Source organism: Syngnathus floridae, chromosome 1, assembly GCF_059516105.1.
Source record: "Syngnathus floridae isolate MCC-2025c chromosome 1, RoL_Sflo_1.0, whole genome shotgun sequence".
Classification (NCBI taxonomy): Eukaryota; Metazoa; Chordata; class Actinopteri; order Syngnathiformes; family Syngnathidae; genus Syngnathus; species Syngnathus floridae.
In genome coordinates, this window is record NC_142413.1 from 18,818,729 (window position 1) to 19,077,475 (window position 258,747).

General features: G+C 41.2%; 14 protein-coding genes and 3 long non-coding RNA genes across 27 annotated transcripts; 5 read left to right on the forward strand and 12 right to left on the reverse strand.

Moving 5' to 3' along the window:
• Positions 1-18,838: 18,838 nt before the first annotated feature.
• On the reverse strand, positions 18,839-27,097 carry reep2 (receptor accessory protein 2). The gene is made up of 8 exons (XM_088390840.1): positions 26,768-27,097; positions 25,166-25,238; positions 23,847-23,923; positions 23,514-23,634; positions 23,311-23,424; positions 22,909-23,089; positions 22,237-22,400; positions 18,839-20,530 (listed from the first exon to the last, which is right to left on the reverse strand). The coding sequence occupies exons 1-8, from the start codon at positions 26,797-26,799 to the stop codon at positions 20,462-20,464; spliced, it is 831 nt and encodes a 276-aa protein (XP_088246966.1). The 5' UTR covers positions 26,800-27,097; the 3' UTR covers positions 18,839-20,461.
• Positions 27,098-30,895: 3,798 nt separating this feature from the next.
• Positions 30,896-48,734, reverse strand: kdm3b (lysine (K)-specific demethylase 3B). Of its 2 annotated transcripts, XM_088382001.1 has the most exons (25): positions 48,206-48,733; positions 46,300-46,455; positions 45,728-45,841; positions 45,436-45,541; positions 45,083-45,207; positions 44,957-45,016; positions 43,759-44,454; positions 42,083-43,289; positions 41,790-42,006; positions 41,472-41,686; positions 40,309-40,461; positions 40,084-40,191; positions 39,861-39,988; positions 39,490-39,787; positions 39,153-39,406; positions 38,687-38,959; positions 38,388-38,559; positions 38,209-38,299; positions 37,969-38,099; positions 35,939-36,058; positions 35,057-35,080; positions 32,990-33,129; positions 32,719-32,895; positions 32,508-32,642; positions 30,896-31,812 (listed from the first exon to the last, which is right to left on the reverse strand). In XM_088382001.1, exons 1-25 carry the CDS (start codon positions 48,410-48,412, stop codon positions 31,732-31,734), a joined length of 5,388 nt encoding a protein of 1,795 aa, XP_088238127.1. In that variant the 5' UTR covers positions 48,413-48,733; the 3' UTR covers positions 30,896-31,731. The 2 variants fall into 2 exon arrangements, with proteins under 2 accessions (XP_088238127.1, XP_088238136.1); XM_088382010.1 differs by lacking the exon at positions 35,057-35,080 and having other exon boundaries at positions 48,206-48,734.
• A 1,644-nt stretch (positions 48,735-50,378) lies between these two features.
• spon2a (spondin 2a, extracellular matrix protein) lies at positions 50,379-64,532 on the reverse strand. Its single transcript, XM_088382023.1, has 7 exons — positions 64,374-64,532; positions 62,199-62,280; positions 57,824-58,052; positions 55,269-55,489; positions 52,232-52,423; positions 51,664-51,835; positions 50,379-51,170 (listed from the first exon to the last, which is right to left on the reverse strand). The coding sequence occupies exons 3-7, from the start codon at positions 58,050-58,052 to the stop codon at positions 50,980-50,982; spliced, it is 1,005 nt and encodes a 334-aa protein (XP_088238149.1). The 5' UTR covers positions 62,199-62,280; positions 64,374-64,532; the 3' UTR covers positions 50,379-50,979.
• LOC148404427 (uncharacterized) lies at positions 55,478-60,958 on the forward strand. Its single transcript, XR_015859679.1, has 3 exons — positions 55,478-55,629; positions 60,397-60,550; positions 60,894-60,958. It is a non-coding gene; the product is annotated as an uncharacterized LOC148404427 (long non-coding RNA).
• On the forward strand, positions 62,986-66,086 carry LOC148404428 (uncharacterized). The gene is made up of 3 exons (XR_015859684.1): positions 62,986-63,219; positions 63,435-63,509; positions 65,919-66,086. It is a non-coding gene; the product is annotated as an uncharacterized LOC148404428 (long non-coding RNA).
• Positions 66,087-71,482: 5,396 nt separating this feature from the next.
• On the reverse strand, positions 71,483-87,644 carry ctbp1l (C-terminal binding protein 1-like). Its single transcript, XM_088382038.1, has 11 exons — positions 87,489-87,644; positions 85,534-85,582; positions 83,942-84,014; positions 78,602-78,756; positions 78,324-78,468; positions 78,030-78,236; positions 77,712-77,926; positions 77,271-77,401; positions 77,056-77,183; positions 76,736-76,853; positions 71,483-75,361 (listed from the first exon to the last, which is right to left on the reverse strand). The coding sequence occupies exons 3-11, from the start codon at positions 84,000-84,002 to the stop codon at positions 75,175-75,177; spliced, it is 1,347 nt and encodes a 448-aa protein (XP_088238164.1). The 5' UTR covers positions 84,003-84,014; positions 85,534-85,582; positions 87,489-87,644; the 3' UTR covers positions 71,483-75,174.
• A 604-nt stretch (positions 87,645-88,248) lies between these two features.
• LOC148404430 (protein FAM53C-like) lies at positions 88,249-96,896 on the reverse strand. Its single transcript, XM_088382040.1, has 5 exons — positions 96,751-96,896; positions 94,940-95,139; positions 92,955-93,015; positions 92,057-92,880; positions 88,249-90,530 (listed from the first exon to the last, which is right to left on the reverse strand). Exons 2-5 carry the CDS (start codon positions 95,015-95,017, stop codon positions 90,285-90,287), a joined length of 1,209 nt encoding a protein of 402 aa, XP_088238166.1. The 5' UTR covers positions 95,018-95,139; positions 96,751-96,896; the 3' UTR covers positions 88,249-90,284.
• Positions 96,897-96,946: 50 nt separating this feature from the next.
• phykpl (5-phosphohydroxy-L-lysine phospho-lyase) lies at positions 96,947-101,004 on the forward strand. Its single transcript, XM_088382039.1, has 12 exons — positions 96,947-97,359; positions 97,478-97,596; positions 97,700-97,859; positions 98,407-98,481; positions 98,549-98,636; positions 98,715-98,831; positions 98,899-98,981; positions 99,048-99,273; positions 99,415-99,569; positions 99,778-99,867; positions 100,293-100,426; positions 100,506-101,004. The coding sequence occupies exons 1-12, from the start codon at positions 97,301-97,303 to the stop codon at positions 100,544-100,546; spliced, it is 1,347 nt and encodes a 448-aa protein (XP_088238165.1). The 5' UTR covers positions 96,947-97,300; the 3' UTR covers positions 100,547-101,004.
• Positions 101,005-101,410: 406 nt separating this feature from the next.
• hnrnpaba (heterogeneous nuclear ribonucleoprotein A/Ba) lies at positions 101,411-104,860 on the reverse strand. Its single transcript, XM_088382042.1, has 9 exons — positions 104,700-104,860; positions 104,111-104,307; positions 103,568-103,736; positions 103,335-103,493; positions 103,131-103,262; positions 102,964-103,060; positions 102,719-102,886; positions 102,534-102,616; positions 101,411-102,137 (listed from the first exon to the last, which is right to left on the reverse strand). Exons 2-8 carry the CDS (start codon positions 104,290-104,292, stop codon positions 102,549-102,551), a joined length of 975 nt encoding a protein of 324 aa, XP_088238168.1. The 5' UTR covers positions 104,293-104,307; positions 104,700-104,860; the 3' UTR covers positions 101,411-102,137; positions 102,534-102,548.
• A 1,219-nt stretch (positions 104,861-106,079) lies between these two features.
• On the reverse strand, positions 106,080-108,682 carry nme5 (NME/NM23 family member 5). The gene is made up of 5 exons (XM_088382043.1): positions 108,426-108,682; positions 108,030-108,226; positions 107,172-107,272; positions 106,982-107,094; positions 106,080-106,901 (listed from the first exon to the last, which is right to left on the reverse strand). The coding sequence occupies exons 1-5, from the start codon at positions 108,570-108,572 to the stop codon at positions 106,818-106,820; spliced, it is 642 nt and encodes a 213-aa protein (XP_088238169.1). The 5' UTR covers positions 108,573-108,682; the 3' UTR covers positions 106,080-106,817.
• Positions 108,683-109,917: 1,235 nt separating this feature from the next.
• Positions 109,918-116,435, forward strand: LOC148404434 (uncharacterized). Its single transcript, XR_015859703.1, has 2 exons — positions 109,918-112,237; positions 112,358-116,435. It is a non-coding gene; the product is annotated as an uncharacterized LOC148404434 (long non-coding RNA).
• On the reverse strand, positions 110,117-113,163 carry LOC148404435 (nucleoside diphosphate kinase 5-like). Its single transcript, XM_088382064.1, has 5 exons — positions 112,980-113,163; positions 112,032-112,228; positions 111,528-111,628; positions 111,327-111,445; positions 110,117-111,228 (listed from the first exon to the last, which is right to left on the reverse strand). The coding sequence occupies exons 1-5, from the start codon at positions 113,103-113,105 to the stop codon at positions 111,142-111,144; spliced, it is 630 nt and encodes a 209-aa protein (XP_088238190.1). The 5' UTR covers positions 113,106-113,163; the 3' UTR covers positions 110,117-111,141.
• On the reverse strand, positions 113,643-116,448 carry rack1 (receptor for activated C kinase 1). The gene is made up of 8 exons (XM_088382051.1): positions 116,228-116,448; positions 115,649-115,820; positions 115,115-115,262; positions 114,877-114,972; positions 114,559-114,669; positions 114,254-114,394; positions 113,944-114,054; positions 113,643-113,754 (listed from the first exon to the last, which is right to left on the reverse strand). The coding sequence occupies exons 1-8, from the start codon at positions 116,334-116,336 to the stop codon at positions 113,689-113,691; spliced, it is 954 nt and encodes a 317-aa protein (XP_088238177.1). The 5' UTR covers positions 116,337-116,448; the 3' UTR covers positions 113,643-113,688.
• A 1,421-nt stretch (positions 116,449-117,869) lies between these two features.
• LOC148404437 (uncharacterized) lies at positions 117,870-217,332 on the reverse strand. 2 transcript variants are annotated; one of them, XM_088382424.1, is made up of 32 exons: positions 216,671-217,332; positions 216,121-216,190; positions 144,315-144,359; positions 142,255-142,262; positions 141,323-141,349; positions 135,963-135,989; positions 135,847-135,873; positions 134,049-134,075; positions 133,345-133,371; positions 128,670-128,744; positions 128,194-128,310; positions 126,178-126,204; positions 126,018-126,044; positions 125,845-125,898; positions 125,689-125,748; positions 125,549-125,593; positions 125,134-125,211; positions 124,886-124,909; positions 124,030-124,074; positions 123,826-123,870; positions 123,673-123,753; positions 123,369-123,422; positions 123,059-123,124; positions 122,959-122,985; positions 122,815-122,874; positions 122,655-122,726; positions 122,549-122,575; positions 122,416-122,469; positions 121,715-121,801; positions 121,465-121,563; positions 120,472-120,510; positions 117,870-119,744 (listed from the first exon to the last, which is right to left on the reverse strand). In XM_088382424.1, exons 1-32 carry the CDS (start codon positions 216,965-216,967, stop codon positions 119,694-119,696), a joined length of 1,869 nt encoding a protein of 622 aa, XP_088238550.1. In that variant the 5' UTR covers positions 216,968-217,332; the 3' UTR covers positions 117,870-119,693. The 2 variants fall into 2 exon arrangements, with proteins under 2 accessions (XP_088238550.1, XP_088238559.1); XM_088382433.1 differs by lacking the exons at positions 142,255-142,262; positions 144,315-144,359; positions 216,121-216,190; positions 216,671-217,332 and adding exons at positions 129,073-129,160; positions 130,922-130,933 and having other exon boundaries at positions 141,323-141,387.
• Positions 217,333-217,790: 458 nt separating this feature from the next.
• LOC148404438 (dual specificity protein kinase CLK4-like) lies at positions 217,791-223,331 on the reverse strand. 2 transcript variants are annotated; one of them, XM_088382321.1, is made up of 13 exons: positions 223,062-223,331; positions 221,992-222,152; positions 221,223-221,466; positions 220,565-220,667; positions 220,217-220,283; positions 220,020-220,136; positions 219,782-219,948; positions 219,612-219,706; positions 219,388-219,517; positions 219,226-219,308; positions 219,071-219,150; positions 218,902-218,992; positions 217,791-218,430 (listed from the first exon to the last, which is right to left on the reverse strand). In XM_088382321.1, the coding sequence occupies exons 2-13, from the start codon at positions 222,150-222,152 to the stop codon at positions 218,257-218,259; spliced, it is 1,512 nt and encodes a 503-aa protein (XP_088238447.1). In that variant the 5' UTR covers positions 223,062-223,331; the 3' UTR covers positions 217,791-218,256. The 2 variants fall into 2 exon arrangements, with proteins under 2 accessions (XP_088238447.1, XP_088238437.1); XM_088382311.1 differs by lacking the exon at positions 223,062-223,331 and adding an exon at positions 222,576-222,739.
• tmem126a (transmembrane protein 126A) lies at positions 222,967-223,764 on the forward strand. The gene has a single exon (XM_088382410.1). It carries the CDS (start codon positions 223,109-223,111, stop codon positions 223,724-223,726), a length of 618 nt encoding a protein of 205 aa, XP_088238536.1. The 5' UTR covers positions 222,967-223,108; the 3' UTR covers positions 223,727-223,764.
• A 734-nt stretch (positions 223,765-224,498) lies between these two features.
• Positions 224,499-243,483, reverse strand: LOC148404440 (ras-GEF domain-containing family member 1C-like). 8 transcript variants are annotated; one of them, XM_088382350.1, is made up of 16 exons: positions 243,104-243,483; positions 242,252-242,360; positions 234,783-234,900; positions 232,620-232,831; positions 231,488-231,610; positions 231,245-231,382; positions 229,793-230,014; positions 228,772-228,846; positions 228,288-228,389; positions 227,520-227,622; positions 227,362-227,441; positions 227,075-227,170; positions 226,903-226,998; positions 226,686-226,809; positions 226,402-226,474; positions 224,499-226,131 (listed from the first exon to the last, which is right to left on the reverse strand). In XM_088382350.1, the coding sequence occupies exons 4-16, from the start codon at positions 232,827-232,829 to the stop codon at positions 226,107-226,109; spliced, it is 1,467 nt and encodes a 488-aa protein (XP_088238476.1). In that variant the 5' UTR covers positions 232,830-232,831; positions 234,783-234,900; positions 242,252-242,360; positions 243,104-243,483; the 3' UTR covers positions 224,499-226,106. The 8 variants fall into 8 exon arrangements, with proteins under 8 accessions (XP_088238476.1, XP_088238484.1, XP_088238466.1 ...); XM_088382358.1 differs by lacking the exon at positions 243,104-243,483 and adding an exon at positions 242,833-242,912; XM_088382340.1 differs by lacking the exon at positions 242,252-242,360.
• Between the last annotated feature and the right edge of the window lie 15,264 nt (positions 243,484-258,747).

Below are 258,747 nucleotides of genomic sequence, written 5' to 3' on the forward strand. Positions count from 1 at the left end.
TGGCACAGTTTTACTTTAAAAATAGATGCAATGGGTAAGACTTAAAGTGCTTACATAAATGTTCAGAAAAATGCATTACATAACCCATTTTATTCAGCCTGTGCGGTTTGCATTTTTTAAATGTTGTTTCCAAACGCCTGCATAGTGGCACACAAAGCAACTCACTGTTGTGTACATTTTCGATCAGCTGTGAACGGAAACTACGGCGCCAGCAACAAAACGGAATAGTTTGCTGTAGTTATTTTAAGTTGATAATGCATTTGAAAGTGTCGGCCGCTCCAAAAGCCCATTTCAGATTGTGATGCGTAATCTTTTCAGCTGTTAAACAGGGATGGATATCGGTGCGTGGGTGTCCGCGTATATGACTTGCAAAATGATCTTTGTGCATTATATGTACAATCAAGACTACATCAGGAGACTATATCTGAGCTGGAGACTCCCACTCAAACCCACACATGCCTTTCACGCGGCACTCGTCTGTCTGTGGTGATGTTAATGTTAAGCCCCTCTGCCTCTGCCTGCAGATGAGTGTTTTACATTTGCTTCCAACAGATTCTGCCTGCGCTGCTTTGGAGAGTGCTACATTTGGTTAAAAGCCATTATTATGGTAATGTAAGGGTGCTTGAGATAATGGCAAGATGAGAGCGACTCGACTGCTTCTGACATAACAACCCTACTTTATCTATCTCTTCAGCTTCTTCCCGCTCGCACTCGCTGGACGGGTTTTTGGCCCACTTTCTCACCCTGACTCACCTTTCTCTTTTCCCAATCACAGAGCAATTTTGCACGAGATGCCGAGCTTGCGGCACAGCTATTTTATCATTAGCGCCCGGCATTATTGCGCAAATTTCTGGTGTTTGACCGTCGCCTGTCAACAATTTTGAGGTACTTAATGAAAACCTGTATTGCATCCAGCTATTGATGGGCTGCAGTTAAATCCAGGTGATACCCATGACCCGAGGAGCTCGTCTCCGAAGAGAAAGCAGCATCACATTGGGCGCCGCTTGAGCTCAGACAAGAGGAAGCGACCGTGTAAGTCACTGGCAACAGATTTTTCAGGTCACTAGCACTGAAAAATTGAAAGATTGTGATGCTGGCAGATAGAAAGCGGAGCAGGAAGAAATAGAGTGAGAGAGTCAAAGAGAGGAAAAGGGAGCAAAGACGAGAAAAAGAAGCAAGGGGAGGGGTGGGGGGGATTGAGAGCAATGTAATGCCATGCACATCGAATTTTCCTTAATATGATTTTGTGTTCTGTGTCTATTCAAGTCAGCCCTGATTTGGTTGTGTCTTCTAATCGCATCAGAGCTGGGATTTGCTCAAGCTTTTTCACTGCTGTTGTGTTGTCCCCCCTCGCCACCCCAACCCTTATTGGAGTTGGCATCAGCTTTCATGACACAAATCCCCTCTGATAAATTAAAAATGATTGATTCAGAGTCAAAGATGGAAAGTGCACCGTAGGGAGTGTGCAAGTGTCTCCACTTGTATGTTTTTGCATGTGCTGACTTGCATTCGCAACAATCGTTCCGCTGCACGCGGGCGTGTTGTGTGTCTTCTGCTACAGTGTGCGGGTCTCATCTGCATGTACACTCGCTGCGAGACAGAATGCTGGGCTTATTACACAGGAATCCTGTCAGCTGAAAAGAATGTGAGAAGATGGCAAATATCCGACGTGTGAACCTCAAAGCTATCGGCGTCTATGTAATGCTCTAAGCGGCGCGTCTTGCCAACATCAACTAAACGCGTGAAATCCTGGACCAAAAAGTGTGAAAATCCGCCAAGAACACGGAGCGAGCTGTGAATCTCTACATAAGCACAATAACTTGCAGTCATACGCCAAGTTAAAGTGCTGCAGGTTTAATTACGGGAGCACATGCACATCTAGTTTGTCTTACATTCACTTATTGCTCCTAAAACAGATATAGGCCTTCTCACTTTTTTGACGCACACGCGCGCACGTACGCACACAACCCGGTTGTGGGCTCCGGCTCTCCCAATTAAGCGGAGGAGTGTTGTGGAGTATTGGTGTCGGGGGATTCTGCTTTCTTCTCCTCTGTCAGGTCCCATCACAAAGGCTCCTCATTAGTGTCAACCTCAGCTGTGCCACCACTTTCTCCTTCCTTCCCTCTTCCTCACTCCCGTCTCTCTTTGACTTTTCCTCCTTCCGTATCTCCATCTATCCCCCTCCCCCGTCTTTGACTTACTCACACGGCATTTATTACCGAATGCTTGCACAAAAGCGGACGCTGATCACCCTGTCGTCTCTCCTGGACATCGCTCTGCCCGCTGCGCCCAACCTCCCTATACAATATGAGCCGAGAGTAGTTGGTTTCACTGGGACAGAGACGAATTAGGGACTCAATTAAATAATAAAATAACAAAATCACTCGAATAAAGACATCACGTTAGGAGAGTAAAGCTGTAATTTTAAAGTTTCAAAATTCATTAGCCGATTCAACACACACAGTCCACTCAGAATGTCCCTTCGAAAGTAGCTGTTTATTGTAGAATGGCCACAATTTGCCGCGCAATTGGGCCGCATTTTGCCACAGTGCCGGTAAATGACAGATGTCACATGTCGCCAGGTTGTGCTGCTCTCGCCATTGAAAGTCTGACAATAAACTAGAGCAGGCTAAAACATGCGTCAGTGTGGCGGCCATGTTTCCAAGGGTGACTATCCCATCAAGATAAAGGACATCAGTTTAGCATAGTCATAGCGTGTTGAATCTATTATGCCTATTTATACATCTATAGCTGTTTTGTACTCAGGTGCTAGTGTCTTGCTTTTTGCTTGCGTGCATGCATGAGTGCAATTTTCCTCCCCGCAACCACCAACAAGCTCAGTTTATATCAACTTTAAAAAATTTTCTTTGCAGTCATCTTCTAGAATTCTAAAATATTTTGTATGAGTCTTAATAGTTTAACTTTTTAGCAATGCAAGGAATTCCTCATTTTCAGAGTGGCCCCGCGTCGTCGTACAGCGGTTCTAATGACAGCAAACAGGTGTCTTTTTGTTCTTCAGCAATTCGGTGACAATGACTGGAGAGATCCCGCGACAAAAGCAAAGGTTGCAAAGTTAGTGTTGATCATTAAACCCCTCGGAAGGCTCGGAAGCAATGTTGATTTGTGCCTCGACAGTGCGGTATCATAGACACATAATGATGATAATGATCAATGCCCTGCCGACACAGCAGTGCCAGTAACATGTAAACAAGGCAACAGGGGAGTTGGCGTGGAAGCGTGCAGTTCAGAGATCACTGTGTACACGTCGACAATGAGATGTGTGGAAAGAAGGCAAACAAGATAAAACAAGGCGATTGTTGTTTATTTGTTGTTGCCGCTGTTCCCCAGAGCAACTATTCCCCCCACCACCACCGCACCATTTCACCTCTGCAGTTACACCAACCCTTTTGTTCTTCCCCTCCTCACAGTCCATCTCTCTCTTCCATTAGTGTGTCTCCTTTTATTCTCCAATTAAGAAATCCCACTTTGATTTCAAGAAGGGGTTATGGGTGCAATACTGGGGTGGAGTATAAGTTTCACTCCCAAAGTCCCAAGTCCCAATCTGAACCTCTCTATCGGATATACTCTCTCCCTGTGTGTGCATTACTGCTCTCGCTTTCTCACTGTCTTTTTCTGCACAATTTGCTATCAAAGACATGATAATTAGGCTGAACACAAGTTCATCTGGCTTCTATTATTTCTCTTTAATTAATAGTGTATCATAATGACATAGTTACTCCACTGCACTTTGTGACTCATTTTGCGTGTGTGTGTGTGTGTGTGTGTGTGTGTGTGTGTGTGTGTGTGTGTGTGTGTGTGTGTGTGTGTGTGTGTGTGTGTGCGTGTGTGCACGCGTGCATGCGTGCGTGCGCATGACTATCTGTTAGCGCGCACATATACTTGAAACCAAACCCTGAATAGATAAAAGACGCAGCGTGTCAAAACCTTGCAAACTTTTCTCCCTCTCTCCTCCTTCTCTCCTTTTCCCTCCCTTTTGCTCTCCTCCCTTCTCCTCTCTGCTCCTCACTGCAGACCTAATGAGGACATTTCTGTCACGCAATCTCACACGCACAGCTGCCAGCCTCGACCAGCTACAAGTCGCAGGTACCCCCCCCCCTTCTAACCAATGCATTAGGAAAATAAACAAATAGAAACACATTTAGTATAGTGGGCGATTGAGAGAGAAAAAAGTGGGAGGGAGTGTGAAGGAAGACTTAAAAGGAGACTGAGTGAGAACAGAGCAGGGCTGAATTCACTAATCTCCGAGGAGGCATAAAGTGAACATGCCAACCACCTTCGGCTCCAAGCAAAAGAAAAAAAATTACGTTGGTTTGGTGATAAATAGGATTTAAGTTGGGGTGACAGCTCTTCTGTGCGAGCGCGTGCACGTTGGCTTCAATGTATGCTCACATCTGTGTTTGTGTGCGCTTTGTGCACATAAGCACATTCGACTGATACGCCACAATGGGCATCCTTCCAGCGAGTCCCCCCCCAATGCTTTGCCGTGCGCTGCTTGTGACTTATCTCTCAAAAACAAAGATGGATGTGTCAGCGTGCTTATTAAAACATGCTTTTAGCCCTGGCCGCCACTCTTCAGGAGGAAATCGCTTTCTGCCGGAGATTGACAAAACAGAAAAGAGAAAACAACATCCTCATTTAAGCCCAACATCTTGGACATGATTGCTCACTTTAAGCCGGGTGTTCCTATTGAGGTTTTTTAATTGTTGTTGCATTTTTTTCCCGCTCCAAATTTATAAGACATGGTTGGACTCTTTAATTACCTTCAATACTTGTCCCCTTATTTCAAACAATTGCACAGATGAAGTGGCGCAGAACAGTGCTAAAGCTCTGTTTTCTTTTCCGGCATCCTCAAAAACACCCAACAAACTTCTTGTTGGTTAGCTTGTTTTTTATTTCAAGGTGCAGAGCCCCGGATTCTGTGATGCGACGAGGCCGCTATCGCGCCATCATGCCGACACGGTGTCATCTTACAGAGGAAATGAAAGGCCTGTCGGTGACAAATCAACGCTGACAAGAGTATCTGAAGAGATCCCTCCAAGCTTCGCTCGGGATTAGCCGTGTGCCATCGTAAAGACAAACATGGCCCGTGTGTTGCTATTTACATCACAGAGGAATACAAAGGCTGGGGGTGCACGGGAAGGCTTGTCTTAATACTTGGCAAGATGATGGACTCTGTTCATTCTGTATTAGCAGATTAGGCATAATTTATGAGCCAATCACTTTCCATAAAGTGAATGCAGAAGGGGGAGTGGGTGGTTTTCAGTTTATAGATTTATAATTGAAGAAGCAAAAACAATATGGAATGGGAAACGTCATGTGCGATGATGCGTCTTCACAGTTCCACTTTCAAGAGAGTGTCATTTCAACAGAAATTTGCTGTATACGTTTGATGTGAAACGGATTCTTTATTTATGAACCATGTGGTTAAACTCTCATTATCCCATGTCACGCCACAGCATGCATATGCATCTCCCATGTTGGAGAGGGAGAACAAAAAGTACAAGTGAACCTCACGAGAATCTGCTTATATATATAGTTTAACATCTATATATTTTTTGTATACTTTATCTTTTCTATATACTTTATAGTTTTATTTTGCACCGTAGGGCAGCTCTAATCTCATTATACTATGTATAATGACAATAAAAGGCATTCTGATTCTGATTCACAGTTGTGAGGTTGCAGGCCAATTTTTTCGTGCACGGTGCAATCTGACTGTAGGCGTGAGTGGAGTTTTCTTTTGAGGGGTATTTTGCAAGATCTACGCAGATACATGAGAGCGTTTGCAGCATTGCGCATCATTGTGGGAGGGAACGCGGCCGATTCCCGGCCTATCCAAGTATCTCCAAGCTCATTCCATTTAAATTCAGCCCAAAGAGAGGTATGCAGTCTACATGGCGAAAGGACTCACTGGACTCCTTGCAGGACAACAGCACACGCAGTGCATTTACAGTAAAAGGAACCAACTCCAAGATGATCTGCACTTGTGGATTCCTCATTCTTTTCTGATGCCTTGCCATAAAAAATGAGGTAATCTCAGGGAGAACACGAAATGGAAGAAGTGGAAATCAGCACTGTCAAAAAGTAGGGACAGAAGGCCTGCCAGCATGAGAGCTCCAAGCTTACATAAGTGAAACTCCCAGGGTTTACGTCTTGCATGGTCCATGCCACACTATGAAGTGGTTTTCTGTCTAATTACATGCAAAGTCGCTACTGACGTGTACTATATGGAGGCTGGCTCCAAAACTCAGACACCTACTATATAGGCAAATCAATTATGAAAACTATGAAGTTACAATGTTCTTGCAGGTTTGAACAGGTACATTGTCACAAAATGAAGGTTCACAAAATGATATGATATATTTATGTTTGGCTTGGACTTAAACTCTACTGATTAATCTCAATCAAAGTTGAAGGCATTTCTCTATGTCAAAGGCAAATTTCTTTTGCAATGATTGCCAATGGCAACCAGTTAAAAAAAGTGGCTGTCTGAGTTCAATTGAAGAGCATCGTAACCAAACCCAACCTGACAGGCATTATGTACAGACCTGAGCTCGGCACAGGTAATACAAACTGAAGCAATCAGTTTGTCTGACCTGTCATGCACACAGCTGAATCACTGAATAGAGCACCGATACGAATGTGGAGAAAGCCAAATGAACAATAGAAATTGAATGGAAAAACACCCAGGTTGTCATCTGTTTGGAAAGGTTTGTATATTTTTGAACTCCCAAAAGCCAAGATTTATTCAGTGTCCTCTGTGACATGAGATAGCCTCTTCGGACCATATTAGGTTCAAACTATGACTGAGCATACAGAAAAGACTGAACTTCTAAACTTAAAATCTACACCAGTCACATTTCAAAAGATTTAATTCATGTTCCACAATATCAGGCATGCATATCACATTATTACTTAGCCTGTTTAAATCAAATTCTGTTTGGCATCCCCCTCTATGTATGGCGTGGCAATTTTGTATGTTTGTGTTTACCATGTCATTTAATAGCGTCAATGTTTTTACTCTGAAGAAGACAAATTAGGTCAAAATGTCTAATAGATCATCCTGATATTTTTAAAGTTATCACCAAGGCACGGTGCTGTGGTGGAGAAGGTGAGCAGCACCAAATTCCTGGGGGTGCACATTAGTGAGGACCTCTCCTGGTCCGCCAACACCGCGTCACTGGCGAAGAAAGCTCAGCGCCGCCTGTACTTCCTGCGGAAACTCAGGCGAGCAAGTGCTCCTCCGGCCGTCATGACTACATTCTACCGTGGCACCATTGAGAGCGTCCTCTCCGGTTGTATCGCTGTCTGGGGTGGTAGCTGCACTGAATACAACATGAAGGCCCTGCAGCGCATAGTGAGCACGGCTGGTACGATTATTGGTGCTTCACTCCCCTCCCTGAAGTGCATTTACGCCTCCCATCTCGCCCGCAAGGCGGCCACGATTGTGAGTGATGTGAGTCACCCCGCTCACTCTTTATTTGATCTTCTGCCCTCTGGGAAGAGGTACAGGAGCCTGCGCTCCCGCACCGCCAGACTCACCAACAGCTTCATTCTCCAGGCTGTTAGGATCGTGAACTCTCTTCCCCCTTCTGCGTAGCATCCTGTACTTATTTATTGTGTTATTTGTTTATTTATTATTTATTCATCACTCTTATTTATTCATTGATTGTGCCTTCTTGTTTTATTTTTCTTGTGCTGTTTACTTGTATGTACACTATGTCTTGTCACCGTGGGATAGTGGGAACGTAATTTCGATCTCTTTGTGAAGAAATTGACAATAAAGCAGACTTTGACTTTGACTTTGACTTTTGTTTGCTGTGTTCATTATGACTGTTTTGGTCACTCGATTATGCTAACTGTTCCTCCAATGAAATTTCTGCGTGTGGTTTGTTGTGAATTTTTTTTCACAATTATACGGTAAACCCATCAACAGGTACACGCCGCTGACGGTCTACGTGCAAGCTACGTGTGTCAATGTGTCATCTTATGAACAAAAAAAAAAACACAAGACACGATGGTGTGGTCCCAGATGAAGCACAACTCTGTCATTTGCTAATGTGGCTTTAAGTTTAGGAGAGGCGGAAAGTGCGCGATAGAAAATTCCTTATCTAATTCCTGCCATGTCCTGAGGTGACAGCCTTGGCTTGCCCCGTGCCCTCCCTCATGTGCCACCCTGCCCAGTCGTGTGGACATCTGCCATTCTGACTGGTGTCAGCGCCCGTTGTGTCTCTGTGGCTAATGACTGCTGACACCCTCGTAACCCCGGGCATGGCATCGCGCTGAGTGGTGGGCATCTCGTTTGTGCGCCGCATCTACAAATCACCACACACATTGACCTATTCTTTTGGCTTTAGCATCAACGTCAGGCATCCGCCCGATGCTTGTTCACGCCAAACACCTCCACATAAACCATTCAGTAGGGCAACTTCAAAGAGACATGCTGGCGAACGCCCCTATCAGTGGAGCCTTGAGTTAACCCCTTCAGCGAAGCACCTCAGAGACAACTTCAAACACTTAACTATGCCAGGGGCAGGAGCAGTAAGTGATTACCGCAGCAACTGCCTCCAGTGGTTGCTATGGCGATGGCTCCAAAGCAAGTCGAAGCATTCAGTCGGAGGCCTCTTATTAACCGACGCAGTTCGGGTTTTCAAACTTTGGTAGAACTGTGATCAGCAGAAGCTCTTTGTAAACTTTGAGCTAGACGCATCATCTGCACATCAGCACATCAAGCTCCGACAGGCCCGAATTAAATGACTCTGCTGTTGACCAGCCACGCTATGGATCCGCTGTGTGCTATATATCCTAGACATATTATAATAAAATTGCTCGCGTGGGGCCAGCTCCCACTCTTCAATGTCTGCCCGCACTGATTTCATTTTGCCCCAACGCGCACATTTTGTATTGAAAGACGCAGCGTGCTTCTATTTCTGCACATGCTGCAATGAAGACAAGGGTGTTCTTAAGTGACCCTTCAGAGGAAACGCATGAGGATGAGCGCCTGTCTACTACAAAAAAAATGAAATAAAAAAAGGGACCCAGTTAAGAGAGTAAAAAGAGCATCGGGTCACTGAAGACTCCCAACGGTTACAAGACCATCAAGTGCTGGCATGCAGGCTTTATATTAGATCATTGTATAGACCTTATAAGAGAAAAGGGCCCAGGGCGCGTTTGTACGAGTCCCTGGTATTATAAGTTATGATTACCTATGGTGAGATAATTCTCAGCTTCATAAAGACAAACATTCAGAGGCATGCACACTTGTGTGTTCATGCAGTTTTTCTTGAACACATGTATGCATTACCACGCAGAATCCATCGGGCGCGCCGCTGCACCTGAAGATCCATTTAGAGGGCCTTTGCGTGGTCTCCCTTTCTCAACAGTGAGAAAAGAGAGAGGATGGAACAGTATGAGAGTGTTGTGGACTTTTCAGCCTCTAGGCCTTTAAGAGATTACTGCCTTATTGCTTTGAGACTTTCCAACTGACATCAATTGTGTAACGTCAACAGCTGACCACGCACACACAAATGTGAGCACAAAAGGAAGCAGTAATAAAGTGAGCAGAACCAAACTCGGTGGCATACAGCAATGATGCAGAGAGGAAAAAGAAAAAGAACGCTCTGAGAGAGAAAAGGTCAAAGTGACATGTTTCATCGTGAGGTGGTGCGAAGGTCGATACAAAAGCAGAACAAGTAAATATAGAAGAAAGATGTCTTGGAGCAGGCGAGTCAAGCGGGTGGGTGGTGAGGTTTTTATGTCCCGCAGAAAGGTCTTTCCTGTAACAGCATGGATCTCGCAGAGACCCGAGTGTGGGGGGTCCGTCCAGCTGAGGAAAACCCAAAAGGAAACAAAAACTTGGAGTGACCTGATGTAGAGAATAGTGTGAAAGACGGAGATGCGGTAGACAGAAAAAGAAAAAAATAGACGACAAGCACAGGAAGGGGCTGCGGATAGGAAGGAGGGAGGGAGGGAGAAAAAGAAAGAGCGAGAGAGAGATGAGGTAGTCCCTCGCCCCCTCAGCCTGGTGACATTGGAAGAGCGAGGAGAGCCTGGCTGCTGCTAGCCGCCCACAGATCAACAGTAGCCAGGGGAGCCCTGATGCCACCCACTCTGCATCCAGAATCATGCGGCACCTTTCCACCCACCGCTATCCGACTTGCAGGCTCTCCCTATTACCTCATCTACCCCCAGATTCAAACGCACGCATACACACATGCACACACACGCAAACGACTGATTTTTCAATAACGACGGAAATGAAATCAAAAGGCGTGAACTGATGTCACATGGCATGGGGGTGTCGTGGATCTTCAACTAGCATTTATTAGATGTGGGTGGAACTGTTAATTCAAGTCTCATGTGTGATGCAGGCCAGATGACGGTGGACTTGTGTTTGTTCCTGCAACGCACCAGGCCAACCACAAATGAGTAACAGCGCATCTTTTTAGTGATTCAGTTCTTACTTTAAAAAAAGCCGACTCTGTATCACTCCATCGTGGCGAAGAGGGAGCCGAGCCTTTTTATGCCTTTTTTACATGGCAAAGCAAGCTTGCCAGAGTAACTCTTTGCATCTTAAAGAAGATTATTTATCAGAGTGATGTTTACCCCATAATAACAGCATGGGTTTGGCTGAATAATTAATTTTGATCACATTGAGTGAGAATATTCATTTGAGTGTTCCGTTTGAAGTTATTGTACAAAAAACGTTTCAACATGATCCTGAATTATTATTATTATTATTATTATCATTATTATTATTATTGTCCTCAATACAGTGCTGCAGATGTGGCTAATCTTTTTGAAAAAGAGATCTACTTCTTTGTTACTGATTGGTCCAAAAGGGCACCAGGTTAATTCAAACTTCTGAAATTACTCATTTGCTCAAATTATTTCTAATCATGTTAATATTATATGTAATGCTTGATAATTAATGATATTCATATTCATGTCTGTAGAGAAACTGCGTTAACTTTGGAAACATAAAATATCAATATGGAACATTTTATTTCTTTTAATCCCTGCCAGAGTTTAAATTTTAAATGAATCCCGTATACAACATTCCTACAAAATTGCAATATTTCAATATTCTCGTTGACCTACTTTTAGAACAGCTTTCTGAGCTTCTCATGTGTTTTTTTGGGGCTACCTGTGACCACGGGCACAATGTTGGTGACCACTGCAATTCTGCATTCTCGGAAACATAGTGCTCTATAATACTGTACCTTCTGGAAACAATGTACTTGCATTTTTCAGTGAAATTTGAGAATTAAACAGTTTTTGGCACATTCTTTGTTCTATTCAATGGTCATTGTACTACTCCTTGGCCACCTGTGGGCACTATACGATAGACATACAGATGCACATGGAAACAATCAACAAGCTGGAGTATTAGTAGTTTTAGTAATAGTCATTCTTTGCAGAGGATAAAGAACATATGCCTCACTGTTGTATTATCTGTCTACAACCATTTGCTTTTACATGTCCATTGCTAAAACTTATACTTTGTTAGCCTGTCTGGCTGGAAAACAGAGGTGACTCTTTACCATTAAAAACACCCATACACACACCCTCTAGAAAGAGAGGCAGACACTGAATCAGTATAATCACATCCAGAAATGCTGAGTGGGTGGAGGTTAGCCCTTGGGCATTTCCCCCCAGTAACCACCAGCCTCATTACAAAAGCAAACATACGTACACACACATGCACAAAGGGCTTCCCTTTTGCTGTAACAGGCCTCATATCAAAGCAAACAACAACACCTAGGTAGAATCGCGGGTAAAGCATGCATTATTCACAAAGTTGCCCGCTCTCAGTTCTCTGTGTTTTTCTGAATGACTCAGTACAGTACACACGGCGTATAGAGTTTGGACAGTAAAGAAATCGGGTAGCGGCAGATTGTGACAGCCCTACAGTATCCTGCAGGTTAACCTACACAAAACATCTCCTTCAACCATCTTTAAATTACAGTTGCAATTGAGAGCATAGTAAATGCTTAGCCATATAATTTTTATAGGTAGCCCATAAATCCTCCAAAAGTGGAAAAGCTTTTCAGGATTATTTTTTTGTTTGCGTGGCTGCTTCAAACAGGAGACTGCAAAGATTACGTCGAAGAAAATCTATTAAAATTGGATCGACAATGCAATATTCATGAAGCCATATCAAGAAGGTCATGTTTCATTATTCAACACAGAAGTTGCAGTGGGTGCGTGTAACTGCATGTGTGTGTGTGTTTGTGTACGACCTAACCTACTGAAGCGGTGGATGTGGGTGGGAAAGGGCTTTCCCGATGACATGGAACGGTAAAAAGCCTGACACTCTTACATAAAAACATATTCAAAGGCTCTTCTTTAATACAGCACACACACGTATACACACACATTCACCAATAAGGCACCAGTGTCAATCTCAAGGCCTGTGGGCCAGTTTATGTGCGGCAATTTTTTAAATCCAGCTGTAGAAACACTGAACAATAGCATTTTGCATTTTGGTAGTATCAGGAGCAACCATAACCTTCATGTGGCCCCGATGAAAAGTAGTTCACGACGCAGTAGTTCTTGTCCGATTATTACTCAAATGTTTTAGTGTAATTTTTAAATTAATGATTTAAAACAAGTTAAATGAGAGAAGTGAAAATGACACACAGAGATAAGAACCACCTTTTCCATGCGACACGTAAATTGTGTTTTTCTTCCTGCATGTTTCACTGGTGGCTTTATTTATGTATTTATGTATGCATTCATTCATTTCACTTTGTATACGTATTTATCAATAGTTACAGTATTATTTTGTCAAATGCACATCAATATATTGAGTTGTGTGCAAAAAAAACACACTAAAAAGGTAGCACAAAAATAATGGAGTAAAAAAGGAAAGGAATCAAAGTTCATTTTCAAAGAGATCCTTCCTACGTTTATTTCAGTAGATGTGCATTTTCATCCCGCTTGGTAACAGCAATTTCATTCTTACACCTGTTTAATGCCCATTTGTTGTGCTCGCACTCACTTCAATGTGTTAATACTACCATTTGTCTGCTGCGTTTTTATGGGACACTGTGAATCATTGTGTTCTATTATCAACCACATTCTGTTCCTGATCATCACATCCATTCTTGCCTGGTTTGTGGTGCATGCTGTTTGTGCCTGTCATGCAAATTAAAATTCCCTGTTGTATCCCTCCCTTATTAAAGCACTTATTGGAATGTTAATTAAATTCTGCTTTATGTTACATTATTATGCATTTATGCTACAATTAAGCCAGAGTGTGTCTCATAAAGATCCATCACCTGAGCTATCATAATGCGTTTATGTTGCCCTGTTTTTCTTTGCTACCTTCTCTCTGGCCTCCATGTCAGCACATTGAAGCTCAGTGGAGTTCTTGTGACTCACCCCCTCCTGTTTAAGTGAAGGTATGCCTGCATGTGTGTCTGTTTATTGCCCTGGCATGGGGAAACAAAGTGGCTTGCTTTCACTCCACACCCTGTAAGCCTGTCCCAGGTAGCTCAAGATGAATGTGTGTCACTCAAACATGACTGCAGAATTTCCTCATTCACAGTCTAAGGGCTCAGGTGATGACAGGCGGGTGCGGCCATATGTGTGCATGACGTGGGTGTACGTACCAAAAATAGCATTTACAGTTCCTGTCACATGGATCAATAAATCTCTCACACAAAAACGTGGAATTGTGGAGGAGAGAGTTTGAGAGGTTTTGGAGTGTGGAGGTTTTTTGGGTGTGTTTGAAATTTTGAGGGGTATGAGTGTGTCTTTTTTTATATGTGAAATTTTTGTTGAAGATTTTTGCTTTTTGTGCAATTATAAATGATACATGCATATGAGTGACAGGTGTTTTAATCTGAAATATCTTTTGGTGGTCAAATTTTTGCATGTGGTAACAGTTTTTGCTCTATTGGTGCATTGGTGAAGTTTTGTGATGGGTGTGTTTTCCCATTAGATATTTTTTGGTGTATGTGCAAGGTCTTTTGATGTGTATGAGACATTTTTTTTATCGCGAGTAAGAGGTTTAGTGAGCGTGAAAATTTCTTTGGATGTATGCGAGTGGTTTTTGGTGCATATGACAAAGGTATGTGATACGTGAATGTTTTTTGGGGTGTACCATTTTTTTAAGCGATTTCTTTAGGTATGAGTGAGATTTATTTGACGGTGTACATGACAGGTATATGGGTCATAGACAGGCCACTTTGGACTTTCATTTAAATTTCAATTATAAAGATGGAGATAGCAGCAATATACTCAACTCTACTGGCACTGTTATAAATTGTGGAGGGAAAAAGCATATATGTACTATAATGTCTCCTTTAGAATTTTGTCTGGATGTGCAAAGCATTTTCTTTAGATGTGACAATTGACCTCATTTTTGGAATATGCGTGCCTATTTGAACTCTAGCCCGCGAGTTAAGGCAGGTTCCACTTATTTAGCTTTGTTCATGGAAAGTATGCATGCATACAATATCAAACGGTCTTACAGCAACATTTCTGTATTGCTCACAGCATTAGGAAGAGATGGGAACTTCGGCGCGGCCCCTTGTTAAACCTCCCCATGTGCAAAGCACGCCCGGGAGAGGATATCCTCTTGTCTGAGCGTGTAATGTAGAAAATTCCCAACCTGGAATTCACCCCCTTCAACCCCACCCATGGCTGCACTGCCCACCCCCCACCACCACCTTAAATCTGTCTCGGTTATGTAAAATGCAAGGCGAGGAGGATGGGAAAGGTCCCCTGAGAGCAACGTTGTCATCATACATTAAACAGCACCCCAGGTCTGACTAAACAGCGGATCATTAATAAACTATGAGTGGTTAAATATAGACCCCCACCATTCCCCACTTAGCCTCAGAGTTCTCGTTCTGACAAGAGTCTCTCCATATGGAGAACAGCAGAGGATGTCTGCTCCGTCCTGCCTTGTGATGCAAAGCTCATTTGGGGTTCAGTACCAAGGAGAGCACCATTAACACAACAGCAACTGTGTGTGCGTGTGTGTGTCTGTGCGCGCGCGCGTGCACGTGCGTGCATGAGTGAGTGAGCGAGCGAGCGAGTGAGTGAGTGAGTGAGCGAGTGAGTGAGTGAGTGAGCGAGTGAGTGAGTGAGTGAGTGAGTGAGTGAGTGAGTGAGTGAGTGAGTGAGTGAGTGAGTGAGTGAGTGAGTGAGTGAGTGAGTGAGTGAGTGAGTGAGTGAGTGAGTGAGTCCACTCAGAACACTTATTTCTGTAAACACAAGCCCACCTAAAAATAATTATGTCAAAGTTACATTGCACCATTGCTGATGTTTTTCAGGCTGCCCATCACTCACGCTGTCCATCATCTTCCTCATCTGTCTGAGCTTTTTCTCTCTGCTGGATTCTTTTTCATTGCAACCCCTCAACATCTATCACTCCTTCCTGACCTCTCTTTTAACACTCTCTTCCTCACCACGTGTAATGTCAGCGCCTCCCCTGTCTCCATCGGCAAACATTTCAAAGCTTCCTCACCTCATTGCTCCTGTAAACACTTCCCTTTTCCACCGCCTTCCTTTTTTGCTCTTTCCTAAGGAGTTCTATCCATCCTGCTGTCTGATTAAAGCTACGAGATGACTTTTTACTCTTTCCCCTAAAGGGCAGGTGGATTTCTTTTTGTGGGCCTGAAGAACAAGAAAGATGGGTGGAATTCCAAACCCCCAAAGAGAGATTAAGAGGATGAGACAAGAGAAATGAGGGAAGCATGGAGCGTAGCGCATACCTTGACCACATTGTGCATAGCAGTGAACAAATCTGGAAATTGGTTTCATGATGTCGTACTAAATGGTAAGGCTTTCATATTTTTTACCTTCAAGGAATGCTTAGATGAGTTCAGTGAAGACCACTAAACACCCTTGGGATGAACTGGAACATATATATGGTTCAGCCATTAGTGACTTCAGCCCTCAGAGACAATAATGTATTGTAGGAAGTCTTCCCAAACAGTGTGGAAGCTGCAGGGATAACTTTTATTCTTGAAAGAGTGGAGCCTCTTTCTTTGGCCGGCTGTATTCACTCGCACAAACATCCATTTCTACCTGTGCCGTTCTACAAAAACGCAAAAAGAAAAAGAAAACTCCACGCTGTGCACAGTTAGACTGTGCTTTGCACTAGCCTTGTAATGGGCACAAAACGGGGCCATGAGAGAGGGCCAACTAGATTTCACACAACAATCAAAATGCCATCTGCAAGGCACAATAATGAACATAATTTGGGAACTGAAGACAATTAGCAAACACATTCATATAAATGACATCACCACAGTTAGTAACAGGCAAGAGGGTTTTACATACCAGTAACCTCCACGCTCTGAATGTGAAGCAAGTAAATATTAAATCTTTATATTTGCCTGTTAAGAACCTTGCCATAAATGTTTTAAGTGTCTACTTTTCAAGGAAGCAATCCACATTCTTTGGAATAAGCCTGTTTATCACTTTCACCTAAAGGCAGCTAAAAAAATGGATGATTTTCCTAAGTAAATTAATTAGACAGAGCTGGAAGCTCCTGAAGGCTGTGAAGGTCAAACACTCCACCCCTGCTTGGTCGCCAATTGTCTGTCTGCCCAATCCAGTGGAGCAGGTGAGGGTTGGCCAAAGAATAGTGAAATTTATGATGCTCTCACCCCAGACAACAACAGAAGGATGTTGCATCTCAAGAAGAGAGCGGTGGCCTCCTTGCAGTCAAGTAGGCTGACAGCCAGGTATGAAAAGGAGAGAGGAGCTGTGAAGTTGTCAGTGGAGGAGAAATGGACGAAGGCTGGCTGGAGGAGATGATGCTCAAAAGGTGAGCCAATCTTCCTGCTCACTTGACCCCTCCAATTACCACAGTGCCGCTTAATTAGTGCAGAGGTAAGCTCTGGTAATTACCACATTGTGTCCCCGACAAAAGGCTACACACGCACACACAAACATGTTGCTATGGATACCTCCCCATCCTATCTATCGCTGCGCTGGAGGAGAGAAGATGGAAATAGATGAAAGAGTTTCGGGGGGGAATAACGCGAAGTGGAGACAGAGAGAAGGCAAACAAAAAGGCTATAAAGGCAAAGCAAGAAGTAACAACGTTTAGTTCAGAGAGGGTGGTTGGCGGCGTGTCATCCGCGTTAACAACTAAGTCTGTCGAGGAACGACAGTTGAAAAAGCAGTCATCAGGTGCATTAGTGAGGGAAACGCTTCGTGTTCACGCCGCTGCTCACATGCATTCCAGCTGGTAAAAAACAAAGACTTGCCGGAGCAGATCAGATATGCACATGTTCGCAATAAGTTCACTCTCTTGATACAAGCAATAAACCAATTTCTCAGATTCCTGCAGTCTATATAGTTACACCTGTAAATATATGTTGCCCAATTATTTAACATAAGCGCTGTGCCAGAAAAGAAAAAAAGAAGAAAAATAATTGACAATAGGGACTAGATATAGCCTGCAGCGTCATTTCATGAGGCGCTCGGAAGCAAATAAAGTTCTCTACATCATGTTTATTGCTTAAATGGGTTTGCTGTTTTTTTCATTTGGGCTGAAAATTGGTTCCAGCATTGCACTTTTCTTTACTTTTAATAGAAATTGCAAGGTTTTTTTTTTGTACCATACCAAATCCCTTCTTAACAAAATGAAGACTTTGATGGGCATGGCTGGCTGCATGTGTTTGTACAAATCAAGGAAAGAGTATTAAATAAGCAATTTTTAACTAATTAAATTAGTGATCATACATGATTTTGCTGTAGTGTTGATTTTTTTTCTTTTTTAAATACCATAATTGGAATGTTGTCCAGACAAAATTAGCTTACATCCCTGCTTTACAAGCTCAATAATACAAAGTACAAATGTTATGATGCGGTCAGAGAGATATTAATTCGACGCTTATATTGCTTAATGACTCCCTCTACTTCCCACATGTATCTGCATTTTCAGATAGTGTCTATGCTACTGAAGTGATTCAATAACCGGAGACAAATTCCTTGTGCGCTTACATGGCCAATAAAGATGACGAAGTTGGATTCTGAAGTTCCATTTAACACTCACTCACTAAAGCAAGAAAAGGCTTTCTAACCAAAATCCTCTCAAATGCACCCACTTGCTGTATTGTATGATTCAAAACGACACACAAACATCTCCCTACTTTAGATGATGCGTTACATAAGCTGTCGAGAAGTGTATATCTCACAGGCATGGGGACACAGAGGGGGCCCTCCTCACACTTCAGCAGCCTCTAAAAGGTTACATCGCGACGCATGGCAGGGTTAAAAGACATGACCTTAGGTGCCGCAAACACCGCATGGCCTGCTTCGCGTCAAAAGGTTCATAAACGGGAATGAAAGTTCCCCAATCCATGTGTTCAACATACTGGCACATTCCTGCACATCAGATGGCAAGCACTTGGTGGGCTGCCCTCCGAAGGGAGAACGCAAACTCGCTGGGCTTTATCAGGTTGATGGCACCCCCAAGTGTTCAAAACACACATTACATGTTTGCTAGTAGTGGTATTTCTCAATTTTTTAATCTTTAATCAAGCAGTACATTACATTAACTTACATTATATCATGTTTATATATTTTACCCCAGGGGTATGAATGACTAATACTCTAATTTGAAACCTTAACCCTAGTTTGAAACTCTAACCATATTTTAAAACCATGCTTAACCCATTTGAACCCCAACCGGTTAAAAAAAAAAATCAAATTACATGAATGCTAGCATACAAATAAGTACTGTAATCTAAAATATGTCAACAGTCATGCTTACTGCAGGTTGGTTAAATTTAACAGATTTACGCATTCAATATTTTTAGGTAATGAACATAAAAAAGTCCATCAATTCTCTTTTAGTAGCACTTTTATTACTGATACATGAGTATCCATGATTCCAGTACACACACACCTTTGCGTTTCACAATGAGTTTTGAGAATTTGCACAACTGTACATGAGAGAATCTTGGTGTACAATACTACTTCAAAAAGAACGTAAACAATAAATAACTTTTTCTTAATGGTTTTGTTATTCATAGTATTCCAGCAATAGGTGCAGCAAGACCTTTCAGTCAATCTGGGTCTAAAGGGGAGCAGAGTATCAATGCCAAGATAAATAAACATCACAACTTAATTTAAAATGGAACTAAGATATTCTCTATTTGCAAAACCAGGTATGATCGAGAGGTTGAATTAAAAATGGTGGATGAGTAAACAGATGAAAGCCCAGAGAATAAGATAAGGCAAGCAAGCTCGCATTGTACTATTTACAGTCATCTATTTACATATTCAGTCGTAGAAACGGACTTTGTCGCCCTCTACTGCTTCCAACTGGTTTCACACTTTCAGCATCACGCTTCAAATCCCATTTGGGGGAACAGCCTAAGAAAACTAAACGCATTAGAGCCAGTGAATCCCCACGTGCACGACAAATACCTCAGCCAAGTCCAGACACTCCCTCCAGGTAGAAAATAGAATGGGGATGAGAAAAATAAATTGCCATAAAAGAGACAATTTGAACTATTTTGTGCAAAACAGTAGTTACCGCTGAGCAATAGGAATGATGTGAATGGCTCCAACTATTTTTGATAGTGGTTGTCTATATTATAGGCACGCTTTATCCTAGCTCAAAGGACTTTTGGCAAGAGTCGGGGACTGATTGCCAGCCAATTACAGAGCACACAAATAACCATTCACACAGATATTACAACCTATGAGCAATTTAGAATTTTCAAATAACCTAACAGGCATGTTCATGGAATATAGCTGGAAGACAAAATAAATTGAGAATACACACACAAACAACGAGAGAACATGCAAACTCCACAGGAATAAACCATTGTAATAGCATTTTCATGAATCTGTCCAAGTTAAAACATGGAAAAACTGTAATAATTTATTAGCTTGCGCCACCCTTAAAGAATTAAAAAAAAAAAAAAAAAGGTCAATGAAAGGTTGCAATAGCAACTACAGTAAAGTACACAAATAGTTGGCGAGGAACGATGTCAGTGCTGTAGTGTGAACCTTAGACTCACTTATAGGAAAACATATTCTAGGCTGGGTGAGCCACAGATTAGATCCAAAAGGTTAAAATAACTTTATCGGATTTTATTTATTTTTTGTGTGTTACATGCCTAACGCATGTCACTTTACATACTGGTCAGGTTACTTCGTCAACTATTACACTCAGTCACAGTGTACATCTAAACCGAGAAAGGAACACAGATATATATTTCAATTAAAAGGTTAAACGAACTATTGGGAAAGCTCACGTCACAGTGAGACAAATTCAGAGAACCACCAAGTTCCCCCAAAAAACTAAAAGTGGCAACTATCAAAAGCTAAAACTAAATGCAGACAGCATTTGGTGCTTATGTTGCGTTTGTGTGTTCATGTGAAGACCAGACATAGTAGCGGATGCTGTCAGGCTGTGGATGTCGAGAACGTCTGCCCTGCAAACAGACAGAGGCCCTCACGGAGGGGTCTCTGCACTGGATGTGGTCTTTTTCTTTGGTGCCTTCTTCACTGTCTTGCTTTGTGTCTTTCCAAGGAAGGAATGGGACATGAAACAAGAAACCAAAGAGAGAATAAGGAACAGCCGGTGAAGTCGCGGGACAACATACACGCATATGCAGTATATCGTGGCGACAGTCAACCAACGGTACCATCCGCACATTGCTACAGAATACAAATATCATATCAGAACCCTGTTCCAAGCAAATAAGAAATTGGACAAGTGAATTTGCATTGGGACTTATGTTTTCACTTGACAAAGTGAAATGAATGTGCTTGGAATGTGTTTGAACAGGCAAAAAATAGCCGATATTTGACTCAAAACGATATTCAAGACGAGGGAACCTCTCTAAAATGCAATGGCGGGCTGTCGATTTCCTTAATTTAATTGAATTAAAACCATGAATATCATGTCTATCAGATCTCACTGCAAACCTCTTTTGAGGTTATAATGACCAATTATTATTAACAATTATTTGCTCTCATTAGGCAGGTACTGATTTACTTAAAACACCTAGGTATTTACAGTAATGGATCATACAGTGTATAGGGAAACAGGAGTTTTTCAAGTAGGTGGTGAAAGGAATTTGACTTGTCTCTCACCGCTTAATTGTTGTAATGCCAGCCCCACTCTAAATGAGCTTTTTAGTCTTTATTGAATAACCTATTCAGAAGTCAGATCGGTTACTAATTTTAAAGCAGCTTCCTCTCTCGATCTGGAGCACTTGTAACTAACCTAGATAATGTGGAAAATCATTGTCATGACCTTCAGGACTTGATATTTTCTATTGTAGCCGAAACAATCCTTCAGTAAGTACTTTCTATGACAATAAGACCAATATTATGCAGATTTTACATTTGAAGAGCTAGTGGCTCATGTAGAAGGTAAAATAAATCGTTCATTTCACTATACTTTATTTTAAGAAAGTTTAAAAATAGCAAGAGCATTTAAGTGCAAAGCAATAATAAAGAGCATGAATAAAGTGACAAACAGGAGTTTATATGAAGCTTATGTAGCTTACACCGGCACCATTGATTCTGAAAGCCCAGATGAGATCATCATGGCAACCAGAGACTAAATTCTGATTGGTAAAAAAAAATAAAAAGCTCTCACATTCACAAACAGCGCTGGAAGAAATTGAGTCAAGAGAAATGGTATGAAATGAAGGGTTGGTGGGAAAAAAATTACAAATAAGCCTTGATTTTATGCGCTTTGATTCTACATGACTTTCTGTCTAACACGGTTTGGTCATGGACCCCAATTTTTTTTTTTTTTCATCGTAAATACATTTTACTACTAACCTTAAAACATTTGGAAAACAACACGCAGCCACCACAGAGACAGCCATTGGTAAGGACTGTTATGATAATTCTGATTATGCTAACAAGATAGGACGTCCCTACATGATCACTGGTTAGAAATTCAGGTCATAGATTCCATTAAAGTGATGGGGTTAACACTATTCCCAAATTCTGGACCCCAAAACCCAGAGGCTTAACTGTACTGTAATTTCATGCACCCAATCAGATAGTGTTTAGGACAACAGAGAAGGCCTTGCTTACTCTGACATCCCATCACTGCTCAAATGACGTTCATGATGATTTGGTTTAAGGTGCATCCGCAATTTGAATCATTTCATTGTTGGGGTGACAACTTAAAGGTTTGTTTTACTACTTCACTGTTTATAGTCAACTTCTTTTGACAGTTACAAGAAAGGCAATGTGAGCGTATACCTCCGTCTTTGTAGCAGGTTTCTTAGTTGTCTTTGTAGTGGTGGTCCGCTTGGGGGCCTTTTCTCCCCCATCCTCATCAGAGTGTTCAGTTCTTGCATCTGACTGGTCTGAGCTGTGTTGGGATGATATCTCGTCGGCAAGGGACGTGGCAGTCATAGAACGAGCTGTGGATTTGGATTTAAAAAAAAACAGGACACAGATCATATTTTTTTGCTTTTACCTTTGATTCATTTTTAAAATCGATGCAACATCAACGGCTTGCAACATCAACTGCCTGAAGTTTTTGCTACTCTTAAAAGCTGTGAAGTGATTTTATTAAATTCCTTCCAATCAAATGGCACAACAGGACACATTTTACCACATTTACTACAGTACTAGTATGGAACACCAACCACAGAAATATTTTAATCCTCATACCAAAATTGTTACATTAGTTTTATTTTTGGCGGGTTGCTCTTGTACACGTCAGTGTGCTTTTTCCTGGATTTAGACCAGATCTTGTAAGGGCAACACAGTCACTTTTCATTGTGTTTAATGCAATCCTACAGCATTTTAACGCTAACATGCACAGAAAATATCAAACTGACACCGGGCCCAGGTATCCCCATCTTAGAGCGGTTGACATCCAGCTCAATGAGAATGCATGCAGCGTATTTGAACATGTGGTCTTACTCTGTCGCGCAGCGGTGCTCTTGGCTCGGGGCAGTGTGCTGGCCCCTGAGCTCATGTCATCCACTGAGTCTCGCCTCATGCGGCCATCTGACGAGCGCAAAGACAGCTCATCCTCCGTGTTGATGAGTGTCAGGTCCTGCATGCTAAAACTGCGCAGCTTGTCTGACAACACACCCTGGCCCTGCACAGCAATCAACAAAACACGCATCAGACATCACAACAAATGATAATGATTCGAATGCTGGGACTAAGACATCTGAGAAATAAATATCTATAACTAGATGCGTAAATAGCTACAAAGTAGATGTTCTTGTCACCTCCGCAATGCAAACACCCAAAAAAAAAAAATCAAGTGCAGCATGATAAGGCCTTAAAACACAATAAACGGCAGCGCACCCTCACCTTGGTGGCTGCAGTGACTGCAGCATTAGCAGCCAAGTTGAGACCCCTCTTTCCAAACCTCATCATGGTCTCATAACTCCTGTCTTTGGCCTGTGCAATGTAGTCATCTATCTCCTGCAGGATATGTGAGGGATGAAGAAAGAAAACAATAGGTCTAAAGATAAACTGTTCAATTAGGATAGCATCCAAGTGACTAGCTTTACCTTCTCCTTGTTGGACAAGGTTGGGTGGACAAACTTGCGATAGAGAACACTGGAGCCTTTGGTGTATGGGGACAAAAGCCAGATCACAAAGGCGATCTTCAGCTCAAAGTAAAAAGGAAACCTGCGCAATGAAACCCAACAAAGAGAAATGAGAGTTGAAGCCTTACTCACTGTAAGCTCATTTAAAAAATGGTTAGTGACTGTGTTAAAAATATCCAGCATGCGGAGCACTGGAAACACATGAATACATCAATTGCTATTATATAAGCGCTTATTTATTTAAAGCACACAGAGAACGATGATCTGAGCAGTCATGTGCTGCTACCAACTCACCATGATAGAAACAAGTCTGTGGCTGTCTCCGCAGTGGAGAACAAGGCAAATACTATCCAGTACATCATCCACTTCACCTGAAAGCATGGAAACACAAACGGGATTAAAAATATGAAGGCCCCTGAAAGCCGTTTGGTGAATCACGTGCCAAGGCCAGTCAGTGGCGGTTAATAAGATGTGCTCATGCTAAATGCACCATTCATGTGAGTCATGTCATGCACATCAGTATGCATGGTTTCATTTCCCAAAGACACAAATGAAATATAGGTCATCACTGCACAAAATTGGGTCACTTTAGCTTCAAACAACCTTAAGACATCCATCAAGTCTATATGCATGGAAAAAAAATGGTTGAATCCTGTGACACCAAAAATGGAGCAAACAGAAATCTAAACAGTTCTAAAAATGGTGTCCTCCACACACTCCCTTTCTTATGTTGCCGTCTGCTCTAGACACGGCAGAGAGAAAGGGGATGGTTGCTATGGTAACCTCTCAGGAAGGAGGAGATTGTTTTCTAGTGTGAATTCAGGCGTCAGGCCAGCATGCTGCTGCTCTTGCCCCTCCCCTCACGCTCATCCTTTGCAGTGATGAGGTAAGCAGGGAGGACCCCGTCTGTTTAAGACTCAGCCATGCACCGACTGCTCTCGACGAGCCGCAATCAACTTTTCAAGTTTAAAATTGGAGATACTGGATAAAGAAAGTGAACACATTGCTGTTAAATTTAACTCATTTCTATGTAATACAGCATATACTTTGCATGTCTAATGAGATTGAATACAAAAATAGTATTTAGCCTGAGGGGCAAAATACAAAAACAGCTGTTAGTGTGATGCAACTACTGCATGAACAACAGTTAAATTAGCACCAAATCTGACCGTGTTCAAGCATTACTGTTTTAGCAAACGTATATTTGACAAAAGAGCAAGTGCAGCTACCATTATTGCCGATCAAGTACATTAAAGTCAAAGTCTTTCTAAGTCTTGCTTTACTTCAACTCCAACATTGGGGACATTTCACTACACTTGGGAGAGAGTAATGATGAAGCACAAGCCTCTGTGTTATCAACGGTTAGTGTAATTGAATACATTTAAAATGACTAAAATTTCAAAGGTCAGCAGGCCCTGCACCAATTGAACAAAAACCTGGCCTGGAGTTTTGTTCAACACTGCTGACAAAGGGACCAAACACAAGCCAGTAAGAACTCATCAGTGGAGGTAAATACAGTTGACAGCAACCTGAGGCTAAACATCTTAAAATTGGAATACTAGCAAGGGGTCAAAAACAATACACTTGATTTTGTAGCTCGCGATGAAACTTACATATTCCTTCACATTCTTCGTTTTGACAGCCTTGTATGACGCGTACGCTGGGTAGAGCGTCCCAAAGGCGAGGCTAGGAAAGAAGAAAAAAAAGCAAGAGTGAAGCTTAGAGGACACAAAATGACAACAGAGCCTCTTTGGTGGACTCTGAAACCTAAAAAAACAAATGATGAGGCGAGCCCTATTTTATCTCGAAGCATTCTCAATTATCAGGCCCTCTGTGCTAATGAGATGGGGAGTGGTTTGTCAAAACACACAAAGTCGGGAAGTCAGATAAGAAGTTTGCCATGGGTGGTTTACTGTGTGATTGGGGGCTTTATTGCTGATGTGCATTCATTAGTGTTGATGGAACAGAAGCAGCCAGATAGCAACAAAGAATGACAACTTCTATCAGGATTCATGTATTATTCTCAGAGAACTTCAGGAAATTGTGAGGAAACGGCCTTGGTTAAATAACTACTTTTAGGGTTTTTTTCCTTCATCTTGCCTGAATTGCTTACAAGATCATCGAGGTTTTGTATAAAACTTGAAAAAGCTCCCTCACTTTGTGTTACTGTCCAGACATTTTCGACAATTCTATTCCTCAAAGACCAGAACCAAAGATTCCAAGGCAAGCTCTCTCTTGTTAGGTGTCACAAATGTTGAGTGAATGGACTGAAACCAAAGACTTCAAACATTTCAACAAGTCAGAAAAAAATTATTCTATCTTAACTTCCAGTGAGTCCTGATTATTTTTTATATTGGTGCTTATAGTACATAAACCTGCTAGTCGCAAGTTGCTAGCCAGCTGTTGGTATTCACAGCGCATCCAAGTTGGTCTTCATGATCAGATGCAGCAATGTAGAAAAGACAGATGGATGCTATCAGAAGGTAACCATTTGCAAACTCTGCTTATGCAATCTGAGGAAGATAATCTCAGGCAAAATGAAAGCCACTGATATTCAAACATCTTGCGAGTTTAGAGGATTAAACTGGCACCTTATCTGGCTACACAATACTGTGAGAAGCAATGCAGCAGCATAACTTTAGTCGAGTCATTCCCCGTCGATATGGGGGCCTAAACACTTGACTCACCCCGGAACGTCCTGTCATCCATCCCTTCATCACAATGCTGTTTAATATCTGCTTTTATCAGCTGAGGGGCTGCAGTCAGGGGGGCATACGTTTACTGCCTTGGCATCATATTTGATCAACAAATGTTAGACATATTGAAGCTGAGAATTTCTTTGAAACAAAATACACCCTTGGTAAGTTTCCAATGTGTTTAATGCAGCAAATGGGGCTATCTGGAGCTGCTTTAGTTAGGGAAAGCGCGAACAACTCCTGCCAATAATGCTGTCAGGTCAGATGGTGGCTAGCGGTTAGCTACCAGGCGAATGCTAGCTCGCAACGCGTCACAATAATTAATTAGCAGTTGAAATAAGATGAAATTGAAATGGCAGAATTGTTTATTTCTGCGTTGGCTGAGTAGTCTCACTGCATTACAGTTGACAGGCGAGACTGCCTTGTGATTTGGCGTCCAGCATCAGGCGGATGAATGGAGCCGCCGCTCAGCTCTGCTAACACTGGACCACCACAACAAAAAACAGCACCACTACTCACACAACCATCCTCGAAATCATCCACGACACCATCTTGCTAGACCTCCGGCCGCTTGCCTTCTCCGCCTCGGGGTTGAAAAGGAGACGCGCTAGTGGGCTATGGGCGCCCCCATACCGCTCGTGGACGCGGCTTGTGGTGAAGAAGCTGGGAGACAGGGGAGCCTACTGTAGACCGTCAGGTGTAGGGAGACAGCAGCCCAGGATGTGCTGCAGTCTTTGGCTGAAAACTGCTTTGCGTCGTGGAGTGAGGTGGCTGTCAGTGCAGTGAGTGTGCTCCTTAAAGGGGCACCAATCTGAAATGGACTCAACTTTTTGTTGCCCCTCCCATTCAGTCACACAAGGAGGGCGGACCAGAGCTTCCATGGGGTCGTAATTAGTCTTGGCTATTGAGTGAACGAGTCGTTCAAAAGAACGCTTTATTTTTTCAGTGAACGAGAGTGAACGAATCACTTCCTAAAGTGATTTGTTCTTTTTTCAGTTCATATGACTTCAACTAGTCGGTGTCGGTAATGCGCATTGAAGCTGGTGCCACCTCGCCGTAAAACAAAACGAAGAAGAAAACGACGTAACTTCCCGTTCACGAACGAGTCGTGAATTGCATTTCCCGTTCACCAACTGAACGGATCTGTGAGTGAACGAGTCAGTGAATGAGTGATTTGCATTTCCAGTTCATCGCCAGATCGGATCAGTGAGGGAACGGAATCTTGACTTTCCCGTTCGCGAACGAGTTAATGTGTGAACTGACTTTCCCGTGCATCAACGGATCAGTCAGTGAACATGTTGCATCTCCTGGCGTGAACTATGTAAGCCAGAATGTAGATGTACGATTTGCCAAGGAAAGGTGGTGTACCTAAGAGAGCGTCCGAATGACGTCACAGATCAAACAGCCAATCAGAAAGTGGGGGTGACGGCGGGTGTGGCACTTTTCACTTTCACTTAAGCTTTGACCATGAAAGAATATGGTGAAGAAGTGAACTGTAAATGCATCCAAAATGAAAAACCATGTCACAAGTGTAGCAGAGTTAATGCTAATGACTTTGCGTTCAACAAGTCTCTGGTCTACTCACTTGAGCTGCTCTGTTAAACTATATAGGGTAAATACCTTACGCAAACTGCAAGACAGGGTTCCATAGCGAAGTGGATAGTACCCTGGGCTTTCACCCCAGTGACCTGAGTTCAAGTCGCAATGGGACACTTGAAAGTTTTGATCATGGAAAAATTTGCAACACAGGGTTGGGGGTTAGGGTTAAAGTGAAAAGTGCCACACCCAACCTCACCCCAACTTTCTTATTGGCTGTTTGATCTGTGGCGTCACTTGGACACTCCATTAGGTACACCGCCATTTTCAAGTGTACCTAATAACTGGCCACTTTATTAGGAAAATATCATGGTCAAAGGTCACAGGTGTCAAGCTCTAGTCCTCGGGCCCGCATTCCAACATGTTTTCCAAGATTCCCTTTTTAAGTGCACCTGCGTGAAAAGTTTTAGCTCCTGCAGAACGTGAAAATGACCAAAATCTTTTCACGCAGGTGTGTTTAACGAGGGTAACTTGGAAAACATATTGGAACGCGGCCCCGAGGACTAGAGCTTGACACCTGTGACCTTTGACCATGCTATTTCCCTAATAAAGTGGCCTGTTATTAGGTACACTTGAAAATGGCGGTGTACGTAATGGAGTGTCCGTGTGATTCCCTCGTTAAGTGCACCTGCGTGAAAAGTTTTAGCTCCTGCAGAACGTGAAAATGACCAAAATCTTTTCACGCAGGTGTGTTTAACGAGGGTAACTTGGATAACATATTGGAACACTTGAAAATGGCGGTGTACCTAATGGAGTGTCCAAGGGACATCACAGCTCAAACAGCCAATCAGGAGGTGAGGGTGGGTGTGGCACTTTTCACTTTTACTCAAGCTTTTTCCCGTGACCTGTGATGCACATCACTAGTACAAAACAGTGCATTTGACCATAGTCTGTCATGTCGAAACAGCCAACTGGTTAGTGACGCGGGCTTTCGCTCGGTACGATCTTGGTTCGTTCCCACGTGTGAGAAAATATTTGGATGAGCTTTTATTGTGCAATTAACCCTTTATTTATTTATTCTTTTTTTTTTTACCTCGTGTACCTATTGAAGTGACCATGAGGTGTACCTACACATGTTGTCATATAAAGCAGTTAACCAAATGTCTGACTTTTATGATTTAATTGGCAAATATAAAAACAAGGAATAAAACACCAAACAAGTTTTAACATAGATGTTTATTAAATTAATAATAATAATAAATTTCAAACCAGCAACCCAATGTGAAATTGCAGTAGATATATTGGATAACAATATTTAGGCGTATATTTAGGCATACACGTTATTTAAAAACTACAAGTGTTATAAAATCAAGATTACCCAAAGAGAAACATAATCTCCCCTTTGTTGCATAACGGCGCATCCCTTCATGCAATAAAGTTATCCGTTAGCTTGGAGAAAACGTGCATAAAAGAAGTGGTGTTTCAGTGAGTGCTTCTTTCTTTCCTTGGCAAATCGTACATCTACATTCTGGCTTACATAGGGACGCAACACATTCACTGACTGATCCGTTGATGCACGGGAAGGCAGTTCCCCCAATAACTCGTTCGCGAACGGGAAAGTCAGGATTCGTTCCCTCACTGATCCGTTCACTCGTTCACTGGAAATGCAAATCACTCACTCACTGACTCGTTCACTCACAGATCCGTTCAGTTGGTGAACGGGAAATGCAATTCACGACTCGTTCGTGAACGGGAAGTTACGTCATTTTCTTCTTCATTTTGTTTTACGGCGTGGTGGCACCAGCTTCAATGCGCATTACTGACACCTACTGGTTGAAGTCATATGAACTGAAAAAAGAACGAATCACTTTAGGAAGTGATTCGTTCACTAACCCTAACACTTGTATTTATATTCGCCAATCAAAACATAAAAATCAGACATTTGGTTAACTACTTTATATAATAATATGTATATATATGTCTAAAACCTTTTTTCAAAAACTGTCACTTTCATTTACAAAAGAAATACAATTTAAAGAATATTTAGCATTTGTTTTTATTCAATTATTCGACTCTCCATACATATATAGGAATAGAACTTTACGTCTTTTGTTGTAGTATAACTGATTTTAATATAGAAGCTGGTGTAATACTTAACAGATTTTTGTTGGTGGTGTGCCTCGAGATTTTTTCCAATGAAAAGGTGTGCCGTGAATGAAAATAGGTTGGGAAACACTGCTTTAGGAAGTGATTCGTTCACTGAGAAAAAAAAATCCTTCTTTTGAACGAATGGTTCACACACACAAAAAAAACGGATGAGTGTGTTTGGGGGGGGGCGATTCGTTGAACGATTCGTTTGAACGAATCTTTTGAGTGAATCGATTCTAAAGATTCAGTTTACTTAAAAGAACTGGAATGCACATCAGTAGTACTGATGCAAAATGTGCTTTTTGAGGCCCTATTGTTTACTTAAAAAATTATAGTAAATCACTATTATTTAATTTAATTATAGTAAATCAGTAAGTAAATTGCAAGAGTTCATTTTTTTTGCAGAAGGTAAAAAAGATGACTGTGTGGCAGAAGGGAGGAACATGTCTTAATTCCATGACTGTCTGCCAACAACTGCGGCTACAGACAATTCATCAAAGATGCGAAGAGAGCATGACCTCACGAAAGGACAAACACATCACCCCACCACTGACTGTAGGCCTGCTGGATGAGCGGTCTCGCACTGAGGTCCGCCACAACTGGGGCTATGTTGGTTGAGTGTTTACATATTGACACCTTCTTATTTTTTCTGATTTTAATACCAAAACACCAAACTATTTTGGTGACTATATGATAGGCCTAATGAAATGTTTGACATCAGGTAGAGGAAAAGGACAATGATGAATTCCGTCTGTATCACCCAGCAACCTTTTGTTTTGCTTTATATTAACCTTGCGGACTTCATGATCTATGCTTGGAATCTTTAACATCTATAAGAGCTGATGCGCTTCCATATTATGTTTAACTCAAAATTTCATTAGTTAAAAGAAAAAAAGTGAAGAGGGTCCCTCAGTGACTTTTTATGAATGGTAACTTACATGCATACACACACCCACACACAGCCATTTTTCTTAACTTTATTGTGAAAAATCAAACAGACTGCTAAGATCAATATATATTGATACAATGTTAATGGCCAGTAGTTCTGTTCAGCTGCAAATGTGATTTTAGAACAATGTTTTTGAAAATCTGCAGTTATTCAGCCTGTGAAACATAGTAACCAAAAAAAAGCCTCTTCTATGAAATCCTCCTGATCATTACTTGTGCAATGACAAAGGGGGTGTACAAAAGAAAAGACTTCTTAAAGTGAAAACTAAAAATACAAAACTTTGGTCTGCTTCCTTCATTGGCTGCTTCACAAATACACTTTCAGCCACTGAGGGTAAAAGCACCCAGTTTGAAAACTGCAAGAACAACAACAAAAATCTACAAATCCTTGCATCTATTGAAATACACTGATGTCATTAAAATAGAAACATGAGTCTGGAACGCACATAGCAGTTTCTTATATGGTTGCTGAACATCTGCTTCGAAGGCACGTCAGCTTTTACCTCCCTTACTTGCACATCGTACACATACAATGGAAACGACAAAACAAACACAATGACTTTAAATACATTGTTAATCAAAACAAATTGAAAAGAAAAAAAAAGCTAGACAAGTTTGTCTGTGCGACAGCGATAAAGGACTTCCTTCATTGGCGCCCTGAAAAGCCCAAAACCAGGTTGAACCCTTCTCCCAAATTTGACGTTATAGACTTGATGCCTCACGCTGCAGTGTGTGTGTGTTAGTGTGCGTGTGTGTGTGTTTGTGTGTAATGTAGATGCGTATGAAAAGATCGTATGAGATGGTGTGAAGTGGTCTTGGGAGGCTAGTCATCACGGCACACCAGTCAATGACTACGGGCGGGCTAATTTCGGGTCATGGGACTTCAGCGTGCCGACGGCGTCCTTCACTGCGTGATAAATGATGTTTTTCACCTATAAAAAAAAAAACATATGTGGTAGCAATTTGTTAAACAGATGGCAACAACCACAAAAATGCTTAACATCATTAGTGACCTGCCTACAAAGACATCATACGTATACACAAACATAATACAGATTTTATACACGGTGGTTTGAATCTGACAAATTCCACGATACTTAAAAAAAAAAAAAAATATATAAAAAAAAAAAAGACCACTAGCGGACACTAATGTGCTGAAAACACCCTACTGTTACCTCTCAGTTATCTTCTGTCATGTATTCAAACCAAAAGTAGTTTTTAGTTAATTTTTGTTGCATATAATTCAGTGTTTTGTCTTTGTAACAGTTGTTAAAGTTGTAATTGCACACAACTGCTATTAGGCACTGGCACGGTGCAGAGTAACTCACTATGGCATCACAACATAATTTGCTTTTTGAATGTTTTTTTCTTTCAAAGTAAAAAAATAACACCATTATTACCATTAGTATCATATTTGGACAGAGAAGACCTAAACTAGTGTTAAAATGTTGGTGCATAATTGTGTTTGTGCTAATGTGTTTGAGCTAGCAGAATTACACAAATGGTAACAAACCAAGTGCTACAACATATGAAAGATCCGAATCCACAGCAAAATGTCATTATTGCATAATACTGCAAAAGCACAAATCCCTTGCATGAAAAAGGGGGCTGCATTTGCCGCACATACCTGTAGCTTGTCTTCATGGTTCGTATGAGTGGTAGAAAGATGTCTGAACTCCTGTGTCAATCTGAAACAGTGTCTCACGTGCTCTGGGGACACAAAGTCCTCAGCTGCCTTGATACAACTGTACAAGTTGTGCACCTGAGAGAAGAACAAGCAATGTTACCTTCATTGAAAGGTAAACAGACTACAGTCTTTCCATATGCAAAGTCTTTACCTGGTGTGGCGCTCCAGCAGGGATAAAAACAGCATCGCCCAAGAACTGCACAATGGCCCAGCCCTGCACACCATATTCTTCATAGAGTCGGCGGCGGAGGACCTGATCCAAGTACCAGCTCTGGTCGTGAATGGGATCATGGTCGAGAGGGTTCTCCTGACCTTGCTCCTCTCCGACCTTAAAAGAGAAACACTCAAGCGTCAACATAGAAACTGCTGCAAGTGATTTGTCACAGGAGGAGCATTTGGGACAGTATCCACTGGCTGCTAACCTTGCGGAGCAGTTCCCTGATCTTCTCTGCGTCCTTGGCCGCATAGATGTGCCAGAGAGCTCCGGGTTTCTCATTTCCATTGTACACCCTCCTCTTTGTCATTTCATCCACATCTCCCTCCTCAATCGTTGTCATGACCTCTGGGTGTTCAAACAAAACATCAACATAATGACATCAACAGAGTTTCTTCCATCAGTGCTCTTTGGAGTTTTCCATTGTCTATTTGCCCTTCACTTTTACAAAATTACCTAGTCACGATTTTCAGCAATGTTACCAATGTAGTCTCAAAATTTTTATGGCATATACGTATGATGTTTATTTACTTATTTTCCACGAAAAACATAACATGAATGCATCCAAATTTAAATGTGGACGTACTGTTTTTCTAATTATGAGCTTTTCTTGGTTAAAAATGCTCCTTCTCACGCTTCTGCCAAAAAGTTACAAGGCTTCTAGAAGGTAAACCTGTAAAACGCTGAGCCGCCATTAGCGCGAACCAAACTTCTGCGCAGCTTTCTACGATACCGCTGACACGACTACCCAGATGTATAAAAGCCTTTTTATCATCATAAAGGAGTAGGTGCCTCACTATTTTCCTCAAGCCGTTCCGAGAAAACTTTGTGAGATGCAATTCCTCTGCGCTGTCATCGCTTTATCATCATCAGCCTGTACCGCTAATTCTTCATCATCAGTTTAATCATAACATAATTTTAAACTTCTCACTACAATACTGCAATTAAGTTGCAAGAATTGTTGATCTGTTCATGTGCGGTATTGTGTGTGCTTAAGAGTACAACATTGACGTCAGTTTGAAATGACTGCAATTACAGTACATATGATTAGAGCTGAATTAGGGATTCCAAAAGAAAGGCAGAGAATTGTATTTTTAAAGGGTTTGCTTTGGTCTACTATCTCTATGTGACAACTGTAAATGTGTACAACCAGAACTCTCGTACATATGATTTACTCAAGTTATCCATCCAAATGACAAATGAAGTGTCCATTTGCTTTCTTGTGACTGTAATGTGTGTTGTAACATGTCTTGGTTCAGAGCAAAACAGGAAAGGGGAAAGCAGAGTTTTCCTGCGCACGCATCAGTTAAAGAGTGGGAAAGGAGAGAGATGTCTGCCAGAAGAGATGGAAGCCAAGTCTAGATGCCCTTCAAACTTTTTTTCCCACAGTGATTACACCATCAAGTTCACTGAAGCTGGACATACTGCAAGCTGCAAAGACGTGTAAGCAACACTTTGCTGGTGGATGGGTGGGTGGGGTTTATACGCGATTGATACAGGAAAAACATGACATCCATAGGGAGTAACTTTGATCATTATTATACTTGGAGTATTAAGATTATGTTCCTATAAATACAGAATGGCACTGTATAAATAAATGTAAATTAGACGGGGGGGGGGGGGTTAATTGACATTTGTTTGGCAGCTTTTGTAGTTCACAGCACCGACTGACATGAACTGATTCCACTTACAACATGGTTGGGAACACAATGAAGCTTTAAAGTCGGTGTCAAATTGGAGACTTTTCTAACTTCACTCGTGGCTATTTCTTGTGATTCACATTTTATTCTTGCTACAAAGCAAATAAAGTAAGCTGAATTATTTTCAATTTATGTTTCGTATGACAAGTAACGAAGGAGTCAATCGCACTGAACATTACTCGAGAATTTATCCCAATTATCTGTTGCAAAAGCAGGATTCTTTGAAACGCTGTAAATTTTAAACCTGAAGTATTTTCTTCCAAGCCACAGGTAGTCCTTTATTTAAGCCTGTGACCATTTAAGCTCATTGTCTGTAATGACAAATATGAATAGTATTTGTGTTATTTTTTGTTGAAGTTAATGCAAATTAACACAGGGGGAAACTTGCTAGGAAATCACATTAAATATAATAAATAACATTAGAATTCACTTTTTCAATAAGCAAGGTGGGGGTATATTTATATTACGGCCATTATCGCCAAGTCCTATTGTGGAGTGAAGAGTGGAACAGTCAAGGGGAGTTAGTCAGGAAGGAATGCATGCCACTCAAGGGATAAAATTGAAAATCTACACACCTTTGCGTCCATTGATATCTGCTTCTGTGAATGAGAAATGTTGCCGTAATGAAAAGGACAGATACCCACTGAATTGTCTTTTACGGGTGCCAACGAAAAGCAGGCGTGGCAATGGACAACAGTATAAAGAAATAATGGATGCTTTGGCTGAGAGTCAACCTGAGTACATTATTTATTAGTGTCTACCACCAGCTACAATTCACTCCCAGCTGAACTGACATGGCTCTTACTACTATTATCCATCTCAAGCAATACATTTAATCATTCTGAATTAGCAAATAGTAGGATCTCATTTAAATCTTGAACTGGAAAAAAAAGTCAAACGGGAAGATTGCACAAGAATTTCGATGGGATTTTTTTATTTTTACTTTGTCTCTTGGTAACCATTCATTTAAAGTCCATACATTTTAATGGACAACCAACAAACTGTTTTTTTCTGTGTCTTATCAATTGTAATGTTTATTTGGGGAGTGTTTTCAATCTATGTTAACTGTTCAGGTTTCATTTTAGTTGTCGAGTTTTTTTAAATGTACAGATTCACATCCACAGAACAAACCGAATCATTAACTGAAGTTTTCTAAAAGAAAAAAAAAAAAAAGTCCCTCCTCACCCTGATTCCACAGAGTTACGCATAGGGTCATCCACAATGTTTGGCAAGATGAAGAATTAAGATTCAGGGGAGGGCAGCCTCTCTCATGACTGAGTCACAATGCAGCTCAAAATGTTTGTTGACACATTTTATGGTATATCTCACAGTGGGAAAAATAAAAGATTCTAGGAAAATGATGCCCGCATATAATAGCTTATAGCGTGAGCAGAGCTCTCGTTTTCCAAATATAAAATCTACCAGGTATTAATGTTTGAGTGTGAGAGTCCACTGACCTTTCTCCATGTCTCCTTCTCCTTGAGGTATTCCAACATAAACCATGACATTAACAGCATCTGACACGTCAAGATGAAGGTTGGTGGTGCCCACCTTCCTGTCTTCTGTCGAGATCAGTCCTGATAAACACAACAGCCAATGTGAAAGTGAGAGGATTAGATATGAAACCAAAAATGCAATAATGGAGCAAAAACAGAGCAAAGATGGATTTCCGTAATTTCCGGACTATAAGCCACGACTTTTTTCCAAAATTTTGGACCCTGCGGCTTATAGTCAGGTGCGGCTTATATAAGATTTTTTCCGTGATTTTTGTGATGACTTGATCAATTTTACGCTTAACACTATTATATACAGTAAAAGTTACAAAACAAACTGACAAATAACTCGTTTTCAAATCAGACGAGTACAAACTGGTCAAATATTTAAAAAAAAAAAAGATATTAAAAGTGAAGACAACTTGCAATTCTAGTAATGACACACGAATTTGATGCACAATTTGTCTTCGTGGGCCACATAGAATGATGTGGCGGGCCGTACCTGGCCCCCGGGCCTTGAGTTTGACACCTAAACCCTTTCTCTTACTCTGCCATGTGACTCAGAGATTATACAAAGCAGTGGCGCTGTTTGGACCATCTGCATTGTATTAAAACCCAATCAATCAGCATTTAAATTCAATTCTTCTGACATTTTGCTCACCAAAAACAAGTTGTAATGAATGTGAACTTTTAATGCATTTTATTCAGAAGGTTACTTTGAACCTTAAACGGCGGCGCGGCGTACTTATGGATTTTACGTCCTCCGGCCTCCAGGGGGCGCTCTAGCGGGAGGCAAGAGCGAGACAGGCGAAGAAGAAATAATGCGCCGAAGAAGACGTGCTAGTTTGTGTTTACATTTCGCGCATCACGCAGAAAACGATCAAGACGGACATTACTGAAAGCCTTTATACATAAACCGTCATCATGGGGGACAAAAGAAATGCATATGATGCCGCTTTTAAGCCAAAGGCAGTCGATGTTGATGACATTATGTGTTGTCTACTCTGGAGCGTACTTATGGATTTTAACGGTCTCCGGTCTCCAGGGGGGCGCTCTACAGGAAGCAAGAGCGAGACAGACGAAGAAGAGATAATGCGCCGAAGGAGACGTGCTAATTTGTGTTTTGATCGTCTCGCGCATCACGTACACGCCCGCACTCACACAAAGAGACAGAACGAGATCAAGACGACGGACATTACTGAAAGGAAGCTTTTATACACAAACCGTCATTATGGGGGACAAAAGAAATGCATATGATGCCGCTTTTAAGCTATACGTGTTGCTCGCTAGTTTGATGTAATTTAGCGCTTCGTGGATCAATAAGATTAGCATGAACAGACCCTCATCACACTCGAAGAAATGCATAAAAGCGACGACGAAAGAGAGACTGAGAAAGTGTGAGGCGAAGGATATCTAACGCTATTCCAATCGGACAGTAAGGAGGAAGACTTCGATGGTTTCAGTGCACAGGAGGAAGATGAAGACGTCTCTTTTTTTACTTTTACGGTATGTTTTTTTTTAACCAGCCCTGTTAGTGCTGTGCTACCGTGTTGCTGCTGTGTTGCTGCTGTGTTACCGCCGCGTCTCAGTGTCTTTGCTGTGTTACTTCCGTGTTGCTGCGGTATTAGTGCCGCGTCACAGGCAGTGTTTGGAAAGAAATGTTAAGGTACGTTATTAAAGCTTTAGAAAAACTTATTGTGTCCAGTCTTTCTTTGCTAATAACTCGCGTGCACACTTCTGCGTTGCTGCGATACTACTGCTGCGTCGCAGGCAATGTTTAGAAAGACATGTTCAAGTATGTTATTAAAACATTAAAAGGGCTTTCTATGTACTGTCTTTCTTTGTAAAAAACTCGTGTGCACGTGCGGCTTATAGCCCGGTGCGGCTTATGTAAGAAAAAAACTGAAATATCCCTGAATTTTAGCTGGTGCGGCTTATAATCCGGTGCGTTTTATAGTCCGGCAATTACGGTAAACTAGGCCATGTTTTCCCACCATAAGCATTGTACATCTTGGGTCCAAGATCTGGTCGTACAAAAAAGTTGGGTAGACGTGCAGCAAGGTTTAGCCGGCCATCCCTTTTAGTGTACTCAGGTAAGGGGAGGTTTTCCATCAAATCGTCAAACCTGTCACATACGCACACAAAATAAGAAACACAGACACAAACAAATTTCTAAATTTAGATGCTAATTTGTTTGAAGTGTAAACAAAACAAGTCTGTCTCTTTTTACTCACCGTGTGGGCATCATATCCCTGAAGTCTTCTCCTGGAGGCCAGTCCTTTAATTTCAATACCATTGGGTTACCGTCACTGTCTTTCAGTCGCTCTGCAGTTGATAAAAACATATCACTGTTGAATGTAGCAATGCAAAGAAAAAAGATGCTGAATTTACAAGGAAGGATTAGGGAACTCACTGGAGAGGATCTGGAAGCCATCCCAAAAGTCTCGCACTTTCACATCAGAAATGATGGCACAGTTCCTGCAGTTGACCAAGTCTACGTCCTGGTCCCCAAACTCCTCACTAAAGGCCTCAGGACGCCACAACTCAGGCTTCAATCGTTTATGTATGCCTGACACCAAGACAGGCTAGGCACAAAAGAATTTGCCATTATAAGAAAGCCCCCCCAAAAGCTTGCGCCTTTTAAATGAAAAATGTAACTTGCCCCACACTATTTGGCGGGGGTGCATATGGAATATAAATAGTGGTTCTTACTTGTCCCTGCTTCCAACATTCTCTAAAGATCTTCCAGTTGTTGCTATTGCTGGGATCTTGGAGGCAAAGGAGTCTGCCATCACAGAGCCAGGAGTGCGAGGTATGTGGCTCCAAAACACTGAGACCCATGATTCCATCTTTACGGGCTCCCAACACACCAAGCTCACTTCCCTCAGAGATCCCGGTACGGCGGCCTTCTGCTTTCTTGGTCTCCACAACTGAGGCAATGATGTGGTCCAAGAAGTTGGGAAGGCTGCTCTTCAGCTTATCACTCTGAGTAAAGACAATTACCCAATGGTTCACAAGCTAAGCAAGTACTGAGAATACTTGAACTTTTTTTTAAGTGATGTATTTTCAAAATTTAACCTTCAACAATTTCAACGTACTAAAACTTTTAGGCTCATTACTGAGCAAATTATTATGGTTCTGCCATACGCATAGAAAAACAAAAATAGTTTCTACATACGCCTCCAGAGGTAAAGACGGATGGGAATGGTACTGCACTCTCTCCATGGCCTTGGGAAAGTTTGCCGGGTCCAGAGTTGAGCAGGTCCCGAAGACTTGACCCTTCAGGTTTGGACTGCGTCACGCTAGAGCCCAGTAAAAGGCTGTTAAAGAGCTTGGGGCTGGAAGCTGAAGGCCTTGACAGGGAACTGAGTGAGTCCAGGCCAAAAGGAGGTCGACTTTCCCGATTCATTATGGCGCGAAGTGAACCAGAATCTGATTGGTAAAAAAACAGTGATGTAACACTTGAAAATTGAAAGGTAACTTAAAAATGTTTTCAGTGATTTGTATTATCTCACCTTTTGTGTCATCCTTGGATTTTTGTGTGGCTAAATCTGCGAGCCAGTGCAGAGCAGAGCTGTTGCCCTCTCCTGATGGGCGCGACTCCTTAACGGAGGACTGTGCGAGGTTACTGAGGGATAACGTACCACCAGTGGAATTGCTAGTACTGCCCACACTTTCCCCCATCCCGCCACCGGACGATACTGCTGTTTGCGTAATTTCAGTTTTGATCGTTGATGTTTCGCTTTCCGACTTCGGAGTTGTGCCAACAGCGATGGCCGTAGCTCCAGGGATACCACCGCTGTTTGGCGGTGTCTGTTGAGATAAGCAAAGCAACGGTAAGAACGCATTCAACACCCAAAGTGACAAAAGTGCGATAAGGATTCACCTGTGAAATCCCATTGGGGGCACTATGGCGAACTAAGGACTTTGTATGTCGACTTGCACACGGGCAGTTGGCTTTAATACCCCACTTGCCTCTTGCTAAGTGCACCATGTCACCTATGTTGTAAAGAGCTAAGAGAAACAATGAGCATTAACAACCAAACCGAACCAAAAGACAGACAACAAAGTAAAAGTTCAATCTTACTGAATAAATGCCAGTTTGTTACCTGTCCCGGGGATAATCTGTGTCGGCATGAGGTTCTCTGGCTCGTGAGGTTGGCCCTTTGCACACTTCAACCAAGAGAAAACATCATCCACTGGACCATCTTCTGAATCTAAAACATAAAACATGTTTATGACACAGATCCAAATATTTTGGTTAAACTTGTACAATAGGAAAGCTAAACTGACGAGGAACTTGTAATTGAAGCCCGCCATCTTTAAAGACTTACCTTCTCTTGGTCTGTTCTTGCGAAGCCGATAGCAGTCCAGACACACGCCAAAACCACATTTGCGACACACCCAGTGGATGTTGAACAAAGTGGTCTCACAAACGTCACACATTTCCCTCACGCCTCGCACGGCACGTTTCCAGGCTACTTTCTCTGTAGAGGCAGCAAGACAAGTGGTGTAAACACAGGATAGTCAATCGACATTGGAGTCATTTGAATACTGTGGGCAGAGATGCCGAACCCTGTCATCACAACTCGGTGACATTCTGGATATTTTGTCGGAAACATTTTGGAATTCGTCAAGGCCATTTTCAAGTCAGCCTAAGCAAACAAGCCACCAGAAAAACTCCCACCAACGCTGCATTTCCATTATATTTTGATTTCATTGGCTTTGAGTACTGCACACTGACAGAATATTGATGAGCTAACTTCTTTTGTTTCAAATTTGATTCATTCAAATAAGTACAATCCGATGTGGTGCGATTTAGAGAACATGTATTTTATTATAGTCTACTGCATTGTACAATATGTTTAACCTTAGAAGCGCCTCCTCTTGGCTAACGTATGCCATAAATGTATTCATTCCAGATTCATTTTTCAGACAATCCTTTGTGTGGCTGTGGTGTTATATTTTCCCTCAATTTGCCATTCATGGATGATTACTATCCACTGTAGCACAGTTCCAGCCAGCATTCTATTAAACATGAACCAGTGTTTTATGACTATGCTTAATTATATCTTAGCAATTCAGTTTGACTACTTTCTCATGTTAATTATTCCTCCTCGTCCTTTTGTGACCAAGGTGCTTGTCAGAATTGTAGCCAATTGGCAGCCATGGAGGCGATGATTAGTCGTTTTTACACAGAGCTGCCCACTCTGTGTAGTTGGACATGAGGAGGATGCCATGACATCATCAATAAATGTTATCGCCATTGGTTGGTAGAATCAAAATCTTGCATCAGCTGGATACTGGCCATGGTACTTACAAGTCAAGTGCATAATACACACTTGCCTGCTCACTTGATGGCAAACATCAAATTAACCCAGCGCACAGAACATTTTTGACTTATTCATACCAGAGAAACACACGGCAACTGGCCATAAGAAAATACAGGCCAGTCAGAACACTGTCCAAAGAATAAATAGGAGATCTCAGTACATACGATGAGGTTCCACCATCATCATGGCCTCCTTCTCAGACATGACCAGCTGGCAGAACTGGTCACCCACATTGGCCAGGATATACTTGGATGTATCAAGGTCGAGCCCCTCTTGTACAGTGGGAGCAGGTAGCCACAGTCCCATTGCCATTGAGTCGCTCTGCTGGGGGCTTAGGAAACCTTCAACACGCAATATACCCTTGCGAGTGAAAGCCAACCTGGTAACAGTCAAAAGAAGGATGAGACATGATCACCAAATATCGATCTTATCGTGGAAACATCATCACGTGTATAAAGCAAACGCTTGCTATAAAAGTGTACCTTCGGAAATGGAAGAAACGACAAGCCACATTTGGATCGTCGTCATCCTCGCTATCGTCATCTGCGATGCGAGATTTCCGGTAGCGCTCCAAGCGACACTCGCGACACTTGTGCAAGTGAGGGGCCACGTTGATACACGAGCCATCTTGGAGAAAGGACTCGCCAGACTGCTTAAGACGCCGCACTTTGCTCTGGTCTTTCAGTACAGACTGGCCCACTGGAAAATAAAAAGCAATATTAAATCCAAAATCCTATCAACTTTTATGGGTCTGACTTTTTGTAACCAACGTTACCTTTGAACGGCTTATTTCGAGGACGGCTTTTAGAGGCGCCTTGGATTTTAGTTTTTTGCAGCATGGCTCCATCCTTCCCAGACTGTGATGATTCTCCATGCACTTGGCCTTTGTCTGGACCCTCCTCATTCTCACTCAGGTCTGACAGGTCGCTGTTACTACTGAGGTCAGAGTCACGTTTTGTTGATTGTGCTCTTTCCTCCAAGGCAAACTTCTGAGTCAGGTTTGGGTCAAAAGACACAGGCAGTTGATCAATTCTGACGGGACCAGTCGATCCGAAAACAGAGCTTCCAGCTCTGGCAGGGCCAGCAGTGCCAAAAATAGAGCTGCCCGAAGTAGAGGACTGCATCTCCCCGACGACCTGTTCGTCTTTTACCAGAGTGGCTTCATTTTGTGCCCTCTGGGTCGTGGTTGGTGCTGGAGAGATTGAAGTGCTGGGTGAAGCGGCAGATGAGAGTGCCACGAAAGGGGAGGATAGAATACCCTTGGGTGGCTCTGCCATCGTGAAAAGATTGGGCTTGTTGTCTGTGACAGACTCAACCCGGGAGAGTCCAGCAAATGGCGTGTGTACGTTTTGGTCCCCATAGACCAAAAATGGATTAGCTGGCTCTTTAGGGCCCTGCAGAAAGAGGTTCTGATGGTTCTCTGGAGGATTAACATTAGAGGGCATCACCACAGCCCCTGTCAATGTACCATTATTAGAACTCTTTAAGAGGTTTTGTAGTCCAGATGCGGTTGCAGAACTGCCAATGGCAGAGGCCCGGCCAGCAGAAGAGCTTCCCATGACTGGGAAGGCTGGTGAAGAGTTGCTCAGCACACCATTTCCTGTTGGATGAATGTCAAGTGTTTTGGTCTGCTCCGGCTTTTTCAACCCTTCTGTAGCAGACTTGAAAAGGCTTGGGGGTTCCTTATTATGAGTTTCTGACACCGCAGCAAAGTAGTTAGTGTCCTTGGACTGGCTTGGAGCGCCTGATAGGCCTGGGCTGGAGTCTGGACTTTTTGTCATGCATTGGAAAAAGAGGTTTTGGTCTTGCTTGGATTGAGTCTCACTTTTATCTCTACCAAACCCAAATCCAAAGGGTCGAGAAGTGTCCAGTGAGGTTGCAGAAGCAGTCGCAGCTCCATTTGTCTGTGAGATAACCTCTCCAAAAACAGGAGCAGCGGCCACAGCTGATGGGAGGCGATAACCCGATGCAGTCTTAGATGCCTGCAACATAGAAAAAGCCATTATAGATGTCTCAGGTAGACAGTCTAATGTTTTTCCATCCTACAGCCAATGTAGTAAAAATAATAGCAACAATATACAGTCCTGGCTTCCTTAGTCTTAAGGAAAATAAGGTTCTAACAGGGTCCATGCTGATGGCAAGATTTGGTTTGAAGAAAAAAAAAAAATCAACATCAACAAATCATTTTAGCAATCCTAAAATACCTTGCAAACATGCCCCTGGTGGTAGTGAGGAAATCATAATGACATTACAGACATCCCCCTGAGGCTCTACAGTCCCAGCAGCATACTCGGTTAACTGGTATGTCTGAATGTGTGAGTGTGTGTGTGTGTGTGCTGCCACATTTATTGAACACACGAATAAAGAGACAATGATGTCCCTATACAGGGCTCAGCAAAACATCCACACAAACAATATACAAGATTTGTACAAAGATTTGTTGTTTCTTACCTCCGTCTGGCTTCCCCAAGTAGGAGCCTTGGCAGTAAAGCCTCCAGAGGCAGACAGCGCCACATTTGGGCTGCTGTCGGGCGAAGACCAAGAAATGGTGACAGGCCCAGGGGAAACAAGAGCTGCGGTTTTGGAAAAGGATTTGGAAGAATCTTCTCTGACTGGTTGTTGCGATGGAGAAGCCTTATGGACTGGGGCTCCGGGCACCAGGCTTGGCATCTGGCCCAAAGAGGGGAAAGATGTGGCAGAGAAGGGAGAGGGTGCCGGTTTGAGCGGAGGCGGCGTAGGGGTATGAGAAACTGAGGTGGTTGAGTCCGCCGCCCCTTGTGTGGCGAGCATCCGACCATTTTCTTTCACATGGGTGTAATAACGTGTCGGGTTGACGTTTGACTGATCCATCTGGACCGAGGAATTAGCAGGGGATGACACTTTGCTCTGAAGAAAATTTGCCTCGGAGGTGCCGCCATTTTTGGTTGTGCTGCTGACTCTTTCACCAGAGTCTCCTCTCCACACGTCTGTCCCTTCAGTCACGTTTTTGTTAGAATCATCACATCTCGGCTCCTCGGCTCCCAACTCTACTGCTCCTTTAAAACGCTTCAAGTTCATGTCCTCCTCCTCGGAGGCGGTTCTGCGTCTGCGACTGTTGTCACCCTTCAATGTTTCACTGTCCATCTTTCGCCGGCCATTCTTACCAAGCTAAAACACAATGATTGGGAGTTACCTCAATGCAAGTATCTAACAGTATACAAATGTAAACTGTGACAAAAAAGGGTGGGGACAAAATATCGATATTATGATATACTGTGTCGCTTTCTATTGAAACTGTGCCCGCAGATGTGCAGTTTCATCATGAAAAGACATCCTCTCCCTTCAAAGTGTGTAGCTAGAGGAGTTTGCAAATCCTGATTAGCCGATAAAACATTCATCAAATAGGGTATTTTCACATTTTAAATTTGCTTTGTCTTTTCACAACTTTAAATGACATTCACAAGTAGAGGAAAAATACACATTACTGAACACATCACACCTCTTTGGCTTCTCTATATTTATTCCTATCATACATGCAGTGGGTGTGAGAAAAATATGGATGGGAGACTGCATAGATAGCAAGCCCTGGCGCATAAAACAAAAATTACAAATAAGAGAATATGGCCCTATAAATTTCGAAAATACATGCATTGATTTTAAAAAGCCGTACCTCTTCGTCCCCCAGCATGACATGTATAACGCGAGGGTCCACCAGCTGCTTTTCTTTATTCTACAGCAAAAAAGGTCGTGTTAGTGGCACCATGGTCTCAATTATTTTCAAGTCCATTGTTATCACCTTATCCAACATGATCTCCATTATGTGTGAGATCAGGTCATGTTGTGAGACAAGTCCCAGGGCCCAGCATTCTTCAAGCTCTGGCTGGTACACACAAACCCTTCGTCCTTGAATAGTGTACGAACCTGTGCAAAGAAAAGTGAGGGTTCACACAACTTTGCAGATCTTTCAAAAGAAAAATGAATCTGGATGATAAATGTCATATTAAGGATGGGGTTTATATGATAAAATACAATACAATGCATCCATCCATTTTCAACACCTGTTCAAAGTCAATGAAAAAACAAAAACTCCAAACAAGCCTTCAACGCTTTGTTCATAAAAGGGACAGGACACAAAGAGATCGTTCTTACCCTTCCTGAGAATCTCCTGCAATTCAAAATCACTTCGCCAGCTGGAAATGGCAGTCTGTACAGAGGGCTGCTCCAACATCAGTGGATGCCTTATGTCTTTTTCCAGCTGCATAAGAACACAACACAAAATGTCCCCAATATTGTCACGGTCCAGAAATACAATATTAATTCACATGTCCATTTAGTTGAAATAAGCCGTATTGATTATTGTTAGTAGGTTTTCAGGGCTTATGTTGTTGTCATTTAAAATTAGGAGAAAGGCAAATATTACAAGAAAAACAAAGAAACACACCTCAAACCTGTGGATAGATTTTTTATCAGGAAGGAACTCAAGACTGTTGCTTCCAAAATACTGAACTGGAAGCACAGTTCCCAAACCCACTCTATCCACTATTGAGTGGAAAGCCTAGGGAAGAAGAAAAGCACACACCATTAAATTTAACCTTAGAAGTGGGTAAACAAATTAAAATCAATCAATAACACGATTGCTCTAAGGAGACAGCACAAGACAACAACAATAAAGTAAATCATCATATAAAAAGTCAAAATGTTACAAGCCAAAGCTTGGGATGCACCGATACCAATATTTAGGGCCGCAATTTATTGGCTAGTTCGCAATAGGGCTCGATCAACTAACAGGTCAACCAATTACATCGGGTAATTATGGCCGTTCAAAAGTCGGCCAAAATGATGGGCCAAACGGACAATATTTGTGAAATATTTTTGTCTTTATGGACTCTAACCATTTGCAACACTTGTACGCAAGTAACTGTATGTGTATCATGTATTATTTTGTTATGTTTGTTTTTTCAACTTTGGCCTGAAACATTGTATCAAACATACTAAGTGTGAACACAGCCTCACCAGAGCAGGCCAGGCTGTGGTTGACCCGGAAGACGCAGTAGCGGCGCTCCGACTGGCCCAAACAATGGAATCTTCCACCAACAGAGCCTTCACGGCATCGTCGTACACCTGCACCCACGAACACCGCTGCGACGCATTCTCAAACTCCACAAACACCTGCAGTTGAAAAAAATGAATCGGTGACCCACATTTCAAGGCAAAGATCAAGCTAGTTTAAGTGTATACGCGCTTACGGCACCAGAATTGAGTGGAATTTTATACATTAGCGTGATGCTGTGGGTGCTTCCAAATATCTTGTCACACGACTCAAAAAGACACTACAGTTGCTGCCACACTAACTGTTCTTTGTTTGTTTTATACAAATGACCTAAACATGTTAATCATACATAGTAATGAGTTTAATACTGCCTTATTGTGGGTTAGTGGTTAGTGAGTGACTATGGCAGATTCTAACTTCCATAGAAATTATGATTACTTTGTCGCTGGAGGAATTAGGGCTAAAGAATCTAACTGCAACCCCCCCATCAATATTGCGATTTCTATTTAATTGGATTAGAACAATAATGCAAATGTATGGCTTTAAGTCTTCAAATGTTCATGTTTTATGACACCTGTTATGAAAAATGAATTAATTAAGACTATTACCAATTTATTATACATAATTTTTTGGTCTCACGAGTTAGCCTTAAGATAATATAGAGCCAAATGAACCATGAATTAATATGAGTTGTCACTTTAATATACACGTCTTGCAGTCTTAAACCTTCACTATAACAAATTCACAAACTTTGAATTCGTTCAGCCCGAGTGGGAACTCTTGTCAACCGAACTTCAGTTAATTGCATTCAGTTTGAATCTTTGAATTATTAAACTCGTTCTTTCTCCATTTTGACCCCATTTGAAGGAGACTATTGCACATTAATTAATGCTTTACTCTCAGTATTAATCACATTTGAATGTTTCTTTATAGCTATAGTTATATACCACACAATCCTGTGCCTCTACCTGACACTGTTCATCTCATCTTTGACAACCTCCCTCAAAATTAAATCCATTGAGAGGGGCCTGCTGTCAGTAGTCGCAATTATAAATTTAAATTTGAATACAACAAAAGGAAATTAATAATGAAGGTAAATAATAATTGATTGCTACTTTTGCAATTCCTATGACAGGTGCCTAGATTTTATTATAATTTATACTATGACGTAAAATCAGCGTATTTACAAGAATTTAAAACATCATGGGAGGTCCATCAATAGATTTTTAAAAGTACGATTTTTTTTCCAAGTATCTAATTGGTTTCATTTATGTAGGTCACCCACCTTCATCCACCTCAACGCCTTTCTTAAGCAGCCTTACACGGTGTAGAATGTCCATCTTTGCTAAAACCACCCATTGGTAAAAATGACCATTTAAAACTCCTCGTTCATAAACATTGCCGACGCAAATGCCTCGGAAAAGTGATTTGTTTCACAACTTATAAGTCCGCTAAGTGGACTTGGAGAGCTTGCAAGCACGAAGCTAATGCTACATGTCAATGCAAAAGGGGAGCAAAAACGATTTCATGGTCTTTGACCATAAATTACTCCGTTCTATGATATTTCTTTATGTGTGGTGACGATCTGCCAACATTATAGAAGGTGTTTGACACTCGTTATTATGGTAAAATGCGAACAATGCGGGGGCCATAGGATCCTCGGTCTCGAGTTTAGCTTTAGTCGGCTGCCTGTGACGTTAGCAAGCGCGTCGCTTGTATATGGCAAAGCTAGTACTAGGTGTCAACAAACGTAGCCACAATAACACAAACGTCAATCGGGTGAGACGGGGGGAAAAATTCCGTGCGGTATTCATCCCGACTTGTTCTTCGGTTGCATTACACGAGACAACACCATGTGTAAACACCAACCGTAAGTCCCGCAGCAGGAGTTGTTGTTGTCGCCTCTCCTCCGCTAGCCTCCGGGGCGGCCAGGCCGATGACGCTCACCGCCCGCACCGTCCCCCGCAGCCAGTCCCGTGCTCGCGGCGTCTGCTCCGACTCGGATCCGTTGGCAGTCCCGCCTTCGCCGAGCAGCAAGAGTAGCCGCTTCCCGATCAATTCAAGAGACTCCCCCATGTTTTGCCCGCAAACCAGCTGCCTCTATCGAGCCAGCATGAACTTCCTCGCTCGGATGCGAACTCGAAAGTGCGAAAAGACGAGCAAGGGAGGGGGAAATAGCCGATGGCGGCCACTAAATGTACCGCTAAATACACCGCAAACTGCAAATCGAGCCGTGCACACCACGGCACGGGACGCCGACACGGAATTAACACGGCGGAGATGTTATTGTCCTCGGTGATGTCCGCGACTACCCTGCTACGTCCGCCATTGAGCCCTGCAACAATCAAACGCACTCCTCGTAGGCAACCAGCACTGCGGAGACACGGGATCTTGTATTGGCGAGTGGCGATCTCTCGTGGAGAAAGTCTGAATTGCAATCTGAACCACTGCGTAATCGTGGTTGCTGGCTTGTTGCAGGGAAAACGACATCACCCCCTCCTAACAAGTGCGTTTTTATGTATATGATGAATTAAATGCGCGTCACACACTCTATGAAGTTAAAGGGATGTTGAATGCATTCCACTCTTTGCTCTTCGTATAAACCCATTTCACCAAGTAGACTGTTGAAAACAGAAATCCAATCATGCAGTGCACATTGCAACCAGCCATTAATTACCCGGTGATACCCGGGCGGTATAGGGTATTCCGCCTCCAAAATCTGTGTAGCCCCTCCAGCATTTTAGTTATTTTATAAAATATATTTTCAAAATGTTTTCTCAGTCCCCCTATGTATTGGTCAAGTCCCCATTTATCCACGGGAGAAAAACAAAACCTGGAGGCTGCCTTTTGTGGCGTTTCTATTAGCGGCACCGCTTCGGATCCTTTTTGGGTGGATAAGTTTTAGCTTTCCTGTGTTCAGATAAATATTTTAATTTAAAGAGAAGTTTTCCCACCTGAGTTGAAAGTGACAGCTAGGTAGCGCTCATGTACGAAGTTGTACTTGCCTTATCTTAGGCGTCCACTGTATGGCGCTAAACAACCAAAAACGTCATTGCGGCAGCGGGATGATAAACAAGTTCACTGTAAATAGGGCAAAATAATCACTTTAAGCCAGGTCGGTGATTGATTGATTGATTGATTGATTGATTGATTGATTGATTGATTGATTGATTGATTGATTGATTGATTGATTGATTCATTGATTCATTCATTCATTCATTCATTCATTCATTCATTCATTCATATATGTGTGTATGTTTTTATTTATTTATAACCAAATCAGTGTTTCTGCCTCACAACAATAGATGGATGAAGGAATCCGTTAAATGATGACTAGTAACAAATCTTAGGTCTTTACAGAAGTGTAATTTTGCGTATAAGTCACCAATGAGTTGACCTCCAAATTGCTGTCATTTCAAAAAAAAAAATTCCCACTGGATGTAATTAAAAGAGAAATCATCTGTTGCCAACAGAAAAAATAACTATGAAGAGTATAAAGAAAAAAAAGTGTATAATAAACTAAGATAACGTGCAACCATTCACCCTCTGATGACGTGTGGTATTTGATCAATATGCTGTTACAGTCATTCATAGCATTTCACTATAAGTAGCTGCATCTCTGGTTCAGGCATGCCTCCAACAACTGTGGAAGCCTCTCTGTGCTAGGGGTCAGAGGTCATCTTTAAACAACCCTGATCCAAGTAGACCATATTTTACTTCCCACAGGCCAATTTGCAGACTGTCCGACTCTGCTGTCAGGTAAAATAAGGAACAAAAATGGTTTCAGGCGATGTCAAAGTATGGAAGGTATTCTTAAAAAGATATATATGATTTAATAAATAACTGTAGATTAAAAGGCATTTTTTGGGGTACGGTCTACATAGAACTTTTTCTGTTGACTAGATTTTTCTCAAACAATGTAGAATTTGAATCGGATAATCGCTAGCTGTCAATAAAGTTCTCTTTCTTAATAAGGTTCTCTAAGAGCTGTGGAAACAGGAAGATGTTTATTTTCCCAAATTGAAAGCCACACACAAGTGTCCTATTTTGAAAAACACTTCACGTTTATTCATGAGTAATACATGAGTTAGAATACGGTATATACAAAACGTTAACATTAAAATAACCAAAATAGAACAACGTATAAATATTCCCTTTAAAAATGGCATCTTGTTTTAAAACAAATAAGCTTCTTTAATGGCTGGATGAATGTTTTAAGCCGTTATTCATGTTCATCAGTTGGGGCGTGAGGTTATTTTGGAAAGTGCTGTATGTGGCCAGTGGTCAGTGAAAAGAGTTTGCTGTGTGCGTAATAGAGCCACTGTGGGCAGGCACTTGACTGACTTGATGGAGGTTACAGAGGACTCATTTGAATTCATTTAACTTTTACTCACCTCAGCAACAACACCTCACATGAAGTGTTTTTGTATTTGTTGTTGTTTTTCACCATTGGTCCAACACTGCTACATTTGCCATCAAGGGAGAACTACACACAAAAACTAATAGGCAACACAATAAATGCAGTCTTGACAGGGAGGAAAATCCTTTGCATTACCAAGGGAATAACGCAAAAAGGTTTCTCAGTCCAGCAGTAATACCATGAGTCCCAGTGTTGAATACTGGCAGCACCCGTGATCTGTGTGTTAGTGGCGCTTCTTCACGCAACTGTGCGGTATGCACTCAGCTTGTTCCTCCAGCTCAGGGCAAGGATCGCCAGCATTGGCCGGCCGTAGAAGGATGTAGCGTGTGCGATGGCGGACGCCACCTTTAGAGCAGGGCCCCAGACACAAGCCCCAGGATGACCAGAGGGACACTTCACAGTCGAGTGGAGTCACTATGTCAGTGGAAAAACAGATAAATATTGATTAAACTGCAACTGAACCACTTTCGATGAGGTAGTAAAACAAGATTCTTGTTATCCATAAAAATGACTGAGAAAAAAAAAAACAAGCATGGGTAGAACATGCAAATTCCACACAGAAAGGCCAAAGCCAGCAGGCCCTGATTCTTCAGTCACTAAAAAAATATTCTAATACTGTGGGTGTGATAAGAATGATTTTGTTGTAAGCCAATTTATATGACTTTTTTGCAAAAATGTAGAAGGGTCAGTTGGCTAAGTTGGCAGTTGCTAAATTGGCAACAGTGCTGTTTCTTCCTATATTCCAGCAGCCTGTATCAGCCTTGTGTCACTCTGCTGCCTCTCTCAGGTCTATCTTGGTATTATGGCAGACATCTGCTTTGGTGGACGATATTTCCAGTTGTTGGTGGAGATACATGATCATTATGTGTGTGCTGTGCTGTTGATCATCTCAACAACGAGGGCTCACCTGAGAATCTCTGAGGAGTGATGGAGTTTGGGAGGATATGATTGGACATGGGTACTTGGCGGTGAAGAGATCTGCTCTGCCTCGTGATCTTTATGCTGGCAATGGGTGGAAGTTCATTCAGGCGTGGATAGTAGAAAGAGTTGGCGGGGTGGTTTGGCATCTGAGAGGTGATCTGAAAGACACATAGAAACAAAAACATACTGTCAGGTATAATTCACTCAGCGAGCCAACAAATGTCCAAGAGCCCAACTTTTAAATGCCTTTTGTTATATAAGAAAGGTCTTTTTTTATTATATGGCTTCAGGTCAGGTGAGTTCTGCCAAGCTTTCACTTTTAGGGGAAATCTGCTGAAGTCCTACTTCTCAATCTATTTCTCATACTAGCAGTTGAGACATTGGCCCGATCTTGTCAAACATTGGAAATAATGGCTATACTTCTCTTTGTATACTGTTAGCAATATATTCTTAAATGCTGTAACGAACAAATACAAAGAACCAGTGTCGATAGACGTAATACCATTGTCAAATGTCTGTTTTGTAGGAGTAACCATTTTAAGACGCTAATTCACCTTCGAGATGTTTTCTGGAGGACTGGTGGGAAAGTTAGGGGAGGAGAAAGTGAACCCGCTGTCGGTCCCGGCGTCATAAGGTTGCAGGTCAATGGTCACGTCCTGTTTCCAGTGACCGCCCTCGCACAGGTTTAGGCTGTCCACGCCGACAAACCAGTCAGGGCTGGGGATCATCTTCACCATCAGCGACAGCTGAAACAATAGGATCAACAATATGCTTTTCAGGTTTGTGCTTCTAATGTTGTCATCACATTTTAATTGTAAAGGTGAGAGAAACTGCTTGAATTCTTTTGTGCAGATGCAAGGGACGTGTTTTCACATTTTACAATTACAGTCTACTTGGGACCAAGTGACCGACCAGATTCAGGATGAATCTCCATCTGTAGATCAGGAGCAGTACGCTTTGATCTTGCAGTTGACGATTTCTCGATAAAACAAGTCTGACAGACACACGGACGTGTTTAGGATTTACTGGCCCAGGCAAAAGGTATGCCCAGGGGAGACATGTTGATACCACGTGCGCAAGCCAAAGTAAAAAACACCTCAACCGTATTTCTTCATCCAATGATAAAAAGAAAGACCCGCACGCATGTTCCTATGCAGGTTTGCCTGTGTGATGAAAGTTTTCCGTGAGCTCATGACCTCATCCAGGAAGGAGCCTGGGAGTCAGCACATGCTGGGCTGGCTTACACCCAGAATCCTGCAGAACCTTTTCATATCTGAAGAACTACTGAAAATAGGAGCCATGCTGACATCTTCAATGAACCAATCAAGGTCTCTCTTTTTGTCCAGCAAGAAAACTCTTCCACTAGCTAGATGTTTACCTCGTGATTCGTGCCCAGTGTGACTCACAATGGCAATTGTACAAATAAAACAACAGCAAGAAGCTCATCAGGTTTATGGAGACATGCCGTACTATCCATGTTTGAGACACCGTATTTGTGGCTTTGTGGATGGCTGGAGAAGGATAGCCTAAAAAACAAGCTTGCATAAAAGCTGAATAACAGATGAAGCAGTCAACAGACACTCATCATTCTGTCATGTTCTACAAACCGCACAACTGTCTGACCCGCATTGCCTTTCCGCCTCTGGTCTAGAAGAATTTGGCCCGGTCGACAGACGCCTCAGATGATAAGTTGACAACAAAGATGTGCTCCAGCGGGATTGTTTATGATTTTCAGGGCTCCCAAGGTCTGGCGGTGGAATAGCCAATAAAGATAATGTAGGTCACAAGGCACATAGCAATGATTTAAAAACACACCACTATCCATTTTACTCATGAGACAACATAAAGCAACGCACAAAAAGGCGTTTTAGTTCAATATTACCTGTAGAGGTAGATTCAATATATTTTTATTGTTAAATAATTTATGAGTGGTGCACTCCAATGTATTCCCAGCCACAGAAGAGTCTCCGGCTGACCTTTGCAATTTATTTTTCAGTACGGCAGCTAAGCCGTGACAACCAAATTTGCAGCCAGGAAATCAAAGTTGCCATCCTCATCCCACAGTGTTTTGACACTTGACTGAGCTACACACAACAATGGTGGCACTTGCTTGGATCAAATGATATTTTTTAAGGGAATATTTTAATGCAAAATGAGTCTATATTCTTACTTCAATCAATTAAAAGTATTACACTGGTAGGCTAAGTAGCTCAAACAGCATTGCATTTTATTCCAGGTACTTGTGCTGTTTAGGAATGCCGTAACACTATCCGACGATGGCACACTGGTGCGACATTACACAACTGTTGAGACTTGTGTACACAAAGAGGCATCACAGTGGAGTCATTTCTATTTCCTGAGGTATTACGCAATCTCTGCAGACTTATGGTTGAGCCCTCTTATTGCTCATCCAAAAATCAGATTGGTGTCAGTCTTCATACCTAAATATAGTTCAGAGAAAGTAAAACCTGTTTCGAAACCGCTAGTGGTGCTAGATGGCCGAGTATTTCCAAGAAATTAGCTGTATTTATATTGTAATGTAATTTCAAAAGAAAGCTGATTGAGTGCAGGCGCCACAACTATTGCGTTAAAGACATCTGACAATCAGACAGAATTCAGTGGGACAGGCGTCAGAGTCCAGACTGTGCAGGATGCACGTGGGCGTTTGTGGCTCCGGGGCCAGCAGTCTGATTGGGTGGTGGAAATCGGTGCTCAAGTGGTTCACTGTAGGACTGGGTACATTTTTTTTTCTCATTTATCAAAATGTATGAAAGGTACCAAGAAAAGAGCGTCAGACAATTCCTATTCAGCACCATTATAAAATCAGTGGCACGGTCAAGTGGTGTGGGGTTGCCCCAAGGCATTTCTCTTATTGGATTTCAGAGAACTGTCACTTCTTGGGGCACAGTCTTGGTTACCAGGACTTGACTAAGAACTGACAGATTGAAGTCCTCAATGGACAGGGCAGATCAAAATACAGAGTGTTGTTGCCAGAGAGGTGTCCTTGACCCAGGTGCTTGACTTCCAACTAAGTGGGGCACAGTCATGTTGTGCAGCACGTGGCACCAACATTTGTAGTTGGTTGTGTTGATGCAAGCAGTCAATAACCGAGTTTTTTCAAGATCCGACGAATTAAGGCTTACTTCTACCTCGTCATCTTTTATATGGAGTTAGATTGGGGTCAAAAGTTTTGTACTTGAAAAAGAGTACAAACGAAGAGGAGGGAAAAATAATTTTGAATTATGTACATGGAAGGGATTCGAAGATGTAATCCAATACCTGGAGAGAGCGATACGGCCCTTATTCAGCCGATTTTAATTTGGTCTTGAAATGTGTTTAACTCAGACATTGGCTGGCCAGTTTGAGTCAAGATTTACAGCCCAGTTACGTTGTGTCACAACGCTATGATGTCACACGTTTCAACAGCTGACACAGCATTTGCCTTTGCGTCCACACTCCCTGCGGTGATCAAAGTTTACGGCTCCAAACCATACCGTTCCCGGCTGAACTGGACCGTTTGCAGGAAATGTGGCTTTTTAACGCTGTCTGAGCATGTGCGTGTGTTTTGTGAATGAGTTTGACTTCAAGTACCAGTGAGTTCCTGGGAAGCATGAGCAACTCCGTGGAGCTGTGCCCGATTCCGTTCGGGATGCCGGCCGTCCGGTACATGGTGCCGACCGAGCGTCTCCTCCTTGCCTCTTTGGCCGACTTCATCAGCTCCACCGTCACGCCAACTTCGGCAAAGTTCTGCACCCCTTCGCTGGCCTTAGCGCCCTCCTCCCAGAGCCGAAAATGGCGATTATGGCTCACCGCTGAAGTGAGAAAGACACACAAGAAAGAAGAGAAGACAGCAGTGAGATTCTTATTCTTTGGAATGCATCCCAATGTCAGTGAAGGACCACAGAGCCTCTGCCAGACGCTGAGATCACTTCCACCGTGCTGGAGTCTGTAGGTATTTCAATGACTGCCTCCAGCTTCCTGCATTTAAACACATAATCACCGCCGCCGCCCCAAAAGAGCTTAAATGCATATCTCCAAATACTTTCTTCATCTACACGGATAAAACCAATGTGCTTTGGCTGTCAAGATGTTCAAATCCATGTGGTTTGCAGGTCTTTAATTCCTAAAAAGCCTTACTTTACTGATATTTTTTTGCGAACTAACTAAACCATTTGTTTCACATTCTCAGATATCGTCCTGGCTATCTGTGAAGGGACCCATATTTAGTTTAAAATGAAGCTTCTTATTGAAAAAAAAAGACAGTAGCACTGGACCGGACCCAGTGGTTTTAAGGCCAGAGCAGGGTTAGCCAGAAACACGCTGACAAATGCTCTGATGGTTCTGCCTTACCTCACTTTGCAAGGTTCACACACACGCACAAGCACACGCAGTCATACTTAAACACTCCTGACACATGTATTAATGCACACAGCGCAGCAAGCCACACACAAACACACACACACACACAACGTGACCAGGACACTTCACACACTATCCCGTTACTCCCCGTTCTGTCATTACTTGTGCCCATAATTGCATTTCCATCCTAACTAGGTTCCCACAAGCATCAAGACCTTGAAATTCAATAACCCATCATGTTTTTTTTAAACCCCACCAAGATATTAAGGCAGCCCCTTTTTTTTTTTTTTTTTTTACACGCTTCATTCACCCAGAGCAGTGTCCTTGTCCCGTCAATAAAGGAGCCTTAAACCATTCTCCAAACATCTTGATGGGTTGTCCCCTCTTAAATCCATTGATGACACACTCTTGCCACCAAAGCTCTGGTTTCTGCCTCTTCATGGAGTAAGTAGGCCATCATCTTCTGGCAAGGTAGGACCAGTGCGGCTGAAACCGAAGCAAGCCACGGTCGCCACAGGCACTGACGCACAACCGTGGTCTGGCGCAAACACACATGGACACACACATGCATCAACATCTGCCATCCATCCGTATTTGGAAGGGAAAAAGGAGCCGAGATGAGCTTGAATTGTTTCCCATTCTGCTCCGAGCTTTGAGGAAAGTTCTGACCCGACCACGCCCCGATAGTCATCACCCACCTTCTCTAAGCCCCAAACCTCCGCTGCACTCTTTATCGCCAGCACTGTGGTAAACCAGTGGAAATGTGTGGGTGTGGGCGGGAGGAAGGGTAATAGAAAACTATCATAGATATGGCTGGACAGTCAGGAGACAGTTAGAGAAACACAGAAATCCATCTGGTAGCGTTTAGGCCGTCTGCTATTCACCACTTAGCTCATTAACATCCCGCCACTGCTTGTGTCTGTGAGCAGAAGTGCGTGCTGACAGCAAGGCCATAAAGTGACACTTGATAGAGAGCAAAAATACCAGTCAACGGGCAATCTGAATAGTTTGGATTGGAAAAGGATGAAGGTGGAATGTCATCAACTACGATGGAACAAACTCAATTAAGCAAAGTGGGGATTTTGCATCGGGTGTAAGTGGAGAAGCGAGGCAGCAGACACAGCAGTTCGGTAAAAAGCAAGCATCGATCCATTTTCTATAGCGCTCGTCAAATCAGGGGTGAGGTGGAGCCTAACCCAGCTGACTCTGGGCAAGAGCCAGGAACACTGGACTGCTTGCCTGCCAAACCAGAGGGTCAGAAGTTGCAAATCCAGGGCCAGAAGTGAAAAGCCTGCCACATTGGATTTTTTAGCTACAGGTGCTTCAACTCTAATGTGGACCTGGATTTGCCACCTCTGATGTTGACCACCGAGCATTTACACTCTCGTTACACCTATGAAGACTTTAGAGCAGGGATGTCCAGCTCCAGTCCTTGAGGGCCGCTGAGCTGCATATTTTAGTTTCCTTCCTCCAACACAGCTGATTCAAATGATCAGTTCTCCAGCAAGCTCTGAAGAAGACTGATCACAACCCTAATCATTTGAATCGGAGGGAGTCATCTAAATCACCCAGGACAGTGGCCCTCCAGAACCAGGTTAGGACACCGCTGGTTGAGAGGCAAGTTTTGATGATTTGAGAGGAGAGGGTAAACTTAAGCGCAGGGGAGAACATTCAAAATCTCAACAGGGAGGCTGAAGCCAGGATACGACACCAATGTGACACGAGCCATAAAACTACTAAATTATTCAAAGATCAAAGTACTATTTTATGCCAGTATGACTTCTCACCTATGAGTTTGGACCACTGTGCAGGAGGCCTGAACAATGGATACTGCTTTGGGAAGGCCTGTGGACTCCAGTGGCCCGTAAATACCACAATGTAGGAAGCAGGGCCTTTGGCTGTGCATTCGCTCCCGTTGAGTGGCCGCAGAGGATCAGCAAAAGTGAGGCACAGCTTCAAAAGCACGAGTAGCAGTTGCCACAGCCAAGCACTCTTCAGTTGTTGTGATGACATCATCTGAAAGAAAGACACGGGTTAAATATGTGTCTTGACTAATTTATTGTTTCTGACAATCAGGGAAATTCTGCAAAGACAACATTCGCAATCTCTAGAGATGCTTGTTTTTATGTCCTGTTTTGAAACTCTTGATTGTCTTGTTTTTGAGTCAGCTGTTGTTGTCCAACTTCATTTAATGGCCATTCATCATCTCATCAAGCCACTTGGCTTGAGGTAGAATTTGCATCCCACTTTATTAGTCTGTTGCTCACAGTCAAAACTCTCTATTAAATAGAATTAAATACAACTGTCATTGTTAACTATTATAGGCTACAATTACTGTCATTGAAATGTTGGCCGGGCTAAAATTGAATGAAGAGGTGTGCGCGCACACGCACGCACGCACACACACACACACACACACGTTTTACTTAGATCGGACTGGACCTAATGTAAATGAACTTATAAAACTTTTTTACCAGTTGTTTGTTGCTACGTGCACAAAACAAGCCAACTATTTAGTTGTTTTCTCCTCAATCAAGAACATTTTAGGAGCTGCAGCAAATGTGCACAAACTCAACAGTTGTTATAAAGAAGAGAAAATTATGACCTGTATTGAAATGTAAATGTATAAAAAATGTATGTAGACGCTGTTGGTTCGCTTCCCATCCATTGCTGTTTCCAGTGGGTTGTGTCACAAAGGGATTCCGTCGTAAAAACTCTGCCAAACAAATCATGCGTGTGACTCATTGTGGCTACCCCTGACGGGACAAGCCGAAAATCCCATACAAAAATAGCTAGAAAGGGATTATTGTAGAATTACACCTCATAAAATTGTCATGTACACAAATAGATGATATCATCATGAACATTTAGGTAACCGATACGGGACAATCAATCGGTGGCTTGACATAGAAATGTCGCTATGAGCTCATAAAAGACCGACCTCATCCATCTTATCTAAGCTCCGTGAAACGTTTGAACCGCTTTGCCTTTTTTAAAATTCCGCTATTGCTCATGGTTGTGTGCATGTGTGTGTGTGCATGTGTGTGTGTGTGTGTGTGCCTACACTGGTGTTAAAGCCATACCAAAATAAGACAACGTGGATTGCATCCCTAATGATAGACGCAAATCCAGTCTGCTGTGCTGCTCTACTGACCTCAGCGACTGACCACGCGCTGGCCGCCAAGTCAGACTCGTACTGACTTCCTTTAATAAGCGGAGCAGCGAGACAGAGCTTGTCTTTGAAGTTTGAATATTTAGGTCAGCTCGTCCTTTCATCACGTGCAAACCATACACAATGCACCCGAACTACTCAATCCCTCAGCAGAAAATTTGTGACTCGATTACTTTTTTCACACATCCTCCCTTAGTCTGTCACTGTTTTAAAAAATAATGAGCTGGGTGACCTCAAACTTAAAAATGAACGTTGTTAGGCAATTGAACGAGACATTTTAAGTTTTGCTTTTGTGAAACTTGGCTTTTCTACAGATTTGTTGTGCCTTGTATTGAATCACAACGTAAAGAAAATAATTTTGGAAAAAACACTTTGCTTTGTTGTGCCATGAGTTTCCATCATTTATATTTTGAACTTTTTACCCACTTAAATGACTGTTTTAGGCTGAAATATAAAATTTTTACACAGTTGTGTGATTGACATAGTCACATTACCCCCCCCATCTTCTCTTTGGCTTCATTCATTCCATAATCCCTTTCTTTTAGCAATTATCCATCTTTTGATCACCTTACTTTTGTAATTTATCCCTTCTTTCCCATGATTAACCCATCCTCCCAAACGCTCCCTTTATTCTTGCCACTCAGTTTCTCCTCACATGGATCTCACCATTTAATTTCGTCCTCTCACTCATCCTACAATGGTTTGACCTCCCAACATTCACTCCATCATTCATTCTTCTTTCTGCGTTTGATGAATTCCACCATTTGAGATTCTCTCCTCCTTCCCACATAGTCACCCATCATCCTTCTTTTCTCTCCTTTATCCCTACTCCCATCTCACCATCCTATTCCTCCAGGGCATCCTACCTTGAGGTAACGTGATCGTATGTATTTGCTGTATTATTAGCCCGTGTTTTGAGTCTTTTAACTATGTGTGTGCATGAGATGGAGAAACAGGAGAGTGACGGCCTTCGACAGCCCGCTGTGCCGTTTCGGTGCGCTACTATACTATAACTAAACCTGGGAGCAGCTGCAGAATGCCCTCAGTTAAATTTGGTCAAGTGGACTAGCACACAAAAAAGCACGCGTGTGCACATTGTCCCCAAGGTCTATTTCAAGGGGTCAGATTTTGTTACTTGGCCCTCGGAGCTGCAAAACTCCCAAGTCTTGACACTTTTTTTTCCCCTAGAGTGCAGGCCTGCACGTGACGAGTGTTTTATCAATTCCCGGGCTCCATGAAGTGTGCGTGCAGCACTGTTTTAAGAGCCTGCTGTAAAAGTGCTTGCAGGATGGAGATGCAAAAGAACGTGACCATCTCAATGGCTGTGGGAGAAGTAGAGAAGGTGAGATGCTAAGTGATAAAACTAACTTTAGAAGGTCACTTTTGTGGAACTCAACTCATGACATAGCAACTTAATAGTGTTTTTAAATTGATATCTGATGACTTCTGCTCTCCGTCTCTTGCAACTTGTATCTTGACTGCTGCTAATGCAATAATACGTACAAATTAATAACTAAAGGTAAATCGTGAAGAATGCTGCTATATTATTATGTACTATGTCCCGTTCTCGTGATGTATTGGGGATTTTTAAAAAAATTAATGGGTGTTTACAGAATATACCGATGTAATGGATGCCATGGGCTGCACAGTAGTACATAAAACTTCCCTTTCTGTATCTCCCACAGGATGCTGACTGCTTAGCTAGCAGGCGGTGACAGTGTGGGTTCAATCCTCGAGTGGGGCAGACGGGAAAAGGGCATATGGGCAAGTCTGAATTTAGAGCTGCATGCCTTTGGAGTATTACAGTGTTGTGGCACCACATGCCGGGCATCACTGAGGTTTACTGGATGAGATGCAACAACGTACAGTATATGTTGCTATTCTGGCGAATTAAAGAAACTGTTGTTTGAAAATCTATACACTTAATTGCTGCAACATTTATGCTATTTTTTATTTTCTCATCTATGGTGTTCTCCATTATATGTTAGCATTACTAATCGAGTTGACTTTTGTTTCACAATTTTCTATTTTCTTTAGTTTTGTCAGTTTTACAGCAAACTTTTACCGGGCCTGACAGCTTGAAACAGGCAAATTTTTCCTGGGAACTGTGCAAGTCTTCTTTTTGTGTCCTCTATCTGATTCTGGGATGTCGTGACAGCCAACACAATTAGAAGAACAACCCGCCCATGGTAAAATCTCTGTAAAAACAAAGACAACTCACGCCAGGATTTTAGGATGTGTTCTAAATGATTTACTCACTCCCTAATCTCGGATCTTTACACTACCGGCATTTTCACATAGTGGACTTTTTTGGGCAAATAACAAATAGTTTTCTTGAACCTCTTGCTATTAATTATTTCTGAGAGCCTGACTGTCGGTTGGCTGATTTGATCAGAAAGTAAAACAAACACTAGCGGGCCTATTTTATGCCTAGCCTAAATTTGGCACAAGCACAATCATTTTCTTTTGGTGCCTACAGTTAGACACACTAGGTGTTTGCGCCGTTGTGGGAGTGAACACAGCTGAATTGCTTCTCGGCGAATGGAAGCTGCCCTTTAAATTTAACACAGAAGAGGCACTTGGTCTACATGGCAGAAGCATGAACGGTCCATGACACACACAAAGTACTGATCGACCTGCTTTCAGTTGGTCGAAAGGTTAGCCGACTTTCAGCCACCGATTTGTCAGGTGTGCTGGGGGGCTTGCACTTGCAAAACCAAGATGCACCGTTTTTTTCAACCACTCAGCTGTGGTTGTTGGGCTGAACTAAATTTTGCCACACATTTTCCCATGTATACGAGAGGAAAAGGTTTTCGCTAAAAACCTGGTGAAACTTCCGTCATCTTTATTCACAACAATATTCGCCCAGCCATTCTATGAAATATGAGTAGTAGAAGTAAAGATAACAGTGTGGACAGATGTCACTGCAGAAACGGTCCATTGCTTATTTCATCTTAAGACAGTGCGGAGTACAACAAACAAGTTCTGACCTGGATTTTCAGCAATGTGGGTTAATGAAAGTTCACCAGCTGGAGTCAGAGGTTTTCCTTAACAGCCACTGTCCCGTCTGCTCTGTTTTGAGGATAGAAAAGGAGGTCAGTGCTGTCAGGCTGTTTAACATCATCAATCACAAGCACTTTGAAAGAAATGCACTCCCACACATCCTTACGCACATAAAGCGCATCTTTTTCTGTGCAATTTGTCCTTTTCAAGTGCAAAAGGCAAATCTGTTCAGGCAATTAGAAGATGTCATGTGACCACTGCAGCAATAACAATCATCAATTGACCCCAATTCTAGACAATGAGACTTAGAGTATCTTTTGACATTCACTTTGAACTTGTCAGGATATAACACTTATAAACACATTTCATGACTTTCCGCACAGCCACACCGAAATCTGTCAGTCAACACACAGACATGACATAGACTGATGACTACAGTATATGCACCACACAGTCTTGAATGTATGCTTATTTTGATTTCACTCTTACATTATTACATTGATTATGCGCAGACGCACCAAGTGTTTTTTTTCTTTCCATCCAGACGGAAGACATAATAAAAGCAGGGGATGTGGCGAGGGGCCAAACGTGCCGCCACATGGGCACCTCTCACTGTGTTATTACGGCAGAGTCATGCAGAGATAATATACACATTGACTTCAGCTCTTATACACAGGCGAGGAGTTATGCACGCACAAGCGCACATTTGCACTCGTTTGCACACACGCAAAGTCAGCTCAGATGTTGGTTTTTAACAAGAAAATGTCAGGAAGGTCATTCGCCGCGTTCCTCCTCGGATGCGATCAAAGTTGGCAAGCGCTGACGTACGGAGAAAGATAAATACTCTCAATTCTGGAACTGTTGACTGTCTCATGCAGGCAGAGAACGGGAAACAATGACAGAGTGGGCAAGCGATCAGAGAGGAAAGTGAAACGTCTACAGATCTTCAAAGCCTCCATTACAAACATATTTTGACCCGAAGGAACCTGAAATGAAGTATACTCCAATGTAAGGTGATGCTACAAAAGTTTTGGTCATTATTATTATTATTAAAATTAAAATTTTGTGGAAGAAATTTGGATGGAACAATATTTGATAATATGTGGTGGAGCTTAAAATGCATTGTTTGTGTGTGTGCGTGCGAGTGTGCGTGTGCGTGCGTGTGTGCGTGTTTAACCACAATTTAATATATCTATTTTTTATCATGTAATATTTATTGACAGGAGTGGGTGCCGGCATTTTAGCTGGTGAATATTTGAATTTCTCAATGAGGACAAATAAAGGAGTGATGCCAAAAGGTGAGTAAAAGTAATGATCTTTCATTGGCTGACAGGGGTCCTCGGACACGATTTTGAATGTGCAGTGTTGACGTGGTGTGGGGCAAAATGACATTTTTCTTTTTAAAAATGTACAGGGCCCCAAATCTCTGTTAATCTACTGCTAGCAATTTATCTAGAAATAGTATGTGTGTATATATATATATATATATATATATGTATATTGTAATACATTAAATAACATAATACATAATATAGACGCAGTATATATTGGTTGATATAAAAATTATTATGTTCATAAATGTGATAAAGCAACCACTAAACTGCACAAATGTTTGGAAAAAAAATTTCATTAAAAAAAATAAAAACATGAGATTGCAAAAGTGTGCACACCCTCTTAGCAGTGGGGATGTGGCTGTGTTCAGACGTAATCAATTACATTCAAAAGGTTTTAATATTTTTTCACATCACATCATACAGCATTAGCCCTGATTCCCACAGAGCTTCTGTGACTCTGGCTCTCCCTGAAAAAAAATAAAGGTATCAATAAACAAGTGTGTGTTTGTTTACGTTTGCATACAGTATAGTATGCGAGAGTGCATGTGTGTCCATTCATAAATGCAATCAAATGAAAAGAAATTTTGAAAATAAAAATAAAAATTCCCAACATGGCATGAGTCAACATACTCTGTGTAATATTAAAATGAAGTTTAAAATAAAAACGTATTCCAATTCTCTACACTGCGACATGAAAACTTCACATACACTTGAGTGGAATTCCAAATGCAGCGGCAGATCTTTTTCCAATTTGCGTCTTAAACAGGGAATGAAAGAAACTGTCTCTGCATGGAGAGAACAAATTTTATAGTGTAGTGTGTGTCCTACCTGTGTTGCTTCAAATCAATCAGTGGCTGAGTCACGCTGCTGCCCGGTGGTGGGTTCGATACCTCTGCGAGGACGCAAGCTCCACGTGTCGCCTAAGCTGTCACTGGCGCAACCTTATCAACTTTTACCGGCTTTATCCCTCCCTTCTCTCTCTCATCGCTGTCTCCCACTGTCGCCCACCTCTTTCTGTGGCTTTCTCCTCCCCCTCCTCTTCCCCTACCTCTCCTTGTATGGGAAAGAGGTTAAAAGAGCATTTCTCCTCTCCTCCACTGTCTACATCCTTCCTCCTTCAGCCCTCTTTTCTCTCTCTGCTGACAAGTTAATCAACACCACATTGCACTTCACTGCTCTGCATTATGTATTCATGTGCAGGTGTGAGGATTCTAAGAATATATAGTCGGGGAAATTTGAAATGGAGACAGCAGTTGTTTAGTGAGTGGAGAAAAAAAGCCTGAATGATGTGGCAGATCCAACTGTGATGTCAACTGAAAGGCTGCTTTTCTTCAGGTCGGTGTGTGTGCACACGTGTGTCAGACGTGTAGTCACTACAGCTGCTACACACATGGTCAACTCGGGAGGTTTTTTTTTTTTTTTTTTTTTATATAGAAAACCCTAACCCTCACTCATCATCATGTCAAATCTCCGGCTAAATGAAGCTGCGTGTGGAAATGTTTTTATAAAACAGGAGTATATATATGAAGGGAGGGAGCTACATTGCTGATTGATGTCAATGACCTCAGCATCTTACGCTAATGAGAAACAGTACAAATACACAAGCGTGTACATGCATGAGTGGTCACACAAAATGACTCATGATCTGAACTCTGCAACAAACCCACTACCAAATTGTGGGCATTGAGATCTTAATGATTACCTGGAACACTGTGGTCATTTACAGTACACGCACATGCACTAGACTGTGCGAATGAGGTAAATGTCCAAACGAGCTCTCAGGTTGCTTCCTGTCAATGACGTGTACACATCATTGTCACACGGGCCAAGTCAGTGAAGCATTGAGGAGGAAAACCGTAGCTAATCAATTCGTTCAATGCTTCAGTGACACAAACCTTCAAAACCTCCGGGCACAACGCAAAAATAGAGTGGAACCTCTGAGGTCAACAAAATAATTCTTGGATGTTGGACTAACTCCTTTCAAAACAAATTGTCCAATAGGAAATCATGGAAAATTGACGAATTTGTTCCAGGGTCAAACTGTCAAACTGGTATATAGTTATCACAACCATTATGCCTTGGGATAGTATCGGGCTTCGTGCTGCTGGAAATTATCCAATTGGTTTGAAAATTATTGTTTTACGAATAAATAATGTACAGTATCATCGTTTATCTATTTATCCTAACACATAAAACGTTCTTCCACGAGACGTGTGGATCCATCATACACGTACAAGTTGGGTTTTAATTTTGCCCTCAAATTTTTTTTTTCAAAATGTTAAATATTTAGTTCCATAAAGGTTGGAAAAACTGCCTTATGTAACATTCACGATGCTCATACAGCTATGTTTTTCTACATCTTATCCCCTTCAGGGTGGCAGAACCTAGCCCAGCTGACTTCACTTTGGAGGGCAGGTGGCAAAGCCATTGAAAACAATGTCTGGACACTATTTGAACTCACAGCATTGGTTTGAAAAGAATGAGAATCTAAATCAGATCAACAGATAATCCATATCTTGTGACTGAGGTTTTGACAGAAAATATTCTTTACGTAGGGTACATTTTGGAAATAGTTATTTGCAAAGCAATACAGCATTATGTCAAACTGAGTGACAATACTGTATATGGCACAGCCGCTGCTTGATTTTGTTTGACTTTACTCCAGACTGGTTGTCATTAAATCACAAGGTCCACAGAAAAAGCATACATATGAGATATTTATTGTCTTCGATTATCCGAACATCCTGTCTACGCTCTACTCCGCTTCTTGCTCAAAAATCAGCCAAGAAAAGCTCCAGCTCACTCACAACACTAATGACACCACGCACTCTAGAAAATGGATCGATGCAATGAACTAACGTGCATGCGGAATATGAGCAGGAACTGGAGGACCCACAGATACCCACAAACAAGAAAAACATGCTACAGGTTCCTTTTTTTTGACTGTCAGAAAGAGTATGGTTGGACAAGTGTCACATTTTGTTGGGCACAGTAATACATCCATCCACCCATTTTCTGTACCGCTTGTCTTCATTAGGGTAGTAGGTGTGCTGGTGCATCCGATTTCAGCGGAGAGGCGGGATACAACTCGGACTGGATGCCAACCAATCTCATCCCACCGCACGTACTGCTAGTTCTAGAGTGAGAATGGATTTCATTACCATGACGACTAGGGCGAAGCTAGGAGTGGCTCCAAGTCCAAAAAAGCAAGTGCCAACTGTAACGCACACACAAGCCCCTACAAATTATGGATCCTATTTTCCCTCACGAGGGCAACGCTTCATTACGGAGTCAAAATATTTATTTTACAATTATCCTTAGTGTTATTAATCAGTTTATATGAAAACAAGGTTTAAACAAATTCTCCAAAGCAACACTTAAACAGGTTACTTTGTTGCTCACTGAACGTTTCAGGCACGTTTTTTTGATTGTCATTTTCCAAGTTGTGCATCCATTGGAGTCATTCAAATTTTAATGTATAGCAGATTCCCAAGGAGCAAGTGGATATGAATGAAACTTTATTATGTAATAATACCAATAATACTTTGGAAGAAAAATGTGAGAAGATTGCAGTGTATGGCCAAAATGGTATAAGATGACGGGTGATATTCTAGACAAAAAAAAAAAAAAGTCTGGTCATTTTTAATAGCATTTTAGGAATGTTTTTGTATATGGGTGAGCGTTCTAACATTGCCATAGCAGCAATTAGCTTTATAAATACACAATGAGGGAAATGGGCTTCTGGGCAAAGAATGAAGTCATGCACCCACATGTGCAATGCAATCTGAGCTCTGTTATGATAGCTGCTGCGGCCTGGTGCGTGCATGTTCATGCGTGGCATAGCGAGATGGCAGCACAAAGTGGAGACTTGGACGTATGCTATGTCGAATCTTTATACCCCAAATAAGGCGGGGGGAGGACACTAAATTGAATCAGACCTCGAATTATACATCTGGTTGGCACATATGGCACAGCAAGCGGCCTCTCTCTGAAGCTCTTTACTTGCCTCTTGCACTTAAATGTCAGCATTCAGTGAAAATACTGCCAAGAGTAGCAATCAAGGGCTTCTGAATTTTCATTGCATTTATAATGTTTAAGTATAAACAACCACGTAGCAGCAACTTGGCTGCGGGCTGTCGATGTGGGGTTAATGGGCAATGATGTCAATCTGAATGATGCCTTCTATATATTGAACTTTTGAACTTTTCTGCAAAATATTTTTTTTTGTCAAACCCTAACCCAAATGGAGATTCCTGGCAGCATGGTGCTTGAGTGGTTAGCATGTCTGCCTCGCAGTTCTGAGATTGGCGCCAATACCAACGGCAGCGATGCTGGATGAAGATGCCCCATCTTTCAAATACACTATTCTGGAATGCAATCATTTTAAAGTACAAAGGCAACCATGACTGCAGAGAGTTTGGTTAGCTGCGCAGATTAGCATAAAATAACAGCCTTAGTTTCTGACAAGCAGCACATACTGTACTTCGTTGCGAGGGGAAGTTGTGGACACAGTTGCAATAGGTTATTTGTGCTTGGCCATATGTCTGCTGCATGCTTCACATACATTGGCCAGTACAAGTATAATTCAGCGGGTTAGTGATGAAGTGCTACTTCAACGAGACAAAATATAATCCATTCTGTCTTTGTGGGGGGGCTTACATGCACTTCACAGTTCGAACGTGCGTATTTTAGACTCGCGACTCCACAAGCATCCAAGTTTAGCTTGAAAAGATATTTATTTTCATTTAAGTTATGCAAGTTAAAAGTCACGGTTTGGAAGTGAAATATACGTTTCTCATTTTTTTAGATCGCAAAAACCTGACATTTAAACAGGATTGGTAGTAGTTTAATACATATTTTGTCACAATACAGTGGAAGAATACAGTACATGCCAACTCAGATAATGTACCGTAATTTCTGGACTGTATGTCGCACCCGAATATAAAACGAACCAGCAAAAATCTTGCTTTCTTCATATATTTATGAGCTGCACTGGATTATAAACCGCAGGTGTTTTAGTGTTTACTTTCCACATATAAGAGAATATGCACAAATTATACAACATCATAAAAGTCATGAAAAATCCATAGATAAGGCACACTGTACCATAAGCCGCAGGGTTCAAAGCTTGTACAAAAGGTAGCAGCTTATAGTCCGGAAAATATGGCTCATTGTGTGTGCTTTGATCCCGTGTACGCTCACATTGATAAGACTTTAGGAAGCTCTCTTTGGCCTGGTCGCCAGTCCAAGCAGGGCACACAAACAACAATTCACACCTATGGATGATTAGGTTTTTCGGAGCACATGGGTAATTAGGCAAACGCCATACAATCGTTGCAACATAGATTCGAACCACATTCTATTAACTGTGATGCAGATGAGTTAACCGCCATACCACCAAGTGGGCCAGTTGAATGAATTAAATCATTCAAAGGTTGTTCAAGAGCCAAAGTGTGTGTGTGTGTGTGTGGGGGGGGGGAGCTGTCAATGTGCACTCCATCAACATGAATGTCATGTAAACTGAGAGGAGCTAACAAATGCAATTACAATTTTATAGATTACCTGGAAAAGGTTGTGGTCCCACCATAGCCTGCCAGCAATAGGATGAGTGTTCCAAAAGTGTTTTTGGAAGAGCAATTTGATTTAGTGGGGAAATACCCTCGTTCCCGGATGCAACGCTCCTGAGGGCATTCCATCCCCTTGAGTTTGATGCAGTGCGTCACTGTTACTGTGTGGAGAAAACAAAGGTAGCGGTAAAAAAAAAAAAAACAATGTCCATCATATCATTTCAGGGAAGAAAAAAAAAAAAGGGTTAACCCTTCGTTTTGGTGTGTCCAGATTAGAGGACATTTATTTTCACTTGCCAGGGACAAAGTGTTTTATTGCTTTTACATATGTATGCTTTGTCTGACAGTTAAAAAGAAACATTGCTTGCTTATACAGTTAATCTGTGGAAGACAGTTTAACCTTGAAGGTGCTGATACAGAGGAATGCTGAGCCTTGGCAGAGGTCTGACTGTCATTCTAGTTTCTAATGACTTCCCTATGCCGTCAATGGAATAGAGAGTTTACACAGAGCAGACTGTATAGTTTATACAGGCTGCGTTGTATTAATTCGTGACAGGGAAAATAAAGTTACTGTGGACTCAAAGTGATGTAACAACTGTGTCATTCAGTAGCTACTATCATTTTGAATTATTGCAAGTTAATGCATCCACTCAGCCTTGAAGCTGGTGGGACAATCCATCCAAGTCTGTTAGGTCATCGAGCGGGAGACTAATGCATCACACAGCCAGTGTAAACACAGTTGCATGCACGCGCGCGCGCACATCCTGATCTGTCCAAATGCTCTTCTTTCTCCCAGTCAAAGCTATTGGCGCAGTATCCTGCATTAAAAACTTCCAATAATAATATTTCAACCTTTGATCCCCACTGAACTGTTTTTCCCTTCAGTGACCGACTGGCCACCAACACAAGGGCTGGAGGAGTTACACAATCAGGCGGAGCCTTTTATTGGGCAGAAGGTTCAACAGTGAGCGCACTCCTAGTCCAAAGATCTGGCAGGTTCTCACACCAGATCAAACCTGCTGGACTTTCAGCGTCATAATTCGTCATCCCTTGTGGAAGTGGACAAATAAATAGTATATATTCTGGCAGCCCAGCATGGCAGCTGACAGCACTGAAAGTATTGCACTGTTGCACAATCCCGAGTTGGACTTTTGGAGGTAATGAGGCAAAGTATGTTTGGAGTTTGTCTGAAAAATACAGCATGCATCCTGGGCCTCCTTCTATTACAAAAACTTGTATACGCATGCTCTTATGTAATCTGTCTCTCCTTCCCCGATAAACATTAGGTATGCACTGAGGGAGCAAAAACAATAGCACGCTGTATGTGCTTAAGTAGAAGTACTTAGAAATAGAATGACTTTATTGTCATTCTACAGACTCTGAAAAGTACTTTTAAAAGTACTTTTTTCTACTACTGATTACATATCTACTAGGGCTGACCAATCGAGTTCAACTCCACATTGCAGTGTAGTAGAATGCAGGCTGTAATTTAGGGAAGAAAAAAAACCCCAACAAAAATCAGCTTTCTTTCAGATGGTCGCCTTTACACAAATACAGAACAAATTATACATATACAAGTAGATTGCAGTCAAAAGTGCTGTCTAGTGTTTTCATAATCAACTAAATTACCTTGATTCATAAATATGCACATAAAGGTTGTCCAAGAGATTCTGTTAGTAGGACAAGCAGTTGGGTTCCTCACAAAATGACAATTCCAACTACTGTCCTAGCATGTACAGTAGGCCGACATTGCAGCATTTTTAGTCAGGTCCGTGCGGTCTCTACGTGTTTTTTGGGAGGGAAAACATCCCGACTTTTACTAAGGCGTGGTTGTGTAAACCCACAAAGAGCCTGAGAATTTTTTTTGGATCCAAAACACAGATACGCTCAATCAACTGCGACTTCTGCGGGTGTCAAAACACAGCCAGCGGGCTACTAAAGGTGCCTCAAGTGACTGGATTGCTGCTTTTAGCGAGTCGTCATTTAAAATAAACAAGTCTCCACTTATGTGCATGTGGTAGCAATTTTAGGCCCGATAATCCCCCACCCTGCTCTATCGAGCCCGCAGGTCTAAACAGAAGGCCCTTTCCCGCGCACCCCGCATACCCTGCCCACTCGTAAACTTGTGGTCGTCTTGGCACTGCGGCACGTTGCGATGCCCAATAAAAGAACGACCGACTGCGATAAACAATTTTGTTTATAGTGCAAGCTCTGTAAACACAAGCCTGTGTCCTAAAGCAGCAAAGTGTAATCATGGGGACAACACACTGGCAATCAGTCTCAGACCTTTAAGACCAAATGAGCTGGAAAGACCATGTACACAACAAGAACCAATGGAACGTAAAGTAAAGCTAAACATGTAAACAAGTGTTTAATTTTTAAGCTTTTATTTAAAATACGGTGTGGAGTTTACCATTGGGAGTTAACATCACAAACATGATTGTTTCTAATAAAAAAGTAAACAAAACAAAACAAAACAAATAAAGCTTAAGAGCCTAGTTACAGAGATGTTTTTTTCCCATTTTTGTATTTTTGTTTTTGCAGTCTGGTGAAAAATCAGTTCACAAATGAGGGTGACAGGGAGCAGGGGAAAAAATACATGTTCACATGTTGTAAAAATACATTTCCCAATCTTAAAGTCACACAAACACACGCAGTCACTTCAAAGCATTCATTCACTCCTTGTTAGATGGTTAGATGTCAGTGCCAAAAGGAAAACAAGAACGTCGGAAAAGGAAGGTGTGGAACTCTTAAGAGAAGAGGTTTGCGGCTTCTAAAAACACATGAGGCTGTTCTACATTCGGAGGGAGGAGAGAATTGCTAAAGGATATGTGTGCATTTCAACCCTGAGAGAGAAAACGTGACCAATTCTCGTTTTGATTTTTGGAGAGATGACGCCGGTGTCTGCTCTGCCCCAAGCTCTCCAGCCCTTTGGAGTCCCTGGCAGCAGAGTGAAAGACCCTTCTAAAGTAGCAGAAGAAGTTTGAGGAGAAGGAAGAGTGGTGGTGGCTGCATTCTAACACCCAAGAGTGAAATATCAGCTGGAGCTTTGTGACCACAAACACACACACTGTGCTTATCTGTTAGCCAGAGCACAAACACACTGCTGGCGTGACTTTAGAAGTGCAGGGGGGGGGGGGGGGGGGATTTTTACATGATTTATGGTTTTTTGATGCAAAAATAACTTTCAACACCAGGTTCAATTGCTCCAAAGGTGATGTAGAATTCGTCAAATGAGTATTAAAGTCACAGTTAGTTCACAACGAAAGTCAACATTTAGGCACATCGGCACCACCATCAGTTTGAACAGTTGAATGTGCTTGTCCAAATGTTCTTATTTTGTGATTGCTCAATCATCAAGTGTTTCAACAAATATTCTAAGGTAACCTAAAAAGAAAAAAAGACTGGTCTCCAGAGAAAGCCTCAGTTTCTGGTCTCATGTAAGTTTTTTGACATTTTTGCAAAATATAAAAACAGTCATATTTGTTAACTGTCATTATGAGCTGGCGTGGTACATGAGAACTATAATCTGGGGAAAAGGAACAAAATGCCATCTGACTCCTTCATGCCTCTATTTTGATTTGGAGCAAACAACAATTAGAGCCACTAGCGTGAATTTCAAGGTGTCCATCATTAGTCGTGCACCCTCAGGACCACTTCTATGGGCTATTGTCATGTCATAACAGTTTAGCGTTCATTTTTTTATTTGAAAATTGCAAACTCACTGTTTACAATATGACTTCTCCTTGTCATTTAATTGTTTAGCCCTCCTTTTAAGTGTGACTTTAATACACCTTTGTAGAATTCAGCCTGCTGAGTGACTGGGAAGCTTTTTTTTGTTGTTTTTGGCGTGTTCATTTCTACTGGTCACTTTCTGTGGTCAACTGTATTAAGGCAGTGAGTGGTTCCATGGCGACTTTCTACAACGGCTACAGTAAGAAAGGACATAGTAAGGCCTGGGAGGAGAGAATTGGGACATTAGATGAGAAGCAGAGTCAGGGTGGAGGTGGTAGTCGTAGTAGGAGAGGGAGATTTCATATTTTTCAGTACAACATGTAGAACAGACAGCAATTATTCATAAAAAGAAATCGACATCTACATTATAACTAACTGGTATACAATGACAGTGCACGGCTGAAATGAAAAAATATATATATATCGTCATGATCAACAGCAAATTTAAGATTACTAATCAATGGAACTATGGGGGACAATATGGGGGTGGGGGGTATTCTTAAAAATATATACTCATCACATGACGGAGGAGCCAAGCATCACATGCTCCTAGTCACTCGTATACTCTGATGGGGGAAGGGTGCGGTCCGGAGGGCTAAACTGCACATTATTGGAAACTGACCACGACAAAAAATGGCAAATGAAGCGAAAAACACTCCGCAGAGTGAGAAGCCACCATTTTGTAAGAAGTTGTTTCTATCTGCTTAAAACAAAATCGCACATGCACAAAAAACAGAGCAGCAGGGCAATGACAAAAGGGACGTAAAAAGAAGAAAAATGAAGCATCTACCACTAGTGCTCCAGTGAACGAAAACTAGCAGAGCACAAGAACCACCTTTCTTTGTTCCTCATGAATCATTAGCCAGTAAGATGGAGGAAAAAGGGGCCACGGTCAAGGCAAAAAGACGAGCATTGGTTTCCAAGCCTGAGTATTCAGTAACCTATAGAGAGAAACAGAGATCCTATGTGTCACTTTGTTTTATGATGGGGGATTCTTTTTTTTTTTTTTCAATTGTTTTATCTTATTACTGCTACAATATCATAACCCTTCTGGTAAAGAACAGTAAGAAGAATCTAGAAAATCTGTACAAAAAAATAAAAGGGTATGCACGGTACATTCAATATCTGTTACTGAGGTACTAGAAAGGTGTTTCCTTGACACCGGAGCGACAGGGTTAAAGAGTTACTCGTAGGGACTATTCCTTTGGAAAGAAAACAGCGTAAAGGGACACAGACGCACACACACTCACGCACATTCTTATACACACCACTGTCGTTAACAAAGCAAGCATGCAAAAGATAATGTCCCCCTAGCTCTGACTGAGAAATTCAACTCTACTGTCCTCAAACATTTAAAGGAAGGATGCATACTGGGTTCATGAGCATGTGTGGGGCATGGCGGCGGACGTGGGGGAGCGAGACATATGATGGCCTGGTTAGGTCAGTGTGGGGTCATTGCTTCACCAAACATAATCCAGAGACAGTCTGCCTCCTCGGACTGAAATGTGTGGTCGGCCGGCGCCCTCTGCTGGCGAGGCCCCACATGTGTACGCCGCATGATGGAGTATTCGCGCTGCAGTTTTTGAACATGAGACAGAAGTTCATGCCCTTGGGTGGATCCAAGTAGAGGCGAATTCATCAACCTGAGGGGAGACTGAAGATTGGGGGCATTTGCAAACACTGGGGGCAGGATTTTAAATACAAGTGGAACAATTCAAAACTGGGCAGCTGAGGCTTTTTTTTCTCCAATTTCTTGTGGTTTAACTAGAAGTACACATGATACCGTCACAAGTAGGGTGTGGATGGGAAATGGAAGGCAAAAATAAGACGACAAAAGCAGAAACACGAGCCTTTCATGGACAAAGGGGCACTTCTGCCTGAGCACCTCTACTGGTCAGTCAGTCGAGGATGCAGCCAACTGGAAAGCCTTGATGTCAGAAATGTTTTTTTTTCTTTATAAACATGAACACCTAGAGTCACAACGGATCCACGTTCCATTGAAACAACAGCCAACTAGGGAAAAATACCAATCCGATCACTGAATCCTTGAGAACAAAGTTATTGCTGACATTAGGGAGTGAGTGGGGGAGGAGGTGGGTGAAATGAGCATGGATGCGGGTGGGGGGGGGTGGGGTCCTGGGCTGGTCATGTGAGACCACGTGGAGTCACATCAGGTCATCGTGGTGTTCGGGGGGGAGAGGGGGGGGATCGAAATGTGTCTGATGCTGGGAGGAAGATAGGTTTGGAGCTTGGTTTTCGGAATGTGCTGGCGGCAGCAGGGGGTCAACGTGAGGGGTTCGGGAGGGGAGTATGGGTGGCTAGGGGGGCTATTGGTCGGAGGGGATGTCTCTGTCGCCTTCGGCCTTATTTGGCTGCCCCGGGGAAGGGGCGTGTGGTGGGTGCGAGACGGGGGCTATGCCATGGGCCAGGTTTCCTGAAACCAGGCTTTCGACCCCAGCTCCGGCTCCTGGGAGACCCCCTGCCGCAGCAACATTGATCAGACCTGGAGGAAATCTGGAACATAGATTGAAAAGATTATATTTGATTTGATGCACCACCTCCGTTCATCTCCACGCTGTTCACTCTAACAATCGCTGGTGTAGGGCAGAGTGCTTGTACCTCCAAAATCATCACTTTTCTGGTGACCTCAAAAACTGCAAGCATTAACATAGCAACAACCAAGGGAGCAAGCCATTTTAAACACTGTAAATTAGTCAATAATTTGTAAAATCACAACAAGTTTAGACTGACCAATAATATGATTTTGTGAAAAAATGCAATTTGTGACATAAGAAGTATCAGCATAACCGCGATATACTCCAATTGAAACTTAGTGTTCATAGCCCACATACAGCCTTCTGCTATTTAACCTGGCTCACCGAGCATTTAGTATTCGTAGGATTCAGTTGTAAATTTCTGGCTTATTATTGTATATTTTTTTGTATTTAGCTAACTGATTTGGGGGAGGGGGGTAGCGTATTTTTTGACTAAATTAGTTGACTATAATGAAATAAATGTAAAAATGACAACACATTTATTAATTAATGTCCATTGTGTCCAGTTTAGACTCGAAATAAAACTATCAAGGAGATTAGTTTGCCGATACCTGATCTGATGAGACCAAAACAATCTGCCGTCACGAAAATACCAATGTCTTCATTAAAACTAACACATTGACACTGATAATGTCAGAAAGGTTTTAGTTTAATGTTGTGCACTGTACCCCTGACACAGCTCTAGTTTTGTAGCTCATTAGATTACATAACATCACTGTAGGGCAGAAACCTCCCATGTACAAATTAGGTCAGTTTCATATTTTTTCACAAATTGATGCAATTTGACAACCACACAAGTCTCTGAGTTTAACAAATCATTGTCAGAAGCTTAAGTGTAGAAAATGGTATGCTCACTTTGATGATGCAATGTTAATGACTCAACAAATATGCCATGTTTTGTTTTTCTCAAAACTGATGGTTTAGGAGATGTGAGGATTCTGCCGAACAAAAGCGTTAAAAATTGGCCAGTGACTACAGGGGTCCTCAGTTTATGACATTCTTACGGTGCTGATGTAACCCGACAAAAGCTCAGACACGCCTGAAGTAATGTTTACAGGAAATATTTTAGAAAAAAACTGTCAACTAAAGTAAACAAGTGTTTCGCAGTTAACTGAACATGGCCTTATTCTGTCGCGACATGACGCAGCCACTGTGCAATCTCTCTCATTGCGCACCGTTCTTAAACTCAAAACCACAGCCGATTGTCGTACACCAAGAACCCCTGTACTGTAAATAATGCCAATTAAGTTGTAAGCCAATCAAAATCTACAATCTACAAAATCTACAATTCTTCCAGCATCCTTGTTTAGCCTCATGGCCATTTGTCTCTCACCTGTAGGTTGCTCCGTTAAGTTCGGGGTGAACAGTGGCAGCCTCCATGCTGGGCCATTGAGATGCTGCCATCAGATACTCTTTATTCACACAGTTTTTCAGGCTGTCCGGAATACGCCCTGGAACACAATAATCAGGGTGCATTTTGACAAGATATACTTCAGTGCCAGGCATGCGGATAGCTGCAGCATGCTGCACTCCTCTATCTCATAGCTCCTTTTGAAGTAGACAACAAATATAAGGAGGCCGCCAGTCACACTGCTCATGCCATGTTTCACGTTATGAGACTCTTTTAAAGTACAGTTACTCTGACATCCTCACCAGTAATGGCACGGCGCACTTCCCTAGCCGCTTCCTCCCGAGCCTCTACTGAGGCCTGCTCGCTGTACCAAGATGTGTGTGGAGTACAGATCAAGTTGGGAGCGTCTTTAAGGGGGCCAGTTGAAAAACTGTCAAGGAGCAGAAGGTTGGTATAAAGGGAAGTGATGTGTTAGTACCGCATGACACGCACCTCTCTGGAGTTAAAGAGCAGTTACCTGAATGGTTCGCTTTCATGGACGTCCAAAGCAGCCCCTCGTATCCGGCCCTCTTTTAGGGCCTGAGCCAGTGCTTTCTCATCAACTAGGCCGCCTCTTGACGTGTTCACCAGGAAAGCTCCCTGGCGCATCTGTGTTGTGGAGTTAGCAATACTTCAGTCAAGCTACAACCCATTTTCACACGCTGTCATGCATACAATACTAGTGCAGTGGTTACTTGGTATACACACGTGGGGAAAAAAAACTGTTGGTACCCCTCTGATACAAGTGAAAGAAAAACCCACAGTCGACACAAAAATAACTTGAATCTGACAAGTGATTAAAAAAACGGAAAGAAAATGTACTGATGAAAATCTGAATAGCTTTTGATTTGTGATTCAACAGAATTACAATACAGTCCTTAAAAAAACAATCTCATGAAATCTCCTTTTTCCATCTCACCTGTTTGATGGTGAAGTCATTGATGAGGTGGTGGTTGTGCTCATTGAGGCTGCAATGCAGGGATACACAGTCTGAGTGGATGAGCAGGTCCTGGAGGGTGGCCATGCGCTGCAAGCCCAAGGAGCGCTCCACACCATCAGGCAAATAGGGGTCATAGAAGATCACACCAAACCCGAAAGCCTTGGCACGCAGCGCCACCGCTTGTCCAACGCGCCCTGGAAGGCCACAATGATAACAGCCATATCATGCATTAAATAAACAGGTAGGCCATTCCTAGTGAAGTAATTTGGGAGGGGGAGGCGACAGTCATCTACCTACCAAGCCCAATGATGCCGAGCGTCTCTCCTCGTATACGAGCAGCACCACCAGCCACCTCTCGGATTTGCTCCACACTGGAGGCTCGTGTTCCCTCCCGGAGAGCCTGGTGCATCCAGGTGACTCGCCTGTACAAGTTGAGGATCAAACATAGCGACGTGTCGGCTGTCTCCTCCACTGAGGTTGCTGGAACGTTACACACTGCAATGCCTACACAGAGAAATGGAACAATTAGCAAATGGTTCGTTCTGACCTTCAGAAAAATGCTAAAGCTCGTATTGAAGTTCATTCTCTCACCAAGCTCAGCGGCTGCTTTGACATCAACATTGTCAAAGCCTGACCCAATCCTGACAATTACTCTGAGGCCTTTGAACTTCTCCAAGTCATCTCTTGACAAAGTGATGGTGTGATAAAGCAGGGCGGCCACAGCCTCATTCAGCACCTACAAAAGACAAATGTGCACCGGTAAACTTAACCATAAAGACACCATGCAGATGAGTTTATGATTATTTCAAATGACATCTTGAAGACTTAAATGTCTGCCATCCCAAATTGTTGTTCAAAGTCTCTTTTACCTTCTCGTGAATTTCTTGTGTAGACTGGGCATCACAGAAGGCCACGGTAGCGACATCTTTGAGGATGGGCATTTCAACAGTGCAGTCGCGCCCATCCAACAGTGCCACCAGCGGCCGTGGATGCATAGGCCCGTTCAGGATGGGGGGTCGGATACCTGAGTCAAGCCGAAAGAAAACCATGAGCGAGATAATGCATGGAGATTGGTTAAGCATTTGATCGGACCCACTCTGCAATTTAAAAAATAACCATTCTAGAAAAACTCTATAATAACTGACTCATCACTCAAAATGTACAAGTCTCAACATTAGTAAAAACCAAAAATCAACCACAATACTAATACTCAAAGGTGTGCCTTTGGTCACTAGGACGGAATGGTCCCTCTGTCACCGGCAGAAACACACAGCTGCTTATGAATTTCACAGCATTCTTGGTGTGAATGACTGCAGCTTACAGCACTACTAGACTATTGAGCCAGGCTTTCTCCAAGATCATTTAGTGCAAGGATTAGCGCTCTGCCCTAACAACACACAAAACCCGGACAGATTCACGAGTTGGGAGCTTTTTTTGAGGCGGGATTACGATTGACAGATGTACTGACGATGACGGAAGGATGACCAAATGAAGAACGAAGTACAAATGATGTGTGAAAAATTGGTAAAGTTTACTGAACTCTTAGCAACTTGTGTTTGTCCTTATCTGTTATTTACCCTTTTTTGTAATTCTGGCACTTCTTTTATTCTTGCACTCGTATTATTCTATGCGCTGCTGTGACAAGTGAATTACCCCGCTGTGGGATGAATAAAGTTCTATCAACAACACAGCACAGCAAACGTCTTAAGAGTTAAGCCAGTGATTTGATGATAAGTTTTGCTGTAGCGGTGAAATCTGATGTAAAATATCACCGTGACAAACGAATCATTTAGAATAGATTATCCTATTGATTACTCCATGCATTACTCTAGTAATTATAGTCATTTGTCTCAACTTTTACAACAATTCATAAATACTGCCACTGTGGGCTGTAGCCGATGCCAAAACAGAACAATAACGGCCAAAGGCACATGAGTCAAGGATCCAGAAAACAACTCTTTGGTGTTTGCAGACACCAAACCGGTGGATCCACACTGACGTTCAAAGGTACCATATTGTCCACACCATAAGGCACACTTAAATGCTTTTAATTTTCTCAAAAACCGAAGGGGTGGCTTTTAATAAGTTGAATCTTTTGCAAGGACCAAATTCCAAAATTTTAAATGTGTGGCTGCCGTCACAGGGACGCAATATGTGGGTGAAATATGTCGAACCTTTAATGAGCCAAAGCAGCGACAGTGAACATGGGTGTCATCATCCTAACTCTGATCTCCTACTGACTCTCTATCAGAAATGTAACACGGCTACTGTTAGATCTTTGATTGACTAAGCGAGCAGGGCTGGCAGAGGAGTGAGTGAGCGTTTGTTTAGGCGTTAACCTTCTGTCTCTGCGGCGGATGTTCACTTGGCTGGACAACCAGTTTGATGTACAAGCTGTTCCACAAATAACAGAGGATAGGTTCCCAAAAACAAAAAATCCGCCGTTTTGGTGTTACTAATTTTGTAAATGCCGAAACACAAATATGCAGGACCCACTGTATACACAAGTAAATACATAATTTTCAAAAGATGATGCTGTAGCACCTAGTACATGTGTATTGTTATATTTTTGCAGTATGATAAAAATTTGACATTTCAAACAATCAAGTAATTGACTTGAGTAGCTAAACAGGGTTAAAGCAAACAGCTCAACACTAAATTAGTTAAGATACGGAGCAATTACTACAATAATAAACAGTGTTTACATACATATATTACATATTCAACGTATTGCATGGTTTACCTATTTGGTTCTTATGACATTTTGGTTATTATATGGAAATTTTGGCACTTGTATTCTTGCACTCGTATGCGCTGCTGTGACAAGTACATTTCCCCACTGTGGGATGAATAAAGTTCCATCATCATCATCATCATTCCCACAGAAAAAACAAATTGTATAGGTCCTTTCCATGATTATTAACGTGACGCGTGACGGCATCTGTAAACGGACAAGGAAGCATACAAGTAATTATCAAACTCAAGATCTTAGGAATTTCAAGTTTCCCTCATTTTTGGGGTGCGGCTCGTGTGACGCGTTTGGGGCACAAGTCACCCCTTTCTCACGATATAGTGTAAGAACTTGAGCACCTTTGTACACGTCGGCTGTTATTCAGTGTATTTGTGACATGCAGTTAGCTATGGCTACACAATTTGCATCATCCTGTCCAATAGTCTGGTGACATGGCTGGTTTAGATCTCCTCGTTGTCAGCCATCACTGGACGCACAATACACAAAGGGCTAAGAGCAAGGATCGAGTCCACCCCAACCCCCCCAACAAGTCTGAATGGACAGCAAGTGTGTGGACAAGTATTGGTGGCTGGCGCAGTCGCTTTCGCACTTTTACAGCTGCGAGTACACACACGTCACATAGAATTAATTTTGGGACACACACTGGCGTAGTAAATTTAGTTCAAACGTATAGTTGTGTGCAGACATTAAAAGACGAAATAGCATCCGTTGAGTGTAGTGGACAGTCAACAGAGTCTGACACAGTTCCAGCAGACATGCTCACTGCATTTCAGAACTGCGAGAACAGTTTAATTTTTCCATGATTTTGAAGCCTCATTTTGTACGGTATATTTGGTCATTTTTTTAATCGTTTCAATTTGTCACCGTTATCAACAACACTTGGGATGTGTGAAATATAGAAATGTTCACTTTGCAGGGACTTGGAGGCTTTACTGTTAGATTGGTTTTACAACTTAACAGTGGTTACATTTTAACATTTTCCTAAAAGCGGTGGTTAACTTATAGTTACACTTTTCAACAGTTGAAAATGTTAAAATAGAAACAGATGAGGGTTATTTTATTTATATTTCCATTACTTCTGCCGCCAACAAATAACTGCTTGACCATTATGTGTGACATTAGAGGTGCACCATTTCGGACAGCTCACACAGAGGTCCAACAACTTGGCCTGCCTTACTGTATGTATAGAGGTCATGCATAAGGAAGAGGTGATTGGGAGTGTGGAGGCTGTGGATGAAGGGGAGGGGTGTACAAAGCTGCAGGGTCTCAGAGGGGAGGCAGAATGGGGGTTCGTGACAGAGTCTGAGTCATGACCTAAATTCTCCAATGTGGAAGACTTCCTCATCCATATTTTTCCCCATACCCCCACCTCACATTCATGAGGCACAGCATCACGCCAACAAATGCTGCATTTCAGAAAATATGATCCAAAGGACGTAAACTACATTACCACTAAAAGAGGCATCGAATCTCACTTTTCTAACAGCAAAGCCAATTTTTGTTCCCCCTGTACACCATCTTGATCCTGCTGCGTGACAGGTGTCTGTGTGTGTGTGAGGGGAGTGAGGGGGGAGGGGTAATGTGGCAAGCTGGAAAATACACTTGGACAAGAGGCAAGGGGTAACGGTGAGAGTACGCAGAGAAAGACAGCTAGTAGCAAAGGGTAGGGAAAAAAACTCATACTTAACACTTCCTGTTGACAAATGTCTGACATTTATCAACAGAAAGGAAGTGAAAGCACACAATAGTAATAGAAAAAGGCCTTTGCATTTTGAAGCGAAGACTGAAATGTATTGCAGATGGATCGAGAATGCAAACAGGCTTACTTCTTACACACTGGGGGGGACAAAGACTGACCGAAAAGGCGTCGTGACAAAGAAGGCCTCAGAACAAGTTGCCGGGAAAATACACAAGTAGGCCTACACACGGGGTAATTTGAGTAAATGACACTGGCATAGCGGACCGACAAAATGCAAGCATGGCCGCACACAATACATTTCATTCAGTGATTCATTCATTCTCCCTCCCCTCCCCTCCTCTGCATGCTCCCTCTGGCTGCAGTTGGAGGAGTGAGAGGTGAGGGGGGAGGGGCAGCAGATGATGATAATGCAGTAAGAAACGGTACTCCACCCAGACGCGCGCGCATGCACACACACTGTTATTCAGTTCCTTCTTAACGGCTGCGACAACGCTATGGCGCACTGAGCAACACACATGGGAGCGTACACATATTTTGCTGCACCACACCCAAAACCGGAGACGTCACCCTTCCCACCAGCAGCCCAGGTCCCAGATCTAACAAAACACAATCGGAAATACTGAAAGGCATGAGCACAAGAGCTAACCTTGCATTATGAAGTCTGTCAGCCCTTCTTCCTCCCTTGCCTCGCTCTCCCTCTATTGCTTTTCTCTCTCCCTCCCGAGCTCTCTCAGCTGTCATCCACACCCAGTCTCGCCCCCCCACATCTCCATTGTCCAATCACAGGCGGCTTCATTGAGGGCTAGCCAACCAGCACTAACCTCATTAGCATATAGCAGAGCCCTGAGGGCAGTTTGGGGCCGTTGTCGTTTTTTAAAGAGACAGCTGGCCTGTTTCCCCACGGCTGTGGCCGCGACCCTTCACCTTGCACTCTCCTCCTCATCCGTCTCCAGAGACTCTCCCACAATATTCCCTCCATTTTAAGATCGCCATTCACGCCTCATCTCCATCCTCATCACTAAAAATGCTTTCCGCCACAGAAATTCAGAAACTTTTCTTGTTCTACACCTCATTTCAGTGGTACTTAGCACTTAATCTTAATAAGAATTCATTAATACTTAATTTATTATTTTAGTTTTGTGCTTAGTGTGGGGCTGGTGCCTTGCTTAAGGATACCTTTTACAGTAGTCTAGCACATCTTATCAGCAATATGGTGCCATATGCCTTACTCAGCGTAAATTGAATCGGCAGACTCCAGTTACAAAACCAAAGACCTTCAAGATGAGAAACTACAGCCCATAAATCATCTATCAATAAACTTTCAAACAAACTATTCGTAGAGACTAATATTAAGAACAAAAAAATGTTTTATTTCCTGAAAAAAAAAGCTAGATAGTAACTGCAGGAGACTTGTATAACGCCATCTACATCATAAATTGCTCAAAATGTTTTAATAAAACAGATATTCATCCATCCATCCATCCATCCATCCATCAACCCATTCATCCATCCAGAATTTTAATTGAGCTCTTGCGTAAAATTTTTTTTTTAGATGTACAAAGGTTGTCCTTATGTGCCCAGTGAGTGGACACTTCAAGTCCTAGCTACTTTCAGAGTACAAAAAAATATTAGCCTTGAACATTAATTAAAATTGAGAATTATCACTTTTGCAAAATGTTCTCTAATGACTATGGTTGATGACTGTGAATAATGTGTTTTCTGTTGCAACAACACATGGACAAATGAAGAAAAACTCACCCTCACAAATGCGGTCGAGCCTCTGGCGTTTGACTTGTTTGTGTTTGTCCATCAGAGCCATAGACTGAGGAGTCTAGATGGTGAACACAGTAGAACCAATATAAAAGCCTCTTAATAATCTCCACACCTGCAAACAAAAGACACGACAGTTGAAAATAAAGATGAAATCTAAGCCTACTTCTGAATGAAATTTGGTTTAAGTTTTACAAACAAACTAACATTTTATATGCGGGTGCATTAGGAGCAAAGGTCAGAAAAACTTTTTAAGTGATCAGCTTTTGTCTTTTCATTGCCCACGTTCACACAAGGATGCAGTTAGCGCGAGATACAGGACGACATTGGCATCTGGTGTGACAGAGTACGAGCAGAAACAACTGCTTTTCGCACATATGGAATTGTCCTGTAATTGTGCAATGTCCCACCTTACCACCTCTTACAGCTCTGATGCCTCCAAAATATGGTTATGTTAGAAGTGTTTATGAAGAATAGCAACACTGTCAAATGGCAGTGACTGACATAATTTAAGCCAAGTTTTATCCAGAGTTTGAGTTCATCTACATGAGAAACAATGGTTTGATTCCAACTCCACAAGACAAACAGGAGGTTGACAGTAAATGTACTGGCGTATGGGGTCTTTCATACAAGGCCAAAAATGATAAGTTTGAAGATAAAATACTGCATCGTCAATGTAGAGAGGCATATTTCTGTTAATGAGACTTAAACAAACCCAATTGTGGATGACAACACTGAAAGCACTTCATCACTAAGATGCTAATTGCTGCAACTCCTTCGATTGCAAGTGAGGCGTACTCTGCAAGAAGATGAAAACGCTTACATTTTAAATGCTCTCATGTGGTGGTCAATGGCCTGCTCTACTTTTTTCCAAGGTGGTGGCTATTATTTGTGGTCGAGTGCAGGAATGAAAGTGTTTAGGATCACCAGTCATAACTGCAAACCTGATATTATCATATTATTTAAGTATTATTTAATTAATCAGGAGAAAAGAAAAAAATGCTGTCTTTGTTTGGAGCAAATTTTTGTTCAATCACATCAATTAAACTGATGATGCAGTTGCTCTGCCAAAATGCTGACTTTCTGAAACAATGTCCGATTATATCACTACATTAACTCAATCTTATAACCTTTATTCTCATCAACTTTTCTTTCACCAATTTTTAATATGTCTATCCATCTGTCCATTTTCCAAACAGTACTGCTCATCTTTATTGGGGTCGTAGTAGAGTTGGAGTCTAACCTAAAACTCAGAACTGTGATGCAGATATGCAAAATGTGTAGACACAAAAAAGAGATGATTTATGAATTGCTGTCATTGAATCATTCCTATGAACTGCAACCTTTAAAGCGCTATGACAATCACCAAATAGGTCAGTTTTTTAACATAGTATTAAGACATTCTTGTAAAATGATTTAATTATGGTTAACTTCCTTTCAGCTGTATGCTTGTATCTTTTGCATATAATTTGGCATGAACTAAACTTGTGATTACGTTTATATCACATAAATTGTCACGAGAAATGAAGTGCAATTGCTACAGCTAAATAAAGAAGTAGTGGAATGTTGACAGCACTCACCTGAAAAGCAGTGTCTGCTGTGACTGTTTGGCTGTCAAAGTAGTTTATACTGTAAACAAAGAACAGGAACACAAACTTTAGATTGTCATGCTTGTGGCATCATTGCATGTGCTTGTCCGACCTGATAATATCATGCCATGTACAATAATCACAGTGACAACATTTAATGAAATACGGATGTACAATAATACTGGCAATCAATTAATCACACCATGATGTCACACACTTTGAGCACTTTGTAGGTTTACGTATGCAGTTGTGTACGCACACAAGCACTGACTAGCTGTCCGGAGTGTTTCCTTTTTCACACCTTATTCACCATACCACCAACCTCTTTCAAAGAATTTTCAAATTTTTCAAAAGAGCAAGTTCGCACGTTATAATAATCTGAGAACATTTCCTGAATTTAAAGTTCACACGCGACCCCATCAAAAAGTTCTAGTTGAGCAAGGCCATTTTTCAAATCCATAAGTGCTTCTTTTGTATATTTCTAGGCTTCTGCTGCCATACACCTTTTGTGACCAACTCACTTCTGATGTTACTCTGACCCACAACGGTGGCTCATATTTTCTGTCGCTTCTGATGCTAACTCCATGAATTTGATCAATCGTGCTATGTTCCTTCCTATGTATTTGAACAACTTATTCTTGCTTACTTATTGTTCACTGAAGTTGTTTTGTCGATGAATGTTTGAGTGCCAAATTTAACCACACATCACCAGCCCACCATCTGTAAACTGTGTTCAGCTTTTGACTATTTTGTAGACTTTCTGAAAATCTGTGACCTTGGCTTTCCATAATTACTTAAAGTTTACCATTATTATGTTCTGTGGTTGAACATATGATAGCCTAAAGAGTAAAATAATTTTTAAAAAAAACTCGACCTGTTGTCTTAGCAATGAAATATTAAATAGAAATTGGTGTATTTACACAGTTTTATCTGGTTAATTATTTGTCTAAAAGAATTATACTTGCAATTGGGATCCATCTTTTTAAAGGTCGGTCTATTAATGCTCTTCTCATGTAACTCAATTAGATTTTACACACATTCCCACAAAATAGGGACAAATCACTTTGTACGCAATTCACAGCTATGCGCAATATCAAGCACATTGTTTTGTAGTTTAAAGTATGGGGAATTAAGTGCTAAATTAGCTTACAATACGTCCGATAGGATCCATAGAATATTTGACACTTAAACACACGTTCATCGTAAAACCACTGGGAGTGAAATACAGCATCAGGACTACTTTAACTAATTTAAGTATTTAAGCATTAAGATACCGCGGTAAGAAAGTGCCCTTGTTAGCAGTCAAGTTAAGTTACCGTTAACCAATTAGCCGAGAACGCTAGCTCGACCGCCTCCCAGGCATCGATAAAGTAGAGCAATACAATGAATGGTGGACTTTACTTTCTTAAGTCGGGTCCGTTTGGTATTAAACGCGTTCTAAATATATCATCTGTATTCACCCTGAAAGTAACTACTTTTCATGTTTCACAGCTCTCTCTCAACTAGTGCTAACTAACGACATAGCACAACGGCTAGCTAGCACAAACACAAACATCTCGAGGATCTAAATTGCTGATATTTGAACGGGGAAATACCAAACCGCACCGACTTCCGATGAGTGCAGCATGTAACGAAGTGAAAAATGATGGTCGGAAGCAGTTTACATAACTACATGCGTGATCAACAGTGCTAACGCTAGCTAGCTAGCTGTTGCATTGAACGAACGTGCTGCTGTGTGTGGGGAAGATGCGAATGGAGGGAGCCCAGTTCGCTCGATTTGTTATCAGTGAGTGGCGCTATACGGTTGGTTGGAAACTAAAATTGTTCAACTAAAATCAACATTTCTTGAAAACATACTCAGCATCGCCCACGTGGCTGAAGTCGAGTAGCACTACAGCGGTAGCCTGTGTTCGAATCTTGGGGGGGAAAAAATGCAAGTTATTTACCCCGAACAAACTCTTGAGAGTGCTGAGACAGTGTGAGTGCGTCGGTGGTTCCCTCTCTCCCGATCGCCATGAAATTGCACAAAAGAGGAAGTGCTATGTTTGGTGGGGGGCAGTGTGAGAAAGAGCGGCGGTGGTCTGGAAGGAGCGCCCTCACCTTTCATGGCGGAACACTTACCTTCTTCTACATATGGGTAAAAAAAAACAAAAAAAGATTGGTATAAATATTTAGGCTGGCATGAGGCAGAACACATTCACCATGTAGGCTACCATCATATTCTCTTATAGACCTTGAAATGGGAATTCAGAAATTTATAGTACTATGTAGTAGCACTCAGTTTTGAAGATGTTTTTCCACAAATTAAGTTTTGGGGCGTGGCTAATATGGTACCAAGCGATGCGCAATTACCACAAACATTGTATTGTTCCAAGATACAACCGGTCAAGAAATGATGGCTTGTTTTCTGAATTATATTAGCAGCCTGCCAGACCAGGCGTTATAGTCAACTTGAATTGATGGCAATCTTCTAGCATGCTTCATGTTTTTTTTAAGGAAGGTTTATAGAAAGGTTTATATTTTTTCTCCCATATTAACATAAATTGGTTGCATTAGTGTGCACACCCAAAAATTGTCACTTAAATGCACGTTACTTTTGATTGACAGGTGGAATTAATGCAAATTTGTTCTTGTGAAGCAGTGTATCATACTGAGGGGTGTTTCTAATATGCTTTGAGCTACATAAGAGACAGATATTTTGTGTCATTCTCTATCAAATTTTATTGGTACATAAATTGTGCAATATATTCATATCCAGAATATTTCCATCTGAAAACATATGCAAAATCAGTCATTTCAAAGGCCACCAAAATTCATTTGTATTATTCATTCACACCCACGCTGACTCAGTTCTATTCACTTAACAATCCTTTACATTGTGCCATACTATATGTAATGAGCTGGCTGCAGCATTTTAATTTTTGTAATTCGGCAGGCTAGTCAAGTGCAGAACATAACCACTCCAAAGAATTGAAATTCATAAAGCTCTATATTAAGTTTAAGGCATGGTCCAATTACAAACATTAATAACCAAACCACCAACATGGAAGTTAAATTAGTTCAAACAATGGAAGATAACTGTGAGATCTGCAGTGGCAGCGGCACTAGGAGGTGTTCCCGACTTGTCAAATTGGTAGACAAAATCCACGAAAGCCTCCAAACAGATCTTATCTGACCTGTGAATACTTTTCAGCGTGAGGACAGGTGAGAACCCTGAACAACATGGATAAATGGACAAAAAGGATTACTCAAAAATGCTCTAACATACTCAAACACTAAACAGCTCTATAGTGAATGCGGGATTTAGGGATTGGCAGCAGTATCTCGGAATGTATCATGTGGAGCCTACTTTTACGTACAGTATATTTAGCTAATAGGTACTGTCCTCAACTCATAGTCACATCCAAAGACCTCAATCCAAAGACTGATCGTTTAAAACTTTAACTACAACCTTAACTGTAACAATGCCCATTTTCTTGGAAAGGTGGGTCAACGTTATGGATGTGACTTTTTTATCAGAGACTACAGTTATACTGTACGGGGCCACAAAATCCAAATATTCAAGTTTAGCTAATAGGTGTACTTTCAGTGAGGATAGAAGATATGCATCCACTCGTCAGAAAATTAGGCACACCATCGCAATCTAGTGACCGCTAATGCAAGACCTAGTCAGAGACAATGTAGTCATCGTAATTTTACTTTGAGAATCCTTTTTTTTTTTTTTTTTAATCAAGGTGATTAGCATGGGCTGTGGTTCTATCTGAACTTAGTAAGCTTTCAATTATTACATTATATCAGCACAATATGACAATAAAGAAGGAGAATTATCTGTCAAAATGCTTGGAACTGAGCATTGTCTTTGTAAAGTATAAAATGCTGATTTGGCTCTTGTACCAATTTCATTTCGATTGTGTGGTGCAGGACAGTCAAAAAACAGTTCCCCACGTCCTTAAGACACATGTTAAGGTAATTGGATACTTTTGATTGTCCATGGCTTAATGGTTGTTTGTCCATGAGCCCTGAGACTGACTGATGATCAGTACAGGAGACACCCCGCCTCTTGCCCAAAGTCATCTGAGCTAGGCTCAATTTACCCACAAATTTCAAGAGGACAGCAGAAGGTTGCATGCCTAATGTTCTGACCAGTGTGAGCATACACTGGGAAACGCTTCAAACACTTTTACAGGGTATATTGAAAACACATTTCCAACATATTTTTTTTTAACTATGGTTTGATCCAAACCTACATAGCAATGTTAAAATATGATTTTTTTGGGGGGGTCTGCCAATGTTTGTCCTGCCAATGAATGAGTAATCACGCCTGTTGTGCAACCTACTGGATAACTTCATGTTCGTCACTTTTCCAAAGACTAAAATTTGAATGGCTGGCAAACTGTGTTGCTTTACTAATCTACTCTGCTCAACTCCAGAAAAGAATAAGACAAGTACTACACAGCCACATGGCAGCCTCACTTTAAATTAAATAAATCATTTACCAGCAGAAAGCCATACAGACAAGAGTCTGCCTGCACAAAGATTTGTCAATTTCACTGAGTGCTGAAAAGGGAGGCACTATGACACTGACATTTTTTTTTTTTTTAACAGTACCTAGCTCGAGAGTGGTTTGTTTATAGCTTCAGACTGTGAATACAGTCATAAGCCAGAGGCAGCGAGCATGTACAAGTGTGCTGAACATGGTAAAAGAAGCTGTGACAACAGGAAGCAGAGATTTCTATCTATCATCAGTTTTCTTCTATGAGGTTCAAGTCCAGTTCTGTGCAGTCTCGTTCAAAAAGCAAATTGGCCTCAGGCGTCACAGTTCTTTTAATTGTATCGTCTTCGTCCTCCTCTTCACTTTCACTCAGTGGTCTGATGCTGGCTCTACGCAGGAACTCCACAGGCGACTGAGCAGTATTTTGGTCCATTTGGGAGTGCGCCACGGCCGTGCAAGCATTTGAACATGAAACTTGGGCCTCACCATTTCCAATCTGGAGAAAGGCAAAATTGTCATTAGGGTGACATATGCTACAAACATCATAGAAGAAAAATCCATACAGTGTGAATAGTGGATATAAAAAGTCTACACACCCCTGTTGAAAATCCCAGGATTTTGCTATTGAAAAATGAATGAGACCAAGAAAATAATTTCCCAACTTTTTTCACCATTCAAACAACCTATGATTACCTTCTGTGTTAAGAATTAACTAATTACATTCAAACTTATATTAAGTGACTGTCAGCACACACTGGCCACCACAGATTGGGAAATAAATGTGTTTTTGTCCAATGAACCTTGAACAGTTCAATTTTTTTGGGGGTTGATATGATGTGGCAGGTGTATGTTGACTGCCCTTTAACACAAGTTCGGATGTGATTGGCCAATTCTGAATACAGCAAAGAAAAAAAAAAAAAAGTGTGTGTGTGCGCGTGTGTGTACTTGGGCAACAATTATATCTCAATTTTTTATTTCTTATCTCCAAAGGATGTTTTTTCTTCACTTGAGTTCTACAGGCCATTGAGCACAATAGCAGATTTTTTTTTATTTAGAAATTATTACTGAGTCAGATTTTCTTAAACAAATAAATCCTAAAATTTGAACCTGGGTGTGTAGACTTTTTATATCAACTTTGTGTTGCCCAACTATACCCTGTCAATAATGGTAAAATGATAAAACATTGCCAGCTCAGTGAAAAGTTTCACCATGAACAGTTTTGATCAAGGGACCCGTTCCAAGAACTTCAATAAATTGTGTTCGACCTTCGATGTGAACTTTTTAATCTCAACACTCCCAATTTGCTAAATCCAACAAACCACACCCAACTGTAATTAAAAATAAAAAAAAACAATGGTAGATTAACCTGATTAGCACGATGAATAAGTCAAACTCGGCTGTGCTTGACAGCTTGCATTATCAGCTGCTTTGGTTAATTGCCTGCCATCTTAAACACTGCTGCGGTGTCTCTTTGTACCTCTTCTACTTTCTTATAAAGTCTGACTAGTGTTAGTGAGCAACATTATACACCCGAACCTCGATTTTACACCCTTCGATTCGACGCGACTTTCTGTCGAACACGGTTTGGTCATGGACTCCAATTTTTTTGTCGTAAATACATTTTCAAGTAGTATTTTAAATGGACAATATAAGGACCGTACAGAGCTAAATGACAAGCACGTAAACCTTAGCATTTCTGTGACCAGTTTAAAGGTGTTTGATAATAAGAGGTCGGGCTTTTTGATCTTTATGGCTACTTTATCACAGTGTTACGGATAGCTAGGATTGTAATTGATTCTGAAAGAGGGAAGTTCGCACCTCATTCACATAGACCTTTGGCTGTCTAACAACGTTTTTTTTTTTTACACAACACGCTTTCAGGGGTAACGACATTCTCAAATTCTGGACCCCAAAGTTTGTGTAAAATCAAGATTTCTGTGTATTGTTCCACAAATTATGCTTGAAGGGAGCTGAGATTCCAGAGGCAATTAAACGGCATTGTAAGGAGTAAATCAAGTTAACCTGTGTCATCTTGCTAAAGTCGAGGCCCGGCCTCGGGCCAGGTAGCACATCCGGGTCGTGGGGCCTCTTCAAGCCAGGTTTGCGCATGTCGCACGGCTGTGAGCGGCATCGCGGTAGTGCTCGAGGCAGGTCGCGTCGAGAGGAGGATGGTGTACTGCAGGCTGAAGTAGGGGATGGTGACAAAGCTGAGCAATCCATACCGGAGCAGCCATATGACAGAGCAGAGTTGTGGGCCAGCTGGGGGCACTGAGACAACACTGACGTGTTCAGAACTTGCAAAGGTGACAGGGAGTACCGGCGGTGTAGCGCAGCGTGACACACAAGGGGCGTCGGTGACGAGGAGCAAGACGATGGGGTGGCGAATGACGAAGAGCAAGCTGTTTTGGGGGAGTCACATGGGTCCCATGGAAAGCTCCATGACAGTGGAGAGTCAGCGGATAATGCTAAGCTAAAGAAAGTAGGGCTCGTGGAAGAATGCAGAGAGGATGATTTATAGAAAGTCCTGGGGCCGCAAAGAGGAAACGAGCTGGCAACTGAGCTTAAATGAGAGGTTCCTGCACTTTGGGTAGCACGTTTTACTGGGGTCCAAACTTTGGATGCACAAGGATGCCACGTGGAGCGGCACTGAGACAGGTCCTCCGGAACAGAGAGGGAGCGACAGTGACGCTTTGGAGGGGGTGGTGGTGGGGAGCACTGGAAACAGTCGGCTGTAATGGAAACCTCAGGTTCATGGTGAGCTTTTGCCACTAGGTGAGGCCACGTGGAATCCAGTCCACAGGTTGCAGGTTGGGCTTTGAATGATGGCTGTGTGGCAAAGCTGCTTTCTGGAAATGCCAAGGGAAATTGTGACGCGGATTGTCACATGTTACAAATGCATCTCTTATTTCAGTGAACTTGCCTTGTGTTGGCTTGCGTGCAGTCCAGGAGATAGTGGGGCTGGAGCCTAATGCAGGGAGGGTCTGAAAACATTAGACAAGTAATTCAAATTCCATCCCCCCCAAAAAACCCGAAAGCAGGTGTGGCCAACCCGTGGCTCGCGAGCCGCATGCGGCTCCTTGCCTGGTTTCATACGGCTCCTTTACGTTCATATCAACATTTGTGTTTTTTTGGGGGGTTTTTTTGGTGCATGTTCGCTTCGCTTGAGTTCAATATGGTATTTTCGGCAAACGTGCATGCGCATTAGGTGAAATCCCGCAAAGGAGGAGGGGCAAACCCATTCGAGAAAACAATTAGTGTCAATTGCGCTCTCAAAATGGCAGGGGAAAAAATAGTAGTAGTAGTTGTTTATGTGTGCTCATGTATATGATGTGGCTCCTTGCGGTAACACAGTAAAAAATGTGGCTCTTAGTCTCTGACTGGTTGGCCACTCCTGCCCTAGAGTGAAGCCACATTTCCACAAAGCAGTACACGTTTGTTTTTCCACCACGGGTGTGTCAGCAAAATGGACAGAGCTGCTTCAGCTATATAGTATGACATCATACCATACCAAACAAACCGCATAGAATTGTCCTGTAATTAATTATACAAAGAACATAAACCACTTCAAAGAGTCCGATGTGCACACTGGGCAATTGACTGCATTTCCTTGAATGACTGCTACGTCATTTTAAAAACATTTTGCAACGAGAGAATCTCCACAAATGTACTAAACTCTTATTTATGTCTGTGTCATAACTAGCTAGCAGAGTACAACCTAATTGAGACTGAATTAACGTGCCTGTGTTGGTTGCACTCAAAAGGTGCCATTTGACTACAATTACAAGAAGACACCATTAATTAAGATGAAAACATTAATTATGCTTATCACTAGAGCACAACCGAAACAGGAAATACAGCTTTAAATCCTTTTCCACTTGTAATCTACAATGTGATCTTGATTTTTCACCCCAACCAATCAAGTTTTTCTTTAAACACTAATTAATAAAAATGGTGAGCGTTCTTTTGGCCAATCAATGGACAGCATTACATCCTTGTGGACTGCATGAGCAGCACAGGGGAGTGTTCTAAAAATAGGTTAGTGATGGGACATTATGATTTCCTAGAAATGTTGTGTTGATGCTCGCTGAGTTCAACAGAAATAGACTGTTGTATTTTGATATTTATCCTACCTTAAGTCATTGTTGATAATTATTGTGTAAATTCATTAATTGATCCCATCATCAGATTGATAAATATCCACCCATTCTTGCAGCTATTTTCTGTATCACAAATCCCCATGAGGGTTGCGTGTGAGCTGGAATCTATCACGCTTGCCAATGAGCGAGAAGCAGGCTACACCCTGAACAATAATTACAGCAAATAAAAATAACAATGAACTGCAGTTTGAGCATATATATTGACTGATTTAGAAGTTTGTATCAAACAGATAACCCATCACATTAATCAACAGTGAAGTATATACTATAGCTCTTAAATTCAAAAAGTTTTGCGACCCCTGGTCTAGTGCCATCCCCCTCAAACATACTGCAATGGTCCACCCCAACAAAGTAGGAATGTTCTAGTTTGCCATTATCAGGGACAACATGTGTTTGTTTATTATTTCAATAAAAATACTTCCATGCTTGGAGCCATTTGAGTAACAGCCAGCAGCCAGAATTACAAAATAAAATTGTGCCCTAGTTATCCAAATTTCCAGCAAGAATAGTGCATCGTAGGTAAAATAAAGCAAAGACAAAAGTCAAATTCAGTTATGTGCAAATGTAGTTGGGTGGTAATTGGTTAGTTTAATGTACCAAACATACAAAATTATCCATACACAATCTCCCCCATGTTTTTTAATTTTAACTTTAATGGTCATTAAATACTAAAAAGTCATAATTAAATACCGTATCAAACTGAGCTAAACTGTACCACCGTGGAACCTAACTGAAGCAAATTACGTACCACATTCACATTGAAAGCCTTGTGATAAGGTTCTTCCAAACTTTGCTTTCGGAGCTGCTCCGTGATAAGTGTCACCATAATGGTAGCGCTGATCCAGGAACAGACACGCAGAGCCCTTTTCTCAAACACCTGGCATTATTTATGCCATGCGCCCTCCACACTTCATTGGGTCGAACATGTAATTACCATCTTCATTTCACCTAAAGGGAAATGAGAAAAATCATTACAGAGGAGCATAAAACATCTGGAAAAAGCTATTTTAATTCAACATCAGTTGCACATATCAAATATTCCAGTATATTCCGGTCTTGATATTGTCAAACGCTAGAAAAAAACAAAAGGAGTGAGTCTAAATGTATGAATCTCCAGTAAGTGTCTAATGCACTCGTGAAAGCCAGGAGCAGAAGTTCACGTTCACAAAAGCAGAGAACACACATGGACACGAGGAGACCCAGAACAAAGAAACACTTCACATTCCATCATGGTCACTTAGTAAGTGAGCATTGCAATCCCTTATTAGTTGCACAAAAATCTACAGTCACAGCAAAGAGCATGCAGAACAAGTCCCGAGTGGAAAGGTTGTGGGTGAAAAAGTGGGAGTCAACGTTAGTTGGGTCAGCCTAAACAGATAATAGCAGTTGTGACTTGTGGAGAAAATTGAAGGGGGAGGGAGAGACTAAAAAGGGAGAGAATGGGGGAAGTGTGAGGAAAATGAATGGGGATAGGAGTTGGAAGCATGCCATAGAATCTTTACAAGAGGTACAAAGGAAAGATGACAAAGTAGTCTGCATTTATGATACCAAGACAAATGCAAATTCCTTAAGATGTATTTATATAATAAAAACAAGATAGACAGGTTCTTTTGTATATTAACATTAACCTATTCGATCAAACAATTACCAAATCGGCAAACCTCACTTCAAAAACAAAAAAAGTTACTGTTACAATCAAAACAATAACTGGGATTAAAAGATAATATGGTAGTTTATGGGCACTACAGATTTGAGTAAGTATGAAACCAAGAGTGATTCAAACTGCATTTGTTCTAGAAAGAACACATCATGTTCCAAGTCCAGGTTAAAACTGCTGACATAATGCAACGGGTACAATATCGTCTCACTCAATACTTGGTGTTGGCAGTCAGATGTGGCCTCGAGAGCCTTCCTCCTAAGGGCAAACGTGGTGATCCACGTTTATAAAAAATAAAAAAAACCTTAGCATGCAGACCCGATCCTCACAGATATAATCAGGCATCTCAATCACTATTCAAACGAGTTTTAGCCATCAATTGAAGTGCATCTCAAATAATGACACATGATGAATCTACAATATTTTTTTTGAAAAAGGCGAATGACAACACGGGACAGTTCAAATGTATCTAACTTACAACGGTTTGAGTAGTTTTCTGCATCCATTTCTTTTCCCAATTGACAATAAACACTCAATTAGTACGTCCTAACCATCAACTACAAGGCAAATTGTCACTGTCAAAACACGTTTTACTTTTTTCAAAATTAGCCACACCGTGTCTAGTATTAAATAAAGTTAGCTCAGCAGCACGATGCAGCTCGTCTAACACAACTTAGCAGTCGCCTCTGCTAGCCAGCTAGTAGGATAAGCGTCCCTATCTCTCGTCTAATCGGCTAATTGTATGTCGACTAATCGCTTGACATTGTACACAATTGCTGCCCTTATTGTTGATACAACGTGGCGTGACGGAATAAGATCATCCGAGCAGATATGATCACATTTAGCTAGCTTTACGCAGCTTATTTGCAAGCTAGCGTGCTACAGCTGTCTTGATGTATTACCTTCGTTCAGTGGTTCCTTAGCAACCGAAGCTGCACACAGTGCACCGGATGAGAGGTGCTAGGCAGACTATTTATATAGCCTTTGGACGATACCATTCTGAGGGGAAAATACTCTGCATTAAATCTTACCATTAGAAGACACCGCGAGCACTACTTCCATTGTAAAGTAGCGGGTGTATAATAATTTATTTGCTATATTTTTATTCGTTGCCACAAAATCGACATTTACGCTCTACGTATGCTAAACCTTGATAGACTAATCCACAAAGGGCAACAGTCGAAAACGAAGACGGAAATGTCGTAACGACGTAGACAGACGGGAGTAATTTTACATGTACATTTGCAGCAAACAATCGAATCTAATTCTGATACATATGTTCTTGCACAGACTGGATTAGTAACACGTTTATAACGCAAGACGACTAATTGAGCTCATGCCTGCGCTGTCGAACTCAAGAATTCGTATGAGAACCGTTTGAATTATTATTTTTTTTTTTTTAAACCAGCGTTACAGTGTTTTAAGTGTTGCAAACAACTCCAACCTAAAGATATGGCTTCAGAGCACCTCAGAAAAGAGGAAACCCTAACAATGAGGAGGCGATTGATCGGGTAACTATTCTTAAAAAAAAAAAAAACATGTAATTGAACCGCTTAGGTATATTGTAAACTATATGCTAGTTTGTCTCACATGCATCATGTGATAACTGTTACATATTTTTGATTGCAGGCAATCGTGCAGACTTTTTTATTCAGATGACCCTGTCAAAATTGTAAGAGCAAGAGGGCAATATCTTTTTGATGAGAACGACAGGCGCTATTTGGACTGCATCAGCAATGTTCATCATGGTAAAGTATTTTATGGGGTACATAGTTCGTAATGTTTCTAAAATTGCATGCCACCCTAGTGCCACCTGGTGGTAAGAATGACTCAAACGGTTTTGAACTGTAGTGGGCCATTGCCACCCCAGCGTTACAAAGGCTGCAGCAGAACAAATGGAACTTCTGAACACCAACACAAGATTTCTGCACGACAATTTAGTCCTGTATGCAGACCGCCTGGCTTCCACCTTGCCTGAGAGACTGTCAGTCTTCTATTTTGTTAACTCTGGGTAGGTAACATAGAATAAGTGAGAAATATTCAGCTCTTGGGATAACGTGGGAGCAAACCAAAAAGCCCGGAACCTTAATGGGTGATGTTTTTGCACAACTTACTATCCTCACAATAAGAGCTGAACAGCAAAATGAACATTTTCCAACAATGAGGACATCTAATTCTGTGTCTTTCTGTGATCTTCCAGTCTCGGTTGTAACATGCTGGTGACATTCAAAAGCTCAAACAACTTAACATTGTTGGGCATCGACTTGTTCTCGATCAACAGCATTCAATTAGGAAGTCTACTTAAATGCCCACTCTAATTGAACCACTAAATTTATGGAATGATTCATGGATTAAAGTCCTGTTGTGATTTTTATCATTGAGCTCCTTATTAAGAAAAAGCAAGTTGTGCCAAAGATACTTAAACATTTAACAGGTGCATGTGCATTTTAAAGTTTCGGTTCCATCGTGACATATGACCCGAAACCCCAATATCAACTTTTAAAGTAGTGTAATTCTGTCAGTACCTAACAGTGCTTCAACATGTGTTCTTCTGACAGCTCCGAGGCCAACGATCTTGCGCTACGCTTGGCTCAGCAGTACACTCAACACGAAGACGTCATCGTGCTTGATCAGTGAGGATTCCCCTATAACAAATCACATTCATTCACTTCACTGTGACTCATCAAATGTCCTTTTTAGTGCATACCACGGTCATTTAGTGTCCCTCATCGACATCAGTCCATACAAGTTCCGGAAATTGAATGGACAAAAAGAATGGGTTCATGTGGTGTGTAAATATGATCACCCAAGCTGCTAAAACATGTTTTTGAGTTGTTAAATACTGTAATGTGTTTCACTGTGTCAGGCACCCTTACCAGACATCTACAGAGGCATGTACAAAGAGGATGAGCCAAATCCAGGTCAAGCTTATGCAAATACAGTCAATGACATAATAGAGGAGGTGCACAAGAAAGGTCGCAAGGTGATACAAGAAAATGAGTCAACAAAGGCATATAACAATCATGCAACATAATTCCCATTTCCCACAGATAGCTGCCTTCTTTGCCGAATCAATGCCAAGCGTGGGAGGACAAATCATTCTGCCACAAGGATACTCAGCTAAAGTTGCAAAGTAAGTCTCGTAATGCTGATGGATGTGATAAGAACAGGGCCGCAATGCTTTGCTTGTTTTCCACAGGTATGTGCACTCAGCGGGCGGCGTGTTTGTGTCTGACGAGGTGCAGACCGGCTTTGGACGCGTGGGAAGCCACTTTTGGGCTTTTCAGCTGCAAGGAGCAGATTTTTGCCCTGACATAGTGACCATGGGCAAGCCAATGGGGAATGGGCATCCCATTGCATGCGTAGCAACTACGGTGGAGATAGCTAGAGCTTTCACTGCCAATGGAGTAGAGTACTTCAATACAGTAAGTTTTTGTTTCAGCAGTCGGCACGTTAACATTTTAGACAAACTGACACACTTATAACTTATTAAAGTGTGCAAATCCACTATTCTGTGGATTTCTTTACAAAGCAAAATCCTGTATGGAATGAACTATTTCTTGCAGTTTGGAGGGAACCCGGTGTCTTGTGCAATTGGTTTGGCTGTCCTTGACGTGATAGAGAAAGAGGACTTGAGAGGAAACGCCAAAAGGGTCGGCGCTCATCTAAAAGATTTGTTCACCGAGCTGAAAAGTCGACATAAAATTATTGGAGACGTTAGGTAATAGTGCCATATGGGATGTAAAATCTGCCCTCCCAAAAGTTTTTGTTTTGAGGAGTATAGATATAATTTTGGCCAAGCCACCTTTGTGCTTAGATAATGTAGTCATGGTTGCCTCAATACATACAATACACAAAAAAATCAAAAATTTCCCCACTTTACAAGAAGCATTTAGTAGTTCTGTATCAACAATTTTGCCATTTTACAGGGGCGTGGGACTTTTCATAGGAGTTGAGCTGGTAGAAGACAGAGAACTGAGAACACCTGCCACTAAAGCAGCAGCACAAGTGGTGAAAAGGTACACCAGTAACTACAATACAGAATACACCAAAACCACATCAGTTTCCATATTGCAGAAATTTATAATAATGGAAAAAATGATTAGGCCACCTTAAAGGCCTGCAAGTTTGTCGCTTAGGCCACCCAACAAGCAGCCTAAAGTCTAGACAAATTTGATTGCTTTATTTTTAATGCTTGGTGCCACTGAAGGTGTAGGACATGAAAACAGAATGCAAACACTTAGCAGTCCAATCTCATAGTTATGATGCTATAATAATTTGTACTTTCAAGAAAACGGATGTGATCGCTTTCAGTCTTGAGATATTTTTGTTAACATAACTTATCCAAACAAATACACCTTTAGTTGCTCTTGACATGTAAAAGTAAAACGGGATGGGTGGGTTTTTTTTTTCCCCACGGCTGTAATTCTCTTTTCTCATTCAGGCTCAAAGTGGAGGATCGAATCTGTGTCAGTACAGATGGACCCTGGGAAAATGTCTTGAAGTTTAAACCACCCATGTGCTTCAACATGGAGGATGCTGAGCTGGTGGTGCGCTGCATTGATCGCATCCTCACAGGTTCATATCTAACGCAAGCATTGAACAGCACTTAACTGAACTTTACCCCTCAAAACAATTTCTACTTGTCATTCCCTAGATATGGAAGCCAATGTGAAGCTGGAAAAGGAAGACATCTAGGTTTGTTGCTCCTGTAAAAAACGTTTTAATTTGATCAGACATCGTCAGATGGTCACATTCATTAGGTTCAGAGGTAGAAATAATCTATCATCTGACAGTAAAAGAAAGCTCATTCATTTCACACATTGCCATTGTCTGACGTTCTACAGGGTGGACAGTTCATTTCCATACAGTAGGAAAATGTATAATCTCTCTATACATCTATATACATTCACAGTTCAGATACCTTAAGTGTACAAACCATACATACAGAAGATAAAATATTAGGTTTCAGATACCTTGAAGAACCATATGTATGTAAAGTGTACGATGTGCTATGTCTCAGTTATGTACCCTCAGTATACAAACCCTATGTATGGAAACTTATGGCCCACCCTGTATATAGGAATTTCAAATCAGAGGCAACCAAGTGTGGTAACACTTGTTATATATGAAAATAAACAATCATTTTGTTCGTACAGGGATTGTGCACCATTTTGCAAGACTAAAATGAGCAGATTCAATCCATACCTCAATCAGTTCTACAATTACTGCTGTTTTGATATGTAAACTGCAGTTATTTTTGACTTAAGTGGACAGTTCACTTTTTAATAGTTTGTAAATCTGGGTCAAAATACTCTTTACTAAAATCAAAACACATGTTAAAGATTAGCACTTACCATACCACACTCACACTAATGTTTGTTCAAGTATCACAGTTCCACATCTAGTGGGTTGAATATTAACACTGCAGGTGGTGAAGCACGCTCCCGCAGCTTCCCAATGAGGCATCCGTCGCGATGATTACTCCGGCTACATCAAGCAAGCCATTTAACAGTACAAAACATTTAACATTAACTTTACAAATAATAACAAATAGATCCATTTGTAATATAAACCAAAAGTTTATTTCTACCAATTTGCCCAAGACACTAGAGGAATGAGTATCCAGTGAGAGAGAGGGGGTACCCTCTTACATTTAACAGGCTTGCATTGAGTTGTATTATACTAGTAAAGCCACCTAAAACTGCAGACACGATCGGGGAAGAATCTCCATAAAAGCAAAACAAAAATATAACAAAACAAAGAACATATGCTGGTTGTCTTTAACTACGAGGCCATCTGCAAACAATCATTTACCACGCTTACAAATAAATCCTTTGAATAGTTTCAATCCCTTAAATTTGTCTCACCCCACATCCGAAGCCATGCAGCTTGCAAACCGACAGTCAGCACGGTAGTACATAAACCAAAGGTCTACAAACACTGAAAAGGGGAGGGGGGAAGCTAAATTGTTTTATTTGAGAGCTTTAAAAGCTCTTGCTCCTGTTTGTAAATCCGGTAGACATGTAAAAATACAACCATACAATAACATTAGATTCAAAAAGGTACCAAAAAGTACAGTAAAAATAACACTTCCATCACTGGAAATGTAAATGGACACAAAACAATATAAAATAAAAAGTGGAAAAGTGACATTTGCTTCCCCAATTCCTCACTTGATCTGTACAAATGGAGCATGAGTCCAAATTTCTGCCAACTCCAAAGGAAAAGCCAGAGCCCATGTTCGCTGTGGTCAGACCATGGATCTCTTTTCTTATTAACGTTAGACCTTAAGAGAAAAACACGTTGCTTAACGTTACTGAGAATAAACCAAACGTTACACAAAGACAGACAGGTGCATGAATGAGTCGAACGGAGTCAGTGGACAAAGACTTCCGAGGGTGAACAGAACCGGAAGCAATTACACCGACGTGAAACGTCCTATTTATTCTCAACCACCACCAGCTCAACCCTTATCGATCAAGTAGTGTTTGTAGGAATGCATCTTAAGATGATAGGTGGAATGGATCCAGACCCCATCAAACAGGCTACACTAGCCCCCACCAAAATGTTGGAATGGAATTTGAATTGATGGAGGTCTTTTGGGTGGAGGGGGATCAAGAAGGCACCAATGGTAAGAGGAGCTATATTCTCATACTACCACGGATGATGCAAAAATGCATACCTGCACTACGTGTGATCAGTATGGCTTGTAGCTACTCGGGTGGCCACGTCTTGGAGTTTTCCCATAGCTTGTATTGCCCTGGTCTGGAGGACAAGAGAAAAAGGGACTGAGTTCTGTACAACAAGGAGGACCAAAAAATAAGCTTCTCCCATCCGCGCTTTCCCTCGGGGGCGCTTATCGCTTACTGTAGTCGTAGCCACCCCCATAGCCGTAATAACCAGCAGAGTAGTCATAGCCTCCATAGCCGCCATAGCCTCCATAGTTTTGCTGTCCATAGCCTCCATAGTTCTGGTTGTAACCACCTTGGTTCCAGTAGTTGTTGTAACCACCTTGACTCCAATTTGGACCCTGACCTGGAAAAACAAAATATAGCCATGGTTCCAACTCCTCTGGACACAAGCAAATGTGTCTTTCTTTAAGGAGAACTCACCTCCACGCCCCCCCCTGGCACGCGCACCACCGTATCCACGAACGCCGTACTGCTGCTGCTGGTAGACCTCTTTGGGTTGAGCTATTTTAATTTCGCACTAGAACACAACGCACAACATTGGTAAATCAGAGGCAAAACTTACACTTGAAAGAAAAATATTAGCTTACCTTGCTCCCACCAACAGTGTGGTACTTTTTCTCCATGACCTTTTTGACATGAGCCTCATCTTGATAGGTGATAAAGACGAAACCCCTCCTCTTCTCACTCTTTGGATCTTGCGGAAGCTCAATTGTCTCAATCTATTCAAGGCAAAAACAATGACTTAAAACAAATTTCAATTTATGTTATTCATGAGGCAGTACTAATCATACCTCTCCAAATGTTTTAAAGTAGTCCTCAATGACCTCCTTTGCCGTGTCTGGGTTAAGTCCCCCCACAAAAATTTTCTTGACTGGATCCTTCTTCATGGCCATAGCCTTCTTAGGGTCAATCTGTCGCCCGTCCAGCCTGTGTTCTTTCTGTTCAAGAACCTAAAATAACAAATAAGCGTATGTTAGGTGAATCGAGGATGCAAAACAGCCAAACTGCCTTGTGCTACCCCCACCTTGTCTACGCTGGCTGCATCTTTGAAAAGGATGAAACCAAATCCTCGTGACCGTCCTGTCTGTTGGTCAATTTTGATGGTGCAGTCTGATACCTCGCCAAACTTGGAGAAGTAATCCTTGAGATCCTTCTTGGTTGTGTCCCAGCTAAGGCCACCAACAAACATTTTTCTGAATGCAAGAGGGGGCAAAAAATATGGGTCATTTGATGCATTCGGCCCCATTGCGCTACTTCCACGGTATGTGTGGCTTGGGGGGATGGTAAGGGCATCTGGGGGGTATCGATGTACATGCTGTACTAGAACACTCATTGACAGTGCATTCGGCATTCGATTTTAATTAGGTTTTCCTTAAAAAGATTCAATCGCTAGGAGCTGTATGCGACTGCAGAAACATTTCGGAATAGATTAGGCTCACTCGTTAACTGACGCCCATCCCCCACTTGCACGGCACATGGCGCCAACAAAGGCCGGTTGAACAAAAGAAACACAGCAACGTACCGAAGTGCGGATAAACAATCAATTCGTATCAACATTAACACTTACCCTGCATCTTCTTCTCCTTTACTTGCGTCTATTTGACCACCCTCCGTGCCGCCGTTCTGGTTGTCGTCGTCGGGCCCTTCTGCACCGCAGGCGCCCTCCCCGGCCTGGCCGGCTCCATTAAAGTCATCGACTTCGTGGCCGTTTTCTGATGTCTCCATGTACTGCTGCTCGGTTTCTGCCATGTTGTTTTAATACACCTTGACACAAGGCAAAATCGTTGCGTTACTTCGAATGGGTTGCAACAATTTGGCGTTCGTCGTACTAGTAGCAGTAATTTGCTAATGCTTGCACGCATTACCCACCATTTTGACCGGCACGATTTTGACAATTTGACAGCTAATCTAACTGCAATTTGCCCACGATACAAAATTATTACTCCGCGTGCCACATATTTACAACACATATAGTCGAACATCTGTTTCATGAATGTAAAAAGCTACAATTATGTATTAAATTAATATTAACAGTTACGTAATGCATAGGCCGCGGCTGCCGTATCGCAAAGCCTAGCAAATACAGTATTTTCGCTTCATTACAAAATTCACAAAACTCGTAAAACGAACTGCTTTCGAAAAATCAAAGTACTTACTTGCCAATTCGGTGTAAACGGACAACGTAAACTACGCAAATCCGCTTGCTAATCACAAAGCCGAAATGCTCTCTTTAAGATGGTTTCTCCCGCACGACGCCGACTCGTGGAGGTTGGTTTTTCTAGAACCGGTGGTCGGGACAACGTCATTTCGATAGAGACGCAATCCGATTGGTCAATCATTGCTGCCAATCACTAGATTGACCAATTATAGCAGCCAAACACAAGCCCGACCAATCATATACGCACCATCTTCCTTTCACCGCCATCACCTAAATCTAAAGAACATACATTATTCATTCGGTGGATAGATTCTGTACACTGTTCAGAACGCTTCACTTATGATTTAGCAATAATTGCATACGATTAATCTATTGCCAAATAGAAAGCCGGCTCTTAAATAAGCAACCATCCACCTTAAAATATAGAATATTATTTTCCTTTTTTTATTTAACTCATAGAATATGCATTTGAAATATTTCATTGTACGTATTACTATACTTACCATGTTTAAAACTAAACATGATTATTAAGTGCGATGCTATTTGTTATTTGTCATCATCCCGCCCACGAATGCGATGGCTGCTCCTCCTAGCAACAAGAAGTAAAAGCCGCGAGTGTTTTCACGTTATCTTTAAATCTGTCGGCGAGCGAATACGCCAGCGACATTTTGAGTAACCGTCCACTCGGCCATATTAGGAGCGCTTTCGAAGCGTGTTATTTTTCGAACTTCAACTGTAAACTGGACAACACATGCTAACTTCAAATAAAGGCTTACACAATTAATGAACATCATACCTTCTTAAGTGCTCAAGGTCAGAGAACGTGCGTCGCATGTGTAGCGTCGACGCTAGTTTGTGTGCGGTGAGAATACAAGCACTGGGAATTTGTCTACGTAACAACACTTTCATATCCGTGACGTATAAGGAACGTTTTTACGAAATAAAATGATTTTTCTCCAAGAGGCAAATTTGAATAGACCTGTCACTTTAAGGACATCAGGGAATAACATTGCATATCGCATCCACAGCAAAGTCAATCCAATTTCTATCTTCTTCACAAAATATACAATGTAAACTTTTTAATCTCCAATTTCATGTATATGGAGAGCTCTTCTAATTTATGTGGGCATGCTGATGAAACTAGTAGGCTATCACCGCATTAAAAAGTGCGTGCGTGTATGTTAAGCAATTTTAGCCAAATGTAACATTTGATGTTAATTTTCCTCTATACCTATAAATCGTTCCTCAGTCCTCTTCTGTTATACCTAAAAAAAATCTTCTGTTATACCTGCAATAGCTCAAGTTTGTTATTTGTTGTGTTATTGTTTGACAGATGTAAATGAGGTGAGCTGGGAGAAAATAGGCATGCACTTGGATGCTAGTTTGAATATTCATAGGAACTTTATTTACAGTCAAAGTTTGTCTTTCTTTTTGTACTGTGCATAGAACTTTAACAGCAACTACCTTAGTGCAATGACTTAAACTCATGTTACGTTTTCATTTTACAACTTCAGTTTCTTAAATGATAACAGATTACACTTTAACACAAAAGTTACTGAGATCAGATTGAATAACTGATTTTACCTGTTTCTAAAAGTAGTATTATCATTTGCATTGGAAGTACAGTTGTCAATATTATTATAAGGAGAAGTAAAATAAATTTTAGAAAATATGCTCTATGTGGTAAAACTACTCATTTTTTAATTAATATTACATTGGTCGAAGATGAATTAAGCAGCAAAATTCCGCTATTTTTATCCATTTCCGGGCCATTTTGGCACCTGCTTTTGTCTGAAAATGACATAACAGTTGCTCAGGGCTCAGGTAAGAACCAATTAAGGCTCAGGATTTTTTGCTTGGTCATGCGAATTTTGCAAGCTGAGCTGTGCTTGGTTGTTACCTGAGCCCTGAGAAACTGATGTCATTTTTGTGGCAAAATGGCCACACCCTATAAAATGAGTGGCTTTTCCTGCTTAATTCCATCCAATCAGAATGATCTGTGTTTTTATACTAATGGGACTGCATTGAACACACTGCAAAGACAAACATTTCCTCTTTAAATATTATTGTTGTACTGCAATATCATGGTTTTTTTTCTTTGGTCTTTTCTCTGATGTCATTCTGCTTCTTCTACAATAGTTCCATCACATATTTGAGGTTTGTTTGGATTATTTTTGATGAGCCACTCAGCAAGCCAAACCTATTGAAAGGGTTATTGGGGAGACACAAACAATTCCATTCAGTAGTGAGTGACAAATACATGTGCCGTAATTCACTTACACAAGGGTTGAGTGGTTTGTGCTTGCAGAGGTCAGTGAGTCCTTGTAGCAAAGTTTGGTTCACATAACGACTCAGGTATTCTTCTGTTTCCTCTCTTGTGGGAACAGTTAAAGCTACAAAAAGTATAATTCAGAGACTCATTTTGCATTGAATGCAACCAACAGCACGCGGTAGTGGGTATGTTTCTTACTGTTTTGGAACATGAATTTGATCTCTCGCTCCGCCACATGAAATGACTCGCTGCCATGGAGAGCGTTTTCCAGCTCAGACGTAGCATACTTTGCTCGAAGGCTGGAGGAACAACACAGAAACCTTTAAAAAAAAAAATCTCAATAACCAGTATAATTAGAATAAAATAAAAACAAGGACATTTTTTTTTAAATGATTGCTAGGCTTGCTTGACAGTTGAAAGGTCAAGGCCCTCCTATACAGAGTTTCATGTTCTCCCCATGCTTGAGTGGGTTATCTTTATCTACAGTATATGCTGTCTTTGCTGAAAATGGCATCTCAGTCACACATGGCTCAGGTATTGACCACCTTGCAAATGTCACATGACCAATGTTAGAAAACAGTTGAGCAGTGATTGGTTGGCTGTTACCTGGGCCCTGAGCAACTCTCGGCCTCAGTTCCAACTGGTGCAATGGCTGTCAATTCTCTTTTGGAACAGTGTAGAAAATGGAGTGGGTGGGGTTATGTTGTAAAATGTGTTATGGTCTGATGAAAGCACAGTTTTGGCCACTCAACTGCATAGCTCATACCGTATATTTTGGGGGAAATAGTGATATCTACGAGTCAATTACTTAATGATAAAGAAATGAGTTGATTGTGTCATGTTGATGGATCACACTACTGTGAGGTGTTGTGATTCGGTCAAAAGATTGACACGAGTCTTCCAGGCTGAATTATGTTCAATAGAAACACCACCATGAGAAAAAGAAGTAACATCCATCTAATTAAGAGTTTCCTCATAACTGAAATACCTTCTACTGGATAATGTCAGTTGTGCAATGTTGGAAAAAAAAAAGCCAACTTAAAAAGCGGGACACACCATTCTGGATGACTTTCTGTGAACTTGGCTGGTCCAATGATGGCCTTCCAGTGGGCTATTGCGTTGTCTCGAGCCAGAGTCAAAGCAATGATTGGACCGGAGCTCATGTATGCTGTGAGTTTGGGAAAGGCTAGTTTTCCATGATGTTCCGTGTAGAAGTCACTGCACTGTTCTGGACTCAACTGAAGTTTTCTTTTCTGTCAAGTATGAATGATTGGACACTTCAATGAAATGTTAACTGAAAGTTCAACACAACTACTTTTGATTGATCATTCAGCAACTATATTTTATACTTAGTCACAATTACCACAACAACTGACAATGAGCGATTTCAGACACCCCCTTCTGGTGAGAGAAAAACATTTATGTCACCATGATTTTTGACTGGAGACCAACCTGTAAAATAGTAAAGCCCGATGTCAAAATGATGTCTTCAATCTCCTCACTTTTGTGAATCGCATTTGGCTTAATAATGGCCAAAGTTCTTTCCACGTAAATACGGGGGAATTCAGTTTCCTCTTGTTTCCCCATTTGGTCCTCCATCCTATCCTTGTTTGTTTTTCTTGTCCTCAATTTTGTTTTGGCATTCTGATAGCAGGATGAGCGTCTTGCAAGATTCGCGATTGAGGCGAACGGCACTTTATGACGTCACACAATCGTTGAGCTTTTACTGGCACTAATAGCATTCCAGTTCTTTTAAATGAACTGAATCTTTAGAATCAGTTCACTCAAAAGATTCGTTCAAATGAATCGTTCACCAAATCGTTCGCTACACTTTATTTATTCTTTTTTTTTTTTTTACCTCCTACAGTGTACCTATTGAAGTGTCCATGAGGTGTACGTAATAACAGGCCACTTCATCAGGGAAAAATCATGGTCAAAGCTTACCTGAAAGTGAAAAGTGCCACACCCGCCCTCACACCCACTTTCTGATTGGCTGTTTGATCTTTGACGTCACTCGGACACTCCATTAGGTACACTGCATTTTCAGGTTTACCTAATAACAGGGCACTTTATTAGGGAAATATCATGGTCAAAGTCACAGGTGTCAAACTCCAGTCCTCGGGCCCACATTCCAACATGTTTTCCAAGATTCCCTTGTTAAGTGCACCTGCGTGAAAAGTTTTAGCTCTGCAAAATGTGAAAATGACCAAAATCTTTTCACGCAGGTGTGTTTAACGAGGGTAACTTGCAAAACATATTGGAACGCAGCCCCTGAAGACTGGAGTTCGACACCCCTGGTTTAACTGAAAGTGAAAAGTGCCACACCCGCCCTCACCCCCACTTTCTGATTGGCTGGCTGATCTGTGATGTCACTCGGACTCCGTTAGGTACACTGCCATTTTCAGGTGTACCTAATAACAGGCCACTTCATTAAGGAAAATGCTTAAGTGAACGTGAAAAGTGCCACACCCACCCTCACCCCCACTTTCTGATTGGCTGTTTGATCTGTGACGTCACACGGACACTGCACTAGGTACACCGCCATTTTCAGGTGTACCTAATAACAGGCCATTTCATTAGGGAAAAAATCATGGTCAAAGCTTAACTGAAAGTGAAAAGTGCCACACCCGCCCTCACCCCCACTTTCTGATTGGCTGTTTGATCTGTGACGTCACTCGAACGCTCCACTAGGTACAGTTGGTGATCAAGAAATGCAATTCAGTGACCCATTCGTGAACGGGGAAATACGTCATTTTTTCTTTTTCGTTTTGTCTTATGGCGAAGTGGCACCAGCTTCAATGTGCATTACCAACACCTACGGTGTGGGATAAGTTACGTCATTGCATGTTGGTTGAAGTCATCTGAAATGAAAAAAGAACGAATAACTTCAGGAAGTGATCCATTCACTCACGTTCCCTGAAAAGATTCGTCAATTTGAACGAATCGTTCACTCACGAGCCAACACTACTGATAATGTCACACTCGGCCCTCGGTGAATACTTATGGATCACATTGCAACACAGAATCATTACTTTCGTTTCATTTTGAAGTTCTTCTGAAGAACAGATAAGTATTTCAATTACTTGTTTTTTTCAATTACTCAATTACAATGTTTTTTTTATTTTGAGGACCCACTCAAATTTCAGCAAATTTGGATTTCTTCATTTCATGTGTTCCAAAAGGCATTTCTGAGTATTGTACTTAGAACAGAGACTGTTAAGTTAATGTGCCTGCTATGGTTGGGATTTCTATAAATGCATGCAGTGGGGTACATTTTAAGGAACTTGATCAGAGGATGGACAGTATTGGTTGTAACTGAATTCACATCAAACATCGTAACACTAAATGGCAATAATTACATTGTTGCCGCAGACTGAAAACATTGATTTGACAAGATGACAGAAAATAAATAAGAAAAGGCCTCAAAAAGAAAGATTTTGAACAATTGAACAATTTTTCCAGAGGTGCGGGACAAATATGAGAACTATGTTTGTTCAACACAATTTATTCATAATTTTAAGACTGAAAACAAATGCTTGTAATTTAAAACAATGAGTCACCTGTGAATCACATATCAAATGTGATAGAGTGATAGACTCCCAACTTGAAGGTGGTACGGTCAATCCCCAAGCTCAGTCATCACGTCAAAGTGTCCTTGAGCAAGGCGCCGCCCACGGCAAATTTTGGTCAAAAGTGTGAAACTCAAAAAAAAGATTTGAACCTCAAAAAAAAATTTCCGAACCAAAAAAAAAACGAGTTGAAAAAGTTCAGAACCTAAAAAAACAAGAGTTGAACCTATGGACAATTTGGAATGCTCAATCAGCCTGCCATGCATGTTTTGGGGATGTGGGAGGAAACCAGAGAAAACTCACGTGGGAACGGGGAGAGCATGCAAACTCCACACAGGGAGGGCCGGAGGTGGCATTGAAACCCGCACCCTCCTAACTGTGAGGCGGATTTGCTAACCAGTGGGCCACTGTGCCGCCTCTCCAAAAAGTAGTTTCACTTATTTTCTTTATAACAGTCCAAAATTTAAACTGACTTGTCTGTACAGTTAGTAAAGATGTGGTAAATCATTTGACATGGAGCAAATACATTCACCCTACAGAACATGAAATCCCATTGTGAACAGTTCAACGTTGATTTTCCGCAGCATTACCCTTTTTCGTCAGTCATTTTGCTTCTTTTGTAAGGCTCCATCACATATTTGAGGCCTGTTTGGATTGTTTTTGATGAGCCAGTCAGCGAGCCAAATCTAGTTAAGGACAATGTTAAGGCTTTAGTAACCTGAGGTCATAATAGTCATTGGTCAAAATGAACCCATCTTGAGTGTTAAAACAATTAAATACTTACAAATGGGTTGAGTGGTTTGTGTTTGCAGAGCTCAGTGAGTCCGTGGCGCAATGTTTCATTCACATATCGACTCAGGTATTCTTCAGTTTCTTTTCTTGTGGGAAAGGCCTCAATCAAAGCTGGGTATTTTGAGCACAATTATAGTGCATGTGTTAAAAAAAAAACAATGAGTGTGTGCGTGTGTATGTGTAAGCATCTTACTGTTTGGGAACATGAATTTGATCTCTCTGGACGCAGCATGAAATGACTCGCTGCCGTGGAGACCGTTCTGCAGATCAGACGTGCCATATTTTCCTCTAAGGCTACAGGAAAAAAAATCAAAGTACATATTCACAAGAAGATCCACACTCACTAGAACTGTATTAGATACTGGGGGGCTGAATTACACTGAGAACATCTAGTAAGTGTATGTACTGAATATGAAATCAATTTTTGCTCCAATATTTCAGGATCCGAATTGAAACTGAAAGCTTAGACTTTTCTATGTGCACAAAAGTCCCATCCCTCCCACTGAGCAGTTTGCCTTTGCAAAATGTGGACACGTTTTGAGAGAACAAAAAAAGGGCCCACAGAAAATGGGTCACAGAAAAGGGCTCAATTCTCTCAGTTTAGTTCATGAAATAAGGGAGCAAAAACAAATGTTGCATTGTTTGGCAAGAAAAAGAAAAGTAATGTTAATGTTAAGTAATATGTTATGCAGCTTACCATTCTATGTGACTTTCTGTGATCCTAGCAGGTCCAATGATTGATTTCCAGTGGGCTATCGCATTGTCTCGGGCAAGAGTCAAGGCAATGATTGGACCAGAGCTCATGTAGGCAGTCAAACTGGGAAAGTTGAGTTTTCCATAATGTTCTGCATAGAAGTCACTGCATTGTTCTGGAGTCATCTGCAGTTTCCTCCTCTGTTGGATGTGAGTTGTTATACACATCTTGCATTGTGACAAGGAATTTTCTGAACCTTTCTTACTATACATAGAACAATCAACTACCATATCTTAGCAACGGGATTTATTTTTCCCCTTCATTTTCAGCGTTATTTCTGAAGATTTTAAACAGGCACTGCACGGACACCTCACCCTGGCTGCAAACCTCACTCTCAGGTCAAAATGCAACCAAAGATGTAACGATTTCCACAAACATTTTCAGTATAGTTGAATTCAGCTATTCCTGAGTACATGTCGCCAGACTAGCCAAGTAGAAAAAAGGTACAAACATCTACTGAAAATCAGAAAATTGTTCCTTTTGTCTTTCACGCTGAGAAAACACCTAACTTTTTCCAGCGTGGAAAGGCGCTGGCTGAATGAGAATCGGAAAAGACGCTCAAAACGCTGTTTGGTGTGCACGTTGCCAGCTTTACAGCACATGCAATTATAGTCTTTACATGTGGAGTCGATAGCACGAGTTGAATATCCGACGTCGGGAAGAAAATTCGGAGAGGTTACAAATTTCCACTTTTTTTGTGAAACTTAACTGCATCAGCAGTTGCAGAACAATATAGGCTTTGCAGGCTCCATGCTTGTTTGACCGGTTTTTTTTGTCGCTTTTGAGTGCTGTGGACACATTATGGTCCTAATGAAACCGCAAACCACCTCAAATGCCATCTGCGCCTATGCATTAAAGACCAATAAAGTATCTATCCCTATCCGAACCCACCTGCAAAATAGAGAAGCCATTTCTAAGAATGATGTCCTCAATTTCCTCACTCTTATGAAATGCATCTGGCTTAATGAGCGCCAAAGTTCTTTCCACGTGAATACGAGGAAACGACGCAGTGTCCATGGTAGACGAAATATCGAATGTGCGTGTGTGCGCCTGGTCTAATCATGGTGCGGTCTGACCTATGTTGCTAGGATACGATAAACATAAGACTGCAGTTCCGCAGGAAAACGGACACAAACAAGTATAATATTTTCTGCTATTTCACGGTCCACCAGGTTTGATTGTCATACTGTACTTTACATAAATTACCCGTTTGGTTAGTAGTTTAGTGTTGACTGCTTTGAACTGGCTAAGGGGACAACACAAACATCTCGTGGGCAACAAGGTATACCAAATGGCAAAATCATCTATTTTTACCAATCTCACTCCAGTGGACAGATTGACAGTGAGACAATATTAGACTTCATAGTACACAATAGCAGAAAAATAATTATCCATCAAAACTTCAAATGTAGATAATGGCACAGACAATGTTTGAAACTTCTAAATTATACAGACGTGTGAAACAGTGCAAAAATTTTGGTATATTAGCACAATACATTGTATCAAATATCAGATGTGGTCCTGACACATTTTAAACAGAGCATGAAACTCAGATTCTTTCAAACAGTCTTTTATTCAAAGATACTTTAAGGAAAAGTTCTTATCGGGTTCCAATAGTAACCTGCCACACTCTAATCAGGTTGTCAGTGTAGCCAGCAAACAGGGTCTGTACAAAAACAAAAAGGAGACATGTTAACATGAAGCTAAAATAATGTCATGTTGACACACAAAAAAATCCATTTGACCCCTCATATTTGCAGGACTGTCATCAGTGGACATCAGAGTTTAAAGTGAGTAGGATAATCACTGGGGGGAAGACAATCACTTTCAGCGCTGTACTAAATCGAGCTCATACCTGTCCATCAGCAGACCAGGCCAGGGAGGTGCACTGTGGGGGTTCGGCCTTGCTGTTCGTGCTGATCACCTCCTGTCTCAGCTCATCCACAATAATCTTGCCTTCCAGATCCTGCAGAAATAGGGAAAAACTTAGTCAGGAAACAAGGGGCAATAAGTGATGAGGAGAAGAGCCTAATCTTGTTGACTCAGAAACAGCCTCTGTTATCATCATATAATACAGTTGGCATGGAAGTCACATCATTGTCACACACTGGAACTTTACATATAACCGGCACAGCTTCTGGAGAATGGGAAAAGAGTAGTCTTACCCAGATCTTGATACTGGGACCGGTGGCGGCGCACAGCCAGTAACGGTTGGGGCTGAAGCACAGGGCGTTGATGGTGGCGCCACTGTCAAGGGTGTAGAGGTGCTTGCCCTCGTTCAGGTCCCACAGCATGGCCTGACCATCCTGAAGAGGACAAAATCAACACGCTCTAATAACGTTGGCATTGTACTTCAACAATAATAATTTTAAGTGGACCTAATGCTCAGAATAAGCTACTTTATCATTGCTGCAAAACAGATGAGTTCACACTTCAACACAGAACCCAGCAAGCTGGACCTTGAGTTTACCTTTCCACCAGATGCACAAAGGGAGCCATCAGGAGAGACTGTCACCGTGTTCAGGTAACCAGTGTGGCCAATGTGGTTGGTCTTGAGCTTGCAGTTGGCAAGGTTCCACACCTTGGTGCAAAAAAAAAAGTGTTTTACTGAAATGAAGATGACACACGATTCATATGATGCTGCACAGAATCATGCCCTCATACTAAAAGTGTTTCATCAGTGTGTGAAACTAAGATAATACATGCATTTTTTAAATAATCACTGGGCAAAGGCATGTTAGAAATGTGCATTATTTCACAAATGTGCATTTTAGATGGAACAGCATACCTTGACCATCTTGTCCCAGCCACAAGACACAATTATGGGGTTGCTGCTGTTGGGGGAGAAGCGCACGCAAGACACCCACTCAGAGTGGCCTTCATCCTGAAAGGGGAAAACGTAAGAGAAATCATTCATTTGCTGGAATGATCTTTGTCACAATATCAGCTATTCGCGGAGACTGTTGATCAAAAAACAGATATTCAAGGCAAATTCAACTACATATATCTCAAGTTCAGAAGCCTACCTGGATGGTATACTTGCAGACACCAAGCGTGTTCCACAGCTTGATGGTCTTGTCCCGAGAGCCAGACACAATCTGGCGGTTATCGGCAGAGAAGGCCACGCTCAGGACATCCTTGGTGTGTCCAACAAACTGGCGGGTGGTGTTGCCGCTGTGGAGACATCGCACAAAGCACTTCAATGTAACAGTCATTAAACGGAGAGAAAAAAACAACCTCAAATTCAACACCCCAATGACAGAACATTTTAGAAAATTACTAGAACCTTTGCAAATCCATAATATCTGAGGTTAAGCATCAATTTGTTTCTACAAATCTTAATCCTATGCAAAATCTCATGTCTTGTTGATTTTGTGATTTATCAGTGGAGGAAAGTTTCCCCACATTGGGCAGCAAAGCCCGTGGAAAGGTGTCAGTCAATAGGAAGAGGTGAATGGGTTGAAGGTTGAAAGTACAAACCTTAAACTTGTGTATAGTTGAGGCCATCACCTTTTTCATATAATTTTCTATTATTGAATTAGCCTCTGATGTATACTGACCTGGTAAGGTCCCACAGACGGAGGGTGGAATCCCAAGCTCCAGACAGGGCAAACTGTCCATCGGAGGAGATGACAACATCGCTAACAAAGTGCGAGTGGCCCTTCAGGGAGCGCTGGGGGATGCCATAATTGGTCTCATCACGGGTCAGCTTCCACATGATGATGGACTTGTCTGAAAGGGAGGCAGACAACAGATCTTCAGAGCAAATACTTTTTCTCAGGAAGGTTATCCAGAAATACTAAGATAAACAAAACTATTGCAATTAGTACGAGTCTATTAACCATCATTGATAGCTTCGGGATTTTAACATGAGAAGTTCGGACTTGGCCAACCTAGTCAGTCAGGTGCCACTGAAGCGTTAGCAACCGCGGCTAACAATTTACTAATGTCTGTCCAGTTTCGTCAGGCTGACTAGGTATTGCCTAATTATGACTAGTTGCCTCACGATTAATGATTAATGTATATATTTGACATGCACTCTGCGTAGCATTGTGGTTTATTTGACGCCACGACGGGAAAATCGCTCGCCGTATCACGCTAGCGCAGCCATGTTGGCGAAACCGGTGGTGGAACCTCACCTCGGGACGCCGACAGAATCATGTCGGGATATTGAGGCGTAGTGGCGATTTGGGTGACCCATCCACTGTGCCCCTTAAGGGTCCCCCTCACTGTCATCTGCTCGGTCATTTTGGCGTCGATCGATGAAGCCTTCTACGAGGATGGATTCGGATTTTCAGAGGCCCAACTTAACTGTAGGTCCTCATTGCATCTGGGCACAGAGGAAAAGGAAGTTGAGACCCGGATGCAAAAACTATGAGGGGTGAGAAGCCAGCAAAGGTTTCTGGGAAATGGTGACGCAATACGTTTACGGATAAGCTTGGCAGCGACGGCACATTAATAACAATAGTAATAGAAGTCTTCGTGAATTATTTCAGAGAGAGTTTTTATCAGTTTCATATGTGATCTTCTATTGAAATTCTTTTCTCAATGATATTGACTGGTGAAAAGTATATATGGACGATGGCGATTTTGTTTCCCCTGACGAACAAAGTAAAATAGGTGTCATACCAAATTTCTCATAAATGTTATCCCGTGAACCATTATTGTGTTAATGTGAACAGGTTTTTATTTTTTCTGAGAAAGCCACCTTGAAACTGTCCAGCACCTCTTCTGGATCTGTACGCACTGCAACTGTTTGGAAGGATTTCAGCTTTATTACTGGAGAACTCTATGCAGACTTTTCTGTAAAATGGGAAGATATTTTACTTATTTATTTATTTAAAACCAAACTGAAAATAACTGGTGCACGAATAAATGCAAAAGTTATTTCACATTGCATTTGTTATAACGTTCTATATGACAGATGGATAGAAAATTCAAAATAGTAATTCTCAAAGTGTTATATGGTAAACTGGCACTATGCAGTGGTATGCAATAGAATTGCCCAAGTACAGTTCTTTTGCATTTAGTCTTTTGGAAGGTAAAATGTACGTATATATATATATATTTGTATGTTGCACATATTATTTGGGGTATTTAGGTACATGTTTCATTTTTCATGTTTCATTCAAGTGCAGCGGTGATGGATAAAGCGCATAAAGACCCTTTCAAAAAAATAAGAGTTAAATAAACAAATGACTAAAACCTTTGTCTTAACATACTTCTGAATCATTAAAAAACACCTGTTGACATCTTAAATACAGTAAGAAAACTGTTTTGCTCACAAAAAATTCCTGCAGTGACAAAAGGGTGGATCAAACTAAGTCCAAATTTTGATTTATGAACAACTCACAGCCCCAAATACAAAACAAAATGATCTTTTTCACACCAGCTTTATTTGATATTTAAAAACAGAGTTGATGTTAACAGTTCAGGAAAATGCCAATGTTACTTTTCTATGATGAAGTTTTGTAGACCAAACTATTATCTTACCAGTGATTGAGTCTCAGACTTAACTTTTTAATCAGTAACAAAAGGGCAAGTGTAAATATGAAGAGTTTATCCCGGGCCCTACATTAGTTCAAGAGAATTTGGAAATTTGAGATCAACATTGACCTTTGATGTCCATGCCCTTTGCACATTTGTGCGAGATTATTTAAAATAAAACATTCAAGTGTCTCAACACACTCATGCAACAAACAAAAAATAGAGTAATGGATGCAGCCGCAGGGTAAAGCTGGAGCAAAAAAAGGCTTCATGTTAAATCAATTGAAATGTATATGAAAGGAAAAGGAAAGCATAAACCCATAGTTTATTTCAGTCAAGTTAAATTGACCCAAGTTTAACATATTTAGACAATAATTACAAAAATAGCTTCATTCTTTTACAACCAAGTACACAACCAAACATTGTCACAAAGTCAAGCTAATACTGTGATATTATTGGCTACAACACCAAAGAACAGACATTGTGCTAGTTACTTACTGCATTAAGTCTTACAATGAATAGAACTTGCAAAACAAATCTTAGTCCGATGTTAATTGTCAGATAACCACACATCTTCCAGTCAAATGGCAACACTTTATGCCTTGCAGTGACTGTAAATTGCTTTGCATCTCTGATCATGTTTAATATATATGATAGCTTACAGGAAACTTCTCGTGTATAGAAAGCCTTTCAAATACAAGCAGAACCACATACGCAAATGTTTATGTACACGTAAACTGACTTCAACATATAAATCCTTCTGTTATGATTTTTGTTGTTGTTGCGTCAGTATAGAAATTTGGCACATGTATAAAGCTTGTATCGCTTGCTTTTGTGACATTTTAGAGCCTGACTATTGATAATGAGAAAAAAAAACAGGTCCGTCATAGTAAGTAGGTCATCTATACATTTTTTTTAGCAAATTGCAGTCCAAGCTTTACAAATAAAATAAAACTAGTACTTGAACATTCTGTTTGCCATTTACTGTGGTGTACAAGGAAACATTTCAACGCCATAGCATTTTCTTTTGCATCATAACTAACTAAAAGAAACAAATTTTAATTGTCAATCATGAGAACAAAAATATTCTTTTACTGATGTTCTACAATATCTAATGTACTTTTTTTTTTTTACAAAATGTAGCTGTGTTATCATCACTGTTTTGTAAACCTGTAGCAAAAATAATTCTACTTATCCTGTATCTCTGAATAATTATGCCACATTTTAGGAATTTTGCAAAATAAGTCTGTAAATGTGTGGCCAAGACAAAAACACACCTACAAAAGCCCTTTATCTACTTGGACTAAAAACTATTCAAACATGGCCCACAAAAGGCAGCATTACTGGCATTGAAAGCCAGTGTATGATCAGTAAATAAAACTTAGTTTCTAATAAAAACACATTTGACCAAAATGAAATAATTTAGTTCCTCAGTCATCAATTTCTAATGACTAATATTTTTTTTTTTAAAAAAAGAAATAAAAACATACAAGTCAGCAGCAAGAGAGAACAAAAATGTCTTCATCTGGGCTAAAATCACCACGATCAGTCAAACTAAATTACACACGGTGGGTTTTAAACTTGTTAAAACTCAACCAGCAAAACAATGAAGCTAATTAGCCCCATTGAATGATGCTTTACTATGAATACTGTAGCGGCTCCTTCAACTCCGTCAATAAACATGGCATGCATGGGAATGCAAAATATAACATCAAACAGATTTCCACTGCCAAACATGGAGAGGAAACATTTGAAAATCTATAAGAGTGCTTGAAAAGCTATTATTTCTATAATTTCATCCACAACATTGGTTAAGATGATGCAGTTAATTACAGAGGATTTTAGAAGATCCTAGCCAAACAACTCAAATCATAACATGGGCTGAATCCTTCCCTATGTGCCAGTGACGTCACACTACATCATCAGCAAGAGATTTTAGGGGATAGCCGAAGTGGATTTGACGACCCCTTCAGGAGAGTTTCCACATTGGAGGATTTTAAGTTTTCAGTAAGACACAGAGGCTGTGCAGGGCGGGGTCTGCTCCATAAAGGCCAATCTGCCTCCGTGCCCTCGGCCCTTTTAAATGTCCTTTTCCCCAGCAGTCAGTCCTGCTCGCCTTCAAGGCTGAATAAGACGCTTGCGTTTAAGCTTCTGCCTGGCCATCTCCTCCTTTCGGAAAACAGAGAGGACGAGAAGAGTGATGCACACTCCTTCATCGGCCACTGCGGGGATCTATTCAAGCATCCATCAAGCCGAGCAAGTCAGACTTGGTTAGTAAGGTAGTGAGATTTCAGCACATTGTGCCTGGTCTGCCCTTCAAAGAATCCCACATCCAGTTCAGCTTTCTTTCTTTCAAAGCATGGTTGGTTACTGCCAAGTTGTCCATGTTTCAATATATTATATAAAAATGTTTATTAAAAACAAACAAACAAACAAATGAAAAGATATTGGTAATCACTTGCAATATATACCAAGACAATTATGTACAGACTCCATGCGGCTGGTTAGTCATAGTCATCACTGCAAAGGAAGCAAAAAGGGGAGAAACGATTAGTTGCTTAGTAATCACAATATTATTACAATCCATTTGGTTTCAACTCACGGCTTCAAATGTGCAAAATGTTAGAACTACACACTCATACAGTGATATGCATATAAATGATCAAATATACGTATACAAAATAAGATTAGTTAATCATTGAATTTCGTGTCTTTGTGGCGTATTTAAGCCTTTAGCATTTAAGAATCATTGCATAAAATAGTAGTATCTCCATGTATGTTTTACTCCACGTCTTAACGTAACATTATGGTAATTGGGGTTTGTAATTCTCCCAGTTAGTTGTCATTAAAGGGGAATTGGCTCACAGTAAACTGAATGCCCTTTTAGATTCCTTACCTTGTGCCAGCAGCCTGGTATGGGCAACCCATCACGTCCCTGCGCAGTAACAACAACAGACAAATGTTTCATCAACAAGCCACAAAATGTACAAAAATGAAACATTTGGCTTAATTTTCACAGTTGATATAAAAGTCTACACACCCCTGTTCAAATGAAAGGTTTTTGTAAAATGCCCCTGATAACCTAAGAAAATTAAGGTGGACTTTTCCTCAAGTTTATTATTTTCTTCTAGCAGAAGTTTTAAGGGTTTTTTTTTCCCCTGATACTGACTGGTATTTGGAACAATTCATATTTTTCTCCACCTAGACTGAGGCCCAGGTCCAACTACAGCTTAGTTTTAGCACTGTTTCAGGTTTCTGATTGAAAGAAACACATGTAAGGAAATGTTATTTATTTGGAGTTATCAGAGCACTGAAACCGGTGCCAAGTGTGTGCTGACCATTTAACATGAGTTGTATTGTTACTGGTTACTGAACACAGCCATCGCCCTAGTTAGAAGAGGGTGTGTGCATTTGTGAAACTACATGATCACAGTTGTTTATTTTTACTTCGCTCTTAATTTTTTTTTTTTTTTTTTTTTTTTTACAATTGAGTTGCGCAGGTTAAAACAATGAAAGTATTCATATCGGTCTCATCTTGAGAAAAACCTGTCTTTCTAAAAAACAAAACAAAACAAAACTTTCCATACAACGCCCGTTTGGGTTGACGCGTTTCCCAAATTCTGCACCTCAAAGTTCGCGTAAAATTGAGATTTAGGTGTAGTTTCGTTTCCAGCCAGAGGATACCCAATCGATTAATAAAAAATCAAAATTTGCCAGGGTAGCAATCATATCTGGATTTTGGTTCATTCTACAAATGACATTTCCCCAAGTATAACTAAGACTTTTGTGGATATTAATCCTAGTGTCACCAAACAACCAAAGTCAACAAAGACCCATAAGTGAAATAAACGCACGATTGCCAGCAGAGGAAGGAGCAGAGATACCGTACCACAGGACAGAGGGCCACAGGAGCGGAAGGAGGAAGAACAGGAGGTGGAGGAGAAGAAAGCACTCCTTTCACAGACAGATCTTTTTTGTCATCACAACCCTGTTAGCAAGAGTCAGTTACACATTCACAACTTGGAGGAAGAAACTTGCAGAGAGGTAGAAAATTGGAATTTGAAGTCAAAGAGAAACATGAAAAAGTAGAACACGACAGAGATACATTAAGTAGTGGTCAATAATCTGGGGCTTCGTACCACAGGACAGGGTTGATCCAGGCCTGGAGGACCCTGTTCTCCCTTCTGACCCTTCAGCCCTCTCTTCCCAACACTTCCTCTGTCACCCTGGACAAAGACAAAAACACTTCAAGCAACCAACATCTACGATTAATCACATACGAGTTCATTTACACAAAAATGATGCCATACATATGAAAATGTTTCAAATGAACCTGTCGGAGAGGTTTCAACATTTGACTGTTCAACAGAATTTTAAACTGAATTCACCTTCCTACAACTAAATTTGATGCAGCTCACCGAGCTTCTCTGAGGAGTCACAAATACATTTCGCACAACATTCAAAACCTAAAAAAAATCTTTAAAAGGGTTAGTTATTTAGTGACTAATGGGGTTTACTAGTCACCCTCCCACTGTAAAATGTACATCAATTAGAACTTTCACAGATAGAGATTTCTATATAGTGGGGTCTCAACTATTACAGTAACATTACAATGATTAGCACTGCTGTTAATTTTGGGCAGGCATGAATATAGGCATAAATCTTGAGTGATGGCCAAATACATTCTGAAGCACACTACTGTATGCGCCATTAAAGTTTGATCCAGCTTTGGCATTGGATCTCACTGCTTTTGTAAGTGTGTCAAAACTTAATGTGTGGCAATAGAATATCACTGGTTCTGCTGCTTGAGAAAATATTTCTGGATTCTTTTTGTACCAACCTTATCTCCCCGTTCTCCCCTGTCACCTTTCTCTCCCATGAGGCCTGGGAAACCCTGCAAAGAGATCAACAAAGAGGTCAGAGGGCAGCTTCTGTGCAGGATAATTCGAAATTCCCATTGAGACGCAACTCACGTCAAGTCCAGGTTCCCCTGGCCTGCCCTGTGAACAGGTACACATGACGAATGTCTTAGTTTTACAATGATAGGTGCTCCAATTGTAGAAGTGATCAGCCACCTACCTTTTCTCCTTTAGCCCCTGGAAGACCCACTAAGCCCGGGGATCCAGGTGCACCCTGAAGGCCGTCCAATCCCTGCGATTACAGCATAAAAGCACCTTATCATTGCTGCATCACGTCTGGTTCCTTAACATTATGCTTGCATTGGCGAGGCGTTACTCACTTTGGGTCCTGGAGAACCGGGGTCCCCCCTCTCCCCCTTTATCCCAAATCCTGGCTCTCCCTATATTGCAATAAAGGAATTTAAGCACCAAACAACATAACATGGCAGCCACAAAATACCTGAAAGGTTGCCTTTCATGCTTACCTTTGGACCAGGCATTCCATGCAGACCCTGAAAAACAAAAGGAGTATATCTATAATTGCTTAAATCTTCTGCTGCATGCAATAATGATAAGAGCACTCACCATGGATCCAGGTGATCCAGGAACTCCTGGTGGACCTGGTGGGCCTGGCTGTGAAATCATTTGAACCTGTGTCAATAAAAATCAAAGGAGCATTGTGTGAAATCACAGGTGAGGGAGGAATCGATCGCAGTACATCAGTCATCATTTAGATTTCTGCCTCATCATTCTGTGAATACAAGTTAAGGCTTATTTTGACAACTCAAGCTTTTACATTCAACTTTTTTGGGAATTACTTAGGATACATTATTTAAAAAAAACAATAGTCAAGACTGAAAGAGGGAAAAAAAATGAATGTGCACGGTCCACTGACCAGGTTGTCATCCAGTCTGCAGTCACCTTTCTCTCCTTTCTGTCCATCCATGCCCTGTGTGACAAAGCCCAAGATGAACTTGAACCAAACCATCTCTCAGTATGAACAATACAGATCAAATACCAATAACCAACGCAAAAATATTGTTTAATGACTAACTCTCTGGCTATGTCAATCAAAAGGGAGCTTTATGTGTTTTTAACGACAGAGTTGGCGATACAGAGTAGTTCTTCTATTGGATTTCAGTAGATTGAGCTGCTGTACCAAAAGAACGGACTAGTAAGTGTATTTTCTCACAACTTACCGTGGGACCAGAAAGGCCCATCTCTCCCTTTTCTCCTCTTTCACCTTGTGGTCCTATTTCTCCCACATCACCTTTCGATCCCTAGTGGAAAAAAAGTATACATATATGGTGAACACCAAAAAACAACACATTTCTTGACTTTCTTTTCTGTACCTTCTCCCCATCCATTCCAGCGGTACCAGGTAAACCAAGCTCTCCCTGAAAAAAAAAAGAACCTCTTAATGATTATGGCCTAAAGTAAAGTCAGCCCTTAACAAACATACCAGCATGTAATTGTGGATAAATTATTATTATGATGACTATGATTAAATTGTGATTATGATTATATTATGATTATTATCATCATTATTGCTCTACCTTTTCTCCTTGAAGACCTGGGGGGCCAGGTGGTCCAGGTGGGCCCTAGTAAAACGCGCAACAACAAAAAAATGGTGTTATGCTTTCGACCAGCACTTCTCTGCCATGTAAACTTGTGAGCTGGTTAATGGTAGAATGCGGAGCTGCAGCCAGTAGCTACCAAAAAAAACATACTACAGAATACTATATTGTATACTTACTTACTAGACCCAACACTGAGTACACTCAATCAGAAGACATCCACATAACATGATCTTTATGTGGAGACTGATAGAGGTTATCTTATCTGGTTGTGGTTTAAATGTTGCAGAGCATCATCAAGTTGATTCTAACAATTTTTTAATTCATTATCACAGAATATAAAAAGGCAACACAAATATTAGAATGTCTCAGTATATTACAATGCTGTTCAACATAAATTTAAATTCCAACCTCATCATCATTTAGGATGAAACCATATGATGGCTTTTTAAAATTAAACAAATTTTAAATTAAATACACGGTTTGCTCAGTCTGCCTTGGGTGTGTCGAGAGGGAAGTGATGTTCAAACACACAGAAACACCATGCTGCTTGATATATTGTGAGGCACCAGATGGTATGAAAGCACACTCTAAGTCAACGTGACAAATACTGTTGATGTTTCCGCATGAGCATGCTTTGGTGATCTTGGCTCTAATGGATATGAGCTTCGTAGCTCTTCCCACATGGGCAGCAGACAAGTTCTTAATTAAAGCTTTTCCCATATGGTGTCAAGAATGACATTTAGTACGGTGTCAAACATTTCAGGCTTGTTCAGCGTGTGTGTTAGTCACTGCTGACACCACCAACACCCATGCAAAAACAGTTGCAGATTACCGAAACACTGATTGTGTTGATGGCCTGTGAAACAAAGATATCATGCAGCATGACCATCTTGCTTCTTTTCATTTACGTTGTCTTTGATATGTAATGACATCATGACACTCAAAATGGAAATGTAAAGGTAATGGAAGCCTTTTGAGAGGTTTCTGAGATTAAAGGCAGTATAAATAAACTTGATTTGATTGACTTTCAAATTGCATTATTTTATTTCTTTTAAAATTGACAGCATGTTGTTCTCTCACCTGGAACGCATCAAGAAGCTTGCCATTAAAGTCAATGATGTCAGAGGTGCCTGAACTGCCCTTTTCACCAGGATAACCCTAGAAAAACATTAAAAATGATACATATAGATACTTATAAATATTGTATATATATATATATATATATATACACAGAGACAGTAGAATTTACAAAATGCAAAGCACAATAAAATAATATACAGTGACAAATACATTCAGTTGTTTTAATATCAATAAATACTGTGGTAATTGGAGAGTCAAGCAATTTTCCCCCATTTTTAGTACTTGGTGCAAAGGTTTCCAATTCTGGCATACATGATGCCTTGTAATGAGTGTGAATCCTCAAGGAGAACCAAATAAGCAATTTTGATCTCATGCTGAAGGCGGTTGGTAAACTACTTTTGGGTGATACACTCACCATGTGACCTTGTAGGCCTTGTTCTCCTACTTCTCCTTTATCTCCCTGTGTGGTACAAAGATATTGTTAAATGCACACAAAACACATAAAGCAAATACAATCCTAATGTTTGGAGTTGACCCTTTGCTTGAATGTCTTACTTTTGATCCTGGCAGTCCATCCATGCCCGGCTCGCCTTTTTCTCCCGTTCCCGCCTCGCCCTATTTCATACACAGTAAATCCCATATGTGGTCCATCATATGACAGGGGAAAGAATGTGGGGAAACTGATACAATATCTCTTGATCTAGTATGTACCTTTTGTCCTGGAGGACCCTGTGGTCCAGGATATCCAGGTTCCCCATCTTCTCCCTGAGAGTGAAAAACAACCAATTCCGTGTTCATCTTTTTATTTTTTAACCACTTGCACAATGCAGGTACAGAGCATCGGACACGTAGTATCCAAATGTGTAAGTCAGTATTACACTCACCGACTTCCCGGGCAATCCTTGAGGTCCCTAAAGCAGAAATGTTACGACAAAAATGTTTCACTTTTTTTAGTTAAGGCAAATAAAAATGATTACAAGGCAGCAATAAAAATGAGTTTGCATAAGAGTCAAACAGAAACGAAAGAATGTGATCTATATTCACCTCAACGCCATCACGACCTTGAAAACCCTAAAGGCAAATCGGAAAAGAATTAGAACGAGTCACTTGGACTGGTCGTACTCTAAACATGGCCACTAGATGGCAGTATTCAACAAGGAAAACAACGCCGAATTGCAAGTGCAGGATGCTGTTAATGATAAATGGAGCAACAATCCACCAGTGTCCCATTAACGGGGACTGATGAATGTTGAACGATGACCTTCAGCAGATTTAAAAGCAGCTGGACACTTGAAACACAATTTGCGCTGGAGTGCTCGCTATAATCATCAGACCAATGGGAAATATCTTATCACCACATCAGTTAAGTTCAGGCAAACATGTCTTGATGGTTGTCATTCCATTTTTCAGCCAACTGTATATGCACATAACATATTTTCATTTAGTATTGAGAAAAACTGCAACGCTGTGGACGTTAAAATAAAATTGTGTAAAATGAGGAATGAGATAGAACAGCTATAATGCAAATGCTAACTGCCATATCCCATTTCTTGCAGCAATTAGGCTCGCTTTAAGTAAACACACCAATTTGTGAGGGCCGGTTGGCTGTTTGAGCTGCTCAACATCTGTTATGAAGTCGTGCATGGCAGAGCATCTTATGAGCTTGCCAATGCCAACTCAAAATGTTGCAGAGCACACTTGCCCCACACATACATACACACAAACATGTGCTATTTAAATGCTAAAAATAACCTACTAAATTCATGTTTAAAGCCCCTACAGAATGAGAGGTATCCTACTATACTAAGTTATAAGCCACCTGCATGAAACACTGTTTACACACACACGTGTTGACATCAATCTTGTATCAAGTCTTATAGACTGAAGTTGGAAAACAAACAAACAATGAAAGGCTTTTTCGGATTTATGCAGTTTTTACAGCAGAGTAGAAATACATTTTGTTAAAAATTAAATAAAAATAATAATATTAATCTTGTTTCCAGCCATCAAATATTACATGATATATGTGACAGGATCGAGCGCAGACTGGTTTGCAGAAAATTCTGAAAGCAGACATCTGCACACAACATGGCAAAGCCCCCTGTGACAGCAAATTTTGTTTCACAGCTTGGGGTTTTGCAATTCCTTTAATCAGCATGGAAAGTTGATTGTCTATGTCGAGGGACCTTCTCTATTACTTTTCTGTTTACACTCATGGTCTTATTGTCAACACACCGACGCAGTCCCTAAGTGCTCCTGTGCCACTCACGGGGAACATACTATGTAGTAGTCATTCCTTAGAGTAAACCAAAACTATTCCGTCTTCCATCCTTTAACCACAGCTTTGTTGCCACCGTGTAGAGGAGTATGAGCTGAGCTATGGGAAAGTTATCTTGGAAAACATAAACGGCCTCGGGCGAGAGGCACAGCTATTGTTTGGTGGGGCAGGCAAACTACCAGAGAACTCAAGACAGGAGTGCCATACTGATTCCTCAGACAGGATCCTAGAGGGAGGGGTCTGGGGTGGATGCTATCATGGGCACAAGAAACTTGTGGCTGCTGTAGTATATAAAAAAGATGAAGCCAGGAGAGCTCACTTGAAGGACACTTGCTACCATTCTCTCCCTTGACTGTACACAGTCACTGGACAATTCAAGAATGAGAGCCAATAACAACAGCCTTATTTATTTTAGATGATGCTCACTTTCAATTTACACAGTGAAAAATGTCTTCACAATTAATATTGTGAGCAGGTGGTTGCAGAGGTATGGAACTGCCTTGCATCATATTAATAGCTGCTTTTATGTAGCTAAACCAAAATAGTGCATCTGAAGACGCGAGGGGGAAGCATGCAAAACAATTATGATAAACCATCATTTTGATGAGTCTTTTAAGTGTGTGTGAATTATTACTTAAGAAAACTTTACTGATCATTTTCCACGAGACTTTTGAAGGGTCCTGGAAGTCTCTGGGCCCCACGATTGATTCATTGCTGAGAGTGTGCCAGTTTGTGCATCAGGTGTAACTTGTAAGATGGTCTCATGATATCAAAGCTCTTACCGGCTCTCCTGGTGGTCCACGAGGTCCATCTTTGCCAGTGTTCCCAGGGGGGCCTCTGGGACCTGAGGGACCTGGGGGGCCAGGCGGGCCGGCAGGTCCAGCCTGCCCTTGGTCGCCCTGATGAGATACAGCAAACAGAAGAATGAGGAATTAAAAGCACAAAACTGAAACACTTGGGATATAGATAGCAAAATAAGCAACGATCACCAGTATGTGAAGAAAACAATAAGTGCTTTCCATATCAATGCTGGGCCTTCATAGCTTAAGTTGACAGACAGGACTGGCTATTGTTCTCTGTTATGCTATAACATAGACTTGGAAGTGCAGGATTTTTGTGAACTAGAATCAAAGATTTAAAAACAAAACAGCATTCAACTTGAACATTAAGGAAAAGAAAAGTGCAGAGGTGATTAAAATGGCATGAAATAGTTTAGTTTAAATGTTAAAAGAGCACACATGCCTTAGTTGTGGTATACCTTCAGAAAACGTCTCTGAAAGGTGCTGGACTGGTCACCAGAGAGAAAGCCGTGATCGAATCTTGGATAGACCATCTACAGAAGGAGCATTAGATGCAGCCAATGCAGAGAAGGACAGAGGAAGAAGGAGAAGTCATAAAGTTAAAGGTAGAGAAGCAGCAATAAAGTCGGGAGGTTGCGATAAAAAGACAAATCAGTGTGGAAATTTGAATTGGGAGGGATTCTGGAAGCAGAACAGCTGTGGGAATAAGAGGAAGGTGATAAGCAAACCCGAAGCAAGAGCAAGAGAAATCTCTCAGGGAGGATGGTTCTCCTTTCCCGACCGACATAGAGACAGATCAGCAGCCCGACAGACAGCAGTGACCGGTGGGAGGCAAACAAGAGTTCACTGCTAAGGACAAACCTTGACAGTGAGAATCTGATTACTGTGCAGTCCTGCAAATGTGTTGTAGTTAGGTGGACCCTGAGAAGAGGAAGTGACAGGTGAGCACCTCGGATGTGGCGAGGAGAAGGAAGCGCAGAATATTACAGAATGTACACAAAATAGTCATGTTCAGCATGGCGCAGACATCATCTGCAAATGGTGGACATACCATATGTACTAATTATTGACTTACCTGGCCCATTATATCAATAAAAGTTTGTGATTGAACACCACTAGTTGGTATGAACGGCAGAATGGATTTATTTTTAGTTAGCCTTTATTTACCCATTTGGTATCATTGAAATCTGAGACCGCTTGTTTGTAGTGTGAAACATCAAACATTCAAAACAACTATGAGACATTTTTTCTCCAGAAATTCAAAGTCAATGGAGCAGTTACAGTATTCCTATAATTTATTAATTCTGCATTGCAACAGGTGCTACAGAATTGTATGACATGACCACAAAAAAATAGAACCCAAACAAATCTATTAACTCACGTCAAGGACAACATGTATTTGCGTTGTGCATCATAAATCATCATTTGTTGTCTGGAATGTATAAAAATATCATTGGAAAATAAGTAAAACACTGGCTCAATCTGTATGGACTCGGTTTTGAGACTGGACGTTCCAATCCAACAGTCGATAAATATTTGGAGTCAGAGAAATGCTTGTCTGATGTTTCTCAAATGGTTGCTTCACTAAGCACCAATTTGAAGGAGGCCAACCAACCAAGCAACAACTGAAGAGCATCAGTTAAGCTTCCCTGCTTGCATTCCTTTCAGATGTCCACTAAACGTAAAGGAGGATAAAGAACGCCTAAAAGATGAACCGCAAGATGACAAGATGCGTCATCTTCACCAGGTTTCTATTAAAGGGGTGTGGAGAGTGCAACTCAGTCTGACGTTTTTCTCCATTTTTTAAACCTTTCCCCATTTTTTTGTCTGTCGCCTATAATGTGTTCTTTTGGTGATGCAGCTCACACACATTTTCCTTACATGCTTTATAAGTATCTGTTTCACATTGGGCTTCTCCTATCCCTCATTTTCAACAGACCATAGCTCGATAGTAAGACATTAAACCAACGTGCCGTGTACTCCGTGGGGGGTAAAGGAATGCTTTGGTCGAGGATGAAACTGGAATATGGCGTCTCGTTTTTCAACTCAACTGAAAGTAACCTAAACATGCAGTGACAATCTCCTCCATATGCATTGGACGCTATGAAGGCAGGCCGATTTATTCCTGCACTGCACATGACCTTTAGTGCGGGGTTGCCGGTGCTTTCAGGACATCTGATTATGTTTTAATGCCGCTGTTATCCTGCAATTGTCATTAGTTCCCAAGACACTTGACAAAGGTACTCAAAATGATCGATTGATAGGAAGTGAAACGTTGACCGAGATTCATTGTCATTTCCCGTTTTGCAAATTTTCTCTTTGCCTCTTAAAATAGTTCAGCAGCAAAGGAGGCCACTTTGTTGATATGGCAGGAAAATAACGACCGTGCAACTGCACTGGGTGTAATATTTAGCTGAAGATTATCAGAGGTGGGCACCGTCTACATTCCTGGGTTTCTGGCCATATTTTGGCCTCGCCCAGTCAGGCCGAGTCAGAGACGGGACTATATCACTCATAGTATTTAATAATTTTTAACATCATTGTTTTCAACATCTCTCAAAATATTCATATCCTTTCTCTATACAGTCATAGCCAATGTTCTAAATGCACAGTTGACAGAGGCACTCTCAGGGGGAGAAAAGGAAGGATGCTTATATTTTCAACTTGCCACATTGAAGTGGCCTGCCCCAAAGGGATATTTTTGTTACACGGCTCTAAATGCCTGGCGCCACCCCTGATAGTTGATAAGAATGCTTTAGATTATACAATTACTATAATTTTTGGACCATAAGCCGCACCTGAATAAAGGCTGCACCAGCTAAGATTAGGGGAAAATCCTGTTTTGTTCATATATGTATAAGCCGCATCGGACTATAAAAAGCAGGTCTTTTAAATTAAACGAAATGTCCTCACTTCTGTTACCTGTATTACCAAAACAAATCCTCTTACAAAATCATAAAATCATGAAAAATCCATAGATGAGCTGCACCGAAGACAATAAATTCAAAGCTTGTGCAAAATGTAGCGGCTTATAGGCCAGAAATTACGGTAGTCATCAGAATGAATGAATGAATATACATTTATATCTAAAATGATGAAAAATATAACATTGGCAGCAGTAAGCATTTTTAAAATGTTACAAAAAACGCTGCACATCAATTAATTACATTTTTATAAACATTGCCTCTTTCTCTTGTCATTCCCAGCCAATAAATACATATCAAACACATAAAAAGGCACCTTAGCCCAAGATTTTGCAAGGATATGAGTCAATGTGGGTGTAACTGTACATGTTTTAGTTGATGCTTTCGGAAAAAACGTGATATTCAAGTTGGAAACCAATCCACTGTGAATCTAAGCAGTGAGTTGTTTGTTCTGAAACAAGCTTGTTTTGGGGCTGCTGTACTTATTCAAAGATTCAAAAATTATTTTCTAGTCCAGACCAATGGAAATATTATGCATACAGATAGCTTTAGGTGTTATTTCAAACACATTTTAAGTATTATTGTAAAGTTATAAAGGAATTAGGAAATGTGTGGGTGGCTTTTGCTCCAGTGTGTGCAATGCCTATGTGTTGAAAAAGGAAGTGTAAAGCCAAAATAAGCAGTTTGGCTCCATGCGCTTGAACCCCAAGTATTGCACAATTACCTCAAAGGGTGATCCCCTCTTTTATTTTCATAGCCTGATATTCTAGGCACAACAAGGGCAAACATTCTGCATTAATCGAGTACGTGGGGCCATCAAAGAATTCACTGGGTAAAGCACAGGGGGGTTATTTTTTTTAAAGCCACACTGCATGAAGATAATTACATTATGGCATGGTGAGTGGAATGCTATCATATGAAAAGGCAAGACTGACAACATGGACCAGTTACACTACAAAGCTAAGTCATTTCAGAATGTAAAAACACTTTGGTTTGAGACTAGATGGCAACTTTGGCGCACCCACAACTATTGTTTTGTCTTTTGTGGCTAGTCTGTATTTATGCGCTATCATAATTTCTCAACTATAGCTATCATGGTTAGATGATGAGGATATTTTAAACTTCATCTGAGAAGCCAGATGAGTGTTGGTGATGTTCCAGAAGGAAATGTAAAAGGTAAACACATTTCCTCGCTTTGCAATGTTTTCATTTTGTGTAATTTATTTGGTTGAGAAAAAGTTGTTTGCCTGATTGCATCTCAAAAAGGAAAATATGTTAAAATATGTTAAAGTTGCCCGCAGAAGACTGCCGGAAGTAGGACTTGGTAAAGTTGCCATTTGTCCAATCATTTCACACACAGGCACACCTTGATTTTACTTTACTGATGTTTGATGAAGAGTTGTCACATAAAACTGTCCATGTGACTTTTGAGAACTGAGGCCGGAATGTTAACACGATGTTGTTGTGGTTGGTGTGACCCCATTCGAAGATGGTCTTTAGTTTCCACTTTGTGATGGTCTGTTAAATTGTCTTGTTTGAGTTTGCATTTTCACTCTTTGGAGAAAATGATTTATTCAAAACAGGAAACTTTTGCTTGGCTTTAGATACAATACATTGAGTTCTTAATATGATACTTTTATTATTCATAAAAACAAAACTTCAGTTTTATAATTGCTTGATAAATTCATTACGTCAGCCTTTGTGTGAATAGGTCAGGCCAAAGCGCCTGCCATGCCATGTATCCTTTAAATGTCATATGTGATTGGACAAGATGATTACAGAGAAGTATTTTAGAATGTTTGTTCAACTTGTTACAAGTGGGGCGTAATACCATCAAATAGTCATCCAAGCAGCTATCTGATCTTCTATTTACACAAAGTTTGAATTAAAAAGCATATAGGAATTGCAGGAAACATTTTAAGCATAGTGATTGTTCGATTCCATTTTTTTGCGAAAGGGGGCCAATTGCAGCTACATAAGGTTATGTTGACAAATAAATTTCGATCCAAAAGGCCTTCAGGCTCATCCATGAGTCAAGTTTTAACCAACCAGACCCTAAACAGCTGAGCAAGAATTTCACTTTCTTGTGCAATGCTCTGATTAGTTTAGATGGCTCAGACTGTTCAAAAATTCTGGAAAATCACCTTTTGTCTGATTTTGTATGACATTTGTGTGTAAATCTCTATGCAACAGTAGAAAGGTGTCTCACCCTTGGTCCAATGTCTCCTTGATCCCCCTGGAAACATAAAAAAAAAACATTATAGTTTTGTACAGGGCAGTAGCTATGCAATGCAGTTGGGCAAAATAGTATATACGTAAAGAAGGTAATGTTTCCCCAAACAAGTGCTGGATGTTGTTCCAGTTGAAATCATCTGAAGTTCTCTGCTGACAAATTGGAGACTCTCATCACCGAGCATGAAATAAATGAACGGTGCTGATTTTCCAAATTTTAGCATCACGTGACGTTTGCAATTTGCTGCTATCAGACCTTGACAGATGCTGTTTCAATTGTCAATTGTGTTGTACTTTGCGCACGAGTTTATCAAGCCAAAGTTTAGTATTAACAGCTGGATGGATGTAATTACGAAATATCCTCCCATGCATGATGCCCCTCTGCCAGCTCTCGCATCGCTCACAATTGTTTTCGGCTTGGCCAGTGGTTCAGAGAGCGGGAAAAAACATCTGGCTATCATCGAGGTCTGTAAACCTGTTAAGTGCCCTGACGTGAGAATGTGTCGAGACACATGAGCTCCCACATTTCTACATGTAATCTTCGGCTCCTTTGATGGATGCCCAATGAACGCGAAGGAGAAAACATCCAATCAGTTGTTTGCAATCATGGTGGTGTCTGGTAATTAATGTGAGATACATGCAAAAAGTGCTTAGTTACTGTCGGACCATAGTGAAACATACCTTTTCTCCCTTGGGCCCTGCTGGTCCCTGTGGTGAGGGGAAGAGATAAGTGGAGACAGATGGTCAAGATAAATCATTGATCAGACAAGCAACATGTATCCGAAAATGGCACTTGAGAGCATTTCATCAAATGTCAAGCTAAGGCAATGAGTGATGCTTCTTGTTTCAAACAGTTTTGAAGACATTTCACCATAGGAAGATATTACGTCTTGACGCAGCATCTTTCAAGAATCCTTTTTAAGATCCACTGTATTGGTGAGATTAAAGTGGAGGAAAGAAATCAGTCTGTCAAGGAATTTTAAGAAACTCATTGTCATGAGAAAGAGTGGATTGCTCAAAGTTAGGCAGTATTTGAACTTTCTCACAGTACATGGCGGCTACTCTGTTTCCCACGGCCTATACAATGAACATATATATAAAAAAAAATTAATGAGTGATGGCTAAAACAATGGAACAATCAGTTTAGTGGTCATTGAGAAATATGTAAATGATGTCCATCTATCTATTTTCTAAAGCATTTGTTCTCATTAAGATTGTTGTTTGCCAACCAGTCATTGGGCAATGACAAACAATCAACACACATTCATACAGATGCAAAATTTGAGTCTTCAATTAACCTGATGTGCATACTTTTGGAATGTGGGAGGAAGCCAGAGGTTTAAAAAAAACATTAAAAGAAAAAAAAAACATCAATTAATCTACTTTCCCTAACTTTAAATTCAAACCTTAATTGTTTCCTCAAATATATTTTACTGCAAAAACACCCATTAGGCCATAGAAAAACTATTGGTAGAAGCTTTTGCGCAAACAAAACTGAGAACCTCTGCCTCGCATACAAGAAAATCTTGAACGTATCCCAGTAGGATACAATAATGGAGACCCTTTCTTTTTTCATTTTGAGTTCATGACCAGGACATCAGATGACGGCACCTGTCCATCAAAAATGCCGGTTTCTGACAAGTTGATTTGTAAAATAAATAACTTCAACAAGTGTGAGCTATTAAATAATTAAACATTGTGTCAGATTCGTTTAATATGGCCAAGAATGTCAATCTTTAAACTGAATGTTTCACGCTTGATCCTCTTGAGAAACATGACCTTAAACACGTATATGTGAACACAAGTTCAATAATGTAATTGAAACCATTTGAAACCATTGAAATTTCACCATTCATTATTATGTAGCCAAGATTTCTATAGTCCCTTTTAAGACCAAATCGATTGCAGCAGGCCCAAAATAGCTCAATAATGGTGCTTGGAGAGGAAGTTGTTCTATGAACGGTCACGGTGTGGTAAGGGGTTTTAACATTTGACCAGATGAAAAGTCAGAGCTCAGGGGGCCTTCAATGTCCCCTGATGCAAAATGTTTCCCACGAGTGTGTAACCTAATTGCTGTGCTTCGCTCGGTTTCCCCCGCAACACCAAAGGGTGTCCCAGTGTGGGGCAGCATTTCAGGGAAAGTTTGATGAATGGCACTCAGAGCTGAAGTGCAACGAGGCTTTCACCACTTGTTGCAGTTGACCTTGACCAAATCCAGCCCCGTCCATCCAATCTCTGGACGACTTAGGCGGTAATACAAAAAACAAGATGGCTACTGTCAGTGGTTTACTGGACTTGAAACATTCCCTTAGGAGCAGCGAAAGTGACTGATGAGGTTCCAGACCAAACACCCACATGGAGGCATTGCTCCAAAAATGGGAATTCCTTTGGTGCAAATGACAGGCACTGACGTGAGCCAAGAACAAGACGACAGGTGTTGTGTGTGGTGTGTGCGTGTGTGTCTGTGTGAACAGACTACCTGGTTTCCCTTGAGACCCGGTATTCCCTGAAAGGAGTTAAAACACAGTTAGAGTTCAACCATGCCTAATGCAGACTTGAAGCATGTTCTGTATTTGTGATTTATGGTCTACTTACTGGTTTACCATCCAGGCCAAGTGGACCCTGTTAGGAGGCCGATAAAGAGAATGAATAAAACACACATTTGGGGGAGATGTGCTGGCTGTTAGAGAAGTTTTACATTTTAGGAAAGAATGTTTATTCATTCTTTGGAGGGGCAAAAGGTGTTAACTCTCAAAACGGTAAGCGGTCACCATGAGATTCCCTGCACATAAAGTTATGTCTAACATCCGTATTTTGGAACAAATTTTCACTGTGTTTGTGTTGCCTATGTGATCAGTTGAGCAAAATTGTTTAACACTTCAGCCAAACAAAAATGTCAGGTTAAGTATAAGGATGGGCGTAAAAATCAATTAATAAATCATTAAGCATTTTGACAATTGTGTGGAATTGCCTTTTGATTGTGTCTTGAAACATCAAATGGAGTGTACTATTTGGCTACAGTCAGGCAGCATTATTCTGCTTAGTATGACACTGGCAACAAACAGGAGTTAAGAACATTTTGATTCTAATATGAAAAAAATTCAACTTAATCAAAGGGCCATCCCTTGTTGAGAAGAGGGAATGGTATGACTGCTATTATTAAATGTTAGATGAATTACACATAATCAATATACAATAATTGGAATACAATAGAAGCAGGCACATCAGATGAGGAGAAAAAACAGATGAAAAGGCTCAAGATAAAAAAACTAAGGCTTAAAATAAGTAATTTATCCTGCCCCATTCATTTGAACCAGAGTGACAGTTGAATGCATGCATAAATGCATGACAATTTTACAATGCTTCCGGGTAGTTGATATACATCTGATGATTTATTGCGATTGCAACAATAAACTTTTAGGGTCATGTGACATGACGCATTCTTCTTCTTCTTATTATTATTTTTGTTTGTTAAATTTTGCAATGTAACTCTCAGAATTGCGAGGTTCATTTTTCCTGCTCACATGATGCGTTTGAGTGATTAATAAATTGTGATGTTAAGAAAAATTTGGAGTGACACTGCCCTTATCAAGTCCATCTGTTTTAATCACCACCAAATCGGATAGGGCCATATCAAATTAGTGTGCATCTGTTTGTAATATGAGAACAAGAATGAGAGAAAATTCACTAACGGCATGCAAGCAGCACGTTATATGTCAAAACCCATGAAAGTGAAAAAACGGCAGTGAAAGTTGTCCATCATATTAACCTGTGTTTAAAAAAAGGGAAGAAAAGCAAAGCAGTCACTGAAGGGCCTCTACAGTTCAAAAGCCTTAAAGACCACTTGAACATGAAGTTGGATCAAACTTTCCGAAAACACTTAAATGCCCAACACTGGCTTCCCTCCTTTAACAAGCAGACACAATGTTAAGCTAACTGTTTTTACAGGCTCCCTTGGGTCACACGTTAAACTCAAGCAAACTGGAATCCATCATTGACCATCACCATCTGGCCTTGAATAGTTTACATAAGCATGACCTCTACTTTATCACACTCATGGGTACTATCAATAGAAATAGAGGAGGAAAAGAGGAAGAATGGAAGTATCTTTTTCTTCTGAAGCAAAATCCTTCTCTTTATCTCACAAACAGTGTGGAGATGTGAATGAAAAGTTTTACAACAAACAGGTTCATGAGCATTGAAGAAGATCTGCATCAAGATCAACCCATGTACTGGAATCAGATTCTTTGACTGGAAACCAATGATGATGGGATGTGAAAAGTATGCAGAAGGAAAGGCACGGCTCCTGATCCAAAGCATACCATACCACGTCATGTGTCAAACATGGTTGAAAAAGGTGAAGGTGACAGCAGAGAAAACCTGGCAAAATCTATCAAAGGAGAAAATAATTTGGTGATCTGGACTCTGGACTGCAAAGAATCTGAATCCAATTCATTAAAAAAAATCTGAATCCAAGAATTAATGGCAAATTCCATAATCCATCCAGTCATCCATTCCTCATGTGAACTTAAAAGTCAAAGTCTGTCTATACATACTTGAGTCACATGTTGAATTAATTGTAATGACGTATGAAGGCAAAACCCCAATTACTCCTAGTCCCAAACGTATAATGGTCTGTAATCACTCAGTGCTACCGTACAACACAAGATGTTTATTTAAAATGCACAGTGTGTACTTGCATACTAGTTATAACACCAAGACAGATGTAAGACATATTCTGGAATGGAATACAATGGAATGTGTGGTTGATTATAAAAAATCACAGGCCACAGCATATAGCCATAGACTTACTGTATGAAAGATTCTGCTTTGATCAAAATAGTTATGAGCTCAGATTGACAGATCAGAGGCAATAATTTAACAATATGCTATTTTCGGCTAGGACAATGGTGCAGTTCTACCATATAACGCCAATAATAACAAATTTGGATGTACTGTATAGTGTGCATTTACCGCATCATGAACATCCTGCATAATGAAATAAAACAAGGGGAAACTAATAAATGTCTACAGAGAAGCAGTCATTAATGTTAAGAACATTTAAAAAAGGGAGGAAGGAAATTTAAGCTTTTTGTATGTCTATCTTAGAGCTTTCCATGAATGGTCAGCACTCCCACTTCTTTTATGGACATTAAAGAGTTTTCTGGAAACTAAATTGGCCACATGTTTGTGAATGTTAGTCCCAATGAAACAGTGCAAGGGGAGTCCTCACCTTCTTTACTACGCTGCCAACAGTGCAGCCCCCCAATTAGTCAGTGGGGTGTAATTGTTGAGAATGCACCTTAAAAAGTTGATCTACGCATCAGAACAAGCATCTCCACTGAACATTATGCTGCGGTCCACACATGAAGCTCCAAAGGCGCCATTATGTGATACTAAAACAAGGGCTCATTTCCTCTCCATGTTATCTTACTGTATGTGCTCCTCTCACTCAACAACTCAAGTTTCCACAACAACAGCACTTAAAGCTGCAGAACATGGCCACAATTTGTGCAACATGACATTGACCTGTTAAATGGACAGCACAGCAGAGTGTACTTGGAACATAACCATGACTGGCATGTTGTTGGCTGACCGTCTGGCTTTAATGTGCATTCAGCAGCCAAGAGCGCCCCAACAATGGAGGCCCACGCCCCGCTGTCGCTCACAAACTGGCATTGTTGTATAAACACGCTGACCCCGGTGGTGACTGCGCATATCAATTGCAATCATTTGGTGTGTGGTTTCCATCTTACAGAGTCCTGTCAGTCTGCTAGATGTCGATTTTTTGACAGCAGGAAGCCTCAAGCCTCTCAGCGGTGATTAATGGGGAAGAAATATGGCCTCGGACATGAAGAATCAACACACATGATCACGGATGCACACAAGTGGAGTCACACAAAGGATGGCATCAACTGTTACAACCAATTTGAGGGAAGAGGTGCATGTACGTACTAACGATTGTGACACATTTAAGATACTTGACCACCAACATGCACATAAGAATTTCAGCAGAAGTTCAGTAAAGCACACCGCAGTCACACTGGACATAGCGTGACAACACCACAAATAGTCTGTTAAGGGGGTTTGGGCATACATTATTAAAAAAAAATATGACTACTGAACTACAGTACATTACATTTTATACATAATACTACTTCATTTTCATGATATCGCTTTGGAAAAAGTGCAATTGATTAGGATTTGAATCAGTAATTAAGTAATTTTCAAGAGGAAATGTTATGCTGAATCTGTTTCAATTTTTTCTGATCTTGTGTAAGCAAATAATAATGCAGAAAATCTTTATACATCCTTCACTACAATAATCTAACCCTTGCATTTCTGCACTGCATTTTACTGAGACTTTGCCTTATTATGTCAATGTTAAGTGGTGGAAAAATCAGTTTTCAACTGTTTTAAGGGCGTGCTGATTAAGACATTGAACAAAGACGAATTGAGCCACAGACAAACACAAACAAATGTTTCACACACTTTGTGACTTTGCTCCAACTGTATGTAATTAGCAACAGGCATTTCCTGTCAGGTTGACTGCATTGCCAGTCAGACTGGGAATCGGACCAGGAGAAAACCCCTACAAAGCCCTCGGGGCATCTACTTCCCAAAATTGCCAATCAGACGACACACAGAGCAACACACCAGGTAACACAAGTACGATGACTGTGTGCAGTCAACCGTTGTGGCCAGACGCTAGACAGGTTGTCTCGCATAATCCGAGCTGAATTTACCTACTCTCGCGTGCACTAAAACACTACGTATATGTGATGAATCAATCTGCTTATAAAATCTGAACTCACTCATGGCGAGCGTATATCGGTGTGTTCCGATGGCAATTTGATGATGCTGAAACCACAAATAAGCAACAGAACTGAGAACCGTTTCAATTTATCATGGCCGTCCATGCACCACACTGCTTATTTTGTGCAGCACACAATGGGCCACAAGTGGAGCTCTCTATAAATTAATCACCTTTAAATAACAACAACATTGTGTTCGTATGGAAAGCAGCTGGAGCATTTATTCAATATCATTGCTATTCAGCCTAAGGTCCAGACACTAGTGTGTCCGCACTGGTAGGACAATTCAACACAGTATTAGGATATCAAATAAATGCTCAAAAGGCTTCAAAAGACATAAGTACTGCTCAAAACCTTACTAGTGCGGTAAAAATGATGAATGAAAACTAGTACACACCACATGAGCACAAAACTCGACTCCTAGCTGTTGGTAAAGCTGCAATATAGTGGATGGGGAAAAAAAAAATCTGTAATTTTTAAATTAAAAAAATGCCCTAAGTGCAGGTTCATAAGATGTTGATGCATTTATGTATTTCTAGCCAATATCCATGATGTTTTTTAGGATCGTGCAAAAACTGAGGTGGCATATTTAGCCATTTGGGGGCCCTCAACTGTGCCTTAACAATATGTAATAGTCTATTGCATGGGAAGGGAATAAGGAGGAAGAAGTCAAAACAATTCAGATATTTTTTATTTTTTCATAAAGCGTGTGAATTTGTTATAAAACAATAACAGTTGCTTCAAATAAAATAAATATTTTAGAATCAATTTTAATGACGGGTTTAGGGCCTCCTAAAAGACTTGGGACCACTTAAAGATAAGTCTGTCCCTATAACTTTCTTGTGAAAGCAAATTAATCTATTATGTACTGTAGGTAGGGTCTTCCCACAGTCTTCCCATTCTTCTTTTTCCACAATGAACATGTCAAAAGACACCTTGTAACGTAATGTGTTTGCATTCAAATATTGCGAGGCAGGATAAATTACGTGTTGAAAGTCATATGAGATGGGGGGACAGCACAGTTGGAAAACAGGGCTATAAAAAGCAAATAAATAAGGAAAATAGGGGTGGGGGTCCAGAAGAGCTCTTCATGATTGGGTCAAGAGAGGAGTGACAGGCTAGAGAACAAATTCAATTTACCGGGTATCCATCCCGTCCCGCCTTGCCCTGGTGAGGTTAGAGATTAAAGGATGAAGCATTGAAACAGGTTAGAACAGGGATGCAGACAATTTTTGGAATATTGTGTAAGATTTGAATGAAAATGAGGATTTTGATCTATTTGCACTGTGAATGTACGAATGGATACGGTGGACCCTCTCAAGTCTGATGCCTCTGAGGATACACTTGTACACTTGCATGAGAATTTCACAAATGTTATTTGCAGGTACAGATTTTATGATAGCTACAGTTGTACTTCCAGAAGGAAGAAATGTTTCGCAACAAACCAGAAGCCGCAACAGATTTTATTTGTCCTCAGACGTTCCACTGTAGCATACTTTAGGAAAAAGTGAACAACTTTACAATTGTAACCTCTTTACTGGCACTTTGGGTAAGTTTATTGACCTGAGGCCAATTATGATATGTTATGTTACTTTCTTGTTATGTTACTTTTTGGCGTTGGCATGAGTTTACCTTCATGGGCCCATGCAAAGAAAATATGCACTCTACTCGAGAGGGTCGCCACCTACACTGTTTAAATCTTCTTGATATGCTAATCAAGCCTCAACACCACAATGATGTGTTGCAGGCAATGGGAATTTTGAGTCTTTGAATCTCCAACCGGAAGACTGCGGTTGCGTCCGGTAAGAACATGAATGGTGTGTGTCTGTATGTGTGTAAAAATGATATATGAGCCCTCAGGGAAGAATAACTTATTTGCTGACCCTAACATGCACACACTTCCATTGGTGGTCCACTTGTGTGGGTGCAGATGTGCAACATGTTTTGTGACGTTTTGCATATTTTACACAGCAATACACACCCACTGAATGTGAATTTTACATGTTCCATGTCATCACACTCCACAGTTAACTTCAATACTACCTTACTGGGTGAGATGGAAATTTACTTACTGGAGGCCCTGCAACAGAGACAAAAACAGACATTAGAAAATCATGTGCACATTTCTGTTGGCTGAACATAAATTGTGGTTTGTTTACAATCGGGCACCTAAACATGCTACAAAACAAGTTCATGAGATCGGCTGCCAAAGGAGCTTGTGGTAAAGCTGTTATGATAAACACACGTCTGGATCATTTTAATGGGTTGCATTGGGTTGTGAAGTCAGGTCAGGACTTTGATGGGAGAGAATGCATTTCAGTCCTGGTTCGTGAATTATCACTATTGTGGTTCTCAAACTGTGGTCCTTAAATCTGCAAATTAAATAAATACACCTCACGAACAGGGATGGACCCAGTATTTTACTTCTCTCCTGACCTTATGGACTCCTTGACCAATACATAGGATGGGGGTGAGGAAAACAATTTTAAAATATGAGGTAAATATTGAAGGAGCTTAGCAGATTTCTGGTGGGGCTACTGCACCAGTGTAGCAGCTCAAGCAGCTCTCTTATTATTCATCATACGCAATAGTGTTAAAATGCAGTAAGTTAACCTTTGATAATACTCGTTCACAAAAACAAAATAGATAACTGGTGAGGCGTATGAAGACGTTGGAGTCTTCTCGTAATGAATATACCCGAACCCTAAACCCTGGGAGAGTTTACTTCCCATAATTTCCAGTGTGTATTATTGAAGTTCTTCTGCTAGTACTCATTTGGAAATAAACTCTACAAATGTTATGTGGTCTCAGACATCTTAAGCCTGGAGCACACGACAAAATTTTCAAATGGTCGGCCGACTTCCAAACTATGACAGACCCCACATGGGTTGAGAAAAAAATCTCAGGTATAACAGCTGTGCACGTACAGTGTGTGTTGTGTAGCCACACAGCAAAAGCAACACAGCAACACAAAGGGATGCCTAAAAAAAATCCAACATGTTGAATTTCCCTGATTTGAGGTCGGTCGTCCTTCCAAGCGTCAAAGATCAGCCTGAGGACGCCCCACATGGCATGATGATGTGCTGAGATTATCTTTGGAGCCATTACTAGAATCAGGTCTGTCCTGCGATTGTTGAGATTCGGGAAGAATACTACTGCCACGTGAACCAGGTTTTACACAATCTCATAAGGGTGGTTTGAAGTTTAAAACTATTTTCCCCTAACTTTTTGGTTGAATTTGGAATGGGCGTTAGTGGGCGTTCTACTTCAGAGTTCCTCTATGTGCCACAGTATAAAGACAGGTTATCCAAATATTACACTAAAGCTGCCCAAATCTACATGAGCTGTCATTTTTTTCCTGGTTGACTGAAGAGAAACGGCATTTTAGAAACATGTTAAATAAAAAAGGAGGGGTGAGCGGCGTTGGAGTTTATGAGGCATGGAGACCAAGTCAATTAGGGCTGCTTGTGTCTAGACGCTGGGACAAGGACCTCCTGGGCCAGACACTAAACAAACATGCAGAGTCAAAAAGCAATGCAGTGAAAGCAACATTAACCTTAAACTTGACACCAATGGCAAAAACAGAAACTTGAGTGGTACATATTTAAGAGGTAGAAGGTGAAAGGAGTAAAGAGCAGGCGCAAATAGAACAAACCATACAGAAAGTCCAGCTATCTATTAAATCTCAAGTAAATAGTCCATGTCAGTGAATCACAGTTTCCTAATTCCTATACTCCTATTTCTAAGACAAAGTTGCAGCATTATGATACTGAACTCAAAGTTTAACGTGGAAAGTGGTGACACAGCTACGACCGTCCAGACATCAAACTGGTGGTTGAACGACATATCAGGATTTATCATTCCAAATCATGCGGCAGAGATGTTGGCACTCACTGGTCTTGAGCAGCTGCTAGTGCTCACTGACATCTGGACAATGTTAGTGCTACCACATGGGCCAGGTTAACATCAGAAGATGGGCCAACTAAAGCCTGAAGGCCTGACCCGCCAGGCCGCAGGCTTTTCACGACTCTTACACGACTCTTCCAGTCACCAAGTGCGTGATGGAGCGAGTTGGTGACATGGAACAGGAAGGGCAAGACAAGAAACAAAACAGGTTGTGGGCTTCACTTACCCGGTTCACCTCTTCTTCCCATCCTTCCCCGCTTTCCGGGAGGCCCTGCGAAAACACACAGATGGAGCAATAAATTCCCCAAATCGGCACAGAATGCTCGAGTAGAGAACAAGTGAGCCTCGCTTGTTGTCTCTCTGCAGGCGGTCATGTGGTGTCTGGCATCCGCTGTGTGCCGATCACACGCAGCCAACCGCACGTTATGTGTCAACCTTAGATGGATGAGCGAAAAAGACGTAGCTCAAACCTTATATACAAGATGAGAAAACAAAAAATGTTGCGTCCGGAACAGGATGGGCTCTCGGGGCATGTTTCTGTACTCTCTTTGGAGGGCGGTCAGCTTTGGCAAACCTCGCAGCTTTGGCTTCTTGCTGAATCTGGTGTGGTCGGGATGTTAAAAGGTGTGGAGTGGAGGATGTGATGTGGTCAGTGAGATGCTTGATTTATAGAATCCCGGACCTCATGCTGCTACATGCTCGTGAATCATTCCTACACCACTACCGGTTTACGTCAACCTCTATCACTTCAGTTGACCTATCACAGGGGTTTTGGCGGAATATTATTTCATTTTGCACCGAAGGTGGATAGCCCTATACAGGCTATTAATTTACATCTGCATGTCTATTTTGGGAATCCCAACTACATTTGACATAATTCATAATAATAAATAAAATGAACCGCCAATGTTGCTACACAATTGTGGCAATACACACTCATTTCACAGCTTGCCTTAAATAAGCTACTGTGATGTATTTTGCAAACAAAGTGTTGCCAGGTAACTAAGTGCAGGAGTGCCCCGATTTTCCCCACTTGTAACTCACATTGTGTGCAATAATTGAGAACAATAGAGATTCAAATGAACACACAGATACGCACACGTACACAGGACCAAAGTTTCTGATTAATTACTCGTCCAAAAAAGATAATTCTCCGCAGTTCAGTGAACAGATTGTCTCTGTAAACAAAACAAAAACTAATATCTTACAAACCTGCTTCAAAAACCAATTAACTGAATTAGAAAATCAAAAGTGAAGAAAGAAATTAACGCTAAATCTTGAAAAAAAAAAACACAAGTAATATTACCCTGGTTGATCTGAAATTGCATTTTGACAATTTCACGTGTTGTCAAAACAATTAAGGCAGAGAAAAAGATAAAAGCCTTTAATTAAGGAACCTCCAATGTTATTTCAGATCAACTACTATCACACTTTCTGTACATGTTCGCATAAATCCAAATAGCTGACATAAAATCACCTGATCTGTTAAACTTTCCTAGTATTTGTCCAACTTCCCTTCTAATAAAAACTCAGGAAGGGCAGACATGCTGTGGATGTAAACAATTAAAAAAGGAGGTGAGTCACACAGGAGTGCTGGGTGACTCATCTTCTCAGGCAAAGTGAATTGCTCTTGGGGTCAAACACGACTTGGTGAAATAATTTACTTTGTGGGCACAATCTCAACTGGACTCCAACTTAACTGCTTACTCACTCAAGTTTTCCTACATTAGCACCCAGTGAGAATGATTTCAATGTTCAATATCATGCTTTTAGTTCAGTTTCAATCTATTAATATTAATTTATACAAAATAATATAATACATGAGGAATGGGAAAGAAGCAGAAAAGAAAAATAATGCCGTTTACCATTAGTTCTGGCACAATAAATAATCACTAAAGTTTTGAACACAATCACCTTTTATGGAATACGTCCTCAGCATTTAGGGGTAAAAGTGTTTTTTTTTTGGTACATAAATCGTCATTTTAAATTCAACCTAGTCTTTAAAATTTTAAATTCTATTTTGAGCAAAGAGCAGAAGCTTATGTTCACTCTAAGCAACTTTTTTTAAAGTTCTAATTGCTCATATAATGGATCAATATTAGTTTGATGTCAGTCAATGGAGCAAAGAAGAGAAAAAAATGCTTGAGAATTTAACCTGTTGATGGAAAAGATGTTTTATGCTAATAGATTTTTTTTCCCCTGAGATTATATATACACGCGTGTGTCGTACAGCTGGGAACACTACAGGTGCTTACTTAACCTCTCAGTGAAAAATATTACATTGGAAATGGATGCTCTACACATGTGCTGGTTGTGTGTAATAACAAAATTATAGGTCCTCTTTTATTTTTGACAGCAAGTGTCAAAGACGTTTTATGACTGTTATGATCAACATGTTTTGTCAGCGGAGATTTTATTATTATTGCAATTCGCTAGCATGTGTGCTGTGCAAAGCCGCAGAGCTGTTTAGCTGTAAAGAGTATATGAATGCTAGATTATCCTGTTAGCCCCATCAAGGAAACGCTCATCATGTCTGGAATCATTTGGGCTTCTTCGACGGGTAATTTCTGTGACAGAATGTGTGTGCACTTTGGAGAATTTAATGTGTTTATACTTTGGTGTGCGGGTGTGCAAGAAACCGTGGCGCTGTGCAGGTCTGCTGTGGTGATGTGTTGTGCAAGTCCAACAGGTGGTTTGTGTTGAGCTGGTGCTGAAAGCCTGCGTGTTGATTCTCGCGTGTCACGCTTAACGTGAGGCGAAGGCCCGTTCGGATGAGGAGCGACGCAGTCAAAACAATCAACGGTCTTAATGCTATAACAACAACAACAACAACATGACGACAAATGTTTGAAATCAACAAAAAAAAAGATGTACGTTACTAAAATGTTAAATCACTTTGTTGTCAGTACCAAGCATGCACTTGACTAAACCAGTCTGGGATGCAAAAAAATGGTTTAAAACACAAAGTGTCTTGGGTGGTTTCATTTATTTCTTTTAAATATTGATTACGAACCATTGGATTACATGACACTGACATGAATGGTGCCGTTATGCTGTTTGTTTCTGCTTTGGAGCCTGAAAATGCCAATTAGGAATTCTGTATCAACTCTTTTTCAGCATTGTGTCTAGGGACTGCTTTGGAGTAAATGCACACAAAAAAGCTTAAACCCAGAAAAAGCATAAACCTGATGAAAGGGAAACTCGAACCAAATCTATCTTCTGAGCCCTTGTGAATGTCAGTGCAGGACATGTCTTGAAAAGAATTCCTTTGCGTGATAATGCTCGAAATAAACTAAACCCAGATAAACAAACCATTTTCAGCCGCCGGTAAATCACACACGTGTTCAAATAAATATCTTCTCAATTACGATGTGTGTTTGTTGATGCTGTTCTCGTTGGTGAGTGTGTATGTGTGTGCTGAACAAGCTTGTTTTTTTCACACGATATAGAACATGGTTAACCTGACAAAGGCTAGATTGAGATGCAAATCAATCCAAAGAGTTATCCACAATATCACTCTGGGACTGCTCCAGTGTAATCTGCTTGGGAAAGGCCAGACATACGTATAGGACAATACTTCGAGCTGATTGTGTGATGCCTTAAAGCACTATATTGAAAGATTCACTGTCTTTTAAAAATGAAAATAGCGTCTTTGAATTACTGGAATTCAGTGCGAGCCGCCTCTTGTACAAAGACAGCTGCAATAGTTTCCCAAATGGATGGCAGGACACCTCTGAATCATCTAATTTGAAGGCGATGATATTGGTGAATAAAGGATACTTATTATATTGTGTTGTGTTTCTGTACTGAGAACTGTTAAACTTTTCTGCACACTATAATTACCAATTAATGTTTATTCACACATCCTTGAATTGATTTTGTGCATACTGTTTTTCATCATTAAGGTCCCATTGCTTTCTGTGCTCATTCTGTGCATCGATACTCATAAAAATGCTCCAATACTACACCACCCGATACCATTTTATCAGCCTGTCATACTATATGACTACACTCCCAGAAGTGTAACATTTAAGTGACACTTATACAATGTGCAATAAAACTTTGTGCTTTTGAACAATATTTGATTTAAAAAAAGACATTCATCTGAAGTCAAAGATGTAACGGCAACATCAAGTCTTGGCCCTTGGTATGTCATGCATCTGTACTTAAAACATTGCTCCATTGCTCTTACATTCCCCTTCATGTTTTTGTCTTGATAAATGTGCCCTCTTCATTTGTTCAGTTCTTGTGGAAACCCCTGATTTTGGGTGATTCTTGATGGCTTCTAATGTCTCTCTAAAATATGGTTTGCCATCATAATGGCTCAAAATGTACTTATGAGATCTGTTTGTCTTTGTTCAAATTTTGGTTGGAACGGGTGTTATGTTTGCAGACAAGTTAAGTTTGGGAGTGGTACCTCCTGTGTTGCAAGAGCCTCGAGAAGCCTACGGGCGTTAAATCTAGTCCTCAAAACGAATAAACACACAGGTTAACGTGCCTCAAAAAGAAAAACAATTGGGTCACCTGAAGAGGCTCAGACAAATAAAAGTGAACTGGAATACAGACACTTGAATAGATGTAGATTCTTTAATATGATTAGCTGTGAGCTACTGTAATAATTTGTTTCTGTAAATGTGGGCTTGTCAGATCTTGTCTCCATCTTATTTCAAATACTACCTTCCTACTGAAATTCAGATAAAAATTAAATACTTTCCTTAAATCCTAAAATGTGCTTCTAGTTCAATGCTTTGGAACATGTTTGAGCACAACCAGCGGCTCTTGGGGAGGTTCTTTTAATATAAGAAAATTAAGACAAAACACAGCCAACACAGCTACCACAGCCACTGTGGCTTTGGTCAAGATAAGAGCAGGTATGACTTACTATTATAAGAGATTTACCTAGATATTTTTCAAAGCTACATACGTTTCATAACATACTGCGAGGGTTCAATGTTTTTCCACGTGGTTGGTACCTTGAGGTCAGTCATTTTATACCCTTGACATTTGACTTTACAGCTGCTTGGAAGAAGTACAAATAGCTGCCCGCTCATCGGACAGGTAATCAGATCAGGGCCATTTAAGTCAGATATAGGGGATTTGCCCCTGTTCTGGAGCCAAAACGTTTCCTGGGGTCCAAAAGTTCAGGGTCAGGGGTAAAAAAAAAAGCAGTTGATTTTTAATCATGTACTTTTTTACAGTTATGACTGTCTCAAAAGTACTCTTCCAATTGGAGGAATCAGATTCAGCTAAATCCGGACCCATCTAGCTGTCACACACCAACTTTTGAGGTGATATTGCTTGTGCTACCACCTGCTAAAAATATGTCGCTATTTCTTCCAGTATTTAAATACAAACAGGGAATGCCATACAGGAATGTTTAAACAGTCACTCTTACCATTACTCAGACTCATTAATTCAGCTCAACAAGTGACTTGGGTGGATATAAAACACGAGTTGAATCATCAATGACACATCAAACTGGGCTTTGAAAACAATTGAAGTTTGTCATTGAAGACGTGTTTGCACGGAAAACTAAGATGAAAGCTAACAAACAGTTTTGCTCGCTGCTAATGATCGGAAAACAACTAAGAAAACCACTGTCACATTGGCCTTTTTTTTTTCTTCCCCTTAAACAAGAAATAGAACTCACTAATGAATTTAACACAAAAAGGATCTGCTGTTACGGAGCCATAATCTATAGAAAGCTAACTGGAATAGCACATTTGTAAATTATCTCTGTATACCACTGGGCAGCCTACAATTTACACATTATAGACTGTATAGAGTAAGAGTTGTTCAAAATTACAAGGACAGGTCAATTTAAAATGTGAAATTATTGAATTATTGAAAGATCAGACAGAGGACTTGGGATTCTTTAAAACTGCTACTTTAGAACATGAAAAAAAAATGTATGATATAACATACTGGCAATTGAAGTCCATAAGTTTACTCGTAACAACCTTCTCAGCACTATCATTAGTTTTCCACGTCCTTAAAACTGCCGGACGGTTATCTGCTGCCATGCTATTTCAACCACCACTCATCAAATCATTGCGGACGCTTTCAAACACGATCATGTGTTTATTTCAAAGACGTTCCACAACAAGATTTAATTTCATACTGCTTACACATTGGATGCGATCACTGGCCCATGTCTGCGCTGGGACATTATTGAGGTAACATACACCATGTTTCCAGGCCAGGGACATTATATTTGTAATGCCATGTGAATTGACTAACATGGCAGGTGCAGTCTTGGCCGAGAGTAAACTGGAGGGAGGGATATTAGGGAAGGGGATATTTGGGTGGCAAATATCCCCAGCTTCTGATTGGTGGCTTCCATATTTGGTCCAATCAGCTGTTCAAGCTCTGAGGGTACAAACACGTGCAACTCTTCATAAAAATGTATCAGAGGTGTAAAAAAATACTCACACTGTACTGAATGTTATTCAAGGACACTTGCCCTCTGCTCCAAATTTTTAATATTTTCATTTATAGCAGAGGCTGTCTAATAAATTCCTCTCAAACAGTTTATGGTTGAACTGGACTTTTCTTCCCCCCCCCCTTCACAATGAAGCCTTTGTCATCACAGTCAATAAATCAGAGAACACATTTCTCTTCCGTCCAAAATGAACTTTTCTGATGTTTTTTTTTGCCCCAAAAATGCAATTGGAAATTGTGGTTGTTGTAGCAAATTAGGACCAGGGTAGAAAGGCACACTTCAATTATTTTGGAGTTCTCAACTCAAAATTGTAAACAGTCATTGATAACCATTTCCACTGTCAAACTGTGGTACTTTTGAAGTTTGACTATCTCGTAAGTACAACAAGAGAAGAAATTGAAGGAATGGACAGGTTCATGCAAATGCCTCTACCAAACAAGCTCATCAGTGACAGAAACACTGACCATATGAAGCTTTATCTGTCTGATACACTCAAGTTGTCTCAGGCCTCATTCACGGTCTAGACTAGTATTACTCAGACCTCGACACATGTATAACTTGGAGGGTATTTTTGCATAAATTACAGCTTCCTGTATGGATGTATGCGATCGCTTAGGCGTGTAACACAGTCAACATGTGACCTCCGTCCCTCAGGCACCATAAATCTGCCGCAGTGCTCTCCGAACCACACACAGGAACACACATTTTCTTTGCGGCCTCAGCTCACTTTTGCATTGGAAATGTTTTGATTGAAACACCAACAAGCAAATGTGTTATCGCTTCATTTCAAGATCTCACTTTGTGGTTTGTGCTATTGTTTTCACCTTCTGACCTGAAGTGCCCACAGCTCTACTTGTGCTCTATGGGTGAAGCGCTGATGTCAGTGCGAGAAGGGTTCTCGTGTTCCCGTCAAGTCTTCCCGTCTGGCTCAACACTTCCTATGGCACACTCCCCCCCCAAGCCCCCCACTCACGCCTGCTACTCTTTCAGCCACCTCTGATCTCATTCTGTCACATTTTAGGCAGCTTGCACTTGTCCTTTGGTATGATTGACTTCCATCAGCACCGCTTGCCAAGGTTTCAGATTCTAGCGTACCCATTACCCACCACCCACCTCAGTCTGTGACACACTTAAAAAAACATACACGATAGTATGCCATGGTCAACTGAGCCACCCTATTGTAATATTAAACAAGTGCTTCGATGACTCACATTGACATTTCCGTTGTGACTTATTTTCCCCTCTCTGTACTGAAGGGTGGGGCTATTACTGACTGCGTGCATGTGTCTTGAGAATTGTTAACAAAAATTGCATTAGCATCTCCGGAGAGGCAATGAGCTCCCCCTAGAGCTGTGATATGTAACTGACTTAAGTCAATGTAGCACATGCATGGACACTGTATGTGTTAATATCAAATAGTATATTTGCAAGGAGGCTTTTCCCTGAATAATCCAAATTGCTCCAGCATTTCCCCCCAAAACATATTTTATTTGCATTGCTGACTCTAAATTGCCCTTAGACGTTAATGTGGTTGATTGTTTCAAATGTACTTGATTGGTGACCAATCCGGTGACAGAGTGTACCTGGCCTTACACCAGTCATCTGGAAAAAGCCCTGGCTCATCCACGACTAATGGGGAGAAATGCTCTGAAAAATGGAGAGAAAATATATAACCTGTATACTTGCTCAATTATTTGAAATGCTATAAATCAAAGCCGAGTAATTCCCAACCAGTGTGCCATGGCCCTAATTTCTCTGACATGTATTATTGACATACGTATATATCTGTTCATCGGTCAGCGACGTATGGTGACAGGCAGAGCAATTAAAACTCAGTTCTATTGTTGAAAGAAGGTACAATAAACCATATCCATAAACCATAAACCATGTTATATAAATAATAAATTAAATAAATGGTATAATTTAAATTGTAGCTTTCTGCGAGTATTTCATCTTTATGTTCAATTATACAGGCCCAGACTTCACATCATTATTTTAGCATTCATACTTGACATTTTTTTGGGTGGGGTGCCGGCAGATTCTTCGTTTTATTATTTTTAATGTATCAAGGTTGGGAAACCCTGCCACTGACTCAGAAAATGCAGGGTGGAGTAATCTGCTCATAAGATCCTCTTTCATACTCCATAGGCAAGTCATAACATTGATATGCTATTTTTGTTAGCAGCAGAGTTGAAATGGGCTCGGTGGAATACATGGACTTTTGAGCTTCGAGGTCTGATATATGATTACGCAGCTATACCACTGGGGAAAAAAGGGGCTCAATTATACTACATATTGTGATCATTTCAGGTTGTGGTACAAGGACACATCTTTATCTATTAAAGGAAAATGTGTTTTTGGGAGTTTGCAAACATATTTTTTAAGGTTGTGTTAAACTTATAATCATATTAATATCTAGTATTGAAGTGCTCGTGTGGATTGGTGGGGGCCGAGGAATGTGCAGGCAAACTGCATGAACTTGTTTTCTTCGAAGTGTTGTGTATAGGCCCAGACAGGGAGTACCGGACGAGATAATCTCAAGGTCGGTGAGAAAGGAGAACAACAGCACATCTATGGGACTGGGCATCGAGGGGAAAACCCAACCGCCTGACCTCAGTGACACCTGGACGGGGAGGAGATGGCCATCCACCAATCATCTCACAATATTTTGCATGCTTTAATATTCATATTGTGTTTCTTTAAAACTGGGCAACCCGGAAGAATGTGTCGTCTTTTGGTGGTCACAAAAACGCACGAGTTTTAGTGTGAGGGACCCGGGACCCAGGCCTGTATTAGTGCGCTTTGTCAGGAATAAATAATTGGTAAATTTGGTCTAATTGATCTACTGGTCTTCTCTTTGACAGAACGAACTCGCAAAATTGTTAGGTGCGCCAGTGTGTGGATTAGGGCATAGCAATTTATGAGTTAAGTGTTGATCACAATTTGGAGTCAGATCAATAACTAGAATCCGTAACCTAACAATTTCTTGGTGACCCTGACGTGATGTCAAGAGAAGGGTAATTGACAACTCGTGGTCTTTAGCCAAGACACCGGACAGTGTCAGGGACACTGTCTCCCGGTCGGCGAACCGTTTGGAATAAGCGCACAACGTTGAGCTGGTACGACGTCTCCTAAACCCTGAGCTCATCACCGATAAGGTAAGCAGAATACCTGTTACTATAAGTCGAAATGCTGCAAATTGAAAGAGGAAATTTAAGAGGAGACTGTCGTTCAGATCAAATAAGGAGTGCATGAAGTTAAGATACATACGGTGAATAAGTTTGGAACTTACGTGTGTAACGTGTACGGTAAAGTCAGGGACTTACGCGTACTAAGGATAGGTCAGGGACCTAGTGCTTCGTCGTGGCGGACAAGGGTGCGGTGACGATCGTATTCAAATAGCTGGGGTTAATAAAGAGATCCCCGAGGGGAAGTGAGGCCTCCTCAAAAAATATCCGGTGGTAACAGTTCCTCCTGTGAGAGATCAGACCGCTAAAATATCCAAAATGAACCAAATTGGGGGGAGAGTGTGTGTGCGCGCAGAGGATCCTCATGAGTGGGTGTGTATATCAGTGTGTGTGAGTGAGATGTGTGTTCTATGGAAGAAATCAGTAATGGAGAATGTTTAGGAGGCTTTTGAGCGATAATAGGGAAATTGAGAAGTGTACAATGGTGTGTTTAAGTTGGTTAGAGAAACTAAGATGAGCAAGGTGTGGCAGTAGAGAAAATAGGGCGTGTGTGCAATAGAGAAAATAAGACGTGTGTGGCAGAAAGTTACTAGAACGGTGGCTTGATAGGATGAGAATAAGAGACAACAAATGTTGTGTAGAAGACATTGAAAGATGTCGAATGTGAACATGATGAAGGGCGCAACAGCAAAGTTGGCCTGCCCTTTGAGAAGTTGAGACTGATGAGCGTGCCTGCACTCGCGCGTAGTCGCGGGTCTGGGCTGTGCGCGTGGGCCTGTGCTATGCTCGTGCGGGCGGTGGGCCGGCATCATGATTGTTGCAGGAAATGGCCAGCCTGTAACCGGTCAACATTGATGCCGCGACCCCCCCCTCGCACGGGGGGGGTGCTATGGCCCGGGCGGGGCAGGGACAGTGTGAGTTTCTCAGTGAATGTTTGAAGCAGTGAGATTGAAGGAATGTATATGCTGATGTGGAAGCGCAAATTGTGAATGGTATTGACCGATAGAAAGTGGCAAAGAAGCTACATGAGAGATGGATTGTGCGTGCGTGCGTGCGTGCGTGCGTGCGTGCGTGCGTGCGTGCGTGCGGATGCGAGTGTGTGTGTGTACGTGCGGTTGTGTGCGCACTCGGTGTGTGCGTTTATGTGCACACCCTGTGTGGGTGCAGGCGTGTGAGGAGGAAGACTGCATGGATCAGAGAATGTTCAAGAAAGGGGGGGGGCTAACTCGTAAATAATGAGGAGCTATTGGGAGTAACCTGTTTGTCCTTTCTTTAAGGTTAGGTTAAGTTAGCAACATGAGCGATTTAGAGGTTCAAAAGAAAGACAATTAAAAGAAAATAACATTTTTGATTTGGACAATTGCAGGCTAACAGGAGCATAGATTGTTTTTGTTTGTTTTTAAAGATATATTTAACAGTTTATCTCGGTGCAGTAAGGATATAGCAATTTTGAAAGACTTAAAATTAAAAGCAAAATTACATTTTAATTCTGACACATGCCAGCTAACATGAGGATGGCAAATAAATGAATAAATACTCGCTCAAATGCGGCATGTGTTTTAAATTGGGCGATAAGACATTCACTTTCAAGCACTATCATTTAGCGCTGCTGACAACAATAATTTATGAGATGGTAAACCAAGGAGGAGTGTCATAGTTAGAACACAGGCGCTGTATGACCTATAGATTGAACAATAACATTCACCGCATATACAACCATGTTGGTAGATTGTTAAATTACATTACAGTTTATTATAAAGGATTTCGGAACTTTATTTGATGATAAACACTGGAACGAGGATTTTAGCCGTGTTAATGGGTAGGGTGGATGGATTACTCAAAAAAAAAAAAACATTTGATAAGGGCGGCTTGATAGTAAGATGATGAGTGTGCGCAACTGATAGGATACAAAATGTTAATAGGAAGATTTGGGGTGTAAGGAACAAATACTACACATGAAGACTGATAACACGAAGATAGTTTTGTGAAATTTGTGTCCAGTGTGTTCTGCCCTAGCGCATGGCACAAGTCCTGAACTGAGTCCTTGTACTCTACTGGCTGCCTCAAAATCAACAGAGGACTGTCCCTGGTCATGAGACACCTTTGACCTTTGGGAGAACAACAGGAACTATTATCATGCTTGAAGGGGGCAAGCACGGCTCTTCACAGGACAAGAACCATACAGTTGGTGGAATACACACAGTCGCAGATCAAAAAAATAGACTGAAAGAACAAAGACAAGATGGATGCATTTGAGAATGGCGGACGGTCCAGCCCTGAATCATCATCATGAGAATCTAAGAGGAGAGGCTGCTAAAGACTTGCACGAGTCACATGAAGTCAAACTGGACACATTGCTAAAGACTGCTGAAGCATTACAAAGTTGGTGGAGTGTGGGACAAAAGGGATGGAAGTGTGTTTGGGTGCTGGGGCAGACATAACTGAGGAGTTTTGATAAAAGAGGGAATAATAAGGCTGCTTATTGACACTGAAACGGGGATAAAAAACAAAATACATAGATATGGTCAGTGAAGATGCACTGACAAATTATACGACAGCGTGATCAGAAACTTTGCAAAGTGGACATTGATCAATAGAAATTAAATAATTTGAATCATACATTTTTATATGTAACTTAGCATTTCGAATACATAATTAATCTAACTGAAATAATGAAATTTTATAATTGGACCAGTGAAAATTTGGATTCGGGCAACAGAAGGCTGAATTGCTAAACTTAATTGACCTTTATCAAAGCAACAGAATTTAATTACACATCAACTGCGACTGATTTATAGGATGCATATTTCAGCTTGAAGGGGTGAGGGGCCATAAGAAAGTTGGAATTCTGGATAGTCAGCAAAATAGTAATAAAGGGCACTACTTAATTAAAAAAAGGAATACAGTAGGGCTTTAAATAACGAATACATTGACATGACCCTTGCGACAATTGATTTAAATGGCAATTTATGATAGGCATTTGGGGTTAGGATTAACAATCCATCCATCCATCCATTACTGGTGCGGCTTGTCCTTACGAGGGCCACGGATGATTAACAATAATAACTAAAATTATTAATTTCCGTAGAAATTGCGTGTGAAGGCGAAGAGGCTGAATAAAAATTCGGGGAAAGCCACAAGATTATGTTTAAATTTGGAACGTGTTGAATTGGTCAGAAAATTGATAAAAATATAGAAAGAATTTTGTAAAATTGGGCGTGAATTTTAAAGTTGAAAATTTGAGAGGGGGGAGTGAGACTCGCCAAGAGGGGCAATAAAGTGAAGCAGACTGAGAAACATATTTGAGCTAGACAACAGGAAAAAGGGGGAGAGCCAAATGATGACGTAAAAATCCAGAGGGAATAGTCGGACCCATCTTTATTGAATTTAATTAGGATAAGTAATAGAGACCGAGTTTGTAGGAGCAATCTGAGGTTATGGAGGCTCCCCTGACACGCGGGTCCCACAGTCGGCCCCCCCAGATAGACATATATGACAATTTGCGATGAATCTGATGGGCGAGTTTATGGAAAATTGAATTGGAGATTTTACAATAGGTCATGTTGACAACTATGTCCAAATGTGAAGAGTTACTATTAGGAGTCAATGTTTGCCTGCACACTAACATACTAACTTTGAGTGTGTGTGTGCAGTATGATTGGCCAGAGAGGTCTGAAGTTGGGGTGATGTGTTTGCAATTGAGGATAAAATTCCTCTCACCTGAAGGGGTGGTACAGACTGGAACCATGGCTCAATGATCAATCAGGGGCACCATCGACAACAAAACGGTGTGATGGAGAAGGCCCATTTCAGTGATATGGTCAGACAAGACAGAACTAGTATCGAACAGCAAGACTTTGGACGATTTGACGTGTGACGACTTTGAGCTCACCCGACGGGGTGATGGACTAGGTGGACAGTGACCAATTGTTTGACGCTTGAACGTGTTTGCGACAATAGCACGCTCTGCTTTGTTTTTCTGTGTGACTTGATTTTTTTTGCAGCACCAGCCACCAGCCAAGGAGCGGATTGCGCGTTGCTTGCGTAACTTGTTTTCATTCTTGCAGGTTGTCGATTGCGTTCGTGGAAAGTTTGTGTTGGATTTACAAGAATATGTTAACCCTTGCCCTTTTGGTTTTTATGATGAACTTGTTGATGACGTGGTTTTCAGGACATGATCCGCGGGCGCCAGGATTCATTTTATGACTGTTTTTGTTTTGATACTTGATGTCTGTTTTTGTTTTTGTGTGTACAAATGTCCGCTGTCAGCAGGGCTATAAGCTCACTGACAGGAGTGCGATGATTTTTGTTTGTGTTGCCGAGTGTGTGGTGGACAGTCAAGTTTCAAGGACTTGGGGTGATGGTCCCGGGGCCCAGATGGGAGCTAGAGGTTCCGCGGGCCTGGCTACAATGAGAGTGGTGATGAGAGGGGACGCTTTGCAGGTTCCTTTTGATACGTAATGACACATTGGGTGAATGTGTCAAAGGGGGAGTGGTAAAATAGAAATGGGTGAGTAGGTTTCAATTTGTAATTGTGATATACAAAGTTTTTTCCAAATTCACTTGTTTTCAAGCTTTAACAGGACATGCCAGAATTCACCCAGCAGTGATGGAAGGAGCAGAGGAAGACCAGTGACATCTGGTTGTGGTGTGGTGATGACAAATTATAGGATCTCTTGCCGAAGAATGCATCAGGTATCTGTGCCCTCGTGTCTTTGATAATGCCTGTGGTGGTTGTCCCCATTGAAATACAGAATCTCAATTGGGACCTGGAGTCCCCACTGGCGGGGCTCCTGAAGCGAGCCAAAAGAGACGTTTTGCCCCCGTGATTGAGCGACGACGATCCCACATATATTGACACTATAGGAGTGCCCTGGGGTGTGTCAGATAAGTATAAACTCGTTAATCAAGTGTTCTTGGGATTCGAAAGTATCTTCCTATGGATCACCCCCAATAAAATGTGGACCGTACTAATTACTTTCATTACAATGTCCAACGACTGGGTAATTATACAGCTGAATCATTCGCCGCAGTTCATGAACAATTGGCTGCAACGTCGTTAATGGCGTTCCAAAATAGAATTGCGTTGGACATGCTATTGGCTAAGGAACATGGTGTATGTGGAATGTTTGGTGATGCATGTTGTACTTTCATCCCAAACAACACGGCACGAGGAGGCCGACTGATCCAGGCGTTGGAAGGACTAAGGACACTGAACAAAAAGATGAAAGATCATTCAGGCCTACACACCGATATTTGGTCTGATTGGATGAAAACGTTCGGAAGCTGGAAAGGCCTCATCATGTCTGTGCTTGTTGCTGTGGCTATTTTTACTACAGTTATGATTTTATGCGATTGTTGTTGTATTCCATGTATTAGGTCACTCACTGTCCGGTTGATCGAGAAAACCGTTGGCCCGTTGCCACCGATGGGCCAATATGCCCTGGTGACTCAACATGAGCAGCGGGGGGAAGGAAGGATCGACAGCGCGCTGGTAGCTGTTTGCTAGGGTAACGGGTGATGACCTCATAAATGAGGTCATGAGAGGGAATAAAGGAAAATGTGTTTTTGGGAGTTTGCAAACATATTTTTTAAGGTTGTGTTAAACTTATAATCATATTAATATCTAGTATTGAAGTGCTCGTGTGGATTGGTGGGGGCCGAGGAATGTGCAGGCAAACTGCATGAACTTGTTTTCTTCGAAGTGTTGTGTATAGGCCCAGACAGGGAGTACCGGACGAGATAATCTCAAGGTCGGTGAGAAAGGAGAACAACAGCACATCTATGGGACTGGGCATCGAGGGGAAAACCCAACCGCCTGACCTCAGTGACACCTGGACGGGGAGGAGATGGCCATCCACCAATCATCTCACAATATTTTGCATGCTTTAATATTCATATTGTGTTTCTTTAAAACTGGGCAACCCGGAAGAATGTGTCGTCTTTTGGTGGTCACAAAAACGCACGAGTTTTAGTGTGAGGGACCCGGGACCCAGGCCTGTATTAGTGCGCTTTGTCAGGAATAAATAATTGGTAAATTTGGTCTAATTGATCTACTGGTCTTCTCTTTGACAGAACGAACTCGCAAAATTGTTAGGTGCGCCAGTGTGTGGATTAGGGCATAGCAATTTATGAGTTAAGTGTTGATCACAATTTGGAGTCAGATCAATAACTAGAATCCGTAACCTAACACTATTAAGGACATATTTCAGAGGAGTAGGTTTCTGGGCTGGTCCATTGACCATTGAAGGAGCAGTCTATGCAGGATTCGCATTCTTACAACCCATTTAGCAACCATTAACTATGTTTGGTGTATTGGCGTGAAGGAACTCTCTGACAAGCTGTCATCCCCATCCCAGGAGGCTCCATTTGTATTGCATTACTTAACACATCTGGTGCACATAGACAGGCGACACCAGTGAGGAAACAGTCGCCTATGTTAACCTAACATAGGAAGGCCAATAAAAAGCTTCAAAATGGAACATCTGTGCAGTGCTATCAAAAAAATGCATGTTTTACATCATCCAAATCTGGAGAGTCACTAGGATCAGACATTTACCAAAGCATTTGCTAATCTTATCCTCATCCATGTCAAGACAGCGAAACAATAGACAATGCTGAGTGTCAGGGAACAAAGTTCTGTGCGCCAAAACTAAAGAAATGGAGTGGCGCATTGGACCTCACGTAGACTGTGTGTGTGTTTGAACTGCTGCCATAAGACATCACAACAAGCGCTCCCATTGGAGACTGGCAATGCTGTGTTATGGTAGGAATGAATACCGCAAAAAAACACTATACTTCCTCTCCCTTTGGGTCCTTCATAACAGAATTAGATGACAGATATCAAAATATTATGCAGAGCCAGTAACAGTGTTTGGACATTTCCTTAAGAAGCCTAAGCGAAAGCAGGGCTATGGAACTCAAAGGCATAAGTTGGGCTCACATTTGCTGTAGTATTGTCATTAGCTCCCCATTTTAGACATCAAATGTTTTTTTTCCTCTGCTAAGCGAGTGCTTGGCTGTCCTGCCAGGATTATAGAAATAAACACAGGGGACATGCTTAGAATAATTCACCAATACATAAATATTTCTGGGGGGGGGGGGCACTCACGATTGCTTCCATGTGTCAATACACAGCCAACCACCAACTGCTTAAGCATCTATAGAGCCCACGTTTCACAGCGCCAAGCGCCTGACTTGCTTAAGGTTTGTGCTTAAAAAAATGGGTCCAAACCTGATTGCGTAAGCATACCTATGTGGCAGAACCCAGGTTTGTGTCTACCAAGGAGGCAATATTCCTGAGCAGTTCATTCCGTGCATTCTGGGAGGAGTATATGCAAATAGAAATTGCAAACACTGGTGCCACCCGAGCGGAGGTAAAACAAAAGTCAATTTACACTCTCTGAATGATCTAAGGGCTGACTTGCAGCCAGTCACAAGAAGGAGTCATGCCATATCACCGTGACAAATCTGCTTTCAACTCTGAATTTCCTTGCATCTGATTTAGCATCTCATTTTGACTAATTGGTGCTGGCCTTTAGAAGAGCAATTTTTTCGTGGGTTTGCAGTTTTAACAATGTTACCTGAGAAGGGCACGACTATCCAATTCACACACATGGATGGATGTGACTTTAATGCAACCTGTACCTGGCACGCAAGCTTTCCCGGGAGACCTCACACAACATAGCAACGCACAAACAACACATGCAACAATTATACTCCAAACAATTCACTCCTTAAGAGACTATTTTTTCCCCCCCTTCTTCGGTTGTTCCCTGCAGTCGGAAATGTCTTGTTTCCTTAATGGTTTCCTGTAAAGAGTCCCTCATGTATGTTCAGCCATCCTGAAGGGGAGCCTCCTCTGGGCGTCCAAATTGGGCCCAACAGTGTAATCAAGACATGCGCTGCTGAGCCCCTTGATATTCCAAAACGCAGACCTGATCCAGGATTTAAAGCACTTGAGGTCAAAGCAGTTGAAGGCAAGTTGCATTGAAGCAGAACCACTTGCATGACTCCAGCATATCATCGGGCAAATGCTCCGAGTTAGCCACTTTCAGGAAGCGTGACTGTAATTTAAAATAAGCCTTAAGAGCGTGTTTAATGTCAAGCTACTTGCGAGGACGCTGAGTAGGTTCTCCCAGAGTTCTATGGAAGGAAAGAGGAAGACATTCATTTTTTCCTTGAGACTATGTTTGTGTGTGTGTTTCCTATCGTTCGAGGCACTCATTAACAAGAAGGCCCCTCCATTCTCTTCACCTTTGTGGGACCTTGCGTAATCACCAAGCATCAGCTCCTCAGGGCAGTAGGCAGCCCTTCTGCTCCACCATAGTGTCAAGCGGCCGCTGTCCTGCGTTCAAGCCCGCTTTGGGGACTTTAGTCACAACGGCACTGACTGTTAGCACTGTAATGAATGGCTATTAAATGGCAAAGAATGAATGAAAGGCATTAGGTAATATAGGGATTATTAGGCTGGGTTATTAGCAGTCATCCGTGCTGGTTTGGTTCAGTGAGCCAGCACAGCTGTTGGGAAACACATGGCTTGGGATAACATTAATGTAAGGCCAGGCTCACTTTACAAAGAAGAAGGACCAGACATTTCCCTTGTTTATAGTTTGTTAGTGCTGAAGGTATACATGAAAACTATAAAATGAGCCCGTAAAAAAATAAGTATCCAGTCGGAAAACGAGGTATACTTTTATAAAGGTAATGTTTGATAGGCATGAAATACAAAATTACAAATCTCGCCAAAGTTTGCTGTAATTTTGTAACCATCAAACACCATCTATTTCATAGCTATTTCTCTATTTTGTATGTACTTTGAGACCGTTTTTAATGTGAGAAATCATAAATCCATCCATTTTCTATAGTACTCAACTTCATTCTGGTGGCATTAAAAAAGGATTTATTTAAAAAAAAAAAAAAAAGAGTGGATTTTTTCCCTCAACGTCACGTTGACTCTTTGCTGATTGCTTCCTTCAAACTGTCTGTTTGCACGGGTTTGCCATGCCTCAGAAATGAGCTGTGGTTCCCCACCAGACCTAATCGCTGGTACAGCCTTGGGTCTGGCTTGTCAGGCTAATTTACACCATGGACTGGTTGCCAGCAAATCACAGATAGAAATCACTGAAAGAATTCCTTTAAGGTTCAAACCACTGTTTTAATAAAACCATTATAAAGTGGAGAAAAAAAAATGTTTTACCCATTTAATCTTTTTGTATGAGTTGCTTGAATGTTTATTTATTGATCAATTGTGGCCATAAAAACATGGTTTCAATAGTATAGTACTGAGAGCCCCAGCTGCATCTTCTGAGAATTCAGTTGTTGATGGATTCTCTCAATATGACTCTACAGGCTTCACAGTTAACTTGCCATCAGCATTGCCTTGTGCAGCTGCACCATCAGCCAGGTGGCTTCACTCTTTTTCCCCCTCGCTCTTAACTACACGTTGACCTCACGATCCCTGACATTTACTTCTGAGAAGTGAATAATTCCGTTAGCATGGTAAATTGTTTTTGTTGTTCATATTATAAATTGTGGTTCATCTTTCCCACCCTTGCTTCAGTGTTTGAGCACACATTGCCTTCTAATTGGAAGATTGCATGAGAAAGCGGGTTATTTTCCTCAAAGTGATGTTATTATGTTATTTCTTGCCAGTGAGGGAATGAAGATAAGCACTAGAGCAGGGGTAGGGAAGCCCGGTTCTACGAGAACCAGTTCCTGCATGTTTTTCATCCCAAGCGGCTGCAACACACCTGATCAAATGATCAGGATCGTTTCGGGTTTCTTGCTGAAGAGCTGATCATTTGAATCATATGTGTTGCAGCAGGGAGACATGGAAAAGAGCCAGGCTATAGCTCTCGGAGGACCAGGCTTCCCTACCCCTGCACTGAAGAATACTTGAAAAAGTGTGTTGTCATAAGCTTGAGTGTGTTTAAAGCATGCGGGAGGGGAAACACTACATCACAGATTTTCAGCTATCACGGGTGAGGCTGGAACATATCCCCAGAGATAAATCACTGTATAATTCCACAAGGTCACTGACAGTATAACAGCATAAGTAGTAGAAAATGGTTGGATGGGTTAGGTGACAAGTTGGGACAAGTTGGTAGAGTGGTTAAAAATTCTCCAGTTTTCTCTCTGCTTAAACCACCTTGATCAGCCGACTTTCAGGTGATGTCTTAAAAAAACCTTTCCAGCCAGTTGCCTCTGTCAAAGCACTATACACAGCTCCCCCAGGAATGGGTTAAACTTATCTACAGCATAATCATGTACCTTTACCTTTAGTACCGTATTCTGCTTCTTTCATCTGCTAAATCCAGATTCTCTCAGGTCATTTGATTGCACATACTTTGAAAGGCTTCCAAAATCTTATGACTCACCACAGTGAGACCTGTACCTGCTTCGGTTCAAGGAGCTGCTCTCGGGTTCACGTGCACACATGCTCTCCATCATACACACAAGACGCCCTAATCTCCTAATTGCACACACGCTAACGCGCACAGTACTCCCACTGAGGTGTTCTGCAGTGTATCATTTACGAGAGCGTCTGCGTGTGGGTTAAAGCAAAGATGCATATCTGAAGTGAATGTCTCATGCAGGTAAGCACAGTATGAATGCTCTTCAACTGTGCTCTGCCACAAAATCAAGTTTGTCCCAGCATAGAATTTCTTTCATGCTTGACCCACACTTTGGACTGGGGTGTGTTGTGACTGCTCTTCTCTCTGCTTCAGTAATGCGTGTGACACGACGCACTGCGTAGCCACGAAGAAAAATTGGTTCCTTTTATTCAACAGCGTGTTCTGAAGTTTTCTATTCTGTCAACACTGAGCAGAACAGAGGCAGCCTTTGATTTGATAACACGCGTGTTTGGCATATTTAGACATTTGTGAGGGCTTTCATTTTCACGGTTGTGAAGAACAGCATTTATGGCACCTTTTTCCATTTAGGGCTGCATTAGATAGGCATCTCTATTACACTGATCTGTGCTTTGTTTATAATATGAACGTGTGTGTCTCTAAATGTTTCCCATTTTCTTGGCATGCAGTACAGAGTGGAATGCCCTCCATATGCAATATACTACATTGATGATGAATAATGTGATAGAATACTATACTTTGACACTTGGAAATAATCTGCATCTGAATAATCTGTTGGTGAGTTTATTTGAAGACTGGTTGAAGGTTTGCTGGAATTGGAATTAAAAATTTCCCAACTGAGTAGAGCAACTATATCCTAATTCAGAAATACTTGCTATACATACGTATATAAAAATACCCAAAGATGTCTCATGGGATACACTCAGGTAATTTGTCTGGTTTTCATTTCAGTTTGTTGGTGAACAGGATTACACATGAACGACAATTTCCTTCACAAAAAAACAAACCTCTAATTAGAGAGGATTTTTTTTTTATAAAGAACTTGACATCACCTTGTCTCAGGTAAATAATCCCAGCTTCATGAGCCTTTATTGTAAAAGAGCCACGCAAGTTTTTCTTTTTTTTTTTGTTTTCTAAACACGTATAAGGAAATAGAACTGATTATTATTTTCCATGTAGAAAAATGAGTTTGAAGTCAGTTTTCCAACATTTTGGCAATTCCACTACATGTGCACCCCTGATCATCCATTTCCCCAAACTGAACATCAAAAGAAGTGTGCAGTGCATGATGTACTCAAATGTACTCAGTACACTGTTGTGCAGACGCTGCACGTGCGTGCTGGTCTCGGATGAATGTCAGACCTTGAGGGAGCAGAGACCCATAACTTGACAGCCAAGGGCCCAATAAAGCTTTGGAGGAGAAACATCACTCCTTTCCTTCTCAGTGTATATCTGTACCCCCCTGGTGGAGGTCAGTGACGAACATGAGAGTGCTGACAGGAGAAGATATGGCCAGGGCCGAAATTCATGGACCTAACTCAATATGGAGCAAAAGGTCCACATACATCATTCCTATCTGGCTCCCCTTAGCACGTATCCTGTTGAGAACAAAGGATTATGGGTAAAACCTAACCTAAAACCTCTAACTCTCTTGTGATCGAACAAGGTGGAGTCATCTTGTGTCAAGCTGTGCCTGTTTTGAACTTCACATTGATGCTACACATGTGGTGTTTGTTTGTCTGCGGTTATTTGATGAGAAGCGAATGACAAAGTGAGTTTACAAAAGTTTACAGAATATTTTAAACCTGCACCCGATTTTAGCAACATGCACTGAACTTTGGAACTTGGTTGCATCTAAACACTGGAGGAAGGACTCCATTGCTTTCACCCACGTCTGATTACTCTTAAGGGTAAGAGCTTCTGTATATTTGTAGCTCTACAACTTGGTAAACTGTATGCAGCTTTGTAGCTGGGGATCCATTATTTATTAGTTTGAAATTTGTTTAAGGTAAAAGCGTATGTAGAGTGCAGGTGGGGGCGGGAGGGGGGCTTTTATACAGCCAAAATTATAGAGCTCACAAATACCTTAATTACGAATGGGGAAAAACATTTTTTACATCACAATTTTCAGAAATATAATTTGTATATATTTGCATCATAATATTATATTTTGCATGATCAGTTAGTGAAACTCCACTGTAGTTGAAGTCCCATGCATCTGAAAAGGCCACAGAGTCAAAAGTGGGCCGACATGCTGGTTCTGATTAGCTTGTTTGCTTTCTATGTGCCCGAGAGAAGGAAGTTCCCCTGCAAGGGCTCACTGTCAACAGGCCACCCTTCTCTGCTTAGCAACATGGTCTCCCGTGGTATGGGAATAGTAGCTTCACACAGGTACAAAGAAGAATCTGCACACATGACAGAGGGATGCAAGTGTGGACTCTATCACCCCCCTATTGTTGTGTCTCTTCTACCAGAGGAGGTTAAAACCCCGACTAATGTTGAAATATAGTGAAACATGCCACAAAAAGAGCCACAAATAGCTTCTAATAGAACTCGCCATTATCTTCACCACTGGAATGTGCAGCTAATGCACAGTGACCAAAGCCAGACCCAGTTAACATACTTGTGGTGGTGCGCCGTTTAGAGCTGTAGGGAGCTTATGTTGTTGTGTTTTTTTGTTAGAAAAATTCATGCTTGGCAAGATGGCAGGAGTATACAGTATGTAAAGTTGTGGAGGCTAATGGCAAAGTGTATCACCAGCTAATCAGAAAGCTGATGTAACTGCATTGGCCTTCTCTTGCCTTGTACCCCCCCGCCTCAGGCTCTGCCGGATCGCTCGGACTCCATCACACTATGTAGCAAGTTGTACCGAGCCAAACCATGCTACGCTGAGCAGAGAGGGGGTAGTGTTACAGTCTATTTGTTACAGGTCAGTGCATCATCTCAGGTTAATTATAACCTGCGGTATACAGTAAAGTCTCCCATAGACATGTCTGGATATGGTTACCTACAGGCCCATACTGAAAATCAAATGAACAATGACCACTCAACTGAGCTGTCGTCAATCTGAGACAACATGACCCGTAAAAAGGGAATGTGTGTTCATACGAGAACAGTGAACCCCCGTTTACTGCCCACACTCGAAAAACATTTAGGTCAAACGGACCCAAGTAGTACCAAAACAGGGCAAGCATGACAATAGCGCACACTTCACTATGTGTGACTATGTCTAGTCCAAACTTCTCTGCCTCGCACACCAACTCTGGCTCCTCCTCCGCCAGAATAGTGAAATTCCACGTCTCCAGAACTAGCTTCTGCAGCCAGCTCAGTACGCACATTACTCCTTTGGTCCCTCCCTCAGGTGGTGAGCCCGTGGGAAGGCAATACATTCTGGGATCTGAAAATGATTTTATTTTTTTTTTGGTAAATAATAAATTTACAGTTGCCCCTTGCCATTCGCAGTGAATTGGGACAGATTAAGCCCTTGAATAGAGACGATCCGTGCCTAACTCACACCCATTGAAATGTATTGGGTAGAATAAAAAAGTTATTTTATACATTCTAAATTTGTTGTCATTAATCAGACAATTAATTAGTAGTCTGTATTTTTTTTCTACCAAAAATCGGGATCGGCTTGAAAAAATTCCAAATTGTCAAGCCCAATAATTTACATGCTTAAACTCCTGCAGTCACAGCACCAGGTGATATGGAACTAAAGGCATGAAATTGAGACTTTACTGTATATCATGAAAACTCAGTAAAAACATTCTTACAAAAATGTGATGAAGCAAACCTGCAAACTGTTACCTGTTCTCCTAATTCTCTGAGGAGAACCAGTGATAAAGGTGATAAAGGTTCATTCAATTAATTTCCATCCTTAATTGCCGCACCTTGCTCCATTTTAAAGAAGGTGTGCATATTTGCCAAACTATCAGGCAATTGAGGTCGAAAAAAACTGTGGTTATTCCCAACTGCACACATTCTGCATGATTATTGCACTGGTGTTTGTTCCATCAGTGCGGCTTACCAAGTGATTTCCTGCCTGATCAAGCCTGAAATCCTCCAAAGACGTTCATAACAGAGATTCAAAGAGTCTCAAACCACAGCCTCAAACCAACTGTCAATCTTCTCCAAAATCACTTCGGACAGTGTGAAGCTCATATTGCATCGACACAATGTCTGCCGGTAATCACGCCAATGAGCAGTGACATAGCAAAGCAGTAAGGGGTTAATTGATTGATGTCACGCAGATGAAGGAATGTATCGCTTCAAAAGTTGAGACGATGCACAACGTCATTGAACTTCATCAAAACCAACGTGAAATGACAAGAGTGAGATTATATGGCTGTATGTGAGGACTTTGGTGAGGTATTTGAAGCTGAAGATGATGGCACTTATCAGCAGACTGAGAGAAGGCGATGCATGTGGTCGGATGGACGAGAATCGGATGATTGGAGCGTTTAAGGAAATGGTCAATTTTGATGAATTTGTTGAGGGATGGAGGTCTGGCGAACAGACTGTAACGCAAAACCCCTGAGTTTTCAATGATTCGCTGAACAATCTCATACAATACGCATGTGGTTGGAGAAAAGTCAAACGAACAAAACTGCTCACAAATAAAAGTCAAAGGACATGAACTCTAAAATATGCTTCTGGGAAACTATTAATAAGACGGCCAAAATGGTTTGAGCTGCACAGCACAAAGCAGATGCAGAAGCAACAGGATTAGAATGTTGTTGGCGCTTTTACAGACCTAGCATTGGACATTTATACATTAAAATCACCATTAAGACCACCATCCCAAAATCAATTAATTAATTCTCATCCTAACTATCAATTACAACACATTCAAGTATTTCAAGTATTGGAACAAAGTGTATTCCTCTTCTTCGGTGCAAATGTTATGGAGGATTATTTTTTAATTCTAAGGTTTGAGGAGGCACTTGGTTTGGTTTATAATGTGAAAATATACCCTTTAAAGAAGCGTTCCCTAAAGTGTCTCATGTAGTTTGGACTGGGTAGGGCCTTCAAATGAGCCAATATGATAGTAATGATTCACAAGAGGGACTGAGGCATTTAGTGCTGCTTTCTAAGACGATTGTCATGTGAGTAGGGAGGAAAGAGTATATGTTTGCATGTTATTAGGCTGGTACAATAATGTCTTTTAGCGATTCATAGAGGTTTTACTGTGTGTTAACGTAATCAAGATGCGAGTGATTAAAAGCAGAACAAACAACGGGTGTGAAAACAGTATTTAGGACAACGTCACTGATTTCTCTTAACTGGCTTCACTCAATGAATTGCCAGATGCCGTGTGTTCTTCCACTGGTAAAAAGGTAGTAGCCTGGAGGAAGAACTTTCCTTTGATGGGAAATATTAGGTTTAATTCTTTCATGTGAAAAAGGGGATCCTTTCCCAGATCTGCGGTGTACTGCAGGGAAAAATCACGAGATGAGATCTAAAAGCTGTGGCATCGTCTGGTTTGGCTTCAGTGAATCTGAATTGTTTATGTTTGATGACAGTGAATCATCACAATACTTAAGGAGCAAAAAGAAGTTAGGCTTAACAATATTAAACAAGCAGATATGCCAGCTGTTTACTATTGAATTCGAAAATAAATCAGATATGGGAAAGCCTCTTTCCAGCAAACCGCTTGTTGTTCTTGGACTTTTTTCCCTACTCTATCCTTTATAAACTAAATTGTAAGCAGGAGAGAGGGCGTGATGTTCAACATGTTGACAATGATGAGTTGAAACAAGTGGCTCGTATGAGTTATGTGAATCCTGGCTTTAATATGCATAAGGATTCAAATCCGAGTGTGGAATTCATACTAGTTTTGGGAAAACCAGCAATTTCGTGCGCCCCAGTACCAAATTGCACAAAGTGAAGTGTGCACTATTGTCATGCTTCTACTGTTTTGATGTTTGCCCCTCTCCAAAGCAAAAACATTGTCTTCTCCATTGTCTGTCTTGATCTGGTTTGTGCGCTGTGGCTTGTAGTCTTTAAAGAAGGACAAAATGCACAAATGGGCCACCACTTTAACTCCAGCTGGAGCCTGCCAGAGAGGTGCAGCGAGGGTGGGAGGGGACAACACTCATGTTCTGTCCTTGGCCTGGAACACCAGACGCCATGACACATCCCTCAGAGACTGCAGACGCACGGTTCAGGTTTCATGCCAAGAACATGTGCACACACATAAACACATGCAACGTGATCAAGCAATGCGTGTAGGAATCCTCTGTACTGGATGTTTTTTGTGAAAAGAGATCATTGTGGTTTTCCCCATCAGGCAACAGAACTTCTTCCTTCCTGGTAGTTCATATCATTGTCACCTCTATTATCGTTTTCAGGTTAGAGAACAAAATAACGACATACAATGTGCTAACAACAACAAACTCCAGGCCCAAAGATCCTTTCTGATGTCTATAATTGATTGACCATTCTCATCGGGAGCTCATCTTTCCTTCCCTCCAGCGACAATGTAATTCACTTAGGGACAATGTTGCCAATGAGGATGGTATGCAAAGAAGAGTAAAATAAGTTAGATGCTATCCGGCTGGGTCAGAGGTGTGGGAACGGTCTGGGAATGTCCGATCAGGGTCAAAACGCAGTCACAGATGAGCGCAGCCTCCTCCGAGGGCAAACGCAGCATCCTGTTTGTGGCTAAAGGAGATACAGGAGGTTAACTCTGGGGAAGTCAGAGGTCAGGAGGGCAGGTAACCTCACCTGCCCTTCTCTTCAGTTGCAGCCAGTGGAATAAACCTGTTCCAAAGCCTAGGGAGGAACGGATATGAAGCATGGCATGCTCAACCACATAGTATGGTCTGGAAGAACTTGAAAGTTTGGACCTTAATTTGATGCTATTCTCCATTTATAGAAGTGCATTGATTCTCCAACACAGAACTCTATCTATGCATGGCACCACACTGCTCCAAAGATATACAAAGCAAAAAATTGTCCAAATTATATATCTTAACTGTGAATAGATTAAAATGTGTCCTACCATATTCAGCACAGACCACATGAGGTCCAAGTGCCTCACCTTCTACACTAAGTATGATGTGGAGCAGTGTTGTGAAACTTCACATGTACATGTTCAGCCCCTCACACCGTGCTCTACTCATGCTGTGATTGGTCTGACGTGCTCTTCAGAGATAAACATCCAAATAAACACCAAAAAAGCACCAGCTGTCACAAAGACAATCACGCCGCAGTCAGCAGCAGATTTTTTTTCATCAACACTGCCACGGGCAAGCTCTCATAGGAGTGCAGAGTAAACAGAGTGGAAAAAAAGGACTTGCGTTGCAAAGTGAACAAAAGTCAAGAAAAGAAAACTATGAGGTACATAGTTATTGATGGATTCAATTAAGTAACCACATTTTTGATGCATGGGGTTCTGGAGACAGCTCTTGACCTTTATCTTTTTCTTTGCAAAGTTCAATCTGACAGTGATGAGATTTTATTGTTATTATTCATTTTACTACAAAGCAGTGGCTTTCATCATTGTTTTTGTTTTTCTCGTTACGAGGATTTATTAAACCCGTACTGAAAGCCCATTTACTTTGACAGGTCCTGTAGTGATGATAAACGGGAACACGCATTGCATTTCAACACAAACACACAAACAGTAGGGAATTCATTAGATATGCAGCCGGTACGTTTTATATCGCAGATTCTGAATTTTGTGTTGCACTGCACATAAAGCCTGGTGCCACTTGACAGCTACTTTTTATACACATTCCAGTATAAAATGGGATCTCAGCTTTCTATCTCAAAGCACTTGATGTGCCTTATCCAATAAGAGACAACAAAGATGAATAATTTTCTAAGGAATTCCTGTGTAGTGGTGCCAAAAAAGCTGGAGGTGCTCTGAGCTTAGGGGAGGCATTACGGTAATTAAGGAATTTATTCAATTTTCTAAGGGAGCATTGAGGACATTCATATGGCTTCACCCTCACCTGTTCCTTTCCATTATTGCAACTTTTCACTAACATCACTACTTGTTTTTTCGTCCGAGAAGAGAGTCAGGAAATGCTGTAATTATTTATCAACATCCTCATCATGTGGAGAAACAGAATAGTGTTCAGGGAGCGACAATTTGCACCTCTCAGACTGGGAACCAATCCCAAAGCTGAGTGTATTTTATGATCCAGCATCTGTTGCACACTTCTTTCTGGTCATGGTCTTCCTTTTCAATTTTGCCAATAAAACATCAGGAAGAAAATAATGTCAACATAGCAAAACAAAAAAATAGTAGGAGGAAAATCTCTTAAAAAGTTTAATGCCTGTCTAGTGTGTTCTGTGACAATGTGAGCAATAAACCTACCAAAATAAAGAATAGAGGGTTTTTTTTCATTAGAAAAAAGCATTAGAATATCAGTTGGTTTCCCTAAAATATTTTCTGACCCAAAAGCAGAGAAAGTTTGCTTTGTGAAAAACAAAAACAAAAACAAAATGGGCAAAAGGGCTTGTGATGGCAAAATTATTGTGATATGTAACTAAGAAACGTGCAATGCGTGATACTGACTCAACATCAGTGTCATTTTATTTACATGGTGTTCACTCCATGATCTGCATCATCTTTTCTCATAATCACAGCACATTTTCTACTACTATACTCTGTTCATACGATACATATTGAAAGTGTCCAACTTTCAAGGTGTTGGCATTTCCCTCCCTCATAATCAACGTGACAACCCAATATCCAGTGGCTAAATTTTATCTTCTCCTCAAAAGCCGTGCTGATTTCAAATCCAATTCGTCACAATACCGCCTTCTACAGGGATCTAGTAGTCATTGCAGTAACTTCCAACAATTACACAGACAAGCCCATTCCAAGCAAATCTTATATCAGCCTTTTGAATGGATTGTGTTCCACCTTGCAGACTCACTCAATCAAGGTTCTCCTCCATGTGGAAGATGGAGGACTGACGAGGAAGGACTAACACGGTCCCTCCCATCACCTTCAGAGTTAAAGTGTACCTCCATCAGCGGCATCTGTGACCCTCCACTTTCAGCCTCCCCTCCTAAGGGTGATGTTGGCTAACTATGGCTGACAGGCCCTCAGATCAGGTGTCCCTTTTACCCTGCAGGAGGAGGCTGTGCTGAGGTGACCTGTAGCCCGAACAGGAGTCATCTGACATGGGGATCAAACAGTGGCACATGCGCCTATGTCAGCGCATGCCTAGTTGTGGGATTAAAGCCTTCCAAAAATGTATAAAATGACACAACTCACATCTTTTGCATTTCTATTTAATGTACTCTTTGATTTTGGATGGGATTCGTCTGATGTAAATCTATTTCTAGAACAATTTCTCACGCCAGTCATAAGACTTCAAACTCGATAATCCCACCAGGAGATTGCTTATCTCTATATCATATATCAGATGGCATTTGTTTCACACAGTATCATAATCCAGTATGGAATTTGCGCCACTGGACTGAAATTCACCACAAAACCACTGATTTCGTCTTGTCTGTATCACCAGCTTTTTAAAATTACAACTGCGGTTTTGATAAATATATGTATGTATTCACTCTGCTTTGGAATTTTTACCAATGTGATGTGAAAGCAAATTACATTGTGGTGAGCGAAGAAAAAGATGTTCAAAATCTTTTGTGAAAAAAAGAAAAATGTTGCCTCTTATCATTTCCTGCTGGACAGCTTTATTAAATACAGACAGCAAACAGCCTCAAACTTAAAATACAACATTATTATCTGAGATGATATCATCAATGCTGGCTCCCATTACTTTATGACTAACTGAACAACAGTTAAAAGCAGAAATGTGGAGTGATTCAAGACTAAAATAACAGCCTTAACAATGTAATAAGGAGAGTCTATCATTGTCATAGTGACAAAGTGGACTTTATTTTTAGTGGACCAGCCCAGAACACTATGACGTTATTGTTCTGCCATGTTCACTGATTTTTTTAAAAGATATTTTAACCCTGACACACTTTGTTTGAGACAGACAGACAGACAGACAGACAGACAGACAGACAGACAGACAGACAGACAGACAGACAGACAGACAGACAGACAGACAGACAGACAGACAGACAGACAGACAGACAGACAGACAGACAGACAGACAGACAGACAGACAGACAGACAGACAGACAGACAGACAGACAGACAGACAGACAGACAGATAGATAGATAGATAGATAGATAGATAGATAGATAGATAGATAGATAGATAGATAGATAGATAGATAGATAGATAGATAGATAGATAGATAGATATTTAACATCAACGAGCATCCCTGATTAGATTTTGATCAATGCATCATTTTCGGTTCCAGACCATCCTGAGTGTAATGAAACTCTGAAATTCTCCAAATAATAATGGCTTACAGATGTGAATTGGATTTGTGTTTACATGATTACATTTTTACACATTTCAGCTGACCTGACCTAAACCGCACCACGTTTTGTTTTGCAAGCAGACCAAGTCTACCCTTTCAAGCGGTCTTGGTCTGCTTGTTTAGTGCACATCATGAATAGTGTCAAACTCAGATGCGGCCCTTCACGCCATTTTATTTTGCCAGTGAAAATACCCTGCCACAATTCCTCTTTGACTTCCAGTCATAACGAGTCATAAAATGATTATAATCAAATGCATGGGCAATTATGTAGCATGATGGGGTTATTACTATTGGGTTCCCATATACAACAAATTGGATAAGAGGATTCAAGCTGTTGTTTCCTTTTCAATATTTAGCAAATCTGTCCCTGTTTACATAAAGCTGCATAAAGCTCCGTGTACCAACATTACAAATATGCACAACACTTAACGTCTTTCGTGCCGGTAAGGCGAGTTGTTTAATCATAAGGCAACGTCTAACATGTCAGACTGTATTTGGAAGGTTGCTGCGCTTCAACGCAGCGGGAGGGACCTCTTAAGACGGAATAGGCCTCCATGGTTGCACATCAGAGAAAGTATGCGTACGCGTTTAAGGTTATGGTACAAAATAAGTGGAAACAAGTTACTCAGCAAGAACCGCCCTGGCCTCCATCAGTTTCATTTTTGATGTGACATTAATGAGCACTAAGGAGTCTTATTGGAGGAAAAATGAGCACTTTCTTCTTCTGAGTGCTACTGAAGACAGAAAGTGAGCAGAACGCAGCAGCTGGGTTTAATTTGGTCACAGGGATTTTGTTAAAACACACACATTTGTTGTCCATTTGTATAAACTATAATAAGGGATTCTGCATACAATGGATAATGCAACACTGCTGCTCCTCACACACGCACACACGCACACACCTTGCAGGACTGCAGGACTTTTTTCTATTTTTTTGTAGATGAATTCCCCATTGCTGGAAAACAATTAACATCGGATACACTAGGGGCTGCCACAAGTCTAACAACAGCAGGGATAGCTCTCATTTCTATGGGAGGCTAATGTTAAGTTCTGCAACTTTTCAGAATGAATAAAAGACCACCGGGGAAGAAGGGGCAGGTGTGGTTTCATGAAAAAAAGAGTAGCTTCATTAATGAACAAATTACATGGAAATTAACACACATGCAGGCACGCACACATCCCGGTTTCTTAATTTCTCACATTTCATGGTAGAAAGCAAACATCTGGAAATGAACAGCTGCTTAAGCAGTGCATCTATGTTAAGTCACTGAGGTTAATTTTACCTTCCGATGTTTTTGTCTGAGCGCTATACAAACACACATAATTACACTGTAAGGGCTGGTGTTTTATATCACTGCAAGTGTTATCACATTAATATGATTTCACACTTGGATTTATGATGACCACTGGTGTGTTTCTTGTGGCTGAATTTGCAATAGTTTGTTATTTTCGAAAGATTGATTTTATTGCTTTTAAACTAATACATATTGAGGGGGGATATTTGAATTTGAACACTCCTAATACATATTTATCTTATTTTTTACATCATTCATTGTACTTGCAGCATATGATCAGGCGCAGATTCATGTTTTAGGATTAACTGGACAAAGCAGAAGCAATACCAGTTAAAAAAATATAGTGCTTCAAGTGGACAGGTAATAAATTTCCGCAGTTGCAAAAATTGCTGCTGCCGTTGTTTTATTATCACGTAAAAACTTAGCGAGGTACAACTTTTTTCCAACCAATCCAATTGTCACAAGTTCAAAACTACGCAATAAAGTATGGAACGTGTGGCTTCATATTGTCATTTCTGCTTAGGTGGTCTTTTTTTTTTTCATACAGCGGTTCAAACAAGATAGATGGGGGTGGTGAGTGAATATGAGGAAAATACATCAGTGCCAACATGATTGGCAACAGGAATATAAACCACCGCAAAAATTAAGGTTGGGATATCCTAAGGTTATCTCCCTGCTGAAATTGTTTCCATAAAGATAATCAAAAACAGATACTATGTTGTAGAAAAATATAGTAATATGATGTGGAAGCATTTATAGCAATAATTTAATATGAAAGGTCTCCTCCTGATACGTTGTTACTTACTCTGAGTGGTTCCATGCTCGTCCTAGGCCCTAACATGGTAGACAGACATGCATTGGTCACAAAATTAGGTAAGCCTGTGTTGGAAATCCAAAAATTGGTGTTGAAAATTAGGACTTTGCAGATTGGTTTGGATTTTAAAGGAAGTTTGATCAGTTTTACAGGTATGATACAAAGTAGTTCGTAAACAAGATGAGTTGGTATGGAGCTGTTATTGATAATTTAGAATGATTACATGAATGTTATTATTTTGCTCTTGCTTTTAAATCATTCAATAATTAGTTAAAAGTACAATACAACTTTGGATCATCATTACAAATTGTATGAACATAGCCAAAATTGTACAGGAACAATCCTGTGCTTTTTTCTGTTTCTACAACAATAAAGATTGGAAAGAGCATGCGAGTAATTTATGACGGCAATTGAAAAAGGATTGTTCAGAACTTCTGCAAATCTTCATTGATGACCACAGTGTGGTTTTGTGGTCTATCCCGGGTCCAAAAGCACTGGACTGGATTGGGTTGAAAATTGACTTACGACACACACAATTGCAGAGCACTGGCACACGTGATCTGAGGCTTGTTTGTGAAGGGCATTCCAGTAAGACAGTTCTTCAGACATTAAAGAGCCTCCTTGCAAGCCAAGCTGCGCCCCCTCCCCAGCACGTATCCGCTGGGTCAGGGTAGGGGGTCCTATTTGCTTTGTCGACTTTGTTTGGATTCTACAGTCACTTTCCAATAGTGACCACGAGTGCTGGTCTCTCAGTTTGTTGTTGTACAGTATGGACAGTCTTTTGAAGTGACACGAAAGAAAGCGTGTGCTCCATTTACAGCACAGCAGAAGCCTTCACTGCTACATGCAAATAGGGACCTCGTCTGCTGAATATGAATGGTGGCCTCGAGCCTTATACGAGTATTCTAACTTGGCATTGGAAAAGAGAATCAAGTTCTGAAAATAAACATGACTGTCTTATGAGCCCTTGAATGAGCAAGCAATTAAGTCGATTTTACTCATTATTAAGTAAGAGATCAACAACCAACTTCAATTATTCAGTCATTCACCTTCCAAACTGCTTAACCTCAATTCCATATATTAATTACAAAGCTTGTATTTCAGATCATACTGTAGATCACATGTTGAGGCTTTTTTCATGATAGGATGTAGCAAAATGTAAATTCAAGAGGCTTGAATTCCACGTGATATTTTACAGGGGTCATAATGTAAACAGAACAAAAAGATAAATGGCCAAAAGTATAGTGTTCAAGGATAAAATGTTCAACATGCAGGGACGAATGACTATTTGTTCGATAATGGCCCAGCCCAAGGTCCAACCAGTCCAACCAAAGGAGGTGAAAAATAAGTCTACAGAGAAAATTGTAGTGGCATGAGATCCTTTCACCTGCGACAGGTGAAAGCTGCAGCTTCAGCTCTAAAGACTGACTTCTTTGGCAGGAACGATTGTGTATCTCTCTTTTAGTTCAACGTGTTTGAAGTGCTTCCATACCAAACCCCCAAACCAAATCCCATTGCATACTGTAGCTAATTCAGTGCAGAGAACTACCCTAGGTAGCACTGAAGTCATATTAATTAATCAAATCAAGACTCCACTATTTCCTTTTTCTTATGGATGTGGATGTAGATGTGCAGAATCACTGTATGAGCAACAACAACTGGAGCAGAAAATAGAAAACACACACAAAAACTATGAAGCATTCTGTAGCCAGAATACAAGAGTGGAATAGTTTCTTAGCCACATAAAACACTTCCACATGAGAGTGCGATTCAATGGAACCAAAACAGGATCGTGATTAATACCATTTACTGGCACATCGTCGACATGCCAACCACAGCTACGGTATATGGTCGTGTCTGTGTGCTGCCTTGACCCATGATGGTCAAGTAAACCAGTTTTGTAAACCAGTGAGCAACACAGAAACCTTGATTGGAAACGTTGACTGCATCGTAATTTGAGGCATATTCGCTCAACTGTACAGAACAGTGAATGTTAAAAAAAAAAAATCACTACTATTAAATATATACCGGGATGTTCGTACCAGCAGTACAGAAGTCATAATTGCACAATCGAATGACATTCCTTCAAAGATTGTCAGTCTAACAAAGAAAACACTACGAAAGAACATACCTGCATTGAAGGAAGATGGAACCCATTCAAACGGCATCGTCAACACCATTGGAAATCCACGAAGAATGCAAGTAGAAAGAGGAGAGGGGTATTGGTTAGTGGCAAATAAAGCAAAAATACTTTCACTGTATATGAATGTGTGCATTCCTGTTGCAACATATCAAATGATTTGTAGGATGCTAAGACCAACATGGAGAAGCTGAAGCAAGATGCATCTTACTCTAGATAGCTGCTGATACTCATCCCACTGGTCAAATTGTGTGTATCAAAGTCAAAGTCAGACATTTTACACAAATTTTGAAATGTCTTAATCAACAAAGAGCAACTAAGAGTTCCCCGTGGATTTTTTTCCTCACATGTATTTTCTCCTCATTCCGCAATGTGACATGAGGACAATAGTTCCCTTAAAAAATGATATGTTACTCTTCCACTGTGACATGCATAAATGCAAAACATGCAACCGCTATAAACACATTAGTCCCGGAAATTGAATGGAATCTGATCTAATGCAAAACAGTCATGTTCTCGTGGGACTTGACAAATACAGATCCTCGCAAAAGACAGACATGAGAAGTGAACTGATGTGTGGGAGGTCGATGACACCTGATGCAATGGCGGCAGTAACTAATAATGGTGAAAAATACTCTCAGTCTCATAAATGAAATGAAACCACTTTGCTTTTGCAACATAAAACCATAGTTGCACTGCACTGATTTTGATTTAAGAGGTTTTCAAACACATCTCAAACACTACACAGTAGTTCATTTAAAAAATATTACATATGCGTAAGCATAATTCCCAAGTTATTAAAGGCTGAATCACAAACACAAAATATACACAACCACATTTTATTCTAACTATATCCTACATATAAGTAAATGCATTAAATGTATCCTCATCACTGCCTGTATAAACAGTTTTGTAATAGTGAAAGTTTCATTTCCTTGTTAGAGATTTTTTCTCTCTAATTCCAAACAAGTCAGAGGTTGGCTAATGTCCTAGAACAGATTGTGTTTGACCCTGGGGTTGATGATGCAGTACTACTAAATGGTGCTTGCGATGAGCACGTTACAGTATGAACACGGCCGGTCGTCGCTTGAGAAATGTGTAATAAAAGCACATATAAGAGCACTCATTAACCTTCCCACAATGGGAATTGGCCAAAAGCCCAGTGAGATTCTTATCACCTCTCTTCCTTCTCCCCAGAGGGCTAAAACAACACGGATCAACATGTGGCCCGTTTTTATTCTGCACAATAGGAGGTCAAACGCTGAGCAGATCTTAGCGATAGTGAGCCGTTAGCACACTGATGGCATCTTAACAATCCGCTCATGGGAAAATTAAAAAAAAAAAAAAAAGGCCGAGCCACCGGGGGCAAACATCTGTGTCGGGCAGTGTCTGCAGTCCATTAAAACACAAACTTTGCTAATAAACGGCGATTGCCTTTCCTCCCTGCCGCAAGGTTCCTACACATTATTGCACACTCTGACTCATTTTTGCCATGTTGATCAGAATGCATGAGTGTATGTGAGAATGAGGAAAGAAGTGATTGATTGCAAGTCGTGGATGAAGGCGTGGCTACTTGTAGGTGTGACTGCAAGTAGAAATCTGGAAGTTTTAATCCAGCAGAGTACGCGTCTTCTTTCCCCCCAGCAGTCTGCACTGGGTGCATGCACCCATGTTTATTCCCATGAGCTTCAAGCTGAGAGTCAGCTGTCGCTCTTATCACCGGGAGAGGAGGCATGGGGTCGCACATCTGGCAACCCCTGGCAGGGACGTCCCGCGACTCAGCCTCCTCCATCATCCGCCCCCTTTATGGCGCTCACGAGTTGAGCTTTTTCTTTGCCTTTTACACCTCCTGAGAAAACAGAGTTGAGCTAAAAACGCAGAGGGGAGGGTCTGGGTTTCATCTGGGCGCACATGCTCTCACTCAAGGGCTTTTCCAGAGCTTAGAGTGCAACTTCATCAATTAATAACCACATTAAATCATCTCTAATCCCTTTGCTGCTAGGCTGGTTGCATTTTTGTCTTTTACAAGACTAATCAGGGAGGTGATGTCTTTCTTCTAACTTTCCCACATGCCCCTGTTTCCTCTCCTCCCTCCAAAGTCGATGTGGGTCACCCAGTTAGTGAATGTAAAAGCTGTTTTGGAAAGCGCTGCACCAGCCTGTGGAGATAATACTAAATCCTTATACTAACAGAGCCTACCGGGCAAGCGGAAAGCCGCTAATCTCCCCATAGATACACCCTGCAGACTCGGCAAGGACCAAAACCCAGAGTGTTACAAACTACCCAACACAAAGAAGTAGATTACTGCTTGAAAAAGGGAGAACTGGGGCGCAACACAGACTGTTGAAATTCGCAAAGACAAATGTAAGAGTGTCGGGTTGAAAAGATTTATTGATCCTGTATCACTCACGGGTTGATACAACACAGCTGCTTTTACTGTACATCTCTACTGAGACATTTGAAAATCCCATGTTACAATGTATTCTCATGACAATAATTCAGCACATTTGCAAAAGCAAACATGCTTCATTAAGTGCTGTGTTGAAATACTCCCAATCTGTTTTTGTTCACCTGACATTTAATTACTGCAATTGGCTCTGAGGAGATTTTTGCTAGTACAAAACCAACCAATATGGTTTGGATTAAGGTGCTTAAAACTCTGTGTGTGAGTGTATCCACGTGCATCTTTACATGCGTGCCACTGGGACGACATGCCAACAGCGTTCCCGCCTCCAGCAGCATGATGATTGACACTCGCAAAAAGCGTCTGGATTTTGAAGCTCTAAACTAAATTCAACTTGACTCGATACAATCAAGAGAATATCAAAGACAACAGAGACAATTATCGAAATAAGCGGACCTTGAAGCGAAGCAGTGGTGCAGCATAACGTCAGCGCAAGTGAGCAGCACACCTTTTATTCATTTGGACAGTTCGTTTGTGAATGAGGACGTGTGCATGTGGACTTTTATGGCAGGACTACAACAAACCTCTCAATTGGGGGGAAAAAAAACAGCAGAAGGTTTTCATAGTAATGAAATTCAAAAGAAGGATTTATTGACTGAACCGTGGCACCAGTAAAAACTACAGACAGATTTGAGGTAAAAAAATAATGGAAACGCTTCCTAACTTTGTCATTCCAGATAACTGACGCAATCAAATAGTCAAATCAGAACATACTCATGACTATCAAGGCAAATTATTTGTAATTTACAGTACAAGTAGAAGACAGGCTAGATATGAGGCGCTGCAACAAGTTATCTACAGGTCCAAAGGACAAGAATATACTTATGACTGGGGTTCGTTGCATTTCTTTATCGGAGTTCGAGATTTATTTTAACTACAAGTAGCTGAATTTCAAGAGAGCTTTAACAACAGCTGTCTCTTCTGTGAAAAGGGCATCCGAGAGGAGAAAAGCCAGTAGTTCCAAAGTGACCTCGACTTCACCTTCCACATGTTCATGCTCCTTGTGCAAGTTGAAGGGAAGTTAGGCTGAGGAGAAAGGAAATGTTGGACCACAAGTCTAAAGAATGAGTCTCAATGGAACCGTCTGAACGCAAGCAACTATTACATTTTATTTGGTTTAATATTAATATTTCCTGTTATTTCCCACAGTGTAAAAGATTTATTGCTCTGAAAGCAGAGTCATTCTGCCATGACTCAAATAGCCCACATTCTCAACATGTCTGTTTTTAATATTGCAATATTTTCTTATCAACGTCGTTAACGTGCGTGGTCAGTAGTTTTTGAGGTGTTGGTGGCAAGTTGCCAAATATCTCCTACTGATTCAAGCAGCATACACTCAGGAGTTGAAACATGCACACGCACGCCCAATTGCAATTTTTCCTTCCCGGAACACATGGGCAAGGGCTGCAGTCACAAATTCTTCTCAGTGGCCCACAGGATGAAGTTCTTGGACTTTTCAACACTTAAATGCACAAAATAAATGAGCACTGGAAAGCTATGTTCCAAATTCCACCACAGCAATTTCTGATTTATTTCAAACTTGTTTAACACTCTCAGATGCATTTTATTTTATTTTTTCTTAGATTTTTATGCAAATTGTAATTCTTCAAAAGGAAACCCAAAGTGGGTTGTTTTTGACCCAGCAGTTCTAGGAGTGTAGGCATAAGGATGTTGGGCGTGATGTACCTTGCCTGTTTTATAATCATTGTGAGAATTTATTAACGTGGGTCTTCACATAAATACCAATAATTACTAAAAGTAAAATAATAATAAACATGAAAGGTCATTTGAGCAAATGTATTATTTCAGAAGTCCGTATCAAACTGGAAGTCATTTGTGATAATCAGGACCCAAAAGTAGCTCTCTGCTTGAAAAAAGTTGGTGAGCGCTGCGCTAGCATCTCTCCACCCAAACTCTTACCATCTTGCAGTGTATACAGATGAGCTTCAGGTACTGAAGGTACCTATTTAAAAAATACCAAAAATTATTTGTATTCACATCCATTGATGTAAAATACCATAAGTTGGGTTGACCAAGGCTTGAAAAGCATTGCCAGCAAGAAGAAGAGGACATAGCAAGTAATTACTATTTCATCTATTCTCCCCACTTCCCTTGATAACTTTGGTAAAAGAGGACAATTTTAAGATAAATCCACAGACTGGTTTACAAGCTGTCCTCTTGTAATAACTGAGTGTTGGCCTCCAGACACTTGGCATGATATCAAGTAGAACACAGTAAGCAGAGGAACTCCCTCATAAAACTCTACTAGAATATCCCTATCTCCCCCCCATTTGCACAGATTGACAGTTTTAATAATGTTAGATTATGTTTGAATGGGATTTTTACTGCACAGACTGAGATGGGAGAAGATGGCGAATGCTTAAAGCTTCTTTAGCCACACAGTAGGCTCTTCCTGCCTTGTAATAACAAACCTCTGGCTATTGTCTGTGTGTGGTGGCCCTTCAAATGTGTGCGATTGTGTTCCCGCTCATGTGCCAACAAAAAAATAACAAAGCAAAAAAAGCGTGCTGGGTGTGCTGACCGTAACGAATGAGCCGTGTCACGGCAGCACGGCCCTCCGCTGCCACCCGGCCCGCGTGCCCCGCGGCTCCCTCGGCTTCCCAGAGGCCCAATCCAAACCTCGCGTCAACCCGCCCACCTTTTGACCCCGGTAGCAAGCGCGCTGATTAAGACTTCATCAATGCGCCGCGGCTCTCACAGCTGTGCGTCGGTACACACAAGCTTGGCTTTGTCTGAGCACATACACAAGGCTGCACACATCATGCTGACCTACAATCATTGGGAACCAGGAACTTGGTAACCTTTCAACCTTGACGACTAGTTCCTTAATCTCCCTTCCTCTGACCCCTGAGCCTACTACGTATATGTCCGCCTGTGGTAGGAAATGAAACTACAGACAACACTAAGGCAACGCTTCATAGCCATTCAGTTTGACTTCAAGTTGTGCCAACCTGCTTGTATTCGACAGGCCATCGAGAGACCCTGGATTTCTGACATGCGGATGCTGGTTGAAAGCGCAGCTTAACTTCCAGTGAGTCTTTGAACACGTCAGAGCGTCAGGCTCAACCTGCCTTTGTCCTCCGATAATCAAGTTGCACAGGCTAAATTGCAACAGTCAAATATATCGAATTTTTTTATCAAGAGAATCAAGTGGCAAATAACGTGTGTTGTCATGCAGTACAGTGCAACTAACTGTGCAAGATCTCAAATTTAAGATGTGTAAAACCCAAGGACATCAAGCTCTAACAACCACTGGAGTCTATTTTGCAGGTGTACCTAATGTTGGTCAGTAAACACTTTAATGATAGCATTGCAGAAAAGCAGAAACAGAGCAACAGTTGGAATATATCCTAGGCTGTTCATTGTGAAAGCTAGTGCTTTATTTACAAGCATCCTGATTGAGGATAATCATTGTGAGGATGTGAGCACTGCAACGTCGTCGTTTCGTGAGCATGTGCTGGAAGGCTGCAAGGAATTATCACACCACAGCAATGCAGGCTGATTTTAAGCCATACTGCATTGATGTATGTTTTGGTAATGATTTTGGTAATGTTTTGGTAATGATGCATTAGCCATTCATTCATAAAGTTTCATTCATTCATTCACGGGGCATTGAATCTGCTCATTTCACATTAGAAGGTGCAGAAGAAAAGGACGGATGGACATAATGCCATCAATTAAGAAAAGCAATAAACTAATCTCAGGCTTCATTTGAGATGAGCGAATAAAATAAAACTAAACTAAAAAAACCCAATCATAACCAGGATAGTTTTCCACTCCTCCATTAGGCAATCCTGATGTCAGCAAAGCGTTGAGCCTTCCACCTGGCCTTTTAAAGCAGCATGACATTGCATCACGCAAGGCGTTTATCTCGTGTAACCTGAGGACAAATGTGCTCTCACACAGATATACTGAGACGTCACACCCACCCACCCGCCACACATGTAAGGCCGGATAAACGGTATGTCAGTCCAATGTCAGCCTTGTTCATATGCTGGGAAAGAGTTTGAGCTTTCCCATGTTTTGTCATTCACTGTCAACTAAAATCATCAAAGCTAATTGACTTGACCACCTCATCACGACTTGATATGTTCAAAGAAAATAAACACATAGAAGAATCTGTGACATCAGTGAGTGAATACACGTAATCCAGGATCCTTTCATTCAAATTCAGATTATAACAACATCCAACGTAAATACAACAAATACCAAACTGGCCTGATGAGATATGACAGCGCATCCAATGATGCAAACTGGCAAATGCAAAATCTGAATTTGAGCTGATCAGATCATGAGTAAACGTGGTCTGTCAAAGCTGGAGGTTGTTTCATTAGGGTCATGCTTGAAAGTCAGGTTTGAGACAATAAGTAGAACGGAAACGAAACACCACCTGCATTTCAGTGAACCACCGTTGACGTGATACTGTGCATCTCAACTCTTATTTATAGAGCACTTTTAAAACAACCTCAGTTGGAAAAACAAGTGCTATACACAAATACCAATAAAGCAGAAAATGCAAGACAATTGAAGTAACAAAAACTGTTGTTAAAAAAATATATAAATACTAATAAGACACTAAAAGAAGGGCAATCTCATGCTGTTAGCTGCTTCTGCTCAACCGTGACCCCAATGAGGACAAGTGTGAAAGAACTGACAATTCTTTTGAAATGTTTGCAATTATCCATGCTTATCAGCTTGAAACAACAACTTCCGATGGGATTTGGTTGAAAATACATCACAGGTATATTCTCTCACGACGACGTGAATAAGGTCTGACTCACAGTGCGGACGCACACCGAGTGTTTATGTACTGAAGTAGAGTGTGTGTGAGTGCGAGCGCCTGCAGCAAATCAAACGTGTGTGCTGGCTAAACAGCCACTAGAAGCAGAGCAGACACAAACATTTATAATAACAGATGTGTTTGAATTGGGATGAACAAGGTCAGTACACAGAAAGAAAAGACCCATTCACATCCCGACATCTTTGCCCATGAAAACAGAGGAAGTTAGTGCTGCTCTCACGACCAATCGGATTGCTTTTGGCTCCGTGTTGTTCTGGGATTGCGTAAACGGGAGAGCAGGCTGATGATTATGGGATCCATCAGGCAGCAGGCTGATATCAACTTGCAATTTATCATATTGTGATGACAAATGACCACAGTAGGCTTTAACCCTCAAGAATTCACTTTAGTACAGTGAGTTCTTCAAGACTGTTTCACTGTTGAAAACATACATAATCTTATATGCGCTTTAACCGTCGCTACTTCAAGCAAGAAACACACTCCTGTGCTCCCAACACTGATTGAAGAAAGCCAGAGCACATTTGATCCCGACACTAACATAACGCTAAATGTGTTTCCACTAAAAAATGACATTGCGGCATAAACTGGGCACTGACATACAGAGCACATACAACGCGCACATTCGGAGCGCATGCAGCGATGTTAAAACACCGGATGAAAGAATCCTGAAAATGTTGCTGATGAAAGAGACACAAGGTTCCAATAAAATGATCCTACCAACTGCTTAAGAGCAACAGACGGATATGAAAAAGCAAGCCAGTACACCTACACAACCCATTTCCAAAGCCCCCTAAAAACACTGTCGGTGACATTTTGAAATGAACCGAAATGCACTCTAACCTTTACAGGTGAACTTAGTTTGACCTTCTCTTAACTTCTGAATTCACATGTCCAGCTGTTTATTGTTTCAATCCTTCAGAACAGAACTTTCTGTTCTCTAACAAGGAGCTGAACATCAAAAAGGTGTTTGATGCACAAATCAACCAACAAATTTCCCGCTTCAATTAAAATTCATGATTACAGCGTCCTCTTCATCATGCTGTTCACATTTTGACACTTAGACCATATGATGGGGTAAAAAAGGATAAAATAAATTCTACTTGTGTGCTTTAATATGGGCAAAAATGAGGGAGACAGCAAACTAATTTGTCTAGAAATATTTCATAGCATCAGGTGTCCCATGTCTGACGTGTGATAAGAGAACTTCAAATGGAAGAAAGTAAATCAAAAGACGATAACCAGGGTACTTTCAGGACAAGAACCTTCTCCTTACGTGGAAACAAACTATAACCTCAGCAAGTCTCCTCTGCTGCAAACCATTACAAGCTGCTTTGATTTGACCATCTTTACGCAAATAGATCTTATCACCTACTAGCTGTTCCTGAAAAACAGGAAATTGGATTGTAATTTTACAGCAAATGCAGGCATGGGATTTTCTAATTATCTTAACTGTACAAAAAGACATTTAATAACATCAAGACACAAATTCCATCCTACTTCTGGTTATGCCTCGGAAATAACATGCTCAATGGAAGCTGGGCTACTCAGAATTAGTTTTGATACGCGGATGTGCATATTATCCACAAATACTCATTCAGTCTCATCCTAATTTGTCTCACTCACACTTAGCTAATTAGCCAAAGCATTGAACCTTCACTAAAGGGAAGTTCCCAGCTAAACATAAAAGCAGCAATGATACAGCTTTATATAAGCTAACAACCCTGGTGGGTTAAGTTTCATGGTCAATAAACAGCCTCTCAAAGTGTGTGCACTGATCAGCATCATAATGGGAATTTTTCACCTTTAGCACCACAAAAGATTAATGAGCGGCGTGTCAGCTCCTTCAAGCAGACGTTCAGAAAACAAACTTCTTAATTGCCTCGGTCAGACCACTCTCCTCGTTGATTATTATGATTTAGGTGAGCGAGCAAAGGGCTTAATTAGCGTGGGATGCGAGGTGACCGCAACATCAGCTCAATCCCTGCGCCATCTGCGCTGCAAAACCTCGTCGAGCCATGTTTCACGACCTGTGGCGTGGCCTCTGACACCCCCATGGTCTCCCCGGGCTTGTTCCCAGTGGACCCTGCCCACTCTGTCTCTGCTCAGTCACTTATCACCCACCAGGAAGCACAGCTTGTCCCACGGCAAGCAGATTGGAGCGGCCCGTTGTGGCCGGCCTCTGGGGAGGATAAAGGTGGAGTGAAGACTTGGAAAAGCATCAGGAGATATGAGAAAGTCTACTAGTGCTGGGGGGATGGGGACAGTGTTGCATGGAGAAACCACAGAATATTATATTTCAAGTTGTGATGGCTTCCAATGACATGTATGGAGGCACAACAAAAATACGTATGCATAAAAAGCAACTAAACATGAAAGATATTTAAAAAAAAAAAAACAGTATTTTACGAATTAGATTTGAAATTTCAACTAAATCATTGCTGTCAGAAATACTGACTTACCTGCCAGATCGGCACAATTGTAAGATAAAAATTGAAAGAAAAAAAGTCTGGTGGTATCCACTACTGATATTACTGATAAGTCACAAAAACAATGTTTACAATCTGTCCATCATTATTATTATTATTATTATTATTGTTATAGTAGTAGTATGAAAGTATGTAAGTATGGCCATATGAAAATGATAATTGTATGGTACGGTTCTGAGAACACTTATTTTAGCTGTGGTCAAAATCAAGCAACGTCTTTGAAAAGTTGTCATGTGGCTCTATAGCTTGTGCAGGTGTACCTAATCATGTGTCCACGAGCATAGAAGCAATGAAGAATCATTACAACTGGAAACATCAAGTGTAAACATGGAAAGAACAAGTTAATTGAAGAATTGACCAAAATGCCATCATCCTGTGTGTGTATAACTAGCTTTAGTGTAAACGACACACACAAGTCTCTTTTGACTAATGTGCTCATGTAAGGCACATTAAAAGAATTTCCCTCTTGTTGGGAGTGGAGCGATTTGGGTGTTGCCCATCACCACTCTCATGCTCTATTAACTTTTTTTCCCCCCACAAGAGGACCAATGAAGAACCCATTTGTGTTGGTGTTTTGCAAGGGAACGTATCATTCTGTCAAACAAGGTTGAATGATATCTCTGGATGACTTCAACATTGTTTGTAATGACAAGTGTGCTGTTCTTTCCATTTCCTCACTGAATAGTTGAGAAGCACCTTGTCTCACTGACCGTGCTTGTGTGTGGGCCTCGCACATGGCTGATGTTTCCATTTCTGGTAATGAACTTTCCCTCAGCGATCAGGCCCGAAAGGTCACCAGACTTTAACCTTTTTGACATCAGCCAGTGATTATAGCTCAATATGCATGTGGATGCATACTTCCAAGCAAGAACTTTTAGCAGCTCAAACAGCAATATAATCCTGAATAATATGGTGTCGGCATCCGAATTTGCAATGTCAGCTATGTATTTATATTGTGCTAATCTAATAAGTGAGGTCTTCTAAACTGCACCGTAGGGATTCAACCTCTACCCTATACACACAGGCACACACGCAACACCCCCTCCCTCACCCTGTGGCGGTTCCCTTCAAGCCAGATGTGAGGTCATGTTATTGAGAAGATGATGAGAAGTGGCACACATCTGTCTTCACAGCATCATAAGCTTTTGTATGTTTGACTGTTAGAGGTGAGGCCACGACGACGAAAGACGGCCTTGACGATGGGTCGATCATGCATACGCAGGGGATTGATGGTCTCCAAGGAACTGTAATTATGGGCCTTCTTCTGTCATTGACATTGATGGAAACAGACAGGGTCCAGTGTGGTAAAGATGGAGGCCAGGCTGGGAGGGTCATGGACGCAGATTGGTGGAAAGAGTTTGGGAGGAAAAAAAAATCCAATTTAGTCATGTATTAAAATTCCCAGTATGACCTGGCTAGTATCGGGGACAGTGTCATCCTATCAGACAGTATAGAACACTAAACAACAACACTTTAGGGGGCGACATGGTGATCAATAGGCTCAGACTAATCTACAAGGAAGGAAGTATCTCATACATAGTGAGAAACGACATAAAGGTATTGAGACTAATTTTTTTCTTTTCAATCTGGGCTTTTGGGGCAATTCTATGAAAACAAAGTCAGTCATTGGCGGGATAAATGTTGGGTACAACTGAAGTCCAAGACACATTGTTAGGCAGAAGGCCATCACTCAGGTTCTTCTCTAGCTCCCAAATGTTTGTCTGGATGAATGGACACAGATCCAATCCAAAATCCTGCACAAGTGTTTCCAGAAGTCTGGAAGCTCTTAAAAAGGGAGGCACGCACCAACGGCATAATTTCTGCTGCTACTGTCAGTCGATAAGACGAGCCACAGACAGGCTACAACTTCTTATCAAAGCGAGTGTTTATTGATTTTATATTTTACAGTGGTTAAGCTTGTCCTCCTCATTTGTCATTGAAGTTAAGAGAGCGCTTTTTAACATAATAAAGCATTGCTTGTTCAGAAACAATGGCGATAGAATGACTAAACAGATATTTTCACAATTCTATTATTTCCTCTGGGAAAATTATTTGAACCCCAACAAAATGGAGGTCAACCAGAATCTCTTTGAAGGCTCCACTGTAAAAAAATACAAGAAGAGAGAAAGAGTTGAAGCATAGTATCGCATTTTAGGGTGGAGCGTGGGAAGACACCCTGAGTCTAATGTCATACACACGTTGCGCCAATAAATTATTGGTTAAAAGCACCCACGAACATATTTCATTTGATGTTCCACTTGAGGAGAACCAATGTTTACCCGCAAACATCTGCTTACCCTCCAGAAGTACACAAACTTAACCTAGCAACCGCCCTGCACGCATTAGACGGCACTTATGCTCATTAATAGCAAAGAAACTTGTTCTAACAGCGGTGACGGAGGAAGTGATGTGACCACTTTAAATGGATGAAAGATACAGCGGTTCAGATAATGGATGGATGGATGCAAAGGTGGTGTTCATCCAAAAGGAAGAGACTGTATGACAAAGAAGCTTTCTTATAGCTCCAGCTGTTGTGAAATTTGCTATATAAATAAAGTTATATTATATTATTATATTCAGTATTGGGAACGTTACTTAAAGAAAGTAATTAGTTATAGTTTCTCACTACTTGATCCAAAAAGTAACTACGTTAGTAACTAAATTACTTTATAATAAAAGTAACTAGTCACCAGAGAAAGTAACTACTTACGTTACTGTAAAAAAAGTCGCTATATGTCGAAGAATTTGGATTTTTCTGAACAGTTTTCACAAGTCAGTTGAAATGAGTGGAACAGATGGACATAACCTTCTATATTTATTGCACAATGTTTATCCTGCACTTGAAGTATTTTGTTCACAACAAAAGTAAACATTTCTCACAATCTCTGACAACTGGTCTGGTAGACATTAGTTACCATGAAACACGTCTCATAATCGCTTATCTCGTTGTTAACCCACCCAGTTTCCACTTTGTGTGTGAGGCAGCCAGGGTTGCATCAGGATTAAGCAGTTTATTCAATCAATTCATAGTAACACACGGCATTTAACGTCCAGTAACGCTAACGGCGTTATAACGATTGAAACAGTAATTAGTGAGATTACCATGTGAATGAAAAAATAACGGCGTTACCTAATGCCGTTACTTTAAACGCCGTTACTCCTAACACTGATTATATTGTACACTACAAATACAGAAATGATCAAATTGATTCAATAGAAAACACTGCTGCAAGTGGCTGAATAAGTATCCCTTCAAATTGTTTGTGTGCTGCATTTTCATGCTGAATTCCGTGTGTTTATTTGTATATGAGTGTAACCATCGTGCGTCCAAAGATAAACTGGTTTTGCTCAAGGACTTTTCAGGCGCTGCTGGAACTAATGACACTTCCAATCACAGTGATAGTCATCAGCGAGTGACAACACGCCAAACCACCGTCGGCACACACGCCAAGCCACACATGGCTAATAATTTGTGATTTCCTTCAGAAAACACATGTGCAGTTCAGCCAAGTGCAATCTTTTAGATCAGTCCCCTACACAATCTGGGTAATCGCTGGCAAAAAAATAAAAAAAATCTTCAACTGAAACCAACAGCATTCTACTTAAATTGCACATTGCCAGGCCTGGTTGTTTCTATGCAAAACAACCCCATTTAAAAGTATAATTTAGCAATACTGGACCACCTACTACTTGTGGTCTTAAATACTGTTGAAGCAATCTGGGTACCTCTTCTGCTAATAGAGCATAAAGAAGTATATTTCAAAAACTCGGATTTTCATCCAGTCCAATGTAGTATTGCTCACTGTGAAATCTTACTGGTTTAGACCTGGGTGACATGAAATAATATAATATAATGACACCTACATCTGTTTTTGCCATAGCTTCTTAATGACACAACAATTTGAACATATGAGAAGCATGTAATTGCCGACGGCTTAAACAAGTCCCATCGCTATTGATGCTTTTATCTGATGTATCACAAAGGTCAGAAAATGAAGCTCAGCCAGAGCAGGCTCCATGGGTTTGATATTGAGATAATAGCTGACAGTGGTGAAGATTCCTGAGGCTTTTGTTTGGAATTTGGGAAAGGAAAAATGTGGACATGGGATTTTTTTTTAAACGTTTGAGGGTGCAGACCACAAACGAACTCAAGAGAGACATCCTCTAAATGTATATCTTGTGAAATATAAATTGACAAGGACAATAAGATTCTGACTGTTCTTTTGTGACCTCATCCAAACCGCAATCCCATTACTGCAATCCACACAAATTGACGGGATGACATCGGACTTGTGTCTGTAGATGTTGCTTTTCAGCACTCCATCAATCGCAGTTTCCGAGAACAGGAATCCAAATTTGAAAGGTACTATCTGATCCAAGATAGCCACAGAAGATGAAGTCAAGAGTTCCAATCTGTATTTTGCTGTCAATAATCTTTTTTTTTTGTTTTGTTTTGTTTTTTGTCTCTAAACATTTAAAAACGATTGCCCATGTCAAATCTATTGTCAGGATGAATGTCTACAAAAATAATGTAATTACAGTAATTTCTTTTTGCTGTAACACAGCAATGAAAGGCATTATTTTCATCCATCTTAACCCGCAGCCAATCACCAACAGACAGACAAAACCAACCACTCACATTCATTCTCATACTGGATGACTTTTGTCAGGACTCTTCCATTGTAATTTCAACCAACTTGTCACTTTGCTTTCAAAGGAAAACAAAACAAATAGCAATGAAAAGTAACATTCTGAATTTGTAATATGCACAACTTTTTGAAGGTGAGCTAAAGTGCAGTACAGTGACATAAACCTCCCCGAAGAGAGCCGAGTAATTTTAGTCAGCCAAGCGACAGCTGACCACACACGGTGTGCTTAGCCCCAAAAATTACCCAAATCTTAGGGGACATTTAAGTCGATTAGGGATTCTGCATTCGGCAGCACAGCAGATGTAATAACAATGACAGCCAAGTGAGCATAAGGTGAGCCAGCTTCCACATCCGGCCTGCTTTCCATAGTTTTTACAGTGACACTGTATCATGTGAATTCTGAATATATGTCATTTAATTATTTTCCTTTTTGAAACTAAGCATATATGAATTTAAATAAGCACCCCCGTCCATTAGTAGGGGGTATACGTGTCCTCCTTTTAGTCAAGTGTACTGTGATCCCGAGACGAAGACACGCCTCGGTCAATCCGGTTGGATTTATTTTAAGGCTATTGGCCGAGCAGCCCGGTTGCTTGTTTATTTAAAACAGCAAGTCCTGTTGGCTCAAGGTCGCCGTGTCCTTCCCAGCTGATGTATGTTTATGTGCGCTGAAGCCAGGAAGTGGATGGCACAGTCACAGCGGGTGTGATGTAGCGATCCGATTCCAGTCGTAGGCTTGTTGGTATGTTTTTGCCCCCGCGGAATTGGGAGGGGATGAAAGGAATGCAAGTAACTCAGGATCTCACTTTAACCTGACACCGCCATCGCCGCACCAGCGGGACAACAACGTGCCAAAGCATTCCAACGCTTCTCTAAACAGGGCCTTGGCTCCTCTGGTGCAAGACACTCCTCGGCTTTCGTGTTCCCAACAATGATCTACATAATCTGCCACGGCAAACAAGCTCTGCACGGCAATCGACTCTTCACCGCTCCCGAGTCCAATTGGATTATTCCGGCTTGTCATTTTAACAAATTAGGGCCATCCCATTCGAAAGCGTAAACAACCGATCAGGATAAGAGCATGACGGATGCTAAACACAAGGGCTGCGTTTTTCATGCAAAGGGTAAAATTGACTGATCGTGACTCATCATGGAGACAAATGACTCCACAAATCAACAGCCATGATTATGAATGTTTCCCAAATCTTATTTATTGACTGGTATTTCTGAAAGGGGTTTTAGTCACTCAAGTAAGCAAAACACAAACAAATCACACAGATCACAATCAACATTTTAAGTCTCACATCCTGCATGTTATAATATTATTAATTCTACTTCAAGTTTCAGGAAAGATAACTCTCTAAAGCTGAATAATGCTTTTGAGCATGATGTGTTGCAATATTTCAACTGCGTGAGCTGGCCGTTTTATTGGTGACGTTTTGCAAAAGTCACCATCAACTGCTAACAATATGAATAGTGGCAAGCCGAAGAAGGGATGACGTAACATACCATTGGGAATGAAACCAACCGCAACATGGAAAGTTGTAAATAGTAGTTAATTTGGTTATTTATTACTCTAAAAATGATTAGTCAATACAAGATCCTACAGATAGATCAAAGGATAAAAATGGAAAACGCCTGACATTCAAAAGGAAAAATAAAACGCATGATGCGTCACTCGTCATTTCAATGTTTTAGTTATATTAGAAGTATCAAGATGAATAGTCAACTCATCAACTATCACATTAATTATTTTAATAACCAAGTCATTGTTTAGAAGCACTGTTTAAGTGAAAATTGGCCAAATCGTCGCATTTCAGGTTCTCAGCAGTAATTATTCTGTCATTCTTCACACAAGCAGACCGATTACCGTAATTTCCGGACTATAAGCCGCGACTTTTTTCCAAAACTTTGAACCCTGCGGCTTATAGTCAGGTGCGGCTTATATAAGATTTTTTTCGTGATTTTTGTGATGACTTGATCACTTTTATACACTCGTAAAAAGGCTGTGGGCCATTGTTGTGCGGTATCTTGAAGAAAAAAACAACAAAAATACTATTTTGAAACACTACTATGGCTGCTGCTTATTCTGGCTGTGTTGCTTGCGACTATTATGAGCTTTAGTAGGAATGCACGCTAGGTGACCTGCGTCAAAGGGCTCTAAACCCTTTCTCTTACTCTGCCATGTGACTCAGAAATTACACAAAGCAGTGGCGCTGTTTGGACCATCTCCATTGTATTAAAACCCAATCAATCAGGATTTAAATTAAATTCTTCTGACATTTTGCTTACCAAAAACAAGTTGTAATTAATGTGAACTTTTAATGCATTTTATTCAGAAGGTTACTTTGAACCCTGAGGCTTAAATGCCAGCGCGGCGTATATATGGATTTTTACGGCTTTCTGTGTACTGTCTTTCTTTGTAAAAAACTCATGTGCACGTGCGGCTTATAGTCCGGTGCGGCTTATGTAAGAAAAAAACTAAAATATCCCTGAATTTTAGCTGGTGCGGCTTATAGTCCGGTGCGGCTTATAGTCCGGAAATTACGGTACCTTTTCTTTTAATTAAAATAAGACATTTGTAAACACATGCTTTTGCACTTAAAGGCTAAATAAAATTTGATCCAATGATTCGATGGAAGAATTGATCAAATCAAAAAATATTTGATAGCAACATTTTACTATTTTGATACTCCAATAGGACTTAAGAATTCTATAAAAGATCTTGCCAGAAGAAAAGCAGTGCAGAAAATGGATGGATGGGTGGATAGATGGCCAAGAGCGAAATCTCAACTTGGTGGGCAGGTGCAAATAAAAGTAAAAATTTACATTTTCCAGAACATCAATAAAGCTTATAGACAGCAAGTTTGACCAAATGGAATGTTGTGAAATTTTAACATTTCAAAAAGTGACCATATTGGAGACTGATGAGGATCCTGGAACAGCTTTTGACTGAGTGGAGAAGTTTACTATATTTATTTCAAGGAGGGATTATCAGTCCAAGAAGATCTTCAAGACAGTATATTTTGATTGTCTGTCTAGGGATTTGAATGAAAACTACAAAGTCTTTCACATTAAACCATTTGTGTGAGAAGTTTAAATAAGTAGAGCGCCGCAAGACAAGAGTCTAATTGCAAAGGCAGGCGTGGAAAATGTATTAGGCCATTTAGTTTGGCTGTTAGTCGCTATGGAGCATCGCTGCAGGGTCACTGTGCTCACAGGGGGTGGGGGTGGCGGTGTGGGCGCTAACAGTCTTCAAGGCCACAAGCATACTTCTTACGTTTCTCAATTATCTTTTGCACACACATTTAAAAGACACAGCAAATGCAGGTCAGTGTGAAAGGGCATTCAGCATTCCCGGCATTCCCGGGCAATGATGGCTGGCATCCCAGCCTCCACCACTCAAGCTCTGGCAGAACCTTCTACACCGCACACAATCTGCAAAATGCAAGCTTTTCCGTCACACCAGCCTCCGAGCCCGTTGCTTCATTTGCTCCGATTGAGGGGGATTAGCTGGTAGCCACATGTGATTCTCATTTGGCCTTTGTGATGACATAGTATTTAAGTAGGAGTGCCCACTTCTCTCCAAGGATGCTGATTTATAATGGGAATTTGTCACAGGAGGTGTCGCTCGCTCGTTTGAGTAACAGGTGGTATAAAAGCTCCAAGCGGGGAGTAAATGAGGGGTCCTACCAGATCCTCCAGCAGGAGCTGAATTATTGGCACGAGGTGTCAAAGGGTCATTGGTGTGCAATGAGACATTTGCTATTTGAAGTCAAATCGAGCTTTGCAACTTCTTTGTTTTCTCAAATGTGTTCCCCAGTCCATCTAAAATGCAATCGATGTACCCTTCAGGCTTGATTTGTACTGCTTTGGAACATAACTTTCAGTTTCCTTGGAGACTAATAGTTACCTTTAAGTGGTGCATTAAGCCATGTGTGTTGTTCAGTAAACATCATCACAGCGTTGTGCATTTTATGCAGGCAGCATTGCCATCATTGCACTGGCTTAGGATACTAAATGGGGTGGAATCATAAAAATGAGACGCCGTCTTATTAAGAAGATCCATAGTACATGGTGCAGTGGTGTGTGCTGCCATTCTCCCTGCAAGTGTCGCAAACTAATTTCCTCTCTCCATCACAATGACTTATACTGAATTATACCGATGATATAGTTTCCAATAGTATCATTTGACTCTTGTACAATGGGCAAATGAAATGGTCTTGTAAAGAGAGAGCTAGAGCCAGAGTGAGAGAGGGAAAAACCCTGCAAGCATAGTTGTGTAAAAGATAAGTGCGTACATTGATCTTTAAGGATGTGAATCACTCATGAACAAATTATTTAGCATGGTGCGTTAGTGGTTAGCACCTGTGCCTCACAACCATTCTCTGTGACACTTGTGAGTGGAGTTTGCAAGTATCGTGAGGCCCCAGTTTATTGTGTGGGATACAGAAAATGCACACATGCACACACAGGTGGATACAGTCCATGATCCATTGTCTTCACTTGTACCCCATGCCACGCTACAGCCATGGCATCCATCCATCACACCTGTTAGGAGTCACAACCCCGCTGATCGCTGTCAGGGCGCGCCTCCTCTCTGCTGTTTTCATATCACACCTCCAGCTGTCCATCATTCCGTCTGTCTGCCTGTCTGCTTATCCTCCTGGTTCACCCATCGAAGCATCTGTTCCTAGCTATCTGTCTCTCGGTCGAGGTGATGATCTTTCTCATCATCTCTGGTCTCTGTATTAAATCGCCCACACACACGCAGGCATATGCACCAAAGCCCCGGCTGTCCGCCACACTTGTGTCTGCTGTCTGACAATGGCGGAGGCACTGAGACATGGGGCACATAATGAAAGCCTAAATTTAACCCTGTTGCACTCATCCCTCCAGTGAGATACAATAAATAAAAGAATTTGAAGAATTTAGGGTGGGAGCAATATGGAGTACCATAAAGAAAAAAGAGAAGACACACTTTTGAGGATTTGTGGACTGCAAATTCTTAATGGGAAGGGCAAAGGAAGTCAAGTGGAGAAAAAGAGACGATTCTGGGAGCAAAATGCCATGACTTCAAGGTTAATTTGATGTTAATGAGCAGGTAATGTGACGATAATTCTCTAAGTCTCTTTTGCAGTCTCACGTGGAAAACAAAACGAGAGGTGGGATTCATGTACTGGAACACTAATGTAAAAAAGGTGCACAGCATCATAATAAATTTAGCACATTTAGAGCAGGGGTCTCCTAGTCCGTTCCACAGGAGACCTATTCTGCCTGTCTTATTTGTTACCCACCACTCCTGATTCAAGTGATTAGCAAGTATTATTAAACTTTGCACAAGCCTGACCATTTGGATTGGGTGTGTTGAAATAGAGTAACATAAAACAGGCTGGATAGGGGCTCTCCAGGACCTGCTGATTGCGACTATTTTTACTTTAGGGTATCACAGATGGTTCTGCCATTTGAATTTGGAGATCCTTAGCACAGAGCCTCGGGTCCTGGAGCATTTCTATTCCTGATATCTTTCCTAGTTATTTTTTTGTTTTTTTATGCAACGTAAGATTCAATCTTGAATTGCTGGAATATAGTTTATATAATTTTTGAAAATAAACTTGGACTAAAGTGGTCTATCTAAAACAGGGATGGGCAACTAGAATTCTGTACGGGGGCACAAATGCTCTGTCTGTCTGTCTGTCTGTCTGTCTGTATGTCTGTATGTCTGTCTGTAAGACTACTTCAGGTCAGTTAACAGAGCATTAAGACATATACTGTCCTCTTTTTTGATAATACCATCTCCCTGTCACTCGATGGAGTAAATGGCCTGAACATCTGTTGCCGAGGCGAAGAATAGAAACGAGGCAGGAGCTTGCAGAATGGATGGCAACTTGTGAGCGGCACTCTAAAACTGGCAGGCAGGTTTGTCAAGTAATGTGCTGCCAACCTAATTATACTATTATGTTGGAGTCCTCAACAACTGCAAACATCTTGACTGAATCACGGCGAGAACAAAGTGGGAGATCCGCTAAATTGGAAATGACTTGGAGGCTTTGGCTGCGTCTTGCTCATGTTTGCTCAGTCAAACAGAGGATTTACATCTGACGTTCAAGAGGAAGCGAGGAAAGAAGAAAAAAAAAAAGAAAACGATTCATGATTGGGATTTTAACAATCAATAGATGCCAAACACTAAATTCTTCATAGAGAGACCACAGGAGAGAAATAACATGAACATGTATTGTTTTCAGACACTGTGTCCAATTATGTTTATTAGATTTAATACACAAATGACAAATGAAAGGCTGTATTGCATTAACCCTGCTACATCAATCAGGCTTGATGCAGATACTTGAAGAAAGGGAAAGGTGCGGTGGGTCCATAAACTGTGGAGGGGCTTTGAAAACCCCTACCGTTTCATTTTTGGTTTGCTCAACAAAAAGGAGCTGTAAAGTAGAGAAGCATACGCTGCTGTCATGTTGAACATGTTCAAAAACTGCAGCATTAGCTCAATTCTCAAGTTAAGGGTCAAGTCATCACATTCCGACCTTTGTTGAACATGAGCGTAGAAATGATGTGAGTAAAATATGACAATGAGCATGTAATAATAATAATAATGTGAGTCTTCTCCAAAATCTTTGTACAGATTTCTGTAAACTTCTAGCTGACAAATAAGTTCCTTCATGATATTTCCACTTCAAAGAAACATTTTATGCAAGAGGTTGAGATTTTTTTCCTCTCAAAATGTTTTGAATTCACATAGGAAATTTATTTATAAGATGACAAAATCCTACAGCAAGACCCAAAACCCTGAAATTTGCTTGTGTCGAGGCAATAGAGTAGGGGCGTCCAAACCCATCCTTGAGGGCTGCATGTTTTAGATGTCTCCCTCCTCCAATACACCTGATTCAAATGATCAGGATTTTGATCAGGCTTCACAGACTGCAGGATAGTGGCCCTCAAGGAACAGTATTGGACATCCTAAATTCGAATGCACTATGTGGCTGCACCCAGCAGAGATTTACTGACTCAACTTGTCACATCAATTTTTTCTTAGACAATCAAGACAATGAAGTGAAATCTATTACCCAAACATTATGCTATGAATGCATATTAAGTTTCAAAAAGACAGGTTGAGGGATCTTCTGCATGCAGAGCTGAAAAACTGCTCCGGGCACGTTCTTTTGGCCCAAACACATTTCTGTTTTGTTTCTGAAGCAGACTGCTGTGCGAGTCCGCTTCCATATGCAAAGTTAGCGTCGGAACAGCCTGCACATATGGGCTGCACTTGCAGGAAAACAGAGTACACAGAGTGCACACATGCCCGTTTGGACCGGAGTGTGTGAAAGTTTTGAAGTGTGAAAGGGTTCCCCTCTGAAGATGTTTTAATCACCAAGAAGAGGAGCGTCGTTCGCCCCCCGGTGTTTTACCACAAAGCTGCATCGAATTGCACAACTATGACACTGAAGAAGCCAATACCACATGCACAATTATAAGCAGCAAGAGAAAGTTGGCTGTGTGGGTGTCGAAAAATTTCCACACGTTGAGTTGTTTTTTAACTTTGTCCCTAGCCCGAGAGGTTCTATTTGTGCATGCATGAAGTGGAGAGTCACAATCTTTGTGAGTTTGTTGGGCTCAAGCCAGAATTTGTTTCACCATCATGTGCACGTCTTTCTACAAATATACTTGGTATAGTGTGTATGGTCCCGTCTTCCACCGTTACTTTGAAAAAGTCATTTAGTTACTTTACTGATTACTTGACGTTAAAAGTAACTAATATCAATAAGGGGTCGGGTCAGGTACTGGTCTGAAGGGTTTGGACTGGGGCTATGTGTGTGTGTGTGTGTGTGTGTTTGCATGCACGAGACTAAGTGACTGATGATTGACAGTGGGCAGGCTCGTAAACAGACCGGCAGGCTGACAGAGAGACACTTCAATACCATTAAAGCAAGGTCATCCGATCTGGTTTTGGTGAAGGGCCATTTGACCTCATTGACCTGTCCTGTTTGGAAGTTCATCGCCCCATAGTCCCCCCTCCAAGCATCTCCTGCTGACATTCCTACAAATCCTTCAAAAACATGCGTTATTCCTTATCTCATTCTTTCTGCATGAATACTAATTGAGCAGAATACTTGAATATGGTACAGATGAAAAAAAAAAACATGGATTAAGGCATTTTCCCAAACATTCAGGTGGTGACATCATGAAATAAGATCTTGGGAGTCAAGACCAAGGAATAAGAATAGTTAGTCTGAAGGGCTTATCAGATGCCAAAACATTGCCCGCCGCACCACAGATTGAATCCAACAGCCCAAAGATGTTATCACATCGGCAATCAATTCATCCTTAATGCTAGCCAGATAAAGTGCAAAAACACAAAGTTTAAATGCTAAGTGAGCTCTTGAATTACTGGAACGCGTTACATGCCCTACCACATGGCACACTCCCATTGTTTGACAGCCCTCAAGTAATATAAAGTGAAAAGAGAAGCTTTGACTACGATTCATGTTGTAGCTCATTTAGTGGCCCTCAGGCCCCCTTCCTGTAAACGGTACTGTTTTTGTCTCTTAAAATCCGAATACTCAAAATCTTTACATTTACATGACCATTATGTTGTGATTGGCTGGTGATCAATCCAGTTTGAAGGTCTCCTCTCAACACAGGTAACTACAGGCTGGACTACAGAAAATGAATGGCTGAGCATTGTGATAACATTTTACAAAAACTGATTATGTTCATATTTTGTTATTTACCCATTATGTATCTCTGGTTTTGTTAAAAAAAAAAAATCATCTCAAAATGTCAACTAGGTCCATTTAAATTTTAGATGATGGATACCTTCTAATTTTATACATGCACCAGAAATGAAAAAAACCTCAAAGTTCAATTGAAGGCTCATCTTCTTCCTTTAAATGAGAAGAGTGAATTACAAAGAAAAAAATTGAGTGTGAATTGTTGACGTTCAATAAGGGCATTACTTTTAACTTTCAAACACCTGGTTTTCCACTTTTCTTTCTCCTCACATAACCCACTTCATTCTTCATCATCACTCGTCCAACTCTTTCCACTGCACATATGACTGGAGAACAGCGCTTGGGTGCTGATGGAGGTTTAGACCCAAGTGGAAAGAGGAGACTGGTGTGAGGTTTCAATACAGTTAGTGTAGCTGTGTGGTGTCGGAAGAGGTGGAACTGGAAAGAGGTGTAGGGTGGGGTGTTGCTGGCATCCTGTTTTGGACACACTAATTGGAACTTATTTAGATTTTAAAGCTTAACTCAGGAGAGATCATCCACTTTTGTAAAACAAAAAAAAAAAGGTCAAGGGGTTGCAAAATTACTGGCAGAGGATCATTACTGGATGGAGGGAATGAGATAAACACTAGTGACACTCTACGGAAGCCAGCATGCACACTAGTCTTTAAAAATGACCCCAGACTGGCCTAAGTTGAATGCAAGTTATCAGATGATGAAATTCAGTCTTGTACTAATATTGGAAATAAGTCTGCCATATGTGATCTGCTTCACAGAGCAGACTAGTTGCAGATAGGGTTCCGGTTAAGGGAGCCAAAATAGAAGTGAGCTCGCAACAACAGCTGTCTTTGTGTCTCCATTTGAGCAAAGCTAAATATACATGACAATCATTCCAAGACATCACAGGGATCATATTCCTTCCAAGTCTTCACTTACACTTCCTCGTTTGGGTTATGAATTTTCACTTTCGGGGGGGCGCGAAGAAAAATCGACATTGAACGGCGCCATCGTCACTTGATATTAAAACAAGGCACGAAAAATAACAAGCAAACCCGCTTTTTTGCTTCGTCTTGACCTGCACGGACCTGCGAATGTAAATTCACACAAAAACAGACACGTCCCCGCTGCGAGGCCTGACTTTGAAATGTTAGGCCTACTGTCATGTCTAGGACACGACCCAGGGGAAGACATGAAAGGCAATCAGTCACTTTGGAGAGGCTTGTATTAATGAACGTGGTCAAAGAGCAGGCACGACATCGCATTAAATGTGAAAAGGTTGACCCCACTTTACTGAAGCCCTGCTGAGAGGAGGAGGAAGACTGAGAAGGGAGCAGTAAAATCGGAGACACCGCGGAGGAGGAAAAACGAGGAAGCGCAAATGAAGATATTGCTGGGAAAGTAACGAATAATGGAGCTGGCTGGGAGAGAAAAGATGGGTCAATGCACGGGAAAGGAAGGTAGGGGGGGGAAACAGCACAGCGAGGTCTGGAGGAATTTGAGTAGGCAAAAAAAAAAAAAGGGGATCAACTCAGGAAAGCTTCCAGCTGTGCCCCTCCATTCTGATCTTATCAGGCTTTGGTGGATTGGGGAGAGCGAAAAGCGTTCTCTCACCTGCACGTCGTCCACCTTCACCAAACAGCGCACACGCTTCAGATATGAAGAACAAAAGGCAAAACTAATGCTGCACGTACGGCCGGGTTAACAAAGTTCAACGCTTTGCATGCAAATGAGGGCAAATCAAATGAGCTGATCTCGTCCGGGAATGAACCGGAGTCCCAGACAGATCCATTATCACCTCTGTCTGACTGGATCAACACACATCTCCCGCCGATAAAGCAGCCGGGCATTTAGTGCCAATAAAGTCATCCCCTGTGACATGTGCTTGTTTAAAAGGATCAAGAGGAATCACGTCGGCCAAAATGTGCTCGCTTGGAGTTCAAGTGTAGCAGACTGTAAAAAGTGGAAGTGAAGAGAAAATGCTGACATTAGAAGCATTTTACAAAAGGCCACCGTTGGAATTGTGGTTTTAGCACTGCTATAGCAACCAAACACAAATTGACCATCATTCTCTGTTCATATGTTTGACAACGCTGTCGGTGGCTACTTTATGATCCACGGTGGCGGATAAACAGAAGGGCAAAAAAAATCCACCAAACTCTAATCAAAAGGGAATACACAAATGAGCCATGTATCAAACCACACAAAGTTCAGTCAGAATACTTTGGGCAACAATTGCATAATGCTGCAAAAAATATTGGCCAAATACTTTTGCACAGTGCACGTGCTAAACACTAACAGAACACCAATATGTTTTCCTAGTTTGCATGGTACTTGTGACCCAGCTGTGGCATGTGTGGTGTATATTTGATCAGTGTGAAGACAACAGTTGTTAATCTACAGATGATGTAAATTTGATCACTTTAGAGCCTCTCAACTGTTTACTTACTAGCTAAATAATTAACAGCAGTGGTAGCTGTCCTTCATTTTTCTATGTCACGGCTCATTTCCACAAGCAGGAATGGAGAACCTCAGTATACATATAACAATGAAAAACTAAGAGAACGTACACTCACAGGTCATAAAATTAGGTACACCTGTACCGCCTACACTGCACAATCAGATTCCAATAATAAGCCGCTCAATTAAAACAGTTACCAGCCTTTGAATGTGATCCAAATCGTGAAGGAAAACATGTCTTGACAACCGACTGCTATGTTCCGCACGCACATAAAAAAAAAGTGATGGAGGGTTGTTGCAGACAATACATCACATCTGGGATACAATGACACACAATTGACACTGTCAGATTGGTATATACTTGACAGTTTGTTCATTATTGTGGTTGTGGCTTGCAGGGGTGACGAACTGCACTCGTTCATACTGGGAGTGGCTCAAAGTATGATTCACTGAAAACTACAACCACAATAATAGACCCCGAAAAATATGAGATTTATTAGTTTTGTGGAGACAGCAAGCAGATGGATTCTAAAAGGAATCCACCAAATAAGAGTGAGAAAATAGCACAAGGCTAAAAACAAACAATGGACACCCGGGACACTTGATTATCCATCAAATTACTTCAAGTCAAAAACTGACAAATGGCCCTGAAGAATAAAGGATGCTGCAGTCCAGACGTTTTTCCCACAGAAAGCACAGAGAGCTCTACAAATAACAGACTTCAAACTTTTGACTTTTTGAGCAAGAATGGTACGACTGGTCTTAAACAGAAACATATTGCATACAGCATATTGATACAAATGAAATGCTGCAGCCATAGGAACTTGGATTCAAGACAAGCTCATTCCGTGACCAAATTGTCTTGATTTAAAGTGTATTCATAAATTCTTTACATGAGTAGCAACTTTTTTTGTTTCCGCGAATATGTATTCCTATTGCTCAGTTGCATGTGTTATAGATGAGTTCCTTCTTGAAAATATTATCCACATTACAGGTTCGCATACATACAGTAGGTCACTTTGTAAACCCGAGCTTTGTAATGCCAAACAATGCTATCGTTCCCAAAGTGATCTTAAAGTTGGTGGTGGGGGGTAGAGGAGCCATAGCCAAAAATGTGTTGCAGCTCATTCCCGGTGATAAAACATACTTTAGGGACAAATTGCAATATTACATTTCATTGCAAGGTAAACTTCTTGTATTTCGTATTACAAGAGCCACATTGTACGCAATCAGTTTCCAGGGCTCATCTTTGTCCGTTCCTGTCCTCGCTCCAAATCAGAACCACATGGAAGCGAAAAACTCCAACACATTAACAAGCCCGAAGAGCATCACTGATGTGGTGATCAAATCAGCAGAAAAACAAGTCAAACCATGACACTTGCCACTAACATACACACCGTATTTGTGTGCATGATTATGTGCGTGCATGTTTATGCTCCAACCACAGCAACCCTCTTCTTCATCTTCTGATGTGGGCTGTGAACTCTCAATTCACTTGCAGATGAGACACAATTAGCCAGAAATGCTTAACTGGATGACCATTAGATCACTGTAGTGAAGGCTAAATGTCCAACATCAAAACATCCAGATGTGCAAGGAAATGGAAGGACATCTGTGGGGACACATTTGAGGGCAGCCAAAAAAAGATTCTGCCAAATAGATTGTCCACATGTTCATGATATTTCTTCAAAAGACACAGCCAGAAATACTCTCCCGCATCCAAAAACGCTCTCGGGTATCTTTTTTTTTTTTTTTTAACATGAAAATCTATCTATGCAGATACAAAAAAAGATAAGGACCCCGAATAGAAGGCAACTGATCAGATGGGCTGTTTAATGAGCAACGCTGGGACATTCAAACATGAGAATGGACATGCATGAAGCAATTTGACATACGGGCCCACATGTGCAACCAAGTCAACTTAAAAGGTTAAAAAAAAAAAAAAAAAAACTTACGCGGTACTGATAAAACCTCTCAACTTGTCTCATCTCAGTGTGATGCAAGCTTCCACTTCATGCTACTAACATTTTTCACTTGAGTTCTCAATTGCAAAAAAACAAAACAGAACATACGATTCTTGGTAAATATTCTCGATTAACTGTACAAGTGCATTTAGTTTTTTCGTGATGCCACCACGGAAAGGTATCTATGATGGTAAAAGAGGAGAAAAAAATAAACCAGGTTGCAACATAGTGTTGTGTGTACTCATTGCTCAATGGAAAGTTTTACTCAAGGGTCCATTTTTAAGATGAACAATTAAAGAACAGCTGACTGCATAGTGTGATAGTATAACATCTTGTGTGCGTGTGGAAAGATGCTCACATCTCAAGCACCTGCAGTTCATACAGAACACAATTTCTAAGTTTTCATATCCCGTATGAAAATGTGATACATGAAGTCAACTCGCCCTCAGCAAATCTTTCTCCATTTTCTTAAGCACTCAAGCAAATGTAGACGGATTTCTACAATTTAACATGGAATTGTGTGATCTGAGAAAACAAGGAGATCAATTCAGCCAGACTCTTTATCCTGCGAGTATCCCTCTGTGTCTACTCACTTCTGTTTACAACATATGCCATCTTCATCCTTCATCCCCACCCTAACTGCAAGCTCAACTTGGAGAATGTTTACACAATGGAAGAACACCGGCCACAATGTGGAAGCATTCAGCAGGCTCGGGACATCCAGATCCCAGTTTGGCTGAAATAGACACTCCCCAGGCAAAATATTCGGCACACCTGTACAATGACATCCAATAGGCGAGTTGTATCAAGTAAAATTTTCATGGCAAGTTTCTTGTTACAACACTGCAAAATAAAACCACAAATATGTACCTAAACACAAAAGATTTGGCAATGTTTTGATCCCATTTCTGTACGTTGATTTGTGTAAACTGGATTACACAAAAGCGTCTTACCAAATTCCCAATGGCATTGAAGAAAGCAGCAACAGATGAAGGAAGAAACATTTTACATTTTGTTACGGTATGACAAATGTCAAAGGAATTTAGGTGAAGCTAACTTTCTCCACAGTAGCTATACACACACGAGCACGAACAGGAGAAGACAGAGATGCTGACCGCAACGCGACCTTTCCTGTAAGAAACATCACAATAAATGCTTGGGTGCTACAATACACTTTCAACACAAGTCTGACTAGAATCACACATACAACTGCTACACAGCAAGCAGAAACGTCCCAAAACTGGATCAGTGCATTATTCCATACATCAGCCAGAGGAAGGTGCCTTTAAGGTCATCCAAGCAGCCTGCATTCAATATTCATACCGCTCAGCAATGTTATTTATTTGTTTGAACCATAAACGTTTTTTTTTTTAAATAATTATTAATGTAGCCATTTACCCATTCAGAAATATGTCCATTATTATCTCACAATAGCATGAAGGGATTCAATTTATACCATGATTATGAATTGGAGGCCACATCGCCTTGCGCAATAGTTACAGCCAAAACATTTGGCCACGATGTATTACGAGGCCTGCCTGTTTTGTTTTGTCCCTTTTATTTTTATTAACAACAGAACAATAAACATGACCAAGTTAACCACCTGCTTTTGTTTTGAAGATGTAAAAATAGCAAAAGAAAACAAACTCCATCATTTGGCGAAGCCTGCATTTCACTGAGTAGGAATCTGAATTTTTGATACAGCTTTTGAATAGGATCTCCTGAGAATATGCGCTTAATGTTGTGGCTGGTGTGTGTGGAGTCTGCAAATAGTTAGGCAAGAGAGTAACAACTGTCACCACAGGATTTAAGGCATCCGAAGGAGAAAAAAAATGTGGTAACAAGAGGTGAGATGTGGAGAGGTCAAAGTCAGAGGGAAAGCAGGCGCACCACACAAACACGGACCCCCCTAGCTGCCCTTCCCACGCACTGGTGTTAACTTGTTGAGAGCCATCCTGTTCTCCACTCCCCCTTATGGCAAAACAACATGGAACGGTGACGCTGAGGGCTCGTTCAAAGGTCTCCGCATCATTTTTATGAGCGCTACTTTCATTAAAGAGGTGCCGGCAGAGTGGCGAGCCTGTTGGGCTGAGCGGGGCGAACGGTGGAGCACCGACGTTGGCCACGGAGGAACATCTGGATCACCGACCTTCACACTTGTAGCACACTGGTAGTTCCCAAAGACAAATATCCAGGAATGGAGGAGGGACAGAGGAATGAATGATGACCTGTGCTCCAACTATCCAACTCTGCACTGCTTATCTGTCTGGTACATCCGTCTGAAGCCCATAGCGCAGTCAAACTCATCTGCACTACATTCTTGTTGCACTAACTAGGTTGTAAATAATACGCAAAAGAGCGATACAAATGCATTTCCAAGTTAGACATTTTAACAGATGACACAATTTACATCAAAGCCTTTTGGTGTACTTTGCAGGTATGTTGGAGGATTGTCCGGAAGATTATATAGGCTGTATATTTGAAGTTAAGAGGCTTGTGTGACCTTACTATGGAATCAAGCAATGGCGGTGTTGCACATTTATTTTGCTCCTGCATTAAAAGTCTGTCCAGCTTGTCACCTCCCTCTTGTGATAATTAAAGACAACTTTCTAATCGTTTCCACATTTACAAATTGTCTGCTCAGCACTGCTTGAGAGAGTGTGTCCTTCTTACTTCTTCTCAGGGGCAACATTTTGAGGTACACATGTTTTTTTTCCCTTCAGAGTTACAACAGGCATTTTGACAGCATCGGCCTGCTCCCCCCTCTCGAAGCGTTTAAGAGTCCCTGTCCGTCATCATCCATCACCTTTGAGGTCTTGGAGATCCGGAGCACAGACTGATGTTTGCATTACGTGTAAGTGGATTAAATACAGCAACTGAAGCAAAACAAAGTGGAGTGTAGCACTCGGCTGCATTGCTAGGGCACGCGTAGTCCAAGCATTGAATTTAGATTTCATAATAGTCAAAAAGAAATTGTATAATCCCAGTTAAAGTAAAACGAAATTCAATTAGGCAACAAGTTCACCAGTTATTCAAAGAATATTTATCAATTGCGGGGGCAAAAAAGTATCAAACTTCAAAATGTAACAATGAGAGTCATTCTAAGTTTTTTCTTATTCTCTTGTCTCATGGAATGAATGAAAAATTGAACATTCCTCAGTAGGACTGCGTGCAATTTGATGGCCGAAACAGGAAACCTCTCTGAAAATTTACTTTTACCTGCCTAAAATCTTTTACTTTACTAAAATCAAGACTACTATATTGTCTGTCATAAGCTAAAAAATGAAAAATCCCCCTCCCCCCCACCCCCACCCACCGAGATGGACTTGGGCATAAGTTGTTCAGTTTAGAGGGCAAGCGATCTAGAAAATGGATGGATGCATGAGCAAACATGTTCTTTTCATATTGATGCATCCAGCAGATGTGAATGTGTCGCAAGCATACTATGACAATACTACAAGTGTGTGTGAGTGTGCATGTGCAGAAGGGTGGGGGCTGCTGGGTGCTTAGCCCTTTGTGCGTTCCTTGTGCACCCTCAAGGCCCCTGCACAGGCTGCTAAGCGGCCGGTTTGGGTCCAACTGTTTATTTTTCAAAAAGAAAGAATGTCGGGCCGACTATTAAATGCACAAAGCCAACTTTAATAAGATGGCTGATGAGAGGCCGAGGGGCTTTGGGTTCAGGATATGGTTTGTGTGCATGTGTGTCCATATGAAAACTGTTATTGCTGAAACATATACATTTTGTAATTTAGGAACACATTAGGGTCATACCTGCAACTGCAACTTCATGTTCACAATTACGGTTATGTGCTGCAGATGTTTCCTGGCGACAACGTGGGTTTTAAGTATGTAACCCTATTATTCACTTCCAGTTAGCAGGTTAGTTAGAATTTGATCGACCCTTAAAAAAAAAAATAACACACCCGCTGTGTCCTAGCAAACTTCCAGAGACACAGATACCACGAGAAACATCTCCAAGCTAAATAGCCTCAAATGTTCAAGCGGTCCCCTTCGTATTCTGCAAATAAACTGCACACACACTTTGGCAAGTGTTCCTACATCATCATTCAAAATGGAGCAAAAAAAAACATCAAGATAAGAAAATGCTTCTCATGGCCATGAAAACTGCCGACGCAGCAGCTGAAGCAGTAAAGCGACCTCGTGGGAGCCACTTTATGCACTGGATTTATTCACGTTCTTCCATACAGAATTTACAGAACAGCCACTGCGGCTCTACGCAATGAGATATTTACATACATATATGCCTAAACAATTTCAAGGCAAAGGGGCGTGGCCAGTGAATGTTATCGCTCAGATGTGTTTGAATCACTCAAACTTTGATTTTAACAACAGTAAGTGTTTATTAATAATACTGAACTAAACGCAATGGAATTATCACTGCAAACTACAACCATATGAAATATTGATGAATCAATGCATTGGTGATAGTGACAATCAAAATTCAGAGTCTTATCTCAAGTATTTCTTGGTTTTGAATCGCACAATATTAATTAAATGAGGACTATAGTGTATGATTGTACAATTTGTTACTACCTAGGCCGTGAAGCATATGCTAATTGGTAGCGTGATCAAAATCGCAAATTAAAAATATGCACAGATATTATATTTTGTGCATGCAAATTCAAAACAAATGTACTATTTTGGTTTTACTGTGACAATCAATTTTTTACACCATTTTCTTTTTTTGTCTTAATAGTGCCAAATCTGTGATTTTCCCACTGCACTTTATTTCTTATTTCATTCAGGTCATCTAAGTGGAAGGCTATGAAGGGAAATTGGTAAGAATTTTCTCCAAGTCTGGCGAAACATGAATCAAAGCTGATTGTTTCTCAACCAGCCCTTGGTCTGCATTACATAAGACTGTGCCAGTGTACCTAATGTTGTGGCCAGAGAGAATGAATAAAATATATAGCTACACACATATATATACATACACATATATATATTACACACACACACACACATACATATATATATATATATATATATATATATATATATATATATATATATATATATATATATATATATATATATATATATATATATACAGCATGAGTCACGGTACAAGCCAGATGTATTCTTTAAGCAGCCAACTAGAACAAATACGTGAGAACACCTGATGAAAACTCATTTCCTACATTTACACTTTTCAAATGTCCATTAATGACCCTTAATATGGCCCACGTATTCTTCCTGTGGCGTAACGTTGGCTAGCTGGAGGCGAGCTTCCTGCTTGATTTATTATGGCTTTAAAAACAATTGCAGCTCAGGGGGGTTTGTCCACCCCATCCTGGGTTTCAGTCTCCCCCTAAAGCTGACTTTGCTTCACTCTCAACTCCAGGAAGGGCAGCAGGAAGAGCCCCATGCTCCCCTCTGTCTACGAGGTGAGGGCGGACCGACACAGTATGCTCGTGTGCGGCCAATTCAGCGTCACACAATCAGGGTGGAAAGGCCATGCATGCAGAAAACATGACAAGAAACTTTATCTTATTTTCTTATGTTGAGTGTCAAGGAACCCCACCATGAACATGCCCTCTCCATTATATGAATACACACAAACATTCTTATCTGGAGGTCTGTGTTACCATTCAGTGTGTTAATGAGCTCTTATCTGATGGAAATAGATCTGACCACACAGTCAGGGGTCTGACCTCATGCCTCCATGCAGACTTAATTGCATCCAACACTTGGATGCCCTATCCTCACATGGACATTTCACTTATTTGAATGTCCTCCGTTGACAAGAATGAAAATGACGAATTACTCAATTTATTTGATGTATTTTTCAAATATCAATTTTAATGTGATAGCAGAAATTGCTTTCTTGATGCAAGCCTGTATTGGTCAGAATAATGCCATAGTGTGGATGGAGGTCAACTTTCCATCGTTGACGTCAATAAATTGCTTCAAGACAATTTCACGACTAAATCTGGCTGACTGGTGGGCATTGGGGAGTCATCTGAGTGTCAGGACATTTTTTAAGAAAAGTTCCAACTGAATTTCGCCAAGAGCAGTCAAAACGCAAGTATTAATAGGCACGTCTGCCTGGCATTTAAAATTTGGATATGTGCCCAAAAGGGGGCAGACTTAATGCTGCCCCCCCCTGCCCCCCTAGCTAAATCAGACCTGTTAAAAAGCTTTTAAAAGCAAATGGCAGCAATGACAATACACTCTAGTCTGCATACAACACTCACATGGTTGTAATTAGCCCAGACTAGGGCACTGTTGTGTCCATGTGCAAGCAATGAATGTGTGCGTACGTGTGTGCGCAAAGCGGGTGTTAATAGCAAACACACAAGTTTGCAAGCAGCGCTGCACTGAGTTTTCCTTGGTGGGTGCAGGCAGCTTGTTTGTGCAAGTGTCATAATGGCCTGAGAGGGCACAAGATAAATGTTGTACCCTGCTTTCTTATCAAAGTAGTGTCATGCTATCTTTTAAGACAGAGTGGCTGGCTGTCACAAAGTCTTGAATCTTTGAAAGGCAAGTGATGTAGTTGAAATGCCGCCCCCTGTTGGCCGCAGGCTGACGCATGCTGAAAGGTGAGCCCTGTAATGTTGGAGGGCAAAGTCGTCGTGGCAGAAGTAAATGCCACTCATACTGCATGTGGTGCTGTATCTCTCGCACAAATGCATGCCTTGGAGATGAGCCTCGGGTTTCAAGTGGTACGATCTGATGCTAAAGAGAGAGAGGAGGTTCTCTTCTTACAGTGAGGTGTTGAGAGAGAAGCCTGGGTCGGCCTCTCAAAGACTTTGTTTCAATTTACGGGATGCACGCATGTAAAATCCAGCAAATGCCCCTTGAAACATTTTCCACTTGTGAGCCTCATAAATAAAAACAACAATACCCATGCACATAGTTCCTGCCCTATGCAAGCAAACAAGCCAGCACAATCTTCAGAGAAACGCCAACAACCCTCCATTGAGCAATCTAATTGTTGAGACATGAAAACATATCAAGTCCACAGGCACTTTGGCGCACACCGCGGCTAGAGTTTGAACTAAACAAAATACCACTGCTAACAAGCAGAAAATGCATAAAGAAAATTACAATCAAGATGCCGAATTCTTGATTTAAGCAACACCAGCTGAGCAGAAACAAACATTTGAATCCCTCCGAAGGCACTGGTGTCAAACCCGAGGCCCACAGGCCAGATCTGGGCCTTGATATATGTGCCCTGGGAGAACTTGAAACAATTGTTCCTTGACTTCCATTTCAGCATAAGTACCACCTCCTCACTTAAGGAATGCATGGCTACCAAGGAAACTCGCTCTCTTGTGTATTTATTCACGGTGGGACCGCTGACAAAACAGCAGGATGAATTCTGAAGTGTTTCAGGCGATATTATCTGCTCAGTGCTCATATTCAGCCAAATGCTTCACAACTCATTGGACGGTGCTTCACAGTGCAGATGGACAATGACCTGATGAGGAGTTTTGTTTGATTAAGGCAAAAGTGAGGAATATTTTGCAAAGGCCGAGTCATTCACATGAACTGAATCCAACTGGGGAGGCATTTAATTTACTGAAGACAAAACGCCCCAAGAACAAGCAAGAACGTGAAGGCGCTTGCAGTAGAGGCCTGGCAGCACATCACCAGGGATGAAATCCCATATCGGGTGCTGTCTGTTCCAGCCTTCAGGATGTACGTAATTAGCTGCCAATGATTTACTGCCAAGTATCAAAAAATAAAAACTAACTAATGACTGTCCCATTACTTTTGGTCCCTTCAAATGTGGGAGAAACTGTTGCAATTTCTATATTGTTCACCTGATTTGATACCTACAAATTTCAGAACATCTTGTTTGGTTCACTTCAAGTGCATTGTGGCAGTGTTGAAAAGATGGGAATTGTGTCAATGCTCCAAGATTGATTTAGATGGTTGTATGAGGTCATGCTACGTTTCCACTATGCTCTTAGTAGCCAGTCTCGGCTCCTCATGTTGTGATTAAGGTGTAACTTGGTTTTCAAATTCCATCAAGGCTATCCATGGATGAAACAAACACCAGGCAGCATGTTTGTGGCCATGGCAGACTCAAATGAAGTTGCCGGCAGCCATGGCAATCAAGATTGAGGTCAAAGTGTAGTAAACAAGGATGGATGTGAGACGAGGTTGGGATGGGATGGGATGGCTAAATGTGAGGCCGTGAGAGCCAAGACAGATTTTGGAATGCTAGTCATGGTTCAGATGAGAAACATGAAGACAATATGTAACAGTGTAGACCAAAACTTGGTGTCAGTCCACAGTGGCAAAGGAAACATAAAACTGATATCGCACCGTCCTTTCAAATTTTGCCATATATTGCCTCATTTGGTCAGCGTTTTGCCATATTTTGTCACCATTGTAACGGTATGCTCGGATAGAAGCGGTTTTGTCACATTAAGTCATAATGCGTCCCGTATGCAGTAGTTTTATGGGCCTGGCGTGTTGCTTTCTACAATGGTCTGCCAAGCTAGAAGGGGGGGGGGGGGGCATGGGCACAGGGTGCCAGATAATTGAATCTTGGATATTGTCTGAAAAATGTGTGTGTGTTAAATAAAATCAGATTTTTCTGCAATATCCTTGCTCTGCCAGTGGCAAAAAAATTACACATGCAAAAAGGAAGAACACGTTTGTCCTAATCAAGATTTTATGACGTGCCTACAGTTGTATTTGAGTTAAAAGCATCGGTAGCTTTGGCTGTGGATGGTGCAGCTAGTCAGAGGCAGTGCTCCGTCTTGGCAAACAAAACCTCACACTTAAAAACAGAATGTGTTGACAGCAGGCCAGAAATTCCACTTGTGAACACTTTCACCTGCTCTAGCTGTTGCAGAGCGGGGAAAAAAGGGGAGCCCGGAGAGAATATTCCCGAAATCTGCAGATAAGCATCTTAAAAAAATAAATCAGCACTATTTTGATAAGCACGCACACGGTCCTTATTTTCACAGGAAAGAAGAAATATGCCAACAAACTAATCCTGCCTCTTTAGGTTAAACAATACTTGTATTAAACAGTCCTGTCAGCATTTCTCAAAATCTTTTTAGCTCAAAGGAACATAGGTCCGCCTCACCAGGACTCAAACTGACAAAAATAAATACAGTGGAACATCTAAAGTCTCTTAGGTCATACAATTTGGAATTACCCAACTTTTTTTTTTTCTTTCCAGAAACCAAGTTGCACAAAACAAATGTTTTTCTTGATGCAATGTCTAGAGAAGTTTGGTGACAGTCATTCTACCTTTCACATTTCTTCCTATAATTTTCTTTCTAATCTAATGAGGCAAATTGTCTTTGCTTCCACTGGTTTTACTTGTCACCCATTATCAATTTTCATTGGTTGATTTTCATTGTGTCTTATTATTGTTATCCGACTCAAGACACTTTTGTTGGGGTTTTCTTTCATTAAGTGAGGAGGAACCAACCAACAATTGCGTCCACTGGTGTGTATTGTTTGTAGACATCGAGTCAGGTGCAGTATTCGACATGCAACCACAGCTAATTTGAATGAAGCGCTATACATTCAGTTCAGAAGGAAATAAGAGACAGTTACATGGTGTGGATCACACACTGCTTTTTTGCATCAGTAAGACGCCAAATGAATCAAGGCGAGCATCTCCCACTGGCAGGAGCGAGAGTGTTCGATTACGGCTGTCACAATAAAAGCTTACGGAACATACTTGAAGGCTCCAACACAGAAAAAGAAACACACAGAGCAGTGCCAAAAGCATCACTGGCAAATACACAATTGGCTTTGGCGCGCTCACTGATGTAAGAACCTTCAGTTATCCAGTTACTTTTGTGAGGAGAGAGAGACACATTACCTGCAGGACAGGCGCATTCTTGCCCAACATCTCGAGTTGTTCGGATTTTTGGCATCAGTACCGTGACTTTCTGCAAAATACACAAAAAGCAAGATGAAGTTATTGTAAGTGGAGTGACACTGACCGACCACTTCAAATAGCACAGCAGCAAAATATAACCTATATTATTTAAAAACAGCTCCTCTATTGTATTTTATATGATTTTTTGTTGTTGTTGCACCGTAAACAAGAAATTATTTTTTTCTATTGCTGTTAGTTATTTTAAACCACAAATAATAAACTACATGAAACAATTACACTTTGTTTTTTTGTTAGTTTTACTAGGCCTAGACGATTTATTTATTCAAAATATCATATTTTGCAAACGGCCAATATTATACGTCAAGTTAATATTTTGAGTTGACCAAAAAAAGGAAACAAAAAAAAACGTATTGGCCAGATGGAAGAACTTTGGAAGCCACAGGCACAGGGAATATTGAGCTGCGTTTATCACAGGTTTTTACACACGTTTGTGATCAGTGTCAGAGTGTCCGGCAACATTCTAAAGTACCTCTTCCACGAGCTTCCCCACGGAGGCGCTCAACTCTGGAACCAGACTCCCATCCTCGTTGAGGAAACTTCCGTGCCCTGCATGAAAGATGGGGACTCTGTCCAGTTCCATCTTCAGTCTCTGCTCCAACTGGAGAGTCTTGAAACTCATCAGCAGACACACGCTGATGGAGCATAGGGACATGAGAATGCACATGGCCACAGGGAGCCCGGGAGACCACCGGTGGACGTCGGATTTAGGCGCACACTGGCACGCAGATGGTTTGCTGTCCCCGGCAGAGTCGCGCAAAGAATCCATGCTGAAATCCTCCTACTTTAGAACTTGGAAAAGTTTGAGTGAGTTGGAAAGATGCGTCAAAGCGGTGATACTCCTCAAAAAGCCTCCGTGGACAATAATCGACGCGTGACACTTTCACATCATTCGGCAACGGGCTTTTCAAACTCCGGTATCGGAACCGGAGGTGCACAAGGGGTTCACGCCGCCAATAGATGCTTGCTTGCGGATCCCAAAAGGGTTGAAGAGGTGCCTCTTAAGGTGGAGCTTGCTGCGTTGCAAGGGTGTCTGTTGACTGTGCGGTGCAAACGTAGGTGCGACTAGCACTGGAGCACATGCAATTGTTTGCCTCATTAAAAGTTGCAAGTCAAGTCAAGATAAGACCGCCCCTGAGCACGTGGGTCATCACAGATTGACAGCTGATAGGTAGACAGAAGCGGATTGGCCAGGCCCACAACAATGCCTGACTGCCATTTACAAATGACAATTTGCCCCTCAAAATTAAACTTACATGACCTCAAGCGTTCACTGCTAGAGTAGTAGGTGCATTGAAATTTGAAAATTATCTCATTTAATCTGAACGCGATGATCAGAATCCCCATGTACCAGGTATGATTAATAACTAACAAAAGTATTTCTATCAAACATCTACGGTTGTTGTTCCAGTAGGTGAAGTGGAGGCCTTCAGGTGTGCACTGGGGTCAGTCTTGTCTTAGTTTCACACGTGGTTCAGTACATACTGTAAACGCTGGCCTCTTCGGGCCGAATTTTCAAAAGCGTTTTGCTGCCACCTTAAGTGTCAAAGAGGCAATTGCATTGTTCTAAAAAACAGGAATCAACCCAAGTGTTTGACATTATTCATATTTATTGAGAAAACACGATACTGCAAGAGACCAAAATACCACAATTATTTCTATGTACAGTACAAAAAATGTCTGCCCCCTAACTTTTTACAATACAATTTTGCTGATACACATTAATTTTTATTATTGACAATGATTAACGCCACCCACTAGGAACTGTACAATGCAAAAATAACAGACTAATTTGGACCAATGATGGAGAAAAACAAATCTAATTTTCAAAGCATCTTTTCAAAGCATGTAATTTATGAATGGCAAATAAATAGACATTAGTTGGCGATTGGTACACATGAGATGTAAATAAATGTTGGGCAAGGACCGGCATAGAGAAGAAAGGCAGAGGACTGATACAGTCATGTGCGTTCACCTCTCTTGGAGAGTGAGGACATTGAGGCCGGAACCGAGCGAGCACCCTGTTGAAGAGGTCACATTATGACACACTTTCGAGGCTCAGAGCTTTTTGTTGGAGCTACTGCTTGCATTGCTGCTCTCGTGGTAGCAGGAGAAGAAGGGGTGCTGGAGCGCCTTATCCAACGTGATGCGCTTAGATGGATCGTACTCCATTAACTTCTCCAAGAGGTCGAATAGCTGCTGGTGGTCTGTGCTTTGAGACACCATGTAACGCTATAGGAAAGATAGGACAAAGATTTCAGAATAATCAGCATATATTGCTTTCATAATGTGAAATATCGGTAAACTCTGCAGATGTGAAAAGATGACAATGGCCATAGTTTCTTTTATGTTGGATGCTGCCAAGTGCAAGAACATATAGTCAAGATAAAACTTGTGCTTAAGGAAACTTATGACGTTTGATACCAATAATTTCCTTTCCGATACTACTAAAATTCAAGCTGTTTCGTTGATACAGACAAACATATGTGATGCAGTTACATATGTCTGTATCAACAGGTACAAACTGCAATATTACACCAATGAATCACTTTTTCAAATAAGGTACTTGTATTCTGCCATTTTGTTAAACATCAACAGCATTCGCCATTGACTCTACAGACTGTTCAAAAGCATCATTTTAGTCCCTGGAATGAAACAAAACTTGACTGCTTGTGGCAGCATACATTGTCTTCTCTTTCTCACCCTGAGTGGCTTGCAGTGTTTCCTGACGTATCGGCCACCGGAGCTGTCAACATCCCAGTCCAGCTTGTTGTGGTGGAGATAGCGCTGTTTCCTGTACAATAACATTCCCCATGGTTACGGATGGCAGCACAAGTGTTTCGAATGCTTTGCTCCAAAAGCTGCCCCCAACCTGGTTTTCTGAAGGAAATGCGTCGGAATCGGACCCAGGACCCTCTCCATCATAGCGAGGTGTTCCTTGCTGTCATGCGTCTTTAGGTAAAAACAAAGTGATGAATGCTTTGGACAGAAACTCTCCACTTTTGCGGCCTACACAGGCGCACACACCTGGAAGAGGGTTGACCCAAGGTAGTATTCGATGAGGATGCAGCCAATGCTCCAGATGTCACAGGAATGGTCCCAGCCAAGGTCTGAAAAACAAAATGTACAGTCCACTCAACAAGAAGCAGCCACTAAATAACTTGTAGCATTTTTAAACAGACCACCTACCTAAAATGACTTCAGGAGCGCGGTAATGACGTGTGGAAACAACCGATGTGTGATGCTCATGTTCATATGTAGCGTTTCCAAAATCTACTATTTTTATATCAGGTCTCTTCAAAGTCCGTTCATCTCGTTTCTTGGAATGATAATACACATGTACTGATCAAACTGCTCGCATTCAATGTGAATCCCAATCAATCTTAAATACAATTGCATGTAAGTTTACCTACCTTTGATGGATTGTAAACCAAATCATATTCTGAATCAATAAAAAGAATATTCTCAGGCTTCAGGTCTGTGTGGGTCAACTTATTATTATGCAGAACTGAAAAGAGGCAAACAAAAGATATTTGTCAAATAAATACGGACAAAATAGATCGTCATGTCATCATCAACTCACATCTAACACCATGAATAACCTGATGGGCCATTTTCCGGATGTGCTCAATGGGGAAAGGTACGAAGTTGTTCTCCTTGAGGAAATCGTAGGTACTGAGGCCCAGCAACTCAAAGGCGATGCAGATGTGACCGTGGTAGTCAAACCAGTCCAGCATGTGAACGCAAGCGCTATTGGGAGAGGTGGTCATGTCAGGGTGTGTCAATGTTAGCGACAATTAGTATGGCGTGCAGCTGCTTACTATTTGCTCTGAGAATCGAGGGACTTGAGATGTTCAAGCACAGCGACCTCAGACTTTGCTGCGTCGCGGTAGCGATCAATGTTTTTTATGATCTTCAGAGCCACTCGAGCTCCTTTGCTGCAAGACAGAAAGAAGGAGAGCATTAAAATCTGCTGGCAAAGTAGAGTGGCTGACAAGCAAGTCCTGTTGATTCTTACTTTAGGTGATCAAGGCATTCGACAACCTTTCCAAAGGCACCCTCTCCAAGAGTACACACTATCTCATCTACACAAAATAGAGAATGAATGTTAGATACAAAGCAGTGGAAGGTCAAGCGCTGCCGTTTGGCAGCTTCACTGAACTTAAATAGCTACACTAGTGTAAGAGGCTTTGACAGTAGTTGTCATGAAAAAAATTATGTTTAATGTTACACGAGAAGTAGCAAACCAAAAAGTTACACTAACGCAAACATGTATTATCTAAATCATATTTAGAAATAAAGACCAGACAAGAGTGTGAAAGAAAAAAAATTTGAACAGTAGGAAAAAAAGGTGTATATTCTATACATCTCGCTTTCAGCATGTCTCCATTGTGATAGATGAGGTGACCCTCGTCATCATCCTCAACACTCCGGGATCTTTTCCTGCTCCTGCGCCGATGGCTCCTCCTCTGCATCGGAACCGCCGCAATCCGCCATCACATCAATAACCCATCAGTCAGCCAGCCAGCCGGCACCAGGCCACCACAACGCGACATCGTCATTCATTCAAGCAGGCCGAAGGGGGAGATGTAGGGGTGGATAGTTTCGGCCCGTTCAGTAACACCGCCAGGCGATTGGACGGAGCAGCAAATTCAAATTCAGCCCCATCGAGAAATTGGGCGCCAGCCACCACATAGTGTGTGTTACAGAAGAAAAACATGGCAACAAGATTTTCAGATGAGACGTTCTCAGAGTAGTGCAGAAAAATAACTGAAGTGACAAGTCTTTTGTTACATGAATCTTTTTGCAACTCTTGCATTACTGTGTCATTTCATTAAATTTCATAACAGCACTCATGTTATATCCTCTTTCTCAACAATAATTTTTCTAAGCCGTTATGTTCCTACTTTTAATTATGATTAAAAAATTGTATGCATGTCAGATTGGCTAAGTAAAAGTGCTAATGACCCTTCTGATTGTTTGTGATACACAGTGCAGAGGAAAGGAAAAGGGGTTACTCATACCGAGGACGACCTGTAGCGAGAGTGGCTCCGCCTGTGCCTTCTGTCTCTGTGTCTGCTTCGTCTGCTTCTTCGACTGCGCCCGCTCCGCCCGGATGATTTGCTGTAATGGTGCCAATCACGGTCTCTGTCCTTGAAGGTGTAGTCACGGCTGTCCTCTACGCAGGCCACATCCAAATTGCGATCCCAAGTCTCCCTGTCCCGCGAGTCCACACTGTGGTTCAAGCTTCGGTTCTCTAGGTAGAACCTACAAAATAGCCAAAATCTCAGCAGTGTCAGAAAACCCCCCAATCAATTTCACTTATATTTTCATTTTTTCCTTAATGTATCTAATGTGTTCGTCTGGGAATGCCACAGACATAATTGTAGGTAGAATTAAATGCTGTTCTCAGCATTTTTCATGAATAACGCATAGCGGACCCCTCCTTCCATCTTTCTGTATAACATCTTTGTTCATACATCAGATGCAGTCAATACTGAGCTTTTGTGTATGTGTGTGTGTGTGTATATATACTATGTATGTGTGTATGTATGTGTGTTTGAGTTTCTTAAAGGAGCGTGCTGCTTATTTCGTGCTCACATAAAAAAAATGATAAGAAAATGCTTGGTAAGCATCTGCGCAGTGACACGCCTGAATGTCTGCGCTGTTTGTTTCAGTACACACGCACACCCCGGACGACATAGGAACAACAGCACTTAGGCCCCACCCCCACCGCACGCTTTAGCAAAACAACAATTAAGTGAACATTTGCCAACAACAAATTTATTTTACCCGTCATTAGTCTTGTGGTATCGATGAGTTCTTCTGTACTTGTTTTCTCGTTCGCTGCTGTGCGAATCCCGGGCCTTCCGTTTGCGATACTCCATTCTTTCTTCCCAGCTGTACTCGTCAATCCAGACACCCGGCGAGTACACACGTGTGCAATAGCGCATCTAAATAAGATTGCAGAAAAGGAATGCACGGTAATTGCTAAAATGCAACAAATGCACTAAATGTACACGTTCAAACAACAGTAAATGCTAACCCCGCCGCGATGCTTTAATAAGGCCCGATGGGTGAGGAAATACCACTTACTAAAGATATATGCAAGTTTGCAGCTGGAGTTAAAATTTATTAATAAAACGACAATTGTTTCGAAATATTTTTTAAAAATCCATGCAAAATCGATTTCCTAGAGGCGTTAGTATTCATGAGCGCTAACATTAACGTAGCTAAAGTTCCTAGCAGCCATGTTGGCCCTGCCATCGAGGCGTCGAAGATAAAAGCTAACTGGCTAAATTTAGCCGTCGCAATTTGGACTGAACTCTAATGCTTCCAAACAGCCATTTTTTCAACTATTCAACAATTAACCTTACCTCACTTGATATACAAGTAGACCACGGCGCTTTATTTTAAGCGTACTAGAAACAAAACTTAATAAAAAATGGAAAATATATTCGACGTTTCTCTCTCAAAGATGGCGAATGCTGTGAATCCTCACCGAATGGCCGATGAGACCACCCCCTCCTTCCGTCATGCACAACAGATACGCCCACGGGACTATGTTTTTGATGTTCCGGGTCTAAACTTACAGGCACTTAATATTCCATATTGTCACAATTTCAATTAAAAATAAGTTATTTAAATTACTACCAGTCAATATGTTTTGGTTTGTTATTCCTACTATAACAGATTATAGTACCATTCTTTTGGACTAGCGCAACTAAATGTGCGGATTGGAAGACAAATTCTAGAGCAAATTTTTGGAATCTGCGCATTGCCTTGTGGGTAAAAAATGTCAGCGCCCTGTTTGACAGTAAGGAAACACTACCCCGTGTCACGTTGAGATGCCCATATCTTACCCTTTAGCGGCCTGATCTTAGTTGAATGTGTTCAAATAACTCGGACCATGTCAGAATACGTCGCAAAGGACAGCGTCGCTGGTAAGAGACTTTCACAAGCGGCGATCGCCGAATTGCTGGCAAAGAACTTCGACAAGCTGCCCGACATTGACCAAAAGCTCTTCATATACGGGCCCATGTATCTGGGAGGAAACGGGGGGCTTGCCGGCCTGATTGCCAACAGCTTGTACCGCCGAGCCCTGAACGTCACTCAGGCGCCCATCAGCTCCAGCCTTCCGATGGCCGCACTTCCCTTTATGACGACGTACTTCCTTTACAACGCCACGGTGTCAAGCCCTCTCTTGTCTGGTGACCTCAATTGCCCCACCTGCGCGCTCATGAGGGGCGCACTGGTGGGTGTGATCGGCGGCGCAGTGTACCCCATCATCCTGGCTTTACCTGTCAACATCGGCCTTGCGTCCAGATACAACACGGCGCCATTGCCGGAGAAGGGAAACGTCCTCCGGTACTGGATGGACCTCTCCAGGCCGATTTTAAGGAAGATGAGGGCAGTGATTCTCCTCCAGGCCTTTTTCGGTACTTTCCTTGGCTCCAGGCACTTTGAAAGCTACCACACACTGGCCAAGATCACTTTTGGTCCGCACGCAGAGGAACTAAATAACTAGAATGTGCAAAAATACAATTAAACTGCCTATTGACCTAAGATCAAGTCTTGTGGAGTATGATTAGTTTTTACTGTACATAAATTAGGCATGATTTAATTTCATGTGATCACTGCCCTACTTACTAAATGGATACAATGATATTACTTGGATGCGTTTTTGGATTTAATTTGTTCGATCAGCATCATTTTGTTTCATAGAATCACTGATTTGTAAAGTCATCAATGAAATTTGATTAATCAACTTCAGGGATGAAAAAGCTGAAACGTGGAGGAATGAGAATCATGGAGTATTATCGATGATTGAAGCAAAAGATCTGTAGGAATGATTTGTGATGAATGTTTTATGCCAGCCTAAAAAGCAACAAGTCTACTTTTTTATCTTTTGTAAATGAGTTGAATCATAAGCCTACTTTTAACTTTACCATGTGTCCACTTTTACTCAAGTATCCATACGTTTACAGAGCATGTGTGCTTTTGTCACCTTTTCTAAGAGATTTCATTATCTTGGGTGTTAGTCGACCAGAATAAAAAAAAAAAAAAAAAATCTGTTTACTGATGAGTGATGACACACCCATCATAAAATATGATATGCTACAAAACAAAAGTTATGAACTGTTATATTGTTTGGAATACAACGGTTCAACAAACGACAGATGTGTAATAGGCAAACCGTATTTTAGACTTTCCCATTCAAAAGCACAAGATCACCCAAACATACAAACCAGTAAAGTAAAGAGTTAAAAAGTGGCGGTGCAAATAAAGATCAGTTAAACAACTGAGCATGGCTTACTTTATTAAAGGTTTTAAGGAACACACATTTTGCAGTGATGCTGGAATCATGAAGGTTTCAGTTTGACCCAAATAAAAGAAAACACTGGTGCATCCCATTCTTAAAACACACTCTTGCGAAGATGAATGTGGTGGATGTTGTGTATCGGCGATTGTCATCAAAATCACAGGACAGATGCAAGCAAAACCAATCTTAGGTTGGACGCCACATCTGTGGTTGTCATAACTGATATGTGGTTACAGAGAAAGTTTATGGATGAGAGCAGAGTTATTAGATTTACAGGAAAATTATTAGGAGAAAATATTGACATCAAGCCTATAATAATGAAGAGGTTGGTTTTAAAATGCTTCTAAATACACTGGTTCCGCTTACTTTCCTATTAGGACATCCTTACAAAGAGTTCCAAAAAGCACGAGAAAAGGGCCAAAAACAAACCCACAAAACAATCACACCACACATAAGATGGACCTGAACCAGTAAATCGATATGGCACGATCGTCCTTTGTTCCTTAACACTCTCCTTCATTAGCATAACACTACGCATCATAACTACAGCTTGCGGTAGTGGTCACAAGGTGAACTTGCCTAATGCCTCTCTATGAAATAGCCCACTCGAACATGCCATATCACTTCATATTAAACAAAATACAATAAAAACAATACATCTGTCAGCACAGAAATCTCCATAAATATAAGACAACTGAACATCAGTCAAGAGAAAAGACTTCCTGAGGAGCAGAAAAGTGGGGTCTGAATGTACACACTTGCCTAAGCTAACTGCAGTTTTCCCAAATTCATGGCACAACACATCTGATAGGAGTAAACACTTTAGCAACAGCACATATTACCCCCACCTGCAAAATAAAATACAATAAATAATAATAAAAAAAAGACAATTAAATAAGAATTTCCAGTCATTCTTATAATAGGCAATCTCAGTTGACATTGGGAGCTTCATGTGGACACCACGCACGCACGCACACACACAAACACGCGCACACACACACGCACGCACACGCACGCACACACATCAAATACTTCCCAAACCTCGCAGGCACACACAGCAATTCCTTCACTACAGTAGACCAACATTATAAAACTCGACAGCTGATATGGGCAAACCAGCGCCCTTCACATCATGGAAAATTTCATTACAGTACATTACAATGCAAGGAAAACGTAAAATAAAATAGCTATTGTGGCTTTAGACCTAAGAGGGGGAGAAAAAGAGAGCAAAGCAAATACCAAAACAGCGACAACATCAGTAGGAATTCGTTGTTATAAAGTGGTTTTCCCTGTAACTGCACACTCCGTGGTAGTAAACAAACACGTCTTCACAGAGTACATAGACATCCTCATCATGGTATTATATCATAATTTGTTCAGTAGCTTCATTATTTTCACATCTTTTTTTTCCCTTCATTACACCATATTCTTGATGAATCCTGTTCACCATCCTTTTTTTTTTTTTTTATTAATCTTTTCTTGATAGAAAACACCTAAGTACCAGCTTGGTTCCTTCTCAGTTCATTATAGTGCAATGAGAACATGCGCGCCCTCGCTGGTGAGAGGATCAGCTGCCTTCAGTGCCTCATGTCTTTCCCAGAACGTTTGACCTGGGAGGAAGAACAGAGATGGTGAATGACAGGTTCTTGCCAAACTCCGCTCCTTAACCATGCACACACAGTCGCTATCTTACAGGTCAATTCAAAATCTTGTTGTTTGACTTTTGGCTTAGAATGACCCCAGAGAGATTTGTCTATATCAAATCACAAATTACATTAGAAACTTTTGGTTTTTTTATTTTTATTTCCCTCAAATGTCAAAGCGGGTCAAATTTGAGAGTTTAAAAGTCAAATGGCATCTTACAATATTCCAACAATTACCTGAGAGCTTTCCACCTGTCCTTTTCCACCTGGTTCTCTGGACTCTCACTCTCATAGGATGCAAGATAGAGTCCTGGGAAGAAGCAGTTTACTCAACATTAGAATGTTGAAACATTTACGATATTATTACATTAATGCCACACCAACATTGTTAGTAAAATCTGAGCATTATTATCTCTAAAAGGCAAAATTTAGAGGGGAGGACATTGCTCTCCCTCATCAGATTTTTTAGGTGTCCCCAATGCTGTGGCCCTAAGGGAAAAACAATTGCACGAGACACTTACCATCCTCACTGAAGATGGGGGCAGTGTGGAGGTAATGTAGAATGGCCTGATCCTCCTCAAATGGACACTCCACCTGCTTCCAGATCATGAATTCCCCAACTTGCCTGCCCAGCTCCACAAATTTCTAAAATAACAATCAGAAACAGAATAAAAAGACAATGGTTTTTGTTTTGTTGCTGGATGGTCAATAAAAAAAAAAAAAAAAAAAGGATCTCACCTCAAAATTAACATGGCCGTTGGGAAGTCGATTGGCGCATCCTTCATTCAGAAAGTAAATATCTTTAATGAGAAGACTGAAGAAGGGGATCACAATCTGAGGTGGGGAAACAAAAGTGAGGGCAAAGCAAGCGAAAGAGCGAGCGAAGGCGAGAGACAACATGGACGCCTACCTTTTCTCTGTTACTGCTAGCCGTCCGAGAGCGATGGGCGGCACCCCTCAGCGCGGTCCTGTAGTTGTAAAAGTTGCCTGTAGGATCCATTTGATGCTGTCAAGGGAAAGCGCAAGACTGTCAACTTCAGATTAGAACCTGCTGTGGCAGTAGTAGCAAACAAATAAAAAAGTGGGCAAGCATTTATCATTCCCAAGGGCATAGCCTATTAAGATCAATTTATCATTAGGACATCTTACTGTGTGGTGTATGATGGTCTTAGTGAATGGCTGTACAGAATTTCTTACCTCCAAAATAAAGAATTTAGCGGTCTTGGCCTTGCCCCAGGTCTTCTTCAGTCTTGACACAGGACTCATGTTCATACCAGCTAACGAGGGGCGGGAGACATTTTAATTATTAATGCGATACCTTGTAATTCAATCAAGCATAAGATTAGTGGACTCACAGATGATGGCCATGAGCGAGTTGAAGTTTCCGATGTTGAAACACTCTCTGGCCACATCGATAAAAAACTCTATCACAAGGGCCCTCTGCTTCTTTTTTGCAGGCTGCAATAGGCAATGAACAACCATAATAAGTATGGAGACAAATCGATCGTTCTGTTCATTATTGTGTGGAATCTCTCACTAAGCGTTTATTTCACTAAAGGTCAGACGCCTGGCTAGTCCATGAGTTTACTGCCAAAGAAGATCCAAGGAAGCCATTAGTAACTACTGTAGATATAAAGAGCTGAAATCTGACCATAGTAAAAGTATAAAAAAAAAAACAGTGGATTAGCGTCTCGCATAAAGAGGATGAGTGCATACAAACAGTAACCACTAGAGGGTAGTCACGATTCGTAACAAACCTATTTTAATTTGAACGGGTTCCGAAAATGAAGCAGATCTATCAAACAAAATGTACACATAGATATTTTTTTTTACAAAACAGTTGTTGCCATTATATTGTTTCGAACTACGCAATTTAAAACATTAAACCAAAACCTTTATATGCACCAAAAGACAGTTTCTCTTAAATATTATTCACAAATCTGTCTAAATCTGTGTTAGTGAGCACTATATCTCCAGGTGTGAGCGGAATCAGCAAAATACTGATTTGACAGCATGATTATTGCAAATGTACCTTTGGCCGCCCACAACGCAATGACACTCTAAAATGTTGACAGGTGTTTATACTTTTTTTCTCAGTAAGTGCACCCATTTCCACTACTCACCATGCAGATCTCAGTTGCAACCAGATAACACAGCCTGTTGAACCACCTGACATATGCCTCAAGGTTGGAGGTTTTCTTCTGGTCACTGAAACATGATTGTTGCTGATGTACACACACACACAAGCAAATACAAGTGAGTAACGGAAATGCTTCCAAAGGGAATTGCTCTGATGGTAATTAGCTTCCTGTCTACAGGATGACCCCCTGTGCGAACGTAAATGACAAAGGCAGCAGCAGCCTGAAAGCAGCGGTAACACGATCGATAGCGTGAGGAAGACCGTATGGCACTTCAGAGACGGCAAGCTAATGAGAAAGTAAACCCCGACATTTTTCAACAATGGCATAGTGCTTGGTTTGACCCTCCATAACATCAGTCAATCCAAATAGCCACACATACATTACCAAAATAAAAAATATGCATGCATTTTTTTCTGGAAAGTTAAATTTAACCAAAAATATTAAAACGTGACTTCTGAAAACCTACCCGGGTTCCATCCAGAGGGTCTTTCTGAACGAAAGCTTGAACAAACTCCTCCGGTCCAATATGACTCAAATGTTCCTAGAAAACACACACACAAATGCTTATTTTCATTTCAGTCATGAAAGTCGATCAATAGGACGTAACCACACATGGACGGAACTCACAGGACTTACATTTCCTCAAAGGGGACGCAATATTCTTGTCTATTAAGATAATATTGCAAGTATTGTACAAGCGGGAATGTAAACTTCTCATTTGACTTACTGTCAACTTGTGCAGCCATCAAACTACAACTTGTGTTGCATACATCAAATTTACAAAGCTTGCAGTTAACGTCCCAAGGAAACAAATGCAAATCATTTGAATGTTAAGTTTGAGCGTGCGGATCTGTGTTTGGCGTGTTCTGGGGGCGAAAGTGGGAGAGTGTGAAGCTGTCACATCACATACAATCACTGCAGTTTATCCACGTAGTTTGTTGCCTCAGGCGTATGACTGACTTGTGGGGTGATGTCAGCACTCAGACACGGCTGTACACGCTAATACAAACACAACCACCCACACCACAGACACACACACATGGACTGAAGGGACTGTGCACGCAATCAGTAGTGTGCTTTTGCCATGTACTTTGCCTCACTGCATTTGTCTGTTGACTGCAAAATGGAGTGCAGTACTTTGCCACCACCAACAGAGGTGCTGTTGAGCAGAGTAAACCTTAACCTCAGAGCTGCAAGACTGATGTGCCATCCACTCACCGTTTGCTCTAACATAAAAGTAGTGCTTGATTGCCATTTTGTGATATCTTGATGTGCAACAATGGAGCCCAACTATTTTCACTTCTTCTTTCCCACGCATCCCTTCATCTACGTTCCTCACCTACTGGTACATTGACGTTATCTCCAACATTGGCCTCCCCTCTCCAATTTCCCACCAGCCGTTTCTCTTTGCTATCATCTCATTTCCTGACCTCCGTCCGACCCTCAACCTCCTCCCTTCCTCCCCGGCTTCAGCTTCCCTCCCTCACCAGTTCCACGTGGGTGAGCTGCTGTGCCAGGGTGTAAGGGTCATTGCAGATGGAGAGCATGTCCTTCTGGATGGGCGGGGGCTTGGTCTTGAAGGCCACGAGCTTGTCGGAGATGTAGGAGGCATTGAGGGAGACCTTGATGATGCTCTCCTCCCCCTGACTCATCAAGGCCAGCCTTTGGCTCAGCTTCTGCAGCACCTGGTTTAAGGTTTTCCAGTAAGCCTGAATAGAAGAAGAATGAGAGGCGAGATCAGTCAGTAAGTCTTAATTAAGGACAATGCATATTTTAGCAGTCGCTTCTCCATCTGCATCAAGGAGTATCAAGGCCACCCTGGAAATTAAATCAATACTATTGGAATAAAGTCCACTGAAAAAAGGATTATAAATGTAAGCTATTAGAAAAATACGCTTAAAAGTTCACAAAACAAAGTTTTAGTATTACAAACTTATTGTACTTTTATTTATATTATGAATGGGGAGAACTCATCATTTAACAAAAAATACAGTTAGAATATCAAAAGCATAAGTAGCTGCATAAAGATGAGGATGAGGATCTTGCAGTCAACACCATAATCAGTTTGACGTTTCAAGTGGTTGTACAAATGTGATGCATCAAAACAAAATCAAATTTTTTGGGTTGCTATATACTGTACTTTGGACATTTGGAAATTAAATATACTATTAACATTTTTCTTCTAGTACGTCTAGCTTGGTGTGTTTTTTTTTTTCTTCACCATGGCTAAAATATATCTTTAATTGCTATTCTACTGCAAAATCATTATTTTTCTATTGCAAAACAAGTCATATTTGTAAAGTGGTCAACTCAATGCATTTCCACCCAAAAACTGTCAATGATGTAACTCGCAGACATTTAAAATATTTTCTGAAAATGTGATTCACTCCATGTTTTTCCACACATGCAGTTGCAGCCATGCGGTGAGTAAGTGTTTCGCTTCGCTCCTCCCTCCAAATTCTGGTCACAGAGGCCGCGAGGTCAGTGTGCCTCACGAATGAATGACCCCCCCCCACACACACACACACACACGGGCTGTAAATAGCAACACATTCATCACTGCCTGCCCTTCCCTTCTTTCTGCCCTCAAATCTTCTTCCTGCTCTTTTGCTAAGATTCCTTCTCCTCTTCTACCTTTCCCCTCTGCTGTCCGTATCCCATCCCCCCGAGTTCTCGGCCCATCTATCCTCCCTTGAGGCTGCACATCCAACTGTCCTTCTTTCCTCACAGCCCTGCTGTACAAAGATTGTGTAACACTGTGATGTGGCTACTCAACCTCACGCTGACACAGTGGTAGTGATTTAGCAGAATTTCTTTCCCCATCACTGCATTCCACATGACAGCTATATAGCGTCTTATGTAATGATGGCCACAGATACGTAACTTGCTTGGAGTGCAGCGTCACTCCCAAACAAAGAGGAAAATAAATACGGACTGACCTCATCGCAGGGAGCGATCCTGTGAATGATGTCTTTAAGGAGTCCAACCATCTTCTCCTCCTTAAAATCAGAGGGGAACGTCTCCGTCCACTCGGTGAGCAGCTGCAGGATCTTTGGACCAAACCTACGCACTTTGGCCTGTTGTTGAATGAGAACAATCATAAAGCGGTCATATACGTGCATGCGGAGAAGAGGGAGGATGTGCATTATGGAGTGTGGTTTTAAGCGTGCTGCAGTGCTCACCGTATCAAGTGGGCTCTGGTCCAGCTGCTGCTGCTTGATGCACAGCTCACACACGCGGGCCAGCAGCTCCGCAGGAGGGATGAACAGACGGGCGCTCAGCAGGAACGTAAACACATACGCTTTCTGTCAAAGGACAGAAGGAGACATTAGTTCACATGTCAACAAAACATTTCATCTGTAAAGTGAATGACGATGGTTTGGACCTCGCATATCGCAGTTCATCATCCATGCCACTGTGACCGTTCAGATTTTTATTTTACAATATAAAGGTAAGTCTACATTTAGTGCACGCCTTCGGAGTGGTAGCACGTCGTGCCACAACATGCAAGGCAGAAATGAAGTTTACTGGAGGAGAGGCAGCGTAATAAACAGCACAAAGAGAACGTCCTTGCACTTTGACACAGTAGCTTTTTTTAGTATTATTTTTTTATATTTGTTGTTCCCGCAGATCAGATCAGTTTGTTTATGCTGCTGCTCTGTTCTTTGAAGGTTTTTTATGGCCATAACATTGATGCTAATTTCTGAAAGCCCCTTTATGGTTTTTGCCCTTTATTTTAGCATTGGCTTGTATTGTAACAAAATTACATTATTTAGTTGAGGGTTTTTTTTGTGACTAATGAATACATAATGTAAACGCCATCTGGGAATGACAAATACACAGAACTGAGCGAGTGAGTTGTCTTTTCATTTCCAGTGATTTGATATTCCCCCATTTCTTGAACACAGGAGTGAGAACAAACGCTAATACTTGTTTTGAAAAAAGTGTACAAAAGTATTAAAAAAAAAAAAAAAAGTATGTAACAAGTGTATTGCGACAAGATTTATATTTGGACTTTAGGACTAAAAAGAAAGTTTTGCATTTTCAGCAGATGGATGAGCTAATAATCACAACCGCACTGGCAGCATTTCTATGATAATTGATGCACTGATAGTAAGGAAAGTGATGTCGCAGGGGATATTTTTCACTTTCAATTCTAAAAAAGAATTCATTCTCACATTTTTCTCTTGATAAGCCATGCATGAACGAATGCAAAAGTAGGAAGTGCAAATTTTGGTGCTGATCCAAGTTAAGATTTTTCTGCTTTGTAATGGATGTCAGCGGTCTACAAAGAGTCATTTAAGTGCCCTTTACCTCAGGGTAGTAGTCAGCAGTAGGCACGAGATTCTGGATGAGTGTTTCCAGTGAGGCAGAGCTGATGGGGGGCCCATCAGCCAGGCAAGCTGCTGGCCCCTGGCACTCCTGTGCAGCCTCCTCCTCCTCCTCAGGCTCAGCGCAGGCCAGATGGGGGCTGAAGCCACTAGGAGTGGTGAACATTGTGCCTGAGCACACAGTCTGGGGCATTCCTAAGAGGAATAGAACAAAACGCACATAAAAATATATTGTAGGCAAAAAAAAAAAAAAAAGACAGCATGAGGATGGAGTTAGCTAAAAAGAAAACACTGTCATGTAGGAGGGGTACAGTACAGGACGATGCTCTGTGTTAGTACCTCTATTTATCCTCCCAGCGCACTTTTCACATTTGTCGTCATTGCGGGACAGAGGGTACCCCCCGCCCCAACAGCTGTGCCGTCTCCCACATGACAGAAGAACCAATGAAAATATGGGTCACTCAGTCGCCAAGGAAACCAGCTGTAAAACGAGTGCGTGGCCTCCATTTCCACCCTATATGTCTTTCACTGTACAAAAGCTTTGCGGTTAGGCGCTTTAAAAATTCAACATGTTGCTTCCCTCACTGGGCTGACACTGCATCTGAGCACTCGGCGAACTGTTGTGTAAGATGAGAGATGTGCACGGGTACGATACAAACAGATGCTCTCATGTTCCTCAAGGTACAGTTGTTGTCAGGAAAAAAAAAAAAAAGCGGAGAGAGAAATCTAAAGCAACATGTCATGTTATTCGGGTGATGACAATGCCTATTCTTGCTCAAGTTAGCGAGGGGGCGGGCCATGCAAACAACATTGCCTTCCAAAAAAAGAAAATACAGTTTTTTTGTATTTTCTTAGGTATAGTAAAAGTGACTGGATTTTATTCATATATCAGCTTTTGCAATAATTATGATTCTATTGAACAAAAGCATTGCAATGACATTTTTTATGCAAAATGATTCAAATGTTTAAAATTATATCGCACCACATTTAAAAGGAAGATTTCATGTCTGACATTACATCAGTCTTTTTTTTTTTTTTTTTTTTTTAAACAAATACAACACGAAAACTGTTTTGACCAAAAAATGAATAACACTTTCATCCATTCAACCTTTAAGTCTATGGATAGTCACAGAGGCAACTGGAACGCCAGCAAAGACAACATAAAATAAGACCATTTGAAATACTACATCCAAATGGCAGTTTCCACTACAGTTAAATTATCTGAGTGACAATTGGTGACTTGGTAAGAGCTGCTGTTTTGGTTAGCAAAGAAGTTGAAGCTAGCAGTTAACTGATTAAAGCTTGTGTGAAGGAGCGTGTAAGGTTTTTCCAACCTGAAGGTTGACAGTTCATCGTTTCCTTGAGCAAAATACTGAACTGAGGTGATTGTGTAAGATATAAATCACTCAAGGAAATGACAATACCGATCAATTAAGCACGCCCTCTGTTACTGGAAGAAACTTGAGAATGGCATTTTTTCATCCATGGGTGACCTTCGACCTCCCCCCTGGGTGTCTGGGTTAGGTCAACCCCTCACTGGCACACATGTCTCGAGTTTCCTGTGAGAATGGCTCAGTTTTTCTTTGTTTAGCGCGCTCCCTCCCCATTTCTTCTGAACAGGAGAACCTCTTTATGCATGTGTACACACCTCGACCCAAACACACACAGACAGGCAAACAAAAGGCTAAGGGGGATGGGTGGTCTTACTGGCTTTCTGAAATCTGACAAATAGATGTCCAGCTTCATGCCCATAGCTTCTAGAATATTAGACATCTTAAACAAAATTATTAGATATGTTGACTTTTTTTTGTGGTGTTAGACTAAAGTTGGAAAAAAAATCTAAATAGGTCCCTATCTCGTGTTTCTCTCTCAAAATGTGATGTGTCACTATCTAAATTAGTTGGTGGTGTCCCTACAGTAACCTCCATTGGACTGCATTACCACAGAGATGTGGCCTGATATATGAAGGGAACAAATTGGGAGAAACTTGTCTTTTAAATATCCAGCATCCATAAATCATTTTGTGTATGCAAACCTTGACAGACAAAATAAAAAAAAAAAATTGAGTGAGATTTATTCTTCGCCCTCACACTGTCAAAGACTTCCTGTATCATTTGAGATAAAGTATTCTCTATTTACTACTTACCAGCCTGCCTGCTTGTGATTGGTCATTGCATGATAGCCCTCCTGCAGCAACTATATCTCAAAGTCTGTTTGCTCAGGCAGACACTCCACACATGTAAACCAGTCATCAATGTCTGCACCTAAATGACACATCAAGTCACGCTGTACATTTACAAGTACTACAAAATGAGTTACAGAAATAAATGGATTCAATCATTCATTTGGCTATGTTGACATAGTTCATTAGTCACTGACACTTATGGGAGTGTTTGAGAGCAAATTGAAGGGTGACAATCATTGAAAATAAATGTAAATAAATAGTCTGGGAGGTTGATAAAACGTATTGGGATTTCCCAAGGCACACTCGCGCATGTGTGCTGACTTCTGCCACAAGATTTCCCAAGTGAGACAGTCTCGGCCTCTGGTTTTGCGGCGATTCCAAATTTGAATGGCAGTTCCACGATGTGGCAACGACGCAAATTGTAGCGGATCAAAATACACAGAAGCTTTCATTCAGTCAAAAAATAGATTTCTTGGTTATAAGTGAGTGAGACGCATACCAAAGAACAGAAATACAGTACACATTACAATACTTGACCATATTTATAATTTCATATGTACATGAAATAGCAAGGCTTGTGGTAAAAATATATGCAAGTGACATACGTACGTACTTTCAAATACTAAATGAGAGCAAGCTCTGGTGCAGGGAAGTCTGGAACATATCTCTAAACTCTATTTCGACTTTTGACAACATTATTATTCTTTGACTATCCTGCTTTTGAAAGTTTATTTCCAATTTGACCAAGATATCAAGCATAGAGACACTAGTCTCTCTCAGTGGCTGTAACTTTGTATTAATGCTGCATGAAAATGCACACAAAAATACGCAGCTAAGAACAGGTGAGTGTGGTGCTGTGACCGCAAAACCACAGCAGCCCTGCTCTTAGTCTCGACTGAGAGCGTCATTGTCCAAGCCCTTTTACGGCGTGCATGGGAGCATGCATGTGTCGTCTGAGCTTCAGTGGGCCTGTTATCTTGGCCATCGGGGGGGGATCCGCTTGCTTTGTTCGAATTTGATTAACACAATGGCACTGTCTGGAGTCATTTATTTTATCAGCACCTTTGGCTGTCTGTCTAGTTGTGTGTTTGTGTGTCTAGCTAAGAGTGAGTAGAGCGGAGGTGTGTCACCGCAGTGTGGATGAAACAATGGCCTAAAACCTGAAGCCGTCACACAGATTAACGGCATAGTTTTTCTTCTTTGGTTGTGTAGTCATTGGTGAAACCTGTTTCACTGGATAGAACTAGCACAACACACACGCACACCTGTGTATGTACGTGTATGTAAGGCGTAACTAGGTTAAAAGGAAGCAGACAAGAGGTTTAGTCAGTCCCAATTGAATTGCAATCTGACCTTTGTCCTTACAGAGTCAGTAAAATGGTGGTCGAAGGACTGACTCTGTACTATCCATTATCACATTGTGGTGTTTTTCTCGTAAAAAAAAATTGAAGGCTGCATATTGGCTTTATCTGCAAAGGGGAATTTTGGGAGGTTGTGAAAGAGAATTCTAAGGTCATCGTATTTATAATCACACAGGAACCCTGCTAAATTATTTTGCCCACAACGATGATAGTCAAGCAAAAATTCCATAGATAATTTACACAAAAAGAATATGCCAGACATATCCTCAAACAATATAATTCACACACATGGGATCAGTCGATAAATCAAAGGTTAAGAATTCTGATGATTGTGCAGATTTTACTGTTAATTAACTGTGCCGGTAATCAATCGAGGCAAACTGGAGTGCAAATTACTGTTCCGTGACTAATTTCTCATAAGTGTTGCAGAGGAGTCAAAATAAGGAAATAACGCTTACTGGCTGCATAGACGCGTCAGTTTCACAACACTTGACTATAAAGAACAAATGTCATATACACCTTCCTCTTTCCTTTTATCAGCTGTGCAAATGACTTCCTGAAAAGCTCCAGAATATCACATACGCTCTCAATAATTGTATCCCACCTCATCATTGATCTTCAGTTGTCACATTCGCACTATGTAACATTATGGCTGGATGTGCTTTCTTCCATAGATGACTTCATAGAAAACAGCATGTCAAAAGTTCCTTAAGGGGCACATTATGAGATTTAAAGGGTTCTTGACATGTTTTGATTCTGCGGATACTTCCTTGTTCATGGATGGGATAAGTTTAGCCGTAAGAAAAGGGGCAAACTGGGAAAAATTGTCTCTGCCTACACAAATTTAGCACCCACGTGATGGCTCCTTTAACACATGGCATTGTCCTCTATTTTGGGAGCGTGCTCTAAAAACGTGCTTCCTTGTGTAATTTTGGTCCTGACACTGTCCCTACTTGCAAATCCACTTGCATGCTCCTCTATTCATCTCCCAGTCAACATTCTGCTTTCCTATTGGGAGGCTTTTGTACCCCAAAGCGGCGAGACTGAATAGCGATGTACACATGCAACACTAAACATGTAATAGAGCACCCTTATGTTCATCCATTGTGGTTTGCGGTGTGTGTGTCTGTTTGAGGAGGAGCGAAACCCACAAACAAATGAGTTCATTGTGCCTTGAAGAAAAAATAAACTTGCATGCACACTTGCACCCACGCTGCAACCCCACATAGGATTGAGTTACCGCAGAGGCATTTCTGCTCCACCTCCCCACACACACTCATTCTCCTCTCGGGCAATATGCTTGGACACATGTTGGGTAACTCAAACTCATCAGGGACACCCTCCCTGCGTCCCTTTATTGTCATGTTTATTGTCATGTGACTCAGAGTAGACAGGTCCACATGAGGCACCTGTTCCACAGCCACCATCCGACTGCAAAGACCACTGGGAATTCTCCTCCACACCGCCGCCAAGCCATCCTCATTCTTGAGCGAGTTTGGACACAGTTGTGCGCAAGCATATGTGAGGGTCATGTGTATGGGCTTGTACGAAAGGGCTGAAAGAGTTGTGAGTGTAACTTAGTCACACCTTCACTGTAAGTGAAACCATCTGTGCTACTATTCAGCTGGAGAGGAGGAGGGGGATACAGTATATCTTTTAGACACTATGCAAAGGCAGGCTGCATGGCTTGAAAGGTAAAGGACAATGTTGTCCAAATGATCCCCATTCATTAAAAATGAATGAACAGACTGTAATGTATACTACTGCTGGCCGGGACAGTAGTTTGCAATGGTTATTTGTGAATGAAGACCGAAAAGCATATCAATCACATCATGTTTGACAAAAAGGAGTGTACGAAGATGCTGTTCTTGCTCAAATTTTCAGCATCATCCCCTGAATGAATGTGAGTCCCCGTGGCAAAGAAACAAAGCAATAAACACTGAGTGCACAGCTTCATGGCATTGATGTTTGGCGCAATCGGCCCGCAGCGACTTTCCCTCCGTGCGATCCTCTTATAGTCCTTTCACTCAAAATAAAAGAAAAAGAAAAGTAGCGCAGGTTGAATAGTGATCGAAACTTTGATTGCTGGAATCTTGTCGGTTTTGCTTCGCTTTTGGTGGTACTGCCACTGCTGTTTTGCTCTTGCTGGTGTCACCAACACAACAAATGTGGAAACACAACAAAACCCAGCTGGTCTAGACAATTTTTTTTCCCTCTCTGTAATTTTATGTTTTTGTAAAGCACTTTGTTACCGCGAAAGCCTTTGTACAAGTGCTATCTAAATAAAGATGCATTGTGTTGTATTTAGCAGTGCCATGACTAATTCTGTTGTCTGCAACGCAACAAGTGGACACAGGTTGATTATACCCGTTGTCTTCCTACTGAATTTATGTTTATAATTTATGTTATGCCTGCCACTATATGGCACAAGTAGAAAAGAAATATAATACTTGAAATATTAATAATAATGTGAACATAATACTTGTACCTTTATCCTAACCATTCAAGACATGATTTTACTAAAAGTCAGTACGAAGCAAATCGACAACCGTGAGCACAAAACTGAGAAACAAACCAAACTGTGGATTTAGGAACAGTTCCACCCTTAATATTTTGCATTTCTTTTTTTGGTTAAGTGTTATTTGGTATTTTTTGCTGTTTTCCACTATTTTTATGCAGTTGACAATGTCAAGTAAACAAATGGCCAAAACCAGACTGCATTCCGTTCCTTGTCAATTACGCTTCACTGGACTGAAGATGGAAAAGACAAGTGATTAGCCTAAGTCTTAGGCTGATCACTTAGGCCCTAAGACAAAGCTTACCATTATCCAACTCGACAACACCACTTGAAAACCACTCTACGTGTAAAAAAAATTAAAAAATAAAACACAGTTTGACCTCTTTTTTTTGATGGGCTGTATAATGACACTCGAAAATGAATTGAGTATCTGACATTTTATGTGCATCTTATTTACACATAATTGAACCTGAGATGAGGTATTCGCTTGGCGGTGACAAATCTTATCTGTGAGTGTCCTAAATCTGCCATTCAAAATAGACATAAATCTTTGAAATGGAGTCACGTATTCTTCCAAATATTCCAATCTGCAACTATCCCTGAAAGCAACATAAGATAAAATAGGGGATTTTTTCTCTCTAAATACCAACATTTTGTCCCATTTAATAGTTAGTGAACGGAAGAATGAAGAAACAAAAACAAGAGCAAACGCTGAAACACATGCGTGCATAATGCCTCAAAGTCTGTGTAGGTTTCATCTTAATGAGCCTACGCATGTACACACGGACAAACACAGCAAACCTGCCCAATATGCAAGCATGACGCTCACAGATGCAAATCTAATCATCAGACGTCTACTGGAATCATCACGGCTGTCTCTTCTTGTACAGATGAGATATCTATCTGCCCATTACGACTCTACTACGGGCAGATGCCGCGCACCGTATCACGACTGATGTATGACGTTGATGTGTAATTAGCGTTGGGGGAATACACAATCTGCTCTGATCGTAATTCTTGTCCGAATATGATTAGGGAAAGCACAATCATTAGTTGGCTCGACCCAAGAAATCAATATGAGATGTAGTAAGATGCTTGGATCCAGTCAGATGCAATCATATTGCATTGCTTTTTCAATCCGGCCCAATGCATGTGCGTCAATTGCAATGCGGCTGCAGCAATGGTCGCTCTGACTATGTGAAGCGTTTCCATGGAGTCAAGGCTTCTGTTGGGAGGTAATTAGATGCCTGTTGAATTACCCACTGTGCCTCCTCACACACATACATCTCTCCTTGTATTCCATCAGAATTCCTCTTTGTCCTTGCTTTTTGACCTTATATCGAGGCGCACCAGTCTTTTGACTCTCAGTTCAGCCGTCTGATGAAATCATGTGAGCTCTGTCAGGTGCACCATCAAAACATTCTGTCCTCCTTTCTAATCATCAGTCCATTTTCTATGCCACTTATCCTGTTCAGGGCCACATTGGGCTGGAGACTTCCAGCTGACTTCGGGCCATCAGTCAATCAAATGTAGAATGGAGCGGCAAGTGACACAATGCTACCCGATTGACCCCGCCCCTGCCCCCCCGGGGAATTGCAAGTTGAATGCTTTTTCATCATTGCTACTCCAAAGCCATATAGGATAACTGACAACCAGTTGTAAAATAAAAAATGCTGTTTTAAAAATGTGTATAATTATGTGCATACATGCAAAAAAAGTGTTCTTAATATATTTAATTTTTAATAATGAATTTTTCAATGCGTGTTCATTCCATATCCACCTAAAAATATTAGGCGTACTCATAAGACCCAATGCAAGTGCAACTAAAAATTTTGGAACGCGTGGGGTTATCAGCATTTCATGAAGACGTGTTTGTGAGGGGGGATATACTCAAAATGTTTTTTGTTATTTTTTTTTTTTTTAAATAAAGTTTCCCATCCCTGTGCTACATACTGTGATTTGTCAAACTGAGGTATTTCCCCATTGAGCAGAACCACTTGTAAGATGTTTTGATGATGAGGCGAAAATGCACACTGGGCATTTTTTTGTTTGATTTTTCACTATTTATATAGAATAAAGTTCCTTCTCTTATTGCAAAACTTCCTCGCAGGAGACCTCCTGAAAAGGTTTCAGTTCCTATCAGACATACAGGATTTGGTATTGAGACACTACCATGACAGCTACATGAAATGAAAATGAAAGGATAGATGTTGTTTAAAAAAACAAAACAAAAAAAGAAACTGTTGCCTCTTGTCACTCGTCATTATTACGTCCCACTCTCCAGGCATAATCGATGTTGTTTCCCTCTCAGACACTTTATTAGTGAGGCAACAGAGACAGGCCGCATCAAAACAACAGAAATGATGGTTTGTATTGTATGCTCGAGATTTTTATATAGCACAGCGACAAAAATCTGAATATTGCACATCACTAACTGGAAATATGGAATTGTATTAATTCATCCATTTGCCATTAGCACTTGTCCTCATTAGGGATAAGCTAAGCCTATCCCTTCTGCCTTTGGGCAAGAGGCAAAGAACACCCTGGACTACTCTCCAGCCAATCACAGCATGACAGATTAATTAATTGATTAAAAGGATTCCCAAGATCCTTTGGGATTGTATCAATTCCCGGCATATGCTCTTTCCTATATTGCTGTTTTGATTGCTCTGCCTCAAGGCCATGATGGAATCATCTCATGTCTGTGGAATAGACAATTGGAATTCCTGCACTGACGCACACGCACGAGTCTCGGCTCTCGTACACCGCGCAGGGCCATAAACCTTGCGGCGGCGATAAAGCTGTCATTGCAAACGTACGACCGTGTCTCCCGCCCCGTCGCCCTGCCCCAGACAGTGAAAGAGTCGCTGCCCTCTTCTTGCACACACACTGAGAGGCCTCCAAATTTGCAGACCTGCCTCACAGTCTCATTAACGGCAACACATCTGGTGTTCTCTCCTCGCCAAAGTCAAGTTGCAAGGAACAACATTTTGCTGCCTCGGTTTGTATGTACCTGCACACTCATGTGATGTTTGTAAACTCAAACGCTTGTGTTCTAAATAATCACTTACAATTATGTTGAAGCCTTGATTGCTTTTCTGTCACATCACTAAAATATATTACATGTGCACTAAGATGTACCAGCCTCTCCTAAGAGTGAGCTTGACTACTCTATTACTCTTTTTAAATTGTACAACAATGCCAAGTTGCGGGAAGCTGCAAAGCCTAAATTGAATGGAGTTTTAATTAATAGAGTTGTTATCAAGTCATCACGACTGCTGTAAAAAGGTCATTACGGCAGGAAAGCTCGCAGTTCAGATGACATGCGGTTCCGACGACAACAACAACACACAGCCAACATAGCTATGAGCAAAGACACATTTGTGAGTGAGGCATTCAAAGCAGGAGGAAGCTTCAAAGTTGCACAAACGTGATGACTGAAAGCACTGAAAGGTTGAGAGGAGCTGAGGGCGTGGGAACGATGCACGCAAGTGGCTGGCTTGACTGGTAATATCAGCAAAAGCCCGAGTTGGACTTGCTCCCCACCTAACCTGTTTGTGACAGAGCTCGCCTCGCACTTGTGCACCTTGCAGTAAAGCTGCCAAAGACAGATAACAAATCCTCTTCGGCTTGCTTTGCCAAGCTGCTACATCAGTCAGCCTGAGGCAAAAAAAAGACTGCTTTAGTGCACCGTTCAGATTTTATTCATTTCCTACCGTATAGAATGAATCCCACCTATGCATCTGTTCAACTTGATACACAACATGCAATTTACACCTGCACAAGATGCCAATGATCTTGCTCATTCATTCTCGGATTATTAGTGTGGGTGCCGGGGAAATCTATCATCCTGAGAAGTGTTTCTAACCCTTGATATTTTAATTACATCAATACACAACAATGGGCAGGCATCAAATTGATCTGTCAACGAAAATTACTCATTTGTTAGCCCTTAAAGGTGCAACAATTAAATCGACAACTGATCGATTATCAAATTAATGGATAATCATTTCTAACCGTTTGTTTTAAGACAGCTTTTTAAAATTATACATTTTCCCACCCCTTGGATTTTCAGCTTCAACAGTAATATTGGCTCTCATGAGTGCGCAGGTGTACTTTCTGTTCTACTCACCTTACAAAAAGAACATTTCCACTCTCACTCAGCAGTGTGACGATTCATGAATGGTCGATGATCATCATCTTACTCAAATACTGGACTGTACCGTCACATGGACGCCAATTAAAGTCGCTTAAGACGTTCACATACGCACACACTCGGGCCAAGCATCGTTTAAGTGCAATTGAAAATTGCCATCGTCAGGTTTCCACAGAGGAAACGTACTGACCGAGGGCGTGGACTAATACAATTACGTTAATAAGGATCATGTAAAGGGTGTTCTTACCACCACTACACTGCAAGCTCCATTCTTGATCCGACGTGTTGCTATCCGATGTAAATACGAGGGGGACTTCCAGATATCACCCCTGATTTGACGTTCACGCAGCAGCACGATCACACTCCAAAAAGGCAGCGCAGCGTGCGTAAATGATGTACAAGAAGAAAATGTTCCTCTGGAGTGGAGCGGACGCAATCCTGTCAGGTGGGGAGGACGAACACTGGAGAATCTGACAAGGTGTCAAAGTGGCTCCCCAAAGGCGTGGCGTCCGTCCTGCTCCGCGTTGAGACGAGACACGATGGAGATTATCAACACGTCCACAGTGCAGGAGATCAGACACGAAAGGAGTGAACTACTCGCAGTCATCAAGCCAGGAGAATAACACGCGATACATCCGGTCCAGACCTTCATAATAAATAAAACTGGATTTTGGACTCCACAATCAGTGCTCATTAACCACATTTTGTGAAGGGGCGGTACTATCATTATAGATTAGTATTTCCCAACCGTTATAATTTACTTGTCTGAAAATTACATTGGTTAACCGCAAATTTTAATTAAATATGTCTTTTTTGTGAACATATTTCTGATGTGTTTTTATTCTTATTTATTATTATTATTATTATTATTATTATTTATTAGTTATCATTTATTTCTAGCACACCAGGTTTTTGAGATATTTTAAGTCTTGTTTTTAAGTTTGAGCTACAAAGTCGCACAATGCAAATTTTTCTCTGCTTTGTAATTCATATTACTTTTCATTACGAAAAACTTCTACCTGTTACTGACTCCAAACCCTTAACTCATAAATACTACTAAATAAATTGCTATATTATTATTATTATTATTATTATTATTATTATTATTATTATTATTATTATTATTATTGGCGGCATGGTGATACTGGTTAGCGCCACCTCACAGTTCAGTGGTCGTGGGTTGGAGTCCACCTCCGACCCTGCCTGTGTGGTGTTTGCATGTTCTCCCCGTGCCTGCGTGGGCTTTGTCCGGTAACTCTGGTTTCCTCCCGCATTCAAAAAACATAGGCTCCAGCACGCCTGCGACCCCAGTGGGGACAAGCGGTACAGGAAATGAAAGGGAAAATTATTATCATTATTTTCATAAGTAAATATAGAAACATGTTTTTTCAACATAATTAACAGATTAGAAAAGAATAGAACCTGGGGGGGGGTTAATCTTACATCTGAAGATATAATTAAATGGCATCCACTCATAATCCTGAGAACCCCCACCCCCACACACATGCTGATTACATGGCATGACATTGACATTAAATCATGATTGACTTACTAACCAATTGCTTCACCTAATCAGCAAAAGTGACACATAAAAATGGCAACGCACAAACATCGGTTGGAAGATTAGAAAACAAAGACAGTTTCGTTTGCAATCTCAGGGCAAGCGCTTCCATGGGCACTGTTTGAGTGACACTCTCAGGGTCATCTCTCCAATGGGACCCTGACATTTTGAGCCCGACTATATTTGCACTGAAACTACAGTTAATGAATATCATTAACCTCATTCAAGCACAAGAATGGGGAAAAGCCTCCTCGCTGAGAGAGAAACCCGAGTGACGAGTTGCAACAAATGGTTGTTGCGGTTGGTGTGTATCTTATGAGGATAGTATAAAATTGTCAAAGCGGGCTAATTAATTTGCAAGGAAGTGTTGTACAGTGATGGATTGAGATATATTTGGAAATTACGAATGAGGCACATAGTGTGGCAAAGGTCCTTTGTTTGTAAACGAGGGGCTGTGGGTGCAAAATGTCTTGTACTTTGGTGTCTGTTTCCTTGTCTGGGCACTGGGCAGGTATTGCAAGAATAACGCTCTTGTGCACCGATACTTAAAGCATTTTGAAAGGAAAATAGAAAATGGCACCCACCCAAAATAAAACTTTTAGTGGAAGATGTACGTACATATGTATTTTTATTTATTTATTTATCTATTTGTTTATTTATTTATTTATTGGGTAGCACAGGCATTCAAATATTAGACAACTGTCAAAGGAGAAGGAAAACATCAAAATCCCCATTACTACGCTTTATTTATTGCAGTGGGGCTTTATTCATATTCAGAACAGGGCTGTTGCCTAACAGTTTGGGTAGCAGACACACACAGGCACACAGAGCGATACACACAGAGACACAGTGACAAACACAAACACACACACAGCCATTCAACTGATTCACATCCCTTCTCTCCCCTCAGACGCCAAAATTATAAAGCGGCGTCTTGCAACAGTATCCGTGACGGCGCTTTCACACTTACAAAGTAACAGTGCTTGTTTGCTCTTTTCCCTTTTTTTTCTCTTCCACCAAGACGATTTGTATGGGGCATATAACAACCACATTTGGCCTTTATCAGAAGCTGTTGCTTGGTGCGTCTGCATGGGGAAGCGACCTGGAGAAGTGTTACGGTACATACATCTGACAGCAATGTATTGTTGCATATATTTTCCAATTGGTCCATGAAATCAAAGAATTTTATTTGGATGACTATTTAACGCCTTGTTGCTCTTGATGACGAGAGCTGAGGATACTTTTGATTTCACACAATGTCTACATTATATTATTTTCCAGTAAAGGCATCCACAAATGGCTAATTCAGGCAGATGGTTTATATGAAGGTGTACATTATGGTGCTACAGTAATTGTCTCAGATCTATCTATGCTGATTTACAACTAGTAACTTAACTCCTCTGCTGTTGGCCTCCCAGACTCCATGCCAGACTCCAGACTTTTGCTATCATAACATATATTTTATATTTCTCCAACACCCTTCATTCCCCCGCAGGCCCAAATGCCTCATTATAATGTGGTTTGCTGAAAGTGAAACGAAAATGATGTGAAATCGCAATTCCATCCGCAACGTGTTTCAGTCACCTCTGAAATGTTACACAGGACAAAGAAATGAGTTGTCAGTCAAACACTGCATGGATCCTGTTCTAACTGACAAAATGGGTTGCCAAGAAGGATCTATAAAAGATGTTCTGTTCAGGTAGTGTGACCTCTGTCAAGCAAAGCAGGACAGACTGACATATTGGGTGGGAGCAAGGAGAGCAATGAAAATAGCTTGTGGGCCTTAAAGAGGAAATTAAGTCAAAAATATTTTTTACCATGATGTGCTCTCAATGTGCCCAACTAGTCTAAGCATGGTATTCTGATCAGTACTGCATTTGTGGCTATGAATTAAGCGGTAGATGGTGATTGCATTTGCCAATGTCACATGACCAACCACAGAAGAGAAGCTTTACAAGCGTTACCTGAGACCTGTGATGTCATTTTTAGTCTACAGCAAGTGAGACAAGGCAAAGTACCTGCCTCCCGTGAAATGGATAAAATTGGGTTCCTGCTTAATTCCTAGTCCACAAATGCAGTATTGATAAAAAAAAAAAAAATGCCAAGGTTAATGGGGGAATATGGAGCATATGAATGTAAAGAACATTTTTGACTTGACTTCTTCCCCTTTAAAGCACTCCACTGCATAGAGGACTGGATGAGAGAGGAAGGACCTTTGCAATCCACTGTGTACTGCCACTTGGTTAGAGTAAATGATAGCAAAAGAATTACATATGCCATGTGGCTCAGTCTAGGCTACCAGCCTGGGTCATTCACTTCTCATTTCCCCAGGCGCCTCTGTGTCGCCGAATGTCTTGGCCCGCCATCCTCTCTTTCAAAAGATGGAGGGATAAACAGCTAATGTGACAAAAAGAGCAGTCTTTTGTGGGGGAAGAGGAGGAAAGGGCAGGTTGCTTGACTCTGCCAGCCTGGCCTGCCCCCTCGGCCAAGCACTTAGGAGCAACCAGACACAACAGAAAGCACAACAGAATGGTCCATGCTAAGTCAAAAATGCTTATGAAAGCATGTGTATGGAGTTACTGATTGGTAAATTAAAAAAAAAAAAAAACATCACTTCTACGTATCAATTATAGAACCCATCGATACTGTACAAAATTGCAATGACAGCACCTGTGCCAAATACAGTGGCAGAAATTGTCGTAGTTGACATGACAAAAACAATTGAAATAAAACACATCGTACCCACCGGAGACGCTGAGTATTTATTATATACACGTCGATGTGCTGATCGCCATCGATGTGTTTTCTAAGTCGAACTAGGCTTTCTCTGACCAACCAATGACAGGGCAGAAAAATAATGACATCATCGAGGGCCAGCAAGATGCCCTTCAAAGGATGAAGTTAAAGTCTGATATTAAAGAAATAGTGTCAAAGATTAAAATAAAGTAATAGAATAAATGAAAATAAAATCTAGCATACCACAACATACTATGTATAACGTTGTAGCCATGAGACATTCAATGAAATGAAGCAAACAATAAATTATGGACCAAAGTCATGCATCTTAATCAATTAATCAATCCGTAGCAGGAATTTATTCCCTTTCCCCAATATTGTGGCAACATTTTGCGGAATGTCTACACATAGCAAAGTTCATAAATAAGCACTCGGGAGAGTCTGATGTGACAGGACTTGAAACCCCTGACTTCAAGCACTTTAAACTCCTTTATGATGAACTACAACAGAGGCGATGAACCAGTCCGTCTCCCATTTACCCTTCTGGATGCACAGCTGCTAGAGTTCATCAAAGCCGCTCTTTCCAGTGATAATGAATGGACTGAAACTGGACTACAGTACAGGCCTTCATAAATCCCTTCAGTTCAGTAACATAAATGGGAAGTCTTGCTGCCTCAAACTCTTGTAACATGATGCACATGCTGCAATATTCAAGAAAGAAAGAAAAGAAGCAACATTTGTCTTCATTAAGGGGTCAGTGTATTTTCAACAGAATTATGACCCCAAAATGAAGCTATTTCAAGAAACTGCCATGAGTCGTCTTTGAGCTTTCTCAGAAACAACCAGAGGGAAAGGGTATGTCTATTCAGGGATTCCCTCGTAGCACTCACTCTTCCTCTTTACACATTATTGTCTCAAATATGCCTCCAAGCAGAGGTCCCCTCTAATTCTCATTTGCCACAGAGGCCCTGGGGAGAACGGGTCTGTTAGGTACTTCATGGGCCCACAGCAGAGCTCATTCAATTTGCTGGAGTCCACTCACTCTTTTTGTGGTTCACAGATCAGCAGGATGTGGGAGATTACACAACCACATGGAGAAAAATATCCTCCAAAAGACACTAGACTTAGAAGCTATGCTCATTCTGAAGTTAAGTTCTATAAATATACACATTGTATAAAGAAAAAGTAATTTAATTTTGAGGAAAAGGACCAAGGTAAACTTCAAAATGTATCAAGTCATGTGGTGAAAAAATGCACATCCTTTTTCATAACGGTAATCATCATGTATTTTATTTCAAGCACCTCTCAGGGATCTCAATGACACAGAACAATAATGTCATGTCTGTTTGACACCAAGCTGGATAGGAAGGCTAACTGGTTAGAAAAGCGGAATTCTCATATTTATAATATTTAGGCAAGTTATTAGACAATACAGCTTCTTAACAGAACATACAGATATGCAACGATGCACAAAATTTACTAATGGTAATCCAACTCCATGCAATTGAGTCTTCCGTTTTGAACATGGCTGAAGTAACGTATCATTCTTGCCCAGTAAACACACAATCCTTGCACTCAACCTTTTGTTTGGCTGTTAAACATACATGGTATGATTTTTTTGGGCAATGCCATTAATAAAAATACTTCTAATAATTGTACTGGTAGGGCCCGTTATCAAAAATCCTCTTTTCTTTTTGAACACTTGGTCCCAGGTAGGAATTTGGTTCCAAGGAATCACTTGTCTGCTTTCCTGACAATTCAGTTCTAAACTTTTCCAACAGAAGCAAAGTTTTAATTATGTTAAATAGGGCAAATACTTCCAATATACAGACAAAGATTTTTTTAATATAATGTATGAAGATGTATCTAATAATAATAAAATGATTTTCATCATATATCATTTGCACTATTTTATTCCATCACCTAATAAGAATCGGTATGAGACTCAATAATGGATAATAGAGTCGTATCCACTCAATTATTTTCCTGTATGAAACTGAATAAAATATCATCACCATCACACCAGTATAGAGGGATGACATCACAGTAATCTAATTGGACGCTGCGATCTTGGACGTGACGTCTTATCCAAAATATTGGCTCTGTTCACGTTTAGCGATAATATATGTAAGAGTCTGTCCCAGGGTTGCTATGACAATGACGGAGGCACTATTCTGCTGACAATAAACACAGTAATCAAATGTTTTATGGGTCATTCCTTAAGTGATTGTAAAAGAAAAGTGGGGTGACTGATCCTTCAATACTTTCTTGACACGAGATCTCGGAATATGTCCTTCCATCGATGCTTACCCAACCTTTTTTCATCAACCATTCAAGTTCCTGCAGGCAGCATGACTGACAGCAGGCCTCTGCTGGATCATGTCCCTCCCTTCATTCCCCGTTGCCACGGTGATAGATGGGTTTCCTTTGCCCAAAGACTCTGTCTCCATCCTTATAGCGATGATTGAGTGCGAGGGAGTGAAAGAAAGATGGCAAGGTGATATTTGGGATGATAAATGACAGAAGTGCCACAGAAACAGTGCACACCGAATGTGTCCGTTTATGTTTCTAAGTGTGACAGCCGCTCACGCAATCGGCTCAACACTACGTACTCTCCGCCTGAAGGCTGCAGAGGAATTTAAGAACATGCTGGTGCCTTTGCTGCATCACTGACTCACTTTTGACAGAACATTTGAGCACCTATTTCCCGAAACGAGATATTCACATGCTTGTTTGGCCACTGACTTCCCAGACCACGAGCAGATAAAATCCAACTCCTACGTAATGTTGCTGTCGTCGCCATTACTATATGAGCGTCCCACTGTTCTCAACTGATTGTTTTTACCATTTGAAACGTGTCCTGTTTTTTTTGCAGAATTTCACATCTATCACTTAAAAGAACTTCATTCTTTCTTAATGAAATGTTCAGCAAAGAAGTTCCCCATGATTACCTTTCCAAATTCTCCAATTCATTCAGATTACCCAGGGACACGTATTCAACAAAATTGCAATCCCCCAAATTCTACATTTTTCACAATAACATTTCATAATTTGTCACACTGAAATTCCTACATTAAGACATTTTCTACATTATTCCCACCAGCCTTCCTCAGCCATTCCAGCTTCAAAATGTTCAGTTGATCCCCACCAAAATTTGAAAGTATTCCTATTGTCAAAATGTTTCCAAAACTAAAATCCCCAAATTAATTGATTTTATTTGTCATATTTAATACATGCATACTTCTAGTAATTCTCGTTCAAACCACTCCCCACAAACAGAATGTTAGGCTGCTTCGGGACATCTACAGCACTACGTACTCTCAAATTCTCAAAAATAATTTATATTTTCTAAGTAATGTGAAAAATGTAGTGATATCACTTTAATCTAGAGATGCAACGATAAATTGACAACAAATCAATAATCAAGTTAATTTATAATTCCACAGCATTTTACTTTAGCTTCATATTTTCAGAATTTGCATACAGATTTACAGACTAAATCATGATTATAATATATTAAGGCTACCTTGTACCTTAATATATTAATGGTAAAATGGTAAATGGACTACGTGAATATGTATTTCACGTTGAACAATTAGTGACAATTATTAGTGATCTAACAGGTGAAATCGATTTTTTGAGTAGAGAACAATGTTTCAATGAGTTTCCCATGTGAAGCATTGAGGACGAATCTGCTTTGTTTGATTCTGAATTGCATTTGGTCTTTTCTCTTGTCACTAAGCATCAGCACTTACAGTTCATTGTTAACACTGACAGTGCCCTCCCAGCCCAACTGGGCCAGCGGCAAGCGAGGCAGATGACATCATCCATTGTGCATTTCCGCCAATCCAGTCAGGCTACCGTGCGCTAATGAAGAGCCCCGGACATGATTAGCCGGAGCCCATGACATCATGGTTCAGCCAGTCTCGCTACAGAAGCACTGACATCATCCTGGCTGAGTCACTTATTAGAATCGCTAATGTCTAATAATCTGTCTGCTCTTGGCTTGTAATGATAGTGAGTGCAAGCATGCTCCCAAAAGAGCGATCATCTATCACTCAGGAACAAATGTCACGTGTGATGAATCATAGCTGCAGCGTCAATGCGTTGCTCCCGTTGAGCACATGTGCACACCTGGATTTTCTCCAAAGCTTTTATTTATTTATTTATTTTTAAACACAGCTGATAAAATCCAAAGACATGCACCTCAAAACAAAAGTACTCTGATTCTGTTCTAACAGCTTGTATAAAATGGAGCTGGATGCTTTTACTATGTGTTCTACATCATCACTTGGAGCGGCATTTGCATTTTTGTCGTTATCACTCATATTCATGATACCACTCGAGGTCTGACGTCATGTCTCACTTGAATGACTCACAAAATTACTCATTTGTGTGAATGTGAATTTGTTTATATGTGTTGCAAATGGCTGGCATCCACCTTTACAGAAATTCCGACAAGGCAGATTCCAATGAACTTGTTACAATTCACTTCACAATTCACACTGCTGGTTGCAGCATTGCAGACAGCACAAGTACGTGACTTAGTGTTGCCATGGCAATGGTAAAATGGTAAATGGACTACACTTATATAGAGCTTTATCTACCCAAAGCTTTACAATGCCTGACATTCACCCATTGACACACACATTCATACACCAATAGAGGCATCTGCCCGGTCCAATGGGAGCAGGGTTCAGCGTCACACTTTGACAAGGTCACCAAAGTTGAGGGTTGAACCCACAACCTTCAAGGTGGGAGGCAACCACTCTAACATGCAGGATATGTGCGGATTAAAGTCGGACTGTGATCGAGGCAGAAATTTCTCACTGTGTCTAACAAGATTGTGGTATAACAATGGCGGGGAAGCGCAGACAGTGGAGTCCCTTTAACGTGACAGAGACCTTTGAGGGAAATTTGCTTTCTAAACTTTCTTCCTGCCCCCTTGTCTCCCATCCTTTCCTTAATTTAACAAGAGGTGACTCTACTCCTGTTCACACCGGCCCTTCGCTTGCCCCTCTTGACAGGCTCTCAGTGGATGCACTCACGCTCGCACACACACGAGCATGCATACACACATACTCACACACACACGGGGCAATCCGAGAATAATGGAGTGTGACATCACCTCATCGGACATAAGCCACAAAGTGCACACAGAATGTAATCAGAGGCAGCGGAGCCTATCGACTTCCTGGGGTTACCTCACCCTGTGGACGCCTTACACAAGGCCACCAACTCAGTAGCCCCAGAGGGTAACCTAGCTAAGCGTGAAGCTGATGTTTAAAGCGATACTGAAATAGGTCTTCCTCTTTGTTAAATTAGTTCTCATGCAGTACCTCGTTTCTTTCCACACTTCCTTCCTGTGATCCAAGGAGCCAGCAGTGCATCCAGGTCGGTGACGGTGAGAATGAAGCAAGAATCAGAGGGAATGCTATTTTGGTCACATCTAGTCATATTGGACAGAACACAGCAGTAGTACACACTGAACGAAAAAATATTGCCCCTGAAGGAGAGGTAGGTCTCCATAATAGATAGATTATTGATGGATGGATGGATGGATGGATGGATGGATGGATGGATGGATGGATGGATGGATGGATGGATGGATGGATGGATGGATGGATGGATGGATGGATGGATGGATGGATGGATGGATGGATGGATGGATGGATGGATGGATGGATGGATGGATGGATGGATGGATGGATGGATGGATAAATTATTGATACTGATGGATAGTAGGGGTTGAACGATTGAAGTTTTTTGTCATCAGATTTCTGCAGCAATGCTTCGTCATGGACTTCTGCATGGACATTGAGTGGGTGCGTGATTCTTGAAGGACCATATATATTATGCAACAAGAGTTACTGTGAGAATGCTGATACTGTATGACGAACAGACAGTGAGGATTACTTTGCGTTTGTGTACATGTTAACTGGGCCGATGCACAAAATGTTTATTATTTAATAAGGCGACATGACAAAAGTCAGCCTTAGGTTGCAATGTAACTTAAGCCTGAAGAGTCACATTACCTGCAATAGACTGGGGAACAGTTCAGGGCGTACCTCACCTCTCACCCAAAGTCAGCTGGGATAAGCTTTCAGGGTTAGGGTTACTGGTTAAGCGTCATAGTAGGGCTTCAAACTAAAGTCATCTTTTCAAACTAGGGTTAGGGTTTTGAAGTATGGTTTTAAACTAAGGTTTGGGTTTCGTAGAATGGTTCAAAACTAGGGTTAAGGTTTCAAACTAGGAGTGGGTGCCGCCAAGTGCTGGCCACTGCTTGCTGCAGTAAAACATTTAAATCGCTGGTGAACTGTGTCGCAGCTGTAACAGCCAATTAAGAATGTACAGGCTTTCACACACACACAAAAAAAAGGTTCCAGCTTGAAGCGTAATTGTAAATAAATAAAACTCAACTCATTTTATATGTACCTATGGCTAGAAAGCAAAGCGTGGAGTATCTTTTGCTGAAATGGACAGTTAGTGAATGGGGCTAAAGATCATTGCCACCAGCCTATTAAAATATCCTCCTTCTCCTTTATTGTCTGTTTTGTGTCTTTGGGGCAATCCACTTCTTTTTGACAAGCGCACCATGTTTTTGTGCTTCTAAAAAAAGTTATACAATAAAGTTTACTGTATGTGGAGCCTCTTATTCTGATACAGGTTCTTAGTTTGCTCCATTACAACATCTAGTACGTAGACGTGTGGTGAAGTCGCCATCTGTTAACATTTTGCGACGGCCTAATTCAGTTGCTTGGTGTGCAGCGGGCCTTACAGCTGCTCCATCACATTGACTTCATTTAGCTGCTACTTGCCCCCCATGATACATCAAATGTATTTTCAGGCACCATCATCAAGGTGGTCTGTTGTTTGATAGCGTCTCCACAGCTCTTATGAAGGGTTTCCTAGCAACAGGTTTGTGTGAGGGCCTGTATGATTGGGGCGAGTTTTCCAGGCCTCTAATTATTTTGATGGAAGGAAAGGTCTTACCTGGTTAAGCGTTGGGAGATTGCCAGCTACCATGGAGCCAAATATTAGCTTCCTATAAGGCTACAGATCATCTAAGACTACTACTACCGTGCATGTCTCTTTCATTTTACCTACTGTATCTATCCATCTATGTGCCTTTTTATTTCTGTAAAGGATAGTGTAAGTTTCAAGTATACGGGAGAGGTGAAACAGTGAAACCATTTTTGAATATGCTTTCTTTTAATTGTTTAATGATACAGTGGGCAAGATAAGGTGCCGAATAGTGGATGAGTCAGTCTTGTAGGCCCAGCGTAGGAAGAACGGGGAAGATGTATATACAGAATCCCTTTGTAGTCAGCTCAAGATTTGGATAGATGCAAAAGCCAGTTGATTACATAACAGCATAGATCTCAGAACTGTATAGAAAACATACACGTATGTGGATGACGCACAATGCAAGGATTTATTTTTCTTTGAAGATTCTGCCCCCACCATTAAAGCCGCACACCGATCGGTCAAAACAGCTTATCCAAAATACTACAGCAACCCACTCGTGCTGGCACGTAAGAGGACGTGTTACAGGCGATCGTGTATATACACGTGCCTGCAAAACATTAGCCAGAGCACATTTGGAAAACTTCTTGAAGGCCACTATGCCCCTGCTAATGATTCAGTTCAGTTCAAAGAACTTTCGATTGGTTTACTTAAAACACAGTGAAAACAAACTGACTAAACGGAATCTCAATCTTACTAAAAAAGAAGGTTTCACACAGGGCACCATCGAAACTAGGCCCGCCACTGCTGTAAAGTATGTGCTTGTTTGCATCTGTCATTCCCAGTCTCCTCCTCACTTTGTCTTTGGTGCATGACGATTGCGTCACAGGGAGAATGTATAGAGGCGAGGTGTCAGACTGCCTCTAAATCATGTGATTGTTCTTCACATCCACAGCCAACTCGGAGCCAAAGTGAGATGTACACACAGTGGTGGAGGCGGCTGCTCAAGTGCTCTAAAGGGGCTGGGATAAACACACCCAGGGGATTATGAGGAGTGCGTGGTCTAAAATTGGCTCCCAAAGCAGCTAGCATTCTTTTGGTTGTCATGATGAGCCAGCAATTTTTAGGTCTTCTCACTTTTGGAGTGGGTATCCCTTTTGTTGCGTAACAATACAATGTCCCCATTGTGATCCATTTCTATTTTTCTGCGAGGGATTAAACCTAATGAAGGGAAGCTTTTAGTATTGCTAAAACACAAGCAAACCGATACAAACTGACACAATAGCAGAGAATGAATGCCCTGTCTTGTTTCAAAGATATGACTTGAGATTTATATTTTATTCTCCATTCCCATTTTGAATTGAATACACTGAATCAGCCAAATCATTAGGTGCACTAATGAGCTCTAACAAAGGTAATACTGGAGATGTACCTAAGGATATATACGATCAGAGTGCTTAGTTGAATTTAATAGATTGGCCCTAATTTAATCTAGTCACTACATGTTACTTTAATGAGTGGGAGCTCAGTCCCATTGCATCCGCCGCGCATCGCACGCAGCCAGATGGCTGCATTTTCTATGCCAACACTTCGAGCTGCATTTATACATAACAGCTTAGAGCAATGATGCACCAGCCTCATTTAAATGCTTTTGAATACATTCCATACGTTAGCTGCGCAAATAAGGCACAAGATAGTGTAACTATGTTTACTCTGGCATTCCATGGAAAAAAGAAAGAACATGGGGAAACATTTGCTTTTAAACAGTCATATAGGCAACTCAAGCTGGCAGATAATGTAATTTGCTGTCATTGGCCTAAGCATGATTTCATTATCACCCCTCCTGCAGTTTCACTCAATTTCCAAGGACACTACAAATTCCATGTGACTGTCCCAGCTTGTTTCTTAGAGTTATTGCCTCACACTGTCGCTTATTTCTAGAATGTTTACAGCAATGTGGTCAGGTATACATACAAATGGTCTTCTCTGTAGTTGCTGCATCTCTGGCTGTGCAAATACAATGCCTCAAGGAAATAGCCTGTGAAAACAGCATGAATCACTCTGCCTCACAGCTCTTCAGCTGCAGCAAGCATTTGCTTTTTTCTAATCTCTCCATTACTCTTGCTCTCTTACTTGCAGTTCTCGTTGATTATGGATCGTTCGATTCCTTATGTCTTCATTACAGATGCTTGGGAGGCAGCCGGTAATGCTGTGTCATGGTGAAATATTCATCTCCAACATGTTCTGCTCTCTCCCCATGTGGTCCCGCATCAGCGAGTTGCTAACTGGCCCCCGTAGCCTTGTTCTCCCGCTCACTCATCCAACGCGTGTAATCTTTCTCGTTAACAAGCTTCTCGGATAGGTGTGATTTCTTCCTAGCCAAAGCTGTGAGAGAAATATGAGGACAGCAAAAGTGTTTCCATCATATTTTTTGGGGGGGACAATCAAATGAGTTAACGAGAAGAATGTATCAAATGCGGCTACGCAATCCTATTGTGCTGAAGCCCACCTCTTCCGAGCAAAATCAATATCTTTTTGCCAGTGTCAATCAAAATGGAGCAATATTAGAGTGCAGAATTTGGGATGCAGTTCATGCACTGGATATTTCCTAAATATAATACATATTAATGCTGCGTTTGCAGTATGTTGTTGCTCATTTTGACAAGCCGTTGGCATCAGACAAAGGCGCCATTAATAGTTGCTGCTATGTTGCTGTTGATGCTCCATTTTAAATGATATTAAATGTGTGACTGTCTACACAAACTCTTTATTGAGCATTTTGCTGCCTCATTTTACCACATGTGAACCAAACCGTGAACTAAAAACAAACGTATGTAACAAACTGTGATTTCTGGGGTCCAGTTACACCCTTAGCCAAAATTCATTTACTGCATGAGGTTTCGTTGGCTGCTTGAGGGCAAAGCAAACAACGTGGCCTGCAATGAAAACAACTTGGACACCGCTGTGTTAGTCGCACTAAAAATTGCCAATTAAGTTATGGTAGGTAAATGTTACTGATGAATATTTTGCACCAAATGACTTGCACAGCCCATCTTTAGTTTCTTTAGTTTAGCTTCTTGCACAGAGACAGGTGCACACAGCCCTATAGGGGAAAGTCTTCTGATTGTTAGCATATAAATGAGACATGGCTTGGCACGGACTCATTTATCCACCAGCTTTCAAACTCAAGCTTGAATATCACTACATCTGACATTTTTATAGTCCTTGAATCACAGTCTGGCAACATTAGCATTATAATAGCTCAATGCAGGGGAGGCTGCTCTTATCTGGAAACCTGTGTGACGGGTGATGGATTAGCCGACATGCAAAAACTGACGCGCGTGCGTAAACAGCATCTTGTTATCAAGCACGCCGTCACATGGCATTTCACAAACTTCTTAAATGTATATAAGTAAAGTAATGGCCCTTGAAGAAGAAATGGAAGCCATGACAAAAGTAGGTCTTAAATAGTTCACACACTATCGTGTACAATTTCTCCTTTCTTTAATTCTAGCGTTTTTTCTTTTTGTTTATCCTATGACCCATTTATTGTTACATCCCTTAATGTCTTTCCATCTATGTGAAAATCCTTTTAAGAGAGCAACAACCTTTTTCTCTCATCCTCCAGGCCTCGTGCTGGTGCAGTTAATGGATACATAGTTGAGAAATGACTCACAGCAATGTATGGATAAAGGAAGGAGGAAAAGTGGCCTGCGTGGGCTTCCCTTTAGTGTGTTAAAAAAAAAAATGGATAGCAGCGAAATCATATTAAAGCCCTCTAGAAAAGCTCTGGGCACGTCTTCATCTTCCACACTTTGGGAAAAGCTCTTTTGAAATGGGTTTTTGGACACGAAAGCTACGGACGGTTGTTCAATGGAATGTTGAGCTGTTAGAAATGAAAGGTTTACTTTAAAGTATATGTGGATGGCGGAGACTTTTACAATGGTACATGCAGTCAAAGCTTTTCTATCGCCATACTTTCCCAGTGGGAGCTTCTACCATCTCGCTCTCTCTTTCTTCTTATGCCCATCCTTTGTCCGCTCTTCTCCATGGCCGCCTTGGAGCTGGCTTTTTGCCTCCATCCCTGTCTGGAGTTTGATTTAATGGTGAAACATTGACTACGCAGCTCATCTTTAACTGCTGTCTGAGGAGGGCTGGAAGTCTCTGTAATCTTTCTAATTGATTTCTCCAGCCGGAATAAGATCCGAGGGAATTGTATGGGTGTGCGAGACAGGGTGTTGCCTTTCGGTAATGAGGCTTCTTATAATACAGGGAAAGCAATTAAGAGGATTCCTTTCGCGAATGTGATGAAGTATCAGGAAGCTTTGAATAAAACGTGTGGGGAATGAATATTACATGCTCAGCCCTTGAAACGTTCCATATCATATACCTATGCATATACAGCATATTCTTAACTATTACTTTACATCAGACCATCTATGATGGACTTTACAAAGATCCGATTGGCCGGATTGGATCGGCAGATATTGAGCATTTCATGCAAAATCAATGATCGGTTGTAACGTCATAATTTACCTCTATGGATGTTCTGTGCTGCCATCGTTAATCGTCCAAGGTTTCTCAAACCCTCCCATCACTACGTGTATCAAATATTTATCAGTGTTTTA

Excerpts from the sequence above, each read along its gene's own strand:
- ctbp1l (XM_088382038.1), bottom strand. The coding sequence starts at position 84,002 with ATGGCTCTGATGGACAAACACAAACAAGTCAAACGCCAGAGGCTCGAC. Across the intron at positions 77,184-77,270 it reads CATGAAAGCGAACCATTCAG|TTTTTCAACTGGCCCCCTTA; the intron begins GTAACTGCTCTT and ends GCTCCTTGACAG. Across the intron at positions 75,362-76,735 it reads CTTAACGGAGCAACCTACAG|ATTTCCTCCAGGTCTGATCA; the intron begins GTGAGAGACAAA and ends TCTATGTTCCAG.
- LOC148404435 (XM_088382064.1), bottom strand. The coding sequence starts at position 113,105 with ATGGACACTGCGTCGTTTCCTCGTATTCACGTGGAAAGAACTTTGGCG. Across the intron at positions 111,446-111,527 it reads CAAATTCATGTTCCCAAACA|CTTTGATTGAGGCCTTTCCC; the intron begins GTAAGATGCTTA and ends CAAAATACCCAG. Across the intron at positions 111,229-111,326 it reads ACAAACCACTCAACCCATTT|ATTTGGCTCGCTGACTGGCT; the intron begins GTAAGTATTTAA and ends GTCCTTAACTAG.
- LOC148404438 (XM_088382321.1), bottom strand. The coding sequence starts at position 222,152 with ATGCGCTATTGCACACGTGTGTACTCGCCGGGTGTCTGGATTGACGAG. Across the intron at positions 221,467-221,991 it reads TACCACAAGACTAATGACGG|GTTCTACCTAGAGAACCGAA; the intron begins GTAAAATAAATT and ends GCTATTTTGTAG. Across the intron at positions 219,707-219,781 it reads GGTTATTCATGGTGTTAGAT|TTCTGCATAATAATAAGTTG; the intron begins GTGAGTTGATGA and ends GCCTCTTTTCAG.
- hnrnpaba (XM_088382042.1), bottom strand. The coding sequence starts at position 104,292 with ATGGCAGAAACCGAGCAGCAGTACATGGAGACATCAGAAAACGGCCAC. Across the intron at positions 103,263-103,334 it reads ACTTTAAAACATTTGGAGAG|ATTGAGACAATTGAGCTTCC; the intron begins GTATGATTAGTA and ends TGCCTTGAATAG. Across the intron at positions 102,617-102,718 it reads TGGGGGTGGCTACGACTACA|ACCAGGGCAATACAAGCTAT; the intron begins GTAAGCGATAAG and ends CTTGTCCTCCAG.
- kdm3b (XM_088382001.1), bottom strand. The coding sequence starts at position 48,412 with ATGGGGGAGTCTCTTGAATTGATCGGGAAGCGGCTACTCTTGCTGCTC. Across the intron at positions 45,842-46,299 it reads CCACAGCCTGGCCTGCTCTG|GCTTTCCACTCAATAGTGGA; the intron begins GTGAGGCTGTGT and ends CTTCTTCCCTAG. Across the intron at positions 38,100-38,208 it reads AGGGATATGATGCCCACACG|GTTTGACGATTTGATGGAAA; the intron begins GTGAGTAAAAAG and ends CGTATGTGACAG.
- LOC148404440 (XM_088382334.1), bottom strand. The coding sequence starts at position 232,829 with ATGCCCCAGACTGTGTGCTCAGGCACAATGTTCACCACTCCTAGTGGC. Across the intron at positions 228,390-228,771 it reads ACCCTCTGGATGGAACCCGG|CAACAATCATGTTTCAGTGA; the intron begins GTAGGTTTTCAG and ends TGTGTACATCAG. Across the intron at positions 227,623-228,287 it reads TTGCAACTGAGATCTGCATG|CCTGCAAAAAAGAAGCAGAG; the intron begins GTGAGTAGTGGA and ends TGCCTATTGCAG.
- phykpl (XM_088382039.1), top strand. The coding sequence starts at position 97,301 with ATGGCTTCAGAGCACCTCAGAAAAGAGGAAACCCTAACAATGAGGAGG. Across the intron at positions 97,860-98,406 it reads TTCTATTTTGTTAACTCTGG|CTCCGAGGCCAACGATCTTG; the intron begins GTAGGTAACATA and ends TTCTTCTGACAG. Across the intron at positions 99,570-99,777 it reads AAAATTATTGGAGACGTTAG|GGGCGTGGGACTTTTCATAG; the intron begins GTAATAGTGCCA and ends GCCATTTTACAG.
- reep2 (XM_088390840.1), bottom strand. The coding sequence starts at position 26,799 with ATGGTGTCGTGGATGATTTCGAGGATGGTTGT. Across the intron at positions 25,239-26,767 it reads ATGATTTCGAGGATGGTTGT|CCTCGCCTTTGGGACGCTCT; the intron begins GTGAGTAGTGGT and ends CTTCTTTCCTAG. Across the intron at positions 20,531-22,236 it reads AACCTGCTACAAAGACGGAG|ACACAAAGCAAGACAGTGAA; the intron begins GTATACGCTCAC and ends TTCCTTGGAAAG.
- spon2a (XM_088382023.1), bottom strand. The coding sequence starts at position 58,052 with ATGATGTCATCACAACAACTGAAGAGTGCTTGGCTGTGGCAACTGCTA. Across the intron at positions 55,490-57,823 it reads ACAGTGGTCCAAACTCATAG|CGGTGAGCCATAATCGCCAT; the intron begins GTGAGAAGTCAT and ends TTCTCACTTCAG. Across the intron at positions 51,171-51,663 it reads CACTCCTCAGAGATTCTCAG|TGACTCCACTCGACTGTGAA; the intron begins GTGAGCCCTCGT and ends CCACTGACATAG.
- nme5 (XM_088382043.1), bottom strand. The coding sequence starts at position 108,572 with ATGGAGGACCAAATGGGGAAACAAGAGGAAACTGAATTCCCCCGTATT. Across the intron at positions 108,227-108,425 it reads CGGGCTTTACTATTTTACAG|AAAAGAAAACTTCAGTTGAG; the intron begins GTTGGTCTCCAG and ends CATACTTGACAG. Across the intron at positions 107,095-107,171 it reads CAAATTCATGTTCCAAAACA|CTTTAACTGTTCCCACAAGA; the intron begins GTAAGAAACATA and ends TACTTTTTGTAG.
- rack1 (XM_088382051.1), bottom strand. The coding sequence starts at position 116,336 with ATGACCGAGCAGATGACAGTGAGGGGGACCCTTAAGGGGCACAGTGGA. Across the intron at positions 114,973-115,114 it reads TCTGCAAGTATACCATCCAG|GATGAAGGCCACTCTGAGTG; the intron begins GTAGGCTTCTGA and ends TTCCCCTTTCAG. Across the intron at positions 113,755-113,943 it reads CCTGGTCTGCTGATGGACAG|ACCCTGTTTGCTGGCTACAC; the intron begins GTATGAGCTCGA and ends GTTTTTGTACAG.
- LOC148404437 (XM_088382424.1), bottom strand. The coding sequence starts at position 216,967 with ATGGATTCTTTGCGCGACTCTGCCGGGGACAGCAAACCATCTGCGTGC. Across the intron at positions 125,899-126,017 it reads AAGGATTGCCCGGGAAGTCG|GGAGAAGATGGGGAACCTGG; the intron begins GTGAGTGTAATA and ends TTTCACTCTCAG. Across the intron at positions 120,511-121,464 it reads CTGTGGCCCTCTGTCCTGTG|GGACGTGATGGGTTGCCCAT; the intron begins GTACGGTATCTC and ends GTTACTGCGCAG.
- LOC148404430 (XM_088382040.1), bottom strand. The coding sequence starts at position 95,017 with ATGGTGACACTTATCACGGAGCAGCTCCGAAAGCAAAGTTTGGAAGAA. Across the intron at positions 93,016-94,939 it reads AGGCTTTCAATGTGAATGTG|ACCCTCCCTGCATTAGGCTC; the intron begins GTACGTAATTTG and ends TAATGTTTTCAG. Across the intron at positions 92,881-92,954 it reads TGCACGCAAGCCAACACAAG|AAAGCAGCTTTGCCACACAG; the intron begins GCAAGTTCACTG and ends TGGCATTTCCAG.
- tmem126a (XM_088382410.1), top strand. The coding sequence starts at position 223,109 with ATGTCAGAATACGTCGCAAAGGACAGCGTCGCTGGTAAGAGACTTTCA.